The 288,358-nt window shown below is 36.0% G+C and overlaps 6 protein-coding genes across 9 annotated transcripts; 4 read left to right on the top strand and 2 right to left on the bottom strand.

The window, feature by feature from the left end:
- The first annotated feature begins 44,119 nt into the window (after positions 1-44,119).
- Positions 44,120-53,706, top strand: LOC117991119 (monocarboxylate transporter 5-like). 2 transcript variants are annotated; one of them, XM_069504210.1, is made up of 8 exons: positions 44,120-44,274; positions 49,568-49,749; positions 49,976-50,246; positions 50,332-50,534; positions 50,678-50,966; positions 51,458-51,624; positions 52,361-52,526; positions 52,985-53,706. In XM_069504210.1, the coding sequence occupies exons 2-8, from the start codon at positions 49,624-49,626 to the stop codon at positions 53,332-53,334; spliced, it is 1,572 nt and encodes a 523-aa protein (XP_069360311.1). In that variant the 5' UTR covers positions 44,120-44,274; positions 49,568-49,623; the 3' UTR covers positions 53,335-53,706. The 2 variants fall into 2 exon arrangements, with proteins under 2 accessions (XP_069360311.1, XP_034834566.1); XM_034978675.2 differs by lacking the exon at positions 44,120-44,274 and adding an exon at positions 44,351-44,510.
- Positions 53,707-86,998: 33,292 nt separating this feature from the next.
- On the top strand, positions 86,999-110,546 carry LOC117990317 (lachesin-like). 2 transcript variants are annotated; one of them, XM_069504200.1, is made up of 9 exons: positions 86,999-87,047; positions 91,321-91,443; positions 92,375-92,481; positions 93,437-93,622; positions 97,268-97,460; positions 98,213-98,341; positions 99,895-100,014; positions 108,011-108,181; positions 108,943-110,546. In XM_069504200.1, the coding sequence occupies exons 2-9, from the start codon at positions 91,374-91,376 to the stop codon at positions 109,329-109,331; spliced, it is 1,365 nt and encodes a 454-aa protein (XP_069360301.1). In that variant the 5' UTR covers positions 86,999-87,047; positions 91,321-91,373; the 3' UTR covers positions 109,332-110,546. The 2 variants fall into 2 exon arrangements, with proteins under 2 accessions (XP_069360301.1, XP_034833675.1); XM_034977784.2 differs by lacking the exon at positions 86,999-87,047 and adding an exon at positions 87,066-87,236.
- Positions 94,182-96,116, bottom strand: LOC117990308 (sodium-dependent noradrenaline transporter-like). Its single transcript, XM_034977773.2, has one exon. The coding sequence runs from the start codon at positions 96,110-96,112 to the stop codon at positions 94,253-94,255; it is 1,860 nt and encodes a 619-aa protein (XP_034833664.1). The 5' UTR covers positions 96,113-96,116; the 3' UTR covers positions 94,182-94,252.
- A 32,419-nt stretch (positions 110,547-142,965) lies between the features above and the next one.
- On the top strand, positions 142,966-249,736 carry DIP-beta (Dpr-interacting protein beta). 2 transcript variants are annotated; one of them, XM_069506224.1, is made up of 9 exons: positions 142,966-143,261; positions 162,425-162,624; positions 193,056-193,162; positions 198,502-198,687; positions 199,425-199,617; positions 217,332-217,460; positions 234,111-234,230; positions 246,006-246,176; positions 246,647-249,736. In XM_069506224.1, the coding sequence occupies exons 2-9, from the start codon at positions 162,546-162,548 to the stop codon at positions 246,871-246,873; spliced, it is 1,212 nt and encodes a 403-aa protein (XP_069362325.1). In that variant the 5' UTR covers positions 142,966-143,261; positions 162,425-162,545; the 3' UTR covers positions 246,874-249,736. The 2 variants fall into 2 exon arrangements, with proteins under 2 accessions (XP_069362325.1, XP_069362319.1); XM_069506218.1 differs by having other exon boundaries at positions 193,056-193,189.
- LOC138403929 (uncharacterized) lies at positions 210,889-213,769 on the bottom strand. The gene is made up of 2 exons (XM_069506253.1): positions 213,367-213,769; positions 210,889-212,321 (listed from the first exon to the last, which is right to left on the bottom strand). Exons 1-2 carry the CDS (start codon positions 213,639-213,641, stop codon positions 211,415-211,417), a joined length of 1,182 nt encoding a protein of 393 aa, XP_069362354.1. The 5' UTR covers positions 213,642-213,769; the 3' UTR covers positions 210,889-211,414.
- A 20,621-nt stretch (positions 249,737-270,357) lies between the features above and the next one.
- Positions 270,358-273,715, top strand: LOC117991742 (uncharacterized). The gene is made up of 5 exons (XM_034979346.2): positions 270,358-270,433; positions 270,654-270,905; positions 271,705-271,905; positions 272,638-272,886; positions 273,519-273,715. The coding sequence occupies exons 1-5, from the start codon at positions 270,376-270,378 to the stop codon at positions 273,704-273,706; spliced, it is 948 nt and encodes a 315-aa protein (XP_034835237.1). The 5' UTR covers positions 270,358-270,375; the 3' UTR covers positions 273,707-273,715.
- The last annotated feature ends 14,643 nt before the right edge of the window (positions 273,716-288,358 follow it).

The following is a 288,358-nucleotide window of genomic DNA, read 5'->3' as shown; positions in this document are numbered from 1 at the left end:
CAGTCTGGCTGTCCAGCGCGGAAATGCAGTCAGTATTCTTGGCACCATTCCACGCGGGCATGATTTGTATAGTAATTAGATACGGCTAGCTTTAAGCTTTATTGTAATATTTTCACATAAAAAAGTAGATAAATTATCTACGACATTTTCTATTTTTGGTTGGCCCACACAATAATTATTATCTAATCCTAATCATCTGGTTGGAGAATTATTGCTACTCGCCCTTTTGCAGTTAGGTTCATTATTTATTAAAACATGCCTACTCTCCTACAACTAAGTCTGAAGAGAAAGGTAGTACTTAAGTAATTTTATGCGTTCAAACTAATGCGATTTTAATAATGTAGTAGGTACCAACACAAATTCAATCCTTCGATTAGTAGGAAGTGGAAGCAAAAGAAATACAGTTCTTACATATTCTATTTAATAAAATGTTTAAGCCCTACCACCCTTCTGAGGTAAAATTTAATATATTAAGTAAAATGGTAACCCTGCCTATAACTGACTCTACGTTTGAAGAGCACTCAACACGAAGAGCTGTCCGATTTGGGAAATCACGTTACTGTTTGAGGCGTTTCGCCAAGGCAATCTACGAGTATCTACGTGTAATGGACTGAAAATATTGTATGAAATTCTAACATTTTACTTTAAGACGGTTTTATTTGATTTAAATATACATGTAGGTAGTGCTCATAAATAAACGATTATATTGGTGGTTAATCATTCATGGGTAGGGTTAAAGCAGCTGTAAATGGTGAATGGGAAGAGTGGATTTAAACCTAGTTAATTATCCCTTCAAATTATCTTTGTGGCACTCACAGCCGTACTCAGAGTCGCTAATTGTTACTTAAGATTGAATTAAAACGAGATAGATTTATGTGAAAGATATATATAGCTCTGTTTGGTTTTAACTAAACTTAAGTAACGATTAAGCGACTCTGAGTACGGCTGATAGTAAGTATGCAGATTGTGTAGTCTGTCGGAGTACAGTACAACGGGTAAAAATCCATCAGCCCACTCTGTTTGACTGGTGCCTTTTCAACATACACAATATATCTTTCGTCTTTGTGTCGGTATAGATTAAGTTAGGTCCTCTACCTTCCTCATTTACCCGCTAGCCGTCTCTTTCTTGAATTCCATGGAAGTACCTATATAAAACGCGATAGGTCGAGATGGCAATCGGGGAGGGAATACCCCGCACACCCGCACAGCCCCCGCGCTAATCCGGTGCGGGCAAGTGCGGGTAACGTGCGGGTGTGCGGGGCATCCCCCTGCCTCATAGGCCGATTGCCATGTCGACCTGTCACGGAATGTACTTGATTTCTACTCCAAGATGCCTCTGCCTCAGCAGCCATCAGTTTTGAGACAGACAACCTTTCACTCACTTCACCAGAAGACCTTTTCACTGCCTCTTCATTTTGCTTAGAAAAATAACAAAACGCAAATCGATTAATTTTTGTACAAGTGCAATATCCTTTCACTTTATCTAGTAGCTGATAGTTAAAGTGAAATGAAGCTAAACCAACTTAAAACGCCTGTTTTTGGTTTAGTCACGTAGTCAAATACCTTAATAAAATATGTTTCCAATATAAAATCAAAGGAGCTCAAATATTTTTTGACCTAAAACTCGAAATCTTCTACTTGTAGGTATACTCACGTCAATAAACCACGGCTAGACGTTCCATATCTTCCACTGAATGCAAAGATTTGCTTGCTCAGTGGTTTCCGGTTAGTGATATTGGCGTTTGAATCGAGTTTGCCCATCTTAATGGATTTTTTAATAATTTATAGGATTATCCTATACTGAAAACTATTCTCTTGGTGAATTTTGGTTTGAAGTTAAATTAAGATTATCTTAGGAAGCAGGGACTCCTATTAACATCTTTCTTTTTTTAAGGTTCCGTACCTCAAAAGGAAAAACGTAACCCTTATAAGATCACTTTGTTGTCTGTATATCTGCCTGTCTGTCTGTCTGTTTTTTTAAAGTTGCCTCCATTTGTAGCGGTTAACTTGTACTAATAGTAAGCATCACCGATAATAGTGCAACGGGTGAGGTTTGAACCTTCCCATTTTCCTGACCGTTGATAATTGTATAATTGAGGCTTTTAAACGGACTCCAGTGATTTTACATAATTAAGAAGAACATGAACATATTTAATTTTTATCGTAATTCTAGTAAAAAGTTGTGTCTTAGTACGAAGTTAATCACATTTTCCTCTAAAAGCGTTTGTCTATTCAACAATATTCATGTACGTAAGTAAGGTTATGAACTTACAAGTTATAAGAACACTTTGTCACGTCAGGCTTTCGTCGGCCTCTTTAATTACTCTTTGTGAACTAACTTTAACACGTAAGATACGCTCTAGTGAGAATATTCATAACTAAACTTACGACAATGAATTATTTTATTTTGGCTCTTTACTTTACACTCAATTTTACTATGATTTACTAGTTACTATTTCTCCTTTATTTTCCATACGACGAAATTTGGTACAGCGATAGCTTGCATACCGGGGAAGGACATAGGCTACTTTTCATCCCGGTAAATCAAAGAGTTCCCAGGGGATTTTTAAAAACTCAAATCCACGTGGACGAAGTCGCAGGCATCATCTAGTAATATGTAATTGTGAACAAAGTTTTTAAAATTCTTTACGGTGTCGCGAACTTAAGTTTTATAATAATATTATTAATTAAAACTTTTCTAAAGTCCACTTTGTAAAATTCTCAACTTAAATCTTCGATAAATGTTTTATGTTTTTTTCGAATTTAAATTTTAAAAAAAATGTCCTACTTTAAAAATAGGGCGTTTCGTCCACATTCTTATTCAAGAGTGCCTGCTTTGGTAGTGTCTGTATCACAGACTGCTCGTATTCCAAGATTCAATTTTAAAAATTTGTTCCTCTCACAGAATCGTATCCTGAATATAAATAGCGCTAGGAGTTATGGCTAGTGCTGTCTTTATCACAAACGTAAACTTTCAAGCAATAATTCTATAATCATCCGTGTGATTTTTCATTTCTTTCATAAATTACCTACAGCTATAATTATAGTGGTCATCTATTTTTACCCGGATTTATTGGAAACTAGCTTATGCTCGCGACTTCGTCCGCGTGGACTACACAAATTTCAAACCCCTATTTCACCACCTTAGGGGTTGAATTTTCAAAAATCCTTTCTTAGCTGATACCTACGTTATAATAGCTATCTGCATGCCTAATTTCAGCCCGATCCGTCCAGTAGTTTGAGCTGTGCGTTGATAGATCAGTCAGTCAGTCAGTCAGTCGGTCAGACAGTCAGTCAGTCAGTCACCTTTTCCTTTTATATATTAAGATAATGTATTTGATAATCATAATACTTTTTGTTTTAGAATGTCTACAAAAAAAAAGGCAATACGAATGCAATACTAAGTTATTAGTAGGTAAAGTAGGTGAAGATACTATTAATTTATTCAGTGTTAGGCATTCCTATCCAGTGTTAGATGCGTTTGAAAATTTAAAAGAACTTACCCAGTTTTTTTTTAAATTTAAGTAGATAGACCAGCGCTTAGCTGCAATCAGACCTGCTGGCAAGTCATAATGCTGCCTAAGATGGTGGCGCGCTTGCCTAAAAGATGGCTATTCAACTGCTATTCACTCTCTACTTGAAGGCCAGAAACTTGACAGAAATTTGTATTTGAATAAAAATCTTTCTATTTTTATTTCTGTGGGCATAGATAGATTCCTTCTCTGAGAAACTATTGGCATAAAAAATAAACGCTTTCACATGCGCTGACTTGACTGTTTTTATCTACTTTTTTTGTACAATAAAGAGAAAAAGAGAGTAAAAGTGGACAGGGAAGCACTTATCTCTATGTGAGATCTCTACCAGTGACCCTTGGCAGTGCGAGAGGTTGTAGAGAGAGTAGAATAGGTACAAAAAGAAGACAGAAAGTTATTCATGAAAAGAACATAATAGATTCTATGTAACATTATATAATATGTACAATGTACATATATTAAAATAACTTCTTTATAATATACAATGAGTTCTGTTTTTCTAGTGAGTTCCGTCCAAGCTTCATCCATTTTATTCAGATGTGCAATCTCTGAGTCAATATCTTTTCGAATGATTGTTATTAATTCAGAGACTTAACATGGTTGTCAACTTAATGGATTTAAATATCAAACTACGGCATTAAACTTGAATGAAGTTTATGCTTTCGGCATTTATTTTCATTTCGACCAATACTAAATTCCGGTGAAACGCGACGCTAACGGAAATTGAATGCGAACTACTATCGGGGTATCGGGTATGGACGGCTCATGACAGAATGGATATGTGCATTGTGCCCTGACTGACACACTATCTGCTATCGGTCGCACTCACAAAGATATCCATCTAGCAACGTCATGGCATCCGTTGACATGTTTCAATTACAGCATACTCCCTTCAATTTTCAGTGGTAGCGAACAGAAGAAATAAGTCAGGTTAGGGTTAGCCCTGTTTCCCGGTTTCCTTTCACAATCATATCACTGATTCACAGTCACTTGTTCCTATAAAATTGTCATGAAAATAAAAGAAGTGGAACCCACAAATTTTAATCAGTACCCTTATTACAATTGAGAAAATGTGTTTGTTTGTTGGTTTGTTGGTTTGTCCTTCAAACACATCGTAACGGTGCAACGAATTGACGTGATTTTTTGCATAACTATAGATAAAGACCTAGATAGTGACATAGGCTACTTTTTATCCCAGTAAAGCAAAGAGTTCCCACGGGATTTTTAAAAACCTAATTCCACGCGGACGAAGTCGTGGGCATCAGCTAGTAAAAACTAAAACTTAAATTAGGAACATTTTTAGTTGCGAAATAATAATTAATATCATTAAGTTAGAAGGTACATTTTAATGTATCTAATTGTCCATTACGTTAACACTCACGGGAGTAATTATGCATATGAAAATTATACTACATGATGAAAATTAACGTTCTAAGAGCATAATTTTCCTTAACTTTAGACTGTCTTACTTCTAACTTTAGCTTTCTCTTTTTGTATTTTTTTTAATTATCAGCCTATCATATTAAACCTGAATAAAAATCTACACACACACAATTGTTAGGTATATTACATAGAGTATACATAGCTTGCCAATTCACATTTGGCCAGCGTGGTGGACTATGCGCCAACCCCCTTTTTGAGAGGAGGCCCGTGCTCAGTAGTGACCCAGCAATGGGTTGATGATGTGAAACGTGATTGCATGTACTGCTTCTCGAAGCTAGGCTTGTAAACGACGATGGATAATACAAAAAAATGTCGTAAAATCGTTTTTATAATTTTTTTCTGTTACATAGGCTACATTTTACCCCAGCAAATCAAAGCTACTTTTCACTATTTCTACTTTAACCCGGATAAAAAAAAGTTCCCATGAGATTTTTCAAAAATCTAAATCCACGCGAACGAAGTCGCGGGCATCAGCTAGTTGGTAATATTTATACGCACGTCTAATCTCCAACAACCAATTCACTCTCTCCGCTGCAGTAGAAACGCTCTCTAAGATTAAATTAAAAATGTTTATGAGCTTTTATGTGCCGTCAGTCTAATCGTCTGATGGGTCCTCACGCATTGTAACAACATCCGCTGACAAGTTTCAATTACACCACAATTCACTATCAGACTATTGGGTATGGATGGCTTACGACTGAACGGACGTGTACATTGTTCGATGACACAATATTTGCTGTCAGTCGAGAACACATCTAGCGATCTAGCGCAAATTAATTTGCAATAGGGACAGAGCATCGTGAGAGTTGACTTTATCCATTTGTTGGCGATCTATCGGCATATCTTAACCCAATAGAAACACGTCTATTGCTATCTAATTTATCTCTATAATATAAAAATGAATCACTAAAAGTGTTGCTCATCGCAAATCTCGAGAACCGCTAAACCGATTTCGCTAACTCTTTTTTTATAATATTCCTTGAAGTACGAGGATCGTTCTTACGGAGAGAAAAACTTAATTCAACCTCCCCCTCACTTTTCTAAACTCCACCCGAGCGAAGCCGGGGCGTGTCAGCTAGTTTATAGCATTATAGAAATCATTATTATTAGTTAGAAATCATTTCCATAGTCTAACACGAATAATATAGTGTAATATAACCCGTAAAAAATGACTTATTACGCGCTATTTTAACTCTATGGGTAAACTGTCATGTCAAAAGTACGATTCACCTCTAAAATAAGGACTAAAATCGTACTTTTGGCATGACAATTGACACATAAAGTTAAAATGGCGCGTGCGAAGTCATTTGTACGCATAATATCAATGTTTTTATTTGCTTTATCCATTATTAAAGATTTTCATTATAAATATCATAGATTAATTATTGGTCTCGCTCCGCTTAATACCAACATTGACCAGACTATAATATAATTTGTATCTCGTAATGTGAAATAAGCGTTATTCATAATATTTATTACTAGATGATGCCCGCCACTTCCTCCGCGTGGATTAAGGTTTTAAAAATTCCGTGGGAACTCTTTGATTTTCCGGGATAAAGAGTAGCCTATGTCCTTCCCCGGGATGCAAGCTATCTCTGTACCAAATTTCATCAAAAACGGTTGAACGGATGGGCCGTGAAAAGCTAGCAGACAGACAGACAGACAGACAGGCAGACACACTTTCGCATTTATAATATTAGTACGGATTAAGTTCAAGTTTAATTTTAATGGTAACCTTACTTTAACTGTCTGATGTATGGCTCTATAAAGTGTACTCTGAATAATTAGTACTCGTACAATTAGGCTTTTGCAAAGTTACAGAAAGACTGATCTTTTTTCTGATAGGCATTTAATAAGAAGTAGTTTCCAATGGACGCACAAAATCCCTCGCTCGGAAGCCACGTACCAACTAGAGAAAGAATCTCAAACTAAGAACAACTTTCTATAATCCCACTATTTTCTTTCTAACGGACATTATTTTGTTTGAAAAATAAGATCTATTTCTAGAGTTCAAAGCAGTTGGTATTATCTTTGTATTCGTAATATTTTATACCTAGATCCATGTCCGTAACTTCTTTATATCATAAATGTGAAAGTGTGTCTGTCGGTCTGTCTATATATTTATCCGCCTGCATGCCTGTATGTCTATCTGTGTGTCTATAGACAGGACTACCTATTAACTTTTCTTGGTCCATCTAACCAATTTTGTTGTATTGTTATTTGATACAGAGATAGCTTGAATCTATTGCTTACTTTTTATTCCGAAATACCAAAGAAGTCCTAACTAAAAACTAGACCCACGCGGACGAACTCACGAGCATCATCTAATGTTTTATAGATTTAAGTATAATAATTGTTTAGGAATGAGAAAGGAAAGATAGATAATATTATTTGACATTAATATCTTAAAATACCCGAGAAATTGAGGATTTCAAAGTCAATTTGTTTAAAACGCTTCGGTATTTGAGCAAAACTTTGAAGTCAGATGTTGAAGTAATTAATTAAGTCGGAGCTCCTGATACCACAACTTATTGGCCTTGAATTCGTTCAAGAAGAGTCACGAAGATGATTCGTAAAGTTCACGTCAAATAAGCTGTAATGATTAATTTTATTATTTCTTTGTTTGGATCGGGATTATAAATAGTAAAAGGATGTTTTGGAATAGCGGTTTTTAAGATGCGTGAATGCGCATTGAAGCGCATTTACCAAAATGATTAAAGCATGCGACAGGTCGAGATGGCAATCGGGGAGGGAACACAGCCCGCGCGCTAACCCGCGGTGTGAGCGAACGCGGGTGACGTCCGGGTGCCCCCCCCTGCCTCATACCCCAATTGCCATCTCGACCTGTCGCGGACTATAGTTCCAATGCGCGCAGAAAAAGCACTAGTGTGAACCCGCCTGAACCTAAGGCTATCAAGCAGAGAGACACCAAAGTAATTTCGCAAGTGATCCGCTTATTTCTTTCAAGTATTGAAAAGTAAAAATTATATTAATTGTGCAATAAATGAAAACCAATTAACTTTTTGGTTTTGTTACCTAGGTACTTACTGGGTTTTTAATAAGGTCATTTTTTTAAATTTTTAGACTAGCGCTATGTTATTACAAATTGCACGTTTAGACGAAGTGTCTTATACTTCACTAGCTTATGCTCACAACTTCGTCCGCGCGGACTACACAAACGCCTATTTCAATTCAGTTGAATTTTTAAAAACCCTTTCTTAGCGGATGCCTACGTCATAATAGCTATCTGCATGCCAAATTTCAGCCCGATCAGTCAGTCAGTTACCTTTTCCTTTTATATATTATTTAGATTTATCAAAATGTAATGGTAAGTTCATTAGGGAAAAGATGAAAGCTGGTAAAATAAACTATTCCGTAGACCAGTACGTCCGGTCTGGTAATTGTAGGTATGTGAAATAAGGAAAACTTCCTAATGAATATTTATGGCTTTAATACTAGCAACTGGGCAATCACGGGTCGAGTTTGCCGGGAACTATGACCACTGCATACACCGATTGCTTTGATAATTGCAATTTTTATCGCTACATTTTTCTTTTGAAGAAACGAAATTAAAATTGTTGCGAAGATGACGCTGGAGTGTGAGTGGACCTACATTACATAGTTGTCACAATCAGAACTCACAGCTCATATTAATTATTTTAAATACTATTTTCTATGTCAACATGACTAATATTCCTCTGAGCTATAGATAAGCATGACACTTTACGAGACATGGTTGCTAACTATGTGCCTCATAAGAAAGATCAGAGTTACTTGGCTATCAATGGAGAGAGCTATGCTTGAGTTGCTCTGTGATCAAATCAGAAATGAGGAGATCCTTAGGAGAACCAGAGTAACCAAAATAGCTGAGCGGGTGGCAAAGCTGAAGTGGCAATGGCCAGGTCACATAGTTTGAGATATGGGAGGGGTCCCAAGGTCCTGGAATGACAGGGAGTCGCAGGGCGCCGCTGGATTTAGGCAGCGCAAGACCGTGTGGAAGTACAAGAGACCTATGTCCAGCTGTGGACCTTTATGTGTGTGAATAACATAGGTGCGGGCGATGACACTTTAGGTGTGTGAGTAGGGCTTAGATCTGAGCGAAACCAAACAAGTGGGACTAAGACACCGCGGTTATAAGTAGGTAAGCAACATCAGGGAGTGACAACAAGATGAGAAATGCCAGCGTGGCATTGCCAGTAGCCGTGCTTTTACGTTGCGGGCGACGAATATGTATGAAGAAAATAGTGTACCAAGTGGGATTTCAACCTTTTGGATTTCAGTTCACGCGCTCCTTGACTGTTGTAAGTTTTCTTCTAGTTTAACTGCGCCAATTAATTTAGTCACGTAGATGATTTACTCTGAAACTTTAATAAAGAGTCCTAACTTCGTCGTCATCAGTTTATTACTCAAACCCTCAACTTATTGCGTATCTTAATAGTTTTTTTATCAAATTAATAGATATTTCTGTGTTTAGACTTTAGAAACATGGAGTTTGTCTAGAAAGTATTAAATAAATTAAAAACAAAGCGCCAGTTAAAAAAATATATCTAAGTACCTCTACCCGCAAGAACAGTAAAAAATCTATACTTCTATACTTAAATTTATAAATTTTGAAGTGTGTTTAATATTCCGGGAAAAATAATGGTTCCCGCGGGATTTTATTAAAACCTAAACCCATGCAGACCAAGTTGCAGCCAAAAGCTAGTTAACAAATAAATTGTATTCCACGGAATTAGGAAAAGTTCAGGATGAATATTTATGAGTTTAATACTTGCTAACTGGGTAGTCCGCACTGAGCTAGCCGCACTGCTCTGTAGTTAATAATTGCATTTTTTATTGACACAGACACAATAATTCTCTTTGACAGAAACGGAGGAAACAGTATTATTGGTAAAGAAGATAGCATTTATTTATAGTAGCTTTTATCCCCAACTTCATCTGCACACAAAGAAGACGAAGACGATCCCTACGGGATTCTTCCATCTGGGATAAAAATTTGATGTGCAACTTTCTACACTTTACTAATATCTACTTCTACAAAAATTCATAGCTATCCGTTACTCTATGAAGAACTACTTACAAGCACTAACATTTTGCGATTTAATATTTAAAAAAAATAGTAAGTATGGCTTTGAGGTGTGATTAATTTTGGTATAATTATTCATCTTCATCTTTACAATGGGCAGATTGAGCATTGAATACTTACATACTTTATTTCTATTTATTTTAATAATTCCTTATGAAGTATTTTGAAAAAAATTATAACATAAAACCCTATTATGGGTTTTATGTTAAAAAGTTTTCTATCTGTAAAAAAATACGGTAGGTACTAGGTACTTCTCTCTTCTATCTATACTTATTTTAATAAAGTGCTAAAATAATTATATTATACTAGATGATGCCCACGACTTCAACCGCGTAGATTTAAATTTTTGAAAAGTCCCGTGGGAATCTCTATTTTCCCGGGTTCCCGGTAGAAATAATGAAAAGTAGCCTATGCCCATCCCCGGGATGTACTCTGTACCAATTTTTATCAAAATTGGGCTGACAGATGGGCTGTGAAAAGCCAGCAGATAGACAGCTACCTAGACACACTTCGCATTTATAGAAACACTATATTTTAATTAAATGCTAAAATCATTAGGTAGGTAGGTATATACCTAACACTACCTAACCATTATTTCTGTCATTGTTCCGATGTTTGCTGTCGTCGGTATACACTCCACACTGTTTGACCACTGGAGCAAACATAACTATTATTAAACCTTTCGAACTACGGACAATACCATTTACTGAAATGGCTTTCACAAAAAAGTTAACGGTTCGTTTCGCTTAACACTAAAATACTGTGGGTAGGTAAACGTAGTTTACTTTTTTCTAAAAATTTGTTTTGCTTTACCGCAAAAGATATAAAAATGACAATAGACATATTGTTATATTGTTTCAAAATAAAACTGTTCTATCAAATTTTGTTTTTGTTTAAAATTGATTTACGTAGGTACTGCATTAAAACGCAAGGAATATACATTGCAGATAATAAATTAAATTGAATAACTACTTAATTCATATCTTCACCTAATTTTATTAAAAGATACCCTGGTCACACATCCATAGATCCTCATGTACACCGAACGGTTCGCTGACGACGTGGTTATTTTTGTAGAAACTCTTCATGACCTCGAGGAGATCCTGAGTAGCCTAAGCTGCTCTTCCAAACGTATCGGTTTTGGGATAAACGCGGACAAAATAAGGGTGTTCAATCAACACATTGTCCCGTCACCGGTTAACGTCAAAAATGTGAGATCCGCAAGAGAACCAAGATCATTGACATAGCCAAAACCATTTACAAGCTGAAATGGTAGTGGACAGACAATGCTTGTCGTAGGGGTGATAGTCATTGGACCCGAAAATTCCAAGAGTGGAGACCGCTTACTAATAAGCGTAGTGTGGGACGCACGATGAAGCGACGATATAAATGGGCTGGCGGAAAATAGCTGGATGAGGAAGGCTGAGGCTGTATCTAACAGTAAACTTCCACAGGTGCTGCTGATGATGAAGAAGAATTCATGTTCAATCGGTCTCTCTAAAATTTATTTAAATAATGATTATGATTGTGTATGTCGTCCAGAATATTATGTTTTGAACTGTCTTGTCATCTACCAAGTCCTCTCGGTACATCACAACACACCAGCGTTCAATGTACACAATGTAGTTTATCCTCAGGAAGACAGTGCAATATGTTCGTTTGTTCCGGACCGTATCTTCCTTTTTATAAGATGTCCTCCCGACTTACGAGCTACGCCTCGATTCACCCTGTAAAGTTCACAACTTCGTGAAAGCTAATACTGCCCTGCTAAGCCAAAAGGCGCTATCTCTGAGATAGGACCTAAAACCTTTCAGGTTTTTTATACCATTCGATAGCTAGCAAAATTTCGCATCTAATGGTATAAGCTAAATAGCGCTATCTAACTTAAAATATAAAAAATCTACTAAGAAGTTTTTTATCTCAATTTTTCATTAAATTACTAAGAGATTTGACGGCATGTTGTTTTTATGAAACCAAATAGCCGTATAAATTGACATAAGTTCCGGAGTTAGCACTTTTGCGCTAAGTAAATGAGGTTATTATTAGTTTGCTAAGGTTTGAGATGCGGCTATACCGTATATAATTTTATGTCATAGAAAGCAAGTAATTGCTTTAATTATTTTGTAATTTGCTGCTACGGTTAATAAAGTTGTTAAAAAAATTAAATTGTTGTTAGGTATTTTTATCAAATATAAAAATTTGACATTTTGTATGGAATGTTCTATGAGCAGATTAAGGCTAAAAGCACTATCTCAATTTTTTAAGCCTTTATTTTTAATCAAAATAGCGATATCTCAAAAAAAAATTAATGAAGCAATTTATTATGGATAATAATTTAGGTAGGTAGGTATGTCATTAATATCTATGGTCAAAAATACGTATAAAAAAATTGAATATTTTTAAAAAGATTAGTTTTAGCCCCCGTTTGAAGGTGGGAATCGTTTTTCTCAAAACTTTGTTGAAGTTTCAAAAATGTTTTCTTAGCGGATGTAGACATCATAATAGCTATGTGCATGCCAAACAGCTCGACCCATCCAGTTTGAGCTGTGCGTTGATAAATCAGTCAGTCAGTCAGTCAGTCAGCTTTTCCTTTGCTCCGATCTCAATCTTGAGTACACTTCTTTTACTGCCGTACTCAGAGTTGCTTAATTAATTAATCGTTACTTAACTTTAGTTAAAACGAGACAGATCTATATCTCTCACATAAATCTGTCTCGTTTTCTCGTTTTAACTCAATATTAAGCAACAATTAGCAATTCTGAGTACGGCAGTTAGCCGTCAATCATCAGTATGGTCTTGACAGTTGGTAATAACGTGGACATCCTTCTATGTATAATTATTGTAATCCAGCTCCAACATTACAATTATAACAATTTCTAACGTCGTTATATTTGTTTAGCTGCCATACAAAGTTGTCATATGAGCTTCTACATTGTCTTCATAAATTAAAAAAAAATCCTTTGTGGTAAATAAATTTAAAGTTTTGCTCAAACATCAAAAATTTAAAAAAAAAATCAGCGGCGAACATCGCTTGAAATAACGATTCAGTAATCTTAATTTCGTGAAGGTATGCGTTAATTACTAGCAAATAGCATAAATAGTAATATTATGGCAAAATAACATTTAATTATTAATCGATTTTGTATTAATTACATATCTCATAACCACTAGAGCAGGTCGTTGACCGACAAGATAAGCTGATAACATAGGTACACTGTTCGTTACCTACTTTTTAGACCCGTGCAGGTTACTTTAAAAGTTGTTATACATTTTATTTCAAATATTTTAATTTAAATTAAGTAGCTTTACCTATAATATAATTACTTAATGTAATATCACTAATAGCCACTGGACACAAATGACTCAAGACCGTGGAAATCCCTACAAGAGATCTATGCGCCTAGCAATGGAATCCAAATGCTGATGAAGATTACGACGAAAAAAATATGAAAGTAGGTATACACTGACTATTTTTCTTTCCTTTGCCTAAACACGTACCTAGCTCACTGACTGTTAAATTGTAAGTGTAAGCTTAAATTTTAAATAATGTGAAATATATAGGTATAGTATAAATATCAAAATATAACTGAGCAAATATGATTAAATCGTAAATTTTGAGAGGGAAAAGATTAAAATAATAAACATAAAATTCACCGGTTATTATTATTTTATATAATGTCCTCAGTTAGACAATTTAACGTCTTAATTAACTTTACAAGGAGTAAGAAAATGAAATAGGCTGTTGAAATCTTGACATGATTAAGTGCTCTTATAACTTTTAGGTTCATGAGCCTTACTTTAAAGTCATTCTGTAAATTAGTCCCGTCGTGTGACAGTAATTTTATTATTATATGAGATCCTCACCTATAAAATTACCATTTCGTGTTGGGAAAACCACCATTATATCGTATAAAAATTATTCTTTAGTCCAAATCTTTAATTAATATATAAAAGGAAAAGGTGACTGACTGACTGACTGACTGACTGACTGATCTATCAACGCACAGCTCAAACTACTGGACGGATCGGGCTGAAATTTGGCATGTAGATAGCTATTATGACGTAGGCATCCGCTAAGAAAGGATTTTTGAAAATTCATCTCCTAAGGGTGTGAAATAGGGGTTTGAAATTTTGTAGTCCACGCGGACGAAGTCACGAGCATAAGCTAGTATATTAACATAAAAGACAAGATCACAATGAGAAGAATGAGATATTTGTTTTATCTACACTAATATTATAATTATTATAAGTATAATATTAGTGTGTATTAATTATTATTATTATAATACTTGAAGAGGTAAAGTTTGTAAGTTTAAATGCGGGGAGTAATCTCCGGGACTAATGGTCCGTTTCTGAAAATTCTTATACCTACTGATAAATTACATTATCTCAGACTATATGTCTGAATTTTCAAAAATGCTTTCTTAGGAGATGTCTACGTCTCAATAGCTATCTGCTTGCCAAATTTTAGCCCGATCCATCCAGTAGTTTGAGCTGTTCGTTGATAGATCCGTCAGTCAGTCAGTCAGTTTTTCCTTTTATATTAGAAAGAAGAAAGAAGAAGATTGTATTGCGGATGAAGTTACGGACAAAAACTAGTCGCTATAACCATAGCACAAATGCGAGACTGTGTTTTTTGTATTTTTGTTGGTTTATTGGTTTGTCCTTCAATCACGTCGCAACGGAGCAGTCGATCTGAAGAACGGTTTTTTTTCGCCATCTTGAAAATTCTTTCAAAAGTCATACGAATTCCTGATTCTTGAAGTAAAGTAGAAAGGCATTTTGCCGGTAACTCATCAAGGTAGGTACCTACTAAATGTTTCATATAGCAAAAAATATTACGACCATAAATAACAATGTAATTAGGCTCGCTATAAGGGAAATTAATTTATTTTCATAGCTGATGAAAGTGTAGCAATATTGCTTGGTACGAAAATAAATTTGATGGTATTTTAAGATTAAAAGTATTACGTTATAGGTATAAAGGTCGTGGCGTAATTTTGTTTATTGGCTCGTTTATGATATGAATTTTCCGATCATAATTAAAATACTGCATTTTGAGAGTGCTAACTTTATCCGTTTATATCATCATCATCATCGTCATCAGCCTGTTTGAGTCCGCTATTAATTGTAGGCCTTTTCGTTGGTATCACCAAACATGGTTCTTGACTTTTTATACAGGTATTTTCTTTTTAACTCGAACCTTATCAGCCCGTTAACCTTAAAAAGGTGTGAGGGACGCGTAGTGGTTGTGCTCAAAAGCAATGACTGGTAAAAAAGAAAAGAGATAGGTACCTATTAGGTGTAGAACTTCGTCTGCATAGTACCTACCTATAGGTATTTTGATTTTTAAATAATCCGTGGGAACTCTTTGATTTTCCGGATTGAAAAGTAGCCTATCCGCCTCCGGGATGCAAACTATCTCTTTACAAAATATCAAAAGCAGTTATACGGATGAGTCGTAAAAATATAACAGACAGACTGTCAGATATGCAGAAACATTTTCGTATATATAATAGATATGAGTTATTTGGAAAATTTTAATAAGAATCAAAACAAAAAATGCATTTTCAAATGAAATAATAAAGAGTGTTCAAGAAAAATATCCGTGCCGGCTGTAGTAAATTGCTCAAAGACAAGAACTTAATACTCCTTAACGAGACAGAGATAAAGACGTAGGATTCAGATTTCGTACTCAGTGCCTGACCCTAATTTTAAATGAGAACTTTTAACAAGATTATGACTTTTAAATCCTTAGACAAACCTTTTATTTCGACCGACAAAACGTTTACTTTTAAACCTATGTTTTTGGGAGATACTTAATAAATCTCTTTTCTTCTCATGTTCACTATCATCATTACACGTATACATGTTAAGCATTTTTTATTACCTCTTTATCAATGGGAGGGATTAGGATGAAATTAATCTGTACAGTACTGAATAGAGTTTATTTAAGTTCTCCCTCTGACACCGGCGCATGGCAACTAGTTTGAGCGTTTCGCTCTTAACCCCATAGCGACTAAAGCAGAAGTTCAAGCTTTTCAACGAAATCTATAGGTCAAAGGCAAACAAATATCAAATGCTTTCATTCAGAGCCCAATTAGTCTCTAAGAGTCTCATTGGAAAAATAAAATTAAACTAATTAAATTTTAATACAAATGAATTAAAACTCAGATGTTCAGCTGCTGAAAGACGCGATTGCTGAAGGCCTGTAGGTAGCTAATGGATTTTCAATTTTTTTTCTTTCTTTTTTAATCAAATACTTATAAAAATAATATCAGCAAAACTAAAGTAACAGATACACCGAGTTTTTAATGCTAGTAAAATACCTATTTATAAAAGAAAAATCCTGATTCATGCACCGACGGACTCATCAATGCTAAGCCCAAACTCCCAGAAAACTGAACTTACTCGTATGCATAGCAGAGGTTCCCTGTGTAATGTAGTTAAAGAATAACAGATATTTAAAATTGACACGGGAATGAAGCCAAGGACGGTCGCTAGTAGATTGTATTATTCCAAGCATGTTCAACAATTACTCTACATTATAATCCTATTACGTAATTGTTAAATCGTTTCCACTATTCCAGCAAATCGTCTTATAGCCTCGACAATTACACAGACTAATTAATAACGGAGCTTTAAAGCTAATGACAAGTCATTTGCAGTACATTATAGCTGTCACAGTATTGTACACTAGCGGCACGCTATGATGGCCGGTTTGACACATTACAATAGTGATGTGGAATGTCAATTTATTCTCGAACAAAAAACAATTAAGTTTTGTTTTTGTACCTGATTAAATAGGTTTAATAAAACAAAAATGTATATGTTTATTTAATTTATTTGAACGAACTGAATATTTGAACGAAAATGAATATACATACTTTATATGCACACAAGAAACATATGAATACAAAAGATACCGAAAAAGGTGCCACAAAAGGCCATAATTAATCAGATTCGTCCATACTACTATTTTCACTGTCGTCACTGCTATCATCACATACATTAATAATTATATGTTCGTTTTCTATAATATTATCTATTTTCACATCTCTTTCATAATCTTCCCTTATTAATTTAACAGTTCTATTCACAACCTTTTCCCAGTCTCCTTTAGTCACATGTTCACAAGCTTCTTCTAATAATTTTAGCATTTTTTTTGTGGTAAATGGGGGTTCTGTATTGTGTCTTGCAGCATATCCCTTAATTTGAGCCCACACCAACTCAATCGCATTATACTCACAATGGTAAGGCGGTAACCGTATAACTCTGTGCCCATGTTCTAATGCTATTTCGTCAATGACGTATCGGATCTTGGTTGGTTTGTTTTCTTTTAAAAGACGTACTAATTCCGCTTTTAACATATTCATGTTTGCATCTACGCCATTTTTACGAAGCCATGCGACGATATCAGCTTTCTTTTGGGATTGGGCAGGTGGCTTGTCAATTTGCATCGAGTGGTATGGGGCGTTGTCCATAATTATAATAGATGGTTCAGGGAGGCTACACAACATTGAGGTAAACCATTCAGTAAACTTTTCTCCATTCATGTCTTCATGATAGTCTCCAGTGGTTTTTGACGCAAAAGCCATGAGAGAACCTTCGACAAACCCGTTGATGGTTCCGGCGTGACAAATTATAAGTCGCGATCCTTTTCCTACAGGAACTTTGGAAGTAGATGCTGCTGTGTCATCGTTCCAAGAACGGCCTACAGTATGGTTAGCATTAAGCCATGTTTCATCCAAGAACACAACATTTTGCCAATTTTTGATTTCTTTCACTTGCCGTAAAAAAGTATACCTTGCCATCGCTATATCAAATCTTTCCATCAATATTTTGCGTTTGTTACATTTTTTGTATCGAAATCCAATGGTCTTCAAAATCTTCGTTAAAGAACTTTCCCCACCGAAGAATAATCCAGCTTCCTTCAGTGAATGCACCAACTTTTTTCTTGTTGGATACTCCTTCTGTAAATAGTAGCCGTAAACATGTCTTCGGATAGCATCGGCATCAAAGCTATCGATGCCTACGACTGGTTTTGCTCGTTTTCTCTTTTTTGGTGTGTGAAGTTTATTTTCTTCTGTGCCAGTCTCGCCATATTTTTTTTTAGTTATCCGTCTAACAGTTCGTTGTCCAATATTAAGCGCATCAGCTACGCGTTCAACCACTGACGTTATAGGTAAAATTGGCCCTCCATTTTGAGCTTCACGATCGAAATAGTTACGAAGGCGTATTAGGAACTCACGTGTCTGACTATTTAGAACAGTTCTCTGCGTACGTTCGGTCATATCGACGAAATCCACAACAAAGGGCTTGAACAGAGTCCAAATTAACGAGCAAGGGTCAACAGTAATGCAGTATCAATATTTGAAATCCAAAGCCAGGTCAAAACTATATCACAATCGCATTGCACTGACAGTTTATACTTTTCGAAGCAACGTCAATTCGAAACTGCTTTGTTTTGCATTGAGCATTGACGCGAGTTTGCCGGAGGTAGTAGTTGTGCTAGCCAGCGATCCTATGTGACGATCGTATTAGATTCCATTTTTAAAAATTTATTGATATTTTTTTGCGATTTCAGAGGTTTGTCCACATAGTGAAAATTGTTCATATTCACAAGTACATTCACCCCTTAAATGGTGCAAACTGATTTTTCTACACTTGTATACATTTAAGAAATCAATTTAATAAATAAATTTTGAGTCCTAAACCTAAAACTACATTCGATAAAATTTATGAATCTCTGCACATCACTATCGTCAATAAAGTAATACAATTATTTCCTTCAAAGTCGTTATCAATTAATACGGAACTTCATGAGCGGACAAACGTCAAACCGGCCATCATAGCGTGCCGCTAATATAGTTATCCTTAGCTTTACGGTAATGGATGGTCAGTGCGGACCATCTGAGAACAGTTTATTGCTCGCTAAATCAACTGTCATTTATAATTTTCAATTTGTAATTCCATTGTGTACAATATTCAATTAATTTCAGTTTTCATAAAATCACTCATTTTAGACTAGCTTCTGCCCGCGGCTTTGCCCGCGTGGCCTACTGGAAACAAATGGCATTTTTTCAGAAACAAACATAACATCAGGACGCGCACCAATAACAGCACCGAATAACACATATAACCTTCCAACCCCCATTACCCATCCCGCAACCCATCATCACTTAAGGGGGGGGGGGGGATTTTTCTCATAGTCGTTTCGTAGCTGACACCTAACCTCAAGAAAAAACCTACTTTCCAAATTTCAAGCTAATAATATCAATAATGAAAACTTTCCCATACAAACTTACATCCCCTATTTTACCACCCTTATAGGCGAATTTTCCAAAAATCCTGAAACACGTATTTCTTCATTTGTGACCCGAAACCCAAATACCAATTTTCATGCAAATAACTTAAAAAATGACGGAAATTCATACAAACTTCCATCCCCCATTTAACCCACTTATGGGTGGAATTTCGAAAAATCCTTTCTTAGTAGATACCTATTCTTTACAAAGAATAGACCCTCCAAATTTCACGTCTTTAGGACCAGCGGTTAAGATTGTGCGTTGATATCTATATCAGTCAGTCAGTCAGTCAGGACTTTGAATTTTATATATTATAATATAGATTTTGTGGCTTGAAACCCATATCAATATTTCTATATTTCCATACTAATATTATATTAACTAAAGTGTGTCTGTATCTCTACAAGCTTTTCACGGTCCATTCGTTTAAATAATTTTGACGAAATTTGTAGCCCAGGAAAATATGGCCTCTTTTTGTCCTGGAAAATCAAAGAGTTCCCACGGGATTTTTAAAACACTTAAATCCACACCGAATATGTCGCGGATATCATCTAGTAAAAAATATTAATTATTTCACGTAGGCCAACGTATGGCTCTTATGATAAGTCGTGACCATATCGGTCTGAAAAGTAGATTATACAGAGTACTTACCAGAGTACCTACTTGTCTACAGTTCACTCTCTTCTTCTTCTCCTTCTTATTGTGCCATCTCCTATCAAAGGTTGGCAGCCATTAGGGCTATCTGCACCTTGGACGCTCTCGGGTACGGGTACTCGGTAAAGAACGGGTACTCTTCCAGTACCTACCACTGCACTGGCGTAAATTCTTGAGCCACGATGTTCTTCTTCGGCTAGGTGGCCTCTCTCTACATTATAGTAAAATAATAACTTTACGATAGTCACAGTTTCATTATTGATCAGTTCAGACCATATAATTATTACCTGTCTAATGAGTATTATCGATTCCTTGTTAAAAAATTATATTTTGTCAGATTTATAATCAACTTTGTCAATAGATACGAAACTCCTCTGGCAATGGCAATAGTGTATAGCAAATCCAAATCGACGGGCACATAAATATTGATATAAGCTGGTGCATGCACTAGACACTGCCAGTTGAATATCAATTTCAAAATTAAAGCTATTGGAGTTTCACAAAGCAACAGATAAACTATGTGCTACAATTTATACGTATAATAAAATTGCTCGACGAAAAACATTTGTAAGGGCATTAAATTATTCTTGAAGTATGGTACTAATATTTTCATGCGTACAGTGTATGTCGTTATAGTGCCTATCTGTTTATTTTTATCTTCTTGATTTAAGCCACTGTTATTCATCCCATTTTTAAATCGCAGTTTCTTAATCAGTTTCACATTATGTGATGTTTAATTTTGACTTAATTAAAGTTATTATTATTACAATAAATTTATTTCAGCTTAGCGTCTGTGACAATGTTAAGTACCTAAACACAAAAGCACTTTTCTAAAAAAAAGTTAAAATAAAAATGAGAATTTTTTGAGAAACTGACTTTAATAATTTAATGTGACATTTTTGTGGTATTCGAAGTACAATTATTCAATATTTTTTAAATAATATTATGAAATAATTATTAATAAAATTATTATATATCTGTAGTAAATGACAATACATAATAATATTAGGTATCCTAAAATGTCTTGATATACCTACCATATATACCTAGATAAGACTAATCTATGTATTAAACCTATTGCTAAGATTAATAAAATCCCACTTTTATTTTGGATGTTACAAATAATGAAAATCGCGTTTCTTTGTCGAGTTTGTGTACTCAGTGTCGTATTCAACTCGTTCCGTAAAATTCAATTTTGGGAATTTGTTTCCTTCCGACGAATGCGGGGCGGAATACTAATGTCGCCTTACTTCTGGTAAAGGACTCGTACCACCTAGTTTTATTTTAATCTGTACACCAAAGCGTAAATTCACTTTAACCTACCTGACTTTTTCCTACAAAATTTGTTTTTATGTTAAATTATATTTTAATATAGACCTGGAATTTATTTGAAAAGGGTCTGTTTATTATTTTAAACTAGATAATACTCGCGATTTCGTCCCGCGTGGATTTAGGTTTTTAAATAATCCCATTAATTTACCGGTATGAAAATAGGGGATGCAGCCTATCTCTCTACCAAATAGATGATGCCCGTAACATCATCCACGTGAAATTAGGTTTTTAAAATTCCGTGGGAGCAAAATTTTCTAGGGCAAATAGTAACTACCTAATGTTGATTATCCCCGGGATGCGAGGTATCTTTATACCAAATTTCGTCAAAATTTGTTCAACGGATAGGCGGGGAAAAGCTAGCAGACAGACATATTATAGAAATATTTTCACATTAATTTATAATTTTAGTACGGATGAATTTATCTAAATTTTGGTCACGGGCAGTTTATTTTTATTCGTGGTGCTAATTATTACAAGCGTAATAATGTTGCAACTTAAAAGAAATTTTACAAAAATCTAAAAGTGTCCACTTTATAAACGTCAATGGATTTTTTGTGTTACTTTTCTTCTAGTTTCGCGGAAAAGTTGTTACCGGCTTTTTGTTCTACGGAGCGCAAAATCACAAGTTTTTCAGTTAAGCAGTAATTCAAGAGAGCTACTCATACATTTATAGTTTCAAATTTCTATTCATATATTTAATTCTGTTAGTACCTGCTGCACTAATTTTTATCTTAGGTATATCCAGCATAATCGTGATTAGTCTTAGCAATCCTCATGAATGCTGAAAGCATTTAATCCAAAGCTAAACCTTTGACTACTGCCTGGTGAATTTTAGAGTTGTAGTCTTTACACTTGCTTTAAGAGTGATGGAAAATACGGTGAGAAAACCTACATTCCTAAAAGTTCTCCACAATGTTCTCAAAGATATGTGAAGTCTGTCATTCTGCACTAGACCAGGACGGCTGGCATGGCGGGTTATTCTCTAATTCTGAGAGGAGACCCGTGCTCAGTGATTGATTGATCATGGTGATGATGAATAATTAAGGGACAGATATTTTTATTGTTGTATAAGTATAGGTATCCTATTTTTAGTACTTGTGAAATTCATAGAATACTACCATTGTACCTATTTACGTCTGGAGTGCAGCTCTGTTAGCTTGTTCGCAATGTTTGTAAACGATAACGCAACGTATCGCATATTTCCTTTACGAGCAGTTGGTTTTTATGTTTTGCGCAAACAAAGACAGGCAAACAAGTTTAATATAATACCTTAGACATGCATGGAATTGATTGAATCTACCGCGCAAAGAGTGTGTATTCAAATATTTGAATAAGGAATACCGTGATGAAATGCTAAGAGCAAGCGCTCTTTGACTTACTTCACACCTTGAAAAACTATTGATATAGATTACAGATTTTTAATTACATGAGACCGTCAAACGCATGAATAATTTTATTTTAATAATATGCTTTGGTGTAAACCAAAGTATTATTAGGTGTACCTTTATCAAACTATTATTTTATACTTACCTTATGATATTGATATCACAGACTTCAATAAATATGAAGTCCAATTACAGTAGCCGGCAAGAAACATCGACCTTTAGAATGAGATTTCGGCTTTGTAGTGCGTTGCCTCTGTCACTCATCCCTAAGTGACTCTTCGTCGGTCTCAATGACAGAGACAACGCTCTGCGAAACCGCTATTTCTTTCTAAAGGTTGATGTACAATATTTTCTGCCGCGTTCTGTACAATGAACATTATGGGATTATCGAAAGTTTTCGGGGCTTTAAGAGTCTTTCGCTAGTTTGGTACATGGCTACTGGTTACCGAACAAATTCTGTGAACACGACAAACTTTTACATTATACCTATTAGCGAGTATTTATATTTTACGATAATAGGTAACATAATATTCTATTCTACTCTGATTGACATCTCGACCTGTCGCGGAGTGTGCATAGATAACTCTGTAAATTCAAAAGGAAAACATTCAATTATACAGGATCTATGTTACCGTTGGAATTCTGTGGATTCAAATAACAAACTATTCAACTTGGTCTGCAAGTCTTACATAGTGTATCAGCGTGAAATCAAAACGAATGTTATACTGTAATAACTCGGAATGTAATCGGAATGCAAATTGGAGTCTTACGAATTTTTAAGCTGCTCAGATATATACAGCTGAGAATAGACTAGAAATTACGTGCTGAATTGCACTAGCAGCTGAAGTGCTCTCTGTTTGCTTAAGCAAATGTTTGTAAACGATGACGCAATGCATCACATTGCCTTGAAATGATCAAGGATTCTGGTGTTTTCAGCATAGGTACACAGCAGTAGAGTAGAAATATTGTTCATAATCTATCAGCTAACGGCTGGACTGTGCCTGTAAAGTGCAGCGTACAACACGACTACACAAAAATAGGAGTGCAATTTTTTTCTGTTCATGTATAAATGTATAATGTAAATGTGTAAATGTGTAATGTTTAAAATTGAATCTTGGTAAACGAGCCGTCTGTAATATAGAGACTACTAGGAATTCTGCTTTTATAAATATAATATAAGCAGAAGAAAATCTTTTTTCAGCTAACAAACAGTTTTAGGGTAGGCAAATAATTAAAAAATATACCTATACTTAATTATACTTTTATTAACTTATTCAGTTTGAATTTTCCTTAAATTGAACATCTTTTTATAGAAGACAACCTTCTAAAATTCTTCATTACTTACCGCAATTCGTCGCTTTTCAGTCGAGATTCATAAAAAACTTTGAACTACAGCATAGCATACACATCAACGACTCTGCCGAAAAGAGCCACGAATCTTTCACACAACTTCGAAACCTGCTCCGAAGTAATTTTAATGGAGAATTCGATTGTTCCAGTGAAATGCGACAAACTTTGAATCTACATTGACGATTGCAAAGATTCGAGTGTCTCATTTAAAATTAAATCGTTATAAATGTGAATTTGTAACATTCAAATTATCAACCAATAAAACTGAAGATTTCATTTAATTTATTAGGCGTTTTCTGCAAGAGAAAGGCACCTAATGGGTACCTTAAAATCACCCAAGTATTCGTTTCCTTTTTAAAATGATCATTTAATTAATGACTACTGTTCCACTTTTTCAAGCAAACTAAACTAAGTAAACTCTATTAAGGTCTTAATAATTAAAGTAAATACAAGTTCTTATAAAATAGGTTTCCTGGAAGAGATCACGGTATTGAAGTCGCCTTTTGTTTTTAAGTATCTCCTGTGTTTTTATTATTTGTAATAACTACGGATAATAGTAAAGATGTTTAAATAAATAGGACACCTGTGTAAAAACATGTTATAATAATATGATCGTGCAAATACGCAAACAAAATATTTCTGGCCAATTTATACAATGTTATTACATGATACGTAATCCTACTAATTATTCGGTTTAATATAACGCGAGGCTCAGGTAGCATCCTAACTGGATGATAAACAGCCACATAAGCCAATACATCTGCTAATAACCTCATAATATACTCCATGGTCTTATGGGATTCGGTAAGGATTTGTATAGGCTTAGAATACAATTGACTATTAATACAGGCTTTAGTATGTAGGCATAAATATAATGGTTATTGCCTAAGGTTAGAGCTTAGTAGTATAAATCAAGTTGGTATATTGATACAAGCCCGTTAGGGGGGGTTGCGGAGTTGATGTTAACTATTCTATGATGACAACATTACAATAGGGATGATGACTATTAGTCAAATCAGTGACTTTTTATCAAACGTTAATACGGTCGCGTAGTAGGAAGCTTATATGAAATTTATTTACAGTTGTGACCTCATACACCTTTAGCATAATTTGATGTACTTTTTTTAGTTAAATCGATAATTTAAAATGTATAACAAACTTTAAACTATCAGCGGACACGTGGATTTTACGAATTTTGGAGGACCCTCTATTTTGTCATCCCTAAGAAATTATTTATGTTTGAAACAGTCATCATCCCAAATATTACCTTATTTGTTTCAAGCTGGTTGAAAGCGGTTTGAACCAGATTAGAGTAAAAAACAAACTTTTGTTCAGATACAAGGTCGAAGAAGAACCGAAAACAAATACTAGCTAATTATCTAACGACAAACATTCCAACTCTTGGTTTGTATTTGCAAGTCTAAGGAAAGGTCTTTCTAGAAAATGAAAGGTAACGTCCCTAATCAAAGACGCAGCTCTGTGAACTTTAAACACAACTTTGAATACCGATGTTATCCAATTCTGGCAACTAACAGTATCTACTGAAAGTACCTACAAGAGACAAGACAGTATCATTTTAATCTATTATAAATAATCATGCCGCAAAAGTAATTAACTAAAACGATAACTTAATAAAAAAGATTTCTAAATAAAAGGAATCGGTCTGCAATTCAGTTAAATTTCTTTCAGTTTCAGGTTTCAGAGTAAAACTTATCCTTTTAAAAGTTAAACAGTACAATTCAGATTTTATGAGCCTTAAAATAATTAAATCAACGCTTTGAGGTAAAAAAACCAAAAGCAGTGGTTATGTAACGAATTCACATTTGAGGATAGGTCGCAAGTTAAAAAGAACTTCAAGTGCACTTTCCCTAAGTCTCTTATAGTTTTATATAACGTAATAACAGACGTCTCCAACACGATATTACCCCTTGCTGCGGAAACTTTTACAATAGTCGCAACAACTGAGTCATGGAGCACAGATAATAAATAATATGTAAGTTCGAAATAAGTAAGACTTCTTTAGTATCTTCAGAGTTCAGAAAAATTATTGATATTTTTATAAAAGAATATTCGGCTGAGTTTGTGTGAGCTTTTGACTAGGAACTTTTGAATAGCAAAACTAAGCAAAAGTTTCATAATTTGTTAAAGTTTAAGGGTGTCTGGCAGGGGGTTGCCACCATACTGTGTCTGGCAAACCATGACGTGATTTCTAATACTATTCCAAAAAATTAATAAAAATAGACTTTATACTTTGACGTAAGATTTTTTACACCTTTATAACCTGCTATCTCCCAAAACCACCATGATCCAAACTTCATAGTCGCTAATCATCCCTCCCTGTGTTAGGGACTGGGGACAAAATGCAGAAAAACTTTCAGCTTTTATAAAATAACGAAGAACTGGCACGCGCTGGCTCTCTCTATAATAACCTATTTAATTATTTATTGTTACTGCAATTCAGCATTACGCTATTATTTTAGGTGGATAAGTAAATACGAATACGTATTTGATGTTTATAATAATAATATTGTTAGAATAATTGCTGTTTAGCTAATAGGTAGGTACCTAGGTACTCGTAACACTTTAGTTAGATGTATTTTATTGGAGTATTGTTTTTGCCTTTAACAGAGACAAAGGCACTAGCGTGGTACTAACCTATAGTACGCGACAGGTCGAGATGGCAATTGGGGAGGCAACGCCCAGCACACCCGCACAGCCCCCGCGCTAACCCGGTGCTGGCGAGCACGGGTGACGTGCGCACGATTATGACAATCTCAACCAGTCGTAAACTACTTATACATCCTATTCGACCACTTCAGTACGTATTGGTATTAACAGTATTTTAGACTTCAAATATATATCTTCAGCGCAATGATAATAATATTATACCTACCATTTATTTACCTGCTACGTTCACATAACAATGACGTATGAAATTCGTGCTTGCTGATAAGTAACACAGAAGATACAAAATTCACGAGAGTAGAAGAGATAGAGCTCTACAAAATAATATAATAGAGAGAGAGCCAGCAGGTGTCTAACTTTCGTTATTTTGTAAAAGCTGAAAGTTTCTTTGCGTATTGTCCTTAACACAGGAAGGAACGATCAGCGACTATGAAGTTTGGATCATGTCATGGTGACTTTGGCAGATAATAGGTAGGTAATACTTAATGGTGTATAAAATTTTAATTTATTTTTTGAATTGTAATCTCTGGGCTTGTTGTCTTATTAATGGGAGGTCCCGGGTTCGATTCCCGGCAGGGGTTTGGAATTTTATAATTTCTAAATTTCTAGTCTGGCCTGATGGGAGGCTTAGACCGTGGCTAGTTACCACCCTACCGGCAAAGTTGTGCTGCCAAGCGATTTATCGTTCCGGTACGATGCCGTGTAGAAACCGAAGGGGTGTGGTTTTAATAAAAAACTGCCATATTTGATGCATCATCACTTACCACCAGTTGAGATTGCAGTCAAGGGCTAACTTATATCTGAATAAATAAAAAATAAAAGAAAATTAAGTTTAGAGAAAGGCAACAGAATCGGCACCAACTCGCCTATAGGCACCATCAGTGAAAAGTTACTTAATAATATCTTGCAAGGGGTAGCTTGAGACAAAGTTGTGGAGGGTAGATAAGGCTCGCCGCACATAAACACTCCATACACAAGTTAGTGTCAAATCGTACTCGTAAACTTTATCAACGGAACGAGGGATTTTCTCCGCTATAAATTTTAGACGAACATAATATTTTGGTACCAGAATCAGTACCCTTATTATAAATGCGAAAGTGTGTTTATTTGTTGGTTTGTTGGTTTATTGGTTTGTTGGTTTGTTGGTTTGTCCTTCAATCACGTCGTAACGGTCCAATGGATTGACGTGATTTGCATGGGTATAGATAAAGACCTGCAGAATGACATTGCATAGGCTACGATACATCCCACGGGATTTTTAAAAAACCTAATTCCACGCAGACGAAGTCGCGGGTATCAGCTAGTAATAATAATATGTTTTAAGCCAACACAATGGATTACCGATCACTACCCATATTATTAATTCCTTGTAAGTCAACCTGTGAAAACCTCCAAGTTGCATCTTATTATTGGAATACTACCAACTTGTTTTGCACGCACTACTTGTATCATGGACTTCCGCAAAATAACGTCTACTTCTAACATTCAATTGAAAACCTAAAAGATAAAACCAATACTTACAGACAGTGCTAATTTTATGTTCAGTTTGAAGAAAAAGACAAAATTACTGGCTCTTTTATGAAAAAGACGAAGCTGCGTTGAGGAAGTTTGTCACACAAGAACAATAGAGTCTTCATTGAAATTGCTTCCATGTCGGATTTGAAGCGGTATAAAAGACGGCTCTTTTGAGCGGTTCACTCTATTGATGTGCAGACAGGTGCGCTGTTGGTTAAACTTTTTCAAAGGAAACTTAGCAGACGGCCGGGTACAGCTTCGCATCTATACTTATCAACGCTTGCTGTTTCCAAATATATTTCTCATTTTAGTTGTTTTTTACAGGCAACTTTATTTCTATTTTACTTTATTTTTTAAAAAGGCTTTTGTTGTAGAAACATTGTTATTTTTATATGCAAGGTGTTAGATAATGTCCGTAATATCCCAGCAAGCTGAGGTTCAACCGATGATGTTATAGTACGAAACAGGTCGAGATGGCAATCAGGGTATGAGGCGGGGGGACGCCCCGCACTCCCGTACGTTACCCGGGATCACCCGCACTGGCTTAGCACAAGAGCTGTGCGATAGTGTGGATCCTCGAAGGCCATCTCGACCTGTCCCGTACTATAGATGTACCTATCAAAAAATAATTTATCTCCGTATTTTTTTTAAAGCAGATCACTTACGTGTTTTGTACTATATTTTAATTGCTTAAAATGCTCATAACTCCGAAAAGTTAGAAGTGCGTGTCTGGGATCGAATCTCGAATACTTAACCACTAGGCTTTCACCGCTTTTGTAAACACTGATTAGTTCTAGACTGAGTAAACATAAAGTCATACATTGTTTAATATCTTTTATTAGTTTACTAGAGTAAATAACAAAATACTATTATCTATGTGATTGAAATATTAACTATTACATTGTTCTTTAAGTAGGTACCAACTGCAAGAAACAAAGTAGTTCTTTAATCTTTACTCGTGCCTACAAGGGATATGAAATTTCAAATATTAAACGCTTTAAAATTATATCTAATGAAAATGAAAATATTTTTTACTCAATTAAACTTTTACAAGTATTTTTGAATCGTCAATTCATCCACTACCACTGGTTCAGAATGCCTTTCCTACCGAGAAGAACCAGCAAGAAACTCTGTGGTCGCTCTTTTTAAAGATTTGATGTACACTATTATGCCATACTTATATAAAAAAGTAATTGCAGTCCCGCGCATTGCTGGAACGAGCTGCAGGTCAAATCCACACTCCTTTATCATTTACATAATCTTCGATTGTGTAATATGTTTTTTTCAGCATCATACTTTTAATAGATTTTTAAACTTGTGTGAAGGCAAGTTTAAAATAGATAGTGGAAATTTATTATAAAAGATTAGACTCATTCCCACAAATAACTTTTGGACTTTCCTGAGGCGGAGTGTAAATCAAAATCAAAAAGTAAACAGACAAAATATTTTATGAATATATATAGAACTCTGCGGATCAGATTTAAATGGTTTTAGAAAAGGATATCTCATGTGACAAGGACCAAATTAATGAGTGGGCCGTCCTGCTGAAATTTACGTGACAGTCTATGCATGCTTAGTTCCAGATAGTAGGTTCTATAGTCACAAAAGATGGTAGAAGCACATTTTCCACACGCTACCCATCTGACGCGTGGATATCCCACGTGCAGGTATTTACAGTGTACATGTGCTGCACTATATTATGCAACATCAATTTGTAGATGCCCGACGCATGTCGATGGCGCAGTTTGAGATTAGGGGTTTTGGATCATATACTTAAGTATATTTTTGTACGCAGTATACGATCACCTTTTGTTGCATCTACTACGAGCGCATGTTACAGTAGCCGGCAGGAAATATTGTGCATCAATCTTTAGAAAGAGATTTTGGCTTTCTAAAGATCGATGTACAATATTTCCCGCTGGGTACTAAACACGCTTATAAATTCGTAGTAGGTATACGAATATCGTGAACCGCAAACTACGAAAATCCATATTGCTATTGACTGACCCACTGCAGCACTGGTTCGAACACGCCAAAATGAACGCGTGCATGCGCGTTCAGTTTTTTGATTAGTGAATTGTAGCGTGCGCGTGTGGCAAAACAAACGGAATGCACAGAAAAAATGTTAGTCTGAAACCACTCTAAATGACATCCATACTGTGCACCGCACAGTTATTATGTAACATCAGGTTTTGGTAGTGTGTTTCTGGTGATCGAATTGATTTGACTCAATGCACGTAGCGTGGCGTAACTTTTGGGAAATGTGTTTCTACTAAGCTACGTATAAATTACTGTCTTGAATAGTTTGTCGAGTCTAGGCCACGCCTTCGTTCGTATTCCGCATGAAGAACATTTACCGAAGACAGCTTCAATAAACCCTCTTTGTAATTCAGAGATGCCAAAATCAATTAGATATATTCAATTTAAGGTTATCATTTTTGTAAGATGATTCAATAATAGGTTCCTGTATAATAAAATTAACGAGGCATAACTTTACTGCCTACAGTAATATAATACTCAATACAATAATTTGAGCCTCAATAGCTCAACCGGTATAGGAGCGGACTGAAAACCGAAAGGTCGACGGTTCAAATCCCGCCCGTTGCACTATTGTCGTACCTACTCCTAGCACAAGCCTGACGCTTAGTTGGAGAGGAAAGGGGAATATTAGTCATTTAATATGGCTAATATTCTTTAAAAAATAAAAATTAAAAATACTAGCCTTTTCACCTCGGCTCCGCGTAAATCAAAAGATGTATCCAGTACCCGTTGTATAAGATTTTACGTCTCACCAAACCAAACCAAATTCGAGAGTCGAAATACTTCCGCGTTACAGTAAACTGGATCTTAAATGCCTTGTTTTAAAGCTCAAGTTTGTCTACACTTCTACAGCCAGCGCTCCAAGCGGAAACATTGGGAAATTAAAATCAGTGGCATTGAATATTTGACTTCAATTCAAGGCTCTTTAGGTCCATTTTACTTTGATGTTATTGTGTTTCGACTCTCGAATTCTAGCAACGTTTGGTGAGACGTAAAATACTAAAATCTTATACTACGGGTACTGGTTTCTACAGGACCAATGTCTTTCAAAGTTCGAGTTCATACCTAATATTATAAAACTGATACACTGCTTCCAAATTGCGAAGGTTTCATCACAATTTTAGTTGTTTAGCATATTATGTAAAGATAAACTGACAATTTATAAATATATTTCTAAGCATCATCTCAATTATAAGCATATTTCTAAAAATATGCTTATAATTGAGTTTTTTTACAATAATTGACAATTTAAAATGGAGAAATTTCAATAACCAAATTAAAATAATTTAAATAACGATTAGTTACGAAAGGGAAGTCCTATGTAAAACCAGCTAAATGAGTCTACCCTACGTTCCCGTTTAATTAACATAACAATCTATGCACGTCGGGAGCGATAGTAAATATTAAGTAAATAGTATAGAGCGATAGTAAATAGTAAGATAAGACTTACTATCTTACAGAGTTATTCACATCGGCCGGCCTTTGTTCCTAAAGTTAAAAGAAAAACAAAATAAAAGTTATTTGCTCTTAAAGTAAAGTAAGAAAGCTATGCCTACTACATGTGACTAGAAACAAATTAAAGAGAATATAATTATGCAGTATGTAAGTACATGTTGCGGTCCTCAAGTACGAGTAAATAGAAGTCTCAGACAAGATAATTAGGTATACCTACATTACTATTGGCAAACTTGGAAGGAGTATGGCTCTTTTATGAAACCCATACCACATATCGGTTTCTACACGCTATCATACCGCAACGCTAAATCGCTTGGCTGCACGGCTTTGCCAATAGAGTAGTAACTAGCCACGGCCGAAGCCTCCCACCAGACCGGACTAGACTCAATATAGAAATTATGAATTCCCAAATGTCCCCTGCCAAGAATGGAACCCGGGACCTCCCGCTTATAAGATCACAATGCTCACCGCTGCGTCAATTAGGTTGTCAGGGAGGATACTTTTTATCCCGAAAATCAACGAATTCCCAAGGGATTTTAAAAGCTAAATCCATGCAAACGAAGTTGCGGGCATCATCTACCTAGTTATATAAAATATAATTTAATCTAAGCTTATTTTACACTACGGGATAAATACCAATAAATACTATATTTTAGTTCGGTCAATATTGGTGTTATTTTTAGAGTAATAAATAATTGGTACGAATATTAGAACACCAATATTGACCGGGCTATCTTAATATAATTTGTATGCCGTAGTGTGAAATAAGCTTTAGTCATAAATTTTTACTGGTGTAATTCCACATTTTAGTGCCCTGAGTGCTGAGTAGTTTATCTAGTCTGAAACAAGTCTGTTGCTATTCCTCCTTGGGAACACTAATTGAATACGGCTTGAACGAACTCTGGTTGAAATTCACTGCAGCCGTAATGAAATTGAGTTTATGTTCAAAACCATGGTTAAGTTTGCAACATGACTTTAATAAAACCTTTTTTTCAGTAGTCTATCAGTAGTATGAGATGGCACTAGGGGTATGAGGCGGGAGGACGTGCGGGGCATCCCAACCCCGATTGCCATTTCGACCTGTCGCGTAGGTACTAGACTTACTTTATTAAAGTAATAATTTAACCAAGCTACATTCATTTTATTTATTTATAAATTAAAAGTAATGCTGTAAGTCTCCACTATTGCTATATATTTTATTCAGTTGCAAAATTAAAGAAATTGGCTTCTATAACGATACTTCGTCACTAAAGTTCCATCAGTAAGGACTATATTAACAAATTTACTGAACCTACTGTAGTTATATTTTGTCAAATCACTTAGGTATGTTTGTACGTTGATATAGCTGCAGATTAACTACTTACTAACAGCTAGTAAGTTACGATTAACTATCTCGAATAGCCAGTCCAGACGCGGACACGTAGTCATTCCTATTTTGCATAATGATCTCCTTGAAATTCACTGCAGCGACAATCAATTTGAATGTTTCTGACAGTTGTTGAAGTAACTTGATTTAATACAAGAAACAATACAAGAAAGTTATAATATTTGATTTAATTTGTCTTGTAAGTGTTTATAGCAAATGTTTCAAGTGTTATTACTTATTATGCTAAAAGATTTAAACGATTACCTAAAAATTCTAAAAAATCATTAAACACACTGAGAGTGTAGTATTATAATGCATTAACAATGCTGTTAGGGCTGCTGAGGGACTGTAGTGCTAGTGGGATATTCACAGAGGCCAGGACTGATGGCTTTTATCTTTCATGCCATCATCCGTAAAAAGATGGCCTAACTCCTATAGCGTCTTCGTAGCAGTCACAACAGCATTCTGGGCCCAATAAAAGATAGGATAGGCTGCCCAATAACTGAACATTGGGTGGTTGTGGCCAGGGGCGCCTAGAGTTGCCACGATTGGCCATTTTATTTATTCGTTTAGTACTAACATTACTAACATAATTATAAGGAAACACTAATACACTAACTCTGGTAAACATAATGTTTGTAAATTTAATAGCTTTGTTATTTATTCCATAGCTATATTAAGGAACAGTAGTTGAGGAAGGCTTAAATGAATGATAGTGGCAATTCGGTGGAACTATAAAGCACCATCCAACTTGCGTGACCAAAGTGACTGCGAAGCGGGAACATCAGCTGCACGACGCGACGACGGTTGCCTCCACGAAATTTCAATGGTGCCATGCACACTTACGCGACCACGCGTCGTGGACGCTCCCGTATGGCATCTCGCATCTTACATTCATGACGCGCAGGTGTGGCTGTAGCTTAATCAATCTGAAAGTTGATTTACATTTATTATTTTATGTTAAAAGTAACACAAGCAACCAAAATATAAATAAACTAGGTTATGTCCGCGACTTCATCCGCATTGACTACACAAATTTCAAACCCCGATTTTACCCCCTTAGGGGTTGAATTTTCAAAAATCCTTTCATAGCGGATGTCTACGTCATAATAGCCATTGGCATGCCGAATTTCAGCCCGATCTGTCCAGTACTTTGAGCTGTGCGTTGAAAAAATGTCTGATCAGATCTGGCTGTCAGTCAGTCAATCAGCTATTCCTTTCATATATTTAGATTTCTGCGTTGTGGTATATGTAGGTATAGAAAAAAAAGTGTAATTCTTTAGTGTATGTATGTGATCATGCAGGAGGCGCGACGACAGAAATCGAAGAAAAGATGGAACGAGCTAAATTTATCTTTAAACAGATACCGAGAATACCGTAAACAAGTTTAAGAGGAAACGTAAATTGGCAAACTTAAATTAAAATCAAGCTATTTTCGATTGCGTCTCGAACTTAAACGGTTAACTAATTTATTTATTTGCGCAGTAGGTACCTATTGAATGATTCGAATGCTTTTAAATACGGCCTGTATTTCAAAGTAACAGCATTGCAAAGCGCTTACCCATACATTTCAATTCAACTAAATGCTGTCTTATCCTGGCGTTCCCTTCGTATATATCACTCAAAGCTTTGCACACATTTACCTATTTCCATCACCGTTGCATGTTCTTCGTAATTAACAGAGTCTGATCATTCTCCTATCCATAACTTCTATAATTCATATTGATCAAGTTACAGAAATTTGGATTAGAGTCTAATATAGAAAAAATCCAGTCCACCGAAGACCTCGAAGGTGACAGGTTGTGGGTGAGACGAGGAAGGTGAAGTAAAAAACCTATTATTGAAGTAAAGGTGACTTATGTGGTAACGCACTCTTGAAATAGTCAGCATTGCAGCCTGATCTACGAATTGATAGAATTGGCTACACTGATAAGGTGACTGGTGAATATGTTCTGAATGCACTGAATGTATTTATATTATTAGAATCTTTATCGAACCTAATTTTTAAGAGTGGTTTGTGTGGAAAAGTGGAAGTTGTTTTTGCAGCCTCCGCTGAGTTTCGTCGGAAGTTATTACAGACTCTTTTGTTCATTGTTAACTAAAAGTACAAGTTTCATACTGAAAACTCTACTTTTTCTGAGGAATGTAAAAGTTTTAGATTTTGCCGTTATTATTATTCATATATTTTATAAAAACTTAATTAATGAAATTGTTTACTAGAAAGATACTTAACTAGAATATTAAGTGAGTAGTAAGTACTATGAATTTGATCCGGGTATCTTTAAAATATAAAACGAAGCTGTGATAGCCTAGTGGTCAGGACGTCCGCCTTCTAATCGGAAGTCGGGGGTTCGATCCCGGGCACGCACCTCTAACTTTTCGGAGTTATGTGCGTTTTAATTAATTAAATATCACTTGCTTTAACGGTGAAGGAAAAAATCGTGAGGAAACCTGCATGCCTGAGAGTTCTCCATAATGTTCTCAAAGGTGTGTGAAGTCTAAAAATCCGCACATGGCCAGCGTGGTAGACTATGGCCAAAATCCTTCTCACTTTGAGAGGAGACCCGTACTCTGTGGTGAGCCGGTGATGGGTTGATCATGTCGACGATCATGATCTTTAAAACAAGAGTGAATAGGCACCTTCTAGGCAAACGCGTCCCATCTTAGGCCAAATCATCACTTTCCATCAGGTGTGAAGCGTGCGCCTGTAATGAATAAAAAAGACGATTCTAAAATTACCTATTTAAAAATATTTCTATTTACTTATTCTGCTATTTACTATGATTTGATTTATTTAAATTGAACTAACCCATCATAAAACGGATAAATACCATTGTCCTGAAATACAAAACCAATATTTCAGCGTCGTTTAATATTTTTCAAAATTTTCGCAATATTGTTGGAAAGTAACCAATAAAAAAATAAGTAGCGAATTATTTACAGCCCAAGGCACATTAAAAGAACAAGACCCTTTCTGTAATGTTGCTAAATCTCCTAAGATTTGCTACAGGAAATGTTCTCTTTATCTTACACCATCCGGTTTCCGAAGGCGTTCCTTCCGCTTGACTTTCCGCGCGGCCGCTCGACATACCGATACTGACAATGGTTTGTTTTGAATATAAGGCTTTTATTTTTTTATTCAACACTTTTTGATAGATAGTAATTGTTAAGCCTTCTAATGCAAACTATTTCTACATCTATAAATATAAAAGGAAAAGCTGACTGACTTACCGATCTATCAACGTACCTACTAAGAAAGGAGTGTTGAAAATTCAACCCCTAAGGGGTGAAATAGGGGGTTTGATATTGGTGTAGTCCACCCAGACGAAATCACGGGAATAAGCTAGTATAGAATAAAATAAGTTAAAATGCAGACCAAATTTTATAATTAAGTTTTAATTTGAGTACCTTCAAGCCAACAGTGAATATTCTAGGAAAACGCGCTTCAAGTTCATTTTCAGGGTCCCGTACCCAAATGTGCAAAAGGGACCCTATTACTAAGCCTCCGCAGTCCGTCTGTCCGTCCCTCTATCTGTCAGCGGGCTGTATCTCGTGAACTGTATTAGGTAGAGAGTTGAAATTTTCACAGAAAGTATATTTCTATTGTTGCTATAACAAAAAATAATAAAAAAATTGTAAAAGGCTGCCATGAATATTTAGAAAGATTAAAAAGTGTTATTTCTTGTACAGAACCCTTCATGTGTAAATCCGACTTGCACTTGACCGTTCTTTTTAGCACTAAGTATTTTTTTTAAATATTTTCAATCTAGTAATAAAAAAAATGTGGACTATGACTGTGCTACATCCTTACTTAGCGATATTTATAATAATTACACTGATTACAATAGTAGATTCTTTGTGTAGGTGTTGCGTAGCAATTCTACGAATATCTATTTGTAGAAACAATTTGGTTAAACTAAATTGGTACCTAGCTGAAGTTATTTATTTAATGTTCACCAGAACTCTTACCAATCTACGTATTTTTCTTTTGCTTTCAGTTTTGATTTCATCAACTAATAAATTAAGCGATTTGTTAGATTTTGAAACAGCCTACTTCTTCTTTTGAATATAATTACATATATACCTAAGCAGCACATGACGGTTCAACCGTTTCACAACCAAGCATTCGCATCACCAAGCCCGCTTTTTTATAAGACAAGTTTTGCCCGCGACTTTGTCCGCGTGACATAGGTAATTATAGCTAGCATTCGGGGATAATGTAGCTATCTACCAGTGTAAGAATTTTTATTTGGTCTTTAGTACCGAAGATTAGCCACTATAGTCCGGACAAAATGACTCCTCACGCGCCATAATAATATTAGCTTATGGGTCAACTGTGATGTCAAAAGTACGGTTCACTAAAGTCGTAATTTTAGTTACAAAAAGTTAAAATGACGCGTAAGGAGTTAAATTTTACGCGTTATACGTATAAACTAAACTGACAGATTTTATCTCTTTATTACAAGACTGTCAAAAGGACTAAGAGCCAGCACGAGCCAGACCTTCATTATTTTATTAAAGAAGAAAGTTTATCTGCGTATTCCCCAATACGCATCTATATAATAAAATAAATATAATAAAATACCCCAATAAAACACTTTTCATCCATTAACCAGCTCGGTGAAGGTCGTCTTATATCGGGATCTTAGACCATAGGTAATGTTTTCAGGGTTGTGTGCCTGTGAGTTTATTTATTAACTTCTAAATGCTTCTAAATTTCTGTGGCTATACCAGTGATATGATACCTAATAATAAAATATTATGTCGTAATAGATAATTTTTTGGGTGTTCTTGTCAATACGAGCTTATCTCAGATTTATACAGTCAGGTATCTAAAGAGATACCATACTATCAATTAAATTTATCGATTTTTGAATGCGATAAGAAATCGTTAAAAGTAAATGTTTAAAAAGGCGACTACTTTGCTTTACCTAATAGATTAAAGGTAGTGCTCGAGTGACGTGGGCTGACCATTCGATGACAATAGTTACAACACCCTGTGTTGTTATGCTGCGTGTAGACTGACTAGCTCAATCCCGCGACTTCTACACAAATTTCAACCCCTATTTCACTTCTTTAGGGGTTGTTTCAAAAAGCCTTTCTTAGCGGATATCTACGTCATAATAACTGCTTTTTACTGCCTTCGTTTACCGAACTTTTATTTTTTTGACTTATCTATTCATTAAGTAGGTATTCAATTAGCAGCTTCGGGATATCGCCGCCCTCTATTGCTCAAGTATAATTAATAACCCTTGTTTATTTAAATGACAATAAAGTCGCATAAATAATTCAAAATGCTAATGAAGCTAATGACTGTTAAAATATCTCTAGGTTAATGATCAAATTAGTAAGGATAAGACATTTTTCTTTAAAAATCAGATTTATCTTTACTGGCTCTTAATTAATGGACTAAGAGCCCATGAGAGCCAAACCTTCGTTATTTTATAAAAGCATTAAAGGTGAAAGTTTCTATGCGTAGTGTCCCCAACACAAGGAGGAATGATCAGTGACTATGAAGTTTGGTTACGTCGCTGATCGTTCCTCCCTGTGTTGGGGACAATGCGCATAGAAACTTTCATCATTTATAAAACAACAAAGGTCTGGCCGTCACGGGCTCTTAGTCCAACAGCTTTGGGTCCGTTTGATTGTCCAATGGATGGACGATATCAACCGATATTGGTCACAAGCAGATATTTCTTTATAGATTTATTTATATTCAGATGAGCTTAATTCATTTGAATTTTTCAAAAGCGGCTTAGTGAGGAAACTTGCATGACTAAATCTCTGATTCCTAAAACTAACGGTTTGAGTTGATAATTTGATATGTCAGTTAGTCGGTTTCTTCTTTTATAAATCCTCCTTTATTCCCTATCCCGTGTGAACTTAAAAAAATCCAGCCTTAAGCCTTTATTAATCAAGGGAACCTCTGAGCATCTTTCTAGATTCTAGAATCAAGTTCGGCTTGGCGTCAATGAGTCAGTCAGTGAGCCAGGATATTTCCCATGTATTTATATTCATAGATTATAATATATATGTGATAAAATACATAATAATAGAGCTAGTACGAGGAAGTTTACATCATAGAAACACTTTTTCCAACACCTGCTCGTACGTTTCAAACAATAGATCCGTAACAAAAACCTGATATAACAATTATTGCACTGAGAAAATTCGAACGGTTGTGCATTGTACAAGCGAATGTTGCAAGTGCATTGTTTTGCGCCCGTGCAGATGTGCAGGGATTATCATCAATCACCAACTGCAATTTACGCAAGGCCTTTTACAGTGCACGCCAGCCATTTGTGTGCTACCGATCAGGATTACGTAGCATTAGTTGAATCAAATTGCGTTCTAAGTGCTCTGCAGCGCTATGTGTTATCTGAAATTTGGATTCAGCTTTTTGTCAGAGTACTCGGATGGCTAACATGAAATTATCAGACGAACGGGGGACGACTAACGGATGATTTATGCTAGACCGTGGCGGGCCCGAGCCGTGCCACGTCCGAGGCATGTCCGACGCGCGGACGATCCACGTATTGCAATTTTGTATGAAGAAACGTAACACTGACGAGGGTCGGTTGACTCGGATACGGCATGGTCTGATGTGACCAAATATTGCCCAATTTGATGCCTCGGACGCGGCATGGCTCGGGCCCGACACGGTCTAGCATAAATTATCCCTTAGGCTACTAAACGACAAGAAAATGCTTCTTTTTACCTGTTGAGCGTGACTCCTAAGCAACCAAGGGTTCCATATAGAAGCTCAGAGGCAGCTTGGGTGTCTAATTGGAAGGATTTGAGCATTTTATAGCTGTTGTAAAGAAGCTTAGGCTTGAAGGACAAACAAACACACTTTTGCATTTGTAATAATATGAGTAGTAATTCGTTCTATTATAAATCAAACGCTGTGACGTTCGGTCATATTTCTCCTCTCGCGCTGTCTGTCCATGCCCTTAGCGGAATGAAATAGAAATCGAATTTACTTTATTTTAACTGAGTAAATCGCGTTTCCTCTTTAGTAAAAGTAAATTGAATTCACTTTCTGCTTTATGTCGTTTTCTTTGTACTACTCTGTTAGCACCGCATTTAACAGCACCATTAAAAAGTTGATTCATACCTAGATATTGTTTTGTTTTATTAATTGAGGAAAGAGAAACCTCACCAAAAATACACTAATTAAGTTAGTGAATCTATGAGGAGTAATTATTTTACCTATACATAGATAAAAATTTGTTGTATCTAAACTCTAACTAGGCAGCCTACTCCTCTACTCATAGTGTTACAAACATCGTAAACAATAAAATATCTTTGTATTAATTTATTTCGCACAGTTTAGAGAATTACTCCATAACTAACTAGTTCAGCAGTTTTTAGATGAAAAAGTTTTTCTTTTTTTCGAAATTATCAAAATATTAGGTACTTACGGTACTTACCTACTCACGACAGAAAGAGAGAAATCGGTGTGTAAACATAATATATTTAGGTACCCGCTAAACAGTTTCCATTAGTGAGGCCGTTATTAAATTGTATTCCCATATTTTAATGTTAGGAATTAGGACCTACTCGGTAATATTACTATGATATTATTAAGAAAGACAGTAAAGCGCGGCGCAGACCAAGCGACCCGAATGACGGCGAGTAGAGCACAGTGGGTGGTGACTAGTAGAGGCGTGGCCGAGTAAGGATAATACACTGTTATATGGTTCAGGGCTCAGCCTGAGATCTATAGAGTTAAGTATATCGCTGACATAAATCTGTCTTGTTACAACCGAAGCTGTATAGATTTCAGTCTGAGAATCAACTATCATCTTATGCGGCGTGCCTTTGCAACTTGCGCACCCTTCAAGGAGCCGCTAGAGGGCGCTTATTTTCAGAATAACAATTTCAACCGTTCGGCAAAATTTAAATAAGTTGAGTTTTATGATCAACCCATCGCCAGCGCACTATTGAGTAGTCTCCTCTCAGAATGATAATGGGTTTGGTCATAGTCCGTCACGCTGGCCAAGTGCTGATTTGCAGACTTCATACTAGTAGATAATAAAATAAAAGAAGTCGCGTTTCGGCGGCACTTTACTGCATCTATAAGCGTTGTGCCTTAGGGTCTAAGTCATATTTTATAGGTAGTTACTTAATGTAATTTTAATGTGATTCTTAACGTAAACCTAAAAGAACAAAAGACAAATTAGAACAGATTCGTCATTAAATTTTGTCCTTGGTCCACATTTATAAGATGCCAAGGTTCTAATAAAGTAGGTAATCATAATTAATATTCTTTTTAATTTCATTTGTAAGGCAATCACAATTTCGCAGTTATTTTTATAGAAATACCTCGACTAACAATATCGAATGACAAGTGAGAGTTAGTGACTATCGTCAGGGCCTTATCATAATAATTCATACTCTTATCAGGTGCTAGCAAGGATCAAATAAAACAAGATAATCTGAATCTACAAAATCATAAGAAGACTGACAATATAATATTTACTGACATAGAGTCTTTATTAATACTTAGTTAAAGAGATTAGGTATACTCCTGCGAAATTACTTAGTCATATTTTTTTTATTTAATCACACGCAAGGACTATAGGTATTACTTAATATACGTAATGGACTAAGAACCTTCGTTTTTTTTATAAAAGCCGAAAGTTCCTCCCCAACACTGGGAGAAACGTTTGTTTGGATGTCTGTTTGGATCATGGTGGCTTTGTGAGATTAGAGTTTGAAACGGGCTAACGTCGACTAAATACGTGAGTGAAGCCGGTTTCTTCTACGTTAATAATGGAAATCACGCACGTTAATTTAAACGCTAAAAATATAAATACTATGCTGCCATAATAAGTAATATAGCGATTGGCCTAGGCAATCCGCAGCAATGATCAAAACGCTTATTCTAAGCCAAAACTTCTGCTGCTTGTTGCTGGATCAGTCAGCCAGTCAGTCAGTCAGTCAGCCAGTCAGTCACCTTCTCCTTTTATATAATATTTAGATTATATTCATTATGATAATTAAGTTTAAATAATTTTAACTGATTTTATGATACTTCAAAAAGATTATAATATTATGTGCCAGGATTTCGGTTTTGGACAGAGACTATTTAACCCCGTGATAACATATATTATTATCATAGAAGATTTGTTAATTTATATAATTTTAATGATAAGTTTTTTCTGAATGTATATACTATATATAGTTTTTTATGTATTGAAATAAAACAGTATTTTATCTATTTAGAATTCCGTGGTAAAAAGAATGGGAATGAAAAGTTGTTTGTGAATAAAGAAATGTAGTTTTAAAAAAAATTTAGAATTATTCAATCCATTTTGAGTATTCTTCAGTGTAACAAAAACAAAAAAATATACAAACCTAAAACATTGTACTTACATATAAAATTCATTTTCAACTCCATCTATTTTTGGCAGCGTCACTGTTGATTAAACGCTTTACAATTTACGATGTGAATTTCAAAAGCATTTGCAAATATATGGCTTGAATTAAATGTATGCTGAAAATTTATATTTTTTAGTTTTTCTGTTGGTGCCTATGATTATATTAATAATGCCTGAATAATAATTGGTACTTTGAAATCGTACAAGAAAGGATTAGATTTATTTCAATATTTTTACTACGAGCATTTTGACTGCATCATCACTTACCACCAGATGAGATTGCAGTGAAGGACTAACTTGTATCTGAATAAAAATAAACCAGCCAAGTGCGAGTCAGACTCGCGCACCGAGGGCTCCGTACTCGGGTATTTTTTTTTGACATTTTGCACGATATTATTTTATATATTATTTATTTTGCATAAAAATAAATAAAAATCTGTTTTAGAATTCACAGGTAAAGCCCTTTCATATAATATCCTACTTGGTATAATTATCTTACTTTGAAAATTGAAAATACTAATCATTTGTTCTTGAACATATTTAAATTTTTTTGTGATGTAACCACCAATTCACGATTTTTAGATTTATTTCTTTACTTGTACTACAAGACTACCAAATTCTATCTGCAAATTTAATGATAGGGACGTACTCTAACGGTTCCTTTTTTCCGTTTGAGGTACGGAACCCAAAAAAATGGAGACTACTGTTTGACTAACAATGACAATTTTTTGAGTCACCCCTTTTAAATTCATAACCAGGATTTTGAAATATGAGCATAGATAAATATAATACTTACTACCTACGAGTATATCATAAGCATGACTTACATGTAAATGTCACGCTAAACTAGATATTAGCACAGTTTTACTATTTAAAAGTGTGGTATTAGGTAGATTACGATAATTTTATGAAAATTAAATATTGAAATCCGAAAAATATCACACCAACCATCCATGACTGCAAGAGCAGGGAGCCATTTTGTTTATTTAACTGGTATAAGATGACTGTAAAAAAACGTAATACGTGCTAAATAACATCATACTTACCTAAACAGCTGCAGATGAATTTATGGCTTGAATTAAATAATAATCAATAGGAATCTTAAACTTACTGTCATAACTCGAACGATCATTTTTGCGCAGCAGCACTAGGTATGCCAAAAAGGTCGTTTACCGAGACGCTTTCTCAAGATTTTTTATTATTATGTCAGACGTTGTTATGAACCTGTTTCTTGTGTGAACTTACTACTCTAATATCAGTCACTAAGTAAACTCTTCACCTCCGGTCGCGACCGCTTCTGCGAGGCACTGTTTTAAACGAAATTATTTCATCAGGCCGGTAAACAAAAATAGTGATAACTATATTATTATCAAAGACATTTAATATTACATTGAACAATCATTACGTTCCAATTTTATGGAAATTTCCAACAATGTAAACGATTAATAAATAAAGCGGCAACTCAAGTAGATATCCTTTTTAACGGCTTATTTTCATTTTTAATCTTTATAATATAATCATATTTATTTATTTATTCCGATACAGGTTATCCCTTGCCTGTAATCTCACCTGGTGGTAAGTGATGATGCGATCTTAGAGAGAAGTGGGCTAACTTGGAAAATTGTAGTGGAATTGCCTAGCAGTATAAAGATAGAAAAATTTCTGTTAAACGTTTATGTAGATATCTGAAATTTCCTGTAAAATTCGAGTGTAGTCCTACTCATTCAATTTTGTAGGTAAGTATTTACCTAGTGTGTGTACTGAAAAACATGTGATGTTATCGCTGGTCCGGTTCGATCACTCTGATAGTGTCAATTCATTGATGTTACTGTAATAGTAGTGGGCGGTCGTTTACAAGGAAAAAATTAATGTGTGACTGATCAGATTCGAGCATTATACTCGTGAATCCAATTAGATTGCTGTTTTGGAGAGCGCCGCCATACATATCGCCATGTGTGTAAATTTTCCTGAAGTGAGTAAGAATTTTGATATTATTATCTTGTATTATTTGTTGGGGTATACTATGTCAATGAACTCGATCTATATAAATAGAAGTTTAATCTTGGTACGCGTGGACATAGGTTTTGTAAATTTTTAAATCCTCCGGGAAATCTTTGATTTTCTGAGATAAAAAGTAGTTAATGTATTAATTCAGGGTATACCTACCTAAGCTATCTTCATTCAAAATTTTAGCTAAATTGGTTAAGCCATTGTGGCGTGAAGGAATAACAAACATACAAACATTCAAATTTATAATATTAAAGTGATGAAAAACCCAAATTGGCTTTTTATTTATCACAAATACCAGCTATATAGAAGTGAACGTTCAGGCATGCAGGTTTCCTCATGATGGTTTCCTTTACCGTAAAAGTAAGTGTTATTTAATTGTTAAAACATACATAACGGATATTGATAGGAATTTTAATACAATCGCTATCTTTTTAATCTGCTAATTAATATTATACTCTACTTCACACGTTATCTAAAATATTATCTACACGTGCATTTTAATTACTCTAACATTAATATCACAAACTTTTGATCTACATAGTAATGTTAATACAGTTATATGACGACGAAAAATGATCGTTTAGTATTTATGTATTTTAGTGGAATTCACACTAGTACCTATATTTAAAAACTTTCGTCAAAACTAGCTTTTTAAAGTATCCTCCTTGATTGAGTTAGATGTCTGCCAAATTTTATTAAGACTAACCAGTCTTAATAAAATTTGTAGTAGTCAATCGGTGAAAAGGTAACAGACACATAGATAGACACACTTTTGCATTAATAGTATTACTATTTGATGCATACGATTTGCATGCAACCGCGAGGATTCAGATTTATCAGAAACTCCGAGAGAACTCTTTTATTTTCCTGCTTAAATAGTATTGAAATATGTATTATTATGAAAGCATGGGTAAGATGTGATAGCCCAGTGGTTAGGACGTCCACCTTCTAATCGGAGGTCAGAGGTTCGATCCCGGGCACGCACCTCTAACTGTTCGGAGTTATGTGCGTTTTAAGTGGTTTTAAGTAATTAATTAATATCACTTCCTTTAACGGTGAAGAAAACATCGTGAGGAAACCTGGATGCCTGAGAGTTCTCCATAATGTTTTCAAAGGTGTGTGAAGTCTACCAATCCGCACATGGCCAGCGTGGTAGACTGTGGCCAAAACCCTTCTCACTCTGAGAGAGACCCGTGCTCTGTAGTGAGCCTGCGACGCGATGGGTTGATCATGATGATGATGATGATGGGTTCAGAAAGTTCATGCAGAAGCAGCAGCATCACCTGTTACTTGTGTGACATCCTAAACCGCAAAAATATAAATAAAAAGATGTAACATAATAATTTACTGATATCAAATTGCAAACCGCGATTTCTACGCAACTCACTTATGCAACTCATAATTGAAAAACTTGATCTACTTACAAATCTCCTAGTTCTGAATTTATTTGTTGTAATGAATATTGATATTTACTGGTCTTTTTCGCGACTGCATCCGCAAGAATTCAGGTTTTAAAAATTCCGTTTAATGTTTCTTAGTGCCCCCACTATAGAGAAACTTCACATTATATATAGAGAAAACCTATTTATTAAAATCTCAATTTTATAGACCAATTTGTATGTCAGTCAGTTTTATAATACAATAATATGTACTTAGGTATATGGCATATTATTATAGCAAATCAAAAACACATCTTCTCATGCACCAAAAGAGCAAAGCTGACATGAGTATCTAGATTGTGCCTATAGGATAGAATAGGATCTTTTAAAGTTGGCTCACAATAATCGACTTTATGATTTTCAAATATGATCTGAAGCAAAGCCTTACTTTTGTAGGTGTTTTACTGACATAAGTACTTACTATTAATTCTTATCAAAATAAAATAGTTAATCATCTGAAATATTCAATTAAAACCAAAATTGCCCTTTACATCATTTAATTTAGAATAATATCTTAGGAGATATCACAAAATTAAAATAAAATGAAAAATCGTAAAATTAAAACTAACGCGTAACGGGCCGTGAAAAGCTAGCAGACATACAGGCAGACTGTCGCATTTATAATTTTAGTATGGAAGTATGGATTACTAATCACTCCTCACTGACACCACATTAGTACCTACATTGCACCCATGCGAAGCCGGGGCGGGTCGCTAGTAATCATTAAAACAAACATTCTGTAAGTACCTACCAGTCTCAACTATCTATCTGCCATAATCTCTAAATGGATTACTATAAACGTTAAAATAATAAAGCTGTTGACAATTTACGAGGTGTAATGTTGGTGTACTCTAAGTAGGTATTTAAGTAAATATAGATAGTAAAAAGATATTGATAATACTCACTCTTCAAGTAACTTTACTATTTTTATTAAAACTTCCATAACTGTTTCGTAATGACAGACATGTTATTTTACAAAATTATAAACTTATTGTTCTGTAAAATTATTTAGCATTTCGCTTCATTATAATTATTATTTGCTCTAGCCTCCTCGTTTGATAATGCTTAATTAAAAATAAGCTGTTGTAGCCTAGCCCTAGTGGTTAGGACGTCCGCCTTCTAATTGGAGGTCGAGGGTTCGATCTCGAGCACGCACCTCTAGCTTTTCAGAGTTATGTGGGTTTGTGGGTTTTAAGTAATTAAATATCACTTGCTTTAACGGTAAAAGAAAACTTCGTGAGGAAAATTGCATGACTGGAGTTTTCAGTAATGTTCTCAAAGGTGTGTGAAGTCTGCCAATCCGCACATGGGCAGCGTGGTAGACTATATTATGGCCAAACTCCTTCTCATTCTAAAAGGAAACCCATGCTCTGTAGTGAGCCACCGATGGGTTGATCATGATGATGATGATGAATAAAAAATATGCATAGATGTATAGACATAATGACATTTTGAATAAATTATCAATATTCTAAAATGACAGAGTGGCTCATGAGTCATGACAATAATAATAATCTACAGTAGACATATTTCTGTTTTAGTCATATGGTCAAAAGTACAGTTTTGCATAATGATTAGAGTAATTTCAGTAATGGTCATCATTTTTCAAAGAACAAGTTTCAGTTCAGTTATGACCTCGCATATCGTCATTCACAACGTCACTGAATAAATGAACACCTATTTTTAGAACTGAAAATGTTTCTCTTTCATAGAAAAACGGCGCAGGTTTATTAATTTTTGATGGTCCAGCTAGGCAGCTTCTGAGTTGGAATCAAATAAAATAGAGATAACTAGCTTTCTCGCGACTTCGTCTGCGTGGATTAAGGTTTTAAAAATAACCTGTTAGAATTGTATCTTAGTGTACATGTTATGAACGAACTGATGTTTCTAGACTCAACGGTAAGCTCAATTTTTTATACAATAAAAACACAGTTTAAGGATCAGTTATGTTGTGTTTATCATTTTGTTTCGTCACTATTCAGTGACGAATTATTTACATTGGCTTTTTTTATATTTTACTTTTATGGAGTGTATCATTTCTTTATTGAACTTTCTTATCGCTATTATTTATTTGAGTGTCATAGAGACTGACCTTGCTTGGTTATTTGTTACTTTAGTTTATCAATATAGGTTACGTACGATAAAAAATATCATTGTTATTAAACATTTTTGTGTAAATTAAAGAGAATATTATATTAGGTACAAAGCCTTGTTTCTGGATAAAAGTTAGTAACAAAATCTAGTTCTAGAATATAGACTAAAATCTGCGGAACAGATAACAAGATATTTGTAGGAGATTTTATTTGTATTTTTTTGGTTCTGTGTAAACCAGTTGCTATAGAAATACCTACTCACCTATGATTTCCTCGAAATGAGTGCTAATCAATGATGTATGGAAACGCAATTTTCCGTTACGCAATGAATTTTCTCAGATAAATAATGTTTGGTAGTGTGCCAAATATCCATAATACCAAGAAAATCAAACTTAGAACTACGCTATATTTTTTTGTTTGGTCGTACATAGACTGTAACCCTCTCACAAATAAACCTGGAATAGCGGTGGAATAGTTATACTCTGTTTTGTCTTTCTCTGTCATCAGTAATTTGAGATTTGAAGGAAAAAGACAAAACAGAGTATAACTATTCCACCGCTATTCCAGGTTTATTTGTTAGAGGGTAAGATGATTACGTATTTCAGGCTTTTTCAAATAATACATACAATATTGCAGTAATTTTTTTCTACATCGACCTACATAAAAATAATAATATTAGATATCCTTTTATCGTCCCAGGCAACTTCATACGTTGCGTATGTTTGTTAACTAAACCTAATTATCGTATGACTTCTCATATTATAATCTTATTATTTTTAAAACTGGACTAATGCAAGTTGTTCTTGCACAACCAGATTTTTATTACGTACTCTAGATGATGCCTTTGTCTGCCTGGATTAAGGTTTTAAAAATACTGTGGGAACTGTGATTTTCCGGGATAAAAAGGTAGCTTGTGTCCTTCCCCGGGATGTAAGCTAGCTCTATACCAAATTTCATCAAAATCGGTTAAACTGTTGGGCCGTGAAAAGCTAACAGACAGACGGACAGACACACTTTCGCATTTATAATATTAAAGTATAGAGTATGGATTTGTTGCTATAGTGGCAATAGAAATACATACTTAGGTACTCAGTGAAAATTTCAACTCTCTAATACGGTTCATGAAGCCCGCCGACAAACAGACGGATGGACAGCGGATGCTTGGTTAAAGGGTCCCGTTGGCACTCGTCGAATACGGAACCCTAGTAATAATATATAAATGAAATTCTAATTAGGTATGAGGTACTTTATATAAGAGACAAGAGCATATTATTATCATTACTGCACATACGTTAATTACTTACAAACAAAATTAGCATCACCGAATTAAACGTTCTTCTTACAGTTCAATCACAGACTGGTTGCACAGAAGTATCACTTTGACCATATTATAATTAGAACTGTAGTGATAATCATTATCAATAGTAATTTTGTATTACAACGTTATAAATTAAATGCGTAAAAAATGGATATATGTTTTGTTACAGATATAAATACAAGGACAAATTAATGACGTGACCAAGTACAATAAAATAGAGACAAAATGTCGAAAAGAAACTCTTTCGCGTTAATACCACAGACGGCCAAGAAAATAGAGAAAAGAATAAAATTGGTGCCACCTGATGGAGGATGGGGATGGATGGTATTATTAGGAACGGCCCTTTCAAATGTAAGTAGCAATCACAAAATGAGATGTATTTATCATTCATAAGCTGTATTCATATGCCTTATAGGTACATTATCTTCCTTATTAGATATTGATTGTCTACGTAGTTATTACGTCGTATGACAGAATATTATTATTTTTCTGATTATACCTACTTTAATCATATTTCATTTGATGGCAGTTCTCGTGATGTTTCATGTATTACATGATATTATTTCTTTTGTTTTAGATTTTTAATCAATCGATGTTATCATTGTTTAGTTTATTATACGGAGATGCATTGGAAGCAATGGGGCATAACACACAAGGAGCAGCTATCGTTTTAAGTACAATGTTATTTGTCACAAATTTCGGAGGGCCTATAGCTGGAGCTATAGTAAAGTTAACGAGCCCTAGATTTGTATCAGTAACAGGAGCAGTTTCGTGTACAGCTGGGTTATTGTTAAGTGGATTCTCTACAAATATTTGGCATTTGATATTGACGTATGGTATTTTACTAGGTAGAGTATTATAAATATTTAACATTTACACCATAGATAAATTTACATAGATAAATATATTTTTAACATTCTTAGCATTTTCCAGGTTTTGGCCTAGGATTTATACAGAACGCTTCATTTGTGGCTATCAACAGTTATTTCAAAGTCAGAAAAAGTTTAGCTGTTGGTCTTGCTATGGTAGGAACAGGCGTGGGGCAGACTCTCATGCCGCATGTGGTGCAATACCTTCTGGACGAATTTGGATTTAGAGGGGCTTGTCTACTGTTGGCAGCTTTAAGTTTACACGGGGTATGTATTAATATTATTTTTATAGTATGCATTACTCTACTGTAGTTAAAAGAAAGCTGCTTTATTGCACCCAAGCGGGGTATTAACAATGAAATTGTTTATTTGAAAATTGGATTATACGCATAATATATTTTTATTTGTAGATATGCGGAACATTGTTGATTCAACCCGTGGAATGGCACATGAAACAAATTGAAGTAGAAATTGAAGTTGACGAAAAGATGCACCTACTAGAAGAGAATAACAAAGATCCTATTAAAAACAAAGATTATAATGCTAATGGTAATGTAACATTCAAAAACACAAGACGTGCTACGGAACCTTCACTTATTTCAGATATAACTGAGAAGCCAAATAATAATAAAGCCTTATCACAAAGTTACAAGGAGTTACAAGTGAACACAAACGGGAAATCAGCTGATCTTTTGAATGGTAACTTTAATGTCATACTTTGTGCTAACCTGCTAATATTTATAAACGCAAAAGTGTATGTCTGTCAGTCTGTGTATCTATCTCTGCCTATTCAATTTTCACGGCCTATGCGCATATCTAATTTTGACGAAAATAGGAAACGGACATAAGTTACTTTATATCCTGGAAAATCAGAGATTTCACGCGTTTTGTGGACATCCATCCATACTAATATTATAAATGTGAAAGTGTGTCTGTCTGTCTGCTAGCTTTTCACAGCCCAACAGTTTAAATGATTTTGGTAAAATTTGGTGTAGAGTTAGCTTATACCCTAGGGACGGACATAGGCTACTTTTTATCCCGAAATTTCAACAAGTTCCTATGGGGTTTAAAAAACCCCAAATCCACGCGGATGAAATCGCAGGTATCCTCTAGTTATCTATAAAATAAATACTTATCTTTCACATTATTCAAATAACCAGTGCTAAGTAATATTTGTTCATTTTTTTTAGGAAAATATGAAATACCGAAACCAAAGAAGACGTTATTGAGAAAAATATACGACCTATTTGACATATCTCTTCTGTCGAGTCCTCGTTTCTTGAACGTGATCATTGGAACTGCACTTACAGTAGTGTCTATTCAAAACTTCAGCATGTTGTATCCATTTTTCCTTCAGGTGCTTTACATTATTAAATTAACTAAAGGCATTCATTTTTAGGGTTCCGTACCCCAAAAGGAAAAACTGGCCAAGTGCGGGTCAGGCTCGCGCAACGAAGGTTCCCTACTTACTACAGTCGACATGTTGCACGATAATTCAAAAACTATGATGAAAAAATACGACTGTAGTACGGAACCCTCGTTGCGCGAGCCTGACTCGCACTTGGCCGGTTTTTTGCAGGATGTATTAGTTGTCGTTATAATTATTAAGTATAGTGTTCTACTAATTATTAACAGAATGTTTAAAGACGTAATGTATTTTAGCGTTTAAACTACCGTGAGTGATTTCCATTATAAATACTATCTGTCCCGGCTTACTCACGTGTGTAGTCGACGTTAGCCCGACTAGTTTCGAACCCATACGGGGTCCTTTTTCAAGGGAGTCCGTCCGCGCCCGCGCCGCGGTTTTGACTGCCGCAGTTTTGCAGTCAAAACCGCGGCGCGGGCGCGGACGGACTCCCTTGAAAAAGGACCCCGTATGGGTTCGAAACTAGTCGGGCTAACGTCGACTACACACGTGAGTAAGCCGGGACAGATAGTATTTATAACGTAATGTATTATTTGTCATAATAATATTATACCTATATGATTTACTTTTATCACTGTGGTTAGACTGAAATATTTACAGAACCTTAACACAGCATTTTCAAAGTAAGATTTTTATTTTTTCTTATACTTAACATTGTCTTTTACAGAAAAAAGCATCGATGGACAAAAAACAGACTGCTCTCTGCATGTCATCTGTTGCTTTGGCTGATATTATTGGCAGGCTTACGCTGCCACCCTTGCAGGATAGATACCGTATTAAAGCCAGAATTATGCTAATCATGACCAGCATATGGTTGATTGTAGTGAGACAAAGTGAGTATTCATTATTTCATTTTTTATAGCAGCGATATCAAATTTTTGATAACTGTAATTCGTAATAAGAATATTGTTATTTATTCGAAGCAATTAATATTACTAAATTACTTACTTGTTTTTGTTTCTTTGCTTAAAAAAATATGGGAAGTTTTTGTTTATTTTCTAATTATTTTAGCATAATCTTATATGCATAAAAAGAAAAGCTGACTGACTGACTGACTGATCTATGACCACACAGCCCAAACTTCTGGACGGATCGGGCTGAAATTTGGCATACAGATAGTTTTTATGACGGAGACATGCGCTAAATGAAAGGATTTTTGAAAATTCAACCCCTAAGAGAGCAAAATGGGGTTTGAAATATATGTAGTCCACAAGGGTTAAGTCGCGGGCGTAGCTAGTTTTGCATATTTAAGTGTATAATTTATTAACTATTTTTTCATATTTTATTTCAGTTTTGGCATATCAAACTGATTTATATGTGCTTTTGATAATGTCAGCTCTGTATGGATTCGGAAGAAGTATGGTGATAGTTGCCAGAAATCTCGCAATTGCAGACGAGTGTAGAATGGACCAAGTACCATCAGCCGTTGGATTGGGCATGTTGAGCATGGGCTTTATCGTACCCCCAGCAGGATACTTCCTCGGGTGGATCAGAGATTATACTGACAGTTACATCATTTGTATTACAGCACAGAATTTACTTTTGGTAGTCTTCTTAGCTATGTGGATCCCAGACATGATATTTTTATACTACAAAGAGAAAACTAAGAAAAGAAAATATGTCGAACAAGCGATATCGTAATGGTAAAGTATAGTTGTTTACTTGGAGAAATTCAAGCGGAAATGGAAACGAATACCTATTTATTTAACATCCCAATACTGCACTTACATGAACTGGGTATATTCCCCCACAGATTTGCCTGTGATATGTACTATAATGAATTTGTATAATAGGTTAAGGTCTAGGCTTATTGGCTGTGAGATTTTGAGTGTAAATGTAAATATGGATAGGTATTAAGTGTTTTGTTTGGTTCAGATAATCACACCAGTTTAGCATTTAGAAAACGGATGTTAAAATCGGCGGAAGTTGTGTTGTATATCAAAGTTATTCTTTAAGTATTTATTTCTTTAGTGCAATTTATAATCTCTAGTCTAATAAAGTAATCAATACTCATATTATGTTTTTTATATGCCTGTGCAAATCACAAACTGCTTATTAGTTGTAGGATTCAACGTTTCATAAATAAGAACTTGTTTATTAGGTGAGCTTTTTGGAATAAGAAAACAAGACAAATACCTGGAAAACTCTCGCAGGAACATCATGTAAATTTGTACCCAGTTCTAATACCTATTTAGAATAACATCGGGAAACTAAACCGGGGTCTGCATGGTAAAAATCTGTTCCACAGAAACGTGTGTTCTCATAAAAATGAGAGCAGCGTATTACAGTTTATAGGAGATTACTGACTGAACGATCAGTTCAGAAATCTCATGTTTAATTCAGGCATAGACGCCTGAGAGCTGAACGCACCGAGCGTCGCGTCGCCGGCAGACAGCCGATGTCCAGCATACGGATGTAGGTGCTGTGTTTCATGTTTATGTACCTAAACGCGTCACATTAATGTATCTTAGCGTTTAAACTACCGTGAGTGATTTCCATTCTAAATAATATCTGTCCCGGCTTTACTCACGTGTGTAGTCGACGTTAGCCCGACTAGTTTCGAACCCATACGGGGTCCTTTTTCAAGGGACCCCGTATCGGTTTTCGTATGGGTTCGAAACTAGTCGGGCTAACGTCGACTACACACGTGAGTAAAGCCTATCTATCATATCACTATCTATCAGATGATCATTACTTTCCTTTATTTGAGTTAAGCAGTAATCCAGTGCTAGTTAGGTAGAGGTATCATTTTAGAGATATGTAAGTGTATCAAATCAGCTGATTGGGAGTAATAATCCACACCTCTTCAAGGTCGAGCAGCTGGTCGTTTTACTACAATCTCCTATTGTAGTAAAACGACCAGCTGCTCGATCGAGATGCTAAGTCGCGAGGCTGTTTCTAGTAGGTAAGTAAGTAGGTACAATTTATTTGTAAATCGAATCTTTGAAAAGAGCTGCAACCAGTTTCTCGGTGGCCCTTCTCGGTAGAAAGGGAATCCGTTTTCCGAACCAGTGAAAGGTTCTCTTATAGATTCAAAAGTCCTACTTTTAAAAGTTTATTTCAATAAAGTCTTTCTCGAGAATATAATTAGCTAAATACGACCTAAACATAATTTAAATACGTGCAAACAAAGCAATAAATGACATAAAACTTATAAGTATAATAATCCATACTAATATTATAAATGCGAAAGTGTCTGTCTGTCTGTCTGCTAGTTTTTTACGGCTCAACCGTTCAACCGATTTTGACGAAATTTGGTACAGAGATAGCTTGCATCCCGGGGAAGGACATAGGCTACTTTTTATCCCGGAAAAACAAAGGGTTCCCATGGGATTTTTAAAAACTAAATCCACGCGGACGAAGTCACGGGCATTCTCTAGTAATTATTATTTTAGTCCGCATTAAGTTTAGTACGGTGCGTAATTCTAGCATCATTTTTATATATTTCCAAGGCAAGGTTAGTAGGTTGCTCACTACTCGCAGATTTTGTATTTTTGGTCTTTGTCATCTAGAAATATTGTGGACCGAGCCATTGTATAATGGTTTCTTTTCTCATTATTACTACCCAGTAATTAGGACGTTCGTTTAAAAAAGAACTTTGGAAAATTCTGTGTTTTTTAACCCTACGAGTAATAATTAAAATTATTAGTTTTGTCAGCTTCTTTTAATAAAAGAGTCCTTTCTGTAGATACCTACCTTCTACTCTTCTATCGTAGTGCTCACCTATTTAAAAACTAAAAAAATATTCAAAAACTCGTGTGCCTTTCATGCTTGTAAAAGTCCATCGATTTAATTGTCTGTCAGTTAGACTTTTATTATAAAAAGTGGTATTCGAATAAGGCTGCCTGTCTACTGGCGTGGAGCTAGATAGCGGAGCGGAGCGAGACAGTAAAGCGCGAAGCGGAGATGCTGGAGATGGAGCACGCGACGAATCATTTGAGCTACTGGCGGCGGGCAATAATTGGTAAGCGAAATATCCGCTTCCCGCTCCACTTCCCCACTCCGCGTTAAAATGTATGATTTTTTAAACTAGTCCGCAAATCCTTGTCTGAAGCGGAGCGGGAGTTCCCATGCAATTCTATTGGTGAATATTTGCAGAGCTCCGCTCCTTTCTATAGGCGTGAGGAAACAGTAACAGTTTTATGTTCGAAAATAAGAGAGCCCGTGCGCATATCAAGTTCACTAGAGTTTGGTTTACGAGTTACTACGAATTAGCACAAAAGCTGGAATTAGTCGAGATTTTCCTTGAAGTGGGAATTGCGAAAAACTAACAAAATTGCTGATTGTGCTCTTATCGCTTGTTATTAATAGAATGTAGCAAAATATCAGCTCCTTCATAGGTACAACCGAAATAACACTCGCTAAATAATCACGAAAACTTAAGAACTATTAAGTCTACAAACTTGAAATTTAGCAGGAAGGATTACTAACCTCTAATATAAATACATTTTGCCGGAATCGAAATATTACCTATATGGAGTTTTATGATTTAAACCTGGGTTTATTTCTGTGGCAATAGATGAGGAAGTCGCCAAAACTACTGGTAATATAGAACAAAAAAAAGATAAAACCTGGCAACTCGAAGTGGATTTAGACCGTTGCTTATCTTCAACGCTAATCTTATATAATAATAATAATACAAAAGTCAACGATGTTATCCTTGCAATCTAAAAACACTGCACTTATACACTCAATGCGAAGAGCTAAATATATTTGACGGTGATATTCTCTTTCTTATCAATTCAGGTGATATACCTAAAGTTCCACTGAGTTGTTGACTATATATGTGTTGTGTTCTGTAAATTAAAATTATTGGCACTATTATGACATATAAGGTGGCTCGTCCCAGCTTTGCTACAGTCTACGATATAAAAAAACATATACTTAACAACTTAGCTAGATCGCACGGAGGAAACGAGAGAAAAGTAATACACTCATGTTGAAAGCAAATACCTTTTATAGACCATGAATTATTACTTCTTACATCCATGGTTGAAAATGTCAAATGTGTTTCTGAGCTTACAAAATATACTAAAAAATTATTTCAGCGAACTGGGTGCACAAGGTATTTGTTTAAATTAGCCATGAACACAGTTTGCATACTCAACGAAGCAGAACAACGTAGACCATCTATATGACATACCTAGCTAATAAAAACAAAAAACATGACAAACTTTTAAAAAAAATTTTACAAGTTGCTGAAATTTTCATACAGCGCAAAATAATTTTTTAAACTTGCACATAATGTTTACTATTCAACGAGACAACGTAAAGCTTGCATCACATCTTCGTGTAAAAGTAAAAAAAAAATAGACTTTCTTATCCGGTGAAAATAATAAAAATAATTTATTATTGGTAATTCCCAAAGATGTTATATTTAACTTCAGATAGTAAAAGCTTAAACATTTGTAATTAAAAAGTGAAAAAAAAACTCGTTCACTATGCCTTATGTATATTTTTTACAAAATAAAGGTTTGTTTTTGTCCATGGTATAATATTATAAATTGAATCTTTGAAAAGAGCAACCAGCGAGTTTCTTGCTGGTTCTTCTCGATAGGAAGGGTATTCCAAGCTAGCTGCAGGTTCTGTATTTCTGTGTTTGTAAAAGTTTATTTGAATAAAAAATATATCTATTCTATTCTAATAAATTCGATTGTAAGACGATGGTGTAGCCTAAGCGTAAAATAAAACCCTTCCCGGCACTTGGCGGGACAGTGAGTGCAGTGGAATACAAATTGCAATATTAAATGCAACTGTTTTCTCAAAATTAATTACTTAACGTGTGTCGCCACAGTTGGTCTCCGTGTCTGCAAATGTTTGTGAGCAGTTGCCTAACTTAGGCAGTGGTCCGACGACCGGCGAGAAAACGACTAACTGTCGGCGAATTTCTCTCTCACGAAACGCACAATAAATGTACATTCTGTGTAAACGAAAGAGATGCATATATCAAAAGTTGCTCTCTGACTGTTCACACTGCCGGCAACGACTCGCTTTACTAGTTTCGTCGCTGAGCGACAGAGACTGAGTTGCACAGGACTAAGCGACCGCGGGCGAATAGCGCGAATAATCGCTCGTCGCACTTGCACACCCGCTCATAGGAGACAAAACTATCGAAACTACACACTCGCTTTCCGCTGATGGCCAACTCGTTTAAGTTTCTAGTTCTACTCGTTTCTTGTTCATCGTCGGCGGTCGGACCACTGCCTTAGTACCAAAATAATAATGTGTGTAACTTTGTAAGTGGAGAGTAATTCTAATCCTTTTTCAGCTTTATTCCATTAAGTCTTCTTTCCAAATAGGTATCACAAAAAAATTAACTATGCGCATACGTATAATAATTTGTAAATGATTTTATTTAAACTTGAACTCATCATCATCCATTGATGTATCATGTAATAAACTATCTGACAGTACCATGTACCTAAGCCTTTCAATCTTGTTCTAACTTCTTCAATTGAAATTATTTGTGCCGGTTCCACTCCTTAACTGTGATAACCTACTTCCTTCTTTGTCTTTTGGGTGGTATCCCACAGGCAATCTAGCCTTCCAAGATCAACCTAGAAAATATATTGGAATTATCTTTAAGGATGCCCGAAAAATGCACAAATTCTCGAACTGCTTAAGACAGAACGTGAAGCACAAATAGAAAAAACATTACTGGGTGTAATTTTGTGCGTGATAGCACGTAATCTTTACAAGCGGCTGAAATACCTAAAACTTCTTTGATGTTGTGGCATATATTTTTACGATCAAATTAAAATAAATAAGTTGTGTTAGAATTTAGTGAAAATGAGTGACACTAAATCAAAAAGTACTTGAGTTACTCTCAAGTTAAAGTCATCGTACGAAAGGACACACTGGTCGCCGCAGGTTATTCGTATCAGTCTGCGGACCCATATGGCCAGCAGTGCTTACCTAAGTACCGCTCTTGAACGTTTTAAGTTAAATTTTAACGACCAAGTTTGAACATTTTACCGATGTGATGCTCACTCAAGTTGAATTATTTCTTCTTTTATACCTGCAAATAACAATGATTTCGGATCCCCAGGATTGTTTTCCGACCTATCACACATGATGTAAGCATTAATTTACTTATAGTTTGGTATTCGTGTAAACAAATTCACAACGTCATTTAATAACTACTCTACCTACCGACTCATACAAGTTGTACCGCACAGAATAATTAAGTACTGTAAACCATAAAGGGGTTCACATAGCGAAGCCTGCGTCCTGCGTAGAAGCTACTCAAACGTTGCTGAAGCCGCGTTCTTCACATAACAAATCGACAAATTCTCGTACAGGTGTTCAGTGTAGGTACCCTTCAGCTGCTGCCATCATGCATTGTTGCCGTTACGGTAGGTCGTAATACAGTCGCGTATGTTTAGGCTTTATTCAATGAACACGGCAATCTACGATGGATGTCTAAAAAAATGCCTAGGAAACTAAAGTGGTGTACAAAAAATGTTTGGGCAATAAAAAAGAAAGAATACAGAAAAATCACACCTCGCTGTTACGCTGTAAGGTCTGTAGATGCATGGTTATGTTAGCAAGGAAAAATAAAACCTCAGTCAAAAAAACATCAAAATCTCATTAGTTCCCATTTCATGCCGAAACGACACTACGGAAGCAGTATAACTAATGTACAGTAATAAACACAGACGAGAAAATGTCGTATTTTCTTTTTATAACTTTACTGTTTCATCCATTAGGTACTGGTTTAAAAGGTATCTCAGTGAAATGGAATTATAGAGGTAATTCTGTTGAATTTAATTAGATTCTGCACATACTTATTTTCTTCATTTAAAATTCTGCAGTTCTCTAATGGCAAGAGTTTAATGAAATTATACATTTGAGAACTGTAAAAGGATCAGAGTTTTGACTTTATCCGTGATTTTGATGATTTTTTGTAGAAAATTAATGCATATTAATAATAGCTTTTAAATAACTTATGTCTAAATCATAAATGGAAAAGCTGACTGACCGAAATGTGGTATGTAGATAGTTATTATTACGTAGGCTTCCTCTAAGAAAGGGTTTTTGAAAATTCAACCCTTAACTGAATAAAATAGGGGTTTGAAATTTATGCAGCTGAACACCCAGCGATGTTTGTCGAAGACATAAAATAATGGTACCTACTTAGTTTTTTTTAAACTGGGTTAAGTATTTTATACACTCGTGAACTTTGCTCTCTAGATAAAAATGTTTTTGCTTTTAGTCATTGGCGTAATGATAAATGGATATTTCAATACTTAAAATAATTGCTGTCTAATATTTTAATCTAATAAATAATAAGTAGGTAATTATTATTTGGTAGATTCTATAATATTTTAACTTATTAGCCAAAACAGTAAGTTACAGGTAAAGAGACAATTTTGTGACTCACATAAATTAATGTAAGTCACATAAAAGCTACTTGTATAATTAATGATGAATTTTTCATTCATCGTGGAAAATGTAAACTACTTAAAATAATATAGTAATTAGATAAGGCTAACTATGTTAGGTAAATAAGTTTTTTGTGTAATTTATTTGGATTTGGCTTTTTAAAAATAAAATAATTAAAATTTAGATAAAAATAAAAAAAAACTTAAAATAATAATGTTTAAGGACTTTTTGCTGATTAATCTTATAAAATATGGTTTCTTAATACCTTATTTTGTGTAAAGAAATTTCCTTTAAGAAGTCTGGTTTTTTTACTACCTAATTGTACAGGCAAAGTTATAGGTGTTGTGCAATGTGATTGTGTTTTTTTACACAGAATTAATGCTTTGAAAATTCTTTAAATAAACAAAAAATATTCATTTATTGTATATATTTATATTTCGGTATGGTTTTTAAATATTATTTAATATTTATCTACTTTGAAAGCAATGAATGACGAAGAAAGAAAAAGTAATAATTACTTTGACAAAAATAGAGCTGCAGTCTTCAATAAATGAATCGCTAGGGACGAAACAAATAACAGGAAAAAGCCAAATGAACTGCGTTCTGTGATACTTTAGATTGCTCAAAGCTGCAATACAATTATTCTTTATTGTTTCGCTATGATTTTTAATTACAAAAGATGGAATACACTATTGATTTCAGAGTAGATACAAATAGGTGCCTACCTACTAAGAGGACATTTCTTAGAATCATCGAATACATTATTCTTTATTTTGACTTGATGTTGAAGCTATTCCGAATTTATTGATTTACGTATATTATATCCATCAACAATCAGCAAAAAGCTGCCAGTGACACGCCGCTGACGGCGGCGCGGCGGCGTATGCAGCAGTACAGTACGGCAGCAGTTGGCCCTGTATGACGTCGACATTAAGTACTCGTCAACAACAAACTACTACATGTCTCTGTATTGCGTGTAAGTACTATCCAACACACCTAGTTTCTCTTTTCACCAAAGGTTGCCTGGTAGAGATTGCTGTGAGCAATAAGGCCGCCTTTGCAAACAATTATTTTTTAGTTTTAGATTCTTTGTTTTTGTCAGGTTATGTAATATTTTTTGTATGCAATAAAGTATTTCTATCTATCTATGACGTCAAGATTTGTTTGACTCGAAAAGAGAGGAAATCGTTAGGACTAAATCAAATCATTAATGTTTAATGGTTTATTTGAATTTTGATTTCTATATTTTATAGGGAGAGATAGATATTATGTTATAATAATACGTAACGTACCTACTAAGTATAATGTTTCTAACAATCGTACCTACCTAATGTAAAGTTGCCAATACCTATTTCTTATCCGGTTATCTGCTGTCACTGCGTCATTTTTCACTTATCCCATTTGTCTTGTCGATATATTTTATTGAGTTCACTCGAAACGGATCAACCTTTCACGTGCTAGGTACCTACATACCTATACATTTTCTTGTAAAGATAAGTTCCTTACTAGGTAACAAACTTCACGAAAAATACTAATCAACGATACAATAATTTAATCTATTATTGGGGTCAATTTGTGTTTGGTTAATTTTTTTATCACACAAAATCCCTAAATGCACAAGCTGCTAAATAGTTAACTTTATTATAACGGTGTGGCCCCATATATTGTGACGATAACAATATCAGAGAATCATCGGTTGATGCGATGAGCTTTCGTCATAAAATCTACGCGATAAAATAATAAAATCATGGCCATTCATATCGCGTTGTCGCGAGTATTCCACTCATCGCGATGTGTGTGGTCACGCCATAAGAGTAGCTATAGAAATTATTAAAAACCTAAACATGAAAATAAATTAAACAATTTTTTATTCTTCGTACCTATTTAAAGAGAAATTCTATGTAAAATACTTTCAGTAATCCGCCTTTAATACGCAGATGGAAGGTCAAACGCGCAATAATCTCGAAAGTCTTTTTAAACGAGCTCAAGAAAGTTGTTCTCTTTTTTCTAATGTTACTTGTTCTTTTGTATTTAAGTGAAATAACCTTGATACAAAGGGAGGTTTAAGCATGTAAATGGGCTCTTATTAACCCCAGGCAAGAAAGAGAGGCGTTATGTGTTTTCATTTTGTTTAAGATAAAGTTTGCCTTTAATAAGTTTTTAATATTAAAGCTTTAAGTATAGGTTTTAGGTTTCATATTAGCTTGTCGTAATTAATTACAAGATTGAGTTGTGTAAAAATAAAACTTCTTTGCTTTTGCATGGGAAAACTAACTGATCCACCCCGGCTTCGCTCCAGTAGAATTTTTGAAAATCGATGAAGAGGTGGAATTTCATAAAATCATGTGACACATTCTTCTTCATTTTTCCAAATTTCAGTTTTCATCGATATAATTTAAAAGTAACGTACATTTGTATAAAATTTCATCCCCTATCTAACCCCCTGAGGAGTAGAAAAAAATACTTTCTTAGTAAGTGCCTTGTAAAAGGAAACTATTGTTAAAATTTAAGATTTCTTATCTAATCAGCGGCTTAGGCTATACATCGATAGATCAGTCAGTTAGTTAAGACAATTTCTTTATAAATGTATAGATTACAACTAAGCAAAAAATATACTTAGCTCATTTAAGCCCCTTTACTGCTCGCGAAAGTTTTTCGCTGTAACGCTCGGAGGCTTTAGGTAGAGGTGCAAATTTAAAGTGTAACTAACGCCGAGAATTGTCAGCGGGCGAGCATGAGAATTCCATTACTGTTTTTGGATCGACATGCTCCTACTTCTACCGTGATATGCTTAGAATACGTTACGTAATTTATAAAAATACATTTTATAAAATTTACTAATAGAAAATTGATTAGAACTTAGAGAGCCACTCGCACATTTTGTTTTATTTTTGTAGCGATTGAGAAAGTGATTACTCAAAAAAAATATCGGTTCCCTTGGTAAAAAATACTTGGATTGCGCCTCTAATATACGTGAATTAGGCCATAATAATAAAACTATCATGATCATCATGATCAACCTATCGCCGGCTCACTGCAGATTACGGGTCTCCTCTCAGAGTGAGAAGGGTTTGGCCATAGCCTACCACGCTGGCCATGTGCGGATTGGTAGACTTCACACACTTTTGAGAATATTATGGAGAACTCTCAGGCATGCAGGTTTCCTCACGATGTTTTCCTTCACCGTTAAAGCAAGTGATATTAATTAATTACATAAAAATGCACATAACTCCGAAAAGTTAGAAGTGCGTGCCCGGGATCGAACCCCTGACCTCCGATTAGAAGGCGGACGTCCTAACCAATAGGCAATCACAGCTATAATAATAAAATACTTTTGTATTTAAGTAATAAAAAATAATGAATCGCAAATATGCAAATTAAAAAAAAACTATACCTATTTCATGTGGTGTTTTACAGCAAATAAGCAAAAATTATATTATAAAATTTGAGACCTATAGCTTTTATAGAAAGTAAATACATATTATTATAAAGCTAAACGTAATTGGTTTTCCTTACAAACCTATGCAATGCACATTCACTGTTCGTCGAACAGAAACGACGACGCGGTGAACTCATAAAACCTTATCTTTCTCCTTCGAGGAGCGTTTAAATATTCTGATCTACTTGCGCGTATTACTGCTCTGTGTGTGTACATAATATGTCAATAAAAAAATAGATTTCATATTATTTCAATTATTATTTGTCTTATGCCCAGCATGCATTATTGCGACCCGCGCTCCACCTTTTATACATTAATAGTACTATGTCAGAATGTTCCTGATATGATTGTAAAAAGTATCATATTGATAGTGAATGCTATACACTCGATCTAGATCGGCGATATTTGGATCGAACTATAGTCTTAACAAAGATAGACCTGTTATACCTACTTTTTTACCGTGCATTACCTTCACTCAATATTGCTTTGGAGTGCAGGTACCTATTGTACCAGGTACAGGTATTTTGCTGTGCTTAAGCATACGTGTGTGAGTGTAGGTAATGCATGGTAAAAAAGCAAGGTATAACAGGTCCATTTGGTAAGTAAGACTATGGTTCGATCCAAATATCAGAGTGTGTAGCATTTACCAATCAGATGAAATGGAAAAAAAGAGTCCATTTGTAAGATAAAATTAAGTTAAGATTTGATTTTAACGAACTATACCTATAAAATTTATATTTAAGTCTATTGATTTTATTAACTTAAAATTATTAAATCCATAGTGTTAAACAATAGTATCTAGTTCTAAAATAAATAAATATAAAAAGTTCAAAAATCAAATCTTAATAGATTTTAGTCGAGTGCGCTTGCCACGTCAAGCACAGCTTCAAGTGGGTCCTGGGATTGAAGTACCCGCAACAATGACGGTCTTTGGCTTTTGTAATACTTTATTATGTGCCGGCAAAGATCCCCTGACAAAACTTTATTGGGACATTGAGTATGAACACTCAGGCTGATATGAGATACTAGTTATAATGGAGTACCTACTAGATATGATATTATAGAAGCCTTATCCATGTTAAATAATCCATGTTGAAAAGGGTGGATTCATTTCGATCAAGAGATCCTAATTATTATTTTGTCTTAGGAAAGTTTACTACATACTCAAATTTTAAAGTAAAAAATAAGCTAATTAATAATTAAATAAGGAAGCTAAATAGTGCATTACAGTCCAGGCCTGAAATAAAGCGATTACTGGCCGAGTATTATTGAAAGGCTTCTACTTCTCTTGGTGAACTACACGAGGTTGGTAATTGCTATTTCGGCCAAGACTTGTACATTACTTTTCTCCCATTTGCGAGGAAACAATATAAATTAATTGAAATGACAAAGTTTTAATTCATAATATTATTATGAAAATGTAAAACAAATTAGTAGTAAAAAAATGAAATATAAAAAAAATATAAAAAAATAACAGTAAAAAAAACACTGAAAAATAAATTTACAATTAATAATAATTTACGTTAGTGTATACCATAAAAAACCACGTCAGGTTTTTAGTTTTGAATTCGGTGCATACGGATTTTTTTTTAAATGCAGTAATGTAAGTAGGTATGTAGGTACACTGAGATTTCTGAACCGATTTTCGTGATTTTTTCTTTGATCGATACCTGCGATAGTTTGCGAAATAGTTCCATAAAAATTTCTGGTTCGAGATCCGCTATAACTCTGATTTTGCACTTCTAGGCCGTGGGGATGTAGGAAATGTCAATTGTGATGCGATATTTTACACCAATAAGCTTAAAATTAAAATTATTAAAAAAAACTCGACTTTAAACGCCAAACAAATTATGAAATCGCCGTCCCCGGCGAATAAAATGATAACCGCTATTACCATCGTTTTAGTGTTATGCGATTTTTGAGGTCTACGGCGCCAAATACATCTACCTAATTTTTTTGGTAATTTTTCTGCCGTTATTCAAAAAGTTATTAAAAAATACAACATTATTCCTATTTTTTTCTAGTACATTGTGTAAATTGCAAAACAGTGTTAGTAAAAATTTTCTATACTTATCACATGGCAAACGCTATTACAATTATATTCTCGTTCAACGAGTTGACAAAATAAGTTCTAAAAGCAGTTATCATTTTGTTCTCGTAAAGAAAAGTTTAGGTATGACGACTAATATTTCTTTAGTAAAATCATTTCATTAGTACTGAGCAGCAAAATATATTGCCATACTTTTCCGTCATACAGACTAGATTAACGATAGATAGTGATAGCGGGATATGATGTTGGTAATGTTTGTGGTACGCGAATTAGTACACTCGATAACGTGCATAAGCAATTTTTTGACTTAGATACATTTTTTAAATAAGAATAGCAAGCAAACGAACAGGCGGTTTACCTAATGTTAAGTGATTACCGCCACCCATGAACGTTTGTAGCACCAGAGGAACCGCCAAAGCGTTGCCGGCCTTTCAGTAATTTGTTGGTCCACCCCTTGAATAACTCCATGTTGTAATCTATTGGGAAGGGAGTTGATTACTCGGTTTGCATGTGCGTGGAAAAAAGGATTTGGCATAACGGGCGGTCGAAGTGCACCAGGCACCCAGGTGGTGAGGGGGAAATTGCTTACAGTGGCGTGCGGTGCGGTTGTAGAAAAATCAGTCAGAAACTTTTTGGCAATGTGGGCCAGTGTATCATCCGGTTTGCACAAAGATGAAAATGTGGAACGAAAGAAGTTGCCTTTTATGGCTTTCGACAGGGACCAGAACGCGTAGAAACCAGGAGGCATTGCGACCAATTCTATCAACGTGCTTGAGTTTTGCCCTGGCAATGGTATTTTTGAGGATCTAGAGCGGGCATTATTTTTTTTTAGATTGGCGGGGGTTGGGTGGTAGTTGCATTGTGCTGAACACCAGGACTGGTTAAGGTTGGCAGCCCTCTTACAAGTTCCGTTAAACCATTTCCGTGCTCGCCTCCCGGTACGTGTTAAAGAGTTGGGAATGAAGCAACGGCTACAGCACAGATGTTGGGGTCATTTTCAGAAAAACAAAGCTGCCCTCATAGGTATGAGGCGTAGAATTCGGGGTCGGTCGATAGACCATCCCAGTCAGCTGATTTATTGTGGCATACTCTACGGTTACCGGTACCACGCGTACGAACGGATGATGGAAGCTGCACGATGGTCTGTACCAAGCAGTGACCAAAAGTCCCTAGTGGAGCATTGACACTAACTTGGTAGCCGTTAGGGTGAGTGTTGAGGGAAAGATTGAGAACAGAGGTTCAGCGTTTGTGGTCAGCAATATCGGGAATCCTTGTTGGTACAGTAACCAATTGGATAGCCAGGACAAGATTATGCGCACACCTCCCGGTATAATCAGTATCCTACGTGATCGTAGTCATTCCACACGGTGGGAAATAAAGTTACCTAGGATCATCACCTCGGCGGAAGGAATATGCTCCAATACATAGTCCACCGATATTTTGACGCGGTCAAAGAGTCGGCCCGTCTCTACGTTACCGCGCTATGGGATCTGTACAGGCACGCGTAGACTCGGGTTTAACCCCGAAGTCCACGCGTAACCAAAGAAGAGACAGGTCCCCAACCACTAGGCTGTAGAGACGTTGACCGCAAATATTCCCCTAATATACACATACACGCCAGCACGTGGCAAAAAGACGTGTTGCAGTTTTTAGCCGGGGTAGGTTAGATAAGAAGTATCGTCGGGGGTGAGATTTGGGTTTCAGTTAGAAAGAGTATAGATGGTTTTGCCGTTTCAAGGTGGTGGCGAACGGCGTTTAGGTTGGAGTGCAACCCTCTAATGTTGTAAAAGTTCACACAGAGTGTGGAACGAGGCACCGCTGTAGAACGATTCTTTCTTCTACTTTTTGGCATCATGTGTGTATACTAGGTGACCGGGTTAACGAATAATGCAGCAATGGTTGTCTCCTGGTCAAAGACATGGAGTCAGCCGCTCTCGATTACGTAGGTAGAGTATGTTACTGGCACGGGGGACGGAAGGGTCACCAACCCAATCCGTTAAATGACCGGCGGCGGCGGGACAGCCTCCTAGGTCGGGAATCCTAGGTTCGGACCCCCCACAGACCAACGCGTGGCCAGCGGACACCCGTTTCATCGGGTCTCCCATCGGGTGCCAATATATCGCGCCTATGAATACGAGAAGGATTAATTAATCTCCACGATGGAACCAATGGCCACAGTAATTACACCATTCGGGAGATGGGAGAGGGAAAGTCTCTCCAGCTCGCAGCCGGAACGCATGGAATGCTTTGCGGCTGGATACGACTGGAGTGTGGTCCCTAGCCAGGCGACTCAGCCAGGTAGAATCCTACCACGAAGCAGACATACCTTAGAGATTACGCCGTGCGGTATTAAATACAGCGGCCCATAAATGGGACTGGCAGCGCCAGAGCCTCGTTAGATAATTGGCAGGGTGCACCACGGGCAGGTGAGGTTGACTTTGGCCACTAAGGTGGAATTTGGGCCACTTCCAACCCAAAACAGTAGCTTACAGTGGACCTCTGCCACTAAGCAAGGCAGCTTACACGCTGATCTTATGAGTCTTTGTAGGATAGAAGTCATCCCCAGTTATTATTATCATGTATTTTACGATTCCTTTACCACTGACGATAGTTTTGATTGCAATTCTAATGATTATGATGAGGAAGATCAATAGGATTAACTTTTTTGTTTTAAATTTTTAACAAAGCAATAGCTAGTTACCATAATTTTGTTTTATTGACTAAACCGGAATAAACGTATAACGATGTAATACTATACAAAACATATTCAATATGAACCAGAATAAAATGGCAAGCTATCATTATTTTCATTATTTTGGTTCCGAGTATGCATAGAATATAATTGTAAAGCAATATAGCAATATTTACTGTCTCAACAATGTTACGCGAATAAAATGGTAAGTGTACATTAGTAAATTTAGACAACATGATAATTTTATTAATTTCTTAAATTTGAAATATCTTTAATAATATTAAATCTAATTAAAATTTACCAAAACATAACGAAAGCTAAAAAAATTAGCTCTCATTTGAGCCATCTATCTCTATTCTGAGTCTATTGCTTTGCGAACAATCGTCAAAAATCAGTTTTTTATTTCTCCTGAATAGTTGAGTTTTTCCGATTACCATTTTATTCGCCGGGGATGGCGAAATGAGTATGAGTATTTTTGTTTGTGCACTATGTTGAATTTGGGCAGGCATAAAAAGAAAGGACGAAAAGGATGTGCAACGGAAAAGTGAATAAGAAAACGCAAACTGGATAAAGATAGACGAAGAATATGAATAAAGAAATAAGAAAAGGAGAAATAATAAGGAGGCATGGATAAAGAAAGAAAAAAAGGAGGCCAGGACTCACAAAGCTTCTAGTGCCACAGAATGATGATGATAATAATCTATGATATTATATATTTGAAATACATATTTTTTATATTAGAAGATTACTATGACTTATAATAATCCAAAAAAATCTGGATTATTTTTTCAGCAAGGTAGCAAATTACCACCGCAAAAGCTATTTATTTTTAGTTCGTTTGAAATGCTAAAAGAATATCAGACTTTCAGTGCTTTGATGAGATCAAATTAGTCACTGTCATCTTGTATTTTCAGTTGGAGTATTCGATATTCTCGTCTAGCGAAGTGTAGTACCTACTTCCTCTTTGCGATGCTTAGGGTTCAATAGATACTAAGTTGAAGTATGAACACACTCATCGGTTCTTGTGCACTCACTTTTATTAGTGAATTTGTAGACTAAATACATCTAACGAATGCCTTGGGTATTTATTTTCTAGTTTAGAGAAACCTGTACCTACTGTAAATAGTTGAGTAATAAGCTTTATTTTCGTACTTGTTTCAAATCTTGGAATCAGCCTGAGATGGGTTTTAAAATTACATACCTATATCTACTGAACCGATTTTTATAGCACTTTGCGTTTACAAAATAATCATTGGCGGATTATGACTTTCTGAGGCCTGGGGTGTCAGTATCATGATCAATCTTGAAGCCCCCTTTTAACTCTACTAAGAAGTTATGGAAAGAATATAAAGTAAAGTAAAGTAATTTACTGAAAAATCAAAAAGATATTTTTTCCTGAAATTTCTGTTGGAAATAAACTTTTAAAAAGTACCTAATCGTTGCGTACGAAGTTGCGAGTTGAAATTTTTTCTTCAGGTAATTTTGCTAAAAACAATTTAATACTATGTGATGTAAACTGATGTTGTGAATAACCGAGAACGGTTCTAAAAGTACTTGGTTCTATCGATTATTAATTTGATAATATTGGTAAAATAAAACACAATAATATTTTTTATTTTCATTTACTTGTTTTATAAAATTTTATAATATTTCGATACGTACGTATCGAAATATTATAAAATTAAAATAATTAAACAAAAGTATTTTTTTTTATTTAAATTTAACAAGTACTTTTGAATCCACAAATGCTTCTACCACTGGTATTAAGCATATTGTAAAATATTATATAATTGCGAGAAAATCAACCCGTGTAGACCGAATTCCGTCAAAACGGTTCGGTTGCTAGCACCATTGGCTGGTCATTCCTCTGTTCGGCGCCATCGGGTCTCGACTTTAACCATACATTATAATGTAGCAATTTATCCATAAGTTAACACAAATTAAGCTACATTACCAAGACCAGCTTAATGGGCTCTCCGAGCCACAAAGGAGAGAGAGGTAAACGCCAAACATTTCAGGCATTAGAAGTTCATCACACATTTTAGTCAGGGTTATTGTTGGGTCAACGTCGCTTATACCAGCACAATCGACTGATATGCGCTGTCTCAAGTAGATCACATCTGATTCTTGCTATATCACCTAAAATTTTTATAAACTAACTAGTGCCCGAGACTTCGTCCGCGTCGATTTAGGTTTTCACAAATCCCGTAGAAATTAATTTTCCAAGATAAAACTAGTCTCTGTCACTCTACAGGTCTTTAACTACACAACTTAGGTAGGTACTTGTGCAAAAAATTAAGTCGATCCGTTGTTCCATTGTGGCGTGATTGAAAGACAAACCAATTAACCAATAAACCAACAAACAAACACACTTTTGGTATAATATAGGTAGTGATAATATTGCTGTAAATAAATATACGAAATAACGTTGTTAATTCCGAAATGCCGCCGCTAAATTATTAAAAATGGGGTAAATGGAGTGATATGTACTGAGTTTTACAGCGGCAATAATTCATAAGCCGGGAGCGTAATGTGCGTGAAATAGATTCAATGCGCGCCCTCTGCTAGAAGAAATGTGCGAATTCGCCGTCACCCGACTTGAATAAATGGCCGTGACGATTACGATAAGATTCCGGCATTTTCTTTGTTTTCACCAATATTTAATTGATATCTACAATTTAGTAGGTACTCTTGTATACAATGTGACGATCGCAATCCATATATTTTTCTTGGCTGACACTTTCTTACTATTATCACAGAATACTAACTATTACTATGTTGATATTAGGTTATATCTATTAGGTTTTTTTATAGCGCTTGGCTACAATCAGACTGGCAAGTGATTATGCAGCCTAAGATGGAGTGCGCTTGTTCAGCAGATGCCCATTCATTCTTGACTTGATAGTTAAGAATGGTTTCTGTTATTAAATTATGTAATTAAAAAAAACTTTATCTATTAATCAATGTATGTGAAAATTAATAGAAAAAAAGGCGAGAAAATGAACGCGTTGGATCGCTGTGAAGTAGCCATGAATAATCCTGCCGTCAGCGCCACGCGAGCTCGCTGCCCAATTAAAAACCTACTCTTTCCAGGACTTTTAGCTGAGAATATTGTATAATAAGCCAATAAAATACCCCACTCAACGCCCACTAGGGCCGGCTATGAAATATACACTCGCCTTTATAGCAGCGAAATTAAATGCAGAAGCCGCATTCCTTAAAAGTGAGTTGATTAGATTGAATGGAACTTTTTTATTGTAGGATAGGCTTGCGTTTGATGACAATCGTGCAGTGATGAGGAGTAAGTTAGAGCGCGCTTGCATAGAAGATGGCTTTATTATTTACTCTTGCCTTGAAGATTCTTATAGTGTAATACTTTGAACTTGAAATATTGTAAATTCAGTAAAATCCATGCATATTAAGCCTGAAGGAATACCTACTTAAATTGCTTGAGTTAATAGAAGTCAGTGCGAAGGAGCCTGTTGTAACTCTACCGAGGCCTACCTAATGAATTTACCCTACCTCATATACTGATCTACCTAAAGAATACGCTTCCTATTTCATATCTTTTAGTGGCACGCGTATCATCTAACAGTAGAAACCTTTTAACATGTTGTGAACGCAATAACCCAAGGACGTTTAGAGTATCAGAAATAGTGAGTTCATCAGACCTAACGGACCTTACGGGGTATGAGCTGAGGAAGTGGGCATTCACGTATTGAATGCTCAAATGACTGTAGGTGTTCGGGCTTTGAAGGTATGTATTCACGCATAGAAACTAACACATTATTTTGGAACGTGCGTTCGTGTATAGGAGTTGTCTGGTCGATCATTCAGTTGTTCGCGTATTGAATACCAAATGTCTACCGTGTTCGGGTATAGAATTTAAACCATTGGGGTTTAAGATGTGGGTTCAGCAATTGAGACGTATTAAAAGAAGTGTAATAATATTAGTACCCATACTCAACGTGTGTAAACCTAAATGTAAGCTCTTCCTCCTACTGTAGGAAGAAGAAGCCCTGTGTAATGGCACCATTCACTCCAGTTCGTGTAAAAGGGGTTAGGAGTGAATGATGGTTGAAAGCTCCGCCGCGCCTTCAACGGTGAGCTTCTGCCTTCCCTTGGTATCCTATCACATTAAGAACATAAAATACCAACGAACACGAGCTCCCCCCCCACTACGCGTCATCATTCAAGGGATAGCGCAATGTATGCAAGCATACTGTTAGGAGAGGTGCGTTCCTCTCATGAGATAGCACGGCGCATGCAAGCATACTTTATAGTGGCGTGTTCCACTGTAAATGGTTTGTGTAGTGTGGTGTGGTGTAGGTATATCGATCTCTTAGAGATCTAAAGGATGAGTGGCTTACTCTACGATACCGCCGAAGCAAGCTATAAACGCAGGCCTAACCTCAATCCTTTGTGTGTGAATGAGTGTAATGATCTTAGAGATCTCAAGGATGAGCGGCTTGCACTACGATACCGCCGAAGCAAGTTATAATCGCAGGCCTGACCTCAATCCATTGTGTGAAGGTATGTTGCATTTTATTATTTTTACTTGTAAGTGATAAAGTAGTCCATGCTAGAAATCACTCTAGCAAAAGATTCACAAGCACTGGGCGCTAGGCTCTCCTTTAGGCAGGATGCACAAACACCAGAGCGCTATGGTCGTCTCTCGCATAGGTGTCTTCAAACGCTAATGCTGGGTTTTTGTATTTTACTTGTAAGTGATAAAGTACTCACGCTAGAAATCACTCTCTAGCAAAAGATTCACAAGCACTGGGCGCTAGGCTCTCCTTTAGGCAGGATGCACAACCACCAGAGTGCTATGGTCCTCTTTCGCTTAAGTGCTCTCGAACGCTAAAGTTGCTTATGTATTATTTATAAATATCCATCAGAAGAATGCAACGCTCCAAGCAATATTAGGGTAACATAGAGATCAACAGACCTATCTGGTGTCTCTAGTCAATTCAATTCAATGTTTAGACACATGCGTAGCCCAATAGGTAAGGAACGTGTCCCTTTACACACATACCCTTGTAATTTAGCACTCAGAGTGCTCGGTCTCAAGTGATAAGTCATCACTTATTTGTGTACGCTAGAAATCACTATAGTAAAGATTCACAAGCACTGGGCGCTAGGCTCTCCTTTAGGTAGGATGCACAAACACCAGAGTGCTATGTTCCTCTCTCGCTAAAGTGCTCTCGAACGCTAAAGTTGCTTTATGTATTATTTATAAATAGTCATCAGAAGAATGCAACGCTCCAAGCAATATTAGGGTAACATAGAGATCAACAGACCTATCTGGTGTCTCTAGTCAATTCAATTCAATGTTCAGACACATGCGTAGCCCAATAGGTAAGGAACGTGTCCCTTTACACACATACCCTTGTAATTTAGCACTCAGAGTGCTCGGTCTCAAGTGATAAGTCATCACTTATTTGTGTACGTTAAAAATCACTATAGTAAAAGATTCACAAGCACTGGGCGCTAGGCTCTCCTTTAGGTAGGATGCACAAACACCAGAGTGCTATGTTCCTCTCTCGCTAAAGTGCTCTCGAACGCTAAAGTTGCTTTATGTTATATGCGTGTATTCACTAACCACCATAAGGCGGTTAAGTATTCCAACGAATGTCAGAGTACAAACAGAACAGCAGTATTACCTGCCCTCTGTGATCGGTAGTTATTAAAGTATGCTAGAATCAGCTCAGCAAAGGATTCACAAAGCGCCAAGTGGCGCCATTAATGGCACTAGGGTTTTCCTTCGCATAATCATCTTCCAACGCACTCCAACGTATACCAGCAAATAGATCGAAAGTAACCACAGAGTACAACTCCGTCTGCCAGCTCAAGCAAGGATTTACCGAGTATCCTAAAGGACGCGCGGTTCACCTCGCCTAAGCAGCCACATTACCAGATCAATCATGAATCGCTTTTAGACTTTAGAAGTATCGCCCTATAACATAAGAAAAGTATCCTTGTACTTAAAGTGGTCCCATTCTCAAATTTTCTTACTTGAGTAAAAATCTTATGTGTCGTCCAGCACATAAGTTTAATTAGATAGATTATATTATCTATTTTTATAACGTCGGTTGAGTTATTACTCAATCCACAATCCGGACGTTATTACGTAACAATTTGCGAGCACACACACCGTTCCGACCGATGGGGTCGAAGCGATGCCGCACGCGCTTTCCAACGAAATATTGATATTTGGATAATATTTATAATTGCACCATCTATTTAAACTGGCTTGTAAGTAATAAGAGCTATGCTCTCAAGTTATAATATTCCAAACTTGGTTTACAATAGAGCCATGCTCCCATGTTTCCACCTACCATAGTGGTGTTCTAATAGACAGCACGTACGATCATGTGCATGCCTGCCCGCTCTTGCGTTCATTTTATAGCACCCTGCTTTGAGACTTTGTATTTACATAAGTGTATAACCTCTGGCTATGCCAGTAAATCCCTGTATTTTACCCCTTTTTTCCACTTAGTGGTAGCATTCAATGTATGGCGCAGCGGACCCAACACGCGCAACACTGATTCGGCATTAGGACATTGACCGCTTGGTCGTTCCTTTCTTCCAATTATTCTCCTTTAGTGAAACAGCGATAGACATAGTGCAAGGTGTCACCGACAAGCACGTCTACCGTCTTAGACAACCTCACCTCCATATCATTCAACTAGTTGCACCTTAGGGAAAAAATAGCGATAGACATAGTGCAAAGTGCCACCGACAAGCACGTCTACCGTCTTAGACAACCTCACCTCCATATCATTCAACTATTTTATAATTCCACAGACCTGTTTAAATGAAGACTATGTCCTCTATAAGAACACTTAATGCAAGCACCCATTTCCACAAATATTTCCACCACACGAGCGCTAGACTGCACGCACCTTAGTGCGCGCATGTCCCGCCTCGCCTCTACTCATTATAGTTTCACAGACCTGTTTAATTGAAGACTATGTCTTCCTCCATAAGAGCACTTAATGCAAGCACCCATTTCCACAAATATTTCCACCACACGAGCGCTAGGCTGCACGCACCTTAGTGCGCGCATGTCCCGCCTCGCCTCTACTCATTATAGTTTCACAGACCTGTTTAATTGAAGACTATGTCTTCCTCCATAAGAGCACTTAATGCAAGCACCCATTTCCACAAATATTTCCACCACACGAGCGCTAGGCTGCACGCACCTTAGTGCGCGCATGTCCCGCCTCGCCTCTACTCATTATAGTTTCACAGACCTGTTTAATTGAAGACTATGTCTTCCTCCATAAGAGCACTTAATGCAAGCACCCATTTCCACAAATATTTCCACCACACGAGCGCTAGGCTGCACGCACCTTAGTGCGCGCATGTCCCGCCTCGCCTCTACTCATTATAGGTGTCTACCACTATGGTCCTCGTCAGCGTGTTAGAGTCTACGAACGTTAAGTGCTCGCACTTCCATTACACTCACACACAAGAAGCCATATGGTCGACCACCAGTTAATTGCTCAGCCCTCGCGGACCACCCCTTGCAATGATAAGGGAATTTGTTCTTTCACATAAGTGTTCGAACTGTGGCCCAACGCAGTAGAGAAAACTAATGTCAAGTGTTTGATTTTGATTCTAACTCCCGCGACCGTCTGGTCCGCAGGCTCCAACCGACTAGAGACAGTTTTCCTCGATAGACTACATTGACTGGCGGCCGTATGAAAACCTAAATAAAAACCGAATTTCTCATGCACCGACTAGACTGACTGACTTACATTGATAAAAAAAAAATTATATACATAATTTTTTTTTTTTTTTTTTTTTCAATTTTTTTTTTTTTTTTTTTTTTTTTTTTTTTTTTTTTTTTTTTTTTTTTTTTTTTTTTTTTTTTTTAAGGTCCCTATGTTGTATGTAGGCTATGTTCGTTACACTGTGAAATATGCACTCTTTTATGGCGGTGAAATTAAGCAAGCTGCAGCTAATTTTAAGATGCTAATTTGCCTCATCATCAACCAATTCAACCGCAAGAGTACGCATATACACAAGGTTTTGCATGAAAACAAAATCGTAATAATATGTTTCCGTAAGACAGGGGAAGATGACAGGAAAAATCAAGACAATGTGCGGAATGAGGGTACCGAACGGACGTGGGCCGACTTTTATGCTAAGCATTGCCTAAGCTTGGCGATCGGTGGTCTCCAGCTATTAGGCGTCTATAGGTGGTGGTCTGTGGTATATGTCAACTGTTGGACATAGATCTCTTGTTGGAGACCCACATGCTACGGTGTGGAAGTCCCTGGAATCCAGTGAATTCCGCGACTCGTTTGATGTAGTCTGTCCACCCAGTTAAGGGTCTGCCAACGCTGAACTTTCAGACGCGAGGTCGCCATTTCAGTAGCTTATTTCTAATGTTGTCTTGTAACACATAAAACATCATAAAAATTGAAATGTTTTTCGGGTGCAGACAATATATTTTTTTTATATAAATACCTATATAATAAGTAAGTCATACTTTTTGATGTTTGATATGAGTATCGCAGCAATTTAGTTTAAAAGGCGGTTCAAGAAAAGGCATTTCGCCCCAATTGTATGAGTAAAAAGATCGACGACGGAAGCTTTTGCCTCGTTCGTGGCGAAAAGTGGCCACTTTGAATTTTACATAAAAATTCAAATTCTCAATATGTACCTACGCATAGACCTTTACAAGCTCCTTGGAATGTTTTTAGGGTTCATCAAAAGGAAAAACGGAACCCTTATAGGATCACTTTGTTGTCTGTCTGTCTGTCTGTCTGTCGAAAAAATATGAATGTAGTACAGAACCCTCATTGCGCGAGACTGACTGGCACTTGGCTGGTTTTTTAGAATCACCTTTATACTCGTATATAGAGTCGGTTAAATACCTATGCAATATTAACGGATAATAATAATTATATTAGCGTATAGCTGAGTCTAGAGAATTGAGTTTTATATGTAGGTTTTCTCCATAACATCGACCCCACTAAGAAAGTAAGTGAAATATTTCCATCGAAACGAAGTCGGATCGGCTAGCTGCTAGCTAATTAAACTCGGTACAAAATATTTTGTATACTGTTAACAGTTACTTTTGTAAGTAAATATAACGTAACGAAAAACGTGGCCTATATCTATGTACTTTACAAATACCAAAAATGTAGGTACAATAATAATAATATCTCGAAATTAATACTTATTTAAATCAATTGAGATGCGAAATCAAATTTACAAGATATACTCATTTATCGTAAGTCAGTAAAAACTAACAATCAAAAAACCACACGCAATGTTTATTTTTCTATCCTATTTCGTTACCGTTCAACAAGTGGTTTAGTTATAATAAACAAACACCCACTTGGATATGAGCGCTGCAGACTAGCGGCTCGAACAGATTTTATTCAGGAAGGACGACTTCCTGGCTGTGGCGCAATGGTAAGTGCTGTGGTCTTATTTGTGGGAGGTCCCGGGTTTGATGCCTGGCAGGGATTTGAAATTTTATAATTTCTAAATTTCTGGTCTGGTCTGGTAAGAGGTTTGGCCCGTGAAATTGGATTAGATGAATATTTTCAGTACAAAAATTAGCCTAACCATAGTAGCCCGTCCCCGGGATGTAAGGTATCTTAGTACTAAATTTCGTAAAAACATTTGAATGCATGATTCTTTAAAAATTCCGTGATTACCATGATTTACGATTAAATTCCTTACAGCATCAGGGGTGAGGAGTTGGGTGCTTGAGTCCAGTGATAAAGTTTTTAAATGGTAGGTACCTCCGATATCAATTTATAACCGACAGTTTCTAAATCCCACAAATGTTTGTGGGATCTAGAAACTGCATCAGGATTCAGGAATTGGAATCCAAATTTTTCATGGGACAATATCGCAAATACTCAAATCGGTTCAGAAATCTCGGAGATTTCGGTGTATATAGGTAGAAAAACACAACTCTTCCTTTTTTGAAAGTTGGTTAAAAAAGTAAACTATGTTACTTTTTTGTTAATCCTCTACTTATCTGTGAAAGTCTCGTCAAAATAGGTTCAGCCGACCCGAAGATTAGCCCGGTCAAACGGACAGACACTTCAATTTTATTTATTAGTAGGTATAGTGTTTATTAGGTAATTATTAGGTACTATCACTAATTGAAAGTTATTTTTAAATATTACATTAATAAAATACAAACTAATACAATATAAGACAATCTTGCTGGTTGTCTGCACTTACAACAATGTTACCAAATATGTGCGTTTGTATTAATTAGGAGGAATGGGGGATTTTGTAAACAAATTAATATTAGAACACACATTGTGCTCCCGTTACATTGGTGATGACAGGTTATGAGAATACTGTGTGACTGTGTACTCCACGGGCAAGGGTAACTTTTGTTTATACATGCCACATTATATTTATATTTTAATTTCCTTTAAAAGTTTGTCCGCGAGTTTTTGTAGGCTTCTTCTCAGAGGGGTTAAAATAGGCGCTATTTCAAAAAAATTAAGTGAAAAATTCTTTAGGTGCGTTGGGTGATTTTGGGATGGATAAAAACAACAAGGTCACGTCACTGAAATGCGTAATGTTTGCTCGGAGTGCCGATAGATGTAAAAAGTAAACGAATGGTAATAATTAATGGTTTTAATTTACAAGTTATAAAATCGTCATGAATATGACGAAGTAATTGGTATGGTCTGCAACAGGTCGAGATCGTAATCGGGGTATGAGGCGCGGGGACGCCTCTCACACCCGCACGTCACCCGTGCTCGCCCGCGCCAGGTTAGTGCGGGGGCCGTGCGGGCGTGCGGGGCGTTCTCTCCCCGATTGCAATCTGTCGCGTACTTTAGTTAGTATCAACAAATAAATTAATTTTTGAATTGCACCTCCGTAGTCCCCATTTACTGCCATATTTTTTTTTTTCATTTTTGCCAGTCCAACTTTCACATTGCAGTTTGGTTATTCTTAAAAAGAAGAATAATTAGTCCCATTAATTTAAAGAAAAATATTCCTGAATCCACTCATAACAATCTGATAAAAGTCCATTCAATGACTGATTGCAGATAACTTTGAAATATCAAACATAAAAAAAAATTTAAAGAAGAAGACATAAATAATCTTTATTTTCACACATTCATTTAAATGAACAACTTATTTACTTCATGATATTACTTATGATTTTCAGTAACAAATGGGAACGATGATCCTGCAGACGAATATGAGATGAATGAAAGTGTTGTAGTGATCATCGCCCTCTTCATACAAATGACAGAATCCCAAACAGTAAATGACTAACAGTAGGTACCTACTAAGTAAAATTAGTTACGAAAACTTGAAGATTATTAATTTTGATTACATCAATCAGATCAAAGATAAGCCTGATTTTATTTATTGGCACATTAGATTTATTAAAAAAATGCTATAAAGGTATATAAAGTGAGAGACAATTCCTTTAAAGCCCTTAATATCTGTTTTAAGAGTCCTTATCGGTAAGTAAAGGGGTAGGTACTAAACAAGCCTCGCAGTGAACATTATTTAGAAAAAAAGGAAACCACGGGGAGTTTACTTGTTTCATAAAGGCGGGTCTTTGTGGCATCAGATAACGGTAGATTTGCGGCCATTCCATTAACAAATTACCTCTTTACAGCTCCTTTATACAACTAACGAGATTTTTTACTTAACCAACTTCAGCAACTTAAACTTTAGGTACTTACTCCAGTTTTGGACAATTATTGTAAATACTAATGAATTACCTACCTTTACATTAAAAATTACTTTTTAAGTTAAGCTTGAACATCTCGTTATAATTTTAATATAGGGGATTTTAAACTTCCAAGGCTTAATTTTTTTGTTCAATGAATTTGAAAGTTCCTTTGCCAGTGTAAAATTATGTAACGTTTGTTTTGTAAAACATATTCTATTGTATTATACCTACCTACATATTTTATACAATTAATTTTTCAATTTTCTATAATTTTATTTTTATTTTTTTCTTGTATTTTTACTAAATAATTTATTACAATAATAATCATATTGCTTTTTGTATCTGCTCTAATCATCATTTTATTTTCCAGCGCCATCTAGTAAAAGAGACATGCATCTGTATAATGTTGGGTTAGCTGAAAGCAAAAAGGTTCGGGAAAAGGTAGGTTCTGCTGTAAATAATAAATTATTGTATCTTTTTAATTTTTTTTTTAATTTATAGACTAGCGCTTTGCTGCAATCAGACCTGATGGCAAGTGATGATGCAGCCTAAGATGGAGCGCGATTACCTAGACTAGAAGTTCTCTTGACTTGAAGGACGAAGGTAGGTACTTTGATACTTTGTTTCATAAAGATAAAGAATGTAATGGTTAACTTAGATAGGGCTAGTATACCTACAATATACAAAACTGGTTTATAAAATGTGTATAGGTAAGTAATATATTATTTTTGAAATAATTAATCATCATTATCATCATTATCAACCGATAGACGTCCACTGCTGGACATAGGTCTCTTGTAAGGACTCCCACACGCCACTGCCTTGCGCAGCCTGAATCCAGCGGCTCCCTGCTACTTACAACACTCTAAAATAATTACCTAATTTTGCAGTAGGTACCTATATATAAACGTGTTGCTAATCCATCATTTCACTGCGATTTCAATTAATAACTGCATCGAATATTGGACCTATTCGTTAACAGGTTATCGGAAGTTCATCAACGCAAAATGGAACTGCACTAGGTAGATCAGACCAAAATTTTCGATTTATTTCAAAATGGCTCATAACAAGTTTTCCTAGTTCCCACATACCTACTAACAGTAGGTACTTACGCGGCACATAATAATGTACATCGACTATACCTTTAGTATGACATTTCGGATTTGTAGAGCGTTGTTTCTGTCACTCATACCTATGTTACGTTTTGTCGCGACAGAGAACAAAATATCTCTCTCTACAAATCTCTACAAATCCACTATCTCTTTCTAAAGGTCGATGTACATTATTTTCTGCAGCGTACTATAGTTTTATTTTGTTGGTGTGACTAAGTATAACATTTTTTACTTTTAACTCTTTGTCGAATAAGTGCAATGCACTGTCCGTATTATAATATTATTGTGAAAAGGTATTTTGTTGGTTAGTCCTTCAATCACGCTGCAATGGATCGACGTGTTTTTGCGTTAATATTAGATAAAGACCTGAAAGAGTGACATAGACTTTATATCCCGGAAAATCAAAGAGTTCCCACGGGGTTCTTAAAAACTTAAATTCACGCGGATGAAGTCGCAGGCATCAACTAGACAGCCTCTTAATGTAATTCGCTACAGTCGAATGCACTAGTTACATATTCACGTCTGCGTTTATTTATCACAACCAGTTCCGTTGTACGATATTGCAAAGATTTACAAAGTTACAGGCATTTTAATTTTGGAGTCGGACGGTCTTCTATCCATTTCCCGCAAAACGAAAATTTGTATGAAACCGCACGAAGCTACTATGGCATTAGTAAGGTGTGAGTTCAAAATGCTATATCGCTATCTCTGTCTAATCAGAAACATTTAATTGCTTATAACTTTTTTGTTATTTGATCGATTTAATTATTTTTTTCAGTTTACGTCATTATTTTTAGCCTAGTTTATAATAAAGAAATTGGAGTCAAATACCCAATTCAGTTGCAAATGAATGTATTCGAGTGAGGCGTAAATGACGCAACATGACGTCAGATCCGGCAGCGGGCGCAAGCGCACCGGCGCGACGGCGCCGGAAGCCGGAAGTTGCGGTGAAGCGCAATCTGGAGTCGGCCAGCGGGAAACAGTGAATCAAGTTCAGGCTGCCTCACTGTTTTATGTACGGCATTGTAAAAGATAAATGGGTGCGTTTCGTTCACTAGCCAGCGGTTGCGGTTGCCAGAGCTTATCCTTAATGTATGTGTTAGTGGAATGTAGCGTTTTAAAGGACTTAGGAACGCGTGCTTCGTTTAAAAAATTATGGGTGACGGTTTGTTGAATTAAAACATTTTCACTGTTACCGCACCGCACTTAAATATTTCTTGAAGTCGGGTTCTATTTAATAATCTTCTAGCTTTTGCTCATGATTTCCACGGTACCTACATAATAATATTGTACTATTATGAGTATTGACTCAGTGATTATTGTACCGATAGTTGTATCAGTCAGTTGTTGTGTCTTGTTGCCAATAGTTTCGACCAACATCTTAAGAAACAAAAGGCAGTGGTTCTTGAGACGATACGCATTGCGAAGAAGTTCCTCACTCTGGAGCCCTGACCACTGGTAGCTTGGGTCTTATCCCGCTGCTAATGGGACCCATTTTATCATATTTTTAATTAATGTTAATTTTGTTGCTGTTACACAATTTTTCTGTTGTTTCTGTTATTTTATTGTGTGTTGTCTCTCTTATTAAATTTTTTGTTATTTTTGTTGTGTTATTTTTGTAAAAATTTATTAAAAATATGATAATTAAAATTTTTATGAGAATATATTATGTAAATAAATGAGAGAATAATTCACTTAATGCTATATAAAGTCTATGTTATGTCTTTATAAAGTGGTGGTGAATGGTGAAATAATTATTCAAATTCGTTCAGTAGTTCAGAGACATTACAAACAAAGAAATGAATCTTTCACTTTTACTTAACTTAAAAAGAATATTAATTTTCATACTGAAACTGTACAAAATTTCGTTTAACCAAAACATAGTCTGCAACGTGTCACTAGTCTTGTGGCGCACATGTCGAAACTTTCTCCACGAAACTCGAACGTAGAGCTCTCTTGTAGCTCTACAACCTGCTCCGAACTTCCCATCTAACTGTAACATTATAGAAATAAGATAAGATACGATCATTCAGTTATTTACATCAAACCGCCCTAACCCAGTGTGGGCGAACGCGGGTCACGTGCGGATGTGCGGGGCGTCCCCCCGCCTCATTGCCATCTCGACCTGTCGCGAACTATATCTAAGTAGATATATGCTTTTAATTCTATTTTTAAATCAAAGGTGGAATAAAATAAATGCAATGGATAAACACCGCTCAAAACGCTATCTATACAAGTGATTATTTTAAAATCTACCTCATACACATTTTTTTAATGAATATATTACAATAAAACTTAAAGCTAGCCTTATCTAATTACTATTATACGAATCGTGGCCGCGTGGAATGGTGCCAAGAATACTGGCTGCATTTCTGCGCTGGCCAGCCCTTCTGTCACCAGATGAGGCTATTAATCGCGGTGAAATGTCTCGTAATTTTTTTTATACTCTATGGCCCTAGGGTCCTTTAAAGTCATATTTTTAAAGTTTTATCTATGAAAATTGGTAGTTGAGCTATTGGTTTAAAATGAAGAAATAGGTAGGTAAGTACATATTTCAGGATTTTCAGAAATTTCATCTCTAATGGGGTAAAATTGGGGATGAAAATTTGTATGATAGTAAGTTGTTTTAGATAGCAAGTTAGGTATATGTATGAAATTTGGTATTTGGGTTCTGGGTAAAAATAAAAAAGTACTTACTTGTTTCAGAAATTTTGGAAATTCCACCTCTTCACTAGTTTTCAAAAATTCCGTTCGAATGAAGCCGGAGCGGATCGGCTAGTAACAAAAATTTTATTGTTCTTAGAATTCTATAAACAAAACGTAACTCGTAACTCAAAAATCAGCCACGACGTTCATATGCATTAAAATAAGTTTTAGAGTATTCAGCGTGAGAATTATAAAATTTCTCTAAACCGAAATATTCGCGGCAACAATTCTATGTGAAGCACTATAGTCTTGTTGCGCACATGTCGAAACTTTCTCCCGCAAACTCCTCCCGAACAAAGCGTAAAGGCTTGTTCCTTGCAACCTGTTCTAAGGTTTGTTTTCAACTATCACTAAATTTGGTGAAATATTTACCTACTAGCTTATTCCCGCGATATCGTCCGCGTGGACTACATAACTTTTAAGTCCCTATTCTACCTCTTTAGGGGTTTAAAATCCTTTCCAGTAGTTTGAGCTGTGCGTTGATAGATCAGTTATTCAGTCAGTCAGTTTTTCTTTATATATACATAAGATTAGTACCTACTAGATGATGCTCGCGTCTGATGACAACGTGGGCTTAAGTTTTTAAAAACGTGGGAGCTTGTTTTTAATTTTAAACAAGGCATCACTACCCATACATATTATGAATAGGACGAAAGCGTGATTATTTGTTGGTTTATCCTTCAATCACGTCGCAAGTCGCAACGGATCAACGTGATTTTTTGCATGGCTATATTTGAAGACCTGAAAAGTGGCATAGACTACTTTTGCTCCCAGCAAAAAATAATAAGTAATATTTGGTACTTGTAAGATTGAATGGGACGATAGTGATTTATTTTACTATTATATTGAACTAGCTGATGCCCGCGACTTCGTTCACGTAGAATTAGGCTTTTAAAAATCACGTGGGAACTAAAAATTAGCCTATGTCACTCTCCACATCTATACCCATGAAAAAATTACGTCAATCCGTTGCACCGTTGCGACGTGATTGAAGGACAAACCAATAACAAACACACTTTCGCATTTATAATAATATAAAAATATATGGGTAGTGATTATATTGAAAATCCTGTGCAAAGTAAATGTACCCAATATAATAAACATGATTAGGTAATCACGTCACTCGTCAGTTTTGAAAACGGCTTATAATCTTATTCATTAGCTTTTGTACAAACAGCAGATTTGGTGAAACATTTCACTTGTGCGTGCCAAAACAAAAGCCCTGCTGTGTTTTTGTTTTTGAGTTGGCGCAAAGTACTTGTTTATAATACTGGCAAATCTCATGCGTATTCGTACGTGAAGTTTACCAACGTTCCGGGTACAACGGGTAAACTTTTCCAATTTTTCGTTGAATTTTATTTGATTAGCATACGGTATTTTGGGTTAAATTGTTCACAAAAATTCACGCAAAAAGTTCAGGAAAGTAAAATATATGTATGAGTTATTTTATAATTAAATTACCTATCTTAAGAAATTTATAGTATATTTTACTTAGGTAATGATGATGTCTGTGACTTCGTCCGCATGGATTTAGGTTTAGGGTAACAACTAGTACTGATTCTTAGCACAACCTTATTTAAGAGTATTCGCATCCTCTTCTTACTAATGTAATATGAAAGGAGAGACGCAGTTTGACAGTTTTAAATTTAATTTTAAGATGGTAAAACCCGTAATTTTAGCGCACAGTCGCTAGCCTACTGTTTAAATTTGTAGCGTGCACTAAAATTTGGAGCCTTTAAATGTAAAGTTCATGTGCTGCCCCTTTTTAGCATTGTTAAAAAGAAAAGGATGCAGATACCCTAAATTTAGTTTAGAGAAAGACAACGGAATCGGTGCCAATGGCAAAACAATGAATTCTTATAGTTTCCTCCAGTCCTTCTATCTGTATCTTTTTTAGTCCGGATGGACCGACATAATATGTATAGTAAATATTATGTCGGTTATATTGCATTTAAAGTATTACCTGTAATGTAATGGACTAAATTCTGCTGCTGTGTGGATTTAGGTATTTATGAATCTTGTGGGAACTATTTTAATAGTAATAAAATGCCCGCGACTTTGTTCGCGTGCATTTATTCCAGGATAAAAATTAGCCTATCTTTGTACCAAATTTCGTCAAAATCGGTTGAACGGATGGGCTGTGAGAAGCTAGCAGACAGATAGACAGACAGACACACTTTCGCATTTTTAATATTAGTATGGAAGTATGAATAATGTTCATTGACGTGTTATATTAAATCTTTATCATAATTCTAAAGAGCGTAGCGAAAGCCAAAATCCTCTTAAAGCCTTCGTATTACACATACAATTAGATAACCTTCATTTTCAATATGGCCGACCAGATGACGCTCCTTTCAAACGTCTCTCAATTAATAACTTTAGAAATTAACGAGAAGTGCTAATTATTCTATCTTCATTTCGAAATGGATGCTTTTAAAGTAAATCGAGCTCGGGTTAAGGGTGAGTAAATTTTAACAAATTAGTATAGTAACTACGCGACGGGACTGGGTATGAGGCGGGGGGACGCCTCGCACTCCCGCACGTCACTGCGCTATCCCGCATCGGATTAGCGCAGGGGCTGTGCGGGTATGCAAAGCATTCCCACCCCGAGTGTTATCTCGACTTGTCGCGCACTATAGGTATTTATTTTGTTAAAATTTAAGGTTAAAAATCAAAATTTACAAAAACAAATGACTTATACCTTCTTATTGAAAATTAACGAGAATTTAAAAGCAACTGTTGACTCTATAATAGGAGAGACCCAAAATATAACTTGTTGATAACGTATTTTAATAATAATACTTGAACTTTGTTCAACTCTTTAGGTTCTTAATTTTAAAAATATTAGCAGTCAGTGGGGGTTACCGAGAGAAGTGAAAACTTATAACTATAAAATAATATTATTAAAAGTTCATATCATAAGCGCAATACGTCACAATTATAGCTACAGATATACTACAAACATTTGCATGTCGGTGACGCGACCTTGAATTTTTAAAACCCACACCAAAATCGCCGAACGCGCCTACAAAAATTTCACTTGAAAAAAAATGGCACAAAGAATATTTCAATAAGTATTCTGTGCATATTAAAAATTCACAAAATAAAAATCGGAGAGGGTTCGCGTAGTAAAGCAATACATTTTTACAAGCTGTTGAAGATATGAAAAATGACGGCGACGTTTTCATCCGTTCAAAGTGGCGAAGTCGCCAATATCTTAAAGGCAAGTTGAAATCTATCGGTTCATATCTTCAATCACACGGACATCTGCGTAAGAATAACGGGCGGGTTGGGGTTTGAATAGGGAAACCGCCAGTGTGTGGCGCGCCCCCGACAGCGGCGTTCGCACGCTACCAGACCGACAGACAACTTATTTACGCGAAAAACTTTAAAACTTTATGCACAGAGTGATCCACGTTTCGCCCGTCAAAACAATAAATACACGCAATCAACAACATTGACAGGAATTCAAGGTAAGTCCTGAACGCTTGCGCCCCGTTTGTTCGAATGTGTTCGTTTATTTTTCAAGCCGTCAAACTTTTTAAAGTTATGAATTTGTTTCCTGCTGCACTGTTCGGAATTTTTGTTTTAGTTTCTTGTGTTTATTTTTTTACAGTTTTCGAAATTTCTGATCGGAATTATCTGTTACTTGTTATTAGTTTTGTTTATGTTTTACAAATTGAATAGGTGCATGCAGTTTATTTTCAAAATCATTTTAATTTCAAAATACCTGTTAAGTTTTATGTTTAATCCTGAAGCTATTTTTGTGATTTTAATATTAGGTACCTAATTAAAAATTGCGTATTATCCTAGCTTATCCGAAGTTGTAGAAAAGACAAGAAGCCTTGACTTTACACTGGGTTGAAATTAAATATACTTACCTACCTAAGTAAAATATTTAAATCAAAGATGTCTAAGTATAATAATATACTTACTTAATTGAAATTATTTTCCATATTTTAGTATTTTTAACTAAATTTATCGGGATACACACATACCGTATTTCGTTATTTGTCTTCATACATAAACGAGTTTAAATAAAGATAGGCATCAATTTCGTAATTATACTTAGTAATTTATAAACACTAGTCCGGAAAACCTGACACCAACATTTAAAAACAAAAATAATTCGACTAATTATAAATTATATTCAGAGTAATTAGATGAAGTTAGTAAATTCCACAGAATCACAATAATCTGCAATCACGGTTTACAGAATAGAAACCAAAACAATAGGAGACTTAAGGGCTGACAGTATTCAGAAAAATTAAATCATAATATTAATATCATAGGTAATTGTTTATTTTAGTGATTACGAGAAAAGTAAAGCTTTAAAATATAAAAAATGCTAAAATTATAGCATAAAATAAATAAATGTAACATAGATCAGATGTTGGTGCTGATTTATGCCAATTAAAATTTTGATTAAAATTATTAACGTCTTTTTGCAATTTATTAAGAAAAAGACATACTTATCTACTAACGTATATTTTCAGTTTAGAAATGTCAAACTTTGTAACTTTAAGTGCCAGTCTTGCAGTCGGATTTAGTCACTTAAACTTACACTTTGAAACTTTTACCACCAAAATTTTTCTATGAGTTATTTTAATATTTGTTTTCTGTCCTTTTTAACTTTTTAATATTAAAGATGCTAATACTTATTCTAAGTTTAAAGAAAGGCATCAGAATTGACACCATTTTTTTGCTATAGGGACTGCAAGCTAGTACCCACATATTCCGCGTAGGTAGTCAATTTAGACGAAGCTATAACAACAACTTTATCTGAGAGTTTCTATTTTCTCTAGACCAAAGGTAGATTTATTAGCTCTACAAAGTTTGCGGGTGGTTGCAATCGAAAACTTTAATTTTCTACTTCAACACTAGTATGGTTTCTCATTTTATGGCGCAAGTCTGTTAGTTTATTACCTATTTTTTTTTAATGTTGCCTACTCTTCCCTTTAATATTTTAAAAAATATGGATTTAACTGACATTTTAAACACCTAAAAATAACGTTGCAACTTATTCGGGAACCAATAATGTACTTATCTACCTTTTATGTTTAGGTACAATGACGTAAGTATATTTTTAAACATAGAGATGTTAGAGTTCTGACATAGTACTATGATAAATAAGTCTTTAATCTAAGAATGCCTTACACTAAATAAAGAAATTTCAACTTAAAAATAGTGATTATTTAATTTGTAGGTGTACCATACCATCAATTAGATTCATTAGAAAAAATCTTTTGAACGCCCATATTGTATACTGATTGATCTATATGTAACATTTACTAATTTCTTAACGGTGCCTACCGCCTTATGGTAAATATTGGCTTAAGAAAGTTAAATGGAATTTAACACGTTCGATGCTAATTGGCTAAGACATGAGCAATGAACTTTGGTGGTTATTGTTTCTCTTCCAAGCTGCTATCGTGAACTAGTTGTTCAAATATAATCATTAGTAGAGCTACTCAATGTAAACTGAACCGATCCGTTCTTCAAAAATTTCTTTTAAATTTTCTTATAGAATTTATTGCTTCTTGCTTTTAATTAGTATCGAATTCTTCAATTTTGTCTTTCGTTGCACTTTATACTTATGCTCCCCATTGGTATAGATTTGTTCGGTTATCAAATGAGTGTAAGTCCTGATCTTTGAACGGATTTCCTTAGGCAAACCCACATTTTCTTGCTCTTTATGCTTCCTGCTTAAAAGGACTCGGCTGGCGCCTTACCCTTTCGATATCATTTTTGAAGTCCTCGGCTTCGCCCCGGCCTTTCAGTAATACGAGGCCAGTAATCGCTTTATTTCAGGCCTGGGCTGTAATGTACTAATACAGTCTTATTACCTAAGTATAGTTACCTACGTCCTACATAATATAATATCATAGAGATGTACCTACGGTGGTTTGAATTGACGCAATGCCACAACATTGCTCGTTCACTCGTATAATGATATTACGAAAAGCCGTTACAATAATAGATAATAAACCAGTAAACCACTATCCATACTTTTTTACTAATTTTATAAATGTGAAAGTGTATCTGTTTGTCTGTCTGCTAGCATTTCGTATAAAACGTACGTTTCATACGAATGATACGTTCAACCGATTTTGACAAAGAGTACAAAAATAACTTACATCTCAGGGACGGGCATTACAGCCGTACATTTTCATAGTATCTTTGTCCCGGAAAATCAAAGAGTTCTAAGGAAATTCTTGAAAACCTAAATTGACGTGGATGAAGTCATGAACATCATCTATTTGGTACAATAGTTTCGGACTGGATAATATAAATAGATAGAAACATACTAGATTAGACTTCGTCCGCGTGGGTTCAGGTTTTCCAAAAATCCTTTGTGACCTTTTTGATTTTTCGGGATAAATGTCCGTTTCCAGGATGCAAGCTATCTCTGTACTACATTGCGTCAGAATCACTTAACGGGTGGGCCGTGAAAACAACAGACAGATGGACACGCTTTCGTATTTATAATATTAGTATGGACCGATTTATTGAACACTAGCTTATGCTCGCAACTTTGTCCGCGTGGACTACACAAATTTCAATCCCATATTTCACCCCCTTAGGGATTGAACTTACAAAAATCCTTTCTTAATGGATGCCTGCGTCATAATAGCTGTCTGCATGCCAAATTACAGCCGGATCCATCCAGTAGTTTGAGCTGTGCGGTGATAGATCAGTCAGTCAGTCAGTCACCTTTTCTTTTTATAAATTTAGATTATTTAAATATTGGAGTTTTATCAGAAAAGTATCAAAATTCATAGCCTCTGATATAGCTGAAAGATGCTTTCATACACGAAACGTTAAACTGGAAACTCGTTACTTATAAGTGGACGTATCCGAGCAAAACCATAACCAGACTTATCTCCATGAGATTACACATTCAGTAAACCTTTTTGTGTGCAAAAGTACCTACGACCCGATCCAGTAGTTCCAAAATCTTGCCGACACTGTATTGATAACTGAAGTGTGCCTCGAATTTTTCTCCAGCATTATCGCGCTTTTGCGGAAAAGTAGTTACCGGTTTGTGATCGCCTCCTCTTGAATCGACACTCATGTTCGTTTACACCCGATCTGCTTACATGCTGGGTTGATAGATTCGTAATAGTGAATCATTTGACTGATCGAATCGCAAGTCATCGCGCAAAATGCGCACGAATAGAGCCTATTCTTGTGCTTAATGATACGTGCAATGTAAAAAAAAAAATTAAATACGGAGGCGTTGGCAAATAATAATAACGGTGGAAACATTATCTACCTCGAACAATTATTGTACATAAGTACTCTACTAGCGGATGCCCACGACTTCGTACGTGGGGATTTAGATCTTCAAAAATCACATGGGAACTCTTGGATTTTCCGGTCATCATAAAAATCGGTTAAACAGTTGGGCCGTGAAAAGCTAGCTGACAGACAGATAGACAGATACACTTTCGCATTCATAATATTAGTATGGATTTTTTATATTTTTCAAAATCGATTTCATATGGATAGAAACTAGAAAGTAATTGCGTATTATAAAATGACGATAATTTTCAGTATCACATGGATTCGCCGGGTTATAATATCTGGCAGTAGCATTGGCGGGAACTATGCAGGAGCCTTGGTGGTCCTTATATTTACTTGGAGTTTTCATGCTGGGTCTCGATTCTAAGCTCGTGGGTAAGCTATTTATCATCTACATTGATAACAGAGGTTTTCAGCTTCGTACTTCACGATCACTCTGAGCAAGGTTTCTATCCATCAAAGCAGTGGGGAGCAGTCTCTGCTCCCCACTGCTTCACCGTGTGCTTCAGCGTGTTCAGCAGATTAATCAGATTATGAAAAGACTAGCTTTTTCCCCCGACTTTGTCCGCGTGGACTACACAAATTTCAAATCCCCTTTTTACCCCTTTAGGGGTTGCATTTTTAAAACCATTTCTTAGCAAATGTCTACATCATATTAGCTATCTGAAAGCCAAATTTCAGCCCGATCCGTCCAGTAGTTTGAGCTGTGTGTCAATAGATCTGTCAGTAAGTCAGTCAGCGTTTACTTTGACAACACCCTTAGTAGTACCTCGTATAAGTACCACGACGAATTTAGCTCAAGTATGACAACAGTTTGATTATGTTGATTGCATTATAATAGCATGTACGCATATTATAAGCTGCACATGACGCGTAGACAAGTAGTTACTGTATTGGACAACTTCTGAAATGTATGAGTAGGTACATCTTTTAACTGTTAATAAGTAGAAGATTTTAATGTCTGATAGAAGTATAGGCATTACTTGCGGAAGTCCATAAACAAGGAATCAGGACATTCTTAGCATTTGCATCTCGTAAAGATATTCGGGTGTCAAAGTGAAATTTACTTTGAGTGTATTTTCTAGGAGTCTTGTGTGGTATTGTGTGTTAGTGGTGTGTATTGCTTGCTTTTCCTGCTTCTTCAGTAGTGGGAGGTTGGGCGGTGCATATCGAACGCTGCACATTGTACCATACAGATTTGTGTGTTTTGGCGGATTATAGAGAATTAAGCTTGTGGTTCCTTGTAGAAGATTTAATTCTAGTCATAATATGATGATTGGCGTCATTAGTATAACTTATATTGCAGGTCAAGCATTTCAACCAGAATTTGCCGAGCCTATTACAAATCTGACCGTACCAATTGGTCGAGATGCCACATTCAGATGCCTGGTGCACAACTTAGGTGGATATAGGGTGAGTATTATCGTTCATTATTCCAGTGCTAACACGTGCTGGCAACTCTCATTTAAAGCAATCCATCTATTAAATGAGCAAGCGCACTCCAACCCAAACTCCTCAAGTATTCTCATCGCATGCTGTAGCAATCACTAAGTTTGTCTACATAATAGCATATATGTATCTATTTCTTGTTGTGTAGTTGCAAGTTTTCTTTGTGTAACCTGTTGATTGTCCTTTCAAATAAAAAATTAAAAAATTAAATTAAAACATCATCATTTTATTAAAACTAGATGATCGTCAAGCGGAAGCCTATCTCGCTATTGAAAAAAATAGAAACATTTTCCATGGACTTTCATGAGTGCTCATGCCCGTATTTATAATCGGTAAGTCGTCGTCATCGTTGTCATCAACCGATGGGTGACCACAGCTGAATATATTTAAGTCTCTTGTGGTGACTTGTTTAATATTGTCTGTCCACCCAGGGGGTCTGGAAAAGCTACGCTTTCCAATACGAGATAAATTCCATCGCCATTTCAGGACATTACTTACTAATCCATCGGACTGATGGATAAGTAAGTAAAAACATACAAGAACAACTACAAGCTAAAACCGATAAGCTACTTATATACAATTAGATGATGCCCGCGACTTCATCCGTATGGAATTTTCGTACTAAAAGTCCTGTGGGAATTCTTTGATTTTTGGGGATCAAAAGTAGCCTATGTCCTTCCCCGGGATACAAGCTATCTTTTTACCAAATTTCATCACAATCGGTTAAACGGATGGGCTGTGAAAAGCTTGCAGACAGACACACTTTCGCATTTCTAATATTGGTATGGAAGTATGGACTAGTATGGATATAAAATTATGTCTGTATCATTTAGGAGACCTTTAAATTTAACGAAACTCATAACAGTTTAATTAAGGGAGGATATTAACAAGTTTGTATTGAGGCTAAACTAATTTTCAGGTCGGTTGGGTAAAGGCCGACACTAAGGCAATACAAGCAATACACGTTCACGTGATAACTAATAACCACAGAGTGGGCGTGTCTCATAACGGACAGACTGTTTGGAATTTACACATTAGGAACGTGCAAGAGGAGGACCGGGGACAATACATGTGTCAAATAAATACTGACCCCATGAAAAGCCAGGTATTAACGTGTTTAATGTTTAAATATGACGCACAGAGTAAGTTTGTGTCTCTACGGCCGCTACGATTTTAAAGAACACAGTTGGTTATTAATTTTGTTTTGCCTAATTATCGGTCAGTTTTTTTTAAAATACTGAATGGTAACAAACTGAAAAAAAGATACCTGCGATTTTATCAACGTGGATTTAGGTTTTTAAAAATCCTGGGGATCTCTCTAATTTTCCGGAATAAAAATAGCCTATGTCCTTCACCGGACTTCAGAAGCTATCTGTATATCAAATTTGCTCAAAATCGTTTAAACGAATGGACCGTAAAAAGGTAACAGACACATACACTTTCGCATTTACTATTTTTGTATGTATATTCGTTTTCTAGTAAGAAAGTACCTTTGAAATCACATAAGTAATATTTTAAAGGATGAGTCTCACACACTAAGGTGTCATGAGTTCATTTTTTTTCATTCATTTGTCAGCTTTATTTTGTTTCATAATAGAGATAGATATTATAAATAATAACATCGTAAGAGAGGGTGGAATATATATTAAATGTAATAATATGATTTAAATAAATATATTCAGTTTTAAATTCAGCAGGCATAGTAACGTAAGTATTATTTATGTATTTACGTATATTAGTTCGATGTCAGAGCACTCCATTCGGTATTTTCAGGTAACATCATATCTTGCATTACATTAGAATAATTTCTTCTATTTTCGTTGGTTTCGGTTTTGCGGGTGTAACCACGAATTTTGACTTGTCTATACAAAAATTCTCTAGTCATAATCTCGGGAACAAACATGTTTCTGCTTCTAAATAAAATTTTATCTTGAGGTCCCCAGTAACGAACGGGACGAAATAAGTTTTTTAAGCTGTCATGATAATAATATCTTTTGACTTGTATTAATGCTCCCAGTAATACAATAAAAAAGTAAATTACTAAGAAAGCGTAAACCATTAATTCATCCACGTTTATAGATAGAGGTTCAATGAAAAGGGAGTTTTCATGTTGTTTCACTAAAAGTTTCGTGCACCTCTTGTAAATAATTAATAGCATCCATATAGGAATCGTAAGCCAAGCGATCTTCCAAAAGTAACTAGCTTTAACACCAATCATAAATATAATATCTACGTTATGTTTTCGGAAACCGTATATCCAATATGTTGCGACAGAAAAGAAGAATGCGCTCGTGAGTTGAATAATTTCGGTAACATCTGACAGAACCACAGTAAGATCGGAACAATAGAAGGGAAACGAAAAAACAAAAATTGAAAATATTAGACAGAAATAACTAAAATGTTTGTACTTTTTAACAACTTGCCAAGTACTGGACAGGTATTCAAGAAGAAATAAATATAGTATCGACATATTAACCAGTAGACAAATAAATGCCGTTGAAAAAAAAGCAAAACTCCATATTGGCATACCATCAAAATAACCAAGTATTTCAGATACAGACGCAAATAAATTGAAATATATGCTATCACCCACTTCTAAAACGTTCTCTTCCTCCCCGTGATAGTAAGAAACAGTTTTAATACCGCTGAATATAATGAGTGCTAACATTAGTGTTATAAATGTAGAGAAAAGTGGCACCGTAACAGCAGTCATCGTTGCTGGACTGCGGAACGAAACATCTCTTGACAAGTAACCAATAATACCGCACCCGACTCCACACGCTAGAATACCTTGAGTCGAGGTATAAAAACAATTATTGTACTGTATTTCGAACCGATTAATTCCAATTTTCGTCGCATACCATGTTCCGCTGGTCGACAACGCCACACAGAATAACAAGAACAATACGATACACAAATACGACGCCGCAACTCTGACATTTATTTTAAAGAACTTCTCCTTTTTTATTAAGACAATAAACAACGTGGCACTTGATATAGCGCTGGCTAATATTGCTCCCCACAAATGAGTGCAGTTTTTATTTTTGGTGTTATTGTTACCGATTTCTTTTTCGAAAAAATAGCTGCTGGCTGTTTTCATTCCACAATCTGTTCTAAATAAGTTCTGCGCTTCTAAACAGTGTTGAAAAATTGATACGTTGACTCGTTTAACCATACATTTTGTGTTGTTGTAATCATCACAGGTAAACCATGGTGGCGGATCCATGGCTGAATAAAATGTGTATTTCAGGTACCACGTGCTTAGCACCATCAATAAAATTAATTTTAATATTATTAAATAAACTGCACCGTATCCAACTCCACAAAAAATTGGGCAGAAATTCCATACGGATATCACATTGCCGTTCGTGTATTGTGAAACACAGATCTCCGAATAAACCAGTGGAATTCCGACAAAAATTGCGGAAAAAATAAACAAGACTGAGTGTATGTAAAATGCAGTGTGTGACATTTTCACGGGAGCAGATGCAACAGATATTTCGTTCATCATCCAAGCCCACAAAACAAATCTGTAGGTGTTGTAACTATTCCATCGACATTTAATTTCTGGACAATATTTAGCATTAGTGCCCATTGTAAAACAATAAATGAAATTGTTAGGGACGAAAAATTTTCCTTTTACTACATTTGATTATGACAAATGCACAAAAGCAAGACCATCCAGTTTATGATAAAAAAAAACAATTTGAGTCTATTCTTTCACTAAAAGTTTAACTTTAACATTATGGAAATATTGCAACAAAACTTCAACTTTTAAAAGCCCTTGAAGAATGCACTGTTTTTAATCATTCTTACATAATATTATGCATGGTATTTTTACCGGAAAATTTCGTATGTCAGTTAAAATGAGAATGAACGAAAATTAAAATGCGATTACAATAAACGTCGGAGAGATAAAGTGAATTAAACTACGCTAGTGGGTAGCAAGCGAGCGGCGCAGCGGGTAATGATTCGTGTATGGTCCCCCTAAATTATTGCTGTACGCTGTAATTTATACCCGGGCCTGATAACGGCATAAATCCCCGGGCGACAGTGCAGCTGCAGGCTTCGACGACGTCGACGCGGCATGACGCCCCTTGACGTAATATGTTACAAAAATTATTTCATGTGACGCTACTAGTTTGCCAATTAACTTTTTTTGATGATATCTCTAAAGATAAAAATTCTGACAAGCTTTTGTCTTTGTTCCTAAATTTGTTAAAAAAATATTATAACCTAAAATGCATGTTCGTTTTCAGACAACTGTTCAACATTTTAGGTACTTATAATATTTGAAGTAGCCCAAACGATTTCTGTCCTCAGTCCTCTCCATCTAAGAGATACCAGCAATATATTATGTGCTTTATTGGGTATTCAAAGGTACTAAAGCTACTAACGCTAGCCAACCCACATGGTTTCGCTCTGGTGTAATTTCTAAAAATCCTACGTAGACCTACAGAAGTTTTTAGAGCCAGCGCTGCGTTTTGAGCTGTACGATATTATGTTAGTCAGTATTTTTATTAAATACTAATTAATGCCCGGCTCGTTTTGCAATGCAACTCGCGCGCTACTTACTGTACGAAGATGGTACTATATTATTTTTTTTCCCGCAAGTCCCATCAATGACTGTACAAAGTTTCAGCTCAATCATACTAACGATACTTGAACACATAAGGAGCAGCCAGCCATATAGACCAACATACATTTTTTATATAAGATACCTATAAATTAAATCATAAAACGTTTTTAGATGGGTTTTTTAGACGTCGTGATTCCACCAGACTTTGTAGCAGACGAGACATCTGGCGACGTTATGGTTCCAGAAGGAGGAATTGCAAGGGTTTCCTGTCGCGCTCATGGCCAGCCCATACCGCGAGTCATGTGGAGAAGGGAAGATGGATCCGATATTGTTGTTAGAGATTCTAATGGTGTGAAAAATAAAGGTAAAGCATTTTAAAAGATCGAAAAACATCGTTAAAAAATAACAAAAAATTGCAAATGGTTATGAATCTTCATAGCCCATCTTAATTGATCAAAATTGGGTATTGCATATCTAAAATATAAAAAACCAGTCTGATTATAAAGCCAGTTGTAGACTGAAATTTAAGCTTATATTAAAGCTAAACTAAGTCAGCTGGGCTATACTAAGCTGAGCTAAACTAGAAATATGTCCCGTGCACACCAAAACTAAGTGAAGCTAAGGACAACACTTGACACGATAATTGCAAATGTTGTGTACACATATTATCGATACATATATCAGTGTGTGTTTGTGTATAAGTGATGCATAAATGTAAAATATATGTATTGTATGTGTTCCTAATTAATAAAATAAAAATAAAATAAAACTGGCGAAGGAAGTGCGAAAGGATGCCAGCCCAGGGTAGGCGGGAGGGGCTCAGCTGATGACGTAGCTGCGGAGCGACATACACAACTAACTTAGTTTAGCTTATTTTAGTCAGCTCACATAGCTTAGATTGCATAGTTCAGTCTGCACCCAAGTATGAAAAACTGCGCCAGCTATGCAAGCTAAGCTAAACTAACTAATTAACTTAGCTCTTGGTATCAACCCGCATAAGCGGTGCCTTTTATAAACTTACACAATTTTTTGATAAGCCAATACAATGAAATTAATATAATGTAAAAGCATTTAGGTATGCAAAATATGGGATTGTTATATTAATTTTTTTTTAAGTGACCGTCTACGAAGATGAAGTGCTGACGCTAACCAAGATTTCTCGGTCGGATATGGGTGCATACTTATGCATCGCAAGCAATGGTGTGCCTCCTACCATCAGCAAAAGGATCATGATCAAAGTGCACTGTAAGTCGTTTATATTGTACCTAAAACCCATTACGCATGGTCAACTAGTCGCCTGGCAACTCGGTCAGACAAACGGCAGACGTGCAAGGCGTCGCGACGAGTCTTCTTGGGTAGCTTTTTTCTTTTCACTCAACTTCGCTTGTAATGTAGTGAGCGATTTAGTGCGTACGATGTCGCCGCAACTCCGTGCACGGAGTTGTACTAGACTTCCATGTAAATTACTGATTCTTGAGTTGCCCGTTGACCTAGTTGCCGGGCAACTATCAGTCTTAAATCGCTCACTACATTACAAGCGAAGTTGAGTGAAAAGAAAAAAGCTGCCCAAGAAGACTCGTCTTGACGCCTTGCGCGTCTGTCGGCAACCTGTTTGTGCTAGAGTCAAAATATCTAAGTTCATTCATGTTTGAGACCAACTTTGTAACCACATTTGTAACTGATTTCTCACCGAGACGTCAGACGAGTGTGTAGAAGTGTTTACCCGCTTCGGCTAACTTTAGCGGAGTGGTACTTTGTCGAAAAACTTGTCAAGAGTGGTATCATTAATTTTATTGACAATTTTGTATTATAATGATCAATGACCGATTCTTGAAAAATCTAGCTTTAGAATGTTATTTTACGGACAACCTACTGATAAAATAATATTATACTGAACTTGGTAAGTAACAGTATATATACATATTTTAGGAAAAAATATCTCAGTTTATAGTATAACAAGAACTAATAGGTACCTATGACGCTTCGTATGGAAAATTTGGGACAAATTTTCTTCTTTTTCATTTAAACAGAACAAAATTTACGAAAACCCAATTAGACAAAACTGGCTGACAGGAAATTCGTTCTAATTGTTGTTTATTTCGGAAACTTTCGTAGGATTCTTTGTTATTAATGGTGTTATTTAATGTCAGTCTGCAGTGTCTTTTAATTATTTTTTTGTTTTTGGGATTGTTTAGTGTCTAATCGCTTCACCTGAAACGTTTAAGTGATTTACATTTTTCGAATTGATTTTGTAACTGCACCACAGAAGTTTTATAAAGCTTTATTAATCACACTACGGGACATAAATTGTATTAGGTATAGTCCGGTCAATATTGGTTTTTGATTTTTAGAGCTAAAAATTGGTATAGTGTAAAAACTAAACTAATGTTAACGGTTATAATAATTTCCAAATTAAAAAAAAATATTTTTACAAAAAAAAACCTGTTATTTCATAATTTTATTTTGTCGTCAGTCTTCACCGATTGCCATTTTTTTGTTACTCTGAGAGATGTGTCATAATTGATAATCTGTTTAGGGTTCCAACGTGACCATATTACTAAGACTCTGCTGTCCGTCCGCACGTCCGTCCGTCTGTCTGTCTGTAAGCGGGCTGTATCTCGTTAGCCGTAATAGATTCGAGAGTTGAAATTTTCACCGAATGGCCGCGATGAAAATTTAATTTTTTTTTATTTCTTGTAGGTGATACGGAACCCTTTGTGAGCGAGTCCAACTCGCACTTGACCGAATTTTTTGTTGTTCTGAGAGATGGTATCATAAACTTTTTTCTATGTTACCAGTTCACCCGGTGATCCAGGTGCCTAATCAATTGGTGGGAGCACCGCTCGGCACTGACGTCACACTGGAGTGCTACGTGGAATCCTCTCCCAAGTCTATCAACTACTGGGTTAGAGACTCTAGTAAGTATTAGGAATAAAATTCAAATATGTACAAATTGTATAAGTTACTCCGTATGCATATTTGTACATCTAGGTTTCTTCTTCTTTCTAAGTTTATTACGAGAGACCTAATAAAACATTTTTGTTGCTTTCTCACATTTAGCAAATATAGGCTTTAAATTCTTATCAAAATATTCTTAAGAAGCAGGCACCAACCGTAAAATCACGACACTATTACAATTATAGTACGCGATAGGTCGAGATGGCAATCGGGGAGGGAACGCCCCGCACACCGCGCAGTTGCCGTGCTAACCCAGTGCGGGCGAGCGTGGGTTACGTGCGGGTGTGTGTGGCGTCCCCATACCTCATACCCCGATAGCCATCTCAACCTGTCGCGTACTTTTTCCCCCTTTAGGTCTTCCTCACCAAGTTGACCTGACAACGTGTTCTATCTATAGCTAGTATTTAATGATTTGAAATTTTGATTACAAGTTCAAAAATAAACCTAATCTGCGTTTGGTAACAAATAGGAGTTTCTGTAATACGTCTGCCTTTTATTTTAAAAGTAGGAGCGAAATATTATAATATCTAGCTTATCTTGTTTATATTTCTTTGAGAACCCTATAAGATCAAATATACTTACCAGTTAATTTCCGTTCAGAGCCGTACTAACAAACAGTATTCATGTTATGTCCTTAATATCACGTATTTACACTGCCGTATATTTACTTAACAATGCATGTATATTGAACCATATTTTCGGTGTAGGTGTACCTACTCTCATATCACTAGTTTATGCCCGCGACTTCATCCGCGTGGACTACATTAATTTCAAACCCCTGTTTCACTCCTTTAGGGATTGAATTTAAAACCGCTAGAAAAAATCCTTTCATAGCAGATCATAGAGATAAGGTACCTATCTGATTAAAGATAAAATACAAACTGTACCCAATAGTATAAGACTGCATAGTATTACTCTCACTAGACGGTACTCTAATTATATTCATCATCATCATCATCATCATCAACCAATAGACGTCCACAGCTGGACATAGGTCTCTTGTAGGGACTTCCACACGCCACGGTCTTGCACCGCCTGAATCCAGCGGCTCCCTGCGACTCGTCTGATGCCGTCCGTCCACCTAGTGGGGGGTCTTCCAACGCTGCGTCTTCTGGTGCGAGGTCGCCATTCCAGCACCTTGGGACCCCAACGTCTATCAGTTGTACGAACTATGTGCCCTGCCCATTGCCACTTCAGTTTCGCAACCCGTTGAGCTATGCCGGTTACACTAGTTCTCCTACGGATCTCCTCATTTCTGATTGATCACGTAGAGAAACTCCAAGCATAGCTCTCTCCATCATCGCCCGCTGAGTGACTCTGAGCTTTCTTATGAGGCCCATAGTTAGCGACCATGTCTCGGATCCATATGTCATCACTGGCAACACGCACTGTTCAAAGACTTTGGTCTTCAAGCACTGAGGAATTTTGGACAAGAAGACATCTCGAAGCTTCCTGAACGCTGCCCAACCGAGCTGGATTCGGCGGTTGACCTCTTTCTCGATATTGGACCTACCCAACTGGACTCTAATTATATTAATATAGTTATATCGCTAGACAACCTAAGAAGCAGAACAAAGTTAGGTACACATTCAGCTACAGTTATATAATTCTTTTTAGACCGCGTCTTGTCCAAAATTGTTTTAGTTTTTTGGCAAGCGTCAAATAGGCGGGGCTCTTGCAAGTAATGAGATATTAAGATTTAATTTACGAGTACGAAGGTTTTAGTCTTAAGAAAAGTGACCTATTGTGGTAAAATAAGACAATGCTCGTTAGTGCCAGTTGAGTGGACACGGCGTTTATGACTTCTCTTGGAGCCGACTAACAAAGCTTTTGTAATTTACGAGTATATCTCGACTGTTCTATATAGCACCGTCCTATTATTATGAACCCCATCAGAATAGAAGCGATAAATTGATGTAATTATTATATCTATTGAGTTTATTTCTTTGCTTAGTAGATAGAGTTAATGTAGTCATGTACCTATCTCAACTCATGTCTCTTCCTAACTGCCTAATATAAATTTATGTTATTTTTATCTATGATTTACGTACGCATCCCGTGGGAATAGAAACGGTAAATTAAGTAATTATTGACTGCAAATTAATGAACTTAACTATTTTTTTTCTTTTTCTTTTTCTTTTTTGGCCTTATTTCTTTGCTAAGTACCTACTTGGAATAAATTCAATCCTACTAATATTATAAATGTGAAAGTGTGGATGTTTGGATGTTTGGATGTTTGTTACTCAATCACGCAAAAACGGCTGAACGGCAGAGACAAACTATCCCAACTACACACTCGCTTCTCGTTATTTATCTCAACTCATTTCTCACTAATCGTCAGCGGTGGGACAACTGCTTTAAATACAAACGACAGAAGTAAACAGTAAACTGTTTAAGCAACGCCGATGGAGTCGCGATAGTGTTGGTCGGTCCGGTTACTTAGGCGGAAACTTGGCAAATCAAAAGCCTGACTCGAGTCTCAACTTGTGCGCAATGTTTGATCTGCCAACTAAACTTGCGTTCCGCATGTGCTACTTAACATTCAAGAGTCGATGTGTTTGAATTGCAGATTATCTGTACTGATCACGCCACATTAGCTAAGTCAATGTTTTAGACGCGTACGCTGAATGGGAATTGATTTTGTAGTAGGTAATATGCATTGATATTGAAAATCAAAGATAAGTACCTACCTGCTTACGTACTTAGATTTAAATAGTATCAGTTAAGATTGACCAAACCTATATTAAAATATACAGCGTACTCGCCTATAATTTTAGTTTGATCATCACCATGATCAACACATCGCCGCCGGTTCACTTGGTACTGAGGAAGTTTTGGCAGACATAGCACACCTTTGTGAACATTATTGAGAACTCTCAGCCTTGCAGGGTTCCTCATGATCTTTTCCTTCACCAATAATTAAAGCAAGTGTTATTTAATTGCTTAAAACGCACATAAATCTGAAAATTTAGAAGTGCATGTCTGGGATCGAACCCGTACTTCCCGACTTGGAAGCTGACGTAAATATAATAGGGTGCCCATAATTTAGTTAACAAGCTGTCTAAAAATTGTAAAATTATTAAAAGTAGTAAGAAGTTATCATATAATTTTCGATGGCTTAATACTTCTTAATTTTAAATTCACAAACTATTCAAAATATGAAGATATGAATTTTCAAATACAAAATACTCTTTGTCGGCTGATGAGTTCATATTTTATTCATACCACTGCATATACCTACTCGTACGGCGGCGGTTTCCCTAACACTCGCAAGAAATTTTAATACAAAATTGTATGCCAACGATATAATGTTTTTCACGATTATTTTATAGGCGATACTTTATCATAATACATTTCAATTAGGTAAATTGGAAGAAGACTAAGAAGATCCATTAATGCAGGTTTCAAACAGTGTGTGGCATTTTTATAAACTACATTTAGGGCCGATTTTTCAATCACCAAATAACTTTTATCTGAGGAATAATTTTGTATAGGAAATCTTTCGAAACATCAAATTTATTCCTCAGATAAAAGTTATTTGACGATTGAAAAATCGGCCCTAATTAATCTTATCGGTCATTGTGATACCTAATATTGAAAGGAGACATCAGACAATAGATTTACGTCAAATAATATTTCAAAAGTTGTCAGTTCTTTTAGAACCACAGTCACGAATCCTCAGTCCATAATCCTAAAATGCATAAAGGAAAATCTTTCAATAACATGAGTAACCGAGGTTTACCACTGAGGAATCATAATAAAACCGCACGTGATATCCAGTGAAAAATCCATTAGCAGCTATTCAGGCATAAAATAAACCAGCTGAAGTTACGTAATAAAATAATACATTTTCTACTCGTGTTCCGATGCTATAGAGCACAGTTTATGAGTATTACACCAAATTAAATGTCTAGAAAATTATACGTGCTTACTCCTATATTAAAGCGATGATAGCCTAGTGGTTAGGACGTCCGCCTCCTAATCGGAGATCGAGGGTTCGATCCCGGGCACGTACGAGTTATGTATCACTTGCTTTAACAGTGAAGGAAAACATCGTGAGGAAACCTGTATGCCTGAGAGTTCTCCATAATGCTCTCCAAGGTGTGTAAAGTCTGCCAATCCGAACTTGGCCAGCGTGCTAGGTAGGCTATGACCAAAACCCTTCTCACTCCGAGAGGAGACCCGTGCTATGTAGTGATCCGGTCATGGGTTGCTCATGATGATGATGATGATGATGACTCCTATATTAGACGGTACGAATTGGCTGTAACAGACGGACCTAGACATACGAGTGATCCTTCCCATAAGGCTTGTTTTTTCATTCGGACCGACCGAACTCTAAATCACTTTTATGCTCATGTATAATATAACAACGAATAATATGTCAAGAAAATGTGTGCACATAACGTTGCCGTTCTGAGTCGCAACTCGCAGTCTAGTAGGTATTACGTATTCAAGAAATATGACAAAACCACCGACTGTGTTTTATTGCATTTGTTAAAAGAATTCAAAGCAGATTACAGATTCCATACACTCGCTCATGTGGTTTTACTTACTGGATCTTACAAAACGCTAAAATAATTGAGGTCAGTAATAAAAATTTCATTCCTAATCGCAAAAACTCTAGAATAGCTTCCTAAAATTCCAGCCTTTTAGGTTATCGCGTCAAAAGTCAGTTTTAAATAATAAATCACTTCCTCCTCAATAGAAAGTGCTCAATTCACTTAGCGGGTAAACCAGCTGTAATGAGCTAGAGAGATTCGAGCTGTTACTTCGTATTTCTTCCCCCTATAGCCGTCGGCGGTTTTGGAAAGTTCGCTACTCAGCAGTTGTCGCCTGAAATTTACGGGTTAATTTTCAATGTAGAACGAGCTTAGATTTAGCGTCTGCATTATTTTAAATTTAGCCATTATATCCATACTAATATTATAAATGCGAAAGTGTGTCTGTCTGTCTGTCTGCTAGCTTTTCACGGCCCAACCTTTCAAGCGATTTTGATGAAATTTGGTACAGAGTTAGCTTATATCCCGGGGAAGGACATAGGCTACTTTTCATCCCGGAAAATTGATGAGTTCCCACGGGATTTTTAAAAACCTAAATCCACGCGTACGAAGTCGTGGGCATCAGCTAGTTGATGATATTTGTATGGATATTATAAGTTTCTTGTTTAGATTAACCATAATTAAATAAAAGAGATTGCCCACTTTCTTATAATAGCTTTAGGCCCCTTAAAACGATTATTATGCCAGCACGGTTTAAATTTTATTTTGTAGACAAATAACAAGATTAAAAGAAAAAATAACCCATGCTGCTTTACGGATATCTCCAGAATTGAAGAAATACATATTTTTTATAAATAAATTGAATCTAGTATCTCTTGACTGTTGAATAAGGCACTCTTGCCACAGAGGGGTAGTTAAAACAGAGCCTTTGCTTTTATTTTGATGACAATGTAAAATGACAGTACTTTAATGTAAAAGGTCAAAGCTGAATCAGTGTCCCTTGGGCTGGTCGCCGGTCAAGTGTGACGCGTTATTTTAACGGCGAACAATTTGCTTAGGCGTTGAAAATAATCAATCTATGTTTAACGTTAAAACTAGAGTGGTAGAGTTCTAAGAAACGTATTTTTTTTTGCAAAAGGTTCTATTTAATATATAGTTCATTCGTTTATAATATGTACGAGTACATCTTTAACGATAAGGAAGAAATAGATACTATGTAGTCTGAGATTTAATTTTTTACATTCTTGTTTTTATATAGGTAGACAGGTGTTTAGTTGTACCTACTAATTTAATTTTACTTTAATTCAATACGACTTTTAAAAAGATGGAAGTCTTAATTCAACGCGTGTTTTAAGTTAAATAATTTATTACGTAGCTATATGTCTCTTTAGAACATTGGCAATTGTTATTTTATGAGTCACCGGCATCTACGTTCCATACATTATGCCCATATCATGTTTTTTACATCACTACTTACATGCATGTTATTTAAGTAACTATCAATTTATGTAGTCCCGAAATTTTGGCCGCAAACTTAAAAATAACAAACCTCATCAAGGAATTTTTACGGATGCTTTAAAATGTACAAAGCCTACTTTATGGTACTTTGTCGCACTCTGCAAAACATTGTCGCTCGTTAGAGTCATAACCACCTCAATGGCCGGCACTTACCTCACGGCTCCCACCTACATGCCTACTTGCTACCTAATGTATTCTACCCTCAATATTTTACACAAGTTATTTTTCCGATTTCCTCTCTGCTGTGATAAGGTAATTTAGAAAATTGAATGTTTTTAGCTCTTCAAAACTTCTGCAAAATAAAAAACCAATTATTGCGTACGAAGTTATGTTAATCACGAAAGCGCATTAAAGCATTAATGTTTGCGGCGGTGATGTTCGGGTTTATAATACTATGACGTCGATCAATCCTTTGTTTACTCACGAAGTACGAACTCGCTTGGAGTGACTGGCGCTTTTGCTCACTCACACCGAGAAGCGTGCAAAAGGCGAGCGATACAGGGTTGTCATTTTCGTTTGTCATCAATCTATGTTAGGGTCGCTGACATGTAAGTGTTAATTAAGCAGCCCTCACTCGAGCGTAATTAAGAGTGTAACAATGTTATTTTAGACATTAATTGAGATGAAATTTCTTGTTATAACGAAACAGAGGCACGGGTTTGCTAAGCAATTTTCCTCGAAGGCTAACTTGCACGTCGTAAAGCGAACAGTTGGGTAAACAAACCGAAGTTTCGATCGAAATTAAGATTAGACAAGACATTCTTGTTCTTATCGGTTCCTTTTCAAATAAGTTTCAGTTCGGGTGCTTATACATTTTAATGTTATGTATTTCTTAGTAGTAGACTTTAGGAAATTTAAATTAGTTGAATTTAGAATAAATAGATTCAGTTGTATTTTAAAGGTTCGTTTATAAAAAGAGGGCATTAATAGTTATTTTTAGTGATAACTAATTATTTAGGAAAAGTCAGATTTTATATTACGGTTTTTTTTCCTTTATCTTAACTATCTATAAATACTTTTATATTTGACTTTAAGTTTCACAGTTTTCTTTACCATAACATTATTTCAAAGTTTAAAAAAGAATGTTCTGTAAAAGAAAACTGTGGGCTTTATCGTTCGCGAACAATACAGTAAAGCTTACCTGGACTCGGCGGCAATTTGTTGTACAGACGTTAGGATATGGGGGCATTATAGTGACAATTTGAGGTTTGGAGTGGAAAAGAAATGAAATTGTTCGCTTTGCAACTTCTTAATGGGCTCCACCGGTCAAGTACATCCACAACTCGTTGTTTCGCGTTCGATGTTACTACAGCGTCTTGAATCATCTTGTAGATGAGACTTCAGATTTTGCTTGCGGCTCTTATATAATTATATTATATAGACTTCCACTAATAAAATATTTTCTGCAACCGAGCAAAATTTGAGCAGGTCAGTTAATATCTAATAATAAGCGATCAAGTTATAAGTAGAGCATACCTGGACTCGGCGGCAATTTGTTGTACAGACACTGGGATATGGAGGCATTATAGTAAAAATTTCCCCAAATTGTCACTATAATGCCTTGGAGTGGATAAAAGTTAATTCGTTCATTAAATGTTTTAGGCTTCACCGGTCAAGACTTGACCGTCAAGCACATCAAGTCATTGTTTCATGCATGACATGACACGAATTGCAATTCACATGACATGCCATATTATATTATTATGTCATCAGATAGTTCCAATATCCACCTCTCAGCTGCAATATCAGATAAACTATGGTACCATAATCATCTATAGTCATCCAAACTACATGTTTGTAAAACTTAAATGACAGTGGAAGTATTTAAAAAATCAATTACCAATTTTGTTGGAACGACAACATTGCATACGACCAAAGTAGCCTAATAAAAAGCTTTTAAAAATTAGGCAAAAAAATTATAGTGTTTTGTTTACAGACGAAATGGTGATATCATCGAACAAGTACGAGGTGGTGAACACGATCATCAGCTCATTCGAAAGTCGTATGGCGCTCACGGTTCGGAAGCTGGCTTCAGACGATGTCGGAGGTTACAGATGCGTTGCTAAAAATTCTCTTGGGGAAGTTGACAGTGTTATAAGACTTTATGGTATGTAGTGGTCGCTGGCGTCTCCAGTTTTGCCACGCTATGAAGCTATTTATGTCTCAGTCCAAACCGTGCGATTAATGAAGATGTGCGAGCAGACGTAGTATCTATTCTAGCTGCCTCATCAGTTTGCCTTAAAATTAAAAAAAGAATTTGCTTGGTCTGCTCGGTTGTTCAAATAGACATGAAGCTTTAAACGGGTACTTAGTACAATTTTATCCCATAACTTCTCTTAAAATATGTAGTCTTAAATATTTAATCTTAAAATATTTATTGATGAGATTTTAAATCGCTTGTAAGAGAGGTTTAGAACGATGTTTGTAAGTCACTACGGTAAAAAGTCGTAATCTCGAAGTTACCTATCTATATATATTATGAGATTACAGCCCACTTCTCTGTGAAAACAATATCATTCCAAATTTCTATCGATAAATAATCGTTATTTGCATCTCAATAGATTTAGGTGTAAGCAGCTTATTGCTAATGTATATATGCAATGCGACGTAGCTATGCATTCGGAGCATATATCTTTAAGCCCAGCTTAAGATCTATCGGAAATGAAGCAAGGACAATATATACTCTTTATATAAACATACCTACAAAATATATTATAGTCATCAAAGTATGGGGGTTTAAGCTACGAACAATTATTATTCGTAGGTTTTAAGAGAAAATTATATATTTTTGTAGCAATACTTTTTAAATTTTATTAGATGGCACTGAATATATTATAATCTTAAATGTTTTTCTTCTTTCTTTTACAGAAATACCAGGACCGTCTATTAAAAACACAAGTCCAGCAACAAAAAATGAAGATTTTAAATATTCCACTCCAATCGAAGGACCAGACAACCAATTCGGTTCAGCAGAAAGCTCTGACGATGAAGACGATAAAGAAACTGACAGCGATTTAGTTACAAGAACACATAAATTTCCACTAGGCAACGATAATAATACCCACAAAAATAAAACTAACCTATCGAATACCACAAATTTAGTAAAACAGAATCTAAGTAACAAAGTACGAAAGATTATTAATATATTGGAATCTGAAGCTAGAGATGTTATCAATAATAAAGGTACAAAATATTCCACCAAATATAAAATACTCCCATCTGTCTGTGTAATTTTTTATTTTTTATATGAAAATTAACTTTGAACCAATAACATATTGTATAAACAATATTGTTCCGTAAATCATTTAGGTCTCTTAAATAATATTTATTATTATGGTTATCAAGATATCCTTATCTCTAAATCTATAAATATTGAAAATAAAACAAAAATATTCCATGTAAAAAAATATTCAATAAGTATTAAAACCTAAACAAGTTTGTGCAAGTAGAATGCAGACTTTGAAATTAAAAGAGTTGGTAATATCAAGATTCACATCATATATAAACAAAAATATTCCATGTAAAAAAATATTCAATAAGTATTAAAACCTAAACAAGTTTGTGCAAGTAGAATGCAGACTTTGAAATTAAAAGAGTTGGTAATATCAAGATTCACATCATATTCTTAAATACAAAGCCAATAAGCTCATGATTTTTTTTCATACTTATTAAGTAAAGTAAGTTATTATTTAATTAATATAAAAATCTTTTTAAAAATATAACGAAAAATAATATTATCCATGATGCCATAATTTTATGTAGATAGAAATCTTAATATATCCCAAAAATAGCTTTCGAAAAGTGCTTGCTCGGGTGAAGCAATCTTGATAATTACGAGCTCTTCCTCTCTAGCCCGTAAACTTAATTAATTGAACATTTTGAAGTGCTCGAAAATTGATATTGATGCGAATGTTCCGGTGTTTTAATATTTCAGCTATCAGCGATGTTTATTATGAAACAACACCGTATTTACGGACGTGAAACCTTTATTTACGTCCTAATTTTTTAACCTATAAAATAAGTAAACAACGTTTAACGTCAATGGATGATATCGATAATTTAAAAAATAAAAACAATATTTAAAAAATAAGTACAAATCTTGTTAGTTTAAGTAGAAATGTATGTATTCATGTAGAGATTGTGACCATGTAAACGTGATAATTTTTAAACAAAAATAGTTTAGAAATAAAGCTTTAATTATTTTTTTACCATTTAGTCATCATAAGTTTCATTGTTTTGTTTAAGAGAATGGATATTTATTAAATATTTTAAAATAGCTTTTGTATCTTTCTTTTTTTTAATAATATAATTAAGTATGTAATTTACTTTATAACCTATATATTTTTCAATATTTTCAATGTGTCTTTTTGTTTTAATTTTATTATGATTAAAAATATGAAACCACTATTATTTTCTATTAGTTAACTATGTAAAAAATAACTAAAAGAAGACAATACATACCTACCTACATAATAATATTATAACCCACTCATGCAATTAAAGTAATAAAGTTGTTATCAAAAATGTTAACTAATGTTTATACTTTAAAACAATATATCTAATATTAAAAAGATATAAAGTTGTTTTATTTTCTTTTCAAAGTTTAAGGCTTAATGATAATTTAAAAGTATGACTTTGTTTCATTAGTAAACTTTTTAAAGTTTGTATTAGGTACTTGTTATATAAAATTGATTCTGCGTGCGTGTAGGTAGGTACATTGAATAATGTTTGGAATTTTGGAACAAGAAGGCTTTAGGTATCTACAATTGTACTAAATCTTCTTATTGTAGACAAATCACTGAACATACTTTATAGTAAAAGTAATTTTGTTCTCATAGTAAATTAAGTATATCAAAATCTAAATATATAAAAGCAAAATACCAGTCACTCACTGACTAACTGACTGACTAACTGACTAATTCCCCCCCCCCCCCCTAAGAGGGTGAAATGGGGGTTGAAAAGTTATATAAAAATCCTATGTTTTTGAAGTTAGAGGTATGAAAATTGGCATTTAGGTATTCTGGGTTCCGTGCGCCTGAGTGAGTAAATAAGTGAGGCCTTTTGCAGCGGGAAAATTTTCAGATCTCATGAGAAACCAGAAATTTTAGGCGGACGAAGGCGCGGGCTACTGCTAGTGATTTCATAAAACCAAAAGGTAGGTAAAATCCGGGTATCACGGATCGATAACTAAGATAATATTATTTGAACAGTGTAATTACTTTCCTACCTAACAAAACATCTATGGAAGATAGAAAAGTTAACAGAAATAATTAGAAATGGAACTGTTACAAAACATTAAGATTATCTTATTAGATATCTATTTGACCATTAGTAATCGATCATCATAATGAACTGCTGGATATAGGGTGTCTTGTAGGGACTTCCACACGCCCCGGTCTTGTGCCGCCTGAATCCAGCGGCTGCCTGCGACTCGTTTGATGTCGTTTCTCCATCTAGTTACCTACGCTACGCTTTCCGGTGCGAGGTCGCCATTTCAGTACCATAGGACTCCAACGTCTATCGGGTTTATGAGCTACATGCGCTGTGACGTTGTAAATTTTGAACTACTAATTAGCGTTTCGCTTTTAATTAAAATCTATTTTGTTCAAAGTATGTTGGTGCCACCTAGCATCAAGGTGCAGAACTACGCGTGGGTCGATGTTCAGAGTTCATTCGAGCCACAATAGATGGCGTTTGCTTCGTTGTCAATTGTCGTAAAAATAAAACAAAAATAATTAAATAAAACCATAATATCATTTGTTTATTGTTAAGTCATTAACAAAACGGTTCTTATAATATATCCTTAGGTTCCGCAAATATTCAAAAATGAATTGGCTTTATGATCAAACTAACTGAGAGCGGCCACACTCGGGTTGCGTCTGGCAACACCGATTGGTGAGATTTAGAATTTTTCTGGAGTCAACATGTGAAGACGAATTTTTTTCGTTCCAGGAAAATCTCATTCTTTTTCGCCCATGGCTTCGCCTGGGAAAATACAATAGTTATAAATTTAGTCATCCTAACGTATTTCAATGTTTCATCAATTATGGTGAGTGAAAAATCAAGTAATGTGGATTCGACAAAATGGCGGTTTGGTTAGAGAAAATCCTAATTTCATGATTTCCTTTCAGTTCCAGTTATTTTACCTTCCCAAATAAATGAGGATAATGGGTTGTGGGTGGACTCCTGAAAACCATTGGTGGCCAGGAGTTCAATAGGTGAGTTGTGTTTGATCGGGAAAATTCCACGTGTCGAAATTTTCACACAGCACAAATTATAATCTTGTTTTTTTCTTTGTTGCAGGGTTTCCGTTTGCGTTTCCGTTTTTAGTTTTCGGTTTTCCGTTTTTTTTCGCTTTCGTTTTCCGTATTTATTTCTTTTGCACATTCACGTTGGCAACTTAATTCTATGGATAAGACTTGGTGAAAATCTTTGTAATGAAACATTTCGGTTGTGAAGAATCAAGTTAAATCGAGTTTTGGGAGCTTGGCCGATGCCGTCCAGCTACCTTGCAGTCTTCGCACCTACAAGTAAGCAAATGTTTGTATCCTGGAACAGTTTAGTGAACCTTCTTAGTGTATGTGTACAGTAAGAACCTTGTCTTTACTACTGAGCTTTTATTTTGAAACAATTTTATGAATTTTACTGTGTCATTGTCTATTCCATGCCAATGGCATCTTAAATTTAAAACATAGATTTATGTACTATCTACCTAAGGCATTCTAATGTATCTAAATTAAGTCTTGGCATTAAGCTAGAATAACTAAGCATTATTAGCCATCACTATGTATTAAGCGACCCCGGTAAAAGTTACATTAAAAACAATTTTGCCTAACATCTAGCAAATTTCATTTATAACACCTCATATACATTACAAGGGAGTCGACGGCTAGCTTCTATTCTTTACTAGGTAGATAGATCAAGTAAAGTAAATTATTTTTTTTTCCTCTAATCTTTGTAAGGTGGTAGATTATTCCGTATCCGGGTATATTTCTATTCCGCCCAATTTACCACCCTTACCACCCTTCTATAAGGACACGGATAAGGAGTACGAGGCCGGAATTCCAAGGGAGGAATACGCAGGAAAGTTTGGAACTTTGGAGGACATATTTGGTCAGGTTAGGAGAAATTTGTTTCAGGCTCATGCAGAGTATGCAACGCATTACAACTTAAGGCGTAGGTCTGCAAGCTATTCTGTTGGGGATATAGTGTGGAAAAAGACCTATCCACAAAGCGACGCTACAAATTTTTTCACAGCTAAGCTGGCACCTAAGTATGAAAAGTGCAGGGTTGTCAAGGTTTTGTCACCTTTGGTTTACGAACTAGTTAGAGTAGCTGACAACCACCCAATAGGCACTTGGCATATTAAGGATATTAAGAAGTAGATATTTGCCATTACTTAGTTTAGTCTAAACTGTTTGAATATTTAAGTTATCAATATTCAATTAGGAATTTGAATGAGTGTAGTGATGTTCTGAGTTAACAGTTACATTACCATGGTTCAGTTGAGGAGGAATGTAGTGGATGTATGTAGGGATGAATATGTGATGATTGGAATGCTTGTGGTAGACCAACCGGTTGAGAAAGTAAAAATGCAAATATCGTACTTTGGGGATAACGAAAAGGGGGGGTTTTGTGTTTTGTTTTCGTTTTCCTTCTAGATAATGGATCATTTCTGTTATTTTTCCGATTCTGTTCCGAGATCTATTTTCTAGGAGAGTTATTTCGTTTTTTTTTTCTCTCATATTCCGATTGTGATTCGGTTTTATTTTCCGAATGGGATAGAGAACGGTTGCCATATCAGATGGACCCGTTCACAACCAGTTTTTCCGTATTTGTTGAGTAACAAATATTAAGATGGTAGTTTAAAAGAGTGAACCACCGTAGGCCTAGACGCATTCTATCAGTCAGCTGAAGAATGATGCCAAGATGTTTCCACTCAAGTGTCTTAGACACCATGAAGTTTTTTGTATATATTCTTTTTAGAAGTTAGGGTTGTGTAGTTAAGTATAATGTATAAAACCTTACACTGTTTTCAGTATATTTATTTTGTTAGACAATTTTCCTTGTTAGTAGTAGATGTGCGTTCACGCGTAACTTCTGTGTTTTTTTTGTTTGTTTGTTTCAGGCAAATTGTTAGTAGTTGTTGGATGACGCTGAGGGCAGCGTGGTTCAACCTGTTGAACCTTTTCGTAGGAGGGGAAGTATTGTGACGTTGTAAATTTTGAACTACTAATTAGCGTTTCGCTTTTAATTAAAATCTATTTTGTTCAAAGTATGTTGGTGCCACCTAGCATCAAGGTGCAGAACTACGCGTGGGTCGATGTTCAGAGTTCATTCGAGCCACAATAGATGGCGTTTGCTTCGTTGTCAATTGTCGTAAAAATAAAACAAAAATAATTAAATAAAACCATAATATCATTTGTTTATTGTTAAGTCATTAACAAAACGGTTCTTATAATATATCCTTAGGTTCCGCAAATATTCAAAAATGAATTGGCTTTATGATCAAACTAACTGAGAGCGGCCACACTCGGGTTGCGTCTGGCAACACCGATTGGTGAGATTTAGAATTTTTCTGGAGTCAACATGTGAAGACGAATTTTTTTCGTTCCAGGAAAATCTCATTCTTTTTCGCCCATGGCTTCGCCTGGGAAAATACAATAGTTATAAATTTAGTCATCCTAACGTATTTCAATGTTTCATCAATTATGGTGAGTGAAAAATCAAGTAATGTGGATTCGACAAAATGGCGGTTTGGTTAGAGAAAATCCTAATTTCATGATTTCCTTTCAGTTCCAGTTATTTTACCTTCCCAAATAAATGAGGATAATGGGTTGTGGGTGGACTCCTGAAAACCATTGGTGGCCAGGAGTTCAATAGGTGAGTTGTGTTTGATCGGGAAAATTCCACGTGTCGAAATTTTCACACAGCACAAATTATAATCTTGTTTTTTTCTTTGTTGCAGGGTTTCCGTTTGCGTTTCCGTTTTTAGTTTTCGGTTTTCCGTTTTTTTCGCTTTCGTTTTCCGTATTTATTTCTTTTGCACATTCACGTTGGCAACTTAATTCTATGGATAAGACTTGGTGAAAATCTTTGTAATGAAACATTTCGGTTGTGAAGAATCAAGTTAAATCGAGTTTTGGGAGCTTGGCCGATGCCGTCCAGCTACCTTGCAGTCTTCGCACCTACAAGTAAGCAAATGTTTGTATCCTGGAACAGTTTAGTGAACCTTCTTAGTGTATGTGTACAGTAAGAACCTTGTCTTTACTACTGAGCTTTTATTTTGAAACAATTTTATGAATTTTACTGTGTCATTGTCTATTCCATGCCAATGGCATCTTAAATTTAAAACATAGATTTATGTACTATCTACCTAAGGCATTCTAATGTATCTAAATTAAGTCTTGGCATTAAGCTAGAATAACTAAGCATTATTAGCCATCACTATGTATTAAGCGACCCCGGTAAAAGTTACATTAAAAACAATTTTGCCTAACATCTAGCAAATTTCATTTATAACACCTCATATACATTACAAGGGAGTCGACGGCTAGCTTCTATTCTTTACTAGGTAGATAGATCAAGTAAAGTAAATTATTTTTTTTTCCTCTAATCTTTGTAAGGTGGTAGATTATTCCGTATCCGGGTATATTTCTATTCCGCCCAATTTACCACCCTTACAGCGCCCTGCTTATTTCCACCAGCTTCGCAACCCGCTGAGCTATGTCGGTTACTCTGGTTAACCCACGGATCTCCTCATTTCTGATTGGATCACGAATAGAAACTCCAAGCATAGCCCTATCCATTGCCTGCTGAGTGTCTCTAGTTAGCGATAAGTATATCTTCATAATATTTTTCAGTTTTAATTATAAAGTTTCATTTAGATACAGGAATTATATAGGTAGGTAATAGGAATCTACAAAAGGTTAATCTGTAAAAGAGAAGAAAAGCGGGACAAAGTACGAAGAATAAGTCTGTAAGTTTCAAAGCTAGCTCGTGGCTGTGTTTTGTTTTAAGTTTTGCGAATGTGGCAAACTTCTTCCGCCTTTCATTATACGAACAACTTTGCCATTTTCACCTCGGCCTACCCCAAACACGTGTGGCTGCTGCCTGCTACGTATGCAAATCCGCGTTAAGCTCGCAAATAATGCTAATTTTCGTATATTGTATTTCTTAATTCTTGTTTTGAAAAGATTTTTCGAGTTGGTAAAAAACACTGGGAACGGGATTTTCCATAATTATAGCTGTGCACATAAATATTTCACTTTAAAAATAATTTTCGGATAAGCACCTACCTCTTAGTAAAAGAGGAGTACACCAAGATGTGCGCAAGGCACATCTACAAGTTGCAACTATGTTCTTCTTCTAAGTCGTGACACTCTTGGCAGAGTGGTCGTGGGGGGTAAGGGGGAGAGCGACAACAACATCTAGTCGGCCCAAAATGTCAACCTCACCTGCACGCGGTACCCCCTGCTAGACAACGGACGAGGTACTGGCGACCGAGTTGTGGCGGGATAACCACTCAAACCTGATGGGGCAACCTATCAGAAGAGGCCTCAACAGCCTAGGGATCCAAATAATCCCAAAAAAGACTGGTGCAGAAGGCAAGGGGAAACCAGTGCAACTAATTAGATGTTTAACAATTAAGTATGTACCATCCATATTATAAATCCATAGTTCCATCCCATAGTTCCCACTTCCCATAGCTGTCTGGTGGGAGGCCGTGGGATAGTTACCACCCTACCAGCAAAACCGAGCCGCTAAACGGTTTAGCGTTCCGGTACGATAAACCAAAGGAGTATGGGTTTAATGAAACTTACATTCGCCTTTCAGGTTAACCCACTACCATCTTAGACTACATCATCACTTACCAACAGGTAGATTGCAGTCAAGGGATAACTTGTATCTAAATAAAATAAAATGCAAATAATTAACATTTATTTGAATTTGAAAATCGATAGACAATTCTATTATATAAACTTAAATCTAAATTCAAAGTAAAAAAGAATTAAATTAAAACTAAAATAAATTAAATTAAATCTAAAATCTCATCGACAGTCGAGACCACCGCAGCGAGGCATTGTACCCAAGATCCTGGCTGGCACCATTACCTTTGGATGGCCAAACTAATTCTTTGTTAAAAATAGAATAACTGCAAAAGTGTGTTTGTTTGTTGGTTTATCCGTCGTTCCGTTTATCGCCGTGATTTTTGCAAGAATATACTTAAAGACCTGGAGAGTGTCATAAACCACTTTTATCCCGGAAAATCAAAGAGTTTTCACGGGATTTTTAGAAACTTCTTCTATACGTACTTAGATGAAATTGCGAGCATTAGCTAGTGCAACAATAGGTATATATAAACAAACAAACATACAATAAAATACAATATATTTTTCTAGAAAAATTATACACAATATGTGATTTCATCAACAAACACACAACACACACACACAACACTTGTGAAAACACTTTGCTGTACATACGTGTAATCATCTAAGTGTAAAGTAAAAATGGCAGAATAAAGGTAACACTGAGCTGAATATATTTCTCCATTGTAGACAAAGCAATGTAAAATTTACAGACATGCGACGAAAAAACAAGCCTTTGTGAAACCCGAACTGTACATGAATACGCTAAACCATAAAACTTTGCACAAGAACGCCTTTCGTTTCCAAACAATATCACCTTTTGACTCTGGACTAAAGAGAATCAGTACCCATTATTATAAATGTGAAAGTGTGTTTCTTTGTTGGTTTGTTGATTTGTCCTTCAATCACGTCGCCACGAAGCAACCAATTGACGTAATTTTTGGCACGGGTATAGTTAAAGACCTGGAGAGTGACATAGGCTACTTTTTATCCCGGAAAATTAAAGGAATTAAAATGAATTATCGTCTTTATTAATGTTGTTATAAATTAATCATAGTAATGCAATTATTGCTGAAACATTTCGCAGCGCTATCGGTCCACGTTTCGGTTAATTAAAACACGTCTGAATTTGGTGCCGTAAATTTTGCATTCCCACTTTTTTCCGAAACTTTTCGACAGCGTTTCCAGTTGTGTTTATTTACGAGCGTTTGCTAGGACGGACGCCGCTTGACCAATAACATTTTCACAGAACGAGTGAGAGTAAGTTAATATATCGCGAAATCAACTGTTTGTGCTAGAAAAAACTATAATATGCAAAACAAAAAGTCAAATGGGTTACGATACGGCCTATGATAATAATATACCTATATAAAAAGAAGTCAATATGTTACATTCACGTCTAAAGTAAAGATGACCAACAAAAATAGTATACTAGTAGGTAATAGTTTTGCCTTTAATTATAGAAAACAAGAAACGTCTAATAGTTCCCATAATTTTATAATTATGTATTATAATTAGTAAAAATACCATCAAGTGTATTTAGAAAATGCACACATTCACAAAGACCAAGAGATTACATTTCACACGTAAGTTTGTTATGTTGTCCTATAGAAGCATGCGTTACTTTGCGAAAAGCCATGATATAGATACAATGAACTAAAAGCTTAATTTTCTATAATCCGCTGAAACAGATCTCATTTGTATGGTGCAACATGCAGCATGCGTTATGCACTGCCCGCCCTCCCACTGCTAAACACGCAGGACAAGCCAGCCACCAAGCAAGCAATATAATACGCACCATAAGTACAGATTAGATCTGTTTCAGCGGATTATAGCAAATTAAGCTTTTGGTTCATTGTACGTTAATTTTCTTTTAATTATTTAATTTCTAGTTAATTCTATGCTCTACGAGTGAGATTGGATTTCATACGCCATGTAATATGAACGTAAGCATATCTGGGTTAAAAGTCATTACATACGTCACTTACAAACGTTTGAAAGAAAATGTAAATTATAGGTAATGATGTGTCTTATTAGTAGGTATACGTTTATTATAGATTACAATAAGTGATAATGTAGAAATACAACAGAGGAGACTAAGAGCAGTAACGAGAAAATAATCAATCTCCCAAGTCCACTTGGAAGCAATCAACGGTCTGTTATTGCGTCCGTCCAATCCGATAAAAGAGCGATATATCAAAGACGTCCGCGGTTCAATTACTAGCCAATGTGCTATCTCTTAGAGACAGTAATCGAAAATGAAAATGGCTGGTGCAGGCCTCCAGTGCCTACAACATCAACAGCATGAAGCGGATGGTCATGTCAACATAGTTACAATTAAAGATAGAACTGTATCGATACTGGTAACAAGTTACGAAATTAAACTAGCTTGATAACACTAAAAAACAAATACATGAAACCATCAACCCAATAAAGGAAGTAGAAATAAGAATACCTGTAGTACGCGACAGGTCGAGACGACAATCGGGGGTAGGAAATGCCACGCACGCCCGCATAGCCCCCACGCTAACTCAGTGCAGGCGAGTGCGGGTGACGTATGGGTGTGCAGGGCGTCTCCCCGCCTCGTACCCAGATTGCCATCTCAACTTGTCGCGGACTATAATTTGGTTAAAATAAAAATTATTTCAAATGTTTTAAGAATCTTAAAATCATAACCGTTAGATGTCGCTGTAAGCAGGTAAAAGCTATACATTTCCATTAAAAAAGCTGTAATGGCCCAGTGGTTAAGATGTCAGTCACCTATTCGAAAGTTTCGGAATTGAACTCCTGGCACGCACCTTTAACTTTTCGGAGTTATGTGGGTTATAAGCAATTAAATATCACTCGCTTTAATAGTGCAGTTAAACATCATGAGGAAAACTGCATGCCTGAGAGTTACCCATACTTTTCTCAAAGGTGAGGCAACTTTTTATCCCGAAAAATCATTAAATAAGTATTTATTCATCTTCTCACTTCGTGGCTATGATATATTTTTTACCTAATTGGCGCTTTAAAAAGTTATGTACAGTTAACGAAGCCATATTCACTTCCTCCCCTCTTTATTAAATAAGGTTCACGTAACAAATTGTTTTACTATGTAAGGGAAAATTTGAACAACTTGAAGCTAATTTCGTGTGCGTTACGAGAAATTAGGCAATTTGTTCTCGCCATTTTTACGAGTCCTTGTGCAGGAATTTTTGCTGAACATTATATTATTTATTACCTGAATGTAAGGCATGGATGGAGATAATTTCTTATCGTGTATTGTGTGAATGATTCATTTTATTACGTACCGTTTCTAAATTGCTAGGTGTTTTTATATACCTCAATAGTACCTAATAAGTTACGTCTATCTAGAACGCATTTTTATCAATTTTCTGGTAGGTATATAATGTAATCAGCTCTAAATAGTTTACTTTATTAAAAAAGAAAATTAGTTTTTTAAATAATCAAATATGAATCCACAAGTGCTACAAAGCTAAATCGTTTCATGATTTGCTACACTGAATTAACAGTTCACTTTACAAAAAACTTATTGAATAGAAATGTAGTACAATAGAATGAAATACCAATTAAACTACTACCCAGATTGAAATTCCAAAATTGACTTCAACAATAACTAAGGAAGTTTCTATACATTTCTATTGAACGGAATACAAGTGCAGAATGTTCTCAAGGCCTGTGCACTTATTCATAGAGACCGGAGTAGTTAATGTGAGAAACGGAGCGGGTTTAGTTTCCAACGAGCACTACGACCGGTTGCCTAAACCTGGTCACCATGCCTAATTCGAAACGATCTAAATACTCCAGCACAATCCTACAAATGGGGCTGTAAGCCTCTCCTCTACCTAAAATCTGCTTTAGTTCAATCATTTACATACGGAATTGTTTTGTATGGGAATCATTTTACGGAAAATTAAAATATCGTTATGATTGTGACTTTTATAATCATCATCATGATCGCCGGCCCACTACTAAGAACGGGTCTTCTCTCAGAATGAGAAGGATTTACGATTCACACAGGATTTGAAAACATTATGGAGAATTCTCAGGCATGTAGGTTTCCTTGCGATGTTTTCCTTCAATGTTAATAAAAATGATATTTAATTTCTGACAAACTTTTATAATGGCAGATCAATATTTACAAAACCACGTCATCATCAAATAAATTTTATTTTAATAGATTGTCTTTTCTTATAATATTATGGTTTACGCATTTGTTGCTCCAAGTTTACACAATTTTCTACAAACGTATTTTTTAGATAAAATGAACAAAGTTTGATTTTATTCAGGACAATTCGTCGTATAGCAGCAAATACCTAATAGAATCAATTCTGGAACTCAATCGGCGCCTGTTATTGAGAACGTGACAAAAAGCCAAAGCGAGTACATCCATCCCAAGTCTGTGGCGCTCGACAATATTTCATATGGTGATGAAAACTGCAACCACATTTTCCTAACTTTATCAATTTACAACATTTTACATCGTTCGCGTTGTGCTAAATTTTTGTCTACATTATTCAAAGCTGTAGTTTAAAAAAATGACTTATGTAGGTACCTACTTACCTACTTACTATTATCTACAGGTATTTTAATATTATTAAAATATTGTTCTAAGTAGGTATACTCAATTTTTATTTACGAGCAAAAAAAACTGTTATTCTTTAGTAGAACAACAGTTATTAGTTCCTTACCTGATAAGACCCTGCAGAAGTGAATATTTTATAGCACAACAATCTTGTAAAAATACCGATTAAGACCGATGGTTCCACAAAACTACAGGTAGTATTTCCACGCTAAACAGTCAAGCCGATCTTTAAAATTCCCTTAATGACGGTGTGTGAAATCAACTACTGTGAAACGTCTCTTAAGAAATAATAATGAAATGATAATTTAAATAATTTCATTGAGGCATATTTTTCTCCACGATCTATACGATTTTTCACTAGGTACTAAATAGGAGTACCTAATACAAAGTTGGTCGCGGCATTGCAGACTACACTGGTTTCAGAACGAAAAAGTGAAGAAAAAGTTTCATTCTAGTGAATATTATGTGAATGGGTCCTTATTGACATTTTGAGCAAACTTAATTCGTCGCAATAACGCAATTTTAGTCTGTACCTACTTTGCCAGCGCGCCGGCTTCACGTTTCGGCTAATTAAAACACGTCTGAATTCAGAGCTGTAAATTTCACGTTTGCCAGTTTTTTTTTTCAAAACTTTTCCACAGAACCTCCAGTTCTACAATATTTACGAGCTCTCGGATTGGTCGGGGCCGGGCGGTTCGCTAAATCTACAATATTATATCCCCTGTCAAAAAAAGAGGTCCGTGATAACTTTTATGTGTGTTCGTCTGTTTGTCTGTCGATGTGACTCATTTAATTAGGACAATCATCATCATACAAGGGAACAAAAGCTTAATTTGCTATAATCCGCTGAAATCTGCTGAGCCTCAACAGCTGAACGGTGAGGAGCGGACTGAATTCCGAAGGGTCGGCAGTTCAAACCCCTACAGTTGTACTATTGTCATACCTACCCCTAGCACAAGCTTTACGCTTAATTGGAGGGGAAAGAAGAATATTAATCATGATTAGCATGGCTGTTCTTCTTTTTAAAAAATGTTTAATTTTTTTAAATAACTACGAGTAAGTAGTTTAAACGTCTCGCCTTCGAATTTGGTTTACCTATCTGAATATGATTTTATCTACGAAAAATCACTGCATTGTGCCTATGCACGTACTCTATTCAATTTAGATGTTTGCGTCTAAAATATCGCTCAACTTAGATGACTTCAACTTGAATTGGTTTTGCGAAGTTACGGTTTTAATTACAAGATGCTATTTATTATGGTACACTGCTGGCAGACGTTCATTCTAGTTGACGTTATGCCTATATTCAGGTACTCGTATATATTATAATAGATACCATTCATTAAATTAAGCAGATGGTGGATGAGATTTTGGCTTTGTGGAGCGTTGTCTCTGTCACTCATACCTATGTGGCTTTTTGTCTGTCTCAACGACAGGACAACGCTCCACGAAACCGCTATCTCTTTCTAAAGGTCGACCTTTCATACCGGCTACTATAGTCAAAATTAGGTAAGTATAGTACGTGACAGGTCAAGATGGCAATCGGCACAGCCCTCGCGCTTACCTATACGGGAAAACGCGGGTGACGTGTGGGTGTGCGATGCGTCCTCCCGCCGTATACACCGATTGCCATCTTGACCTGTCGCGGACTATACATGATAGCTGTACGATTCATTAGATGGTTCTACAGTCTACACAGTATCTCGTAGTCAGGATTAGGTAGTTATTTATTTTTGTAGCTTTACGAGTTACGACGTAGCTAGATCGGAGGCAACGGTCTACACTGCGATACAAAGGCTACGAACACAGCACTCTGCTACGACGCTTGACGTAGCGCACATTGACTATTAAAATTATTTTAAAATAATTAAACCTTAGAGGCTACTAGCCTTTTTTGAATACCAACATTCCCTTAAATCATAAAAAATAGATAATTCATTCATAATTATTAATTCCGTTAAACGAATAACGTTTTTGCGGTTTAATTAACGATGTGTCTTTTTCTTCTGCATGTCGAATTACCTATGATAGAAAGAGAGAAATCGGCATGTGACATAGAATTATGAAGTTTCTATAGTACGAGGCAGGTCGAGATGGCAATCGGGGAGGTAACACCCGCAGAACCGCACAGCCAAGCGTTAAACCGGTGCGGCCGAGAGCGGGTGACGTGTGGGTGTGCGGGGTGTCTCTCCGCCTCATACCCCGAATGCCATCTCAACCTGTCGCAGACTATAAACTATTCACCTGCTAAACAATGTTTTCAGTAAGAATAGTAAATGCCTAGGCACTGTTTATGCCAAAATAATATTTAAATCATGATACAGTTACAATCTTCGAATTTTATTTTATAGTAATAAACGCCATCTCTTTCACTAGTCACCGTACTAAGAAAGTTAGACCAGAGCCGATGTCAGACTTTAGGTTCAGCAATTCCTCGATACCAACCCCATTTGGTTTACTGGACACTATCATTATCAGGCATGAAAATCAAGAAAACCTTCTGGTATTGAAACCTTTTCGTTCAAACGCCATCTAGCGTATTCTTTCAGTACTTCGCTAAAAGATTTTTAACAACGTCATCTAGTGTAATTTAGTAATACTTTTATACAAAAAGAAAGCATAGTTATGGGGTTGTGTACTTTAGATGAAATTTTTCTACGTAGTAGTCAGCTATATCTTAGCGATGGCGCTGTCCGTCGGTTATTAAAACTAGCTTATGCCCGCATAGACTACACAAATTTATAACGCCCTATTTTACCCCCTTAGGGGTTGAATTTTCAAAAATCCTTCCCACCGGATGTCTGTGTCATAAAAGCTATCTCTATGTAACAGCTATATATTATGTATGTCAAATTTCAGCCCGAACATCTCACGTAATTTGTAGACGCCCCCTCGTAGCACCTCGTTGGTCAGCAAGTGGACTTGCGGTAGGCTAAACAAATTTTTTTTCTTATTTAAGCGTTAATTTACGCTTTTAAATACTTCATATTATTATTAAGAAGGAAGCTTACAAAAATTACAATAGCCAGCCATTGAAAGGTATTGATTTTAAGTTTTAAAAGTTAAAATTTTCGTACTTAAGTATATTTTCTAATGTTAAACTCCGACTAAGTAGTCGGTTTTTTTCAAACTGACATAAAGACTTGGAGTTACCTATATTCCTTTTGAGTCTTCAGTAATCGTCTCAAAATGGCACCAAAATGCATTTATCTACCAACAGAAAAACAGGTACAAATTACCTACTTAGGGGAATACGTCATAGAGCTTCCTATTTCAATATTGTAATAGGTAAGCTAGGTAGTTATGTAGTTTATTTTAGAATTTACCAATTCGTTATTCTCTTAGGTAGGTAGGTAAATACACCTATTATTATGTGCATTTTATAGCGGTTCACGTTTCATTTCATACTCATTCGTCTCATAATCCCATTTCCACGGAATAAAATTGCGCTTTGCTACCTAGGTCCCTACATGATTCATGAAAGAAACGAGAAATTATATTGCAGACAGCACATTTGCATGGGAAATAAGTTAAACTTACTTAGGTAGGTAAGTCATCATCATCATCAACCGATAGACATCCACAGCTGGACATAATTATGTCTTTTGTAGGGCCTTCCACACGTCTTGCGCTGCCTGAATCCAGTGGCTCCCTGCGACTCGTCTGATGTCGTCCGTCTACCTAGTGGGGGGTATTCCAACGCTGCACCTTCCTGTGCGACGTCGCCATTCCAGCACCTTGAGACCCTATGGTCTACTCTATCGGTTTTCCGAACTATGTGCCCTGCCCATTGCCACTTCAGCTTCGCATCCCGTTGAGCTATGTCGGTTACTCTAGTTCTCCTACGGATCTCCTCATTTCTGATTTTATCACGTAGAGGTAGGTAAGTATCTGAGTACATAGCATACCAATGTTTACTGAAAATGTTTACAAATTATACCTACTGAAGTATAGGAAACGGTGAGCGCCTAGGTAGTGGCTTTCTTTCGAAGTCTATTTCAGGCATTCGGTTCACTTATCACAATATTTAGCTTATCTTAACCACTAGGCTATCACCGCTCTCAAGTATAATTCCTAAATGAAAACGATTTTATTTTGTTAAATATTCAAATGTAAGTATTTCCCGTATATTGCAAACCAGTTTTAGTTTATGTGCCATCACAAGAACATGAATATGCTAATTCCTTGTATCGGACTTACTTGTCTTGGAGATTGCTTTACATTCAGAGTTACGTGCTCTTACTCCTGTAATAAAGCAATTAGATTTCAAACTTCATCTATGTATTTATTTGGAAACGACATTATATTAATTTTATAATATTACTAGCTTATCCCCGCGACTTCGTCCGCGTGGACTACCTACACAAATTTGTCGTCCCCACTCCTAGCACAAGCTTTACGCTTAGTTGTTGGTGACAGAGGAAAATTAATCATGATTAACATGGCTAATACCTATTCTTTAAAAAAAACTGGGGCACATATCATTATGATAAAATTAAATGACGAATAAATAAACCTATAAAGTCATACTTTTTAGGGTTCCGTACCTCAACAGGAAAAACGGAACCCTTATAGGATCACTTTGTTGTCTGTCTGTCTGTCTGTCAAGAAACCTACAGGGTACTTCCTGTTGACTTAGAATCATGAAATTTGGGGTTACATCACACACAAAAAATTAATTTGTGGTCATGAACTAATAATCATGAAAAAAAATAAGTATTTTTAATTTTTGAAGTAAGATAACTAAGTATATTCAGTGGGGTATCATATGAAAGGACTTCACCTGTGCATTCTAAAACAGATTTTTATTTATTATTATGCATCATAGTTTTTAAATTATAGTGCAAATTGTCGAAAAGTACGACTGTAGTACGGAACCCTCGTTGCGTGAGCCTGACTCGCACTTGGCCGGTTTTTTTAATATTAGGTACGCTAAACTTACGCACGAACTCTCCAGCCTACGAGAAAGCTAACACTTTATTCTAATAAAGCTAAGAGCAATTGAGAACACATGAATATTGTAATTTTCTTTTGAAGTAGGTAGGTAGTAAGGTTAAGTAGGTAAGGAGAAAGTTTTTTTACCAAATGAAGTTGATGACCTAAATAATGAAATCATCATCCTCAATCGACCAAGAGATCTATGTTCAGCTGTAGACTTCTATATTATGTTTTCAGCTGGACATAGGTCTCTTGAAGCGATTTCCACACCGTCTTGCGCCGCCACGATCCAGCGGCTTCCAGCGACTCGTTTGATGTTGTCTGTCTACTTGGTGGGGGGTGGTGGCATTACAGTACCTTGAGACCCGGGAGGTAGGAAAAAAATCACGACAAGCCGTCGCGTTTCTCCTTTGCGGCGTAATTGAAGGACAAACTAACAAACAAACCCAGTGTTGCATTTATAATATGGGTAGAGATATAATGAAACTAAATAGCATTGCAATAGCATTGTCAAATATTTCAACGTTTTCAATTGTAAAATCCGAAACCATCAACAATGTGTAAAACAAATAAATTGGCCCGATATATCAAACGTTGTCATACGCAGCAATAAATAACTACACAAACATTTTGTATACGTGGCAACAGTCAACAAACGCATTTTAAATCCGGCCCGCCGCCGGCTTCACAATACGCTTTGCTGTTATTACATCAGTGCACTCTAATCAGGGGTCGAAACGGGTTGTAGTTTTCACTAAAATTATACATACATACATAGACTGCTAAAATCATAACCCTTCCTTTTGGCTTTGACTTAGTCGGGTAAAACCACAAACGGAACGCGTGACTTATGCTAAGCCCACATTGGCTTTGCCTAAGGGTCTAGCCGCTCTAGCAGCCATACAGCCAAAGAAGAAGTTCAAGCTTCTTTACTATGGCAGCTATAAAATGCTGGCGCTTGGGCGCCCCTGAGTGTTTTGATCGAAGCCCGAATTTAAATGCTAAAAATATAGTCTAACTGCTGAAGTGAAAGTAGTCATTGAGCGTCTTAGTATAACGGTCTGCCAAATAGTTACTGCCGTCGAACAGTTTAAAGCATAATCCAAAACTGCGCGATCAAAGCGACCAAGGAGCGGGAACGTCAACCGCGCGGTGGCAGCGGTCGTCTCCCACGATAATGCACTCCTACGCAACCACAACACCTGCAATTGCAATAGATCGCGTCGTGGACGCTTGCGTATCGTCCTGATCCCGCGTTTACTTTTCTGAAGAAACTCTGCCTCTATCCTAAATTCACGTTTTGTAGCTTCGTATAGATGGACGTCTTAAATAAACCGCCTGATTGGCTAAGTTTATTGTGGAAAATCTTCGAAGATAGCTAAATAAAAAATACTTAGGTATAGTGAATTTTAATTTCGAATTAAAAAATATTATTATTTAATTATCGTATTATTAATCTTGACCTCTACAAGAAGAATGCATTAAAACTACTGAACTAATTTTAATAATTATTTCACCGTGATATGATCCAGAAGGAACATAGGCCATTGAGAGAAGCAGGGAGGATCAGCTAGGGAGTCATAAACTAAACCTTCCGGTTCTTCGTTGAAGATTAATTATTATTGAGAATCAGTTAGAAGACACGTCTTTATTTTAAATGTTATCTAAGGGCAGAATAAGATCTGTAAAGATATCTATACCCAGCTGGCTGCCCTTAAATATTTATAGGTTCTGATGTAATGAGAGTACTTACTAGATCCTAAGTAGTGTAATTTGATGACTGTGATAACAAAGCTTTTTTTTATCTGTATTTTATTTTGGGACTTTCTTTAAAAAAAAAAGAATGCCAGCCGCATCTTTCCCTAAACTGACAATACACATTCAACTTATTTTATACTTATATAACTATCTTAATTTAAAATCAAAAAAACATCCTGGCTGCCTTTGAAGTAGGGTCAGGTGTGACAGCGCGCGGGAGAAAAAGAGGGACGATTTATAAGTAATTAAGCGAGATATAAGTACTAGGTGATTAATTAAGCTAGATATAAACTAAGTGGATGTGACAAGTGTACCTGAATATAAGACTGTGGACATTGGAACTGCGTTTTACTCATATTAGGGTCATCCCAAGACTAATAAACCCGGATTGGAGGTTAAGTTGTGTCAGTCATGCTAACTACTGTTCAAGTAACATAGCATAAAATACAATATTACAAATTTAGTATCTACTACGTCATTCTCGCGTGCATTTTGTAACATGTTCAACTCCTATGTTGTGCTCATTCGTTTCATAATTCTGTTAGTGAGAGGCAAAATTGCGTTTTGTTACAATACCAGTCAAGAAAAAAGGAAAAATTGCCATAGTGTCCGACTAAAATGTATTGTGAGGTGCCGTACAGTAGCCGGTAAGAAATATTGAACATCGACCTTCAGAAAAAGATTTTGGCATTGCAGAGCGTTGTCTCTGTCACTCATACCTATGTGACGTTTTGTCGGTCTCAACGCTCTACGAAACCGCTATCTCTTTCTAAAGGTCGATGTACAACATTTACTGACGCGTACTGTAGCTAAAAATTATGAAATGTTCTGAGCTTTTATATGAGTTTTATATCCATATTGAGCACAATACTATTGTTTATCCTAAAACTTAATACAAAAATGTTCCAAAGGTCAAAATAACTTTATAATTATGTAGATACTTACTTTATACGACTCTTTCAGGACACAAAACCTACATACTACCACAAATGGCAATTTGAATGGGTAAAAAAAGGTAAAATTTTAATGCGTTAAGTAATTAATTAATCTAACTTGTAAATGCTCACAAAGTTCAAAGCCAAGTACAAGTTTTCGTTTGCGTCTGCACATCTACAGCATTATTCACTATACCAACATTAGAAAATTGTAATTTTCATGTTGAGTTCATGATTTTGTTTAACGTTGTAAAAAAAATCCGAAGCTTAAACTAATGTTTCAAACTTTCAAAGGACAATGGGACAAGTTGGCTGGTATATCCAATAAAAACCACTTGCTAATGAAATGAAAGCTAATAATCCACGTTGCAATTTTTATTATGGACAGAACGATGTGAACCACCGGAGAAAAGAGATGGAACCCCCCCTGGAAATACCACAAAAACGTGCAGTTTTTACTAGTAGGTATTCATTGTAATTATAAGTAGTTCAGCTATAAATCGCTTATAGGTATAGCCATTAAGTACCTGTCTGAGAAGAACATTGTTGCAACTTGCATTGCATGCAATCAAGCTTGGTCTTTCCGCGCTCCATACTGCAAAGCTTCTGCTTAGGTATCACTCTAAGGGTAATTACCCAAGTGATAAGCTGACCAAAAATGCAGCACAGCATGAACTTCCCCAGTGTTGGTTAAATTTTCACATGAAAATCGTCACAAAAATGTAGCTTTTTATATCCTCGACTGTACATACCCAGTGGTTTCATGAGATAAACTATTGTGTTTCAGTAACTGTTGGTTATATTATAAGCAATAAACTAACATACCTATATTAGTTACTCTCTGGTTATCAGGCCAGAGTTCATACAAAAATGCCCATGGCATATATCAAACATTTTGTGGTTTTTGTTATTTACTTGTATAACAAAAACTAATTCATAAAAATAGAATTGCAACGAGTGATATAACTCAACAATATCTCGAAACAAAAAAAAAATTACACAGTAGAAAAATGAATTCAATTAACAAAAAAAAGTAACTCACAAAAAGTGCAAGTTTCAGTTCAATTATTATATATTTATTGTTTTTGAAGATTGTGATATTATTTTCTAGACAATTCGAATTTCGATCCTCAAGAGAAAATAAAAGATTGATAGCTCAATATTGTGTTCGCATGTGTATTCTATATTTCCTTTAAAATTCTACACCGTTGCATTGAATTTAAATTATTTGGGAGCGCAGTAACAATACAGTTTTAGTAGCGCAAAAATATCGTGGCAATAAACAGAATCCCTAGTGTAAAATATATGTATCGTGTTTCATCCACGTTTGATTTATATTTTTCATAGTGGCACCGAAGCATTTTTAAAGCTTTTGTTTAATAAGGAAATATGTAGTTTTCTGGATAGGAAATACGCTGTGAAACTTAATTGCTTTATTACAGTGGAGTTAGGTATAGCGAGTGGTTCTGAATGTAAATCAATCTTGATAGCAGTCGGGACTCGAGACCAATACAAGGCATTACCATATTCATACTCCAGTGTAATTTTGAAGTCAGTTCGTAAAGTAAAGCAACTTCGTTACGGGCGCAACTAAATTTAAACGAAATGTACCGTACGGTGAGTGTAAAAGATGCCCCGTAGGCTATCTATCAAAATAGCTAGCTCGTTGAGAAAAACACTTACGTTACCAATAGATGTCTACCCTAAAATGTACGCTGTATGGTTCAAAATTGTTAAATAGCAATTTAAAAGCTACAATGAATATTTTTAAGGAGCGAAGCCGTTGCGTGTTCTCGGCGTAGTAACTGTGCAGCTGAATAAGTAAATGTCTGGTATAAATCAAGTTAATTGCGTCGAAGCGCCTCCTCGTATGAACCAGCAGCCTTCGAGTACAATTTTCGATAGACTACATTTACTATACCCTTCCTGAACCGATCTAATCTTCTGACGGATTGATCATGAAAAATTCTAACGTACTTCTTGATAACGAAGAAATTCTTAAGGACGGAACAAAGTGAATGTTATTTTATGAATATTAATTGCCAGGAAAGACGGGATTTGCAGTAAAAACTGGCCAAGTGCGTGCTAGAACTCGCATAAGGTAGTTCCGTAGTCATAGTTCCTAGAAGCTTTGGCACCACTATTTTTATTATTTTAATATAAATTAAAGATCACAATGATTTTATGAAAATATACCTATTTAACAAGATATCACTCACACAAAAAAATTGGCAGGCCCCTGCCAATTTTTTTCCGACTCTCACTTTTTATGTTCAGGAATAATAAAAGTTAAGATGCAGTTGATTTCCGTGAGCCACAATCTTTTAAATAAGTAATTTAATTTGGAAACCTTTAAATTACTTCTCAAAAAATGAAACAAAAATAGTTGGATGACGGCGCAAAATCTAATTTAGACGAAATACTAAACTGAACCGAAAATCCTAAACTTGTGAAGTTGAAAACTAATAATGTAACTACTACTACGGGGCTGAGAACAAAAACTGCCATCCCCTCTCGAAGTCGAACACATTTCTCGCAACTTGTATACAATTTATATTTAGCTTTGCGACTTTGTAACTACTTAAAGTCTTTTTCTGCGCCATAGCATGTTCCATGTTGAATCAAGATTTGTTTATTAGGTATTCTATCGCATATCTATCTGCAAATACATAAAAAACCTTGCCTTGACTGACTGGTTGATCTATCAACCTAATGGCTGGGTATAGAAACTTTAAATATTGCCAGTAGGTTTCTTTTATAACGTGGGCACTCACTAATAGGTAAAATACTTTTGGAAATTCTACACTTAAGGTGACGCAGGACGCTCGACCAAAATTGGCAGCGCACGTGGGTAACATGTTTGCTTTTCACTTGACATTGTATGAGAAAGTTGAGAGGCACGATAATTTTCACTGAAATCAAGCGCGCGAAAAGGGTTTAGGAAAAGTATTTTTGAGAAAAAACTGCTGAATTTATGTTTGCAAAGTAAAGTTATTTCAACTAATGAATAAATAAACAACGTCTAATGATAAATTGTTTTAGAATTTTCATATCCCTAATCTTATTTATTTACGCCCAAAGTTGTCATTAATTAAGTGTTAAAATAGGAATCTTTTGAGCCTCGTAACTTTTAAATCAATATTTTTTTCAATATTTTATATATCAATAAACCTAGATAATGACGAGATAAATCGATATAATTCTTAGTTTTGTGCGTACAATATCGAATATTGTTGTATTTTCCCTCCTACGTTTGTATGGAGAAAGCACCGAACTGAGCTACCTTAAGGGGATAAAATACGGTGTGAAAGTTTGTGTAAAGTATAATTTCTCAAGTTATATCAATTAAAGCTGGTATTTGAGTTTTTGGTTTAAAAATCAAGAAACATGTGTATCTAGATTTGTAGAAATTCCACCTCTCGCCGATTTTCAAAAGGCAGATAAACTAGTTGGTTATAATTAGAATAGAGGTAGGTACTTAACTGATTCACTGCAGATTAACATCAGTTTCTTCATCCCACACAATCTTTGAATTTGATAAGTTTTCAGAGCGAAGAGAGTCCATGGTCCGGCCATCATGTATCTATCCGATATTTAAATATAAGGTAAGAAGAATAGTTAATAGCAGGTACACCTTCTAGGCAAGCTCCACCTTATAGTCACACATTGCAGTCAAGCAACATCTTATACTTATTGTAGTTTTCAAAAAAGAGCGCCGCTCATGACGGTAAATCATCATCATCAACCCAATGTACATTGTGTAACCAGAACGCTAGCAAAAACTTAGCGTTATTGTTATACTACCTAAACACAATCCTATACCAATAACCATTTGCCTCATTCTGTATTTTTAGTGATTTAGTATTTTTCAAACCCGCAATGTATATCGTGCAAAACTTAGGTCAACGCCCTACCTACGGCACGGCATTGACTCCGAGTGGCCTACTTACGCAAAGTTCGTTGATCTCTAGCATCAGTCAAATGTTTTATTTGCAATATACCGAGAACTTTTACAAAATATAGTTGTGGTATTGTATCAGTAAATCAGTAGGCACTTTTACCTGTCTTCGTTTTTACCATCGTTCTGGTTATGTACCTATTGATTTTTTTTTGCCCAAAATGGTAGTAGTCAATGGTTCAAGGCTGCAAGGGATCATGCACTCACACTTTCTTCGATTTTAGTAAGTTTATATTAAATTTTACAAGTAAAGGCAATAACGATCGTGATCGCGGTGCGCAATTAATACTTGGATGAAAGCGCTAAAACTAAGCCAGGAGGTTTAATATCGCTTTATTCCCTATTCTTGCAAGTGGATTTCTTGTAGTCGGCTCCTAGCATCGCACGCCTAGATAATGAAGTAAGGTTGATAACTTTGGAAGCGCTAGTTCCACTGTCTGTACTTGATTATTACTTGTTTGATATCCTATGTGGCAACAGTATCTAATAAAAATTAATGGTTAAACGAACTTACCTGTAAGAAGTTCAATCATAAATAATCGTAAGAAAGCTTTGTCCGAAGAAATTAGCATGTTTGCATTAATTACTTGCATCACATTAGTAAGAGCTCCCGACTGGGTCAATTAAGGAAATAATTATCGCATTATTATCGCCCTATTGACACATAATATGTACCACGAAAAGAATATCGCATGCGCACTTATCTGGCCCTTATTTTTAACGTCGTTTTTCTTAAAAACCTGGAGGAATACATGAACAGTTGTTTTTGTATTTATGGAAGAGGAACTATCAGACAATTTTATAAAAAAGTTTTAGCGTGACGCTAAAATATTTGCGAGAGCCAAACTCAATAACGTCAAAGTAAAATAGACCTAAAGAGCCTTGAATTGAAGTCAAAAATTCAATGCCACTGATTTTAATTTCGCAACGTTTCCGCTTGGAGCGGTGGCTGTAGATGTGTAGACAAACTTGAGCTTTAAAACAAGTCAATTACGATCCAGTTTATTATAAGGTGGAAGTGTTTCGACACTCGAATACTATCAACGTTGGTGAGACATAAAATTTCGTAATAAGCGTACAGATAAAAGTTATTATTATTAATAACGATTGAAAATTCAGCCCTTAATCAACTTTAATTAAAACCGGTCCACTAATAGAATCCCAGATTTAGCGAAGGTAAGGCTGGTTTATAATTTTGAAAAACTGTTCACCTTATCGTTAAAGACTAACTAAAAGACGGTAATTAATTTAACGGCCGGGATGTTCGGAAGACAAAAATGTATGACATATTTTTTATGCTTCCATCCGCGCTCTCCCACTCTTTACGCTTGCTATATCAATTAAAGTCCTTATTATTATGTTACCTGAAAATAATTTAATATTGAATCACACCTCCTTCTCCATCCCGTAGTCGACGTTTTATAAAAACTTGGTTCATTTGGCCAAATGCACTGAGAATTTTAATACCTACTTTTACTTTGCGAACTTAACTTGTTAGAACTTTTCTTCTTCATTCTTCGACGACATTATTAGACTTTAGCTTCTGGTTTTATTTTAATTATTATAACTAATAGCAATTTGGGTTACTAATAGACACAAAAATGTAACTGTAGTAGGCGAAAGGTTGAAATGGCAATCGGGGTATGAGGCGGGGAGACGCCCCGAACACCCGCACATCACCCGGACTCGCCCGCACCGGAATAGCGCGGGGGCTGTGCGCCGTGCGGGGTGTGCGGGGCGTTCCCTCCCCGATTGACATATCTCGATCTGTCGCGTACTATACTACGTACAGTACTATACAGGGTGAAACCAGAACGCTGGCAAAAACGAAGACAGGTGATAGTATAGTACCTACCCACTGACGATTAGGTACTAATATGATAACACAAAAAAACGCGAAAAAGAACATAGAAAAATCCTATAATTTTGTAAAAGTTTACGATATATTGCAAATAAAACATCGAAATGACGCTAGAGGTCAACGAACGTTGCATAAGTAGGCCAATCGGAGTCAATGCCGTGTCGTAGGCGGGGCCTTGCCCCGAGTTTTGCATGCTATACATTGCGAGTTTGAAAAATAGTAAATCACTAAAACTACAACATGAGGCAAATGGTTATTGGTTTCGGATTGTGTTTAGGTAGTAGGTATAACAATAACGATAAGTTTTTGCTAGCATTCTGGTTACACCCTGTACTTAAATAGGGAACTAAATGACTTTCCCTAATTTTAGTCAAAGTCAAGTCAAAAGTCAAATGATTTACTTATTCAAAATAGGTAATAAATTACTCTTATTGATTGTCTGGTATAGTGTTAGATTTGTAAGATAATATAGTGGTGATAATTATAACGCAAACTTAAAACTAAAGCTACGATTAAATATTAAAAACCAGTCAGTGTGAGTCGGACTCGCACACAAAGGATTCCGTACCATCCTAGAAAAAAATAACACTTTTTAATTATTTTTGTGACGTAACCACAAGTTCACGGTTTTCGGAATTTTTCCTTTACTTGAAGACAATGCTACTTAGAGTACCTACCTAGTACCTGCCCAAGACTCTAAGTCAACAAGAAGTAGGTTCCCTATAGGTTTCGATTCCATTAGACAGACAGACAACGAAGTGATCCTATAAGGGTACCTATTTTCCTTCTGAGGTACGAAACCTAGGTTTTTTATTTTTTATTTATAGTACCTAATTAATTGAGAGTACGTACACAATTATTTGAGTTCAAACTAATTTAGCCGAGCAAATAGCAAATCACTTGTTTGAAAAATCAAACTATAACTGTCCACAGCAATACACGGAATTAATATTTTAATGCACACCGATAATTAGCGCAAATCAAACTCGCCAACATTAATTATCGCAAAATGGCAAACAATCGTTTAATTACTCACTGGCATGGAAACCGCCAAATTAAGCGGCTGCAACGAGACTGTTTATTTTGTACATATTCAAAATGATTTTAGCTTAAATATTATATAATAATAGGTATGTTTGCATAAGTTCTATGAATCTACTCCTATAATTTAAGTAGAATAATTAATGTTTTAACAATACGAATTGATGTATTTGAAATGAAGAGATGTTAATAATAATTAATTATTAGGTATAAAAAATGTAAAATAAAATATGCACATTGTGTTAAACATGCATGTAATAATTTAGAAATAAAAAATAGGAATATTATAATAAGCGTATACTGGAACAAGTATCTAAGTTGGAAATTAAGGCAAATTAAACCTAAACTAAATTAAACCTCTCCAACATTAATTTGCAAAATGGCAAACAATCGTTTAATTACTCATCGGCACGCAAACTACCAAATTAAGCTATTATTATACCTACTGTGAATGTTTATTTTGTACCATAACATCCAATGAATACAATAATTGTACAAAATTATTTAATTTTCAAATTAATTCCTGAATTTTATCTTTATTATTAACATTTAAATAAAAAATTAAACCTTAAACTGTTCGTGGTAATATAAATCTATACTGTCTATACTAATAAATAAAATTTTAGTCTCTGTTTGTAATATCGAAATAACTACCTCATATTAGGCTCATAATATCTGGTTTAAGACATTTATTGTTCCATAAAGGAATTTCCACTTAGATAGAACTTACAGGCTATGTTATAAAAAAGTGGGTTACAAAATTGCATCTTACAGCGCACAGTAATTATACATAGTAATTAAAATGTAGCTTAATAAATTTCTAATTTCTAATAGGTACATATGGTTATTTGAACTGTACTATAACTGAATCACACGGTTTTAAAATTTTGTCTGTCTGTCTGTTTGAACGGGCTAATCTCCTGAACGGCTGAACATATTTTGACGGGACTTTCACAGACAAGTAGAGGATTGACCACAGAGTAACATAGGTTACTTTTTTAACCGACTTTCAAAAAAGGAGGAGTTGTGTTTGTCGGTCTGCTAGCTTTTTACATCCCATCTGTTCAACTGATTTTGATGGATTCAGGAACTTACTGAAAATTGTCCCTGAAAATGTTCTCAAGGAAATTTTTAAAACCTTAAATTCATGCGAACGAAGTCGCGTTATATAGTGCATACAAAATACTTCATAATTCCGAACAAACATACAAAAAATAGCAGTCATTAGAGAATGCCGAAAATGTAAAAACTATTCTAATGAAATAACAGTGTTTTTTCTGGATTTCCAAATTAATCATAATCATAATTTATTATTGCGAATACAAGTTTTATAGGTGGTACAGCAGCATTTATAATAATATTTATTAATTACATTAATGTAAACTCAGCGAGATCATAATCACAAATTAATTCAATAAAATTAAATTATCAGAAAATAGAATGTCAATAGTAAATAGAAATGTCAATATTGCAATAATTAGGTACTCTAATTGAATCTAATCACTAATATTAACCCAAGTACTCGCTAATTGCGTAATAGCACTTATTTATTAGGTACCTACTTTTTAACCTATTTTCAAACTTAACTGTAGTGCCTACATAAGTTTACCGTCAATAACATAATGTGAAACAATTATTTTAAAGGCACACGAAAGTAGGGCGTTTATGTAAAACAGTTTGAACGAATTCGAGAATAAAGCTCAAACGCCTGGAGCCAAGGTAAACTTTTGTCGTTATTATCCACATGCCCCGGCACGTTTACGAAATTATCCTCGCAGTACCAACTAGAAACAACTTTCACTGAATAAAAGTGTAAAAGTGATAATGCTCTTAGTTTTCAGATTAAATTATCTGTGAAAAATATTTTACCAAAAAAATTTAAAGAAAAAATAATAAAAAAATTACGACACATTTCACAGCGGTTAATAGCCTCATCTGGTGACAGAAGGCTTGGCTCAGTTTTTGGACAACGGATTAGCCTGGCTGTTCAGCGCGGAAATGCAGCCAGTAATCTTGGCACTATTTCACGCGGGCATGATTTGTATAGTAATTAGATAAGGCTAGCTTTAAAAAACTGAACTTATAACATTAATAAATAACAAACCTGACATTGGCTAATCTGTGTAAAGACAGAAGAAAATTAAAGTCAGTAAACTTACCTATGTATACCTACTTGGATACGATACTTACTTTTTGATTTGAAGTGGACAAGGTCTACTGTGATAGAACTTTTTTCTGAACATCTTCAAGTCTGTTTGAATTCTTTCATCTTCTTCTTCTTCTTCTAAATACATAAAAGGAAAAGGTGACTGACTGACTGACTGACTAACTGCTCTATCAATTTGATCCGCTAAGAAAGGATTTTTGAAAATTCAACCCATAAGGGGGTGAAATAAGGGTTTGAAATTAGTGTAGTCCATGCGGACAAAAATGCGAGCATATAAGCTAGTTTGCAATAAGGTTGGGCAAGCATTATTTAAAACTACTCCTCAAATCCATAGCATCAGTACTTACTAAAATAAACTTGTGACAGATGGGAAAGACTAAGTCGCGCGATAAGGGTTCCTTTTCTACCATTTTGGTACGGAACCCTAATAAATACGTTAAGGGTCTATTTGGGTTGAGTATGTTTGTTTGCCTAGGAGCTCTTATTACCTACATACCAACGGAGTATAATTATAGTCACATCATAACTTAAATGATTTCTGGAGAAAATGAAATTTTCACCATTATAATATTATTCTATTCGATTCTTTCAATAGGTAAGCACGCGAAAGTCGAGCGTTTATGTAAAAGAGTTCGAATGAATTCGAGAATAAAGCTCAAATGCCCGGAGTCAAAAACTTTTGTCGTTATTATCCAAATGCCTCCGTACGCTCACATAATTATTATGTGCTCACAGTTAACTTTTACGTAAAACTGAATATAAACGATATTTTCATAGTTTTCCAATTTAACGTAGTAAGTGAAAACTGTTGTTGGTAATGTACTTGTGTCATACTACGAGTAGTCTTACGTAAAAACGTGATATCATGCAGAGTGATAGTACCTACGTTGCAATCATGTCAAATCTAATCCATACCTATTTATAATTTTTTCAACACACTTGCTCATATAGCGGCTCTTATTTTCAACGCAATTAGGCCCATAATGACACCTATAATCAAACTGTGACTTTTTCATTGTTATTATTCACAAGTGAGTTATATAGAGTTTTGTTTATTTTATTGGTTGAGTTCCTTTGTTCTTAAAAAAGTTTCGAAACACAAAAGATCGTGTTCAGTAGTACAAATACATTTTTAGTATTATTTTCTTCACAGTATGTAGTTATTTTCTTCTAGTAGTAGGTAGCCTATGTCTCTAAAAATGAGAGAACTCCCACGGGATTTTTAAAACCTACATCCACGCGGACGAAGTTGTGGGTATCATCTAGTAGTATTTCACAAACAATAATTAACCTTAACGAGTATCGATTATTTGATACAATCAAGTAGGTACGTTGTGTTACACCGCGTCGTCAATTAAATAAGTAATTAAACTGAAATTACAACTCTGCATATTTAATAGGCAATGTTTAAAAGTTCATGCCATACTGTTTACTAAGGACCGCTTGCGTCAAAGACCGGGGTTAAATGACATATACCGGGCTTAGTAACTTCGGGTTAAATAGTCAAAAAAGCTCGATGTTGTGATGAATTTTATGAAAATTAACACGGAGCTAGTTAACCCGGCATTTCGCTTTTTAAGGTTGGTAACATCCGTACGGCTCAATAACCCGCCCAAATATGAATGAATGAAGTAGTCTGTAAGAAGTGAAGTTACCTCTATTCACGTCTCTTTTGCACTACAACGCTCCTGCATATGTCTGTCTGATGTATTTTGTTTTTGAAGAATTTCAAAGACAATTCATTTTGGTCGTTTGATGCAATCAATTTTGTGTCACGTGCTTGTCAATAATTTGACATTAAACTTCACTAACCCAGTGTTAGCAACTTAACCCTCCCACATAGGTGGGTTAAAGATTTAAAAAATTAACTCGAGGTTTACTGCTAACTTTTGATGGCGCAAGAAAAAATATTTATCTAACCCAGTGTAGCAGTTAATTCCTAGTTATATAATATTATCATCTCCACACGTTTTAGTTTCTTTGAATTCACTGACCACATAACACATAAATTGTTGCAGTTGCAGCTGTCTATAACTGCCGAGTTTATTGCTAATTAGCAAACCAGTTTCTCTGTTATAGACATTGCATGGCAATGGCATTCCGAACCAGTGGTAAATTCTTCAAATCAGACGATTGAAAAGCACCTTCTATTCTAAGTCTAGGTACTCTATTCTGTTGTGTCACACAACGCAACATGCGTTGCGAGAGTACTGTCTCCTATAATACAGGTTCTCTTAGTAGGGGTTGTAGTGATAGATGGTTCTACTTGAAATTACACAGTATATTAAGAATATGTTACATTAATATCAATGTTTATAACTTTAGCAGATTTTGCCCTTTTTGATAGACACTAAAATAGGTATTTCTATTTCAGACTATAACTAAGATAGTACGTAAGAAAAATTTGATCCTTTTATTGTAGGCAATCAATTCTTTCGGATTGTGCTAAAATTGCAAGCAAGCTACCACTGCCTCAGTTTCAAATCCCGCAAGAGTTGACTTAATCATAAGAACGAGACGCGAAAATCGCTCGGAACAAAACGAGCCCCTAGGGAGTTCTCGCGATCGGCCTACTTTTGCTTTCTTTAGCTCGCAGTCGATCCACTGTTGCAAACTTACACGGATTACAGTGGACTTACGATCTTATAGAAAACTTTTACCTTTTAAAGTGCTGCCTTTTTTGTTGTTGAAACGTTAGCGTAAAGAGGCTAACTACTTTCTTTTGAATCTCTTTTAGGTTCGCTTAGAAAACTACATTAGGAAGATACGATCTAGTGTTTTCACATGTACGGCAGGTAATTGGAAAGCTGTAAAGGGATTACTTAATGCTAACTTTATTATATTACTCCATCTATCTATCTAAACAAACGTAAAAACAAAAGTTCTGACTCACATACATACTCATAAAGGCCCGGCACAAACCCTTAGACCTAGAAAACTAAAATTTTGCACAGAGGTTCCCGTTATGATGAAAACAGGAAGCAAGACCGGTTTATTGGAAATTTCCACGGGATAATGAATGAAGAGGATTTATGTTCTCGCCATGCGAAGTCGCACTGTCGCTAATCACACAAAAAACAGTTTGCCAAAAGGTGATTAGTATAGAAAAAATAATATTTTCTTATTAATTTAAAAATAATAGATAATAACGTTCTGCTAACCAACATTTAATAAATTCAATATCTAAGCACTGAGATAGTTATACATAGTAAGATACATTAATGGAGAGCTCAAATACCCTGATACTAAGACAATAGAGTTACCAAAGTTCAAATTATTCAGCTTAGAGCTTTGATGAGTTATTCCTTAAATTTGATACTCTCGGTAACATTCAAGATGGTACAGCTAAGTGTTAACATGAACTTACATAATATAATTTGTAGGCGTCGACTCTCATAAGGACCTTGTTAAATGCGACACTAAACAAATAGGTGCACATTTAATAATAATCATTAAAAAACTGCATAGAGACTTATACGCCAAAACCTCTACAAATAACAATTATTCTTTGGATGTAGAGAATAGAGTAGCGGATCCCGTGACCGGTTTAAGAAAATTTGATACGGTGAAATAGGTGTCTTGAGGACGTAAGGGTATTACGCTGGCTTATGGCACTGTATTAATTTTGAACCGTAGTAACTTTGGCGGTGACAGAAGTGAGACACCGACACATAATTCACTTTGTAACGCAAATGAAACTAGCGTTTAATTTACTGTTATAATTTAGTGAATTCCTTTACAAGGTTCGCCGTGTGCGCGGTACACTGCGGTTACGGGTTGCGGGTTTTTGGGTAGGATTTATAGGTACTACGTAATGTACGCAATACATTAAATATGACCTGTATAGTGAAATAGGTAAGCGATTAGGTCATAAATAATGCATTGCAATTTGTATTAGTAGTCTTACAAGTTATGTTCTCGTTTCGTACTGAGTTTCTCTTTGATAAATTATTGTTAAACAATTAATGTCCAGTACTTTTATTCCTATTTATGTGACCAGCACAATGCATTTCGACAACCCATAAGTCAGTAAGTAAGTAGGAAAGTCATTTTTGTTTTGTTTTTCAGGGAAAGAGCAATTTAAAGTAAAAAATTAAAAATCTACCAAGTTCAAGACGTTCTTTAACAATCTTTGAAAGTGCCTATCTAATGTTTTAGGTACATTATATTCAAGTGCGTTAAAGTTGTAAAAGAAACTAGTTATTTCATGGTTGTGCAAAATGCACAGAAATATTGATATTTTTCATACATTATTTACAAATCTTTTGGACTTTTTAGTCGTGTAGAGTTTACATAAAGAATTTATTAACATCATAAAAACGCCATTCAGTTAATATCAAAATAAAAGTAAATCTGTTTTTGTTTGCTGTTAAACGAATTCAATAAAATTCAATTCGAAAGTTCATACGAATTCGGTAGTCAAATCCATTTATTCCGAGTACCAAAGCATTGCCAAATTCATATTACCATACAGCTAGATATGAGCAACCGCACGTGAAATTGGCAAAAAAAGGAAAGAGAAAATCAGACGGTGTAGTAACGCGGGCCGACTCGGTTCGCGAACTACATTACAGTTTACATAAAAAACATTGTGTTGAACGACAACGGGGCATCAACTTTCCCAGCGAAGACATAAGCGAAATTGAATTACACATATTGAAAAAGAAATGTGTAGCTCCTTAGTAGGCGTGGTTTAGTCAAAGACTCCTCCTCCATAGTCATCCGCGCATGGATCGCGGCTGCATCGCTAGCGAGTCGCTCGCTTGATGTACGAACCAGCCAGTACGTGTTGAGATCCAGGTTGGATCTGTATTGGATCCGCACGCAACTTTTCAGCCCAACTTCGAGTTGCAATTTGTGTACGTGCAACTTCAGTGCTTAAGACAAAATAGGTGTGTGCTGAAATGACTTATAGGTATGTGAGTAAATGAAACTGAAAAACGAAAAATATTAAAGTGAAATCGGTTATGTGTGCTATGAAAAGGACGTACGAGGTGAATAATTTGAATTAATAAATATTTGGAGAAGATTTATTTTGACAATGTGATAATTCAAAATAATGATAATGTGGTAAGTATTATTTAATATTTTAGTCATATCTATGTAGTTTACCTAGCGTAAAAGCATGCCCTAAGTTTCAGTGAGTGCAATGGTATCAATAAATTAAGGCCTGTCATTCTAAACTAAACTAAAACGACAGGTCTTTGATATCCCTTTTATTGCTCGTTGCGAAACAGGATAGTACATACTTACTAGATTTAGACCTGTCAGTGTAGTTGTTTACAGACGGTGTGCAAATGATTAGCCACATTTGTGTATTTAAAAATTAAAATATATAAAGCATATTTTAATGTAGATAAGGGGTGCATACTACGATTAATTTGATGTTTTTATTTGTCGATATTTCAACTCTATTGCACGGGTCGTGGTCACGACGGGACTGTGGTGCTATGAGTGATGAAGTTCGAGCAGTCATGGGCAGTAGCGAACTACCCTCTTTCTTGTCATTTTCGCTGGAACTTCACGAGTTGTCCGGTAAAATACGAAAGAGAGTAGTTTGCTACTGCCCATGACAGCTCGAACTTCATCTCTCGTAGCACCGCAGTCCCGTGGTGACTACGTGCAATTGGGTTGAAATATCGACAAATCAAAACATCAAATCGATCGTGGTACTAACCCGTTATTTATATTAAAATATATCGCTAAACAGAGCATGTTTCAGTACTGAGAGATAAATCAATAATTTAACAAAGTTAACTATTTAAATACGCTATAAGATATGGAACCTCCAGTATGTGAGTGTTTTTTTTTTTGACTGGCACATGGCTGGTTTTAAATAAACCACACATTTCAACCACTTGCCAAAAAAGGAGGAGACACTGATCCCTCCAAGGTTTTTGGACTGATTTGCGTGTTTTTAAAACAGATAAAAGCAGTTTGCGGGACTTAGGAATTTCCAACTCCTCAATCCTGGTATTTTTTTTTTATAGATATAGCGAGCAAACGAGCAGGCGGGTCACCTGATGTTAAGTGATTACCGCCGCCCATAACCATTTGCAGCACCAGAGGAGCCGCCGATGCGTTGCCGGCCTTTTAGGAATTTGTTGGTCCCCCCTTGAATAACCCCATGTTATAATCTAGTGGGAACACCGCACTTGCACTCTTAAGCTGTGGGTATTGAGGAACTGTTGATTTTAAATTAATATTAAACTCTACTAAGCGTAGACACATTACATACAGCGTATAGGATGGGAAAGGTTGAGATGGCAATCGGGATGAGCACGCCCCGCAGACCCCCGCACACCAATTCAGCCCCCGCGCTAACCCGGTGCGGGATAGCGGGAGTGACGTGCGGATGTGCGGGGCGTCTCCCTGCCTCATACCCCGATTGCCATCTCTACCTGTCGCGTACTATCATTGAACTCTAGATTCCAACTTCTCAATCTTGCAGCTGCACTCTGGGGATTCAGGAGCTGTCGATTTTGATGTGATATAAACTTGGGCTAAAAGCTAAAAAGCTTAATATAGTATTTTTTTCAAAATCTGACTTTAAGCGCCCCTAAAAAGTACATTTTTTTTTTTATTTGTACCGCGTATATCGTTTATGCTGAAGGAGGAGGAAACGCTCGCCCAACCTCAAAAACGTAGGTAGGTATGCAAACAAAAAAAAATTTTATACTTTGTAGTGTACACTAGTCACAGAAGTTGGTGTTTTCTATTACAATTTTTTCTTAATTTATACTTAGTTATAATGGTCCCAAATCCCAATATATTATATATTATTTGTATTTATTTATGTATTTAAAGCCAATGTTGAGCAAAGGCCTTAATTTGAACAGTCCATTTATCTCGATCTATCGATGATTGAGTCTAAAGTAAGTCGTAAATGATAAAAAATATATTATTTTTACATATTATATTATTCCTTGATTAGTTGACAATATCGTTTTTGGAATATACTTTTTAAAACTATTGTTAACTTAATGGTAAATTAATTAACATAGAAAATCATTACTTGGCCCTATATTGCCGACGTCGCACTAATTTTCAGTACTGAAAGCGACACTTGCGAATCTGTTGTATCTTGCAAGTCTTGCCGTGTGCGATCATCTTTAGTTCAATACGATCTAAGGACGCGCACATAGGAGCAACTTTTGTCAACGCGATTTCTCTGCAATGTCAAGTGTTTGTACGAAAGATTGATATGGGATTTGCACAGAAGTTTTATAGAATTGGTAATGTGGTCAATGAAGCCGTCGCGGAGACACAAGATGCAGGATGCAGGTGTGCGCGCATCCTAAAAGGCACCAAAAATTTCAAAATGAACTGGTTCATATAAAATGTTCGTGATGTTCTGAATCCGTGCCTCTTTCGCGCCTCGTACGTGGAACGGCCCGCGCCTGCCACGTGTTGGCATGAATCATCCCTAACGCGTTATATTGTCACCAGAAAATAAGATCTAAGATTGATTAACAGCATTTTAAATAATGATAAATTATTTGAATTTTCAATTAAAATTTTAAGTCGAAAGCTTCTTTACAAAACTTATTTATATTTAATCTAAATTCAGTATCATACGAAAAATGATGTAATAAAAACTTGCTTAGATTTTCTTTAAGACCTTAATCTATTCAACATAATTCACAAAGACATAAACATCTGTTTATATCATTGAGTCAATTTTTTTTTAACTTATTCATTAACTTAAAAGCATCTTGAAAGCCCAACAAGACGCTTCGTCTGTTTTATACAGAATCAAGACCAACATAATTTAATATTCCATTCATTTTCTGTATGAATTCTGTATACGGAAAATTTTAAGAGCTTTAGGAAAAATTCGGTTTTTTAACTCTAAATAGATAAAACTATCAAGAATTTTAGCGTTTTGCCGTAATAATGAAAATAACTTTGCCGTAGGTATACCTACCTAACCTTAGAAGTTATAACACAAGAAACATAATATTATTTAAAAACATTTGAATATAATAAGCATGTGGATAAAAACTTCAGGATAAGAACTGACCATTTTTTTCCGATCTAATTATATAGGTAGGCCGATGGCGTGGTAGCATTGAGAAAGACAGTATTCAGAAATGAGCGAGAAAAAGTAAAGTACCTACATCTGTGGCATTTGTTATCCGGTACCACCTTTGCTGGATTAATTATATAGGTACTAGCTGATGCCCGCGACTTCGTACGCGTGGATTTAGGTTATAAAAAATCCCGGGGGAACTCCGGGGATTTTCCGGGATTAACAGTAGCCAATGTCACTCTCTAGGTCTTCAACTGTACCCATGCAAAAAATCACGTCGATCCGTGGCGACGTGATTGAAGAACAAATCAATAAATCAACAAACCGACAAACTAACAAACAAACATAATTTCTCATTTATAATATGGGTAGTGATGTGTAGTGATTTAAATAATTATGCTCTCTTCGCTTCCTAATCTATTACATATTTAGCTTCATCCAGATTCCAGTCCAATGATTTAGTTTTTAGGGTTCCGTATCCGAAGGGTGCCAACGGGACCCTAGACGAGTCCTCCGCTGTCCGTCCATCCGTCCGTCTGTCTGTAAGCGGGCTGTATCTCGTAAATCGTAATAGGAAGAGAGTTGAAATTTTCACAGAATGTGTATTTCTATTGCCGCTATTACAAAAAATTACCTAATCAAAATTTCGAAGTGACAAAAATCAAGTTCTTTAAAAAACAGGTCGTCAATCGCAGGTCCAGCATGGACCTATTAATAGAGGTCAAAGTTTGGTACCCTATATTAAATGCACTAATTTACTTTGACATACTTTTATCTAGTTAAATAATTTTATAATTGAATAGTCAAAACGCCCACCCAGTTCTTTTCGACGGAGAGATAGTTTCCAAATAAATTTTGATGAAAACGCAGAGCAAAAGTAATTTTCAAACGACTTTCTTTTTTGGCTTGCAATTATTCTGAGTACCCAAATGAAGGGTAGTGTTGATGAAAATGTACAACTCAAAGAGGCTATCTCGACTCAAAATAAGCAAAAATGGAATATGCATTTAATTTATTTACGTATCAAGTCTTTTTTGGACTTTGCTAATTTAAACTTTTACAGGATCTTGCGTTCTTTATTTGTTTTTCAAAATGGTATACCTCTAGCTGATATTCATTCTTGGAACTAGGTCTTCCTTAATGAGCACCACCACACCCAGTCCGCAGCCTTCCTTCCTCATCCCGCCAACCTCTTTGTATCCTATCGTCGGACCACCCGTGCTGGCGTCCTACACTAAGCTCACTTATACGCGTATTATTTATTTTTATAATATGCTTACTTAGTTATATAATTTCATACAGCTGGACCATAACAAAACTCTATTATTAGCCTTGTTAAATTATTTAATTTTTAGCATTAAATAATTTAGCATAGAAATAGATCTAGCTAGTACGGGAGAGAGAGTTGCATTTTAAATTGATATTTCTTATTTATCATTCTGAACAATTATTCATATTTCTAGCACTTGCTAAGGTTTCAATTGTAATTGAAGTTTATCGTCAAATTTGCATAAAAAGGAGAGCTAAATTATTTCACACTGCACAAAACCAGGTAGACTATGTGATTGTTTTTGTTTGCATACAGTTTTTTCATGTTTCGGGATAAACATTGAACAACTAAGTAATGTCCTTTCTATCTTACAGAAATTCTAAACAAGTTGCCAGTAACAGAGACTACATACCTACCTATTGCGTTGTGATTTGCAAAAGTATTTTTAAATACTATGGCTATTATTTTCTTTTAATATGCAGGGGGAATTTGTTTATTGCTCTAATCTTAAACACAATCAGGATGTAATAAAAGTCCATTACACTAACGCGGCGGTAAAAGTAATTTTTATTCCTTATCTTAATAGTGTGTGAAATACAGCTAAGTGGATTTGCAGTCACGAGTGAGGCCACGTTTCCGGGACGGTGAGTAATTTTAAGACGGCAGCCACTGATATCTGAGGGCACATCCATTACACGAACAACGGGGTAGAGGTGTGCCATAAATTATTAGGAGCTATACTTATTTGTTGATTTATATGCTAACTATGAAGAGCCGCAACCCAGGGCCCTTAATTTACTATAAGGCCAACCAAACCCCATCTAAGCGACGCAACGTGAAAGTAACGCAATTTCAACGTGGTTCTGATTTAGAGTACGACCAAACCTTCGGCTTCGGTTTCAGCCACCTTCGGTCAAAATGGGCCAAAGTTTTGGCCGAAACCGAAGACTTCTAGCAAGTGCCGAAATTGAAATGATTCTGATTGTTGAATAAATTTTAAGTAAATAAATACCTAGTGCTGCTTAGGTACTGCAAGTTGCAACTATTTGCACTAGATACATGACAGATTGGCGGCAGACCACCGGTCACGCTATTACCACGTAATAGTCTTCAAATTCTTATTGCTCGATACAATTGCTATTAGAAAAAAAAACATTTTTTTTTATGAAAATGAGATATCGATCTTCATACGTATCGTACAGCGAATAAACCTCAGTGCTTAACGATAAACAAAGGACCATGGCCAGTCGGCCAGTTCACGGTCTAACTTGTATAGAAACACTATGGAAAACATTATTCGTGGGTGAGTCAAAAATGTATCTGTTGTAAACGGTCCAGCCTTCGTTTTATTGAGAGATTTTGGTATCGGAAAAATATTTCTGTACATGATACTTACTGGCATGGCGCTATCTGCTACACCTAGCCGTTGGCGTAGCGATTTTTACATTAGCGAGACCAATTTTAACCAACTTCCTTAGTATATCGAAGCAACTCAGAAATTTGCTAAAACAGTGGAACAAAATAACTATTATATATTCTTTATTTTATTATATGATATGGATTACAATATTATTGAATTGTATAAAGTGGCTAGTGTATGCTAGGGATTATTAGAGAGTTTTGAGGTAACGTAATAAATTTAATAATATTATAATAATTTTATGCTAAAATTATAGCACTGTGGCAATTTTAAACATTCAATACCCAAGTATTAATCTTCATATTATGGAGTAGATAACGTGCATGTAATGTTTACATAATATGACGATGGTCACTTTACTGTTATATTTTTAAAAGATATACTAGCGAATGACGATGCATGAATTTCAATAGTGTGAAACAGTGGTTTCGCAGCCACGAGTGCAGTCCATGCTTCCTGTGCGGTGATTTAAAGACTTACTGTAAATCTGAGACAGCAGTGTGGTATCTGAGGATACATCCATTCACGAACATTATAGTGTAAAGACACACGTAGAGGCGTGCTATAAATAACGAGCTCCAAACTACACTTATTCGTTGATTTATATCCACATCTATAGGCTTGTAAGCGTTTGGTAACACGAGTTTATTCACTAAACATAAGTATCTACTCACAGCCGTAATGTGATTGGTTTGTACTTTACAAGGTTTTTAATATGTATTTATTACAAATGAAAATCAGTTATCTTCTTTTATTATTATATTAAAGCGAAATAACCACTCATTCACTCATAGACTAATCACGAAATCTCAAGAACTATAAAGTCTACAAATTTGTTATTAAGAATTCTTCTGAGGCGTAGGCATCAGATAAGAAAAGGTTTTAAGAAAATTCACCCCTAAGGGGGTGAATTTTTTTAGAAGCTAGAGATATACAATTAGCATTTCGGTTATTAGTTTTAAATAATAAAAAAAACACCTGTATAAGCTTTACTTAAAAATCACCCCTTAAGGGTAAAATAGGGAATTAAATTATATTAGATAATACTGTTTTTATTAACTTAACTTATTTAGAAAGTAGGGTTTTGCTAGACTTTAGCCAGAGTTAAGAAAGAATTTAACAAAAATCTAACCATAAGAGACACGATTTTAATCTTAAGGTTTAGATGAGTCTGCGTGGGTTAATATTCAAATAGGAATCAAACTCCGTTTGTATGGAGCCCGTTCTGAATACAATCCATTTAAATAGGCATATAATTGTACTCTAATATAACCCAAGATTAAAGCGGCCATCGCGGCCGCACTCAGACCGTTGAGGGTTAATTGAGACATAATTTTAAAGCGCTCCATTCAAATATTCCCTAAATCCCATTAAGTTATTAAGAAATTCAGTTTTCTCTCGCTTTAATTTTGTACTGGCCATTCCAACCCGAGTCTGGCAATGTCTATTTTTGTAGTAATCTGCTCAAATTAGATAACCTGCTCTAAGTGTATTCTTGCTAAAGGTCTGTGCACGTAGCTCACGTTTTCGAAACACACGACCGTCGGTATTATGATCAGGTATATTAGTTAGGAGCTTAGTGAGTTTTTAATACTCATTGTTAAAATGTCATGGTAAAAATAAATAATTTGTAGTTTTTTTGTTGATATCCTATTGGTTAAGATATCGACCTCCTATTCGTAGGCCAGGCATTCGATCCGTAGCTTTAATAGCGAATAAAAACATCGAAAGGAAACCTGCATGCCTGAAAGTTCTTCGTAATGTTCTCAAAAAGGTATTTGTAGCCAATTTGGTCTAAACCGTTTTTATTTTGATTTCATGGACTATGCTTAGTAGTGGACTAGCGATTGATGATGGTGATCATGAATTTTTCTGCAAAAAATTGTAAGCTTCGTAAACTATTGCAGTTTTCTATTTTTTTCAAGTTTTACAAATATTATCCAAGCCATAATAATTATATCCATACTAATATTGTAAATGCGAAAGTGTGTCTGTCTGTCTGTCTGCTAGCTTTTCAGGGCTCAACCGTTCAACCGATTTTGACGAAATTTGGTACAGAGGTAGCTTGCAACTCGGTGAAAGACATAGGCTACTTTTTATCCCGGAAAATTTAGGAGTTCCCACAGGATTTTTAAAAACCTAAATCCACGCGTACGAAGTCGCGGGCATCAGCTAGTTATGTATAAAAAGAGAAAAACTAAAACAAAATGCTACTAACGCATTTCGTGTCAATTGCGTTAAAATAATGTCACAACTCTGAAAAACACTTTGTGCGCACACCCTAAGAGGTTAATATTTTTTCTGGAATAGTGCCAATTTTCCCCACACTCACATGGAAAAGTAAAGTGAAATACAATTAACTTTCATAACACTTTTTGCAATTATCTCGAGCTTCCGTGAACTTTTATAAAATTGTTTAAAGTTGCATTTCCCAACTATTGTACTTTTAGCTAAGAATTTTCTCTGTGATCGTGTCATATGGGATGACAAATTAAAACTTATGCCAAGAGCACTTATCTTTAAGGTTGATAATATCTTTAAGGTTAATATAATTAAACTGTTAAGGTTAATTTTGTTAGTCATATTTTTGATACAGATATCATTTTGTTAATATTATTTTTATTTCTACCTAGTTTATAAATCATTTATATCAAAACAATTAAAAAATATACCTGAAAGTTATTATACCTACTATTAACAGAATAATATTTGAATACGTTTTCATAAAATAATATTAAAAATCGGTGAACATACATTAAAAAAAAACCCGGCCGAATTGAGAACCACTTCCTTTTTGGAAGTCGGTGAAAAATGAGCTTAATTAAGTTCAGTAATCAAATTTTTTTAATTCATTTTTTATTGAGATACAATTTAGCCCTTGACTGCAATCTCACCTGGTGGTAAGTGATGATGCAGTCTAAGATGGAAGCGGGCTAACCTGGAAGGAGTATTACCTACCTTAACTACTTACCTATTGTCATTTTTGGATTGAATAATCATTATTCCTAAAAACTTTATTCGTAAAAACGTAGAAATGAAATTTAAAATCTATTAGCTGGTAAATAACAAGTGTAGTTAAAATAAAACTCTTGATTGTTGGCTAAATTAATATTTTCGGCAGAGATACCTTAGATTCCATACCTGCATCTAAAAGGATCTGCGTTTCCACATTTCATTCATTGGAACACCAGCAGAAAAAATCTCTATTATTCATCAGCAGTGAAATGGGACAGAACGAAAATAAAATCACAACGTCAGTCAGCATCCAAGGAAAATCAATATAGCTGGCCAAATGTGCCTTTCATTTTGACATCTAGAATTTCGAACGCAGTTTATAGCGAAAAGTCCCAGAGATGGTCACTAGATTTCTTAATCAAAGATTACACATTTTGAATTCCTTGTCCTGCCCTCAGGATCATAACAAAAATACTTCTAGATACATGTAGAGTTCTAAGTAAGTAAAAAGAGCCAAATAGCACACCTATTTTTTTAATGATATAAGTGCTTGTCATCAGATTTGAAAGCCACACACTTGTCTATGAAACTATTTCTCTACCTTTTGACTACTACCAATAAAAATCTATCATCGATCCTATTAAACGACAAAATATACTTAGATGACATTGGGGATCCGTCAATTTCACAATAAATTTACTTGTAGTTAGTCGATACTTATAAGGCTGAGCCTTGTGAAAATCTTTGAAAGAGACCTATATTCAACAATGAACCTCTATGTGGATGAAATAATAAAGACTTTAGAATTATTGATGCTATTAGTCACATCTCTCTGATAAATACATCTTAGTCAATATCACGATATGAATTTGTTAGTGATTCCCTCTAATTGTTATAGTTTTAAACTTAATAATAGTTTGATTTAAATCTAGTCTCTTACGATGGGGCTGGCATATTGGGTACACCTGCAAAGCCCTTTAAAAATATCAGTTATATAAAAAATCACGATAAACATCTTAAATAACACAGAAATAAAACGTGAAGAAACTGTAAGAAAGTAAAAGTTAAAATAAGTTAGATGCACTAACGATATTTTCCACAAGGACATCTTACAACCGTCTCTTACTCAAAGAATTGTGAAGTTATCAGCGAAATATGTATATTCGCACGTTGCATGACGGGCCAGTTTTTGCGGGATACATAACACCCCACCATTCATTAGACCTCGCTGTCCATGATATTAATTACAGGGTATCCTCGACGCATGCCCGTGCGTCAAAACAATTTTTATGTAGCTATCTGTACTCTGTGACTATATAATACGGAACAGAATAATACGGAATTTTTAATAATAATTTCAGCATCAACTAGATAATCGTATCATTCGATACTTTAAAGTGCAGAATTTTACGTAAGTAGCCGATTTTAACCGAGTCACACCTTGAGGCTGGAGAAGCCTGCCCACCCGCTATCCCCATTTGTGACTCCGTAATGCCTGAAGTGCATTATCATCCACTAAAAGGAGGTTCTCAAAATACTCGGAAACACTTCGGAAAAAATGCTCTTTAGTGGACTAGGTCGGACATAGCGATAACATAATATTTACTATCTACTCCAGTGGTATGATTACCCTACTATAATAAGTGAATGATCTAGTCTTTCAAAGTTATATATTAAAAGACTACCTACTTTAGCAAATTATAATGAAATTATTTGTATAGTATACAAACTATCCAAACTCTAACAACATTTCTATATATAAAAATGAATCGCTGAATGTGTTGCTGATCGCGAATCTCGAGAACAGCTGAACCGATTTCGCTAATTCTTTTGTCATAATATTCCTTAAAGTACGAGGATGGTTCTTACGAAGAGAAAAATTAAAAAAAAACCTGAAAAATAAACGACTGTTAGGCGGTACGAAGTTCGCGGGGGCAGCTAGTTATACATATATCTAACAACATTTTTTAAATAATAATTTCAGCAGCCGCCCAGTGCCAATATAACAAGCTGTATTTTCGTGCGTAGTTTCCGTTTGACGAGACGCCCAAGTTTGCTCTGTGAAAATTCTCGATAAAGGTAACTATTGCACTGCGCAGGTATAAAACTTGTCGATTTGATGGGGTGAAGAAATTGTCTGAACGAACAGTTAAGTTTTTTTTTTTGAATATTAAGATAATTGGATAGTGAACTTGGAAAAACAATTGTCCTACAAAATAGATGGTATGACTGGAGTGTCCTCCACTCCGAATATGTCCTAGAGGATGTCTATGTTATCTTGTCTATCCTAAGTTTGTTGTTCGCAATTCTAGATTTTTACAAAATTATTATACCTACCTAGTGGATACAAGTATATTGCTCCCAACCGCAAGAAATGCATGTAATTCAATAGGTACCTATTATTTTATTATACAAAATAGTTATCGGTATGCCATGGGTATGCCAATAGACTGATACGTCTAGTAATTTGTGCTGTGCGTTGATAGATCAGTCAGTCAGTGAGTCAGAAAATTAGTTTTTGTTTAATATAAAGTAGAACTAACAGTTTATTTATCTCATTGTTAGATAAGCCAACAAAGACTTAGCTCATTAGTAGCTGCAGCCAGAACGCATATACTCTGACCGTACTAATTAGAGTTGAAGGTAATACTGTTGAATAAACCTTCTGTATAAACCACAAAATAGAGAGGTTACAGAATGCCTGCTTAATACGACCCACGATAACAAGCGCACTTACACATAGTCATCACGGGCGCCGGGATAAATCTCAAGCGTAACGAGGGATTTTAGAGGAACTCCATAGCGTAGCGAGGGTGTTGCATCTAGAATCCTGAGTGAAGCGTGGGGTTTAGGATCGCCCAAGACTAAGATAGTATTACCCCCAAGTTCAATATTCTACTTTTCACATCTAGCAAGATAATAAAATCAAAATCTTCGTATGCATAAATATGTATAGGTATCTGTCTTTAGAAGTTTCTGGGAGCATATCATTTATAACACTTTAAGCATTAATAGTTTCCGTTGTTAAATTACCGCTGCTACACATCGACATTTTTATTTCAAACTAGTTTAAGCTCGCGACTTCGACCGCGTGGACTACACAAATTTCAAACCTATGAACAACCTATGTTGGCAAGTGTAAAGTGGCAAAATTCTGTTTCATCTCCAATTTGTAACTAAACATGGATCACAGTATATTGGCTTATCAAACAACAGAAAGCTTGTCAACATTGTCTAATACCTGTATAAATTGGGATTTAAATTTAAGCCCTCTTAGAGATTATTGGTATTATTGGGTACAGAAAATCTTAAGGAGCTTCGAAGGCAATAATGAAATACATATATACCTACGTAATACTAACAAGAACAAGCCATTTATTTATTCATTTATGTAAGTACTAGATGATACCCGTGACTTCGTTTGCGTGGTTTATTAGTTTATAAAAATCCCGTAGGAACTCTTTCATATTCTGGGATAAAGCATTCCGAGAATGTCAATACCCGGGATGCAAGCTAACTCCACCAAATTTCATAATATGTCTTGTAGAATCCCGTGGGAGCTCTTTAATTTTCCGGGATAAAAAGTAGCCTATGTCCATCCACGGGATGTAGTCTGACTCCGTACCAAATTTCATCAAAATTGGTTGAACGGTTGGGCTGTGAAAAGCTAGCAGACAGACAGACACATTTTCGCATTTATGATTTAAGTATGGCTGTGGAAAGAAATATTGTACGTCGACCTTTAGAAAGAGATTTCGGCTTCGTAGAGCGTTGTTTATGTCACTCATACCTATGTGACGACTGACATTTTGTCGATCTCAACGATAGAGACACTACGAAACCGTTATCTCTTCTAAAGGTCTATGTTACTATATTTCCTGCCGGGTGCTGTAATAGTATCGACTTTGAATTTAATGCACCGGACTATGTATGAGAGCGATTTCGATTAGCAAATCACAATCCCACCGCGAGTAGACCACGGCCACATGCGATGGACTGATTACGTTGGCATTTAATTGCTGCTCTTACAAATGAGTTGAAATTGCCTACGCGAACGCCGAAATGTTTTCGGTTGATCGTTCATTAATTTGTGTGTATTGTGTCAATTTGTACATTTACCTGATTAATACTGGCTTTGTGATTGTGACTGATTTCATTGTATAATTAGAACATTACTTTTGATGTTTGGATTTAAAAGCGGTCTGTATTGTTTATCAATTCGTTGTCGTGTATATTTATTTAGATGTTCGAATATAATATTAAGTTGATTGATGGAATTAAACTTGTTTGCTTGTTTATTTTAATTACCTACAATATTTACCTGCTATAATGAGATATCTGCTATCGTACCTAGGTTTTGTTAATATTACTTATTTAACCTACATTTATGAATGGAGTTATTGTGAACAGTCGAAGAATAATATCTTTTATGGAAACATGATTTCCAATATTATTATAAATGCGAAAGTATATTTTTTTCTTGGTTTATTGGTTTGTTCTTCAAGCCGCCACAACGGAGTAATGGATCGACGTGGTTTTTGATAGATTTTCATTTTTTCGACGTAATATCAAAGACCTGTTGAGTGACGAGTGACATAGGCTACTGACAGAGCGAACTACTACTGCTTACATCGAAAACCAAAAGAATTCCCACGGGATTTTTAAAACTTAAATCCCGTGGACGAAGTCGCGGGCATCAACTAGTAGTAAATAAAACTCAGCTTATCTTTTTATGGTAGAATAGCTATCTTTTAAAAGATAGAAATTATTATATTTCAACTTGAAACTAACAACTTATTAATGGCAGGTCCCGGGTTCGATTCCTGGCAGGGATTTGGAATTTTATAATTTCCAAATTTCTGGTCTGGCTTCGGCCGTGGCTAGTTACCACCCTAACGGCAAAGCCGTGCCGCCAAGCTATTTAGCGTTCCGGTACGATGCCGTGTAGAAACCAAAGGGATATGGGTTTAATAACTGCCATCCTCCTTCCAGGTTAGCCCACTTCCTTCTTAGACCGCAGCATCACTTACCATCAGGTGAGATTGCTGTCAGGGGCTAACTTGTATCTGAATAAAAAAAAATTAAAGATCCTCCACTAATAGGTCAAGCTTGAACTTAGTGAATCTTTACTAAAAGTTAAGTATTACAAAATTAATTAAGCAAAATACTTCAATATCTCCGGGAAGTTTGTACATCAGCCGAAGCTAAGATAAGCGCTGAAAATCTTAATCTTCTTTATACTCCAACAAAAACAAACCATGCGGAACAACCCTAAAAACTTTATTACTTGGAAACTATTCCTCGCAAATTGAAATAATTCACCCTGTCCGAGCGCATAACTCTAAAGTAACTTATGAACGGGCACAAGGAGGCTTTACACAGTACGATAATTACAGTACAAAGTTGAGTACTCAGCGTTAAGATACCACAATCATACTCGCAGGAACTATTACATTTTAAGGCCGTTTTGTAAATGTCTACAAGACAAGATTAGAGCCCGTTTATTTAATAAACTTGTCAGGGAATAATTTTGATCAAATATGATAAAATAAGTATTCTCAATAAATTATTTAAATCGATCAACCCGTCTAGGTTGCTGCCCAACTCTCGCAAAAAAAAAATTGGTCCACAATAGTGTATTTTTCGTGACGTCACTCACCCAGTGTCACTCTTACAACAAAGACGCATCTAACGACTCCTCGTTTGTAAAAATAAAAATACTTACTTACATAGAAATTACATTCAATGGCCGCGAACGAATCCATAACATCAAATAAGGACATTAAGTACAGATACAGACCCTGCGGACCCCTATACCACATTCACTCATATTTCGATAACGTTTATCAGTTTCCCGCAGTGGGTGCTGAATATAGGCATAAACACAATATTATCACGCTATTTATTGTGCTTACATTCGCTTTATGTAAAATATTATAATTATTCACTTTTATTTATTTAAGACTAGATGATGCCCACGACTTCGTTCGCGTGAATTTAGGTTTTTTTAATCCCGTGGAAAATCCTTAATTTTCCGGGATAAAAAGTAGCCTATGTCCATCCTCGGGATGTAAGCTAACTCTTTACCAAATTTTATCAAAATCGGTCGAACGGTTGGGTCTTGAAAAGCTAGCATGACAGACAGACAGACACACTTTTGCATTTGTAATATTAAGTATATGGATTCTAGAAAAAAATGCAAAGTTGATCGCAAAACAAATAGTCATAATATCGAATGTCATTGCATAATATAGTCTAATCTGAAGTTCCAACATGACGTGATAAGCGCAGGTCATACACTATTCACATTTTATTTTTGTCAAGTTATAGAAATGTAAAGTAAAACTAGAATATTACAAATGAATTCAGGCAATGGATTTTAGTTTATGTATTTCCAATGAATATTAACAAGGATTTGATTGAGTGCTTGAAATAATATTGTATGTATATAAAGTTTACATTTTTAATCAGTAGCTAACATATATATACATAACATTGTATACAAACCCACGCGTATTGGCTACACTAACTGACTCGCCCCGGCTTCACTCGTACAGAATGTCTGAATCTTTCTTATTGGATGTTGAGAATAGTAGCTAAAGGACATTAAGTGTCAAGAATACAACATGTTGGTACATTGGCACCGATTCTAAGCACAACCTAATTTTAGAGTATTCGCACCCTCTTCTTACTATTGTAATATGAAAAGGACAGAAGCAGTTTGACATTTCTAAATTTAATTTTTAGATGGTAAAACCCGTGATTTTAGCACGCACTCGTGAACCTACTGTTTAAATTTGTATTGTGCACTAAAATTTAGAGTCTTTAAATGTGAAAGTCATGTTCCGTTCCTTTTTTAGCATTAGTAAAAAGAAAGGGATGCAGATACTCTAAATTTAGTTTAGACAGAGACTAGAGAATCGGGGCCATTGTACGTATAAGTCATTTAACAGGATCCAGAGGAATGCCGGTACCGTAGGAGGCTCTAGAGATGATGTCTACAGGTGTTTTTCTGGATAGAATAGAATTTCTTACATTATTTGATCCAACACATAGTAAACATAACACATAATAATAGAAAATACTTAAAATCTAACTTAACTTAATGAGTATTTAAAATGTATCATGCTAATGAAAGATCCTAGAACACTCTAGGACGTAGTTTCCGCGTCTTCGATAAAGATAATAGGTAATTATAGTCCGCGACAGGTTGAGATAGCAATCGGGGTATGAGGCGGGCGGACGCCCCACACACCCGCAGGTCACCCGCGCTCGTCCGCACCGGCACTAGATGATGCCCGCGTCTTCGTCCGCTTGAATTAAGATTTCCTAAAAATCCCGTGGGAACTCTTTGATTTTCCGGGATAAAAAGTTGCCTATTTCATTTTCTGGGATGCAAGCTACCTCTGTAAATTTCATATTAATTGGTTAAACGGATGGACCTTTAAGAATCCCGTGGGAACTCTTTGATTTTCCGGGATAAAAAATAGCCTATGTCGTTCCCCGGGATGTAAGCTGACTCTGTACCAAATTTCACCAAAATCGGTTAAACTGTTGGGCCGTGAAAAGCTAGCAGACAGACAGACAGACACACTTTCGCATTTATAATATTAGTATGGATGTATAGATTGGCATCGAATAAAGCAGAAATATTTATTTGTGGCGGTTGGCCACAATAGAAACTAGATGGCGCTGTTCAATCGATGACATAGTCCCGAACAAATGTACCGCCGACAGTACTCGCACTAACAGAGTTTTCCGCAATCTGGACTATATATAGAAGTTTCAAGATACAACCGTCAACACACCGGCACAACCAACCGCTCGGTGGGAGATCTCCCCTTTGGTACGGTCGAGCCTGCACACCGCTCCCGTACATATTTTTACTTATTTTAAAAGCTACATTCAGGGGAACTGCGAAAGAATCTTTGATATCAAATTCCTTTTACAAACCGCACATAGGTATACCCCTATACCACATTCACTCATATTTCAGTGATAACGTCCAACTGTTGCCCGCAGTCGGTGTTTGAATAAAAGCGCAAATACATTACCATGCTGTATTGTGCTAACACTGCGCATTATTCATAGCTTATTTACTTGTATAGAACGATAATAATTCATATAATAAAAAAGCTTTCCTTTATTATTAGCACTTTTAGAGGTTAAAAATTAGCAGAACTATAAAACAGAATTGAGCAAAAAAATTTCATGCAGTAAATAAAAATGTTTATCTTGGCGTCGATTCCCATGTCTTTCTTTATATTAAATTTAGTGTATCTGTATCTTTTTCTTTTTAATATTGCTAAACAAAAAAAATAAAAACCGACTTCGTTACACAAACACTAAAAATTGAAAAATAATTTAATTTATTACCGATTATATTATGTATACAAGAGTTAATATAGTTCCATAATAATACTTTTTGGTGCCGGTGCAGCTTTAGCTGCGCGAATCGTCTAGACTTCATATTTTTATGGGACTCCACAATGGCACCTCATTGGCACCGACCCCAAAAAATATTATTATGGAACTATATTAACTCGTGTATACATAATATAATCGGTAATAAATTAAATTATTTTTCAATTTTTAGTGTTTGTGTAACGAAGTCGGTTTTTATTTTTTTTTGTAAAAATTTTTTATTTCACAATTTTTAGTGGCCCCATGGAATTATGCTATGACTGGTTAAAAATCTACTGTTTACTAAGCTATTACACTGATCGCGAGCAATTTACTCTTATCCGTTGAGGAGTTCCAGTATCTATCTTCGAAGATGTTCATCAGATCTTCACCAAATTGAAATGGGACCAACTTTGAAGTATACCCTTTCAAACAAAAAAAGAATTTTCAAAATCGGTCCAGGCGTTTTCGAGTAATCGGGGAACATACATAAAAAAAAAAAAAAAAAGAAAAAAAAAAGATTCCGACGAATTGAGAACCTCCTCCTTTTTTTGAAGTCGGTTAAAAAGACTTCTTCTTCTTCAAGTGCCATCTCCTACCGAAGGTTGGCAATCATTAAGGCTAACTGGATCTTGTTTACTGCTGCCCTAAACAGTGATCTTGTACTCATGTTAAACCACTGGCGAAGGTTCTTGAGCCAGGATATTCGTCTACGGCCAGGTCTACGTCTGCCTTTTATCTTGCCCTGTATTATAAGCTGCAGTAGATCGTATTTTGGGTTGCGCATAACATGGCCCAGATATTCGAGCTTTCTCCTTTGCACACATTTAAATAACTCAGTGGACTTCCCCATTATTTGCAGCACGGTGGTATTGCGTACACGATCTCTCCATGAGATTCGCAACATTCGCCTGTACACCCACATCTCGAACGCCTCCAGCTTGTTGCTCATCGCTTGCGTTAAAGTCCAGGCTTCGACTCCATACAATAAAACTGAGAAAACATAGCACCGTGCCAACCGCATCCGAAGCGGTATTTTTAAATTGCGGTCACAGAGAACTCTTTTTAGCTTTATAAAAGCGTTTCTTGCCTGTTCAATACGGCACCGTATTTCCAGACTGTGGTCGCCGGTTTCGTCAATCATGGTTCCCAAGTACCGATACCGTTGGACTCTTTCCAAATTTCCATGGTTGAGATACAAGGAGGTGTTCTGCACAGGTGATCGGCTGATTATCATATATTTGGTCTTCTTGCAGTTGATATTGATGCCGTATGAGTTGCTTGCAGAAGAAACTACATTGACTAATGACTGTAAGCCTTCTAGACTATCCGCTATCAAGATTGTGTCATCCGCGTATCGAATATTGTTTATGGATACGCCATTTACCGTTATTCCCTGGTCAATACCGTCGAGTGCTTCAGAAAATATTGCAGTTAAAAAGACGGAATGACTTTAAATTTTAGTGCTATATAGCTAAGTAAAACGCGGTAGCTGTGTACATGCTTGCAAAATAAGTAATCCAATCTACAGTACGCGGCCGAAAATAACATACATCGGCCTTTAGAGTAAAAATTCGGATAAAAATAAAGTAATATGGGCACCGTACCTACCTCAAAAGGAAAAAGAACCCTTATAGGATGACTTCGTTGTCTGTCTGTCCGTCTGTCATGTCTATCAAGAAAACCTATAGGGTACTTCCCGTTGACCTAGTATCGTGAAATTTGGCGGTAGGTCTAATAGACTAGGAAAGGAAAAATCCGAAAACCGTGAATTTATGGTTACATCACAAAAAAAAATAAAAGAATATGTTCATGAACAAATAATAATTAGCATCTATTGTCAATTTTCAAAGTATGATAAGTATACCAAGTGGGGTATCATATGAAAGGGCTTTACCTGTACCTACGTCCTAAAACAGGTTTTTATTTATTTTTATGCATAATAGTTTTTGATTTCCCTCGGTGCGCGAGTCTGACTCGCACTTGGCCGGTTTTTTTACTAAGGTACGCTGCAAAGAAACATTCGTTGGCCAAAATATTCTACGATCCTTACCTCTTTCCTTTGTTCTTTTTACCGTCTCTACCGTAGCACTAATAAAACGCTATTGCAATTAAATGTCAAAAGAACTAAGTAAGCCCTTTCGTTTTTGCAGGACTAAACAGTAATTAATGGGTTCGCCTGAGGATTTACTTTGGCACAGTAGGATGGAAAAGTCCAGAAGAAAGCTGACGAGTGACAGACGGCAGCGCAGGGCGGTAACGCGCTGAGTCAAGATGGCTGCGGGTGCGCAGACGGGTGCAGGGCCTCTTGCGCGTCTCCTGGTACTAGCTGTCTTGCAAGTCAATTTTATAGGTAAATATCTTCTTTATAATAAGGTATATTTTCAAAATATCACTCGTTATTGAATTAACACTGTGGTTAAAAGAGACTTCTTATTATTTGATATGTATGTATAGGTAGATAGTTACCTACTTAAATTTAGCATTAATCATAACTGGACGTTAGTCCAACCTAAAACTTAATAGGAGTCTGCATCAAGCGCTGCTGAACGCGTTCTACACAAATGAAGTTCAAAAAGGGTTTAAAAAGCGTGTAAATCTTTAAGCCGCGGTAAATTTAAAACTACATATTTTTATGTTAACTAGGCAAACTACAGAAAAATATTAGTTTCTAGAGCGTGTCTACAAAATTTCATCGACCTTGGTTGGTTACTATACAACTATGGTTACCTGACTATTCATAAACACTTGTAAAAAGTTTACATGAATAAAAAAACATTCTATTCTATTCTATTCTATTCAATAAGGGACGTCGTAATACACTGCACGCTGCAAGAACCGCACGTGAATTAAGTACATTTTTAACTGACTTCTAAAAAAAGAGAGGTTTCTCAATCGTGATGATGCTTTGGTCCAAAATAAATTAGTTATTTCTTAATAATAATTATTAAATAGAGAGTCTTCCAAAATTCGTAAGTTTCACACTCGCTGCTACTTTTAAGTTCGTTAACATACCCATCTGTGTATTTCATACAAGATCCCAAACTAAGCGAGCGTTAAAAAGTTGCTGATTTGACTAGTAGGTAGTCATCATTCCTACTCGGCCCATTTTTTATGTATGTACACCATAGATTAATTATAGGTCTCGCTCCGCTATGTACACCGATTTCTCCAAGGTTTCTGGACCTATTAGCCAATTTTTTTTAGAACTGAGAACTCTGTAAATGCAAATTACTTTAACAGCACGTGTCGAGCTATCAACTGCACTTGAAGCATAGAATCCTCGATCGACACGGCTCAAGAAATAATATTAGGTATCAACTATCATGTCATTTACATTCGGCTCGTACGTTACTGCTGTGATCTGCTATCAGCTTAACGCAGAAAACTTAGCAGGCTTTGAGCCACCGTACCTACTTAGTTTGGTTTACACATCACTGGGTTTACACATCAGAAAAGTATACAAGCTTATACTTTTGCTTATGTATAGATTTAAAAGCTATCATTATAAATTGGCTGACTAAATCTTTTTAGTATTCAACGGGTGAGCATTTCGCTATATTGGTATAAATTCATTCACTGTAGCCATCTGTCTGTCCATCTGCCAAGATAGATGGACGAGTGCCAACTTCTAGTCAAATTCGAATATTTTATAAGTTTCTAGCTAATCTCTTTTCGTTTTTAACCGCCCCAAAGGTAGAATTAAAAGTTCGTGTTGCCTTAACTTTCAAATAAGCCGTTCCGCTTACGTAGGTTCGAAATTTTTAAAGTAAGTAGGTACATTTTACTTAACGGTTGGATTGAATTAGGAAACGATATTTTATAAATTCGTTCAGAGCCAGGTATTTCTTCTGATGTAAGTTTTTGACAGTGGTTACTTAAGCGCATGCCGCCAAAATGACCGTAAAATCATAGTAAGATATAACTTTTACTCGTACATTATTATGATCAACCATTGACTTATATATTACTTCGTAAGGACAGGGCCATTGAACAAGCAAAATGGCACCGACTCATTGGTCCTTAAATGTTTGTTTAGCACCAATGCAACCTCAGTGACGTCTGGATTTCAAACGGGTCGTTCATTAGTATCTAAGAGGTGGCGCTGATTTACCAAATATGGTTCACACACCGTGAAAAATTTTGTTCGCTTGGGCATATCTTGTCATTTATATCGATGTGATCAACCCATTCGCCAAGTCGCCGGGCCACTACTCAGCACTATTCTCATCGCAAAATGAGGTCTAGGTCATTATCTGCCATGATGGACCAGTGCGAATTAGCATGCTTCACACACCTTTGGAAACATTATGGAGAACTCTCAGGTATGCAGGTTTTCTCATGTTTTCCTACAGCGTTAATACACAAGATATTATATACATTAGGTATATAATATGATTATATAATATAATATGATTGATATTGCCTTTGACTTCTAATAGGACTCTTAACTGTCCTTCCCGAAGTTCATACATTTTTGGGTTTTTAGGAATATTATAATAAGGACACAGCTATAAATACGTTAAAGGACGTATTATTTTTCGGTTTAAATACTAGCACTTAAAAATTATGTGGGACATTTTTTTAGAAAGCTTCACACTGACTCAGTAAATGTTACAGCGAGATTGCCAAATAATACTGTACCGTACATTTACGACATTTGTGTGGTACCTACGAGTTTTGCAGTTTTCATCTAACAAAGTGCAAGCTTTCACAGCGTTTGCGTGAATTTCTACTTTATGACAATACACGGCGCGTTTGCACGGTTATAAAAACCATTTCACAAAAGATTATAGCATCAGCGGTTGCCGTCATGTAGTTTTAGCTTCACAGACCTACATGTGTCATGTGTGATTAAAAAGTTTTTTTTCGTTGTTATAGAAATTCACGTTTAATATTCTGTATAGCTCAAGTTATAGCATCTTTATATCGCATAAAATGATTTTAATTAAGTTATTATTTTGTGCTTAGTTACAAATCACTTACCTACAGTGATGTAGCTACTAGCTATAATATGTGACAGGTCGAGATGGTAAATGGGAACGGCCCGCAACCCACACAGCCCGCTAACCCGGTGCGGGCAAGCGTGGGTGTCGTGTGGGTGTGCGGGGCATCTCCTGGCCTTATACCCTGATTGCCATCTCGACCTCTCGCGGTGCATGTTACACAATAATTATTACGTAAACTTCGTTAAAATTGGGAATTTGTTTTTTATTAATTTTTATACACTAGTTTCTCATTTTGTGCTTGATTTTTTGTATTATTCATTGACAAATTCTGTCAAACTATCCCTTGACTGCAATCTCACATTGCGGTAAGTGACAATATAGTCTAAAATGGAAACGGTCTAACTTGGAAGGTATATAGCAGTTTAATTAAACCCATACTACCATACTACTAATCTGTTTCTATGCGGCATCCTACGCTAAATCGCTTGACAGCACGTCTATGTGGAAACTAGCAACGTCCAAAGGTAAAACAAGACTAACCTGATTCACTAATTCACTTGAATGATAGCCACCGAGCTCATTTGACATTTATTTTTAATCCATTGAAGGTTTTCTAAGAAAAAATATTTAAATATCACTTAGTAAAGCAGCAATATAGAACCAACCAATGTCAAATGATCTCAGTGGCTATCATTCAGCGTCAGCTACTGAGTAGTGAGTTTGCGAATCACCCCGCATCTGCAGTTTCATCATTTAAAGCATCCTCTTATGTATTTAGTTAATAAACTTTATAATAGATAATTGTATCATAAAGTTCTGAATTTATTCTTCTAAAGCCAAGAAGAACAGGCCAAAGTAAATCGCGTAGGATGAGTAAAAATCACGTTAAATTCATAGGTGCCTACATAATATTATGGGGCAATAGGGAGAGGTGGGCAATAACTACAATCCATTTAACGGGACAGTTTAAAATGAAAATTTTGGCCAATTTTGATGCATTTCATTCGACGATTGTAGATAAATAAAAGCGTAACTTGGGTGCAGTCTTTCAGAGCTCTGAAGTGGTCGAAATTCGCATGGAAAAACATTTCAACGTATCGTTTCGCATATTACTAGTACCTATCACGTACTTGCTATGGAGCTCTAACTGATGCACGTTACCTCATCATCATTATCATCAACCGATAGACGTCCAATGCTGGACATAGGTCTCACGTACCTACGTTGTCAAGACGTTCTGAGGAGTGTAACTTTTCAATGTGGTAACGTGACATGAAAGTTAGTATACTTGAAGGGAACGCCTTGATTATTCGTCTCAATATCTAAAATTTCGGCATATTTACTTGACTCCGGAATCAGTTTTTTCGTGAAAACTTAAGATAAGATAGGTACAATTTTCATGTGTTCCAGTGAAAATAAAGAAATACGAGGTAAAGTTCAGAAACATTGCAAGGCCAATAAATGGGATGAAGCCGTTGAAAAGCTGCTTAACTCAGCAGAGCGTATCTATGTACGCGGCTGGCGAAATTTAATTAATCTCGTTGTAAAATTTTCACTTGCCACCTTATCTCGCGTCGTATTGTCGTTTTATTGTGCCTACCCCTGAAACCATTAGTGAAAATGTCACAGCGCCGGCATTGTAATCGCGCCGCGGCTGGTCCGCACAATGATCACCATTCGACCCCGCCCGTGTACTCCCGCCCTTACCTTTATGCTATGATACAAAATTTGACTCTCCATAATAAGCGGGCCCTCACATAATTTCGAGTATGCATATTATATCACCCTTTATTTCAGAAGCTAATATCACGACTTCGTTAGCATTGAATTGCGTAGTGATTTTCTAAAATACAGATACTGCGCGTTCTACTCATGGTGTGATTTTTTTGGCTAAAGTCCTAATAATAATAAATACCAAACGACATCTTTATACTTATTATACTAATAAAATACTAATATTATAAAGTGAAAACTTTAAACCATGAAAAAATAGCTAATTTTTTCATAGTTTTAAGTTAAGAAAGTACTCTAACTTTTCTGTTCCGTGTCTAACTATACAAAAAACACTTCCTTCCTTATAATTGAATGTTTTAGGTCGCTTTAAGGTACAAATTTTAAAACCAAATAAAATTAGCATGTTAGTAACGCAACCTTGAAGTTTTCTCTCACCTCAAAATCGCCTAACGTGCCTAAAGAAATTTTCACTTTTAATAATACGAGAGCTAGCACGCACCACGGTGCGGTGAGTTGCGGTGCGTTTCAAAATCCGCAAATTTGAATTTTAATCTATCAAAATCTGGTGCGGAAATAATTCTGCAGTGCGCACCCTTGTATGTAGTTCTATAGTTCACAGATTGTGCAAGAAAAAAACGTATGGACCGTGGTGCGCGCTAGCTATAATAGGTACACTTCAAAAATTCCTTATAATACTGTACGAGTTGACAAATGTCACGCGTCCGCGCTAAGATTCCGCTCACGTTGTGAGCAAGTGGCCGACAAAGGAAAAAGGGCTTGCATACCTTATTACCACCTTTTCACGAAATCCCTACTTACGACTATGTGAAACACGACGCACGGGTAATTTAAATAAATAACCAAATATGTGTCCTACGTGATGTCTCTGATAACCACAGTTATAATGAAGCGTGTAGATTTAATCTCCATAATATAGCAAATACAGTCATATTTTTCTCTCTAGACTATTTTTTTTCTCGACTACGGCAAAGCCAAAAGATCATGATTTTGCCAGTCTATGTATGTATGTGTATGTGTGTATGTTTGTATCTATGTGTGTTTCACTGTAGCGGCTAAACTACTGGGCCGATTTTGATGAAAGAGGTGTCAATTAATTCGTTGTTATGGTCCAGGTGACATATAGGTACATTTGATTTGACTTACTCAAGATTTGAAATATTATTATTTTACTTATCAAAGCAGACTCAGTAGCTTATAATATCTGAATACTTATATCAACTTAATAATGATCTAGTGAAAATAACTTTCTCACTTTAAATAACTTTAGCAAGTAAATAACTCTGAAATATAAAAAGTAGTTATACTTATTTGGTATGTTGTTTTAGTTGCCGCGAGGAAATGCTTGTTCTCAACTTCACATTATTATTAAACTTTGTCTCATAATAATCAGAGTTTCGAAATGCCAAAAATTAATTTTCCCTTGTCGGAGCCTATTAACAAGCGTCCTGAATATTTTTCTTCGTCAGAATGTCACCGTGGCTTTTCTCGCAATTAATCAGAAAGTCAATGAGCCGTTTTGTTTGGACATATCTGAACGAGCAATCCTTCCCCAGCGAGTAATACCAGAACATAGCGTAAAATTGAGTTGGAGGTTGAGTTTGAATTACCTAAACTATTTAATATTTCCGAGTTATGTCGGTATAGTCATCATTTTATATTGCCCTGGCTAATGCCCAAAGACACAGGAGTCAAAGCCATGGGTCCCACAAAGTTCCAATTTTTTTAAGGAATTGTTATATTGTAAACGTAAACTATATATGCAGTAAGTATAAGTAAGAAGAATTGTGTATGTTTAACTACTACCTACGAATTATTCTTTACTATCACCTACTTTTTTCCAAACATTAATATGTGCTACGAAGTAGCTTAGGGCCTACGAAAATATAACTAACTGGAAAAAACTGGTTTGCTAGATCAAATGCTTTAGGTATTTACTATTAAATAATGGCCTTGATAAAAATAAGTAATATACCTAAAGACATTGTCTAAAGATTGTGCTACTTTGATACACAATAGGAAGTACTTCACTCGATCAAATAAAATCTTGAAATATGCCGAAATATAAGTCTAAAACGAATTATTTAATACCAAAATTTCTGACTTGGCAAATAATTTTTATATGGAAATATTGTCTTTAAGTACTACAGAGAACCCGCTAAATTTTGGTTTTCAACAGGACTTCTATAATTTATTAAATTCAAATTTAACGTTTGAAACACAGAATTTGAACGTCGCCAAGCGGCTTACTTGAAAGCCGCGCTGCCCGCCTCGGTGACTTGCTTTAACTATTTTACAAAAACCGACTTTATTATCAAGTAACATACCCCTACGAAGCGATAGCCGAAACCAAGTGAGTTCAATGAACTCATAAAATATTGTAAGAGGAAGCTACGAGAAGGAAAAATGCAGAAACAATGCTAGTATTTATTGTCGTTATCTTATTTGCATGCAATTCAAAATATTGCTGCCCCCAGCATACCTACACCATGACTATGAGTCGTTCTGTCTCCCGACTTGTTTATAGAATATTTACTCATAAACATGCAGATTGCGGGTGGGACGCGTTTTTATGTAAAAAAGGGAAAGGGGAGCTATTTTATTTATTGCCCTCTTGACTTGGTGGGGTGTCGGAATGAGAGATTGCCTCAACTGCATTTCGGGATTAAATCTCTTTGTATAATCTTCTTACAACAACGAATGTGTACACAACACAAGTTAGAAAATAAGAAGTAGTAGTTAGTAAGTACTAACTCTACAAGGTGGCATGGTGGATTAATTGAATTATTTATTTCCTCCATTTTATTCATCAAGTGTAAAAATCTATTGATATTAAAAGTTGATATTAGTAAGTACTTTCCATTTAAAGACTATCACTATCTTTGTTTGTTGGTTGGTCCTTCGATCACGCCACAAAATGGAGCAACGGAACGGCGCGATTTTTTGCATGAATACGTATAGGTAGTTAAAGATCTGGAGAGTGATAATTATAGGCTACTGTTTATCCTGGAAAAGAAGAGTTCACAGGAATTCAAAAACTTTATCCACGTAGACGATGTCACGGGCACGAGCCAGTGCTTAGTAAAAGCAAATTTTTTTTGTCATTAAAGTACTTGTCAGTTATTAAGTTAACGTAAAAATTTCCACGCCGTTGGATGTAATTGAAGAACGAATCCACAAGTTTGATTACTGTGGACGAAGCAAATAAAATAAGAATCTTGTTTTCCAGTTCGTGATTCATTTAGAAAACAAAGGATATAAGTCACTGGCTGCGGGAGACATAAATGCTGATATTTATTGCTAGTAATGTCCCGGGGCTTTCTACACTAAACATTTTGTTATACTAGTATGATCATCGTCAAAAGTCAAAGTCCAAAGTCAAATAATTTATTCACTAAACAACATAACATTTTACTCTTATTGGTGGTCAGAATTATGAAGTGTTGATAATTAATTACGTAAACTTGAAACTAGAGCTACGAGGGTTCCAAACGTGCCCAGGTCTGAGAACAGCCCACAACAAACTTAAACTCAAACTAAACATCGTATCCATTTATAGACTTAAGTAGACATAAGTCTCTTGCAAGGATTTTCACAGAATATGAGTCCAGTGAAGTGACTATGGCAAAAAGCCTAGATTTGATATGTAATCAATATTTTAATTCTTTCAACGTCATTTTTGGAGGCTTTCCTATGAGCAAACATCTTTTCCTCCAACTCATAGGCTTGATAGGTTTAGGTTAGAATTGGGTAGATCCCGGGAAAGAACAAAGACTTATTTTTAATCCAAAAAATCTAAGAGTACCCACGAAATTCTGAAAAACCTAAATCCACGCGGGTGATGTAGTGGGTAACAACGCAAAACAAAACTGCGTGTAATATACTGTCCCAGTTATATCATAAAAGTATGATAGCAAACAATATAAAACTGCCAGTTCAAGAAGTTTAAAATAATTTTCATTTTTAAAAACAAATACAAAGATTGTGTATCGCAAAGTAGCTAAAAAAAATACTTAAGACGCTCCTACTTTATCTACCGGAAAATGAAAAGCTTTTAAAATTTCAAGCGCGATAACTTCTTTCTTAACAACTTCGAGGAAAAGCCTAGGAGTTACACAAATAATCTGGAAAATAGTTGTGCGCCCCAACGCCTCATAACAACATATTTTGCGTCAGTCTGTTGCTTTTAATGCTTTATTCCCTTGTAAAGTTTTCCCTATAACGTGAGAAGTCTATTTAAGACTCTTCCCTCCAGCTAAAAGCTACTTTAATACAGGAATAGCGGTTAGTAGAACAATAAGGTTTGAGGATAATAAACAGTAAACACTTTACTCGTTAAAGCAATTGAAGTGAATGTTTACTTTTGCTAATTGCACATTCTGTCACCATTGCATAATTATATGACAAAGTTCCATTAGTGTATATAACAAAGTTCCATCATTAGTTTACGTTCTTACAACTTAACAACTTACCTACTCACGAGTTGTGACTTCATCCGCGTTGAAGGTGTAAAGTATATTATACACGTAGACCTACGAACCTCTTTAAATCCTCTAAATTGTGTTAGAATCTCTATTGAATTACTCGTTAGTCTATATACAAACACAACCTGCAACATAATATAGAAATAATTATTTATTAACTAAGCTTGTCTATGGCGGGTGCAGCAGCCGCCAGCGCTGAACGTGCCAAGAGGCGCCAAACCTCGATGGGAGCTTCATATTTGTGCCTTTTTGAAGAAATTTCAAAAAAGGTTATTAAATCGACCGGTACCTTGGGCAAACTATTAGTTCGGCCATCCAAAGGAGCAGTGCTGCCAGCATCTTGAGTTCAATACTTCACTGCGTTGGTCTCGATGAGATTTAGATTTAATTTAATTTATTGTAGTTTTTATCTTATTTAGTCCAGATTTAAGTTTATACTAAAGATTAATTTTCACTATTACTGTTTTTAAGTAACATTTAAATGCTTATCTAAATATACAAAAGGAAAAGGTGACTGCCTGACTGACTGACTGACTAACTGATATATCAACGCACAGCTCAAACTACTGGACGGATCGGGCTGAAATTTGGCATGCACGTAGCTTTTACGACATAATATCCGCTAAGAAAGGATTTTTGAAAATTCAAAAATCCTCTATTTTTTAAATTTGTGTAGTCTACGCGGACGAAGTCGCGGGCATAAGCTAGTACATTATATTTTAAAACAAATGTACCTAATATTATTTCGCATGTATCCATCTTTTTAAAACTGAAAGTTTGTATGAAATAAACAGCTCATTGAAACGCGTGTGCGTGAAGATAAAACCCACTCCAAGTCGACAAGTTGAAGTTGATGACGGTCACGTTTTTAATTAGTTTGCCTTTTCGTTTCAAACACTAGTAGATTTAACTTTGAGTGCACGAGTTGATATCGACTATAGGGTGAAGACTGATTGAAAGTTGAATTTACAAGTAAATCTTTACTATCTTAATAAATACAAAATATTAATAAACTAGCTTATGCCCGCGACTTCGTCCGCGTGGACTACACTTTCAAACATCTTAGGGATTGAATTTTCAAAAATCCTTTCTTCTTTCTTTCTTTCTAAGGTGTAAAAATATGCGTTAAACCATGTTACCATAATATTTTTCAGAACTTAAAAGTAAGATAAGCTACATTTAACTATCGATCTTTCTGACTATACTATATACCTACTATAGTAAATTTTTTAAAAATTAGGGGGTATTTTTAGTGAATTTAAATTTTTTAATTATGTATGTGGCAAGTCTAAACCACCTTGGGTCACTTCCGTTCAACCAAACTCTACTAATGAAACGTCACGAATGAAGGTGAGGTAATTACAAAGGCGACCTTCGTCACTTGTCCACCAACGACGAGGTTTTTATTTTTTGTAAGTAGGTATTCTGTTCCTATTGGCTTCCATAACACCTCTTCTACTAGGTGTTTCTTACATATTTCTATATTGAACACATAATTTAATCATAAAATTTATTTAAGTATGTTGTCTGTGACTTTTGAACAATTTATGTTAAATATTAGAATGCAGAAAAAATAGAAGGCATGACGTCATTTTGACGTCATTTGACGTATATTTAAGAAAAATATACCATCAGCTCGAAACTTCAGTCTACTGCTGACGTCACTAAAATGGCGGCCACGCACATTAGCAATTTGCGGGACATATAACAAAAGGCTACAAAATTTTCAACTTGTAGTAATACACGCGTTTCGCGAAGATATAAACGTAAAACGCGGAGCGAAACCAGTAAATAATTAATAATCTATGCGTAAAACAGTAAAAAAATGCATGTCGTCCTTGACTTGTCATGCCATCACGATGATAGAGGTAATTAAATACATGGCCGTCATCACTTGTCGACCAACGCTAGGGTTTTAAATTTTTATACACGAGTGCCCAAGAAAAGGAGTGCAATGTTTTCAGGATTCATGTAATATCTGAGTTTCTTCATTTACAACTTTTTATATCGGAAAATCAAAACAGAGTTTCCACAGGATTTGTAAAAACCTAAATCCACGCGGACCTCAGCTAGTTCATTATATTATTATGTTTTGATTGTGCAATAAAGAAAAGTTAATCTTCCCAAAGTACCTAACTATATAAATTCCATTTATATAAAAAAATACGTAAAGCAAGTTAAAATGAACTAGGAAAATGTAAAGTTAGGCTTGTTTTCATAAGCCATATCAAATTCATTACGACAATAAACTCCCAAATGTATTTACAAGGGATCACTTCATGAATAAATTTCGTCAACGGAAAGTTTGATGCGTGAAATAGCGGTGGCAACTTAGACAAAGCTTGAATAAACATTTATGAGCGTTCTTCGTTTTCTATAAGTACCCGCTCGTGCTTGCATGTATTTTAATAGAAGTGCAAAACTATTTCTAAGTAAAGAAAATAGATAATGAGAAAAACACTAACAATAGAAGCTTCCAAATCGATGATATTGAAAAGTAGACTGATCAATTAATGGCCATATTAAAATAATATTTTGGACACATCATAAGAGTAAAAATATTAATTGAAATGAGTGAAATGTGTGTTAAAATCACGTGTTTTCAATTATAATAAAGAAACGTTTATGTTAGCCTACATAATGCTTGCGACTTCATCCGCGTAGATTTAGATTTTTTTTTAATGAAATAAGTTAGGTAACCCCTCTCTGAGATGCACCAATACTCTCTTTGTATGTCAATAGCTGTGATAGCCTAGTGGTTAGGACGTCCACCTTCTAATCGCAGGTCGGGGGTTCGAACCCGGGCACGCACCTCTAACTTTTCGGAGTTATGTGCGTTTTAAGTAATTAAATATCACTTGCTTAAACGGTGAAGGAAATCATCGTGAGGAAACCTGCATGCCTGAGAATTCTCCATAATGTTCTCAAAAAGGTGTGTGAAGTCTACCAATCCGCACATGACCAGCGTGGTAGACTATGGCCAAAGCCCTTCTCTGTGAGGAGACCCGTGCTCTGTAGGGAGCCGGCGATGGGTTGATCATGATGATGATGATGATGTCAAAATTGGTTAAGCTGATGGGCCGTGAAAAGGAAACAGACAGACACCCTTTTCACTTATCTATATATATATGAAAAGGTGACTGACTCACTGACTGACTGACTGATCTATCAACGCACAGCTCAAACCACTGGATGGATCGGGCTGACATTTGGCATACAGATAGCTACTATGACGTAGTCATCCGCTAAGAAAGGATTTTTGAAAATTCACCCTAAGGGGATAAAATAGGGGTTTGAAATTTGTGTAATCCACGCGGATGAAGTCGTGAACATAAGCTAGTAGGTACTTAATAACAATGGTGTCAAAAATTATGGATTATAGATAATATGGATTACATACACAACACAGAGTTAAGATGAGTTTCCAATTAGGGAGATGTGTGTTTTCTTGAGAGATCGTCTGGTGAGATTATGGAAAATGTGACGTCATAAAATTATTGCCGCTCCACTCCGCTTCAGTGTAAGGGTAGCCTTATAAGAGTTTCCCAAAATCTTAATGATTAAACTTGATCCCATACAAAATAGCCGTTCCAAATTGAATTCTTACCCATTTTGCGGCTTGTTCCCAAATGCAGATCTCAGCCTTTCCTTCCATGTGGTCGCATACCGTGATCAAATTGGAAATTCCTCGGGACTACCCTTTAAAGACATAACTTTACGTACTCGTAGCCAAGTCAATATTAAAATCGAATAACGCTCACTTTATTGTCAACACGTAATTAGATTTTTGCACTGGAGCCTTTTATAATGATTTTTTTTGAATACCTCTCATTTTTACCTTAACAATTCATAATAAGTATGCCTACCATACATAATAAGTTATAAAGGTCTAGAATATATTATAATATACTAGATGATGCCCGCGACTTCGTTCGCGTGGATGTAGGTTTTTATGTCCTTCCCCGGGATGCAAGCTATCTCTGTACCAAATTTTATCAAAATCGGTTGAATGGATGGGCCGTGAAAGGCTATCAGACAGACAGACACACTTTCGCATTTATAATATTAGTATGGATAGCGATAACACAGACTTTCGATTTGTCAAGCTTCACCCGCGTTAAGACTAAGATCTGGTGAATGGTGAGCAAATCTTGGTAGAACCTTTGTAATTACTGCTGCCAATCATACTAATGAGACTTAATCTTAAAAAACTCACTCATCATCATCATCATTAACCCATCGCCGGCTTACTATAGAGCACGGGTCTTCTCTCAGAGTGAGAAGAGTTTTGGCCATAGTGTACCACGCTGGCCATGTGCGGCTTGGTAAACTTCACACACCTTTGGAGACTTCACACATTATGGAGAACTCTCAGGCATGCAGGTTTCGAAATCGAACCCCCGACCTCCGACTAGAAGGCGGACGTCCTTACCTAGTGGCTATCACAGCTTTATTCTAACTTTTACCTAGACCAAATTAAAATTGTTTTACTATTTGACCCGATTGGTATAACAAGACCGCATAACCATTTTATTGGCAGCACAAAACTCCCGCGGGCACTATTGTCAGTTGATTCTTAACTCGTATTAAACAAAACCGTTTAAAAGTTTTAATATGTTAAAAGAGATTTATTCACGGAGAACATGTCCTATCAAAATATCTCGGGCCACACGTTATGTCGGCACATTCTTCTCCTAAATTGAAATTCTCGAACGCTCTGCCTTCGTAAACGGGACGGGGTCATGAGCCAAAAGACAAATAGAATGTTCGATTAATGTGATCAAATATTATATTTTCTTCAGTAAAAAAATAAAGGGTATTTAGGTATAACGTTAGATTAGAGACCTCGCTACACAATTTTTACACGACTGTTCAAAAAAGGGAATGAAATGGTTTCAGGGTTCATGTAAAAAGGCATATAATATTATGTAAGCATATGAGTTTCTTTATTCCACCATATCTTTTAAATACCTGAACAGATTTCGATGTTATCTTTATAATCCTTACTTCATTCCAAGTGCACTGGTTTTACATTTTTCGAAAAAAATCAATGTGTCAGGACAGCTGGTTTTTAGTTTTTTAAATTATAATTACACTTGTAAACATATTAATTTATTATGAAGATTTTATTCGTTATATTACTGGAAAATACCAACTACTTCATAGCGGCAATCAGTCCAGAACTAAGTACACAGTAATTATGATATAACAAAAAAATATGAATTATTATAATTTATAACTGTACGGTAACTGGTCTTCAATGATCCGATAAACAGTAATAACTAATGAATATATTATTGTCTTGATATTATTTTATTCTCTTATTTTCCTTTCTTTTTTACCTACTGCTAAACAAGAAATTTGCATTTATATTGGAAACCATATTAATTATTGATAGAAACTTCTGCCACGATCCAGAGAATTCTAAGAAAGATCTATTTTTGTTCAAGCAAAAAGCGTTGATAAGTTGATATAACTTTCGACCTACATCTAAAAATAATTATATTTTATTATTTGTAATGTCAAGGTATTTCAGAATAGTTTTCACAATTTTTTGGGATATTTTCTGGTCTGATTTCTAAAAGCTATTACAATATTAAGTAGTAAACTGGCATTAAAAGGAAATTCCTTTTCTTTGTCAGCCAGGCAAACTCATGTAAGAAGCTAAAACCTTAATAGAAACCAACATAAAAGAAATATAACTGCACATTTTATCACAAACTAAAGAGTGGATATCATACACTCAGTGTACCACAAAAGGAGAGGGGAATAAAGTAAAAATCTATTCAGTGTAGCTGAAATCGATAGCACTATCAAAATACGGCTGTACTACACTCAAAGGCCGCTCGACCTCTTCAAAGAGCGTTTTTAGACGGAACAAGCCGTTCGTTCCCAGATCAATGGCGTCGTGTTCTATCGTGAACTCTTCGGTGAAACTCATCTAGTCTTATTCATGTATGTTAAAACCGCAATGGCGACAAAGGATAGCAAAAAGATTTACGTAGGTGCGAGTATGTGCTTTACGGATTCTCACCAACTGTTTTGTAAAAGATCCGTGGCTCTATGTGGTTCTACTAACGTCCACTATTACGAATAAATTCTAGGTCTAGAATTTATTCGTAATATAATAGCTTAACCTAAACTTGATACCTAACTGTGTTTGTATTTGATGTTCAAGTTTTAAAACCAATATCATTCGTTCATAGATTAGTCTTTGTCCAACAACTCGTTTCAAAATCAGACGAGGGATAAAGTTAGCGTCTAGTCTATCAACATTTTGTTCGCTGTCAACAATTTAAAAGTTAATATGTAAGGTATCTGGGTCGAATATGGCCAGGCGGTATTATGTGGCCACATACCTACTACTATTTCTAAAACGCAACATTTTTTGAAACTAAACTTAATACGCTACAAAACGTTTTAAACATAAAATCTCTACTAGTTTTTTTATAGCATTTAAATATTATGTTATTCAAGTAAGTATCTACGAATATAATCCACTTGAAATTCATGGATCAAATCCCGCAGAGCTAAATTTAACTTTTGTTATTATGACAACGAGAAGAAAAACGTAAATAACTTAAACAAGCTCATACTGAAACGTACCAGGACCTGTATATATTTACATTCTTCCGCTTTGCAAAGTTTCCATTATTACAGAAATAAAATGCAAAAAGCATGACATCCTTATGAATGTCTACTAACTCCACGGGCGAGTAAGTAGTATAAAAAAGGGACTACAAATATTTTGTATAGTAAACGAAAAAGCAATTTCATTATTTAACTCAGTCATGCATTATATTTCTCCTCATTAGAAGTATATTTATTTAATTTACTACCGGCTGGGGCTCGACGATAAGCTAAGGGGGCGTGAGCGTCTTAGACTCCGCTGACTGAATAACAATGCATACGGGTACCTAAAACATAGATTTTATTTAAGAAAATTACATAACATAACTTTGTATTCTATCGCAACATTTTATGCAGTCTAAACTGAGTCCAAACCTTAACTCTCTTTCCGTTGTATGACGCAAGCTTGACACGGGACACCTAATGAAATAACGTTAAAGAATTCAAAAGAAAAAAGTTGCCCGTACCTAACCGAGGAGAAAAAATAGCGGAAAAGACAAGCTTAAGCTTAAGCTGAGATGCTGCAAATGTAATTTGCTCCCTAATCCATCGTAGACTTTTATTGTCAACTCTTTTAAGATGTAAAAGAAATATTTTATTCAAGTCGACGATGCACGTTCAAGAAAGAAATGTCATGTTTTAATTTAAAGCATTATTCAATTGGACTCCAATGTACTAAATTCAATATAAACGTTTGTCGTAGTGTTCTTTTTAAATTCAGACGCTTATTTTTAGGTTTCCGAACCCGAAAGATGCCAACGGGACCCTATGACTAAACCTCCGCTATCCATCCGTCTGTCCGTCCGTCTGTCTGTCAGCGGGCTGTATCTTATGAATCGTAACAGATAGAGAGTTGAAATTTTCAAAGAGTAGGTATGTATGTTTTTCTATTACCGCTATAATAAAAAATAATAAAAACCAAGATGGCGAGTTTCAAAATGGCCACCATAAATTTTTTACCATACAATGGTATCGGAATATATACGGAATCCTTCGTGTTCGAGTCCGACCCGCACTTAACTGGTTTTAATTTAAGTCTTTATTTAGTACACAGTGATACTTATCGAGTAAGCAGGCCCACATTAAACTAGGCGCAAAGTGCTTTTACAACCGCACAAACCACGGCCTATCACTTTTTGATAACATCACTTCCCTAACTTGCCATATGGCGGCCAATATCTTGGGTTCGTGATATTGAAAAAGTGAATGTTAGCACGCTTCTCGGATCCTTATATCCGTGGAAAACTGTGATAATATGTTTGAAAAGTTTCGATAACAACCGAAATCGCGTTTCTATCAGTTTTTGATGGTATCAATTTCTTTAATTCTTTTGGAATTGATCATTATCATCATGATCAATCTATCGCTGACTTACTACTGAGCACGAGTCTTCTCTAAGAATGAAACGAGCAGTACCTAATAGCCTAGTGGCTAAGACACCGCTTACTATTCGGGAGGTCGGGGGTTTGATCCCGGGATGTACTTCTTACTTTCCGGAGTTATCTGCGTTTAATTAAATTAAATATTATTTTCTTTAACAGTCAAATAAAACATAATGAGGATACTACATAAATGAGAATTCTCTATAATGTTCTCAAAGGTGTGTGAACTGTGTGAAGTCTGTCAATCCGCATTTGGCCAGCGTGGTGGGCTATAGCCTAAATCCTTGTTTTGGAATTAATATTGTTGAAAATAGTTTGGGGAAATGAAGCATTCTGCTTCAGAAAAACTGCGATATTAAGCATTCTGCTCCGGGAATATTTCTGAAGTTGAGGCTGTTTGTTTAAAATCCTTGGACTAAAAGGAGTACAGCCAGTAGGTATGCTTCATGATTTCTTACGAGTAAGATTTTTAGTCGACAATAAAATTCATAAAGAAAAATTTTAATTCTTCTCGTATTTACTCAATGGTAATTTCATAAGCTAAGCATAAAAAAGCTGTGATAGCCTAGTGGTAAGGACGTACGCCTTCTAATCGGAGGTCGGGAGTTCGATCCCGGGCATGCACCTCTAACTTTTCGGAGTTATGTGCGTTTTAAATATCACTTGCTTGAACGTTGAAGGAAAACATCGTGAGGAAACCTGCATATCTGAGCGTTCTGCATAATGTTCTCAAAGGTGTGTGAAGTCTACCAATCCGCACATGGCCAGCGTGGTAGACTATGGCCAAACCCTTCTCAGTCTGAGAGGAGACCCGTGCTCTGTAATGAGCCGACGATGGGTTGATCATGATGATGATGAATTTCATAAGCTAGTTAAAAAATAAAAATTACCAACACCTGTACATTGTTCCCGATTTAGTAATGGATGTGTAACATGTTGTAAGTGTAAGTTGACCCACGTCAGCCGAAGCGCAAAGTGCTTCGATAACCACCGAAACCACGGCCTATCGCTTTTTGATAGCACCACTTTCCTAACTTGCCATCTGTCGGCCATTAGCTGGGGTTCGGGGATATTGAAAAAGTGATATGCTATCACGCTATTCGGACTACACGGGTGAAATCTTGTGAGGTTCTTTATTTTGCGAGTAAGAAATAAAAATAAATAACATCGCTGAATAGGTATAGTCCGCGACAGGTTGAGATGGTAATCGGGGTGTGAGGCGGGTGGACGTTTCGCACGTCACCCACGCTATCCCGCATCGGGTTAGAGTGGGGGCTGTGTGGGTGTGCGGGGCATTCCCTCCCCGATTGCCATCTCGACCTGTCGCGGACTATTGATAGGTACTTTAAATAAATAACCCTTGCGAAGCCAAACCGCGCAACCTTTTAATTGTTATTCGGCTAACCCACCCGCGCTCTTATTTTGTCTTACACTAGTAATTCGTTTCATTTTATCAACAACTAGCTGCCCCGGCGAACTTCATACCGCCTAACAGTCGATTAATTTTTTTCTCTCCGTAAGAACCATCCTCGTACTTCAAGGAATATTATAAAAAAATAATTTAGCGAAATCGGTTCAGCTGTTCTCGAGATTTGCGATCAGCAACACATTTAGCGATTCGTTTTTATATATAGAGATAAACACAATAATTGAAGATTCCGAAAACCGGGATGGATGGAGAAACAAAATTATGAAAGCGGTCTCTAGCTCAAGAATAAGATTACGCTTGAAAAACTTTCCCTCGTTTTTCCTTAGGTACCTACTCGTACCTAGGTACTTTAAATAAATAACCCTTGCAAAGCCAAACCACGCAACCTTTTAATTGTTATTCGTCTGATCCACGCGCGCTCTTATTTGTCTTACACAAGTAATTCGTTTTCCCGTGAGAATAGTTTCAACACGTGCCTTGTCTAGACCAATTGACTGTAATGGACTTTCTGGACTTGAGCGATTTATTCAAGAAAAGAAGTTAGTGGCCAATAATCGATTGGTTATTAATTTATTATTAGATTTTTGTTTGAGAAGTAGTCCTCGTCCATTCTGTGATAACAAAAAATGTAAATGGGCTATCATTTTGGGATTAATTTTAATAGACTCTCTAAAGAAATTTCCATTGTCATTATTTCAGGGTTAACGTGGATCAACCACCAATGTAATAATTACTTAATCAATCCAAACTATTATTATAAAAATGGAAATGTGTCGGTCTATCTGTAACCTTTTCTCGATCCATCCTTTATATCAATTTTGATGAAATTTAGTACAAAGTTGCTTGCATCCCAGAGCCGGACACAGGCTCCCGTAAAATCAAAAAGTTGCCAAGGATTTTAAAAAAACCTGAATCCATGCGGATGAAGTCGCGGGCATCATCTTGTATGATCATCCTTATTATAAATGCGAAAGTGTGTTTGTTTGTTGGTTTGTTGGGTTATTGGTTTGTTGGTTTGTTGGTTTGTCCTTCAATCACGTCGCAATGGTGCAACGGATTGACGTGATTTTTTGTATGGGTATAGATAAAGACCTGGAGAGTGACATAGGCTAGTTTTTATTCCGGAAAATCAAACAGTTCCCACGGGATTTTTAAAAACCTAATTCCACGCGTACGAAGTCGCGGGCATCAGCTAGTATTATTATAAACTAACTTTTTCTCGCAAATAGGTTCACCACGTTGGCTTAGAGTTTTGATAAAACCTGCGAGATCTCTTCATTTTGCTGGAAGATAGAGAAGATTGCCTACTGTCATTGCCAGGTGCATTTTCTTTTCTTCTGATTTTTGGGTGCTGAGCGGTAAATAACCTATTAGGCAAACAAATAAATAAATGAACAAACATATTATATACTTCTAAATTTTAAAAATAATAGAAAAGCATGATTTTTAAATATAAGCAAAAAAATTAGCTGTGGCATCAACAATTATTTACATTTCAGTGCTGAATAGGCGACGACCTCAGCAATTAAGTCACTCGAAATATTTAATGAACACTGCTAGTTCCGAGGCGGAAATGACACTTAATCGGCTTAACTTTGCCTCAAAACTTACCCAAGCCTCTCGCGTCCCTCAACCCCTTACTCTGTTAGCACCGCGCACGCCCTCGGACAATACGCTGCATCAAAGAAGTTGGAGAATGTGCAATTATGAGATTGTTTTAATTTAGAAACAATGTTGTTGAAGAATTTCCCTACTTCGACCGAGCTCTGCGAACCTAAACCAAAATTCTTGGTTTTGTACAACATTGTTTTAGGTTTATTGCTTGGCTTCTGATCTTACAATTTATTTTTGCGCAGCGTTCCCTCACGGGAGTCTTTAGCGCGATCATGTTTGCAAACTCGAATGTGGTTTGCTTTTTCTGTAAATATATGAATCTTGGATGTTTTGGTACTTACGAATTCAGCAGACGTATTTAAAGAACAACATATTTTGTTCACTCGCTTGTTTATAATAACATACTTGGAGTACCTACTCGAACCTGAAGAATAGAAATATTCAAGGATATTTTAGGCTACGTTCTTAAATATCCAACGCATTGAATAGAGACTAGAGAATGGCCTTACAATTTACATTATCAGGCGGGCAAACTTCGCTTCGAAACCTCTTAAAACGGACTTGCACAACAATAACAAGACTACGACAACTCTTATAGTTCGACGTCCAAAATAAAGTTCTGACTAACATTTAACTAGTTGTGGCAAACAAATCCAAGTGTGAGTCTAGTGGCCTGCTTCAAACGGCGTAACGACTTCAAAAAAGTTTTAAGAAATTCATGTCGTCAAAAGTTAGTATCCACATAGCTATGAAAAACTTTATCCGCTTTATGTCTAAACGAATTTAAACTCTCGGAAATAATTTGTAAGATTTTCAAAACTTAATTTAATAATAAAAAACCGGCCAAGTGCAAGTCAGACTCACGAGGGTTCCATACTCGGGTATTTTTTTCGACATTTTGCACGATAAATCAAAAACTATTATGCATAAAAATAAATAAAACCTGTTTTATAATATCCAGGTAAAGGCCCTTTCATAAGATACCCCACTTGGTATAGTTATCTTACTTTGAAAACTGAAAATACTAATTATTTGTTCATGAATGATGTAACCACAAATTCAGGGGTTTCGGATTTATTCCTTTACTTGTGCTATAAAACCTACCTACCTGCCAAATTTCACGATTCTAGGTCAACGTGAAGTTCACTATAGGTTTTCTTGACAGACATGACAGACAGACGGACGAACAGACAGACAGACAACGAAGTGATCTTATAAGGGTTCCTTTTTTCCTTTTACGGAACCCTCATAAATCATGAATATTTTTAAATACCTATTATTTCTCACCTACTTATTAATTATTACAATCCATATGAATCCATACCTACTTAATAATATTAAATCCAAAAATTAAAAATATAAAAGTCTGTCTGTCTGTTGAGTAGGTACATTTTCAAAGCCCATCTGTTTAATCTTGACAAAATCTGTACAATGATAGCTTGCATCCCGTAGGCTACTTTTTATCCCGAAAAATCAAAGAGTTCCCACGAGAATACAAAAAAACAAAATCCACGCATATGAAGTCGCGAGCATCATCTCGCTATAAATACTTGACCATGTGAAATTAAGTATTGAAATTATCACAAAAGTAAGTCGTGTTTTGGTGTCGGTACTTGGTACGTGGTATGACTTGATTAGAAGATCGTTCATCTTGAGAATCACGGCACAAATGGAGATCAAGGCAGTTTAACTATCAAAATTAATGCATGTTTTTTTAATATCTTTATTTTTAAAGGGCTTTTATACACTACTAGCGACCCGCCCCGGCTTCGCATGGGTGCAATGTAGATACTAATGTGGTGTCATTGATTTTTTTCCGGCGTAATTCACATTCTAAATAACATCTGTCCCGGCTGTACTCACGTGTGTAGTCGACGTTAGCCCGACTAGTTTCGAACCCATACGGGGTCCTTTTTCAAGGGACTCCGTTCGCGCACGCGCCGCGGTTTTGACTGCGGGACGCACGTGCATGTGCACGTGCACGTGCACTTTAACGTCGACTACACACGTGAGTACAGCCGGGACAGATATTATTTAGAATGGAAATCACTCACGGTAGTTTAAATGCTAAAAAAGTAATTCACATTATTTCAATTTCTCTAAGGGTCTCTAATTTTTTTGAGAATTAAACTATTGCTATAAACCTTCCTCTTGAATCACTCTATCTATTGGTGAAAACCGCATTCAAATCCGTTGCGTTTAAAAGATCTACGCGTTCATACATACAGACAGCGGGAAGCGACTTTATTTTTTACTATGTAGAGATGTACCTACATGACAACCCTATCGTACCTTATAACATGGATTAACTCAATTAACAATTTTACATGTTTTTGAAATTCAAACTTAGGTATAGTCCGCCCGCACCGGGCTAGCACGGGGGCTGTGCGCGTTTGCGGGGCGTTCCCTCCCCGATTGCCATTTCGACTTGTTGCGTACTTACTTAATATTATAAATGCGAAAGTAACTTTATTTGTCTATTTTGTTATCTTTTCACAGCTCAACCGCGGAATCGTCCCTTACGGGCACAAAGATAGCTTGAATCCTGGTGACGGACATAAGATACTTTTTAACCCTGAAATTAAACTAATTACGTACGATTTATAACGATACTAGCTGATGCCCGCTATGTGGAATTAGGTTTTTAAAAATCCCGTCGGAACTCTTTGATTTTCCGGGATATAAAGTAACCTATGTCACTCTCCAGGTCTTTAACTATACAAAACCCATGCAAAAAATCACGTCAATCCGTTGCACCGTTGCGACGTGATTGAAAGACAAACCAACAAACAAACACACTTTCGCATTTATAATAAGGGTACTGAGGTACTGATCTATTATTTCAAAACATCTTTTTAAATTTCCAAAGTTATCAATTTAATTAACAAGACTACCTAACAATTAAAAAGCTAAACGTTTGTTATTTTAGCCGTTAGCGCCATATAGATTATTTTGTTTCTAAGGTAGTCGAATAATTAAACCAAATAAATAATTAAACGATGCGCTAGTTTGACTCGCATAGCGCACTTGGCTGGTAGATACAGCCGTGGCTTAAAACAAAAACAGCTATTTAATATTTTGAACAAAAACTTTTAAACATGTGCAAAAACAACCTCATAGAAAAGCCCATATTTTAAACTCTACATAATATTTTTCCCCAGTAAACCGTTTCCCAAGCCGGACTTTAATGATGTACAGTGGGCCATCGTTTACTAGGAACAACAATAGGGCATAATTCACTGTGCACCGCTCCCGCCCAGTCGAGAAGCTGAACGAAATCACTGAACCAAATTGCAAATGAAACAGTTGATTCATGGATTTATAAGATGTTCAACTCGCTATTTAATTAAGCACATTTTTTGTTACGATGTTAGTTTTAAGTAATTTGCAGATCGTTAAAGTTTGATTTGCTTTTGCCGTACTTATATCAGAGAAGAAGGATGTTAAAGCCAAGTTAAACCATATCGCTCACTGCAGTCAGAGCAACAATATCAAGGCGTAGGCGTATCACGGACGAGATTAGTCATTACATTATTATGTTTTGTTACAAACAAATAGGGGTTTGCCGTCCGAACAATAAAAAAATAAAAATCCGGAAAAATACAAGTTGAACTCACGTGGAAAGGGTACAATACATATTATGTATGTTAGTAGTGTGCATAAATTTAAGAGATTTACCATGTTATTTTAAAACCATAGACTTCCTATAGCTGTTCCTGTAATCTTCAAGTAAAGAACTATTTTCTGTACTTTTTAAGGGTTCCATACCTCAAAAGAAAAAAGGACTTGCAATCAAGTAAGAGAAAAAAATCTACATTCCTTATTTCTCCACTATCTATTTTGCCATATTCATTTTTGTTATAAACTTGAAGTGCTGCTCAGTTAGTCGCTAGAATATCAATTCAGGTGATAGATTTTAGTTTATGTAGGTATTTCAAGTGAATTTTACCAAGACTTCATTGCATAGGGCACTTGAAATAATATTGAAAGTTGCAATTTCAATCACTGTCTGTATACAAATCCACTTGTATTGACACGGGTGTGTTGGGACTCGGACACTTGGTATTCACCCTGCAATTTCACAACTACGAGTATTTCGCTTACAGCAACTCTGCACAGAGAATCTCTAACACTCATAAAGAGGAAGGGACTTTCAGACTACTCTTTAGTACATAAAGTCATCTTGCGCTCTATTTAAAAGAACTACGAACTTTTATTTATAGAATCAGATTTTGACTTTATGATTACAGATACCTCAATAATATTTATACCTTATTTTTATAGTAAACTAGTGGATACTCGGCGTGTGCTACTATGTTAAACAATCTTAAACCATATTTTCATTATTTTTGGAGCATATCGGTTGGATGGTTTTAAAGTCTATAACGGCCACAGGTAGACACATTTTTTGTGTTTTATATATTAAGACTAATCTAATAAGTTACAGAAACCTGGCAAACCACACAAACAGATAGGTAGGTATATATTAGTTTTTAGAATGTGTCTACATAATTTCGTTGGGTTTGATTGGTTAATATTAAAATGAGATCCAAACTATGTTTATAAAACGCTAGGGAGTACATAACTTCTCTTAAAGATTTACTAGAGTCTTTGACTTGTTACTAAATTTCAGATCTTTGATACCAAATTTGAAATATTGATTTACGAGTGCATTTGAATTCGATCTCCATTTCTATACCGATTCTTCCATTGACTGAACCGAATCTGCAGCGCGGACACTTGTTATTCATCCTCACATCCAATAGTGCGCAGTCATGTCACTGGAATCGTGCATAGTGAATAGCAAAGCGCCATAACGATCAGGCCGACGTGCGACGTGGAAAATCAAAACCTAGCAAGTAACTCCGAACTGAAAGTAATTTGAGGGGCAAAATACGTTTTTTCCAACTTATACCCGTTTTATTTAAAAAATATGAATTATTACAACCTCTTGAGAAGACCACCAAAACATACATCAGATAGTTGGGTATAAAATAGTAGGTATAGTAATTAGGGGAACACTAATATAATATATATATACAAAAATAATAACGATTAAGATATTGTTAGTGCAGTCAGTCGGTATCACTTTATTTTTAAAGAATTATCAATGGTAAGGTACTGAATTTGCATACCCCAGGCGCCTTTAACTATTTTTAGACTTTTAGCTCATACTACAATGCACGTTTGTTTAGAAGACGACAGTACGAATTTGGAAATTGGAACACCTATGTCTGGACACTAGGTTTTGTTGATACTAAATCAATACTGAATACTGTAGTGAATAGCGATACAATAAAAGCTATTCCCGTTCCAGTTTGCAACCAAAATAATATAAGCAAAACAAATCTCTAAGTTTTTCTGATGCTGTTTTGTTCACTGTTCATATAAAAACTGGCCAATGGCGAGTCAGGACATGTATAAGTCAAGCTAGTCTCTAAAAACATTAAAGGTCAAAACTTTTTGAACGGTAGTTTTTTCAAAAACCGTCTAAACACTTCATACCATACTGATTTCAGGATATCTATCCAAGGAGGTATCACTCAATGGTGTAAACCCAATTTTTTCCGGCTTTTGCTCTGTTCAAGTAGGTACCCTAAATTTTTTTGCATCTCTGGGTAGGCGGCAATAGTCTAAATATATAAAATGAAAAGGTGACTGACTGACTGACTGACTGACTGATCTATCAACGCACAGCTCAAACTACTGGGCGTATCGGGCTGAAATTTGGCATGTAGATACCTATTGTGACGTAGGCGTCCGCTAAGAAAGGGTTTTTAAAAATTCAACCCCTAAAGGGGTAAAATAAGGATCTGAAATTTGTGTAGTCCACGCGGACGAAGTCGCGGGCATAAGCTAGTTTTCTATAAATGTGCTAAATTTTAACTTTATAAGATTTATATATATCCGTTCAAACGAGTTATTATTTTATAAGACTTCCTTTTTTATCCTCCTCTTAAGGAGAAATCGTGGGCGATATCTCGAGGAAAAATGCCCTTTTCGTTCTATGAAAACTTTAATTAGGATCCCTACTACTGAATCCATTCTAAATATAGGCGTTAATAGATGTGGTATTTACTACAATTCATAATTGTAAACCATGATAGCGTGGCGCAGATTTTTAGTAACTCAAATGTAGAGAAATAATTCGAAAGCACTCTCTAGCATTCAAAGCAAACGTTACGCATATACACGTTTATTTTAACAATAACCCACACTGGTGTTTTAGAAGACATAATTGTATGGCAAACAGAATGTTGTTGAAGACATCTGTATGTTTCTTTGGACATTAACAAAGAGGATCCCAATTCTCATTTCCCATGATTAGTTTTGGAAGGAAGAATTGAAGGCAAAAGGGCTTCAGGTCGCCAAAGATGCAAATGGTTGGATGATACAAGGTGGACAGGGCTTAGTTACCCAAAGTTAAAAGAATAGAGAAGCTTTACGCATGATGATCACAAGAAGGTACGCAATGATGATGATGATGTATGGCAAGCCATGCTTCTTTGCCACTTCTATTTAAATTCTATGAGTTATACCTTAAATGAGTAATACTCAGTTATTGTAACAACGCCAATTCACCAGTCATAAGGGACACAAAACAATTAATTTGTCCAACCCTGAATATATACAATGTTTATATCTAGGTGTATAGGCATGTGTGCCGACATTTCGACGTGGCGACATTTGCTCTGGTGTTTCAATTGACCCGTTTGGGGTCACCACGGCTGTCGCGCCCAACAAACGTGTATCGAACCTTTCTATTTTCCTCTTTTACACTCCCAATAAGTTGAAATACCGACAAGTATTCACCCACGATTCGTCCACGTGGAGTTGGGTTTTTCAAAATCCTGTAGGAACCCTTTTTTATCTCCGAGATAAGAAGTAGCCTACGCATTGCTGACTATCGAATAAAAATAGATGATTGATTAAAACTACGTTTTTTTAGATTTTCAAATTAATTGTTTTATTATAACTATTTGGCAATCAAACTCAAAGCATTCATTCAAAATAGATCCTACCATTACACGTAACCCTTTTTGATTGTCATTATTGAATTTATAAGATACTGATGTAATGTCGGTGACGCGATCTTGAATTTTTACTTATCCCAAAATCGCCCAATGCGCCTAAAGAAATTTTCACTTCAGTTTCCAGGTTAGCCCGCTTCCATCTTAGACTGTATCATCACTTACCACCAGGTGAGATTGCAGTCAAGGTCTAACTCCTAACTGAATAAAAAAAGTAAATAATAATTGGTTCAGTAGAAGAAAGAGTATCAGATGAATACTAAAAGAACTGAACCCGACTGAGTTTGTTGTGGGCTCTTCTCAAGACCTGGAACCCTCGTAGCTTTAGTTTTAAGTTTACCTATTTATTATCCCCACTATATCATTGTATTGCAAATTCAGTAAGTGACCATCAAAGTGTATACAAATATACCCATCTGAATAAATGATGCATTAACGATAATTATTTTCTATGAACTTCTATGATATTATACCCGCCATACTCTATTTTTAACGCTTTTTGATTAATTTATTTGTGTATGTGTTTATATTTTTACTAGCAGTTGCCCGCGACTTCGTCTGCGTAAAATTTCTGGTTTCTCATGAGATCTGAAATTTTCCCGCTGCAAAAGGCCTTACTTACCTACTCACTCAGTCTCACCTTAAGGCTCGGAACCGAGAATACCTAAATGCCAATTTTCATATTATCTCTAACTTCAAAAACATAGGACTTTCATACAACCTTCCACCCCCCATTTCACACCCTTAGGGGGGGATGTTCTCAAAACCGTTTCTTAGCTGACACCTACATCCTAGAAGGAACCTACCTTCCAAATTCCAAGTTTGTAGGCCTTATAGTTCCTGAGATTTCGTGATTAGTCAGTGAGTGAGTGAGTGAGTGAGAGAGTGAATGAGTGAGTGAGTGGTATTTCTCTTTTATATATTTAGATAAAACTTTTCCCTTTCAAGTTTGTCTTCCGATTTTTTCGAATGAAATTTATGGAAATGTTTAATTCAGATCGAACATTTTTGTAGGTTCTGTATAGAGCATAGCTTTTAGTTTTTTTTATTTATTAGATATAGCGAGCAAATGAGCAGGCGGGTCACCTGATGTTAAGTGATTACCGCCGCCCATGAACATTTGCAGCACCAGAGGAGCCGCCGATGCGTTGCCGGCCTTTTAGGAATTTTTATAAATACAAAATGAGTAGGTTAATGCTATAGAGATAATTTGTATCAATGTAGGTATATCTGTAAAGATTGAAAAGGCACACTGATTTTATCACAAAATAGGTGTAGGTACACCTACATAGAAAAATTTGAAAAAGATTGGTTGACTAAATATTATCAAATCATTTTTATTTGTGTCTATCTGTTTCATGGCAGAGTCTAGATGTATTCTTAATGGATATAATATAAGAAAAAACACAAACCGCGAAAATCATTACAAGAACCTTCATAATAAACTCGTTCTACAGTTGGGATAGTGTATTTTCTCGAATAGATAGCTGAGGGCGTCAATATTCTACGTGACCAGTGCCTCGTGTCGTGTCCAAGGAAACATGTGTCGGAAGTGAGGACTATCTATTTGCTCATAGAATAGCCATGGTTGAATTATTTGTAGACACATCTAGTGGAAGATTGGATCTACATTGACTCAATATACTCTAAGTTGCATTACCCACTATATGTATATTAGCTCAGGGTTGATTTCATTTTTGACGGGCCCGCGCACTGAGAAGTATAGGTAATATTATAAGTACCTTTGAAGTAATTTATATCACACTGTATATCAGAGATCAATACGTTCACAGATACATAATTTGTACCTAGATATTGACAGTTGCACAAAGGGCAGGACTCGTGCACTGTGCAGGTCCTACATAGGGATCATTGGGTGGTGTAAACTAAATCAGTGAAGTATCTCTCTGTACTTACGTAGGTATTAGAAGTTTAGGTAAAAGCATAATTAGGTAATTAAACTTTTTCAATTACTTCATTTATATTACTATTCAAGTAGAAATCGTTTTGTACCAATAATATACCTAAACTTTCACAAAAATAATAGGTAATTAATTTTTGTTTTTCAAATTAAGTTTTATTTTTTCATTATATCTAGCTTTTGTATAATTTAGGAATAATATGACGAATTGCTCTAACATAATCCATACTAATATTATAAATGCGAAAGTGTGTGTGTCTATCTGTCTGTCTGTCTGTCTGTCTGCTAGCTTTTCAAGGCCCAAGACTAACCAATTTCGATGAAATTTGGTACAGAGTTAGTTTATATCCCGGGGAAGGACATAGGCTATTTTTTATCCCGGAAAATTAAAGAGTTCCCACGGGATTTTTAAAAACCTACATCCACGCGGACGAAGTCGCGGGCATCATCTAGTAACATTATAATATTATGTAAGTATTGCATTATTGTTTAAACATAGAGTATTGTTCCAGTTATTATTGAAACTGAAAAAGCATATTATGATGACGTAAATGCGTTTGCGTCAGAAATCTACATATAAACGAGAGTCGTTCAGTCACTAATTATACCTAGTATAAATAACAAAGTTTACTTTATTTTCCCATTCACACTGGGGCTGAAAAACGTAACACTTTTCGGGGAGAGAAAAAAGGCGTAATAATGTTTCTAATTTTTAAGAAAGATTAGAATTTAGATGTTAGGTGGTACATGTAACACGACCACAGATAAAAATATATAAGATATTTTCACTACTTTATTAGTGTTAATCAAACCAAATAATAAATTAAATAATTAGATCTTAGATCTATATGTAATAAAAGGAAAAGCTGACTGACTTACTGACTGATCTATCAACGCACAGCTCAAATCGCTTGCAGCAGCTATTATGACGTAGAGATCCGTTAAAAAAGGATTTTTGAAAATTATTCAACCTCTAAGGGGGTTGTAGGAGTTTGGAGTTTGTGTAAGGTACGCGGACGAAGTCGCGAGCATAAGCTAGTTCTTAAAGTTATAAGGTGTGTAAAGATTCATTTAATATGTTATTAATAGTATATAGTAAGTATATACAGCTTTTTAACCGACGGATAAACGAGAAACAATGCTTTTAATCGTCGTAATCAGTACATGTCTGTATTTTAATAGGAGTATCTTCACATTAAGGTAAATCGAAATGAGCGCAATCGCTTTCCGTATCGTGCAGGCGATCTGTTAATTTATTGTTGTTTTATCGAGTTTTATCGACATTAAACTCAATACATGCAGAATACAATAAAATTAAATATTAAACTTTTTTATTACTCCGAATCCAATCAAAATATTATATTTTTGTTAAATGAAAATCTATGCTCTTAAATCTAAACTTTTACCCATAAAAGGACGGGTATAATAAATATATTATAATAAAATATGTAATAAATGTATAAACGAGTAGCTAGTACATGTTCATTAATAAGTTGAATCGATGGAAACTAGTGACCTTAATTTGAACTATTTGAAGTTCAATCCCTGCGCCCTAAAAGCTTAAGGTGTCTAACAACAGTATTTTTTTTCAGCTCTAGGTCTGGAGCCGGACTTTCTGTACCCGCTGGAGAACGTCACCATAGCTCAAGGGAGGGACGCAACCTTCACGTGTGTGGTCAATAACCTTGGTGGTTATAGGGTGAGTGGCGACTCCGCCACCGCCAGGGTGTGTATCAAAACATTTCACTACAGCTAGACCGAATAGACGAGCACCTCCACTCAGCACCTGATTTTGAGATCTATAATTGTACGTCTGGATATCCGGGGGGCATGATTTATTCAGACGCCCAAATTGATTTTCAGCGATTCCGATTGCAATAGAGTGAGAGGAATAGTAATGAGGATGAGGGAACTTCCTTAACAAGATTCTTAAAGATCTTTTAAGTTCCAGATAACTACTTAACTGTTTGCAATTGTTTTGTTTTACAAAAATCAGTTTCGACAATATAGAGAATATCCATTTGTAATTAATTTTTCACTACGAGCGGCACCATTTGTCGAAAGTTGATAATAATTCGTTATTGGTATTCTCATATACCGACAAAATGACAGTGAAAACAGAAAATACTATTATAAAATAGAAATTAACACAGTTTAAATTAATAAAGAAAAGTGAATCAACTCACTCTTTTATTTTGATCACCAATATACTTTATAGCCTAAAGTTAAATGTACCAAAACAACTGCCTGCAATTCGTACTCTAATAGGAAACGCTGAACTTCAATATGAACGAAACAAAATAGAACAACCCCAATATTTCTGCTATGTGAATGTTAACATACGTGAACCACATAGAGTAACCCCTAAATTAAATAAATACCTAAAGAACTAAAATGTAGAGTATGATGTGGTTTTGATCTCTATTAGTTATATTCTATTCCTAAATCTATACCTTTATTTTGATGTTCTTGAAAAATCCTAAAAATAATGGAATAATACGTTTTTAATAATTAAAATTAAAAAAAATATCCCGAGTCATAATGAAACATTGTACATAATTATAATAAGAAATTTATTTGATAGGTAATGACTAAGTTCAATATGCAATTATAGATCTCAAAGGATTAGTCTTCTGCACTTAACTTTCACACTTCTTTAGCACACAATCTATCAGTGCACCTCTTCAACACCCTATAGAAACTATCTCTATCTAGCATAGAGTATAACACCATAACTAAATTTGCACAGTCCGTAAGTTTGTTCACTGTAGCATATAGCTAGATATACGAAGCACAACCAGCACTTACACCTGTACACCTGCACATAGAAGGAAAACTCAAGAATGGAACGGGCGTGAAATCTCGGTGAAATTCTAAACTATTCTTGGGTTTTACGATAATGATGCACAATCACAATTGCTATGTCAATAAAATGTAAGTTTTGGAGCATGTACCAAATTGCACTGCACTATTCCACCTCGAACACTAATTCTAATTATGTTGTGTTAATTTGTTATGATTTTCAACATTAATGAGCTCAAGTCGATATACCTACCTAATAAATAACTTAATGTTTACTCGTACTCTAACTTACATAAAACAAAAACAAAGTATCTTCACTTTTCAAGATCAATGAAGAAACATTAATACGTTAGAGGAAATCTTCTGTGTTCTTTCTCCCGCGACATCATCCGCGTGGATTACGTAAATTTCGAAACCCTATTTTTCCCCCTAGGAGGATGAATTTTCAAATATCCTTTCTAAGCGGATGTTTATATCATAATAACTCTCTGCATACCAAATTTCAATCTGATCCGTCCAGTAGTTTAACCTGTGCGTTGATAGATCAGTCAGTCATTTAGTCAGTCAGTCAGCTTTTCTTCTCATATATTTGAATCTAAAATCAGTTACTAACTTACCAAAAACATCGAAAGTTGCTCACGTAAACTCAGTCGAAATACATTTCGTAAATAGATAGTATCAACACACATTCGATTTCATGCCCTCGCAAAGCCGTGAAACAGGCGAGAATGTAGTGTGCATTCGGATATCAATAATAAATTTGCAAAGCGAAACCGCTAATCCACTACGAGGCTATTCCATTTAGGCAAGAACTTGCAAAACAGTCACTTTACGAAATTAAAATAAAGCCAGGACAAACCCCCTTAGTCCCCGTTCAATCATTTCGAGAGGCACTGCTCTCGACTGTCCCCACAGTTAATCTACATCAGGTTTAATATCGTCGAAATATTCGATATTATGTCGCATGCGAAATACAATTTTACTTTTATTGGAATTCCAATTTTTTTCCAATTCGTTATAACAATTTCTTTGCGAAACTATAGCTCAGATAAAGTATAGTAAAAGTCCATCAAAATTCACTTTATTAAACAGACCGAAATTCTTAATGGTCGATCCTGTCTGTAATCCGCCGATTACTTGCTTAGCAACGTTGTCATTCCTCAAAAAATATTTAAAAAATGTATTTTTCAACAAACAATAGCGTTAGCAACGTGATTTACCGACAGACTATAGTTAGATTGATTTTTACTATTGATTTCGGCCGTTAGTAAACTGAGCTGATGTAATTAACTGTTTTAATATTGAAGAATAATAAAGCTCCAAAGATTTTTACAAATAGCATATTTCAATTTAATAAATTCCCACTCGTGACGTGATGGTTTTATTAAAATTTTATTTGCAAGCGATCTTATTTCAAACGACGATGCCAACTCAACTGGGGACAAAATTGCACAATCCTACAATTTCTCTTTTTCCGATACAATCATTTATACCCCACTCCCCAGTGGATAACCGAGACCGAACAGTCTTCCAAGGAATAGGTCACTCGATTTCCTAACCGTTACGGTCCTCGAATAAATATCATCCGTGTTTGCTTTTCCGTACCGATCACACACGGTAATTACAGCCACGGTAATATCTTTAAGTCCCAAGAGTCTAAAACTGATAATAAAGCATTAATGTGAATAGATATCCGATATTCCGTGTGTAAACATAATATGTTACGTAACCGCATTTGGGATTTCTTCTCTAATAGGATTTTTCGTCCACCTATTTTTGTAGCAATTTTAAAAACGTACTTATTTTTGACCTTATTATACAACTGAAGGATGCCCGCAACTTCGTCCGCGTGGATTTAAGTTTTTAAAAATCCCGTGGGAACGCTTTGATTTTCCGGGATAAAAAGTAGCATACGTCCTTCCCCGGGATGCAATCTGTACCAAATTTCGTCATAATCGGTTGAACGGGTGGGCCGTGAAAGGCTAGCAGACAGACAGACAGACACACTTTCGCATTTATAATATAAGTATGGATATGGATAATATTTGGGATAATATTAAGTTTATAGTTTTGATAAACGGAATTCATATGGCATATAAGGCTACCTTTATGAATACGATACTAAAGTATTCGAGTGGGCTAAAATAAATTTATCCATACAAGAAAATAACCATTTTAGAATTGTTAAGTCGCATACAGACAGTAGTAATTAATATGTATGTTTATTTTATTGTTGTGTTTTTTTACAACATTAAACACTTATCATGATACAAAAACATAATATTACATTACGTCGATATGCACCGCTGGTATGGATGAGTTTGAAAATGGTAATTATTAAACAATTATTATCAATACACAATTTATGTTTTTCTTTAATTTTTTAAAAAGATGATAAATATTGATGTGATTTCAAAACAAAAATTGAAATTCCGTCAATTTGTTTACTTTTCAAACCTGTAAGAAAGTGAACTACTTGTAAAGCTGGATCGTACAATACAAGGCGAACTGTAAACAACGCATTTTTAAGTACTGAAAATGGGCGCTTTCAGAACCTACTATTAAAAATTACAATGTTAGAATTATTTTCAGTAAGTATTGCCAGTTCTTACCGTTCTTATTGACAGTAAGACTTGGAAGTTTTAACTGAATCAATACTTCCAAAAATGCTTGCAATGACTAGTACAAATATACTCGTAGTAACATATTATTATGTACCTATAGTACGCAACAGGTCGAGATGGCAATCGAAGAGGGAACGCCCCACACACCCGCACTGCCCCCGCGCTAACACAGTGCGGGCGAGCGCGAGTGACGTGCGCGTGCGCGAGGCGTCTCCCCGCCTCATACTTAGTAGTTAAATTGATAAAAAAATATCCCACAATTCTCAACCAGTAGCAATGTTGGAACGACATGTTCCCAGTTTTTTACTGGTAGTAAAACTTAGAAAAACAATCCCAATAATTTTATTAGTAGTATATTTTGTTATAGATTCTGAGAAATGCCCTAGAAATGCGTGCTGACAGCTCACGAAAAATTTTTCGCCTACGGCTTGGCTATATTGAGTGCGCGATCTTTGTTAGAGCTCTTTTACACTAACCGTTTCGTCAAAGAAAGGAAGAAACAAGTGAAACAATTTCTTATTATGTCATTTTGAAATGTTACAATAGTTTAATGCTAAAAATGATTTATAAAATTGTAATACAAATCCCTGATAATAATAAGTAATCTTAGTAAAAGGTTTGAAGAGTAATTATTGTTACTTTATATTTATTTTTACAACTATATTTTCACTAGTGACTATAATTCAATAGCTAAGTCTAGGCGCACACGTCGTGGCTAAGTGATTGACCAGTGAATACTTTAAAATTCAGAATTATAAAATAGTCAGTTGATTTCGCAATGTTACGTGCGCATTCCCATACATCATCATTGTTCACAATTAATTTGATACGTGCACGCGTAGGCTTAGTGTAGTGGTGTTTACTTTAGTCACGTAAAGTGCACAAATTAGTGTTTAATGCACACGCACTGACGGAATTAGGATTGTGTAGTCCTTTCTGATAGCACCAAACTTTCTGTAGCTCACACTTTCTTGCACCTTACTCTAGTGACAATATTCCTTATTTTTGTACCCCGCTATTCAGTAAAAAAATAAAAACTCTTATCGGTTATATTGGAGCTCTACAAAAAGGAAATACTCGTAGGTATTTATTGATAATTTTTAGAGCACAGATACTTCATAAAAAATATCTAGTTCAAAGCGTCCACTAAAATGTATCTACAACGCCATATTTTGTGGACGTTTATTCCTTTTTTGTTACGCGCTATGCAGGAAATTAGCTTCTATTGCGATGTCGACGCTTTTGGTAAAGCGGGCAAAACGAGGGCGTTTTCAGTGTACGCCCGCAGTTCGCCTCATAGCTGCGACCAGACGAAAATGTAATTAAAAATTCCGAGAGTATTTTGCGAGTCGCTCGCAACAAGATAGTGTAGCCGGCGCTCGAGGATCGTTGTCATGACTGCCTCTTGGGAAGTATTCGCTTGTAATTAGACTTGTTCGCTCTAAAAGTCTTCATCGCTTACGTTTTTTACAACCGCTAACGTTCTTCCATCAGAGATAATCGGACTTTTATTGTGCTCTTTCGCTGTCCCCGATTTTGTGATTTCGACGTCAACTAACTCTTTTTTTGTATTATTGTACTGAGGAATGGTCGGTTATATTCCCTGAGACAGGTAGCATGGATCAAAGCGGACACGAAGGCTATTCTGGCAATACACGAACACGTGATAACGAACAACGCGAGGCTGAGTGTTACGCACAGCGACTTCAACACGTGGACACTCAACATACGAGGGGTGAAGAGAGAGGACAGGGGACAGTACATGTGCCAAGTTAATACAGACCCGATGAAAATGCAGGTACTTTACTTAAAGCTTATTAAAAACTTTTACCTTTTTACCCAATTATTATTAAACGGACAAACAGTGTAAGCTGCTTATAGTTGCGAGGGTTAATCCATTGTTTTTCTTTTTAAAGATTATTTTCCACTCGCTTAGAACTAATTTTATATTCCAATGGATTCATTTATCTAGGTACTTACGTGAAGAAGTTATGTAATTAGAAGATTTTTAATAAATTAATAATTAATTTTGCGCTAGGTATGTTGAAGCTGTGATAGCCTAGTGGTTAGGAAGACCGCCTCTTAATCGGAGATCGGGAGTTCAGGGGCACGCACCTCTAACTTTTCGGAGTTGTCTTTTTTAAGTAATTAAATAACACTTGCTTTAACAGTGAAGTAAAGCATCTTTAGGAAACCTGCATGCATGAGAGTTCTCCGTAATGTTCTCAAAGGTGTGTGAAGACTATGGTCATAAACCCTTCTCACTCCCCTTCTCACTCGAGGGGACCCGTACTCTGTAGTGAGCCATGATGGGTTGATCATGATGATGATGATGATGATGATGTTGTAAACATTGTGGAACGTGCGGGGCGTCTCCCCACCTCACACCCCGATTGCCATCTCGACCTGCCACGGACTATTTAGTTCAGAGATTGAATAGGTACAACAAAATCATCCACATTGGGTAGTGTACGGTTGTAAAACTCAATTATACCTATCAGTTTTGTCTGTATCATCGTATTGTGTTTGTTGCAGACAGCATTTCTAGAAGTTGTAATACCTCCTGACATAATCTACGAAGAAACGTCAGGGGACATGATGGTGCCAGAGGGGGGATCCGCCAAACTTGTGTGCAAAGCGCGCGGGTACCCCCCACCCAAAATATTGTGGAGAAGAGAAGACGGGGGTGACATTATATCTAGAGGTGGACCACAAGGAAAAACTAAAGGTAAAAACTATTATGCATTCCTACCCGTATTATAAATGCGAAAGTATGTATGTTTGTTGGTTTATCGGTTTGTTAGTTTGTCCTTCAATCACGTCGCAACGGAGCAATGGATCGTCTTAAGTTTTGTATGGGTTTAATTAAGGACCTAGAGAGTGACACAGGCTACTTTTTATTCTAGATATCATCAGCTTGCTTGCGTCAAGTCTAAGACCTTTTTGAGAGCTTACTACCATATTCGGTTTTCCGAATCCAGACGAATTCAGCCACGTCCCAACTCCCAGTCCAGTTGAATAATAAATACTTAATATGAAATTACATTGTCTGATCCTAGCGAACATCCATACTAATATTATAAATGTGAAAGTGTGTCTGCCTGTCTGTCTGCTAGCTTTTTACGGCCCACCAGTTTAACAGATTTTGATGAAATTTGGTACAGTCCATCCTGGGAAAGGACATAGGCTCCTTATCATCCCGGAGAATCAAAGAGTACTCACGGGATTTTTAAAAACCTAAATCCACGCGTACGAAGTCGCGGGCATTAGTTAGTAATTATTAGTATTTTCATTGTAAGAGTATTATACCAAGTGGGGTATCATATGAAAAGGCTTTACCCATACATCCTAAAACCGATTTTTATTTATTTTTATGCATAATAATTTTGATTGATCGTGCAAAATGTCGAAAAATACCACTGTAGTACGGAGCCTTTGGTGCGCGAGTCTGACTCGCACTTGGCCGGTTTTTTATTTGTGATGTAACCACAAATTCACGGTTTTCGGATTTTTTCCTTTACTTGTGCTATAACATTGATACCTGCCAAATTTCAAGATTCTAGGTCAATATTAAGTACCCTGTATGTTTTGATTCCCTTGAATGACAGATATGACAGACAGTGATTTTATAAGGGTTCCTTTTGAGGTACGGAACTCTAAAAATGGTTATTCAAGCTATCTTACTATAAATAATTATTTGAATACGGAAGAAAACTACAGCGTCCCTTTAAAATAAATCATGAAATAACCAGAAATTTATAGGTCTAGAATATCATGCAAATTTTATGAGTAAGCGTTCGCGTGCTCCCCCATTATTAATAAGGTACCTGAGGAAATATATGTTTATGAAGATCGTTATCATCAGTTAAGCGGTTGTGTTGGTTTGTATAACAAAAATTTCTAAATGTAATTATAACATCTACAAAAAAAATATGATAAATTAGGAATTAGTAGGTACGGACTGCTGACAGAAGTCAAAACTTAAAACTATGAAATTACAGTGTTTTTTTTTTGGATTTAATAAAAAATAATGTTACAATTTGTAAATTATACAATTAAATTACATCATCATCATGTCAAAAATTCTTAAAACTAAAACTAAAATTAAATATAAATTATTATTCGGTAACAACGTCGTCAAAAATTTATAAAGTATTTGTAAATTAAAACCAATGGATTAGTTTATGCATCTATCGGTACTCCGAGCACTATTAACATTAGTAGGTATGTCGGTAACGCGACCTTAAAGTTTTTACCCATTCCTTCCATATTCCCAACATTTAAAGACCGATTATAAAAAAGTAAATTCAACTTCGATTATAATTATGCCGAATGCCAAACTTTTAAACGGAAGTTATATAAAGTGAGCTCTTCAATATATTATTAAATTAACATCCCAATCCATAGCGATTGTTTAATTAAAACTTGAAAACGTGTAGAGTATGCAATCTCATACAAGTTGTACCAGAGAGCTTGACCTCTCAACGAGTTATGCCATGCATATGTCAGGGTGCAATTTCACTGAAGCGGAGCAGAGCGGAGACGTAATCAATAAATTATCAATCAGATTATTGTTAGATGATGTAATAATATTATCACGTCATCTCTCAATAATGTGAAATAAAAATCTGCTGACTGACTGACTGATCTACCAACGCATAGCTCAAACTCCTGGACGGATCGGGCTGAAATTCGGCTTGCAGCTATTATGATGTAGACATCCGCTAAGAAAGGATTTTTGAAAATTCAACCCCTAAGGGGGGTACAATAGGGAGTTTGAAATGTATGTTGTCCACGCGGATGAAGTCGCGGGCATAAGCTAGTTAGTCGCTCAATAAACTGATTGATCGAAAATATTAGTTTCCACTCCACTTCAGTGGAAATGAACCCATAACCCAGTCAACATCCTCAACTTTCTTTATTTAAGATGATGACAAAATGAAGATGTAACACTAGGTCGATGAACTTTCTATGTAATATATGTAGGCGTGTTGATGTCAAAAGAGTTCTTACTGTCATGGATTCTTATAAAAGGAATGTTTTATGAAAAGAGTGATTTGGCACTGACATGCGTTGTTGTCAATTAGAATGGAAGAATTGCAATTTATCAGAATATTAGCTAGGATTAGCTTAGAATAATTATTATTGGTGAAGGCTGCTAGCAGAGGCGGATTTGCAGTCTTGGCCGCTCTAGGCCCCAGGCCAGAGCCGCCCCTTTCCCAGCTCTCATCATATTAAAGACCACACGAATTTCAAACCCCTATTTCACCCCCTTAGGGGTTAAATTTTCAAAAATCCTTTCTTAGCGGATTCTATAATAGCTATCTGCATTCCAAATTTCAGCCCGATCCTTCCAGTAGTTTGAGCTGTGCGTTGATAGATCAGTCAGTCAGTCAGTCACCTTTTCCTTTTATATATTTAGACTACACAGTACTTAATGAATTTACTTTATTGTCAATTTTCATCGAAATCGATTCAGAAATTTAGTTAACATAGCTGGTACCTAGTTTGCAATACTTTTCGACCTTTCAGAGATAATAATTGCACATTTAAATAAAACATTTAAAACGGTTATCTGCTAAGGGATTGGTCAACTTAGTTTGGATACGCGAGAGTGAAGACTCGAGTGACTACCAGATGGTGTCCAGATGGCAGAACATCGTTTAAATGTAGAATGTAGGCACCATAAAATCCGAAAAAGAAATAAAGAAAATCAAGACCTCAGACAATCTATCTTTCAATAATCCGATCGACATAGCTAATGAATTTAACAATTACTTCATCAACATCAGTAATAAGCAACATCAAACGCAGACTAGTACTACAACGGTAAAAGCTAATATTGATTCAATACCTAATCACATAAATACTTTATTTCTTACTCCTATCAATAGCAATGATATATATAAAGTAATAATTAACCTAAAAAATACAAATTCAACTGGCTATGATGACATCAGTACAAAAATCTTAAAACTATGTGCTGGGGAGTTATCTTTACCTCTAAGCCATATTATAAACCAATCATTTGTATCTGGTGTCATCCCTAGCAATCTTAAATTTGCTGTAGTTAAACCAATACACAAGAAAGGGGATAAGTCTTCAACGAATAACTCCCTATAGCATTAATTCCAATATTATCCAAAATTTTTGAGAAAATCATGTATAATAAAATCTACATTTTCTTCAAAAATTATAATATTCTAAAATCTGAGCAGTTTGGCTTTAGGAAAAATAGCAATACGACATTAGCTTGTTTTGAATTAAACAAATCTATCACAGAAGCTTTAAACGCTAAATTATCAGTAGTTAGCTTATTCCTAGATATGACAAAAGCTTTTGACCTTGTTTGTCACGAGACTCTAATGAGAAAATTGGAGCGATACGGTATAAGAGGTCTGGCGCTCGAATGGATAATCAGCTATCTTGGTCAAAGACAACAATGTGTGGAAATATCCAGAACTAGTAAAGAACAATGTAGTACTTTTCGTTCTGCGTTCAAACAACAACAACCTTTCGGTGTACCACAAGGAAGCATACTAGGGCCGCTATTATTTTTAACATACATCAATGACCTACCCAACTGCATTAGCCAGCAATGCATCCTATATGCTGATGACACAACAATAATTATAAAATGCAAGGATAAATCGACCCTTGAAAGTGATATAAATAACGCATTAGCAAAAACAATTGAATGGCTAGAACTCAATAATTTAACAGCTAATATGGATAAAACAAAATATATTCAATTTCTTACTTACAATAGCACTCCCATTAATTTACAAATAAGTTATAAACTGCAAAACATTGAAAGAGTAGATGACATATCGTTCTTAGGTCTTATTTTTGATAAATACAGTAATTGGAAAGCACATGTTGATAGTCTATGCAATAGACTTGATCGCTTTACATACGTTTTAAAAAGGCTCAGCAAAAATTCTAGTATAAAAACTGCATTGCTTGCATATCATGGACATGTTGCCTCACTGTTACGCTATGGTCTTGTCTTATGGGGTAACTCTGTAAACGCTGATAAGGTATTTATAAGACAAAAAGCATGCTTGAGGTCCATTTGTGGTGCGAATATGATGGACAGCTGCCGGCCTTTATTTAAATGTCACGGCATACTCCCCTTACCTAGTCTCTATATATTAGAAATATGTTTACTTGTTAAAAAAAATCCAGGATTATTCTTGGCTAATGAGGTCAATCCAAACTTGAAAAGCAGAAGAAGGAATAATAAAATTCAGCTACCTCACACGAGGATAAATCTTTTTTCTAAAAGCGCATACTACATGGCAATAAAACTTATAACAAGCTACCCGAAGTGATAAAAAACACGCCTAGTATACTACATTTCAAGCGGAAACTACATGATCTTCTTTTAAACAAAATGTATTACAAAATTAATGACTATTTCATGGATAAAAATTTATAATATAATTGATGAATTTGGACTCTTATATGCGCTGACAAACTATGCTTTTGTTCTGCTTCTTTTAAATGACTGGTTTATATTCTGTAATCACTGTATATTTTATTTTGTTTTTAACTACGACATGGAAATCCTTATTTTATTTTATCTGATTGAGTAATGTTTAAATTTATGATTTCGTAAATGTAATGAACTAGAAAAAAAAAATTGATGTAATTGTAATATTCTTTAACCATTTGCACACCAGGATCTGGTAGAATGTGTCAGGCAACTCAACTGATGTAACACCTACATGTACCCACATTCCAGCGAATAAACGTTTATTTATTATTTATTTATTATTTATTATTTATTTAAAACCCAAAACTAAGATTGTCATTAGGGTACCCGGACCAATAGATGAACATTCGGAAATTCGGAATTCAACTAAATAGTCGTATATTTTTCAAATCACATAATAATATGTACTGAATAATTAATATTTTTTCTTAATGTTTTTAATGTTTTTTCAACTCCCCAATGAATAAAATTTTAAAGTCACTAGTAACTAATAAAATAGGAGGCACTGGATGTCCTCTGCTGGTAACTGTCAAAAGATCTGCATTTAATAAGGACAAAAGTAGATTCATAACAATATCTTTAAAAAATCGGCCAAGTGCGAATCAGACTAGCGCACTGAGGGTTCCGTACTGCAATCGTATTTTATCGACATTTTGCACGATAAATCAGAAACTACTGACTAGATCTCGTTCCAACCAATTTTCGGTGGAAGTTTGCATGGTAATGTACATCATATATTTTTTTTAGTTTTATCATTCTCTTATTTTAGAAGTTACAGGGGGGAGACACACATTTTACCACTTTGGAAGTGTCTCTCGCGCAAACTATTCAGTTTAGAAAAAAATGACATTAGAAACCTCAATATCATTTTTGAAGATCTATCCATAGATACTCCACACGTATAGGTTTGATGAAAAAAATATTTTTTGAGTTTCAGTTCTAAGTAGGGGACCCCCAAAATTTATTGTTTTTTTTCTATTTTTGTGTGAAAATCTTAATGCGGTTCACAGAATACATCTTCTTACCAAGTTTCAAAAGTATAGCTCTTATGGTTTCGGAAAAAAGTGGCTGTGACATACGGACGGACATACAGACAGACATGATATTATACATTTATAAGGGTTCCGTTTTTTTTCTATTTGGCTACGGAACCCTAAACAATCTATAGCATCCATTAGCATCTTTGAAATTCATCGGCACCGTAATAATCGTTTTTTTTATATCACGTAGGTATAAGTTTTGTAGTGATCGCTCTTTATATTATGTTTTCTCAAGGATTTACTTTATTAATCGCGATTTTTCAAAGAGAAATTATTTAAATCACACAAACACTCGGACATTACACCCTATACCCTATCTGTATTGTTTTGCCAAAATGTATCGCGTAAAGTTTTATGGTCTCGTTTTGGTGGTGTCGTCCGTCCCTCCTGTTGTTTATGAATAGGTTTTCTGTACCATGTGCGTTCGAACGCAACATGAGACCTCATAGTAACATTTGTGAATATGGGTTGTACTTAAGTGTTTACGCTTTTGCCTTTCTCGATCCTTGACCTATTGTTTCGTTCACGTAAAAACAATGATCTATTGTCCTTTTATTGGTTGCTTACGCACTTTCTATTCCTGATTTCTCTTGAACTTATTGATTATTTATATAAGTTCAAGTTAGTTATAAGTATTAATACGATGCATTGCAGAGCGGCCGCCCCTAATATGTGGCCGCTCTAGGCACGGGCCTATTGTGCCTAAGGGCAAATCCGCCACTGGCTGCTAGCATGATTAATATTGGTGTAGTTGTGATATGGAATATCGATGGATTAATGCTGGAATGACCCGGTTGGTAAAGAATCATTGATGACTCTTGTGTAGTGTTGAAATGGATTAGACAATGAGTTTCCTACGAGATCGAATAGCTTGCATTCTACCTGGTTTCTGTGGTGATCGCTTATTTGGGTGGATAGTAGTCGTGGCGCATGTGGCGCACGATGCTATGGTGTTCTGTGTGTAGATGTGCACAGAGTAGAGAAGGTAGAGCTATTGCGATATTCTGAATTAGTAATGAGAAGTCAATAATACGATCGGGTTTAGATCATAAGAGAGTCAATGCAATGATCCTTTTAAGAGCGTTCATGAAGTTGTGATTGATTACCTTGAGATGATTAGATAACGGAACAGGTCGTGATTTGATTGAGAGGTTGCAATGGCAATTGCGCCCTAATCACACGATGTAGTGTTTAGCTCAGGCTAGCTAGTTTAGAGTGAGGTGAGGGGTCGCTGTGAGGGGTGATGGGAGGCGACCATAGGTAGGGTTAGGTTAGGGTGATCTGGTTGTGTTACGTTGATGGTTTCCATGTGCGATACGTTACTGAGAACTATTTGTAAATAACATGGATTAAAGTACCTACTTATTAATTACTACATTCTGATGTCGGCTAAAGATCAATAATAATTATCGGCCATCCTCTTGTTCTCCGACATATATTTTTATGAGTAAGTATAAAAAATAGAGTTAAAAAAAATTATTAGAGAAAAACGGAAACCTGCTAAAATCGTTCCATCAATTTTATAGCTGTCACTGGTATTCCTGTTTTGATAAAAGATTCAGATTTCCATCATAGTACGTTTTCATATAGGTAATATTTGTATTTATACCTCTACCGTTGAAAATTGTAACCATTGTGCGAAGATTTTATTAAACGATATTTTTCTTATTCCCATATTTTGTAAAATGTAACAGTATTTAAAAACAGCACACCAAGCCGTTGTTTGTTAGGATTTTGTTTGATTAAAAAATCCATAAACACACCAGCAACATAAAATTTTATCGATGAAATGTTAAATTTATTTTGAGCTGCAAAAATTCAACGTAATTGAACTAATTAAAAAAACACAAATTCACGGTTTTTGGATTTATTCATATAACATCTCGGAAAGTTGCTATTGCCGTTCACTCAACCCTTTTCAATCCCGCAGGATTACAATCTCTGGACCACTTCGAAATAATTGGCCACGATTTCATTGGCACTCGGTCAAATAAACAGCTAAATAAAGCGCTGCTGAATGCTGATCATGACATTGGCTTTAAATTTTGAATGATTTTCAGTTAAAACGATTTTTATTTTACGTAGGATTACCTCTTCGCGCGATCGTTTTTTTGCTGGTTGTATTGTTCATTCAATTACTTACTTAGTTCGCTGGGAGACCCGAAGAAGATCTTGGTATTTAATACTAGAGGCTGCCACTGAATGACTCTAAGCTTTCTTATGAGGCCTATATATAGCGACCTCTATGAACCGAAGTCTATGAATCCTAAATGAAGTACAAACCAAAGAACTTCAAGAAATGAACAGTGAATAACTCAACGCTTAAAATATTCATTATTGAATCTTAGCCGTAAATCAGACCGCAGCACCTCGGGAGCTCCTATTACCATTCACACCACCCTTTTTGATCCCACGGGATTACAATCTCTAGACCGCCAGAGAATCATTATCCACCTACTCGATGCGATAGCAAAAATCTATAATACCTAGAGACTTACTTGTTAGACCAAATAACTTCTTTCAGAAAAAGAAATGAAGAAAATCAATTCTGCTACAGTATGAAATATAGACGATTTATACTGTAAAGTACATTCTGAAATTGTTCAAAATCAATATAATCAACCAAAAACTATGAATCCTAAATTAAGTATAAACCAAAGGACTCCAAGAAATGAACGGTGAATAAATCAACGCTTAAAATATTCATTATTGAATCTTAGCCGTAAATCAGACCGCAGCACCTCGGGAGCTCCTATTACCATTCACACCGCCCTTTCTGATCCCGCGGGATTACAATCTCTAGACCGCCAGGGAATAATTACTCACCTACTCATCTACACTCGGTCAGATAAAATACCCGATAAAAGCCGAGTGTAGCCAAAATAATAGACGCTTAGTTAGAGGAAACTCGCCTAATTCGTACACCCTCTCAGAACAAAGACATAATATTATTTCAAATATATTAAAATCAAAGTCATTTTGTTTTTGGATAAAGAAACTTTGTTCTATGACTAATCAAAAAGTAAAAAATAAAAGATAAAAACAAAAAACTATGGTCTAGCCTTGGATGAAAATATGTGGGTCTAGCAACATTGCGTACTGGTTGATTCTGTGAATTACAATACCGACGCTAGTTACAACAAATATGTTGTAAATTATAAATAATATCTGTCCCGGCTGTACTCACGTGATTAGTCGACGTTAGCCCGACTAGTTTCGAACCCATCCGGGGTCCTTTCACGGTCACTCACGGTAGTTTAAACGCTAAAATATGTTGTAAATATCCAAAACAGTAAAAACTCACATTGTTTCTGTTCTTTAAAAAAAGTCATTTTCCTTATTGTATAAATCTTAATCTTATTTACTCTCAATTACTTTTCCCCATTACACGGAGTTAAATTATTATTGATACAAGGAACCCTAATTATAGCTACCACTAAAGGGGATTCGTGACGAGTAGCAATTGGAAACTGTACTGACAGGGTGATTAATCGGCAGGTCCTACTTAACCCCACCAGCACTCTGCCCGACTTCTGCCATCAGTCAATTCATTAAGCTAACAAAGTACCACCGGTAATGACTTCCACAGAGAAGCGTACACGGCTATACAACCAAGATTAGAGAATTCTAATTCATTTTCAAAGAACCCGTTAATACATCAAAGCGTTGCACAGATAATTAATAGGTAACTACTACCAATATTCTCTAATTGTAGGTACAAAGTTTAAATTGGTTTACAAGTAATCTTACTAGACAGATACTTCATAATTGAAGATACATTCGTAACTTTCTTGAGCACCAGTTTCAAATTACAGCAAGCGAGTCAGCAACAATCAATTTAAATGAAGAAGTCTAATTAAAGAAGCCGTTACAAGTTACCTCCATAAATCTGAACAGGAAACAATACAGGCTATCCATTACAGGCCACAGTTCCAGAATATTCCAATGAGGGAAGTTCGAGGGGTGTCCGACACGACAAATATAGTTTTTCAAAGCAGCCAAGCGGCACTTTCAAATTTGTTACGCCCAAGTTGCTGGGAAGTATGGCATAAATCACTTACAACTTCGAGTAGATTTAAAATACATTATTTGGGCTTCAAAGTTATGATACATGGCCCACTTGCTTGTAAACTAATAAAGGCTTACACAAGTTTTTATGAGTTTAAAACAACCAGAACGTTAAAGAGCTACCTTTTGTACCTACTTAGCTAATGTAATTAAAAGTTTAGTAGGTGTTGTTATATTCATTATAGTGTTATTTATAACACTTGTTTCATTAATGTTCAACAGATTTGTGAATTTATTTTCATCACTATCAATTAATTATCATTATTAAAGAACTTTATGCCTACCTACCCATCCGATTTTATTTTCTTTGAATTTACACCCAATAACTATCTATTACAAAATCTCAATCCATACGAATATGTTTCAGAAATAACAAATTCACTCTATCGATAAATAAATCGACTTACTAAACTTACCATTCAGTAAATCAACACATTTATGTGTAAACACTAAACTTGTTTACTGATAGAGAAGGAGTGTTTAAACTGAAGGATATAATTTATATTACAGACACGTGAGTAAAATATACAAGTATAATAATTATATACAGTCGGTTAAATTATGCCCCTTCATTTAAATACACAAACGTAAGAGTAGATAATAATTGTAATGACAATACCGAAGTCATTGTGGTGGTGGTATAACAATGGTGTATTATACAAAATTTGTCCCTTATTGTTTCACATAAAACATGTTCTCCTGACAACGGCGTGTTGCTTGCCTATTTGTTTCATGCTCTACAAATTATGTAGATAAGCGAATGAATGGATGAAACTTAGTCTGAGACTGATGAAAATTAACTCCTCCATCCTTCTATTAGACGCTTTTCATCTAGGTACCGCTCAAAGTTTGAAACAGATATTATGAATGCTCTACTCTATCTAGAGTTGCATCATTTGACTTCACTAGGTATCGAATCTTATATTTTAATCGAACAATTCTTTTATTATACGTTTACGTATTATAATATAACTTCGTTTCCTCGGAAACGGTACAATCTTGGCGCACTTGATTTGGATATTTTTTTATAGAGAGACCTTTTTCCTTTCTAAGTCTACGAAATTCAGGAATACTAAACATGGTTTTTCAGAAACTAATGTTACTATTAATTGGTATTTAGATAGTTTTACTTTCCAAAATCTAGAAAAGTGTTACCCCAGTACCCACGGGATTTAAAAGATCACTATGTATCCACCTTTGCACCCTAAAGCACAATAATTTTATTGTAATTCTTCTTGTTTTAATACAATGTATAATTTTTATGATTTCTATTTTGTTGCAATACTTTTAAGCTGTTAATAATTATGCAATCATACCTATCTTTCCCATATCTTTATTTCTGTAAAACAGTCTTTGAATTTTAAATTCATGACTTTCAAAAATCCTAAGGCCGGGTTCCCACTACGCCGGACCGGCAGATCTGCCGCGCCGGTAAATCTGCCGGAAGAGCTAGTGGCTGTACAATTTATATGAAGCTATTCACATTATCCCGGGTCCGGCATTTTTGCCGAGCCCGGCATTTCTACCGAACGTTTTGTCACTACGAATTGCCGGTAGAACGACCGGGCCCGGAGTAATGTGAACGAGTTTGTGCCGGTATCTGTCCCCCGCTCGCCCTGCTCGTGCTCCCCTCGCCCCGCCCGTGTTCCACTCACGTCATTCGGCTCGCATGTTCTGGTAAAAGTAGACGTTTAGCATGGATATTCAAGCAGAAACTTTAATTACGCTTGTCCAAGAGAGACCTGTTCTGTGGGATAAGACCGAAGACGTTTATAAAGACAAAAACTTAAAGTTAGCAGCATGGCGTGAAGTATGTTTAATACTGAAACCAAACTTCGATGAACTGGATGAAAAAGAAAGAAAACAGTACGGTGAGTTTTTAATGTTTTATTGATAGAATGTAAATGCATTGATAAATTTTATTTTATAGCTGCTGCCTGCCACGGGACGGAACCAATATCTGAAACAAAATAATTAGTAAATGATGTCCGTATAGCGTTGGCATTAGGGCCACCTCGACTCGACACATTTCGATTCATGAGTGTAGTTTCTTGTTCTTGTCTATGTTCTATATTTTGGTAACTTTCAAAATTTATACCATCTTTTTCTCTTACAAAATTATGTAAGACTGCACAAGCTTTAATTACTTGAATTGCTGTGTCTACGTTGAGATCTATAGCTCGATGGATTATTCGCCACTTATTTGCCAGAATACCAAAAGCGCACTCAACATACCTTCTTGCTCGACTTAGTCTATAGTTAAAAATCTTTTTATCAGTATTCAAATGTGTACCTCCATATGGACGTAGGAGATTAGGTGTTAAAGCAAAGCCTTCATCGCCAACAAGTATAAACGGTAATTCTTCGTGCAAGTTTTCATGAAGCGGTCTAGGCTTTGGTACATTTAAAGTACCATCATTGATCTTTTGCCAAAATGTACTATCCTTTAATATACTGGAATCGCATTCCTTGCCAAATGAGCCCACACTAATAAAAATAAATCGGTACTCTGAATCGACAACTGCCATTAATACAAAAGAATAATACTCCTTGTAATTAAAGAACATAGAACCACTCTTGGCTGGTTTCAAAATTCTGATATGTTTGCCATCTACTGCTCCAAGACAGTGAGGAAAGTTGGCTTTTCTTTCGAATCCTGAAGCGATGTCCTCCCATTCTCTCTCAGTATCAGGCAGCTTAAGGAAATCTGTCTTTAGGTTTTCCCAAATGACGTGGGTCATTTCTTTTATTAGTTTACTTATTGTCGAAACGCCTACTCTGTATGAGTAATGTATTTCTTTGAATGAACATCCTGAAGCTAAATATCTGAAAAAAAAAGTATTTTTTGTTAATACATTATTACTTTATACGTCACCAAGAAACAAATTGTATTGTTTTATGATATTTTTTTATTGATTTCAGGAAAACAGGTTTCAACTAAATGGAATAATATACGAGATTCGTGGCTTAAGACAGTAAAGAAACAAAAAGATGAGTCTAAATCTGGATCTTCGACCAAAAAGACACGAAATTATTTATATCACGAGCAATTAATGTTTTTGAAAAAAGTCTCCGAACCTCGACCACCACATGAGTCAGTTTCAAAAAAAGCAAGAACCGAGACTGAAGTAGGCATGGAATCAGATTTTCGTTCACCTTTAATTAAAGATAAAAAAAAATTGATAATAAAGAGGTAAATGACAGGATGGTAAAGTTTTTGGAGTCCAGAATAAACCCAGAAAAGGAAAACCATCATCTATCTTTCTTCAAAGGCATTATACCAATCTTGAACACTTTAACTATCGAAGAGACTTTAGAATTTCAAGCTAGCGTCATGACAATGTTGCAAAAAATTAAAAGTAGGAATTATGAGAGACCAAATTACGGACATTGGCGTGATTCATATAATCAGATAACCGGACCAGATCAGTATTCTGGATACTACACACATAATAGCGTCAATCAACAGCCAATACCTACGCAAGATCAACACTACCCTGGATACTCTACGCAATATAATAGTAGCAATCAACAGGCAACAACATCTATACCATCAACTTCATCTCAGACATCGAATCCGATTCCAGCTTCGCCATCAGCATCTAGTAATCGTTCCATACATTCCCAAGACTCAGATTACTTAGATTTTGAAGGGATTTAAGTTTGACTACAAATAAATACTTAAATAATTGTTTGCATTTTTAATTCATAATGATTATCAAATACATACACCCTCACACACACACACATTATATATATTCACATTCATGAAACAAACATACATAGCAAACATTCATTCATTCATACAGTCTTAAGTAGGTACCTACGTCAAAACTATTATTACGCAATCTAGTGCATAAAATAATCTTACCTTAGACATATGGCTAATCTTTGTTCTGGGCAAATACATTCTCTGAAACTTGTATCTCGTACTCTTATGTCTAGTCGTCCCAGTAAATCGTCAAAAGTGGTTGCTGTCATTCGAAAATAATTGAAGAACTTTGATTCGTCTCTTCTAAGTTCACCCATTAATGTTTCAAATGTTCCAAGTGAAAATCTTTCCCGTAAAATAGGGTGTACCCAATGTTTTCTTTTATTTTGCCTTCTATTAAGATACCACCACAACACAACAATTTCGTCGTCCATTGTGCGCGCAGGTCCAAATTCAACTGAGGACTGTCTGAATTTCTTCCGGGATCCGATGTAATGTGAACACTCTGTCCGGTGTCCGGTTTTCGGCAGATCTGCCGGTCCGGCGTAGTGGGAACCCGGCCTAAAGGTATTTCTTTTTGTTAGAATAGAATATTTTTAATTCAAATATAAACTTTTACAAGATGTTTTTGAATCGTCAGAATAATTGACTACTGGATTGGAATATTTGAAATTAGATGTTTAAATAAATAAGTGCACACAAACACTTTCTACACAGATATAGTAATTTAAATTAAGTTAAATAAACTCATTAATCGTTATCTGTTTTCTCCGTTTAATTCGATTGCTTTTATAAGATGGCAACCTAGAAATAATAATTAGTGACTGAGCACAGCATAATTCAAACTTGTAATTAAAATTTAACTTCGAAGAACGGATCAATGGGTAAATGTTGCTTTTTCATTTTGCTCCCGGCTACTTTTAATGTTTTATCCAACCGACGACGTAGAGTTAGCAATTTTCAGACCGGGTATAAATACTTAAATTGAGCTAAACCACAGAATATAAGGGTTGGGGTTTGTCATCAATGAGCTGAACATTGCACGAAATAATTTTAACAGTGACGTTACTAAGTAGGTATAGTACGCGACAACCCGACAGGTTGAGATGGCAATTGGGTTACGCCCCGCACACCCGCACAGCCCCCACGCTAACCCGGTGTGGATGAGCGCGAGTGACGTGTGGGAGGCGAGACGACGCCCCGCACATAACATCGATTGCCTTTTCGACCTATCGCGGACTATAGTTGCCCTTTGTACTCAGTTTGCAATATGCGAATCTCGAACCATTTTTCTTTTGTATGCAATAAAAAGATCATCTTATTAAATAAATTATAAAAAAATGGTCAAGTGCGTGTCAAAACACTTATCATCACGTGATCATTATTTCTTAAAAGGTACCTATTTTTTTTCTACAACTCTCTAAAAATTCTCATAATGACTACAAAGTGAATAATGTATGGCTATGAGGTACACTAATAATTTATTTTTCGAAGTCACGGTTTTCATGTTCAGGAAGTAGGTACTCTGCAAAAATATTTTCAAAACGTAAAATAGGCCGCTACAGACCAGCAATTATAGGTTTCTATAAATGGACAATCATTTGTACAAACATTTTAGGTACAGCTCTTATACTTAGTATGTTTTTGAAATGGCAGTGACACAGACAGATGGGCAGAAGGACTGGAACGGAATCCTAAAAAGTGCTATTAGCAATACAAATACGGTTGAAGATCCCTGAGCATTTATTGATTGTTCCGCCTCGGCTTTCGTCCTGTAGAGTTTTAGAAAATCCTTCCTTCGTATGGTATAATAGGTAGATACATGTTATTTTGTTTATAGAGATAATCTATATGCAAAACCACAAATTTTTAAGATCCAGCTGTTTGAGCTGTAAGATATATTGAAATTATGTCAGTCAGTTTTTTCTTTTACAGTATAAGTATTCTTGAAACGCTAAAATACAAAAATTTAGGTCATTCAGGACGTGGAGAAAATTCAGTTTTTATTATGTAGAAATAATTTAAAGCAGAAAAAGCTTTCCAATATTCTGTAGTCTGCGTACTCTGTAGAGACACCCCGAGTCCGAGGGGTTTGAACGTCACTTGACTTATGACACATCGACAGGCCAAGTTTATTCAATGGCCCGACTCGAAGACAGCGCAGAAACTCCGTGGAATCGCGGAATTTTATAATTACTTTAAAATATCTCAAAAGATTCAAAACGTGATGTCTTTAAGGGAATAGTTACCTGCTACCGAGAGCGAAGCGTTTTAATTAAAATAGCAATGAACGTTTACTGCAAAGCTATAATTATTAAATAATGTCTTGGAAAAAGTAAAACTATATTTCCCGTACGCCAGTGGAATTTGTATTGCGTTTCAATAATCATATTTTATCTTTGCATTAGATACTTATGAAGTTTTGCACATAATTTCGGTATATCGGATTTCGTTCAATGTTCGGCAGTTATTCAACGTTTCTGATACAAGCCGCTAGGGTTTGGAACCCCCTTCCGGTGTTCGTGTTCCGGCCATGTACCTATAAGGCAAGGGCGCGGCGGTGGCAAGACACGCTTCAAGGCAAGATCTAGACGTCTAGACCTCATCACTGCTTTCCTTAAGGCATGATTGCAGTCAAGCGCAAGCCTATCGTATTATTAAAAAAAACCGGCCAAGTGCGAGTCAGGATCGCGCACGAGGGTTCCGTACTACAGTCGTATTTTTTTCGACATTTTGCACGATAATTTGAAAACTATGATGTATAAGAATAAATAAAAATCTATTTTAGTATGCACAGGTAAAGCCTTTTCTTATAATACCCCATTTGACATAGTTATCTTACTTCAAAAATTGAAAATACTAATTATTAGTTCATGATCACAACTTAATTTTTTTTGTGTGTTGTAACCACAAGTTCACAGTTTACAGATTTTTCCCCGAATGTCTGCTATAAGACCTACCTACCTGCCAAATTTCATGATTCTAGGTCAACGGGAAGTACCCTGACAGACAGACAACAAAGTGATCCTATAAGGGTTCCGTTTTTCCTTTTGAGGTATAGAACCCTAAAAACGTGTATTGAATTAAGCAGTGATTTTACTTTTACTAATCATTCAATCGAAAGCCGCTAATCAATATGCTTCTATTTCACAGCGTTTGCATAAATTAGAGAACCGATTTGTCATTAACCTTATAATTCGTGTAGATTCATATCAATGCTACTCTATTGATGTGTTAGTCTCGCATTGTTTGCTAACGAAGCGTGGCACGCCGGTCGACCGAGAGCTCTACACTTTAAACCATCACCCTTCAGCTCCTTCGAAAAATATTGCCCCTCCTTTTTATCCTCTTGTTTGAATAATGGCTGTAAACGTACTTCGGTGCCATTTGAGCAAGGTGTCAGGAAAACAGTTTGAGTTCCAACCACTAACCGCACTTGTTTATCAAACCCTGTCTACTTTCGAGTTTCTAAGTATTTTCCAAGACTTCTTGGTGAAATGTAATGTAAGCACTACACACGATGGCGTGCAAATATTTATTTTGAGTCGGGGAATTTGAAAAGCTATTATAATATGGAATTATTGGGTCTGTTTAAATGGTTTAAAGACTTTGTTGGTAGAGCTATCTACCTAATGAAGTAATCTCTTATGATCCAGCTTTTTCGTATCAATATTGTGGCTAATTATGTTGTACACAATCTCGAAACTAAATTGAGAAGTCTAGGTACATCTAGTGCTGTCCTTTTCCACAGGAAGCATAATGAAAAGGAACACCGAGAAGTCTAGGTACATCTAGTGCTGTCCTGTGTCTAGTGATTTCCACAGGAAGCATTATCAAAGACTGTTATTTAATTTAGTTTAGAGATTGTGTAAATGTGTACAACAGAATTAGCCACAATGAGACATTATACAGTGCGCTGCAGAACATATTGTACCTACATCGATCTTTAGAAGAGATAGCGGGTTTGTAGAGTGTTGTCTCTGTCGTTGAGATCGACAAAACGTCACATAGATAGGTATGAGTGATAGAGCCAACTGATAGAGTGTACTTAGAGATATGAGACAATTAATAGAGTCTATCATAAACTTCCCCTCAGTTATTAATGTATAATTTTTTGCCAACAGTGACGTCACTAGAAGGTGAGATTGTAAATCTCACAAAAGTGACCCGATCAGAGATGGGAGCGTATCTGTGCATCGCAGCCAACGGTGTGCCGCCTTCCGTCAGCAAAAGAATAATGCTTCAAGTACATTGTAAGTACATGATATTTAATTATATTATCCTGTATGGGTAGTGTCATAAAAGTCTCATTCCAGTTGTCGTGGAAAAATATTAAAAAAAACAAAAAAACAACCGGAAAAAGGGATAACCCATTGCACCGTCCACGGGCAGGGTACGTACCGTTGCTCAATCATTAATTTTGTGTCACAGCAAAGCACGGCCGGGGTAAAATGAAACCACCCTTAAACAGTAACAGTATTAAGCCGACTTGGATTTCGGCACAGCTGTTGCAAGCAGTTAGCATAGGTAGCATAAAATAGAACAGAATAGAATATATGTTTATTAAAGTAAACTTTAGAATCGTCAAATAATTTAATTTACCACTTGTTTGGAATGCCGTTTCTATCGTGAAGAATCAGCAAGAAACTCGGTCACCTAATAATAGCTTAGTTTTCTAACTTATAAAATATGAGACTGATAGATATATTTTTATTATAGTGTGAACTTTAACTTGGACTTCAAGCTATTAGCGAGTAGATAGCTTTCGCTACTTTCGGCAAAGTTTCGTAAGCGCTAGGCGAAATGTTGCGCGTGCATTTTGGCTCTTAATAATGCAAAATCGTTGCATACTATGCACCTCATTAGAGGTGGTACGCTGGGTACCTGTTATCTATTAACATTGTTGCATTTTAAGACAGTAAACCATCGCTTAAGTTCTTTCAAACTAGTGCAGGTTCAATAGCTACTTATAATTAAAAAAAAACCGGCCAAGTGCGAGTCAGGCTCGTGCAACGAGGGTTCCGTACTACAGTCGTATTTTTTCGACATTTTGCACGATAATTCAAAAATTATGATGCATAAAAATAATTAAAAATCTGATTTAGAATGTACAGTTGTATGTACTTGTACTTGATATAGTTATCTTACTTCAAAATTGAAAATACTAATTATTAGTTCATGACCACAATTTAAATTTTTTTTGTGTGATGTAACCACAAATTCACGGTATTCAGATTTATCGTCGAATGTCAGCTGTAAGACCTGCCTACCTGCCAAATCTCATGATTCTAGGTCAACGGGAAGTACTCTGCAGGTTTCTTGACAGACCGACAGACAGACAACAAAGTGATCCTATTAGGGTTCCGTTTTTCCTTTTAAGGTACGGAACCCTAAAAATCTACTTATTTCATTTAATCCTATTTTGTACCTACGTTAGATTAATTTCTCCAAGGCTACCTAGACCATAGTAAATTTTTATACTTACCAATAATTTTGTAATTTTGCTAATGTGCTTATACGATGTAAAATTTTATATTTTACTGTAATGTAGTTTGAACTGAGCTAGCGTTCTGCAAATATTAACGGCTACACTCACGTGATTAGTCGGAGTTTACCCGACTAGTTTTGATCCCGTCCGGAAAAAGAACCCCGAACGGGTTCGAAATTAGTCGGGCACACTTCAAATAATCACGTTAGTCTAGCAATTAGATATTTATCGTAATGGATATCACTCACGATAGTTACAAACGCTAAAATATTATTCATATTAATATTTCATAATAGGTATTATAAAATCTCTAAACTCTGCCCGTCACATCGCATAGGATGTTCGTGTTAAACTATTTCAATGCCTATTTCATTCATCATAATAATTCATACAAAGACTACTAGGCCTAAAACTAATTTAAATCCAGGTCCTGTTAACTCAAAGTAACTTTTACTTACTGGCAGAAGAACTTTGATTTAAATATTGCTTTTCATTCGTCACGTTGAACGTTAAGCTCGGTCTGAGAGCCCGTAGGAAATTTTGGTAAGGTATTTGATAAAAGCAGGAAGTTGTTATTGGAGCACATAATGCAGAAATCATTGCCTAAACATGAAAAACTAGACTTATCAGTAAATCCGTAGTGAATTCATATTTTCTAATTTTAATTGAGACTTTCACACATGATTGTCCAGCAATCAAAAAAATTGGAAACTTATAAAATAAATAAATAAGTCATTTACTGAGCAAAATATAGATAAGCTTAGTTACATTTGCATTAAAATGTATTTATTATTATCTTATTCTAAAAGTAGACCTATACAGAGAAAAACAACTAGACTAATGAGGACGAGCGAAGCGAGTATTATAAATGCGAAAGTGCTATAGGTATGTTGCCATTTTACCACTCATCCATTAAACCAATCTTGACGTTACGACACAGAAATAGCTTGCATTTCGAAGACGGTACAGGCTAGGTACTTTTTATCCGGGAAAATTAAAGAATTTCGATGGTATTTTTGGAAAATCTAAATCCTCACAAACAAAACTTACGTACACATAGCAGCCTAGCTGGAACACATTGGTAACCGAGATTCAGAACAATATTACAAACTTACAGATTTCAAGCATCTTCTCGTAATTTCACACGGGCTCTTGAAACAACTTTCACGATTCGCCTTGGAAGATGAAGCGGATCGGATCATTACGAATTCAGGACATGAATCAATTCATCCAGCGATAAAATCTACTCACCTGCGTGTAGTACCAATGAGCAAAAACGTCGCGAACTCACTTATCAGGAGATCTCGAAGGCTAATTTATAACCAAGTTATTCAATGCTCGGTTGCTCGAGAACTCGGGGTCCGACGGCTAAAGTATGTAGGGTTACCATATTTATCCTTTATTCGTAACGTGTTAGATTTTAAAAGTAACAAAAATTTGTTTCCTATCTATAAAAATTAGTAGTGGAAAATCTTACTTAAAAAATACATAAAAACAAAAGGTACAAATAGAGTGAAGTAAATAAAATATAATTTTAATATTTGTATAATAGTACCTACTACGCCTTGTTAGCTCGAAAATAATCGAAATAGGGTCCATCCGGAAGAAAGCATGAAACTTGGCATGCATATGTAGCTTTTACATCTCTATATATAAAAATGAATCGCTAAATGTGTTACTGATCGCAAATCTCGAGAACAGCTGAACCGATTTCGCTAATTCTTTTTTTATAACATTCCTTGAAGTACGAGGATGGTTCTTACGGAGAGAAAATTTTAAAAAATTGCCAAGTTCCCACGGGATTTTTAAAAACTTGATTCCACGCGGACGAAGTCGCGGGCATCAGCTAGTAATATTATAAAAACTATGCTTCAATGTAGAAGTAGGAACGCGTCGATTTTTCTCCCCTTTCCCGTCTTTTTTGTGTCCACACTCCACAGTCGTGGTTTTTTTTAAATTTCTAACGAAAACTGAGTTTTTTTCGCCTTTTACCTATTAACTCATTTAAAGTGAGACTTATCCTAAATAGAGCTACAACTATGGAATCTTTAACACGTAAGCAATTGGAAGATTTTCGTGTTATCACGTATCATCTTCAACGCGTGACTTGCATCTCAATCAGGTCTGAGCCGTTTGTAGTCGCCGTGTTTAGTGCCCTGTTGACTATCAGTTTGTCGAGAGCTTTTGGTAGTTATACCAAATGTTATTGAAATTCTCTCTCTATCTCTACATTAGAGCACCTCAATAACGTAACGGTAATAGGGCGGCCTGAATTGCGTACTGAACTGAATGATTTTGAACCTCACTTATTATACTGATAAGTAATTACGCTTTCTTAGTTAAAGTGGGAGAGGAGAAGGGAATATTGGTCTTATTTGTATATAATTTTTATGGCCAATATTCCCTAATATTGGCCTTAAAAGTAATATAAAAAGTCCTCATCTACGCCCATCCCAAACCGCGCTCGTCAGCACTGGGTTAGCGCGGAGGTTGTGTGCGTGTGCGGGGCGTTCCCTCCCCGATTGCCATTTCAACCTGTCGCGTACTACAGGTATCTACCTCAATTTTTCTCTATGTAAAATAGGTACCTAAAATTTTGTATATTCACTAATCAGTGATGTCAGACCCAGATAGCCTAAAAGCCTGACCTAAAACTAGAAAGACCTCAATATAGTATGCCACAAAGGCAAAGAAATTTAATTATGAGAAACACTATTTTATTTTATGTATAAAGCGATACAAACGTTAGGGACCTCTCGCAATTATATAAACAAAGATTTTCATTACAATCCGAACAAATGATGAATAAATTCTTTTCAGGCTGCACTAAAATAAATTAATCTTTTATCTGTACATCGATTCTCATTCAGCGGTCGTTGGTGAAATCTGAATAATGCACTGGAGCACCCATTTCCATTTACGCGGTAACTGGAATCAAATGTTAAATTTCATCATTACAAGAAGCTATGTATGTAGGAACATTACGTATACGTAAAATCTTTATTTTAAGGTTATCTTTTCAAGTAACTTTTTTAACAATAATAATAATTTACTAACTACTTTTTATCTTGGAAAAACAAAAGGTTCCCACGGGATTTTGGAAAACCTAAATCCACGCGTACGAAGTCGTGGGCATCATCTAGTAATTTTATTTATAAATGTTTGAAAGTTACACAGTTTGTTTGCCCGTTAGTTACCTTTTCAACCGGTAACGGATTTTTAACGCTGTTAATTTCAATTTTTGAATATCAATTTGATCCCAATAAAGAGTAGGGTATTATAATGTTTAAAAATAATACACTAGTACCTATAATACACTTTAAGGTCTTTGTTCTTCAGACTTTCACCTATTGTGGGATCCCACAAATATTAGAATCCCGGGGGAGTAAGAATCCTCACTCCCACAAATACCAGAATTGAAATTTTATTGTGAAATGCATTCCAGGTTTATGTCTAAACGCATTTTGATGTATCTTCAAAAAAAAGCATTTTGGTCGTGATGAAATTTAAACCATAATATTATAAAAACAAAATACACCCAAAATGTTTTATCGAGACCATCCAGCGAGACGATCCATCAATGTTTAGAAAACTCATTTTTAAATTAATTTTTACAAAGCTTTCAATCATAGGTATAGTACGTGGCAGATCGAGATGGCAATCGAGGTGGAGACGCCCCGTCTCATACCCCGATTGCCATCGCGACTTGTCGCGTGCTATAGGTAGGTACCTCTCATACTCAATTGGTATTAAGTATATCAATTCATGTTACAATAGTATTTCTGAGCTACTTTTTTCTTTCCAATTGTGTTAGGAATTAAAGGTTTCTAAGATGTAAGCTAGATGTCCACTGAACTGCAAGGCATTTGTATTTTGTAGGAACTTCGATACGCCACGGTCTTGCGCTACCTGAATCCAGCGGCTCCCCGCGACTCGTTTGGTGTTCTGGGTCTGTTTTCCTTGTGGAGGTTTTCTAACGCTGTACTTTCCGGTGCGAGTCATTCTAGTAGCCACCCTAGCACCTTAGAACCCCTACGTTTATCGGTTTTTCGAACAATGTGCCCTGCCCGTTACTTTTTCAACTTTGCAAACCGTTTATCTGTGTTGGTTTTCTGGTTCTCCTGCGGATCTCCTCATTTCTTATTTGATTACTTAGAAAAACTCCAAGCATAGCACTCTCCATGGCTCGCTGAATGACTCTGAGCTTTCTTATGAGGCCCATGATAGTTAGCAACCTGCTAGGTGATTCGCTAACTCAGTGTCTAACGCATAGCACTCTCCATGGCTCGCTGAATGACTCTGAGCTTTCTTATGAGTTAGCGACCTGCTAGGTGATTCGCTAACTCAGTGTTTAACACAAAATGATAGCCACCGAGGTTGGGTGGTTCTACATTGCTGCTTCACTGGGTGGTAGTAAAATATTTTTTCGTAGAATGAGCTCTGCGGCTATCGTTCAGTGTTAGACACTGAGTTAGAGAATCACCCCACAGGTCTCGTAAGCTAGTAGGTATACTAGCTTGATAAAATTTGGGGTAGGAATATTATAATGATCTAAATTCATCGTAAATTGAGATTACTTTTATAAATATTTGGACTTAGTAAATAATTTTAGAAATCCTACAGTTCCTTTCAAAGTAATTCACGATTCAGTTAAATGCTATCTAGCTATTCAGTGTTCATCCTTTAATTAACAGTTCTAAATTCATGGATTGCTGTTAGTTCAATATGTGGAAAGTTTTTCGAGGCTTTGACCACTATTCGAACGTGTTGTCCGCTAGGTATTTGCATTCAGTTATTGGGAGCACCGATGTAAACACTCGACTGATTGGACTACGCTTTATATACTTTATATTAACCTACATAATATTAAAAGGAATAAAAGAGAAAAAATTTCAGACTTTAGTTTATATGACTGTCCAAAAAAGGAGTAGGTATAAAGTTTCCAGGGTTCATGTATGTGAGTTTCTTTATTCCATATTCTAAATGCCTGAACAGATTTGGAAGTGTACCTATCGTTAAAGTACCTAACATAGTCTCATGTAAAATTGGCTGTAATTTTTTTTTAAATATTTTATATGGTGGCTCGGTTCGGTTCGGTTCGCTTTCATCATCAAGGTGTACTTAACATGGTTTAAATTTAAAACATCTTTGTTAAATAAAAACCAAACGAAAACATAACAATATGTAGGTAACATATTATGATAGATAAGTATGTAGGGACAGGTGAAATAACGTTACCAAACTAAACACAAGCAGTGGTGCACAAATTCAGTTAGTCAAACAGAAATAGTAGGTACTTGCCGCTTAGTGGTTCACAACATAAGTAGGTACCTACCTGTATAAAACAAACAGTAAAAGCGCGATGCTCTTAGTGACAACTGAGGGAAATTTACTTCATAGGAAACGCAATTTCAGGCGAACAAACAAACTACTGCCAGGAACCCTTCCACTCAGTTTAATTACTTTGCAAAGAATGCGTCGCGTTCGCTCGATGAGGAGACAAAATTAACGCCCACAAATATTTAATTTAAATTTCTTCCCCCGAAAACGAATGATAACAGCCTTATCGCGCGGACTTGCGGCCGTTTTAGGGGTGGTTTCAGACTATCGTTTTCTTGCGCGTTTTACCCTTTAATAAACCAAACGGCGTGTTCGCTAGAACAAGCGGGCAGTCGTAGCAATATCGAACGCGCGTACACGAACTTATAAGCAGGTCTACGCACGTAGAAGAAACCTACGCGTATGACAAGAGGCACACGTACAATATTACGTGCATAAAAAACAAGCTTTATACGCGAAAAAATGCTAATCTGAAAGCGCTCCAAAGTCTGGTTTACATTATTTAATTGACCTGGCCACATCTGTAATCCAATACGAATAGCTATTAGAATCACTGGTGTAGTTTAAGATAACAATATGTTTTTTGGATTAATAGTACCGTTTTTAGTTTTTAGTCTTCCACTTATTATTCAATCTCTTTCATTACATAATCATTTATATAGTAAAGTATCTAATAAAATATGAGTACCTTCTTAAATATGCGGATGTAACAGACCTAGCTTAATAAAATTGCTTTTCATGTCGCTAGAAGTTCTGCAGTTCATTTATACTAATAAATGCCTCGTAATAAGATGAGTTTCTTTTATAGTGGATTTCCTGCGACTGTAGGTAAATGAGTTTTGAGAAACGAAAACGTTATTCCCTTCCCCTGTTCTACTAGCTAATCGTAATCAATTACCTTGAGTCTTTTGGTGTATAATGACATTCTTAAGTTTCTTGGTGTAATTTGACAAGCGTTTTTGAGTAAATTAAAAACTTTTATTTAAATTTTAAATCAACTGTTTAATTTTTAATAGATTACTAGATGATGCCGATGACTTCATTTGCGTAGATAATATAGGCTGTGCAGGTTATAAGAAATTCCGTGGAAATCTTTGTAAATTAAAACTACCTGACTATTCATAAACACTTGTAAAAAGTTTACATGAATAAAAAACATTCTATTCTATTCTATTCTATTCTATTTAATTTTCCGGGATAAAACGCAGCCAATGATACTCTACAGGTCTTTAATCTTAATGCAATACTACTTCTAATGTTAATGCAATACTACTTCTTCTTTGTCCTCGCTTTATCCCGTTACGCAGGGTCGGCTTTTCATATCATGCGGCGCTATGTAGATCACGTGTTTTTGCCTTTTCATGATAAGTAAGTATAGTGAGTTGACTTCTGTTTTACGGCCGGTTGCCATCTGACGCCAAGGGTGTAACCCACTACGGGCTAGGGCGCCGCTGTTGGCCCGCTATGGGCTCACCCGCCGCCATCCCTTCTGAGCAATCCACCCTCTGCACCCAGCACGCACGCAGCCTCTACCTCTCCTCTGTCGAAGAAGCTTATTACTTCGGTACGTTTTGCGTGTATAACATTTTTCTAAGTAATTTCTTTTAACTTTCTAGGAAGTAGTAAGTTGCATACTGCATTCGTATGTATAACAATAAATTGCAGTACGGAAATGTGCTTAAAGCAACAAATCCGGTTTCGCTAAGAAGCCAGCTTGAAATCTCGATAAAATCTCAAGGTAGTGCCGACTACAAAACACCGAGAAATCCGAAAACGGCGTAGCGTGTGCGCCACTCGGTTAATCAAACTGTCACTTCAAGAATTCCGCGCGGAATCCTTCTCGAGAAAACTCCCGTAACTTTTGATTGCTGCAGAGAATTCCAATCTACTTATACGTTTGGAAATTTCTTAATCAAGTCTCGAGAGCTAGTTTTTTAACCGATTATTAAAATGTTTTACGATCACGCACCACCTATATTTTACGTTGATGGTACTGTCAGAAAGCTTCTTGCTAGTCCCAACAACAACTCTACAAAGTATTATTGCAATCGAATGAATAATATAGGAATTGATAAGAGACAAACAAAGATACACATTCATTTTTACATTAGGTATATAACTTAACAGTTAAATAATCATTATCATCATGATCATCATGACCAACCCATCGCCGGCTCATTAGGTACACTAGATAAATATTAACTGCAAATAAATACTATGTTCTTTGTAACCATCCATCAAAAAACGAATCTGCGAAACTACTTTGACATAACAATTATTATGCATAAATGGTTAAGACATTCTCGGATGGCAGGGTTCCTCTAACTTTCAGTTTCAGTCCGGTGAGGTAAGATGATGAGATGATGAATAATTGTAAGACATTAATCATTAATAGCTTACGATAATTAATTAATCTAATAAAAAGACAATGGTTAATAAGACGTTGCTAATTAAAGAATGTGGTGATTAAACATACGAAGATGATGTTAGTGTTCCTATTCGACTATGTATCACGGGGATCGGGCTTCTTATAACTTTTCAGAGTTTCAGTAGCGAAACGAGATAATTCGATGATTAGGTGATGGATTATCACGAGCCTAAGACCTCCAGAACACAACGAAAAGTTTTTAACTGTTGTCTGTTACATATTCTATACACAATCTGTTACGCTCTACCAAAATTAGGCCCCACCCCCAACATTTTGTTAATCGTTATAATTGGAGAAACTTAACACCAGTCTCTTTCATAATTACATAAAAGTCTGCTCATTATTCTGGTTTATTTAAAACGCAAAAAGCGGTTTATATAATAAGGGCACCCTTATTGGACCCCCGAGTTATTAATTAGAACAAAAATTCCCGATCGTTCAGATTTCGTTCGCTAAATTGGCCACTTGAAGTCGTGAAAGCCGTCAAAAGGATCTTAACGGCGGTCAAAGAGAATAACCGCAAATAAACTCGCGATCTACGCTCGATGGAGGAAATTCTCTTCCTATTAATTCATTACAAATAGGCTTTAGGATACGACGTTACGAATGTTTACGTGATAATTGTTATACTTAATCATCTCATTAGTGTTAAATGGTTTTACCAATTGTGACAACGACTTCCAGTAAATCAAAATGTCACTAACAGCCACACTCAGAGTCGCTTAATCGTAACTTAATGCATTCCTTATCCATGCCTTAAGTAACGATTAAGCGACTTTGAGTGTGGCAGTAAGGCAGTTATTCCACCGCTGACGTGAAAGCGACTAGCTATATCGACCATTTTTTCGCTCAAGAAACGTAAAATCGATGTACAGTCGGCGACAGGTCGAAATTGCAATCCGGGTATGAGGCGGGCGGAAGCCCCGCACACCCGCACGTCACCCACGCTCATTTAGGTATGTAGTTGTACTGACTGTGCACATTGCCGGTGCGAATAGGCTAGTTGACACTTTTTTTAAGTAGGTCTTAAATGGTTAATATTTGTCCTATTAGATCAAAAAAATTAACACTATATTTTTTTGCGCCCTAAAAACCGTAAACCTTTAATTTAAAAATATATTTTTCTTAGACAGGTGAAAACACTGTCGGCCATGTTTGGCCGATAGATTATCTGTGCTCTGACGTCATGCATTTGTAAACAACAGCATAACCTCCCAAAGTTTAATAAACATGACTTCTATACTAGTTTACTTGAAAAATATAGTAATTATCATTATTGTATCATCCGAGAATGTAAAAACGCATCGACAAAGACCACAGGAAAGTTGTGGATTAGAGTGCCCAGTGAAATAAATATACGTAACACGCGAAGACTTGCTTAAAGGGATCCTATATGACTAACGACTTGAACCCAAATTTATTTTTGCAAAGATCACTTTGTTGTAAGTCTTACTTAATAACTTATTCAATTTATAAAGAGAAAACGATAATTTTTTACGTTTACTATGAGTTTTTAGAAATATATAAAAACTAGCTTATGCTCGTGACTTCGCCCGCGTGGACTTTAAATTTCAAACCCCCATTTAACTCACTCAGGAGTGGAATTTCAAAAAATCCTTTCCTAGTGGATACCTTCTCTTTACCTACAAAGAACACACCCACCAAATTTCATGTATCTAGGACCAGCTGTTTAGATGTTAAGTCTGTGCGTTGATATATAAGTTAGTCAGTCAGGACTTTAAATTTTATATGTATGGATACTACGTTAGTCCACGCGTGACATAGGGATGACATTTTTTTGTTTACATATTGAATGACGTCACATCATGGCTGACAGCGTTTTCTGCGTTTCAAATAAAAATAAAAACTGTATTTTTTTAAATTGGATTTATATATCCATCTTGCGTTTTTAATAATTGTTATTGATATATTTCGTTGTCTTAAGCAAAATACTATAATAAATAATCATTTATTGGACGAAATTAGATATGAGTCAAGTAGCCTATTGTCTTCACTAGTTTGTAGCAGTGAGAAGAGCTTTAAAAAACTCACTCAGCGACGCTCTCTTGGTGGTTAAAACACTCGCACAGTTTACCCAACTACACACCTATTTCTCTTGTTTGCCAACTCAAGCTCAACTTGTTTATCGGTAATCGTCGACGGTCGAACAACTGCCTAATGCAGTGACTTTTATGAATTCGTGTGGGTCAAGTGAAAATAGTAGTTTTGTGATGTGCAAACTACATTCAACTTAAAGATGGTAAAGGATTTTAAAGTGGATGTTCCATAACTTAGGATTACAATCTAAATCCAATTTAAACACTCGTTTTAAATGAATGTAAAATTGATTTTTGTATGGACAAGTTCCTAATTTATTTCTAATTGATTAGAAATTACGGAGGAGGAATATGACTTGCGTATTTTACATAATATCATATTAAATAATTGATTCTAATAACATTAACATTAAGTAGGTAGGAAGGTACAGTAGTTTTTCAATAGAATGCAGAAACAAATCGCTAACGACAAGAATTTAATTTTTAAACAAGCTATTTGCCCAATGAAATCCAAATACAAGTACCTACCTAGTAGAGCAGCCAATTCTGTAATGATTTTCAAAGTAAACACAAAACAAACCTGGAATTTTACCAGCGAGTGGCGAAGCGAAGCGACTGCTAGCAAACACCGCCGAGCGAGTTTAATATTAGGTACTTACTACTAAGATAATTAAATCACTTATATTACTAGATGATGCCCACGATTTCGTCCGCGTGGGTTTAGGTTTTTAAAAGTTCCACTGAACTCTTTGATCGAGATAAAAATACTTAGCTAATGTCCGTCTCCGGGAATCAAATTACCTTTTTCTGTACCAAATACGTGAATGTCTACGACTGCATCTATGTGGATTAAGGTTTTTAAAAATCCAGCGGGAATTTTTTGATTTCCCGGAACAATAAGTAGTTAGTAGATACGTCACTATCTAGGCCTTTAACAAGGTAGGTATATCCATGCAAAAAGAATCACGTCGGCGTCGCTCCGTTGCGGCGGCGCGGCGGGATTGAACGACAAACAAAACACAAAAACACTTTTGCATTTATGATATTACTAAATAGTAATTTAAATTAAATATTATTTCATGCAATAATACGATATTAAAACAAAAAAACGAGGACCCAGTCGTGGAAAGTCATCTATATTTTTAACTTAAAGACAATCAATCAAAAAGGGCTCTTTCTGAATCTCTAAAATATTATTAACTTTTCTTGCGACTACATAAAAACCATTGTAAAGTCTTATATTAACTAACTTTTAACTCCTTAAACTAAGTTTTAATTTATTTCGCTTTTTTTTAATTTCCTACTAAATTTTACTTAAGTACTCACAAACTCACGTCTTTTTAGCAAATGACTTTTTAAATTAATATCTACTACTTACTTGATATTGTAAAAAATGTGAAGGTGTGTCTGTCTGTCTGTCTGCTAGCTTTTCACAGCTTTAGCTTCGCATCCGTTTAATTAAATCAAACTCTTTTCTCTCTCTCGTTTGTCTCTGTGTCAAATTCCATCAAAATCAATTGATTTTGATAGAATTTGACACAGAGACAGAGACGACAGGAGAGAAAGATGACAGAGGCTCGCATCCTGGGGCTACTTTTTATGCCAGAAAATCAAAGAGTTCACACGGTGACGGGATATTGTAAGTCACGGACATCAACTGGCTGTTCATAAAATTAAATCAGGGAGTCGTTAAAAAGAAAAACACATTAATAAAATGCTGAACGCAAAAGTATCCAGTGTAACATAATCGTGTGTGAAACAAAGAAATTAAAAACAACTTTGCATAAAGTTAACACAATAAAAACAAAATCCCAACTCGGTGCCGCAATGCAAGTAAACAGCTGACAACTGCAGAAGAATTCGCTGCAAAGTGGCGAAGCGAAGCGTCTCTGCAAACACCCGTGTGCGGGAATGCGATATCGCCGCACTTTACTGCGTTTGCTAACACGATTTTACATGAAGTTTAAGCAATACAACAAGAATTTTTGTATTTTCACAAAAAAAAAACAGTTTAGGTTTAGTACGCGACAGATCGAGATGGCAATCGGAGTATGAGGCGGGAGGACGCTCCGCACACCCGCACTATCTCCGCACCGGGTTGGTGTTACGGGCCGTGCAGGTGTACGGGGCGTCCCCAACCCGATTATCATCTCAACCTGTCGCGGACTATACCTACCTAAAGTTTCTCTAGCGTAGGTATATACCTACATAATGCTTAGCACTTCTAAAATCACGGCCTTACTAATAAAAATTGTTTAGAGGGTGAATAGAACCAATTTCTTTCTTTTCGTCATCAGTGTAGTAACTCATGTATGAGTATTTAATTGTAGTGTATAAATATCGGCTCGACCATCTCACTCCACGTCTTTACTGTAAGCGGTCCGAGCCCTGCCTGAGTCGTTTTCCCCTTTAATGCACACCGCGTGGGGTGTAGACACGAGACGACAATAGTGTCTTGAATGTATTATATGTGTTGGTATGTATGTAAGTTTGTATGTATTATTTGCCTGTATGCTACAGTCAGTAATTTGGCATTAAAAAAAAAAGAAGACAAAAACCGAAAAACAATGCTTATTAAGGGGGTAAATGTGAATGTGTTGTGTACCTATGTCTAACCCTTCCTCATAAAATGTTCTAAATGATAGTAAAACAGAACTGGATAGGTACATAAGTACTTCCATTTAGACTAGGTATTATCAGCGTAGATTTTTGTTCTTTATAAGTTCTATAAGAATCTTTTTTTTTTAAAGTATCCCACTCCAGGTAATGTTTTAGCATATGCTGTGATAGCCTAATGATTAGGATGTCCGCCTCCTAATCGGAGGTCGGGAGATCGATCCCGACCTCCGATTAGGAGCTGATATGCGTTTAGAAGCAAATTGTCGTAGAAGCCAACTGCAACTAGGGTTTATATACCTACTTGCCATACGTTTTACACCATCAATTTCTATCAAGTGTGATTGCTTTTGTGATTGCAGTCAAACTCAAGTCTAACAAAATATAACAGAATTACAACACACAGTACCTACCTACACTACACTGTGTTTATAAAAAATATTTTTCTAAGGTTGACTGATCTTTAGAAAGCACTTTTTTACTAAAGTGTTTATAATTTGTTTTTTACTCACTTGGCTCCTAACGTTTTTAATTAAAGGTCTTGACTTAAATATTATAAGCGTTTAACGTTAAAAACGAGGAAAATTGTGAGTATTACGTTTTATATTTGAACAATCCGGATAATTTGCTCGGAGATTCCGTTGTTCAAAAGCCGGCCTAGAAAGCAATTAGTACTTAATTATGACCCCGGTAAAGGCATCGTTTAATGTAAAGTATCGCATGCCAAAGCTAAATAACATAAATGTCTGTGGTAAAGCGTAGATGCGACTAACTGTGCGAAATTCGCAAGCCTTGCAGCCGTGCTCACACTGGCACAGTGTGTAGCTTTACCTTCTCCCCATGCTTCGAAGAGTACGTTAATCCATCAGTCCTGGTTTAATTATAAGTAAAACATGATAATAACAAAAAGTAACAAATAAACACAAAGGCCTACTTGCACAAAGACCGTTAAACTTGTTTGGTCAAATTTTGTAATTCTACCATTTTTCAACAAGATCATAATTCATAATGCGGTTGCCAGAAAGTGAAAGCATTAGAAAATTAAGTAAGTAATTAAGTATACTTTTGTAAGTTGGCTAAAATATCTTCAAATTATCATTAAGTATACTTATTACTGCATTTTTATTGCAAGATAGGCTTATACTGAACTAGACTAATGAATATAACAAGGAAAAATCACTGATTAGCAACAAAGTGACAGTTGAGTGTATGTTGACCTTGACTCTACCAATAAACTCTATCAATAAATTCTTTACCACAACTAGTCCAGTAAATAGAGCATTTAACCTCGCGCTAAATTTCCGATCCAATTTCTTTTTTTTAGGTTAAGGGTCACTTACTGACCATAAAATGACAAAATGCTAGCAGATCCAGGTGGAGCTTCGATCGCAATCTTGAGGGAAAGTTTTTGGCTGATATCTCGGAAACTATCCACTTTAGCGCAAAAGTTATCTAGACTATTATTGTAGACAGTAAAATTTTGCATCTTTTGTTTCCTGTAAACTTTTTTGTAAAAATTACCGTTAACAGTAAGTGACCCTTAACCTAAAAAAAAGAAATTGGATCGGAAATTTAGTGCGAGGCTTTATTTACTCTACTAACTTATGAGCTACCGTTTTACGCGAATTAGTATAATAGGTAGGTATTACAAAAAAATATGCTGGAATCACACTAACTCTATCAATATGGACGCAGCCTTAGAGCGTCTACGAGTAGCCAGCAACGCAAACAGCGCTGCAAATAAATACAAATGGGAAGTTATGTAAACAAAAAAATGGGGCTTTAACTGCACTATATGTATGTGTACGCATTTACTTTCCAGCACTATGTCAATAACAGGCAACACACAATAAACCTTATTATATGCTTTTAAATATGAAAATTGAGTGGCCATGCTCAACGCTGAATATGCGTTGTGGTAATGTTCATACATCATTGCTAACCGCTAGCTACTATAAGCGGTTATTTCACGGTTATTTAATGCACTGAGTATTTCTAGTAGTAAAAAGTTTTTAGGCCTCATTCCAGTATTCACTGTAAAACATCTCTGTTAACCTACATTTAAGCAAATAAAAGATTGGATTGAATTGAATAAAAGAAAGACGACCAAAGAAAAGGTGGATAGATCGCGTGAAAGAGGATATGCGTGAGAAAGGGGTGGATAGGATAGTACGTTGACGAATGACTGAAGTGAGTGGAAGAAGACATGTTGTGCCGACCCCACATAGCGTGGGATAAGGCAAGGAAGAAGAACAATCAACCAGCTCATTTCTTCTATTGTTTTTTACATGCGATACCAATCCATGCTTTTTACTGCCCATCTATTAAACCGATTTTGATAAGACATACAAAGATAGCTTACATCCTAGGCTAGGCTACTTTTTGTCACGGAAATCAAATCAAAGAGTTTCTACGGGATCGAAACAGCTGCCATCATCTCGTATAATCTAACATAATATAACAATACCAGTGTCATTGAAGTTCTTGCAGGTAGAAGCTACTTTCCGAACCGGTGCTACTGTCTTGACATACCAATTAGTTTCACATTTAGAGTCACACACATGAGTGTGCTGTGCTGCCTAGATAAAATAAAGATATTTGAATTTAAAGACTTAATGAGTTTACCACCAGTTTCCAGTTTAAGTCGATATCTAGATGAGTATTTTTCGCTGTAATAACTACTGCGCATAAGCAAGTACCTATTACACAAACATTTAAATGTTATGGCTACTTGAAATTGTAACCAAGAAGGGAAAAACTAAAGGTTCATTTTGAAGACATGTTCTTATTATTTTTTTCTTTTTTTTTTTAAATATTAGCCATGTTAAATGACTAATATTCCCCTTTCCTCTCCAATTAGGTACGACAATAGTGCAACGGGCGGGGTTTGAACCGTCGACCTTTCGGTTTTCAGTCCACTCCTTTACCGGTTGAGCTATTGAGGCTCTATTGTAATGAAATGTTTTGTTTTCAGTTCATCCTTTAGTGCAAGTTCCAAATCAACTGGTGGGAGCGCCGACTGGCACGGATGTCACCTTGCAGTGCCATGTTGAAGCTTCGCCCAGAGCCATTAATTATTGGACGAGAGACAATGGTGAGAAAGTTTACTAATGTTATTATTGCTAGACTAGCTTATGCTCCCGACTTCATCCGCGTTGACTACACTTTCACCCCCTTAGCGGTTGAATTTTCAAAAATCCTTTCTTAGCGGATGCCTACGTCATACTATTATGACGTAGGCATCCGCTAAGAAAGGATATCTGCATGCCAAATTTCATCCCGATCCATCCAGTACTTTGAGCTGTGCGTTGATAGATCAGTCAGTCAGTCAGTCACCTTTTCATTTTATATAATATCTAGATATACTTGCGCTTAGCAACAATCATGCATAATAAAAAGCAATGATTAAGTCTAGGTTGCGCTGCGCTTGTCTTAAAGATGTATATTCATTCTTGCCTTGAAGGTATGTTAAAATATTCGGCCAATTCACTAAGGATGTGCAATGATGATCTACTCATGTGCTATCCCACACTGGGTTAGCACGGGGGCTGTGCGGGTGTGAGGGGCGTCCCCACCCCGAATGCACTCTTGACCTGTCGCGTTCTGTACAGTACGCATCGTAACTCTACAACAGCGTTGTAGCACGCCCTAAAACTTGTATAAAAATGCAAAGAATTAGTAAAGAACACGTAGAAAAAAGCATTTTACAACCTTTGATTACGCTAAGCATAAAGGCTAGTCAAGTATAAGTATAACGAGCTAGCCGTAATTTATAAGGCTTATTAAGTCCCGGGCACGAAACTCAAGAACGGAATAAGCAACTAATTTCATTATTCATAAAGCACATTGAAAGCGTTAAAGTAGTCATTAAAGAGGCCGTTATTCATATTTCTACTATCTTTCTTGACAAGCCACGGGGGCTAGTGCTTGCTTACAAGTGAGGCTTAGCACGCACAGTCAAAATATCGAGCTAAACTTTTTTTTTATTTGTTGTTGTTTTTTTTAATAGAGATAGCGAGCAAACAAGCAGGCGGGTCACCTGATTTAAAGTGATTACCGCCGCCCATGAACATTTGCAGCACCAGAGGAACTGCCGATGCGTTGCTGGCCTTTTAGGAATTTGATAGTCTGTCAATTGAATAACCCCATGTTGTAATCTAGTGGGAGCACCGCCGATAGGAGTTGATTCCACAGTTAGCATGTGTTTGGAAAGAAAGATCTGGTACAACGGACGGTCGAAGTGCACCAGACACCCAGGTGGTGACCAAATTCGACCGAAAAACATATATTGATCTACTTACCCACTTTCAATGACTTACAGATGCCGGCAGTAAATATCGCACATAGAACTTTTGAAAGAGATTTCTGCTTCGTGGAGCGTCGTCTCTGTCACTCATACCGGTGTGATGTTTCGTCGGTCTCAACAACAGAAACAATGCTCTACGAAATCGTTATCTCTTTCTTAATATTATACTACGAGTACAATCGTCGCAACTTTTGGGCTATAGGGCTATAGCAGAGTGAACTAGCATGTGACAAACCTGCGCAGTAGCTTGATTTTAGGGAGCCCAATAAGATTTACGACCATTGTACATTTTACAATGTAACGCAGATAATTTAAAGAATTTTTTTCAAAATAGATTTTAGGTTACTACCTACTCTGAAAACTAAAGTTTCTCGTTAATATATCACATAAAAAAGTAAAATATAACTACCCTTTTGGTGATATAGCTGCAATAGAAATACAAAGTCTGAAAATTTCAACTCCTCTACTTATTACAGTTTATGAGATACAGCACGCTTATAGCAACACAGACAGACGGATGAACGGCGGAAGCTTAGTAATAGGGTTATGATGGCACCCTTTGGGTACGAATCCCTAAAAAGGTTTGAGGTTTTTTTTCTTTAGATACAAGTTAGCCTTTGACTGCAATCTCACCTGGTGGTAAGTGATAATGCAGTCTAAGATGGAAGCGGGATAACCTGGAAGGGGTATGATAGTTTTTATTAAACCCATACCTCTTTGGTTTATACACAGCATAGAACCGGAACGCAAAATCGCTTGGCGGCACGGCTTTGCCGGTAGGGCTGTTTTAAATCCTACCGTAATACCCAGTGAGTTCTTTGCCTTAACGTTTTTTATGGTTGTGTTTAAAATATGCGCTTTTTCATGTCGGCCTTTCATTTAGTGGCGATTTATTTTGACTTTGATTACGCGGCGTCAATGCTACGGCTTATTAACGGCGCTGTAATTATACGCGGGGATGACAACGTGAAATATTGCTGAGGCGGGAAAAATTCATAAACGGGAACCGCATTTTCTAATATAAAATTAATGTTTAAAGAACATAAAACCTCAATCGCTAAGCGGTAAAAGAACAAATTGAAATCAAAAACTTCCGCAGTTATAAAAAAACCGGTCAAGTGGGAGTGGACACACGAAGGGTTCCGTACCATCGTACGAGATATTGCATGGCAGCCGATTTTTTAATATTTATTGTTATAGCGGCAAAAGAAATACACATTCTGTTAAAATTTCAGCTCACTATCTATTACGGTTACACAATAGATACAGCCCGCTGACAGATAGACGGGCGGGCAGACGAATAGACAGCGGAGGCTTAGTAGGTAATACGGTCATGTTGGCACTCTTATTTGTTAAGTAAAAAATTTGTTAATTAAAATTATCTTCATGATACTAACCACAATTTTTGTCATGCTTTCAAATCAAAAACAACGAACTCAACTTGATTGACTTTAAAAAAATAAATTAAAAAGTTTTGTGAACTGTTATCTAATAGTTATTTTACTTAGGCACTAGGTAAGTATCTACACCAAGAAAATATTTTCTTTTATTATAAAAAATATTATAAACGAGGAATTTTTTTGTAATCTACTGAGACTTAAAAGGTAAAAGTAAGAAAATTGTATAAAAACACGTGCTAACTAATACAAATAACGCTCTTAGCCTAAGAAAACGTAGAGGGGTCGCAAACTTCATTACTTCTCATTATAATGACACCCTAAGGATGAAAGTTGTTTATTTAGTGCCCAGGTGACAGATGAACAAAAAATACGTGTGGCTTGATAAAATAAACTAAGTACAATTAAGTTGATGATTTTGGTGTACCTACTTACTATTTTGTATCTACTGATATTCTTATAAAAAAATATTACTCGGAATAATTATTTTTCCGAGTAATATTGATTCATGATGCGATACTATCGGAATATTGTGAAGTGGATTAGAAAAAATCTCTTCTGCGTAGTTAAAACATAGACGCGTCTATAACCATCATTGTTTTAAAATTGAAATATTAAAATATGTCTGAATAAAGTTACACAATGTACACAATGCAAACGCAAAACCAAAATCCTATAGTATACAAGTACAATCGCGGATATAATTCCACAGCTTCATGCCCATTGAACAAAGAGATGCGAGCGCTCCGAATTCGAAAGTGAAACAATTTTCAAACACGGCTAATGCAAACAGGGTAACATTCCAGAGGCGCCAATATCCCCGGATAGTGCGTTTTCGAGCGCGCGACAACGCCTGGCCACTAAAGTCGAGTTAGGAATGGATTTAGTGCACCCACGACATGTGTGGGCGAAAAGCAGCTGCCCCGAACCGACAAAACGTACAAAACTTTTTCGCAATGCGGTCCTTAAATTGTTTTTAAACCGATGAGTTTCGGGCCGTTAGCATAAGTACGCGCCAAGATTTGTTTTATTTTTGTCTGATTACTTTTACGTTTAATGTATACTAGCGTCATTTATTTTGTTAATGCTCGTACTACATTTTGTGCCAGATTTAAAAACAGTTTTATGTTGTGAACATTTAGATAATATTTATTTTGAATAAAAAGTTGTTGATAATATAAATACTCAAATGTAAGTATACTAAAATGCAAATAAGATGGTGAAAACTGTAAACTGTACATTTAACTCGGTCAAATGCCTACTTATACTTGCAACAGTGCAATGTTGGCTGATCGGATCGATTGTGCCCGATTCTTTAAACTGTAACAGAAATAAGCTTTGTATTTGTGATGGAATGTGTTTGTAGGCAGTAGTAGACAAGTCGAATCCGTGAGGTATTTTATAATAAAACACAACACACAGCTCATAGGATATTCATATCAAATACACAAACTTTAATGATATACCATAACCAGACAGATATAGCAGGGGCAGATTTAGATGCAGTTACAAAGGCAACTGAGCCCGCCATTACGCGGCCGGAGCGACCGCGCAAAAAGCGGACCAAATTCTATTACCGCCCGATATGCAACAAAGACCGCTGGCCACCCGCTTCAAATTGCTTTAGGCTACAGTCGCGATATTTACTCTCACATACCACAATATTCGTACAAATAAAATTCAATTTTTTATCCACTTTTCAATATGTGGAACCTTTTGACGGGCTGCGTGTGTTTACTGTTTTGTTTTCGCCTGTTCATTACCAGCCTTTACTTGCTTTACTTATGTACACCCGATTGCCTCCGGGTAGTAAATAAATGCAAATTGATTTTGACCCACTTTACGATTATAGCTTCATTGAAAATTTATTTCATCTGTACCTATTGAGTTTAATCTTAATAATCTCCCAGAATATTGAATTTACAATTTTGGAACTAATAAAACGATAGATTGTGGCTATGTAGTTATGTTGTACACAATCGAATAAAGTGACACGTCTAAAATTTAAATGATAGCGTTCATGTTTATAATGCTTCTTGCGAAAGGACATGTAGAGTACACCTGAATTTAGCGTCTGTATTGGGAAATACAGTTATTGCTATGATAACGCAATTTAATTGTTAAGTAACCGACCTGCTTACCTAGTATATTAGGCTAGTAGGTATGTAAGTTAAGATAATTTTCCACATTAATTAGATGAATATATCTGGTTTAGAATAGTCACAAATATAGGTGACACATGAGCAGACGGCTTTAGGCAATATATTGCTTGGAGTACAAATTAAATTAGGTAATACACAAGCGTGACGAGCCGGGATAAGCGACGGGGCGACCGCAAGTGACATGAAATGGGAGTGTCCGGTGTCGCGACCGGCCGTCCCGGCCGTCCAGACTCCGGCGACTTTTTACGTTTTAATGTCACGTCAAATTAAGATTCCGTCACCCATTCCGTCGACATCAACTGCCGGGTTTCAATTGGGTATTATCATAAAGTTTTGACATATTGGGCGAATACCTACTTAATTATAAACTTAAAAGACTGTTTATACAGAGTCATGCACTTTCAGGGTTGCGGCTGATCCGTGAAAGATTTAGTATCGTTTAATAAATTAGGTACGACACGCGTGACGAGCCGAGTAAGTGACGGGACGGCCGCAAGTGACACGAAATGGGAGTGTCCGGTGTCACGACCGGCGCGGCGGCCAGACTCCGGCGACTTTTTTACGGTTCACGTCAAATTAAGATTCCGTCGACATCAACTGCCGGGTTTTGACAGGGTCATAAAGTTTTGACTTATTGGGCGTACACTTGATTATAAGTTTAAAATTCTTTTTACTTACTGACCCATGTAGTGTTACGGACGTGACTATGGCCTAGAAAGATACGCATGTATCGTTATCAAACGATTCATGCGTATCTTCTCATCTATTTTTGTGGCTACGCAAGCTTATGCTATAGGTACTATGTGGCTTTTATCAGCTCTATGACGCTACACGGTCGTATAACAATTAAAACCTACTCCTTAAAAGGTACTGAAACTCTAAAATCAATAATATGCTAAAATTGCGTAAAATGATTTAAGTATCTATTGAAAACATGAAAGTGAATTTGATGATCTAATTATCATCATAATCATCATCATCATCAACGCGTCGACAGTCCACTACAGAGTTTTCTCTCAGAATGAGAATGGTTTGGCCATAGTCCACGACGCTGGTCAAGTGCCGATGCTTCACATACCTTTGTGAACATTATGGAGAACTCTCAGGCATGCAGATTTCCTTACAATGTTTTCCTTCTTATACCTACTTGAGAATTTCTTGGATGTCCACCACTAATTCTGTCAACACCGCTATATATGCAACAAAGAAGAAAAAGTCGAATTCATAATATATAAAGTACATTGTTATGTGTAGTAAGTAGCTCTTAAAAATGTCTGTTGATAAACGTCACCTACTACATAGTTTTGTAAAAATTCCGCTTACAAAAGTCACAAACATGGGTGATGGATTGTTTTACAGCTTTGTTCCATAAATTGCGAGTAGTGCAAATTAAATTACGTAATAAACAGGCGTGATGAGCATTGGACATCGGCATGGTTGTCACTGGCATGTGTGTGACCACTGACCTCTGTTAATACAAGTATGCTGGATCTGCGGTTGCCGACCTGTTTTTGAACCTTGATTTTCGTCATTTTGGCGCTTAAAACAACAATGTGCGTTATGTGAGCGTATTCGGAACTAAATGTTAGTGATGAAACATGTGTCAACACGAAGACCGTTTGAGACAAAGTCCTATCAGTTTTAATTCTCGTTAACTTGGTGGTGCGCCTCGAATTGACACAAAAATAACTGTGATACTGCTGTATAGCACACCTCTTCCAATGTACTTGTATTATGTCCGTATCAGTGGGTGTGACGCAACTGATTATTATAAGCTTTGATGAATTTTTGTTGTCTATTTTAATTTCACTGTAGAAAATAATTCATTATTAGATTTTTAAGAATGAAAACGGTTTTAAGAGAAGATCTTTATATTTTAGGAAGAAGAGACTATCAAAATTTAAAACTTAAACAACCATTTTGTTTGCCTGACCGTTTGTTCGTGCTAGTTTTTGGAATGGCTAAATTGATTTAGATGAAACTTTTAGGTATTTGAGAAAATCAGTACCCTTATTATAAATGCGAAAGTGTGTTTGTTTGTTGGTTTATTGGTTTGTTGGTTTGTCCTTCAATCACGTCGCAACGGTGCAACGGATTGACGTGATTTTTTGCATGGGTATAGATAAAGACCTGGAGGGTGACATAGGCTATTTTTTATCCCGGAAAATCAAAGAGTTCCCACGGGATTTTTATAAACCTAATTCCACGCGGACGAAGTCGCGGGCATCAGCTAGTATTGTTATAAGGACTTTTACTCAACGTTATCTTATACTTTAACTAATGAACGTCTCTCATGCTTTTCACAATTTTATACTCATATTATACTTTCTCCCTCTCAGCATTTTAGAAAAATCATAACAGGAATAACTTGAGCAACTTGCAAATTAAATTAAATTCCTATGTGAATCTTTATAAGATTAAATTAGGTAATACAAAGGCGTGACGAACAGGGACAAGCGATGGGGTAGCCGCAAGTGACATGGATAGGGAGTGTCCGCCGTCCGGTATGGCGACCGGCCGCGGCCGACGGAAACGCTGCTGAGATTTTGTTTTTACTTTGATAATATCCACTGACCTCTACTTATACAAGAACGCTGGACCTGCGATTGCCGACCTGTTTTTGAAACAACTTGATTTTTGCCATTTTGGTGCTCATAGGAACGATCATTTGAGCGTACTCAGGACTAAATATTAGTGATGAGATATCTGTAAACATAGTTTCAATACGAAGACCATTTGACACAAGTGGCAGTTTAAGTTCCCGGTGCGCTCGATGGGGCGCTTTAAAACTACATTTGACACAAAAATAACTGTTATTTTGTATGGCACACCATTTCCACCGTGTATTGTCCATTTCAGTGGTCTTATCTCATTAAAATTCTGGGTCATCTTTCTTGACAAATCTCGTTATAAATCTCCGATTTACTGGTACGTCAGTACATTGTTTTGACAACGAGCATTACCATTAATTAATTGAATTATGGCGATCTCATTGTTACAGTGAAATAATTTATGTTAAAAAATATTGGATTACTAATTATATTTAATACAAATTATCTAGAATACATAAAAAGAAAAGTCCTAACCTACCGCCTCATCAACGTTTAGTTCAGACCCTTGGACCTAGAGAGCTGAAATTTTTCACAAAGTTTCAAATATACCTAATGCACAAGGAATAAAGCCGATTTTTCCGCCAAATAAAGAGGATTTATATTTTTGCTGAGCGAAGCCGCGGTTGGTTACTAGTCAATGAAACAATACTGACATATCATCGGCTGAAAGCAATACTTAATGCTTAAGTAGGTATAACACCTAATATGTACAAAAACGAATACTGTGTAATTCTTATTATTATGATCTATGCCACCTGCAATTTTGGTGTAGGTAGGTACCTATGCAATCAGATAAATCAGATGCCCGAATATAGACTTACTAGTTGCACATGTGTATTGTGACCGCAGGTTCACTGCAACCACGATTCATGCAACAGGATCGAAATTCCAATATGTTAAAAGCATAGGGCTTTGGCGCTGTAGGAACCTGCAATTATTTACTCTATTTCGACACTGCTTCGTAAACTCTGGGACTTGAAACGAGTTTGCAATTCTCTTTGGACTGTGCTTCGCATTTTTTAATTGAAAAATAGGCTTGCGCTTGACGATAATCATGCTTAATAAAAAGCAATAATGAGGTCTATGTTGGAGCGCGTTTGCCTACTCACTCTTGCCTTGAAGGTATTTAGGTTGTACCTACGTGCCAGGAGCACGGAAGCCAAAGGGACAGACAGGGAGAACCAAAATAATAAATAGTTTATCGACATCTACGAATCATTAATTAAGTTGTTCGGCGATAAACAGAAGAGGGCGTGTCCATCGCAGGCGGGCACCGTCAAGGTGTCAACTGCACCGAGCGGGCCGCAGATTTGTGGTCAATTCAGCCGGACTCAAGCCCAGAGCCGCTCGGTTTATACGGGTCAACGTACTTGCCTAATTAATGAGGTTTCAATTCAAAATACTGTACGCATATCTCTTACTAGCTGATCAGCCCCTATTTCGCTCAAGTGGAGAAAAAAACGGTGAGAAGGCGGAATTTACAAAAATCCTACATACCAACTTCTTTATTTTGTACCGAAAGCCCAAATATTAATTTCTTCAATATATAACTTGAAAAATGACAGACTTTCATGCAATTTTATATATGGAATTGCCAAAAATCCTTTCTGTAGAAGAAACCTACTGTATTTTTCTAATTTCAGCGGTTTAGGCTGTGCATTGATTGATCAGTCAGTCAGTCAGGAGTTGAATTTTTAAATGTATGGATTAGTTATTTATCTACCGCACCATAAATGGTAAAACGTATATCATTATTTTTCTCTTAGACCAAAGGAAGATTGCTGGCACCATTTTTCCAAGTAACATAATATGTACCGACATAAAGCTTCACTCTCACGTATAATTATATCATGATATTAAGTTAGATTTATCTTTGTCCTTTCGTTTGATTGAAAACGAAGTTTACAAAGAAAAATAGGTTGTAGTTATTGCGTTCATTTTCGCATATATTTCAATTACCTACTTTACATTAATATTATGAAGTCAGAATTATAAAGTTAAATAGGATATTTTAACTTCTTGATTGGTAATGCGAAATACCTTTTGTTTCATTTCCCACAAAGTTCCCACAATACCTTAACAAAAGTTACAGAAATTCCCGCAGTGGAATGCCTATTGCTTAAAGATAAAACCAATTAAATATCTTTGTGATACAGCAGCGGCTGGATGGAAATGAAAAATAAAAAACCGGTCAAGTGCGAGTCGGACTCGCGCACCGAGGATTCCGCCCCTTAGAAGGATATACCTACGTGCAGTTATTTTGTTGCTCAAATTATCTTCAACTGCAATTGTAAATTTTAATGTGATACAATTACGTATTTATGGTTTTCGGATTTTTCTTGCCAAATTTCATGGTTCTAAGTCAACGGAAAGTGTCGTTTAGGTTTTGATTCCCTTGCAAATATCAAAGTTGCGTTGACCTAGAAGTTTGTTTTTTCACAGCTCCAAGGGATTGTAGACTTAAATGTTCCATATTAATTTCAACTTGATATCTCCGCGCAGTCCTAAGAAAAATGATCTTGAAAGACAGACGGACAACGAAGTGTTCCTATAAGAGTTAATTTTCCTTTTGAGCTACGGAACCCAAAAAATAAAAATCCACCCGCAAAAATAAACGAGACAAGAAGAATGCAAGCAATTTTTAATGTACAACGAGTGGAAAGCGCCGTGACCCCCACCCTCAGTAATAATGTAGCTAACAACGAAAATCCAGCGAAATCGGCGAACCGGCTCTTTACACATTTTAAACGTTCGTCTTCAAAAATGAAGTAATGAGGTGCTTGCTATATTGCGAACATTGGAAAAGTTATAGTATAACTGAATTTGTTTTCTACTTTACTATTTCTAGTCGTTAGTACGAACTTAATTAAATTAACTTAATAATATAACACTTACCCCATTTGATGTTGCCCTTTTAAGGCTTTAAAGTATAAATGCTGAGATAGATACATAGACATTATTTTGTTTATGTTTTAGAATTTAGAGTCCCTATGCGAAGTTTCAAGAAATCTAGGTAAACATAAAAAAGGAAAAGGTGACTGACTGACAATTACTGCCTGACTGATCTATCAACGCACAACTCAAACTACTAGAAAGATCGGGCTGAAATTTGGCATGAAGATAGCTATTATGACGTAGGCAGATTTTTGAAAATTTAACCCCTAAGGGCGTGAAAAATGATTTTGAAGTGTAGTACACGCGGACGAAGTCGTGAGCATTACCTTGCCACATTATAAATCCGTATGAAAGTTTTCTTCGCTATTATAATAAGGGTTGAATTTGGTAAATGCTAAATTTATTTCTTTATCTTTGTAGTAAAGTAGGTAGGTACTTTCTTTAACAATGCGATTTATAAATAGCCTGAGCCAAATCTTGATCTGGGTGAAACTAACTCTACCGACGCAGTAGATACCTTTGTACTATCTGCGAATGCAATACTATTCAAAGGGCATGTCGAAACAACATATTTCACTACGATATCGGGCGGACAATGGTCGGAAGCGCCCGAATATAAATGATCGGAAAGGCATACATGCCTATCGAATAAAGGGGAAGGTAATAGCACCATTGATGCTATTACCTTTCCCCCTCCTCGCTTATTTAATATTTCTTTTTAAGAAACTAGCCTAGAGTCATCTAAAAAATAAAAAGTGTCAGATTTAATTTAATTTATTTTAGTTTTGATTTAATGTTTTTTTTTTACTTTTGATTTAGATTTTAATTTATTTAGTAGAATTGTCTGTTATTATTATACTTTCCAAACTAATAAAATAATTAATGACGACAAAAGTGTCATAACTTTTAAAAAAAAAATATTTCCTAAAATATCTATTTCTCGTTCGGCTACACTCTGACGGTTCATGCGATTGTTTGCGATCGCTTTAAAATTGATTTTTTAAGGGTCAGTGCAGACCGATGGCGTAGCACGAAGTACCTAATACAATAGCTGTTAGTATTCTGTAGTAATACGGTGAAGTCTGATAGAAAAGTCACAAAAGAGTCGACAATAAATGAAACTCATTTTTTAGCCTTGCCTTACGCAACTCAAGTATATTTTCTATTTGTTGAAACAATTAGCGTTTGACCGCGATCTCACTTGGCGGTACCTAAGTGACGATACAGTCCAAGGTGAAAGTAGGTTGACTTTGAAGGGGCGGGCGTGGTAATTTAATTAAAATCAAAGGAACCCTTTCATGGTATCGTACCGGAAAACTAAATAGCTTGCTGACACCAGATTTTTATAAAACTGGATAAAGTAAAGGCAATTTAGGAATTAAAAATTCCCAAATAGCTCCTCCCAGGAATCGAACCCGAGCGTTCCTACACCACTGTGCCAGGGAAGTCGTTAAATAGGTATGATGTTTCTAATCAGACCAATTTATTGTGTCGCAGGGGAAATGATAATTTCCAATGACAAGTACTACATGAGCGAGATCAACAGTTCGGCGTACAGCGTGCAGATGCGCCTTGTTGTAAAAAACATACAGACCGGTGACTTCACCGGGTACCGGTGTATCTCCAAAAACTCCATTGGGGACGCCGAAGGCAACATTAGATTATATGGTGAGTATTTCTTATTCGCTGATAAGTTGGCCTAGTTATGAAGTATAAAAAAAAACAAGAATCTGGCTTTCCATAATCCAGACTTTTTGGTCCACTGGATACAATTCTAAAATTATTTCCAAGCCAAATGGCCTAAAACTAAACTTAAGTTGAGTCCAAAGTTCATTATTTCGATCACCGAATACATGTTTTAACTCATTTTCAAGCAAACAGCCTAAGGTTGTGCTAAAATTGAATCTAAAGTTAGTGATTTTTGACCAAAAGTTTTTGCTTCTCCTGTAAAATTTATTTTGTGCCCTGACATTGTTTTAAACGAATGATTTTAAGCTTATTTCATGGTCTAACGACATATCTTAATGTATAAAACGGGTACATACCACGATTAATTTTTGTTTTTATTTGTCGATATATCAACCCAATTGCTGACATTGTTTTGTTCACCAGCTCCTCAATTATTGTTCTTGTCGCAGAAATGGAGTTGCCACACCGAAAAAACCGTGTGGATGACGACAGCGATACAGATCTAGAAGAGACTAACGACGTGCGATCTAGCCTCCAAGGCTCGCTTCGAGAAGGTGGGCACAGGGCAGAAGATGCGGGCTTCCTCGGCGGTGGGGGAGCGCCCCTTGGCTCAGCAACCCGAGTAAGCCCCTACGCGATCTTTTTAATATCAGCCTTACTATACGCCGCGAACTAAACTTTTCCCTTAAAGCCATATGCAAGTTCTCGAGAGTGTGTGGTATATCACGTATCCATTGTTCTTCCAAGTTTAATACAATATGTTTTTCAATTACCAAGACTTTTCCATCTCGGTTTAGTGAAGTTACCTACCCTTATCGTTGCTTTCAATACCTATTTGAAAAAAATTGTCTTTATGTATCGGTACAGCTACAGTTATTAAAAATTATTCCTTAAAATAGTATTTTAAAATAGCCTAGTACCTATATAAATAAATATAGTATATATATATCGTAATCAAAAAGAAACTGACGTTATTTAAAATAACTCTCCTCTTTTGACAACAAACTGACTTTTTAGTCCAAGTCTTGGATTATTTAGCTAATATGGTGAAAAGACAACAAACAATATTTTAAATACTAGTAGGTACTTATATTATTTTTAAAAAAACACCGACGAGGTGTTAAAATACATTTTTTAAAATAACTTGTACAAAAACAGTTTTAACGTTCTTGTAAAATCTGTCCTTATAACTAACCTCATTTATGTCGAAAATAATAAAATTGTCACGCGAATTTCTACCCGCAACATTTTATCCGAGTACCCAGCCGCAAATACGGGCACGAAGAAAGCCATAGTCATGTCAGCCACTGTGCGACTGACCTTAGATCTAAACACAATGTGAAAGTTCGATTGTATAATGAAATGGCCTAGCATAATATTATTGTTGTAAATGCTTAGATAAAATTATATAATATAATGCTGACAAGCTATAATAAAATTAATTACCCAGCATTTAATGTAAAGTATTGAAAATATTATATTGTTAGATACTTGCTTATATTATGTACTACTTTGTAAAAATATTTTGGCCGTACTCTTTAGGTATATACCTAGGTACAACTTGAAATATTGTTATACCTGTTGTAATGTTATTATAAAACATAATATTATATTTAAAACTACAATTACGATTTTTAAAGTTCAATGTCTCATTTGTGTACTATCACAATAATATATCAGCAACCTGACCTATCTTAGTGATGGGAGTGATGACGAAATTCATCTAGTAGAAATGCCGCCTTTAGGAGTATTATCGGAGTACTATAGGAGTACTATAGGAGTACTTTGTACACCTACCCAGTCGTTATAGTACAGTAGCCGGCAAGAAATATTTTGTAAATCGACCTTTAGAATGAGATTTCGGTTTTGTAGAGAGTCTGTCATTCATTAAGCCTATGTGACGTTTTGTCGGTCTCAACGACACAGACAAAGCTGTACGAAACCGATATCTCTTTCTAAAGGTCGATGTACAATAATTTCTGCCGCGTACTGTAAAGGCTTATCGTGCCCCACTACCGGGTAAGGCAAAGAGAAATTAAGTTAAACTCAAGATCTGTACTGTGCTACATAAATTTTATCCCAACCATTTTTTTAATGAAATTTCATGAATTTCATTACTCATTGTAAATAAAAATATCTTTCAATAACTATAAAAAATTCAAAGGTTTTTCATACCCAAAATAAATGATTGTTTATATCTATGTGCAACGTAAATGCATTTGTATGTAAATATTTATCGTAACCTCGCTTGTCTGTTAGAGAGAGAGCCAGCGCGTGCCAGACCTTCGTTATTTTATAAAAGCTGAAAGTTTCTCTGCGTATTGTCCCTAGCACAGGGAGGAATGAACAGCGATCATGAATTAGTATGAATGTCGTGGCAACCCCCTGCTAGATGCCCTTAAAGTTTAAAAGTGTCTGGTAGGGAGTTGCCACGATACTAAGCGTCTGGCAATGCATGACGTGATTTCTAATACTATTCCGAAGATAGTATGAAAAAAATGGACTTTATAAATAATAAATGAATAAATAAAATTGATTTATTTCAGGTTACTACTTACTTAGGTTACTACCTACTTTATTTCAGGTTTATACTTTGACGTAAGATTTTTTTACATCTGCCTGTTATCTGCCAAAGCAACCATGATCCAAACTTCATAGTCGCCGATCGTTCCTCCCTGTGTTGCGAACAATACATAGAGAAACTTTCAGCGTTTATAAAATAACGAAGGTCTGGCACGCGCTGGCTCTTAATCCATGGAATTTGTTGTGTTATTTATTTTTGTAAAATGTATTAATAATGAAGATAATAGATACGTAGCTGTATTGGAACGTATATCAATAAACCTATAGGTGATGTATATTATAATATAGGTCATGATATAATAATAATTGTTAAATATAATATTGTTGAATTTATAAACCGTCATTTGTAATCTAGATACTAATATTAAAAGGAGAACTGGCATGTCTGTATATTGATAAAATATTTGTAAGCTCTATATTATAGGCAAACCCTGAAGTAACTATTATATGTAGACCAAAAAAGTAGCATTTAACAATATGTTAAATAACAAGAATTATTTAAAACACACCTTACCACTTAACCGATTTTTATATTATATTGCAATTGTTTTATTGATGAAAATCAATATCATCAAGGTTGACCAAGTAGTGATTAAATAAATTAGGACGGGAGAGAAAAAATACTGTGAATTTAGTAGAAGCGCTTCGGGTGTTATTTGAAAAAAAATGTTGGTCAATTTTAAATGGTAACAATTTATTTTTAAAGTACCTAACCTTTTTAATAATTATATTATACTTAGTGTATTGATATAGCCCTTGGTACCAAGCTGCGGATATCTGCTAGTGCAAAGTAAACAATATGTAAAAGTAAATAATAAACTGTAGTTTTGTTTGTATGTATTTTCAACCAAGCAAAAAATGTTACTTTAGTTATTGTAAAATAATTTCTGCTACCAGTGTCTACATACAGTTGTAATAAATATGTATATTGCAAACAATAAATAAACAATACAATATTATACAAATATTTGTTTTATTAGAAGTTCCCAATCTATTTTCTATTTAAGATGATTAGTGCCGTTTTTCGTACCGTGACCGTACCATAAAGACATTTCTTCCTAATTCACTTCACACTTCACAATTCCACTGCCTAAGGGACCCATTCAAGAAAATTTACGTAAAAATATGGATATTTGAGTGTGTCGATTACAGGTCAAATTAGAAGACCGAAACAAAGAAAGATCAAAAAGAAAATTGCAGTTGCGATCGACCAAAACCACTCAGGAGCATAAAAGCTAAATTATTATCGTTTTAAAAAGAAAGAAGTCTAGAAAAATAAGACCAACAAGGTTGATCAGAATGATTTTACCGAATTTACTAAACTATTGTTTTGTATAATCTGCGGTAGTAATCCTGACTTTACCTACTCCGATTTTTTTAAGTAAGATTAATACATACAGCAGCATCTTTCTTCAGGATTTTACCATAAAAATTAAAAATAATAATATTTGACTACATCAAAAATAAATTATTTCTCAATGATTATTAAATAGATCTTCCAAAATACGTAAAATCCACGTCCTTTGTTAGTTTTAAGTGTAATAAACATTTTAAATTATCGATCAAACTAAAAAGTACGTCATTATGACGTGACGTCACATTCCAGTATTTCATAAAATACCTATCGTATGCTAGGTGCGCATTTTGGACGCATGATAAAAAAAACCGGCCAAGTGCGAGTCAGACTCGCGCACTGAGGGTTTCGTACGACAATCGTATTTTATCGACATTTTGCACGATAAATCAAAAACTATTATGCCTAAAAATAAATAAAAATCTGTTTTAGCATGTACAAATAAAGCCCTTTCATATGATACCCCACTTGGTATAGTAATAGTACTTTGAAAGTTGAAAATAGCAATATTTGTTCATGACCACAATTTAATTTTTTTTGTGTCATGTAACCACAAATTCACGGTTTTCCCATCATGTCTGCGATAAGACCTACCTACCTACCAAATTTCATGATTCTAGGTCAACGGGAAGTACCCTGTAGGTTTCTTGACAGACAGACAGACAGACAGACAACAAAGTGATCCTATAAGGTTTTTCCTTTTGAGGTACGGAACCCTAAAAATTACTGATTTGACTAGTTGTCAAATACCCGTATTCATTGTTAAGACACATTAAACTAGCGGCACGCTATGATGGCCGGTTTGACGTTTGTCCGCTCATGAAGTTCCGTATTAATTGATAACGACTTTGAAGGAAATAATTGTATTACTTTATTGACGATAGTGATGTGCAGAGATTCATAAATTTTATCGAATGTAGTTTTAGGTTTAGGACTCAAAATTTATTTATTAAATTGATTTCTTAAATGTATACAAGTGTAGAAAAATCAGTTTGCACCATTTAAGGGGTGAATGTACTTGTGAATATGAACAATTTTCACTATGTGGACAAACCTCTGAAATCGCAAAAAAATATCAATAAATTTTTAAAAATGGAATCTAATACGATCGTCACATAGGATCGCTGGCTAGCACAACTACTACCTCCGGCAAACTCGCGTCAATGCTCAATGCAAAACAAAGCAGTTTCGAATTGACGTTGCTTCGAAAAGTATAAACTGTCAGTGCAATGCGATTGTGATATAGTTTTGACCTGGCTTTGGATTTCAAATATTGATACTGCATTACTGTTGACCCTTGCTCGTTAATTTGGACTCTGTTCAAGCCCTTTGTTGTGGATTTCGTCGATATGACCGAACGTACGCAGAGAACTGTTCTAAATAGTCAGACACGTGAGTTCCTAATACGCCTTCGTAACTATTTCGATCGTGAAGCTCAAAATGGAGGGCCAATTTTACCTATAACGTCAGTGGTTGAACGCGTAGCTGATGCGCTTAATATTGGACAACGAACTGTTAGACGGATAACTAAAAAAAAATATGGCGAGACTGGCACAGAAGAAAATAAACTTCACACACCAAAAAAGAGAAAACGAGCAAAACCAGTCGTAGGCATCGATAGCTTTGATGCCGATGCTATCCGAAGACATGTTTACGGCTACTATTTACAGAAGGAGTATCCAACAAGAAAAAAGTTGGTGCATTCACTGAAGGAAGCTGGATTATTCTTCGGTGGGGAAAGTTCTTTAACGAAGATTTTGAAGACCATTGGATTTCGATACAAAAAATGTAACAAACGCAAAATATTGATGGAAAGATTTGATATAGCGATGGCAAGGTATACTTTTTTACGGCAAGTGAAAGAAATCAAAAATTGGCAAAATGTTGTGTTCTTGGATGAAACATGGCTTAATGCTAACCATACTGTAGGCCGTTCTTGGAACGATGACACAGCAGCATCTACTTCCAAAGTTCCTGTAGGAAAAGGATCGCGACTTATAATTTGTCACGCCGGAACCATCAACGGGTTTGTCGAAGGTTCTCTCATGGCTTTTGCGTCAAAAACCACTGGAGACTATCATGAAGACATGAATGGAGAAAAGTTTACTGAATGGTTTACCTCAATGTTGTGTAGCCTCCCTGAACCATCTATTATAATTATGGACAACGCCCCATACCACTCGATGCAAATTGACAAGCCACCTGCCCAATCCCAAAAGAAAGCTGATATCGTCGCATGGCTTCGTAAAAATGGCGTAGATGCAAACATGAATATGTTAAAAGCGGAATTAGTACGTCTTTTAAAAGAAAACAAACCAACCAAGATCCGATACGTCATTGACGAAATAGCATTAGAACATGGGCACAGAGTTATACGGTTACCGCCTTACCATTGTGAGTATAATGCGATTGAGTTGGTGTGGGCTCAAATTAAGGGATATGCTGCAAGACACAATACAGAACCCCCATTTACCACAAAAAAAATGCTAAAATTATTAGAAGAAGCTTGTGAACATGTGACTAAAGGAGACTGGGAAAAGGTTGTGAATAGAACTGTTAAATTAATAAGGGAAGATTATGAAAGAGATGTGAAAATAGATAATATTATAGAAAACGAACATATAATTATTAATGTATGTGATGATAGCAGTGACGACAGTGAAAATAGTAGTATGGACGAATCTGATTAATTATGGCCTTTTGTGGCACCTTTTTCGGTATCTTTTGTATTCATATGTTTCTTGTGTGCATATAAAGTATGTATATTCATTTTCGTTCAAATATTCAGTTCGTTCAAATAAATTAAATAAACATATACATTTTTGTTTTATTAAACCTATTTAATCAGGTACAAAAACAAAACTTAATTGTTTTTTGTTCGAGAATAAATTGACATTCCACATCACTATTGTAATGTGTCAAACCGGCCATCATAGCGTGCCGCTAGTGTAGTTTATTTGCTTGGTAATTCAGTTGTACCTACATTATAGTACAAATCTTCTACAAGTCTTGATTCTTGGATAGAAGCCGGTATTTTTGCGGATACACAAGTAGCAGTGGAGCCTACATCTGAGGATCCTCGGTTGTCGGAGTGAAACGTAGGTACATTGAATGTGTTCTAGAAAATTTGTATGATGTTGTGTGTTGATGGTGTGTATTTCTTGCTTTTCCTTTTTGTTTAGTAGTAAGACTGGGCGGTGCGTATCGCGTGCTGCACGTTGTACAATACGGATTTGTAATTTTTGACCTATAGGTAGGTATGTATTGACAGATTATAGCGAAATTAGCTTGTTGTTCCTTGTTCCTCAATTCTTACAAAACATGCTTTATGAATTCACTATTATCTACCTAACCAGAATATACAACCCAAAATTGTAACGAAAGTGTATGACATGTTCAATAATAAATTTACTACCGCACGTTAGTCAGACATCCCCTTGTCCAGAAATCAATAATAACATAATCAATACCACAATACCACCAACTTGTACCTACATTAATATTCAGGTTCACATAATTGAATAAAATCCCTCTAATATGCGGAACCCTTCCTAAGTAAGTAGCTACTTCCGCATTATTATGAACGTCCAGTCGCATGACAAGTGGTCAAAACCACTATACGTTTATCGTTAAAGTTTGGTCAGCAATATTGAATTGCTCAAGGCAGTATTCATACGTCTAAGATTAAGTTTCGAAACCTAACTTGTAGGTACAACCCATTTTGGTTTTGTAATAATAATTAATTGTTAGTCTTTCAACGTAACTTTCGCGCTGGTCATACAACCAGACCTTAGTTTAAAGGATTTCTTAGTTTAGTTAAAAGAAAAACTGTGACCTGTTAGTGTACTTAATCTTTAGCGCGATATATAAATTCAAAAACCGGCCAAGTGCGAGTCAGGCTCGCGCAATGAGGGTTCCGTACTACAGTCGTATTTTTTCGACATTTTGCGCGATAATTCAAAAACTATGATGCATAAAAATAAATAAAAATCTGTTTTAGAATGTACAGGTGAAGACCTTTCATATGATACCCCACTTGATATAGTCACTCACTTCGAAAGTTGAAAATACTAATTATTAGTTTATGACCACAATTTAATTTTTTTTGCGTGATCTAACCCTAAATTCACGGTTTTCAGATTTTTCCCCGAATCTCAGCTATAAGATCTACCTACCTGCCAAATTTCATGATTCTAGGTCAACGGGAAGTACCCTGTAGGTTTCTTGACAGACAGACAGACAGACAGTCAGACAGACAGACAGACAGACATACAGACAGTCAGACAGACAACAAAGTGATCCTATAAGGGTTCCGTTTTTCCTTTTGAGGTACGGAACCCTAAAAATGGTAGAAACATGATTCGAACCTGTAACTTACGTACGAGGTTAGAGGTAGGCTAGGCTATACACGAATAAATTTAAAAGTTAATAATTTCTTGTAACTAAAAATACACAACTTTCGAGTTCTACAACTAGATATATTTTCATGTAGGTACATCTATGTAGTTCAATTAAGACAGATATTCTATACAATATGAAGTACAGTATGTAGGAAACCCTCTTAATTGGTTCATTCGGGCCGAGAAGTGTGATCTAGATAGGGTGTAACCGCGTGCATTAGCGAAATTACCTGCGGCTTTATTATTTTCATTGCGACAACCCTAGCCAAGTCTGAGGAGGGTAAATGGTGTGAGAATATCTCAAACTGCGAATATTTGACTATATAAACTATAAATTTGTGTATTTTCTCAGGGTTTTATAAAATGGATTCAACCTTTTGTCACAAAATTGCTGTTTTTTGTAAAACATTAAAATTCAAATACCTACTAGGTATAACCCCTAAATAACCTATTGATCAGTACCCGTAGTACAAGATTTTACGTCTCACCAAACCAAACCAAATTCGAGAGTCGAAATACTTCCGCGTTACAGTAAACTGGATCTTAAATGCCTTGTTTTAAAGCTCAAGTTTGTCTACACTTCTACAGCCAGCGCTCCAAGCGGAAACATTGCGAAATTAAAATCAGTGGCATTGAATATTTGACTTCAATTCAAGGCTCTTTAGGTCCATTTTACTTTGATGTTATTGTGTTTCGACTCTCGAATTCTAGCAACGTTTGGTGAGACGTAAAATCTTATATTACGGGTACTGATAGAAGACAAAGTTTTATTTTAAGGAGAAAGACTGAAGTTAACAGGACAAGATGGCAATCGGGGTGGGGTAAAAATTTAGTAGAGACATAGATTAAGGTAGAGAGGCTTCAAAGTCAAAGTCAAATTATTTATTCAGAATTGGTAACATGTTACTCTTACTTTGGAACCTATCCACCGGTTCTTGGATCGACAAATCGTTGATAAAGCAGCGAAAAAGCGTTGTCGCGCTTACTGCGCTTGGACTGATGTACACTTCTCAACTTGTAAGACATATGGTTGTCACAGATGTAAGTAGATTATTGAGGCATCGCCGAGAATGGAGCTACGATAACCGAATATAGGCGTCCCAATAGAATTGCAGCTTGACTGCCAGAGTTTGTATCTCTGTTCACTCTACTGTACAAACACTCAAAGGAAATTGTAGGACTGTAAATTAGACGGAAGGTAAACTTCTCAAAGCGTATAGACGCCTTGCAATTATACCTACAGGTACTGAAATAATATGCAGTTTCTCGCTCGAAATAATTCCCCACTACATTTTATTCGATGGCTATTTTATGGAAAGCATCTCTCAATAAATTATTCTTATTATCTGTTCTTCACTATAGTTACATTACTAAAGCAACGTAAGTAATAGAGATAAAAAGAGACGAGATTGTCTATTGTATATAGGTAGTATACTATAATTATCTTGACTAGATCATCCTGTGAATAGAGTTCTTTAGAAAAATAACTACAAGACCTTTAGAATTTAGATAGAACCTAAAGTTTAGATAGTATATTATGTAACATTTCATTAGTAGGTATTGCAAGCACCTCATTGACCTTTTAAAATAAAAAAGTACCTATTGGTTACCTTATGATCTGTTTGTAATAATCTCCATCTATTATTGTCATTTCAACTCATCGCCGGCTCATTATTGAGCACAGGTCTCCTCTCAGAATCAAAAGTTTCAGGTCATACTAGTCCACCACGCTGGCCAAGTGCGGATTGGCAGACTTTTGAGAATACCACGGAGAACTCTTGAAGTGCAAATTTTCTCACGATGTTTTCCTTCACCGTTAAAGCAAGGGATAACAGCGCACATTACTCTGAAAAGTAAAGATCGAACCCAGGACTCCCGAATAGGACGCTGAAATAATAATATTATTAACCACTAAGCCATCTATACTAATATTATAAAGAGATAAAGTTTTTAAGTTTGTTTGTAGAGGGTAATCTCTGAAACTGCTGAACCGATTTTGAAAATTCTCCACCAATAGAAAGCTACATTATTCCTGAGTAACAAAGCCTATATCTTATTTTAAAAAATTAGAGATCCCTACGAAAATTGTAATTACTTAGCTACCCGTGCGAAGTCTAGTCGAGCCGCTAGTGACACATAATCTGTTACTAATTTTCATTTCAGAAGGCTGGTAATTAATATTCACAATCTTCATCATTATCACCCTTTATTTGGACACTATACTTATTTTAAGTACATAGCTCCAATCTTTTATACTGTTTCGACTTTATTGGTCTACGTACAAATGCAAAATGCATGACGTCAGCATTGATGTATATCCGTTTACAAACACGTGTCCGGGGAATAACCCGATTTCCGGTTGCAATATACACAACAGTGTTGCCCGTTGATTGCGCTTGTATTAATATTGCTATGACTTTATTGCAGTAAATTCTACAATGAACCAAAAGCTTAATTTGCTATAATCCGCTGAAACAGGTTGAATCTGTATGGTGCAACATGCAGCATGCAACGTGCACCGCCCGCCCTCCCACTGCTAAACATGCAGGAAAAAGCAGCCACCAAGCAAGCAATACGCACCACCACCACGCAGCACCACACAAATCCCAAAACACACTCGATGCACATTTCGCCCCGACGCGACGCCGGAGCATCCTCATGAGATGTAGACCTTACAATCCACAATAATTGCAAGTCTAAGTGAAGTAACGCCTGCTTCTATACAGCAGTAAGTTCTTACACGTACAATACATGCAAAGGTGGCATACTATTGAGATTGAGTTGCATAGACCATGGAGGAGCAGACATCGTACATCAGGCGTCATAAAATTGCCCCTTACAAAGATGTAACCGTGGAATAATAGACAGTTTTAAGTAAGCTTGTCTCTATCTCAATTATTGTTGTAACATTACCGTAAAATTTTTGTAATTTACATGAAAGGAGAGTAAATGAATATAAAAGACTAGTGAACTAGTAATCAAGTGATGCAGTTGCAGAAAAGACTACCCTATCCAGGGCATGAAGTTAATATGGCGCTCTCTCTACCTAACCCCATACAAAAACAGACAGAGTGCTATTATACTAACTTCATTCCGCGGATAAGTTAGTGCAGCGCACTCTCCGTTACGTACCCAAATAATAGAGCCAAACAGAGAGAGCGCTATATTAACTTCATTCCGCGGATAGGGTATAATTTTTTTTTTTATTTTTTTTTTTATTTGACTAACCAACAACATTTACACATACACAAGTATTTACATACAAAAGCATTTATAACTAAAGGACACATAGCATAAACGTTAACAACTGGCTAGTACAAAAGATTTAGGTACAATGATGTTATGACTTTAAAAGGCAGTAAAGTAAAGCAAAATGTAATAAGGAATTAGCACGTTAAATCGGTTAAGTCTCATTACAAACTGATTAATTAGCTCCCTTTCGTAGGGAGATAATGACGTTACGACGAAAGCAGGTTGTCGTAGAATTAAAAATATTTAGCTGTCGATCTTTCTGATGAAGCGTATTAAATTGATGACAGATGCGATTGAGGAAAGAGTGCGTCGCAAAAACAGTGCGGCAGGGCTTAGTTGGAAATACGTTGTAAGTGCGAGTTGCTCGTTTTGGGATTTTACAATTTAGACCTATTTTTGACAAAAGTGTGGTATCCGTTTGATTGTTGATGATTTTATGCAGTAGGATTGTATCAAGTAGCATACGGCGCAAGCATAGAGAATCGAGTTTAAAATATTTTAACTTGTCTTCATAAGAGGAATTGACAAGCTTTCTATTGAATTTAAAGAGAAGTCTTCGTAAGAAACGTCTTTGCACGGATTCAACAGCGTCGGCATACGTTTTCTGGTAAGGGGACCAAACTGGGGCACCATATTCTAGGATACTGCGAATAAGACTTTTATAAAGATGCATTAGACTTAAAGGGTTTTTAAAATCTTTTGTTATTCTGAAAATGAAACCCATCATTTTATTAGCTTTTGTGATTGTGTTATTTATGTGTAACTTAAATGTTAGAGATGTATCAAAAGTTATACCAAGATCTCTAGCACTAGTCTTAGCAGGCAGTTTATTATTTTCAAGTAAATAATCAAATTTAACTTTATTGGTTTTTTTAGTAAAATTAAGTACAAAGCATTTGTTTACATTTAAAAACATAGCATTCTATTCGCACCACAATTTAACAGAATCTAGATCGCTCTGTAGCGATATGCAATCTTGAACATTATTTATGGCAGCATATATCTTTAAATCATCTGCATAAAGGAGGCAATTATTTTTTATGATCGATGTGATGTCGTTAATAAAAATAATAAATAGCAAAGGACCCAGATGCGATCCCTGAGGTACTCCTGATGGAACCGTTATTGGTTTGGAGTAAAACCCGTTGACTGCAACTATTTGTGACCTATTTGTAACATATGATATAACCCATCGTAGCAAATCCCCATGAACCCCATATTTTACCAGTTTCTGAAAGAGTAATCGATGATTCACTTTGTCGAACGCCTTTTGGAAATCGGTATACACCGCATCAACTTGTTTTTTACTGTCGACGAACTAATACTTCAATCAGACTGAGTTCATTTTGCTGGAAATTTATATTTGCTGCTCTAGTAATCAGGCTACTCTCCGACCATTGATCTGTACTGTTTACAAGCGCGCTGTCTTGGGAATACCTACCTCAGTCAGAGCTGAGAGGACATGTTCTGAATGTGTATAACGGGCTGCCCGCGGCTTTCGTTGTATGTTGTTCGCGAACTCTGGGACAATTAATGTTTGAAGCTCGTTCCTAATACTTCCCTAGGACAGTCCGTCACAAATTACTCCTTTTGCCTTTGAATTGTACGCGCACGCAGCCAGCGTCAAGTGACGTCAATGCCTTATAGTTAAGTTATTGAAATAACCTAGCGGGCTTTCCTACAAAGCATTTTAGACACCGTGATGTCAGCGACAAAAACGCTCTATGTCACGAAACCAGAAAACAAGAACTTAAGAAAAGACGGCAAGTAATCTGCTAAATATTATAATAGACGGGACTAAGACGGGACTTATGTGGGACGCAACGAGCATAGGTACAATATTGTGTCATATCAGGGAGACAGCATCAGGATTGGGAGTCGCAGCCACAGAAATAGCTGAAACCGGTAAGTGGCGCAAAAATGTATTTCTCATCGAAAGTTATATTTTTGTTCCGTTTGCCGTGGAGACCCTGGGGCCATGAAGCCTTAGTATTAAAAACGGTACGGCCTTAGTATTATTCTCATCGCATCGGTGACAGAAGGGCCGGCTCATTTTTTGCACAAAGGAATACTGGCTACATTATATAGCCAGTATTCTTGCCACCATTCCATGCAGGTATAATTTTTACAGTAATTAGTTAAGGCCTAGCTTTTAGTTTTATCGTAACATTTCCAATTAAAAATATATCATAATAATCAACCCATCGCGGACTCACTACTGAGCATGGGTCTCCTTTCAGAATGAGAAGGGTTTGGCCATAGTCCATCACGCTGTCCATGTGTGGATTGGCAGACTTCCCACACCTTTGAGAACATTATGGAAAACTCTTAGGTATGCAGGTTTCCTCACGATGTTTTCCTTCACTGTTAAAGCAAGTGATATTTAATTTCCTTCTAAAATTTAGAGGTGCGTGCCCGGCGTCCCCCCCCCCCCCCCCCCCCCCTGACTGGAGAAGGATGCCTTAACCACTAGGCTACCACAACTCTAATTTTATGATATTAAACACATAAATATGCGAGTATTTACAATATGCAAAGCGTGCAAGTCAGTTATTGATGTATATCTGTTCACAAGATAGGGTCCCGGGAGTGCCCGCCGTGCTGGACGTCCGGCCACAATCTGCATAACAATGCTGCCCGCAGTTTGTGCTGCAGATGGATGGTAATTGGCTCTAATCATAATTCATGTCTTAATGAAGTGAGATGACTATTGCATAATATAATCACGCGCTTTTTATATGTTTGTTTCTTAGTTTATTGGTTTGTCCTTCAATCGCGTCGCATCGGAGCAACGGATTGACGTGATTTTTTGCATAGGTAGTTATAGTTAAAGATCTGAAGGAGAACATCGTGAGGACTCCTGCTGGCCTGAGAGCTCTCCCTAATGTTCGCAAAGGTGTGTGAAGACTGCTTATCCACACTTAGCCAACGTGGTGGACTATGGTCAATCCCTTCTCACTCTGAGAGGAGATCTGTGCTCTATAGTGAGTCAGCGATGTGTTGATGATGAATGAAATGAAGTATTATTTGCACTGTTAATCGTATTCACGGAAACGCTATTGTTATACGTTATTTTCAGCTGCAAATTCAGTTATGAAAAGGAAAAGTGGTTTATTGTGTTCTTAAACAAAGTTATTCAGCGCACTTCGCAGGCATATTGTGTGGAGGCATTGTGCGCGGGCCCAGGTGTTGCCCTTATCCATTCACCTAAAATAACCCTATGAATGTCAAAATTACTTAACTTTATTTACTTACCTGTTTTTACGGCGTTGTGTTTGGAAAAATGTGAGAAAGAAAAGCCGCTGACGGAAATGAAGCGGTACTTGCTCTGTCTCGCTCACTCGTGGGCGTTTCATTTTTGGGCAAAAAGTGAAACAAACGAAAAACTTTTTGCCATTGTTGAGATTTCCATCCCAAACGTCTGCAATATAATATTATTAATTTATTAATTATACCTACGATAGGCGTCTGAAATGTAATCCATACTAATATTATTGTTCATGCAAAAGTATGTCTGTTTGTCTGTCTGCTAGCTTTTCACAGCTTTTTTTAGGATTCCGTACCCAAAGGGTAAAACGGGACTCCTTTACTAAGACTCTTATGTCCGTCCGTCTGTCAACACGCTGTATCTCATGAACCGCGATAGTTAGACGTTATGATGTATTTCTGTTGCCGCCATCTATAACATCAAATAGGTACTAAAAAACGGAATAAAATAAATATCTAAGGGGGATAATATGCAACAGACATGATTATTTTTTTTCCGTTTTTATAAGTAAATGGTAGGGAACCCTTCGTGCGCGAGTCCGACTCGCACTTCGCCGGTTTCTTTTTTATAAATGATTGTGCGGTTTTGTTGATCATCTATGGTGGGAGCACCACGGACTAAATAATTTGTGGAACGACCATATCGTATATTTTAGAAAATGTTTATCCAATATCGGGTAAATTGCGTACTTACCACGCTCGCTGCAGCGAACCGCTCGTAACCACAGGTAATTAAGCTTTTAAAGTTGAATCTGATACCTAATTGATCAGCCACTAAAACACGCTGCTTTTATCTACGCACATGGTGAGTGCAAATCAGGTATATTACGCGACAGGTTGAGATGGCAATCGGGGAGGGAACGCCCCGCACACACGCACAGCTCCTGCGCTAACTCGGTGCGGGCGAGCGCGGGTGGCGTAGAAAATGTTCCCATGGGATATTTGAAAATCTAAATCCACGCGTACGAAGTCGCGGGCATCAGCTAGACATATTACATTTTGTTTAGTATAGGTATATATAATTTTGGGTAGGCTAAGTTTAGAAATTGTGGACCATCCGATTAAGGACCATTGCCTCATGAACCTTAAAATTCACTGTATATTTTGTTGAAAAGCACAGAGCTCTTTTTTAAAAGTATTTGCTGTGAACAGTGAAGTGCCGTTAAAAACAACGAAAAACAATAGGGTTATCGCGAATGCGTTTAACTCGGATTATATTAATCGAGTTTTAAATAAAGTAAGGCCAACAAACTTATGAAGGGTAAAATGGTTGTTCAATCTGCTTAATATTTACTTAAATTGCTGTAATACTACCTACTCTAAATCACAGATTGTTTTACAATTCTACGCAATGAAGTATACCTAAGTAATGTAAGTAGTTAATTTATTATCTTGTATGAGCTAATAAAATGCTTGGCTCACATAAAATAAAAGTATATTACAAATAACAATCATTTGAATTACATAGGCACGAGGTAAATAATGTTAACGCGGCAGGGCTCGTGACGAGCTCGCTGTCTTGCGTGCGTGCACGTTGTCGAACATGGGAGTACTGAGGGGCAAACGTAGGAGCGGGACGCGCCTGCGGCGGCAACCCCGCGCACCGCTGTTTCGCGCAATACCTAAATGTAGCCTTACACTTGTCAATTAATAGAAATCCCAACGTTTGTTGGTTTATTGGTTTGTTCTTCAATCACGTCGCAACGGAGAACGTAATCGACGTAATTTTTTGCATAATTATAGCTAAAAACCTTTCCCTTCAAAAGTTCCTTTTGGGATTTTGCGGATGAAGCTGCGGGCATCAGCTAGTGGTTTATATGATTATTTGTTTTAACTTCATATTTCAACTGATTTCGACGCTACAGAGATACCTACCTAAAAGCATCCAGCTGCTCGATTGCGGTAGAATGACAGCTGATCGCAATCACCTCAGTACCCGTAGTATAAGATTTTACGTCTCACCAAACTTTGCTAGAATTCGAGAATCGAAACACAATAACATCAAAGTAAAATGGACCTAAAGGACCTTGAATTGAAGTCAAAAATTCAATGCCACTGATTTTAATTTCGCAACGTTTCCGCTTGGAGCGCTGGCTGTAGATATGTAGACAAACTTGAGCTTTAAAAGAAGGTTGTTAAGGTTCGTACGCACCTGAGCGGCGCGGCGCGGCGCTTCAGTCCGACTGCAGAACGCTTCACCTCAGGCCGCTCGACGGTGCCTACCGCACTACAACTTCAGTACGCGGCACCTCGCGTCACTTGCGCGTCACTTTTACACCCGTTCGCGTACGAGCAACAACGTCGCAAGATGAGCGACAGTGAAGAGGATTTGATTATTATTTCTTTGTTGTGCAGAAGAAGAACGAATTATCGAAGAGAAAAAACCGGCCAAGTGCGAGTCAGGCTCGCGCAATGAGGGTTCCGTACTACAGTCGTATGATTTCGATAATTCAAAAACTATGATGCATAAAAATAAATAAAAATCTGTTTTAGAATGTACAGGTGAAGACCTTTCATATGATACCCCACTTGGTATAGTTCACTCACTCACAGACAGACGGACAGACAGACAGACAGACAGACAGTGATCCTATAAGAGTTCCGTTTTTCCTTTTGAGGTACGGAACCCTAAAAAAGAAGAAGAAATGGATTGCTGACATACCAAAGTCACGCTATCAAGAAGGATATCACATTTTGTTTCCTCGCCTTCTTAATGACTCTGTACCATTTCACATTTACTTCAGAATGTCGAAGACAAAATTCTTTATGCTATTGCCTAATAGTTTTTGTGGAAATTACATTAGAAACAATAGGTATACCACACAGGTCGGTAATATAATCCTACAAGAAACCTATGTCCAGCAGTGGACATATCTATCGGTTGATGATGATGATGATGATAGTTTTTATGGAAATTATAAAAAAATATTTATGCATATCCATACTTATATTATTATCAACGCAAAAGTGTATTTGTCTGTCTATCTACTAGCTTTTCACGGCTCAACAGGATGAAATTTGGTACAAAGTTGAATTACATCCCGGGGAAGGACAGGCTACTTTTTATCCTGGAAAATGAAAGAATTTCCACAGGATTGTTAAAGGCCCATTTATATGAAGTTTGGACCAGAGGTAGCTTGCATTCCGGGAATTGACAGAGGTAGGCAACTTTTTATCCCGGAAAATCAAAGAGTTCACACGGGATTAAAAATCTAAAAAAAATGCAACTAGATGATGCCTGCGACTTCGTCCGCGTGGATTTAGATTTTTCTATAGGTGAGCACATTTCCGGGAATTACCTACTAGTACCTATATACCTGAGATAGATTATACCCTGTAGGATAAAAGTAGCCTATGTGTACCTACACATAGGCTAGTTTTATCCCGAAAATCAAAAAGTTTCCACGGGATTTTTAAAAAACCTACATCTACGCGAACGAAGTTGCGGGCATCAGCTAGTCCCTTAGGTTCTGTGGAAATTACATTAGAAAAAGCATTTTCGCAAAATGTCTTTGTTTTATGTGCAATAGATATAAAATAGGCAGGTAAACACAGGTACATATTATATCTAAATACCTATATAAAAGAAAAAGGTGACTGACTGACTGATCTATCAACGCACAGCTCAAACTACTTGACGGATCGGGCTGAAATTTGGCATGCTGGCTAGCTAACTAGCTAATATGACGTAGACATCCGCTAAAAAGGGATTTATGAAAATTCAACCCCTAAGGGGGTAAAATAGGGGTTCGAGATTTGTGTAGTCCACGCGGACGACGTCGCGGGCATAAGCTAGTATAATATAAACACAAGTACAACAATAGGTAGGCATATTTCCGAAACTATTAATTCTACCTAGATGAAGTAGGTAGGTATAATATGTACATAATATATTATAGTTATTTAATCAGGATTATTTTTACCATTGATGTTTTCTCATAACGCTCGGAGAGACATTTTTATACATTTAGACACTGGGAAGGGGGGAAGCCGACATCCTAGGGGTTGGGACCTTTGAGGATATACTTCTAAGAGCATGAGGAACACGTCATGTGTCAAAAATTAAACCTACGTTATTTATTTTGAGGTCTATCTTGCCGATTCTTGCCTGTACTTTAAATACCTAACAAGATGCGCGTGTATCTTATTCGAGCGACGTACGCATACTGAAGCGCCGCGCCGCGCCGCTGGGTATGTCGCACTAGCGTCACTGCACTGCGCGTCGCTTCGGTGCGCTTCAAAATATTCTCTCCAGCCGTGCCGCGCGGCAACGCGCGGTGAAGCGCCGCGCCGCGCCGCTCTAGTGCGATATGCGCCATACAAAATGATAGAAATGATATTTTGAAGCTCTGTGCCGCGACGTGAAGCTCACTGAAGCGCCGCGCCGCGCCGCTCAGGTGCGTACGAACCTTTAAGATCCAGTTTACTATAACGCAGAAGTGTTTCGACTCTCGAATTCTAGCAACGTTTGGTGTGACGTAAAATCTTATACTACGGGTACTGATTGGTTGACGCTTGCTCACTATTGGCTACTATGCATTTTTGCAAAAAGAATCACACAAATTCAGCCAATCACAACAATTAAGATTGTAATAATGATTGATGCAGGTTTTACGAAATCGACCTACTGGATTAAGACGTAGGATATTGTAACTCGGTTAAACGGATACGTTTACGTATGGGTACGGTTGTTACTTATGTGATACCTATTTAAAAAAATCTAAATCCAACCCTACCTAACCCGTATTGCGTAACAATACAACGTGGCAATCACAATCTGGTTATATTTACTATCCAAAATCAATTTAATGGCATATAAGCTGTTTTATGTAAATAACAAGAGGAGGTATCAAAAACATTAAAAATATTTTATGGGGCCTTTTAGTGTAATATTTTTAAAAACGAGCATTTGAGAGAAAACATGTTAAATTTGCATCTCAATAACAGGGATATGAATATTTAAAAATGTTTAATACTATTTGCATGATTTATTCACACTGATTTAGTGTTTTCACGTCATGTCAAGCCATTTTGTTTTACAACTTTTCATTTTAAATTTTATTACCTTAGGTTCACTATTAAATTTTGATAGCAATGTAAACATTTTTAAAATGTAACTGAATGGAACAGGATTTGATATACTTACTTAGTTTTAAATCATGATGTAAGTGTGGCCAAAAGGGGTCCGTTTTATTTTTAGGACTATGGAGTTAAACTGACCAATTTAAGAAAATAAAGTATACTCTGACTCCTGACTCAATCGGTGAGTAAGTACACTGACTGACTCAACACCCAGCCCAAACTCTTGAACTTAGAAAGCTGAAATTTTGCACAGAGATTGAGGTTCCCTTTATAATGTAGGTACTTAGACAAGGAATAAGGCTGGATTTTTGAATTTCCCACGGGATTGGAAATAGAAGGGCTTATATTTTGGCCGAGTGAAGCCACTGGCTGTCGCTAATGACATAATACTATTTTAATTACGAAAAACATGTTTTGCTAAAATAAAATAAGTATAGCAAAAAAAAATACAAATCCGTAAATAAATAATAATAGACCATTGACCGTCAACATTCTTAGATAACACGAGTAAATAAGTTTGCAATGATTTAAGTACATACGAGAATTAACACTTGATTAATCGTTTGATTGGCCGAGAATCGAGATAAACAAATCGATGTTACGAATATAAAATGTCCCGGTATAATTGAGTTGCACTCTCATGTGCGTGCATACAGGCCGCGTATTTTGATGATTGATCAATTAACTATCTGATCCCATTTTAAAAGCATAATTACCGACAACACGGCCCTTTCGCCACAACTATATTCAGCTACCTAAATTGTGATTATAATCTGGCTAACGAAATAAGAGACTGGAAAAGCAAAGTTAAATAATATCAGTATGACAGACCTGGAATAACCTAATTTGATAGAACAGAAATAAACAGGGAATTCCAAATTATCAAATCAGGTTATTTCAGGTCCGTCATACCTACAAATTTTTTAAAGCACACTTGAAGGTGTCAAAAGATGCTTAAATCACGCGTCAGTGTCTATGCAATCCAAAGAATTTGCAAGTACTACTTAGGTATTCCTATGTCGATGATGCAATCTGTGTCGCCAGTCGCTACACGTACCTATCATTACAAAACATAAGAACAAAAAGAAGAAAAGTAAACACAAATAAGAATTTATTACTGTAATATTTTAAAATTTAATTGCACATGAGCTTTACCGATCTAGATCTAATATGTTTGCGTTAGAATAGCATTGTATTTTAGAAATAGACAAAAAAGTAATATTTCAGTTTTTACATAAGATTAAAGCGAAGTCGCTTTAGGGTAATAGCGAATGTGGTTCTTTTGTTGAACGCCTCACGTATCGTCCCGCACCATGTCGCGTCGGGCGCACTCACAGCATCACTTGAAAAAAATCCATGCACTTAGTGCTGAAATAAGCGCGGCTTTCGACCGCATTCACTTTTAGCGATGTAGTTTTTCTCCTTTTACACCCTCCACACCCATGCTCCCATCAACATTCTCCGTCTCGCTCGCGCCAGTCATAAAACTAACTCTGCTTTATTCACTCCAACATTCGTGACACAAAGCAATATGTGAGTTAACTTCAGTGAAACGGTTCTTGTTTGAGTTGCGATTTAATGCCTCCTTAAACTGAGATGGTTTACGGGTTAACCCGGCTGAAAAGGTTGAAAGTATCAGCAGTTATTTACTTTTTGGATCGTTCCAATATAAACTTTAAATCCTTTGAAGATACTCGCGCCATTAGACACCGAGATGAATAAACTTTTTCTATAGACAGTTGAATATTAAAAGATCATTCGATTTAAAACTTTAAATTATATTTTGGGGCAAGTTTCAGAATCTGGACATAAAATCAAAGAGTAAAATTCGTTTCTTTATAACTTCTTCGTTATTTTAACAAATTAATTTTGTCATTCATTCAATTATTCGATAAAACATAAGCTAAAATACTTCAACGTTATTTAATAGAAATAAAAATACGTATTTATTTTTCAAATACTTGAACTTTTACAAGTACCTATCACTGGTTTGGAACGCCCTTCTTTCCAAAAAGAACAAGCAAGAAATTCGGCGATTGCTCTTTTCAAAGGCACGTAGGTATATATGCCATGTAAAAGTAATTTTAATGCAGTCTAGCGCACCGCTGCAGCGAGCTACGGGTCAAATCCACGCTCTTTAGGTAAAATGTTCACGCTAAATCCATTATATAATCATGAAACATCGATATGTGTTGGGGTTTACCAAAAGCATATTAAACCGTACCTTCCAATTCCCAAGTGATTGAAACTTTCCCTCATCTCAAAACAATTTGGTGGGAAAAGTGGTGAGATTAAGAGCTAATCTATATTTGCCAATGAAACAAGCATCAGTGGGGCCACAACTTGCCCAATTTACATGACGAAGGTGGCGATATCGCAAAAGAAAGTTTCCGACAACTTTTATCAGATCCCGCCCTTAGCGCCTGATGAGTTGTACTAAACTTTATTTACCATCCCTAAGCGGTGATCTGATTTCATGGAGACAGAACTGAATTAATATTATTACCTACTTATAATTTTACTGATTTAAAATGTCATACCTAAGTGTGAACGAAATATGAATCTGACCGCACTTTGGATACGTTTTCGTACGAATTTTGATAACGTACCTATAAACATAATGCGGTAGACCTAAAGCAACCACCATTTTAATCAAATGCGAGTAAATAGGGAGATATATTTTGTAAATAGAAGGTACCTATTTTTATTACAAAACTTATTCTAATTTTAAACATTAGAATCAACTCCGCTTTCGTTTCAGAATATTTTAATTAAATAGCCCCTTATAAAGTTGATTTTATTGTAAACAGAAGGCGTCAGATTACTTTCCTCTGGTGTGAAACCATAAAAACTAAACGTCTTAGTTAAATTATTTCAGGATCTCTTTTTTATCGAATTACTTTTTTATTAATAACCCTCGCTGCCCAGAAATCAAAAAGTCTCGTTAGGTAAACAACTTTATACAAAATATTTTTAGTAAGTAATTTAGATCAAGTATCAACAGAGTTGGCGTCAGCACAAACAAACAGAGAATTTAAAATTATCAAATTGATTTAATAGGCAAACATTGGAATTTTAAATAACATGACTAGAAAAATGATAAAAATATGTCCTTACATAATGCGAACAAAGGATTTAATTGATTCTATAATATATTTCCATTTTAACTGCCAAATAAAAATGCGACTCCATACAACGTTGACATCCCTCTCGAAGTGACTTCGGGAGACTAGGATTAGGTAATTCCTACAGCCGACTACGTATTACACGAAGAGATTTAAACTGAATTAACCGTTCGATCGGAAAATTGGAATGCCACACAGATAATTACCTGACACTCACAGAAAAGGAAGTCTCTTAGAAACGAGATTCAAATAAGCGTGGTCGAAGGAGCAAGTCGGGCGAGTGGCCCGCGCGGCCTTTATCACGAGAAAAATAACTGATAAAGTCGATAGCTTTAGACTGCGATTGGAACCAGGTACAGAAGGGATCGGATTGAATAAAGCTAGGTACTTTGTCACATCGTTAAGTTAGGGTAAGTATTGCGCAAGTTTAACGAAATGCTATTTATTACAAAAATATTTTAAGCTGTGTAGGTACCTATTCATATTTATCGAACCGTAGACATTCGTGCACCCGATGTCTATGACTGAACCGTAACAATGTACTACGAATGCTCTTGATCCGCAGTAAAAAGCGACAGGCAAGCCTGTCGCTTGCCCTTTGAACCCCTTGGACCAAGGTCCAAGGGGTTCCGAGGGTAACATTATTTTAGATGCAGCATGCTCGGAAACCACGTAGGTACCTAAGTAAAACGTACACAGTATGATTTCTCGTAAGAGAAACGTGAGGGTTGCAGTTACATACACCCAGCTCACTAGTTAGAACTAGGCTTTATCTTTTTATTAGATTTATTTTATGGCGCTTCGACTAATTATTATTATTCAAAATGATAAAAGTGCATTGATTAAAGTTTTATCAAGACTCTTTTTAATCTATTTAACCTTTGGCTTTTCAGAAACGAAAAGTGTACATGTTCACTCTCTTATTCTTTACTTGTACAAAAAATCACTTCTATGATGTGTGAAAAAAACCTACAAACAAACACCTTTCGCATTTAGGTATAATATTAAAAAGTAGACACATAAATTTTGTTTTTATCAGCAAGCTATTTAAATATTATTCGGGCATAATTTTTTTAATCGTCAAACTGTAATTAATTTTTACTTCAAAATTCGTCATGCCTATAGTCGTATGGATATTTCTTTTGCAAATACACATGGTACATTTTTCAAATGGTAAGACAAAAATAGCATTGAATTTCAATATACCTAACCTGACTGTCGTAATCTCCCAAATATTCTTATTATATTATATCACACTAATATTGTGAAGCCAGACGTTTGTTTGTTTGTTTGTGTGTGTGTTTATGTTTGTTACTGTTTCACGCAATATATCATATCTTATGTATGTTATAAAAGCAAGATGTATTATAATAGAAAAATCGTTGTCCATTAGCACAGAAATTTCGTATGGACTACATGTGGGCACACGCCTACCAGACATACTACAGACTCCACGACTTGGCCACCAACTGGCATCAAGCGCGACAAATATGCGAATCGGAAGGCACGACGCTCTTCATTCCCGACACGCTGGATGAAGTGGAAAACTTGAAGCTGCTCATAAGCAACATGAAGGCTCATTACACCGCTATATTTGTTGGAATACATGACTCGTTTGCCGTTGGCAACTTTGTTACCGTGAAGGGTGAGTTTAAAAAACTTGTTTGAAATTCTATATGCTTCTCTACTTATTGTGTTGTATAAAACGGGTAGGTACATACTCAGTTGCATGAGTCGAAATATCGGCAGATAAGTCGCAACACTGTCATGCAACTGAATCGAAATATTGGCAGTTAAAAATAGCCTAATTAATCGTGGTATGTACCTACCCGTTTTATACAATACAATTTATGTCGTTAACCCACGAAATAAGCTTAAAATCACCTCTAGTTAAACTGCTCACATTACAGGAGTCCAAAGACATAAATCTTCTAACTCCTGTGATGTGAATGGTGATATCCTAGTGGTTAAGACGTCGGTCTCCTATTCGTGAAGTCAGAGGTTCGATCCCGGGCACACATCTTTAACTTTTCAGAGCTAGGTATGTGCGCTATGAGCAATTAAATATCACTGCCTAAACGGTAAAAGAAAATATCGTGAGGAAACTTACATGCCTGAGAGTTCTCTATAATGTTCTCAAAGGTGTTTGAAATCTGCCGATCCGCACTTAGCCAGCGCAGCGTGGTGAACTATGGCCAACCCCTTCTTATTCTGAGAGGAAACACGTGCTCCGTAGTGAGCCGGCTATGCCGGAAACATTTTTGATGGGAAGGGATGAACTAATCTAAACATCGTTTCATAAATTACCCCCAATCGAGAAATTTGAACCCGGAATATTTTGATTGCATGGCATTCGCCAAGTTAATGACTTAGCCTAGAAGTGATATCAGGTCGTTAATATTGATGTATTCGTTATTATTTATCTTATTATACTGTATTCTCAGGAGAACCCATAGCCGGCACGACCCTGGAACTGCTATGGGCTGAAGGTCAACCAGATAATCTGAATGGTTCTGAACATTGCGTAGTAATGACCAGACAGGGACTTTTTGATGATCGACCATGTTCAAACATATATCCGTTTGTGTGTAAGATTTTGGTAAATGACACGAAATACAATGAAAATTGCGACAATTTTGATTCAGGTTTGTGGACTAAATACTTAATATAGATTACATGTATGCCTTAGAGATTTCCATAATGTTCTCAAAGCTATGCGAAGTCTGCTAATCCGCACTTGGCTAGCGAGTTGACTATAGCCAAAACCCTTCTCATTTTGACAAGAGGCCCTTGCAGTAGTGGGCGGGTTGATGATGATAATGGTGTTGACGATACATAGTTTATTTACTAGATGTCGTTCGGTTTTGTTTGCGTGTGATAAGTTAAAGTTTTTTTTTTTTTTCAATATTTCTCGTCGGACTGAGATATTTTCCCTGGAAAAAAGTTGGTTCATGTCCGTCACTGAGATGCAAAACAAATGTGGTAGAAATATATACATACTATCCCTTATGACGAAAATAATATCAGGTTTGGATTAAGATAATGACGCCTCATCATCGGACATGAGCCATAAAAAAAGTAATAATATATTTTGCCGTACCTACCTATTTTATTTTTAATTTTTATATGGAAGGTATAACAGACAATTCTATTTAATAAACTTTTATTTAAATTAAAAGTTAAATAAAACATTAAATTTAAACTAAAATAAATTGAATTAAATCTAAAACCTCATCGATGCCACCGCAGCGAGGCATTGTACCCAAGATGCTGGCAGCATTACCCTTTTGGATGGCCAAACTAATTCATTGTCCAAGGTAGCTGCGTCTATTTGTTTTTTCACTATGATCTTGTTGTTTGTTTTTGGATTTCCACAGATTACGCTCGACATCAGGCAATAAGTGGTAAATGTTACAAGTTTCACTCGGAACCGTTGTCTTGGCATGACGCCTACTTGGTCTGCAAACTGGAGGAAGGACGTTTAACTATTATCAATTCCGCCAAAGAAGCTAGCATCGTCGTTGGGTTTCTCGGTGACAATTTGAACAGCAATACCCCCGACCCCAATATTTTGTACCTTGGATTCAGTGATTTGATGTTTCCATATCAATATAGAACTATTGTTGGTAAGTATCGACTTGTGGACGATCCCAAACTAACCGGCTCGTTAGAAAGCTTGGAGCACCGCAGAGACGTTAGCTCTCTATGCATGTTCTATTGCCTTTATAATGAGGAGTGCTCTGAAGAGCTTTTTGACCTCATTCCACCCTCATATTTCTACAACCGCACCGCGCGCCACCGTAAGGAATTTCACCCTCACCACCTGGGTGTCTAGTGCACTTCAACCGTCCGCTGCGCCAGATCCTTCTTCTGGTTTTATGCTGTAAGAATCGTCAGAAATATCCTCTTCTTCTTCTTCTTGTGCCTGTCAGCTCAGTGAATTTTTCGCGGTCCTGCGTCAAGCGAAATAGTTCTTCTACCCTGGCAATTTTCGTCCATTCACGGATGTTGCACAACCAGGACTTTTTCCTGTCGTTGAGACCAACAAAATGTCACGTATGAGTGACAAAGACAACGCTCTACCAAGTTAAAATCTCTTTCTGAAAGTCGATGTACAATATTTCCTGCAGGCTACTGTACATAAAAACTGTAACTGTACAAACAACCTTTAGGTAGAGAAATTAATTAGTTAATCAGAATGTACCTAGGTATACAGACTAAACTATAACAACAAATACCTATTTCTTCTGATGTGCAGGTCAAACTTTAGATGAAGCAGGCTACGCATCATGGACTCCTATGCAGGAGAATTTAAAGCATAAGAAGCTAAAACGCTGTGGAGCTATTTCCAGAACTGGCTTTCTTCTCGTAACGTTCTGTGACCGACCTGCTATGTTCTTATGTGAAAGAATTCTGAACGCAAATTCAACATCAAATACGGAATAGTTATGGCTGACTTATATTAAATTCAAGATCAAAAATAAAATAAATAATATTAACCTTACAATAATCTGATAATAGGCATAGACCTATTGAGATGGTCACTCATAAATCACCAAATTTATTACCGTGTGATACACGATTCTATGGCGTTCTCAAAACTAAGGCAATAAATCTAAAACAAAGAAAGAAAAATAAAAAGGCGACCATAAATTTTAAATACAGCAAAAACAAATTATCGAGAGTAGAGAGTGCGTTTGTTAATAAAGACGTCAAGAAATGCGTGAGTTATTTTAAAATTTCTGGCTAAACACGGCAAAAACTAATACTTAATGGCAATCATATGTCTAGGGACAAATAACAGGCGACAAGTATCTGCGAACAAATGTGGACAGATTTTTGGAGGTGGGGCCTGGAACGCAATTTTGTTTTCGGCCAATAGGGTAATTTTGTGCGCAAGAGGAGACCAATCAGAGAACCGTACTCCCCCGTGTGTTTTTGGTTTTCAGAGAACTGTGGGCGTGACGAAACACGACCACGGGGACCTTTAGGGAGAACTGGAAAAAGAACGGAGGACAGTCAAGGCAGGATTTCGGCTCGGGTCGGAAGTACAAATCCCAGCGCGAACCTCGCGACCTCGTCCATTCGAGATATTTTGAGCTTCCTTTGCAAAATTGGAGTGTAGATTAAAATTATAGTATAGTGTATTGTTAAAATTTGTCCTGAGAAATAAGATAAGGTTATAGAGACAGTGTGTTCGGGCCAGCGGCGGTTTAATGGTGAAGTACCCAGATTATTATATTTAGTGTAAATTTTGAAAATAGTTCCACAACTTTTAAGCTTATAAAATTGATTAACCGGTATACCTAGATGAAATAGATCTAGAAAATAATCTAGAAGACCAATATCATGCTAGACGTGGACAATGGTCTCAACCCTGGGCTTGGATGGAGTGGACCACGGGTTTAGCGTGTGAAAATTTCATATTATACCTAATCACCGCATTGTGTATGCATAGTCGCGAGAAGTGGGGGCGCATTGTGAACCTCGCGAGTAGGTTTAAATTAGAAAGAATATACCGAAGTGTTTTAACTAGACAAGTTGTGTAACTAGGTTCAGATGTATTTAGAATAAATACTTGTGCTAGATTATGTATATAACCGTGTGTACAGTGTGTCTTTAACTCTAATTCGTTTTTAGGAATAAAATTTAAGAAATCTCTCTTAAATTTTATGACATATTATGTGTGTAATTGATTGTGAATAAACTGCGCGGCCGTAAGGGTTTTTAAAGTTTAAATGTTCGTTTTTCCCTTCTAAATAGATTGGCCTAGGAAGCGAACATTTGGCGGGTTTTAAATGTAACAAACACATTTAAAATTCCGTCTAAATCACAATACCAGTTTCTTTTTTTTCTAAAAATACTCAACTGTGAGAGTAAATAAAACAACTTATTTACCAGAAATAAAAGCATTTGAGTATAAATATCATCTTTTATTTATCACGTCTAGATACCTTCTATAGACATTTAATAATGGAGCTCAATTCATTTTAGAGGTAAAACGATCGAACTGTGTGTGTTCAAAAATGCCGTAGATACATGGTTCCATGTGTCGGACTCCAATATTAAATCTCTCATATTACCTATATCACGACTCTTACTATTAAGTAAAGTTCAGGCTAGTTTTTTTTCAGCAGTACACCGAATTCACAATAATAGCTCTTACCTAGCAATAAATAAGAAATAGAATAAAGTTGGCAGACTAACGCAGTCAGATGGAACGCCCTTGTCAAAAATACACATTGACTTGTTGGGCAAAATCACACAAATATTTTGGATAATGTGGTGTGTTTTGAACTATCAGCTACCACGATACCATCACCATCATCATGAGCAACCCTCGCCGGCTCACTACTGAGCGCGGGCTCCATAGAGAACTCTCAGGTTGCGGGTTTACCTCACGATGTTTTCTTTCTACGACGAACCAAGTGATATTTGATTAATTTGAATACCTAAAGCTACGAAAGGCTAAAGGTATTTGACGAGTTCGAACCATCGAACTACGAGTAGATGGCAGGCGTTTTAACATTTAGGATATCACGACGTATAAACAGTATGCTGTGAAGGGGAACGAGCATCTTCGGGTAACGGGACAATGGGTAAACAATAGAGCAGGTACAGACCTTTTTTTTTCTTGTGTCTTTTCTTTTGCACCGAACTTCGGGGCAAATGTGGCTGGTGAACTGTGTGACACACGAGGCATTATTTTGGAAGTAATTAATTTGATACGTCCGACGTATAAAAGTCTGGTTTTCCCCAGACTAAAGGCACACGGTTGATTCTGGCGGCATCCGGCGGTGACGAATCGGGCACACACGTACATGCCATGTCTTATCCGGCTGGACTACCCGAACGATAGGTTGGCCAACCTATTACATAACTGAACAAATATATACATATATACAAATGCCATGGCGCTGAGGCTAGCTTCCGAGCTCATAAAAATAACCTTGCTCCCATACAAGGCAATTGAACGCTTCGTAGCGAAAAGGGTAGTCAGCCGAGGCCTCGATAACAATGGATAAAGGCTAGTTTCTAGCGTAGGGACTCCCCCTGCCTTAAGACTCGTCAGTCGGTTTAAAGTGATGGCCCAATCTGGCTAAATACACATGCCAACTGATTTTCCTCACTACCAGGTCGTTCTAAAACTAGCTGATCTCTCTCCCAAAGGGACATTTTGAGAAGTCAAATGACTCAAAATAGTAGAATTAATTGGAATAAGCTTCATGAGCAAACTCGCGAAAACCTGGTAGAAGGTCAAGATGTCCATGTGTCCGCCCAACGCAATGTGCCTGGCAGATTAAATTTGCCACACGTGAGAGAACATGTTATTCCAAATGCCAACAGTGTCCTAAGTTCAGCCTAGCTATTTTGTTAAATTTCCTCTCTATATAGCCGATCATTGAAAGAAGCAGAGACGATCACCGTACCATCACAGAATTTTGATGCCGAGCGACCAGAATCTATGTATGTATTCGAATTAACGATATGACTAGATTATAGAAAAAAAAAAAAAATAGAACACAACGTAGGAAGTCGTGATTGGGTATATGAGAGCAAAATCTTATAAACAAATAAAAAGAGGTTAGAGGACACACTGTGCATGTTATTATGTTTATATGTTGTACATTTACATTTATTTTAGGTATAAGAAGGAGCAGAAATAAGCTGTATGTCTTATAAATGTACAATTTACAGGTTTTCAGAAGATACTGCAGAGAACCGAGCTATTATTCCTTGCTTATTTCTTAGGCTTAAAATTTCTTCAAACCTAGAGAATTCATATAATAGAAACACATCTCAGACATATGATTGCAAATTAGTATTAATAATATAGAAATTTTAAAAATACGGCTTCGCGTCTTACGAAAGTATTCAAATATAATTTAAGTTGGCACTTGAGTAGGTAAAACGAAAAGGGACGAATTGAAAAAAAAAAAAAAGATGCCTGCAGGTAGAAAAACACGTAGAACAAAGCAAGCGGGTACGCGACAGAGCGAAGCTAGCCCAGTAGAATCGAGCGAGCAAACGTCGACCTTAGGGAATACTACATTAGAGTTGCTTTTGAAAAAAATCACCGAATTCGAAACAAAATTACAACAGCTTAGTTCGAACGCAGGCCAAAACGAAAGCGCGAGTGTTTCGTCACAACAGACAATAGGAGTAAGTGAAAGCGGAAAATCTGATAGACAAGGGGTTAGTCTAGACACCGCGAGCACAAGTACAGCGTTTGCTGAAACCCGAAACTTGTTTGTAGTACAACCGTCGGTTACCAAACCAAATTTTGACGGAAAGCCATTCACTAATCCCATCACCTTTTTAAAACAATTAAAAAAATATATAAAGGCAGTAAACGGGGCAGATCGGGAGATTGATATCGCGCTAGGTTGCATTTCGGGGAATGCACGAAAGGTTATGGAACTATATTCGAAAGAGTGGACTTCATTCGCTGTACCCGTAGTATAAGATTTTACGTCACACCAAACGTTGCTAGAATTCGAGAGTCGAAACACAATAACATCAAAGTAAAATGGACCTAAAGAGCCTTGAATTGAAGTCAAATATTCAATGCCACTGATTTTAATTTCGCAATGTTTCCGCTTGGAGCGCTGGCTGTAGATGTGTAGACAAACTTGAGTTTTAAAACAAGGCCTGTAAGATCCAGTTTACTGTAACGCGGAAGTATTTCGACTCTCGAATTTGGTTTGGTTTGGTGAGACGTAAAATCTTATACTACGGGTACGGATTTTGAAACCGATTTTAGGCGGAACTATTGGACCGAACAAATCCAAGAATCTGTTAGATATAGGTTGATAAATGCAGTATACTCGAGCGATTCAGGTATGACGATGTCTGAGCATTTCGCTGAGCAGGCAGAATCGATGCAATCATTAACCATTGCTTTTAGCGAGCGCGATTTGGTAAATTCCATTATGCGTCATTATGCTATAGACATACAACGTCTATGGTTTACTAGAACTGAAGTAGTTAGCATTATGAACGGGGCAAAGTTCCTCAGAGACATAGAACAAAATATTGTTGAAAAACCTAGGGGGGTTATGAGAGGTGGTATGAATAGTAATTATAGAGGTGGTAGGCGATACAATGAACCGCCATCGAGGCGTCCTATCGTAGCGACAATGTCGACAAACAATTGGAGGACTAGGGGAAATTCGACCAGGGGTCGGGGTTACCGTCGATTTATTTCTAGGGCAAATTTTAACAGGCCCACGGTATCCGAAACTAAGCAGGTCAGACCGGCTATCACATTCGTGAAAGAGGGCGAAGACTCTGCTGTGTCTAAGAAAGTGGGGGAGGGACCGTCAAAAAACTAGGTCACCCCACACAAAATAGGTCGAATCAATCAATATTGTGTAGAACGGGGGCCAGTGAGACCTCAGAACACGAAAGAGTAGGTGTGGTCTATAAGATCTTGATTAAGAGTGGATGGAAACCGGGACAGAGTCTAGGGATAGGTGAAGGAGGCCTTAAGCGTTTATTGAGAGGCGGCCCCGATAATGACGAACAAAATTGCCAATTGGAAATTAGTAGCATAGGAGTCTTATTGGAAAACCAGTTTGAGAATATAGCAGAATGTAGCGAGGTAGGCATGTCGTGCGAGGCGTGTACGAAAAGACAATTGAACGTGTATACAATGTTTCATGAACTAGATGAACAAATCGACGTAGGTATTGACTATTCTTTACCTAAATTACCAGAAGTGTGTGTGAGGTTGTACGGAAGGAGTATGAGTGCTCTTATAGATACGGGAAGCCAGATTAGTGGAATAACTAGGGAATTGTACGATTCTATTGTGAGAGAAAATAGGAAACTACCAGAAATCGCTATTCCAGCAATCCAAATACAGGGGGCGTTCGGATCTCGAAGTGAGAGTACAAATCGGTTGGTACTAATAGAGTTTCAGTTAGGTAGTACCTTAGTTGAAGCACCTGTACTAATTATGCGACGTTTACCTAGGTCATTGATACTGGGATATGACTGGCTAGAACGGGTGAAAGGGATTGTGAACTGTAATGGTGAGCGCACATTGACTATAGAACATATGGGAGTTAGATCTTGTGTCAGATTGAATTCCGATTGCGAAATCGAAAGGTTGGGGGGAGAGACGAATGCGGCTACGATTAACTTGATATTAAATCAAGACTTCGGGACTGTGGAACAGAGTGTAGCGAGTAGAGAATTAGAAAGTGAGGAAATTACGGAATTCCAATTGGAAAAATCGAACTTAAGTAATGAACATAGGAAATTCTTATTACCTGTGTTAAACAAATATCGTAAAGTGTTTACGAAAGGGTTAGGCTTGACTAACAAATATGAACATGTTATTGAGTTAGTAGACGAAACACCTTTTGTGAAGCATAGCTATCCGGTACCTTTGTCATATAGGGAACAAGTTAAAGACGAATTAAATGAATTAGAAAAGCTAGGCGTGATCAGACAGGAGACAACACCATACTGTAGCCCTCTCACGTTCACGAAAAAACGAGATGAGTCAATAAGACTGTTATTGGACGCGCGCGAGTTAAATAAGAAAATGGTAGGAGACGCGGGGGCACCACCCCTCACGTCTGAGATCTTACAATCCTTCCATGGAGTGAACTACATCAGTTTAATTGATTTGAATAATGCTTATTTTCAAATACCTTTGCATAAGGACTCTAGGAAGTACACCGGTTTCTCATTCATGGGAAAGACATATACTTACCGTGTGTTACCTCAAGGATTAAAGACTTCTGTAGCGGGGTTTTCGAGGGCGATGGATTATATTCTAGGAGAGGTACGAGAGTTTTGCGTGAACTATCTGGATGACATAGTTATCTTCACCACAGGGGACATAAAGTTGCACTTAGAACACCTAGATCAAGTATTAGATAGGTTAGGCGCCGCAGGCTTAACCGGAAGATTGGAGAAGTGTCGGTTCTTATGTGTAGAAGTGAAGTTGTTAGGGCACATAGTGAATACTAATGGGGTACGTATGGATCCTGAACGGGTTAAAGCCATATTAGACTTCCCTATACCTCGAACTATAAAACAACTACGGGGATTTTTGGGATTAATAAATTATTTCAGAAGGTTTATCTCGAAATATAGCGAGGAAGTAAGACCACTGTGCGACCTGTTGAAACAAAATACAAAATGGTCATGGACACAGGAAATTAACGTTTGTTTTGAAAGAGTTAAGAAGTTATTTATAGACACAGTACTTCTCGTACACCCGAATCCTAAGGGAACTTATTATTTACAAACCGATAGCAGTAACTTAGGGGTTTCAGGGTATGTTTACCAACTGAATTCAGTAGGTGAAGAACAAATATTAGGGTTCTGTAGTAAAGCATTGACAGAGACAGAGCGTAAGTGGACAGTTACCGAACAAGAGCTATGGGCGATTATTTTTAGTTTGTCTAAGTTTGAAACATATTTGAGAGGGTCGAGGTTAGTGATTAGGACTGATCATAAGAGTCTGATATTCTTGCAGACATGCAAACTATTGAGTGCTAGGATGATACGTTGGGTACACTATATAGGACGGTTTGACTATACAGTTGAACATGTGAAAGGTAAATTAAACACTGTAGCAGATGTGTTGTCTCGACATATAAAGGGAACCACTGACGTATTAACCAACAAGGCCACGGGGCCCGAGATGAATCTATTCAAATCATCATTAGGACGGTTAGTACGGGAGCGATGGGATGAAATAGGTAGTTATCAAAGACGGGATAAAACCGCTAGTGAGATAATTAGACGCATGCAAATAACGGACACGTCTGAATCTAAATACTACGTGCTTAAGGGAGAGATTCTGTATAAAACAGACATAAGAAAGGATACGTTAAGATTATATGTCCCCGAGGACTTACAAAAAGATTTGATCGTTAGCATACATGAAGAATTAGGTCATTTCGGACGATACAAAGTCTATGCACTGATGAAACGTCGGTACTATTTCTCGAATATGTCTCGTATAATAGGTCGGGTCGTAAGGTCGTGCGAGGCATGCCAAAAGTCGAAACATGTTTTAGAAACTCATACGGGGCCGATTAAATCGGTAATAGCAGAGGAAATAGGAGAACGAGTCTTTTGCGACATTTATGGACCTTTACCAGCGGGAAGGTTTGGTTTTAAATACATATTCGTCATACAAGATGCTTATAGTAAGTTGATCAGGTTATACCCACTACGCCAGGCTAGTGGGAAAGCTACATTAACCTGTGTTAAAAAGTTTCATAGGCAGGTCGCGATTAGAACATTATGCTCGGACAGAGGCGCGAACTTTACTTCGAAGGTGTTCGAGTCAGGTATCCGTCAACTAGGTATCGAATTAACACATACATCTGTTAGGAATCCGCGACCAAATTCGACGGAAAGAGTGAATAAAGAGCTAGGGAGGTTATTCAGGACGTATTGCGATAAATCACACCGTTCGTGGGTAGATCTGCTAGTGGATATAGAAGATTGCTACAACCAGGTAGTACATACTACGACTGGATATTCACCAAATGAGTTAGTATGTGGGAAACGGACCCAGTTATCAACTGACTTTAACGTTGAAGTAGCGACAGGGTCGGACTTGCAAGGGGAGACGTTGGATCAGATTCGACAACATGCGCGACAGAACATAGCTAGGGCGGCCGAACGTAGAGAATTTCATTATAACAAGAACCATAAGTTAATACAGTTCGAAGTAGGCGATTTGGTGAAACTTAAGACTTTTGCAAAGTCAGATGCGGATAAAAAGCTGACAAGGAAATTTATGCGGCTATATGAAGGGCCTTACATAATAGGGGCAGTCCCGTACAATAATGTATATACATTAGTTGACGTTCATTCTGATAAGATCAGAGGTAACTACAATGCCATACACTTGTTTCGCTATTATGTAAACAACTAGAAGGAAGGTAGCTCTTGAGTATAGAAAGGAAGCGAAGAATGTTGACGCCGCGGTCATAAAACGATTAGCTCGAAGTACCCTAACAAAAGGAAATACCCGAGTTGAATAGGTTATTGTCTTGCCTGGGAATATGGTGGCTAAGCGTGGGAAATTTAGGATTAGCGTGTGAATATTGTAAAGGAAATAGATTTTTGAAACAACTAATGTTTGATACAAGGACATAGAGGTTTATTACGTGTATTAAAAAATCGATTTGGGGGCGTGTGAGATGGTCACTCATAAATCACCAAATTTATTACCGTGTGATACACGATTCTATGGCGTTCTCAAAACTAAGGCAATAAATCTAAAACAAAGAAAGAAAAATAAAAAGGCGACCATAAATTTTAAATACAGCAAAAACAAATTATCGAGAGTAGAGAGTGCGTTTGTTAATAAAGACGTCAAGAAATGCGTGAGTTATTTTAAAATTTCTGGCTAAACACGGCAAAAACTAATACTTAATGGCAATCATATGTCTAGGGACAAATAACAGGCGACAAGTATCTGCGAACAAATGTGGACAGATTTTTGGAGGTGGGGCCTGGAACGCAATTTTGTTTTCGGCCAATAGGGTAATTTTGTGCGCAAGAGGAGACCAATCAGAGAACCGTACTCCCCCGTGTGTTTTTGGTTTTCAGAGAACTGTGGGCGTGACGAAACACGACCACGGGGACCTTTAGGGAGAACTGGAAAAAGAACGGAGGGCAGTCAAGGCAGGATTTCGGCTCGGGTCGGAAGTACAAATCCCAGCGCGAACCTCGCGACCTCGTCCATTCGAGATATTTTGAGCTTCCTTTGCAAAATTGGAGTGTAGATTAAAATTATAGTATAGTGTATTGTTAAAATTTGTCCTGAGAAATAAGATAAGGTTATAGAGACAGTGTGTTCGGGCCAGCGGCGGTTTAATGGTGAAGTACCCAGATTATTATATTTAGTGTAAATTTTGAAAATAGTTCCACAACTTTTAAGCTTATAAAATTGATTAACCGGTATACCTAGATGAAATAGATCTAGAAAATAATCTAGAAGACCAATATCATGCTAGACGTGGACAATGGTCTCAACCCTGGGCTTGGATGGAGTGGACCACGGGTTTAGCGTGTGAAAATTTCATATTATACCTAATCACCGCATTGTGTATGCATAGTCGCGAGAAGTGGGGGCGCATTGTGAACCTCGCGAGTAGGTTTAAATTAGAAAGAATATACCGAAGTGTTTTAACTAGACAAGTTGTGTAACTAGGTTCAGATGTATTTAGAATAAATACTTGTGCTAGATTATGTATATAACCGTGTGTACAGTGTGTCTTTAACTCTAATTCGTTTTTAGGAATAAAATTTAAGAAATCTCTCTTAAATTTTATGACATATTATGTGTGTAATTGATTGTGAAATAAACTGCGCGGCCGTAAGGGTTTTTAAAGTTTAAATGTTCGTTTTTCCCTTCTAAATAGATTGGCCTAGGAAGCGAACATTTGGCGGGTTTTAAATGTAACAAACACATTTAAAATTCCGTCTAAATCACAATACCAGTTTCTTTTTTTTCTAAAAATACTCAACTGTGAGAGTAAATAAAACAACTTATTTACCAAAAATAAAAGCATTTGAGTATAAATATCATCTTTTATTTATCACGTCTAGATACCTTCTATAGACATTTAATAATGGAGCTCAAATTCATTTTAGAGGTAAAACGATCGAACTGTGTGTGTTCAAAAATGCCGTAGATACATGGTTCCATGTGTCGGACTCCAATATTAAATCTCTCATATTACCTATATCACGACTCTTACTATTAAGTAAAGTTCAGGCTAGTTTTTTTTCAGCAGTACACCGAATTCACAATAATAGCTCTTACCTAGCAATAAATAAGAAATAGAATAAAGTTGGCAGACTAACGCAGTCAGATGGAACGCCCTTGTCAAAAATACACATTGACTTGTTGGGCAAAATCACACAAATATTTTGGATAATGTGGTGTGTTTTGAACTATCAGCTACCACGATACCATCACCATCATCATGAGCAACCCTCGCCGGCTCACTACTGAGCGCGGGCTCCATAGAGAACTCTCAGGTTGCGGGTTTACCTCACGATGTTTTCTTTCTACGACGAACCAAGTGATATTTGATTAATTTGAATACCTAAAGCTACGAAAGGCTAAAGGTATTTGACGAGTTCGAACCATCGAACTACGAGTAGATGGCAGGCGTTTTAACATTTAGGATATCACGACGTATAAACAGTATGCTGTGAAGGGGAACGAGCATCTTCGGGTAACGGGACAATGGGTAAACAATAGAGCAGGTACAGACCTTTTTTTTTCTTGTGTCTTTTCTTTTGCACCGAACTTCGGGGCAAATGTGGCTGGCGAACTGTGTGACACACGAGGCATTATTTTGGAAGTAATTAATTTGATACGTCCGACGTATAAAAGTCTGGTTTTCCCCAGACTAAAGGCACACGGTTGATTCTGGCGGCATCCGGCGGTGACGAATCGGGCACACACGTACATGCCATGTCTTATCCGGCTGGACTACCCGAACGATAGGTTGGCCAACCTATTACATAACTGAACAAATATATACATATATACAAATGCCATGGCGCTGAGGCTAGCTTCCGAGCTCATAAAAATAACCTTGCTCCCATACAAGGCAATTGAACGCTTCGTAGCGAAAAGGGTAGTCAGCCGAGGCCTCGATAACAATGGATAAAGGCTAGTTTCTAGCGTAGGGACTCCCCCTGCCTTAAGACTCGTCAGTCGGTTTAAAGTGATGGCCCAATCTGGCTAAATACACATGCCAACTGATTTTCCTCACTACCAGGTCGTTCTAAAACTAGCTGATCTCTCTCCCAAAGGGACATTTTGAGAAGTCAAATGACTCAAAATAGTAGAATTAATTGGAATAAGCTTCATGAGCAAACTCGCGAAAACCTGGTAGAAGGTCAAGATGTCCATGTGTCCGCCCAACGCAATGTGCCTGGCAGATTAAATTTGCCACACGTGAGAGAACATGTTATTCCAAATGCCAACAGTGTCCTAAGTTCAGCCTAGCTATTTTGTTAAATTTCCTCTCTATATAGCCGATCATTGAAAGAAGCAGAGACGATCACCGTACCATCACACTATAAATAATAGGTAATAATATAATCTAATATCTTTTTTTAATGGCTTTGACACACGGATGGTCAGACAGACAGACTGGCCGAAATTTTAAATGTCTAATATAAGAGCAACTAATTCACGCAATTCGGACCTATAATGTTATAAATTAAATCACAGATAAATTATTAATATAATAATTACTCTAACAACTTATATACAAAAGAAAACTATATATAGTATATACATATAGAAAAAACTTATCACTAAAAATTTTATATTTACAAAAAATATACGCCGTCCAAATGGTCATTTATGGGCATTGTGCCCAATACACTGGCGCTATTACCTCGCTGAATGGCAAGGCTCAACCGTTGAGCGAAATAAGCACCACCATTATTGTAACTATAAGTAAGCAATAGTCGCGGTTACCTGATGATTCGATAACAGCCTAATTAGTAATGACAACCTAAATTAGTTCTAGGTTCTATTGGCATCACTCAAGTCATAACTTCACATCGCATGCTGTGCAACCGATAGGCATCTGACGTTTAACATTTATGTGCAAAATAACTGCATTTAAAGTCAGTGGTGCGTGCGACTCGATGAATTGCGACTTGGTCGACTGTGACCGTGAATTAAACGCATGTTAATGATTTTTATTTTACAAACGTACCAACATCAATTTAGATTTTTAGTTTCATATTTGATTCTTCAAATTTAAATCATAAAGTCTGTTATGGAATATACAACGGTATTTTCACTTCTCATGCTCCTAAAGTTCTTCTATATGCTGGCTGTAAGCGGACTAAAACTGCTTTTCATGCTCTTGTGCATAAAGTGTTTATAGGTAAACTAGAATCTATCTGATGGCACAGGAATGACAAAAAAATTGTAAGTATGTAATGTTTATAGTCCAGTAACATATTGCACTTATGATGAGGCTGTATAGGTTTTCCGACCTATACAATATACATATACAACCTCATTACAAAATTACTCGAATTTCACTTAAGACATGTACCTGCATTATAATAATATTATGGTTTCATAAGCAGAGTATGTAACTCGGTCATATAACCCATTTTATCCTCAACTTAAATATCTGCCATCGAATTTATTAAATAAATATTTTATAAAACCCCTTATCTTTACTAATTTTATTCTATAGTAATATCCTAACAAAATTGAATTGAGAATTTCTTGAAGCGTTTAAAGAGTTTTAGTCTGAACTCTCATATAGTTAGGAACTCAGGTTCTTGATGTTCGTCTGAAATTATAATATCAAAGCTTAACAATTACTCAGTCTGCTCGATTATTCGCAACTTAAATATTCCGTACCGAAAAGTTAACGTATGAACTTGAACAATTAAGTTAGTTTCGAACAAGGTAGTCCATGATTAGAAGGATGTCCGCTATCCTCGCTCGCGGCAACTGTCGAAAATTGTTTCTAACAAATCACGTCTATAACGTGTCCAAAATTTACAATACACGTGGAAATTCTAAGTTTCCCTACAATAAAATCATACATATTATATACTATCTACTTACACGTACCTAAATGTCCTTTAGTCCTTTCTTCTTCACTCTGGGCTGGCCGCACTTAAAAGTTACCGTCCGTTGTGTGTATGTCCTTTATTAGTTTTCAGGATTTTTTTTAAATTTTTCTCTCCTTAGGAACCATCCCCGTACTTCAAGGAATATTATAAAAAAATAATTACCGAAATCGGTTCAGTTGTTCTCGAGATTTGCGATCAGCAACACATTCAGCGATTCATTTTTATATATAGAGATATAATGAACATAAAAATATCCCTTAGGAATAAGGATCAGCAAATATTAATGATTGATACCAAAAGTGGTCTGATAACTCGGAATAACCGATTTTGACATTCATTTTTCACTATCCCCAAAAATCAATGTTTCTACGTGATTCTTAAAAATCTAAAATTCTTTATACGTAAACGAATACGCGGACAAAGTCATAGGCATCAGCTATTCATACTTACCTATAGATCACTAACCCCTGGGGTGTGATGAATAGTCACATCACTGCGTAGTATAGGTTCGCAGAAATATTAATTAGCATAAAGCATCGCCTGACTGTTAATGCATTTTGCAATAATAATATTGTCAGTCGATTCACTGAATCGACATCAATCGTTTTGGAGTAAGTGCCTATACCTTTGTTCGTTTACATAACAGCTTATTCATTGTAAATAATTAAATAACCCATCAAAATATACGTATTACGTAGGTAATCTTTACTTACCTAACCTCATCAAAATATGATAGAAAGTCTGGATATTTTTTAATAATCTGAAATAGTTATTGGTAATCCAAATGCACAGCATTTTTTCCCTTTTTGTGTAGGTACCTAAGTATATTGTGTGCAACTAATTAACATGTAGGTCAATTGGATAGCTCGCATTCCCAGTAGATCAAACAAGATGACCTAATCGAACTGCCAATAATATTCTCAACTGTCCATGCTAGTAATAGAAGTAAAAATAGGATAAATGGGTACTTTAAATTACTTGTTATTTACTTTTCACACAGACCACTTTTCATGTTATTACTTATGCGCCAAAGAGTGATGTCCGAACATAGACTAGCTCGCTACTTTTTTCCAACTGGGTTTACAGCTCTATGTTCTAGTTCTCCCACTAATCACTATGTTAAGCTAAGACTGCACAGAGTAATCGAAACTCCATCTAACACTAATATTATGAGGAAGAAGAAACAAGACGTGAAACTATTGAACAACAATAGAGGCAGTAGACTTTATGCAACGTGTACTCAAATTTACAGTGCCTCGGATTAGTTGCGCTGCGGATCGAAGGCACAATGGAACGACGAGGTCTGACTGTTATGAGTGATCCTTTTATTTTTAAAGCTCCCACTAAAATGTTTTGAAAGGACCGATTTTACTTTACCTCAGCCCCCGCGATCCGGCCCGCATTACTCGACGCTGCCTCCTATTGTATAAGCAACTACAATCGCACATTATTGTTTCGACGACGCTATACGTATTCCTT

Source organism: Maniola hyperantus, chromosome 2 (assembly GCF_902806685.2).
Source record: "Maniola hyperantus chromosome 2, iAphHyp1.2, whole genome shotgun sequence".
In the NCBI taxonomy this organism is placed as follows: Eukaryota; Metazoa; Arthropoda; class Insecta; order Lepidoptera; family Nymphalidae; genus Maniola; species Maniola hyperantus.
The sequence above is the reverse complement of the archived record's forward strand: the minus strand, read 5'-3'. Positions and strand labels throughout refer to the sequence as shown.

Excerpts from the sequence above, each read along its gene's own strand:
- LOC117990317 (XM_069504200.1), top strand. The coding sequence starts at position 91,374 with ATGCAGGAGCCTTGGTGGTCCTTATATTTACTTGGAGTTTTCATGCTG. Across the intron at positions 97,461-98,212 it reads TAATGGTGTGAAAAATAAAG|TGACCGTCTACGAAGATGAA; the intron begins GTAAAGCATTTT and ends TTTTTTTTTAAG. Across the intron at positions 98,342-99,894 it reads GATCATGATCAAAGTGCACT|TTCACCCGGTGATCCAGGTG; the intron begins GTAAGTCGTTTA and ends CTATGTTACCAG.
- LOC117990308 (XM_034977773.2), bottom strand. The coding sequence starts at position 96,112 with ATGGGCACTAATGCTAAATATTGTCCAGAAATTAAATGTCGATGGAAT.
- LOC117991119 (XM_069504210.1), top strand. The coding sequence starts at position 49,624 with ATGTCGAAAAGAAACTCTTTCGCGTTAATACCACAGACGGCCAAGAAA. Across the intron at positions 49,750-49,975 it reads TAGGAACGGCCCTTTCAAAT|ATTTTTAATCAATCGATGTT; the intron begins GTAAGTAGCAAT and ends CTTTTGTTTTAG. Across the intron at positions 50,535-50,677 it reads CAGCTTTAAGTTTACACGGG|ATATGCGGAACATTGTTGAT; the intron begins GTATGTATTAAT and ends TTTTATTTGTAG.
- DIP-beta (XM_069506218.1), top strand. The coding sequence starts at position 162,546 with ATGGCTGCGGGTGCGCAGACGGGTGCAGGGCCTCTTGCGCGTCTCCTG. Across the intron at positions 193,190-198,501 it reads GCGACTCCGCCACCGCCAGG|GTAGCATGGATCAAAGCGGA; the intron begins GTGTGTATCAAA and ends TCCCTGAGACAG. Across the intron at positions 234,231-246,005 it reads TTATTGGACGAGAGACAATG|GGGAAATGATAATTTCCAAT; the intron begins GTGAGAAAGTTT and ends ATTGTGTCGCAG.
- LOC117991742 (XM_034979346.2), top strand. The coding sequence starts at position 270,376 with ATGCCTATAGTCGTATGGATATTTCTTTTGCAAATACACATGGTACAT. Across the intron at positions 270,434-270,653 it reads CATGGTACATTTTTCAAATG|CACAGAAATTTCGTATGGAC; the intron begins GTAAGACAAAAA and ends GTTGTCCATTAG. Across the intron at positions 272,887-273,518 it reads TCAATATAGAACTATTGTTG|GTCAAACTTTAGATGAAGCA; the intron begins GTAAGTATCGAC and ends TCTGATGTGCAG.
- LOC138403929 (XM_069506253.1), bottom strand. The coding sequence starts at position 213,641 with ATGGACGACGAAATTGTTGTGTTGTGGTGGTATCTTAATAGAAGGCAA. Across the intron at positions 212,322-213,366 it reads AGATTAGCCATATGTCTAAG|ATATTTAGCTTCAGGATGTT; the intron begins GTAAGATTATTT and ends TTTTTTTTTCAG.